The following is a 288,358-nucleotide window of genomic DNA, read 5'->3' as shown; positions in this document are numbered from 1 at the left end:
CCAGGGATCCCCATACTTCCCTATTTCAATGAGTAGTCACTACTGACTTAGCTTTCTAAGCCGAGAAATACCCAAGTAATCTTCGTAGAGTTGACAGTGGCACTTTTTACAGGGTAAATCTAATTGTATCAAATTTAAATTCCTTCAGTGTCTTCCCGCAGATCTTAGAAGATAACTAACAACCTTTATTGTGGTTGTCAAGGATGTGCATGATCTGGTGCCTACCTCTTTTCATTTCTTTTCATTTTGCTGCACTCTAGTTTTAACTGACCTCTCTTCTTTTCCTGAACGCATAACGTCTTTCCTGCCTTGGAATCTTTACTTTGTCTTCCTTCTGCCTGGAAGTATGTTACCTCATATTTCTTAGCTCAAGTTAAGTATCATTTCTTCGGAGATGCAATTTCTAACTCTCTCAACCAAATTATGTTCTTCCCCTGTTATTCTCAAAATAGCTTTATTTCCTGTAGTACAATAATCTCAATAGGTAATTATTTTCTTCATTTATTTATTTACTAATTTAGTGTCTTCTCCACCTCTCTCAAAAAATTTATTTATTTATTTATTTATTTATTTATTTATTTATTTATTTATGATAGTCACAGAGAGAGAGGGAAAGAGAGGCAGACATAGGCAGAGGGAGAAACAGGATCCATGCACCGGGAGCCTGATGTGGGATTCGATGCCGGATCTCCAGGATCGCGCCCTGGGCCAAAGGCAGGCGCTAAACCGCTGCGCCACCCAGGGATCCCTCAAAAAATGTTTTTTGAGGCCAGAGACCACATCTCTCTTGTTGATTAGTAAATTCTCAGTGCCTACACCTAGCATAGCTTCTGGCATCTACAGAAATTTAATATATTATTTGTTGAATAACCAAATGACAAAAATGGGGAGTAAACTTACTGGAAAACTGGTCTTCCTTTTTATCAAATCATTATCTATTACTAAGTGACTGTAATACCTGGTGCTGGTGAAGGTGTGAGGCAATTGCACTCTCAAGCATAGTTGATAGAACTATAAATTGGAAGTTTTCTGGAAGGCAATCTGATAATAGAAAATATAAAATGTGTATGCTATTTGATCTAGCAACCCTTCTTTTAGGAAGTAATCACAAAATGGGAAAAGATTTATGCCCAAGGAGTAATACTATAGAGTTATTCATAGTAGCACCAAATTGGAAACAACCCAAACATCCATTAAACTGGTTAAGTACATTATGGTACATAAGTACAATTGAATAATAGGTGACCATTACAAATGGTATAGATCTGTATTATTGACATGGATGAATGTCCATGACATATTGTTGAATGAAATTCTCAGATTATGTATATTATGTACATATATTATGATTCATTCATACAAAGTTGTTTATATTGAACTATAGGTATATGTGTGTGTCTTTTTAGAGAGAAAATGGAAGCATATTTATTCAAATGTTAGTGATGGTTATATCTTGGTAATGGAAATTAGAGTGATTTTTGCTTTTCTGCTATTCTTCAAGGAGAATATATATCTTTTATACTAACAGTAACTAGTTATTTATCAGTCAATATACCAAACTTGCTGCTGGACTCAAATGGTAATATTTTATTTGGAATTATATATTTTTTTTGCTCTTTTTTTAAAATTTTTATTTATTTTTATTTATTTATGATAGTCACAGAGAGAGAGAGAGGCAGAGACACAGGCAGAGGGAGAAGCAGGCTCCATGCACCGGGAGCCCGATGTGGGATTCGATCCTGGATCTCCAGGATTGCGCCCTGGGCCAAAGGCAGGCGCCAAACCGCTGCGCCACCCAGGGATCCCTATTTGGAAATATTTAATATATATTCACAAATAAGGTTTCTCTGTAGTTCTGTTTTATGGCTGTTCTGTTGTTTGTTAGCAGGTTACCTAGTTATGTTTAAAAAAATTAAAATCATCTTTTTTGTTTGTGTTGGTACTCCAGGACAGTAATACTATAGGAATGGTTACATTTTTAAACCATTAAACTATCCAGATTTGATGAACAGAAGTGAGAGAGGTAGTAGTTCTTTGGCAACCTCTAAAATAACTTCTGTGAATATTGGACTCATCTGAATTACTGCCTGTTTGATTAGTTAGTTTTAGTGTTTTATATTTTATTAAAAGACTTTTTATTTTCAGAGATATTGGGTTAACATTTAAATAATTTATCTCAAAAATAATATAATTCTGGTTATATTTCTGTTTTCTCACTTTTGCTCAATTAGCCTTACCAAAATTTTATCTGTTTTATTGTTTCAAAGTAATAGCTCTTTGATTTTACTGAATTCCTATTTTCTAATTAATTTAGTTCAGTTTTTAATCTTTATTAATGACATCATTTTAGTTTTCTTATGTTCCTTTTCTAAATTTTTGAAGTAAGTATTTTATTCATTTATCTTCATTTTTATTTAATAACAAAAGAGCAGACTAATGAATCTAATTTTGGAAAGTAAAAGTCAGAAAATCTCATTTTTCATTTTCTCTTATGTGAATTCCCACTGGTAAGAATGATCAAACAGAGGAAAACCAAGAAACAAATGCAGATTTTATAATTTAAAACACAAGGGTCTGATAAAAGTTGGATAAATAATCATTTATAAATAGAGATAAGAATAAACATTTATAGTACTTTAAATTTTTTTGTGGTTCATCAGGATCTTTCTGGTTCTTTTTTTTTTTTTTTGTATGTATTTTTTTATTGGAGTTTGATTTGCCAATATATAACATAATACCAGTGCTCATCACATCAAGTGCCCCCCTCAATGCCCATCACCCAGTCACCCCAACCCCTACCCACCTCCCTTCCCACCACCCCTGTTCGTTTCCCAGAGTTAGGTGTCTCTCATGTTCTGTCACCCTCACTGATATTTCCCACTCATTTTCTCTCCTTTCCCCTTTATTCCCTTTCACTATTTTTTATATTCTCCAAATGAATGAGACCATATAATGTTTGTCCTTCTCCGACTTACTTCACTCAGCATAATACCCTCCAGTTCTATCCACATTGAAGCAAATGGTGAGTATTTGTTGTTTCTAATGGCTGAGTAATATTGTATACATAGACCAAAACTTCTTTATCCATTGATCTTTCAGTGGACACTGAGGCTTCTTCCACAGTTTGGCGATTGTGGACATTGCTGCTATAAACATCGGGGTGCAGGTGTCCTGTCGTTTCACTACATCTGTATCTTTGGGATAAATCCCCAGCAGTGAAATTGCTGGGTGGTAGAGTAGCTCTATTTTTAACTCTTTGAGGAACCTCCACACAGTTTTCCAGAGTGGCTGCAACAGTTCACATTCCCACCAACAGTGCAAGAGGGTTCCCCTTTCTCCACATCCTCTCAAAAGTTTGCTGTTTCTTGTCTTGTTAATTTTCACCATTCTCACTGAGTGAGGTGGTATCTTATTGTGGTTTTGATTTGTATTTCCCTGATGGCAAATGATGTGGAGCATTTTCTCATGTGTTTGTTGGCCATGTCTGTGTATTTCTCTGTGAAATTTCTGTTCATGTCTTTTGCCCATTTCATGATTAGATTGTTTATTTCTTTGCTGTTGAGTTTAATAAGTTCTTTTTAGATCTTGGATACTAGCCCTTTATCTGATATGTCATTTGCAAATATCTTCTCCCATTCTGTAGGTTGTCTTTTAGTTGATTGTTTCTTTTGCTGTGCAAAAGCTTCTTATCTTGATGAAGTCCCAATAGTTCATTTTTGCTTTTGTTTCTCTTGCCTTCATAGATGTATCTTGCAAGAAGTTTCTGTGGCCAAGGTCAAAAAAGGGTGTTGCCTGTGTTCTCCTCCAGGATTTTGATGTATTCTTGTCTCCCATTTAGATCTTTCATCCATTTTGAGTTTATCTTTGTGTCTAGTGTAAGAGAATGGTCTAGTTTCATTGTTCTGCATGTGGCTGTCCAATTTTTTTCAGCACCATTTATTGAAGAGACTTTCCTTTTACCAGTGGATAGTCTTTCCTGCTTTGTTGAATATTAGTTGGCCATAGAGTTGAGGGCCCATTTCTGGATTCTCTGTTCCATTAATCTATGTGCCTGTTTTTGTGCCAGTACCACACTGTCTTGATGAGCATAGCTTTGTAGTACAACCTGAAATCCGGCATTGTGATGTCCCCAGCTCTGGTTTTCTTTTTCAATATTCCCCTGGCTATTCGGGGTCTTTTCTGATTCCACCCAAATCTTAAGATGATTTGTTCCAACTCTCTGAAGAAAGTCAATGGTATTTTGATATGGATTGCATTAAATGTGTAAGTTGCCCTGGGTAGCATTGACATTTTCATAATATTAATTCTTCCAATCCATGAGCATGGAATATTTTTCCATCTCTTTGTGTCTTCTTCAATTTCTTTCAGAAGTGTTCTGTAGTTTTTAGGGTATAGGTCCTTTACCTCTTTGGTTAGGTTTATTCCTGGGTATCTTATGCTTTTAGGTGCAAATGTAAATGGGATTGACTCCTTAATTTCTCTTTCTTCAGTTTCATTGTTAGTGTATAGAAATGCCACTAATTTCTGGGCATTGATTTTGTATCCTGCCACACTGCCGAATTGCTTAATTTCTTAGTGAGATTTAAGAAGACATTGTCCTCCTCTAAAACTATAGCTGATGACATAAAGGGGGAGCAATGTAAGATCAAGAAAGATTTCTGGGTGTGTTTGTCTAATTAAATGGGCAACAGTGAACTGTAGATTCCATCTGATGAAAAGCAAATTGCTTTATTAAAAGTTATACTCAAAAATTTCTACGAGATTCATGAACCAGTACATGGAAGTTCAAGAAACGAGACATGATGAAATATATCAACTGTGCATATAATAAAATTTGTATGACTGAATAGAAAAAAAGAAGTAGAACTTGTCAAAGAAGTGAAAAACAAAACTGAAGATTCAAGTGTAAAGCAGAATGATGAAACCTAACTTACATTTAAACAAAGGCTGTTGACATTTGGGGGTTTTAAGGATAAATAGGAAATCTGTTGGTTCCTTGGCAGAACAGTCAGATGGCCAAAGAAGGTAAAAGCACAAAGGCAAAGTTTCTCCTGTTCCTCTTATCAGCTGAGGGCCCTTCCTCAGTCTCTAGAAGGTAACTGCCTTCTCCAGTAGGCAAAAACACCCATATTAAATTAAGGAATAGTAATGTCCCCTGCCAGCTCAGCTCACCATTTTGGTCATGCCACATGGAGCCAGGGATGTTTAGCAGGATCTATGTGAATTTGGGAATCTGGCCATTTCCTGAGTATTAGTGTGACTGATTAAATTATTGCTGCCTTCTAGGAGCTAATAACCCTCTTTCTCTTCTGTTTTGAGTTGAGGAGTGGGGAGGAGGGTTCATTAAGTTACATTGGAAAATTCTTTCAAGTACTCCTTAGACAATCTTTTTTTATCATCTCTAGTGGTTGTAGTTTGATAGGTCTTTGCCTCAATTTTGTTTAATTTTCATTATACATTATGGAAAGTCCTTAAAATTTTCTAGAATGTGGGTGACACTCTAATGTCCAGTGACAATTGCTGTTTATATTTCTTTAGATATTTGAATAGGATAATTTGTAGAGGGGTGAAATTAAAGATGTGGATTCAAATTGTTATCTTGGACAAAAAGACATCAAGACGACTTTATGTCAGACACTTGTTCCTCTCTGTGCCCCATGTGTCCTACACGGAGGACATTTGGAGAGAGAAAGGGCAGCTTTTGATTTGGAAATATATCCCTGAGATTTTTTTTTTCAGTGGAATTATGTATTGATTAAGTTTCTATAATAAATGCTATAAAATATAATTTATGTATTTAAGAATTTAGGAAAACTATGTACTTTGTAGAACTTAAAAATATTTCATTAATCAATGTTTATTTAATTGTGGACCATTTATAAACTATTCTGACCTAAGTCAGTATTTTCCACAAAACCGTTAAGTTTGTTCACTGTGCGTGTATGTGTGTGTGTGTGTGGTACTATTTCCTTTTTGTTAAAAAACAGAGGTGAGGTTTATGTAGCAAAGTCAGCAGAAATTTTCATGACTCAGTTTTGTCACTGGAAGTTTCCCAATTTTCTTGAACCTGTGGGAGGATCTCTCAATGCATGTTAAAGAGCAAGAAAAGAAAATTAGCATTTTTAAAAATGTTATAAAGCATTACTTGTGTCTTTAGAATACTATTTGTAAAACAACAGTAGGCTAATCTGTGCTCTCAATATGGATTTAGAAATATTTGGGAAGACATAGATTGTTTTCTTTCATAGAGTTCTAGGCATGAAATCTACCCTCATGTTGGGGAAATATATATTGTGTTTTGGGAGAGAAATATTAGAAACCGTAAATAAGAAGAGACACAGATGCTATATTTAGTATCCTAAAGGTGTGCTTCAGGTGGTACAGTAATGATTTTGATGAGACCAACTGTTTACACACATTACGCATGCACACACACACACGATTCTAGTGGTTTTAGAAAAGCAAACTTTTTTTTTTTTTTTATAAAAGTGAATGTGGCATTTTCAGTATCACTATGGCCATAGACTCTGATTGCTCAGTCCACACATATGTTGCAGTTGTCTTCTATGGTGATATTGCTTCTTTGTTACTTCCCTCCAAATTGAAAAATACAGGGGCAGGTAAGTCTGAATTGTTGTATAAAGGAGCATTTGCTCATCAGATCTCATTGATTTCTTCTGTGCCTGTATTCTGGGAAAACCTCTGGTTGAAGCGTTATCAATCTAATGCAAAGTTTTCTGAGGAATGAATTCACATTAGCATCATACTAGTTCGATGTATCCATTTCTATTTTCTGTATGAATCTCTTTTGATTTCTAAATTATAGGAATTGACAAAGTCCAATAGCTAGTAGCTCAAAACCAGCAAGAAACTTATATAAAGATAGTTTTTCATCTAACCTATCCTCTCTTTCATAATGGTAATGGTTTGATCAAAGGTAGCATCTTAGAATACATTGTCATTCAAACCTTTGAATTTAGATTTATGACTGGATCACAGGGTCACCCACTCATGGGCTCTCAAAGAGGAATGAAGGTGGGGGAGTCACAATTGCCTGTCTCTGAAATGGCCTTACAGTGTTTAGATGAAGAATTGTGATATTCTGAATATAAAACTGGTGATGGGGATCCCTGGGTGGCTCAGTGGTTTAGCGCCACCTTCAGCCCAGGGTGTGACCCTGGAGTCCCGGGATCGAGTCCCACGTCGGGCTCCCTGCATGGAGCCTGCTTCTCCCTCTGCCTGTCTCTCTCTCTCTCTCTCTCTCTCTCATAAATAAACAAAATCTTTAAAAAATAAAAAATAAAAATAAATAAAACTGGTGATCCTGAGGATAATGAACTGAGCCATCTCCTTAACAACAAAAGTTCTGTACCCTGTGTATCAAGTCTATAGGGAACTTCACAATGCCTCTTGAACCCCTGGCAGCTATTTTCCAAGCCCCTCTTCAAGCAAAAGGATGGCACACAAGACAACCGAGAGTGGTAGAAGGTTCGAGGAGAGTCTCACTGTGTGACCAGTTGAGTGTCCAGTCCCTGTCCATGGTTTTGGGGTTCTGGCAATGTTAGCAGCATTATATTTCATCTAGGCTGTGGGGTTATAATTCTTCATGTGAGATTTACCCTATGGGGAGCCTGTTGGTCAAGTGAGAGTTCTCCATGTGAGAGTTACACTATGGCTCAGTTGGTCAAGTGACCAACTTTTGATTTCAGCTGAGGTCATAATCTCAGGGTCATAAGGTTGGGCTTCACACTTGGCATGGCATCTACTTAGGATTTCTTCCCTCTTCTACTTCCTCTCCTTCTGCCCCTTGCCCAGCTTGTACTTCCTCTCTCTCTCTCTCAAAATACATAAATAAAATCTTTTTCTTCAAAAAGGAGTTACACTGTGATCAGCTTGGAAGAATAAAAATCAGGGTCATTTGGGACTCTACTAATTATATAACATGTGTTTTGTGCCTATAGACCAAATCATTTATATTACAGCCATTTTGTTTTGGGGGAGTCTTAAGTTACATTTCTCTACTCTTTCATTCAAAAGTATTTTTTTAAAGATTTTATTTATTATGAGCACTGGGTGTTATTCTGTATGTTGGCAAACTGAACACCAATAAAAAATAAATTAATTATTAATAATAATAAAAAAAGATTTTTTTTATTTATTCATGACAGACAGACACACAGAGGCAGAGACATAGGCAGAGGGGGAAGCAATCTCCATAGAGGAAGCAGTCTCCATGCAGGAAGCCTGATGTGGGACTCAATTCTGGGACTCTGAGATCATGCCCTGGGCTGAAGGCAGATGCTTAACTGCTGAGCCACCCAGGTGTCCCTCAAAAGTATTTTTTAATAACTTCTAAAATGGGAGTAAAGTAGTCTTTAGAATTCCTACTATTCACAACAAACTATAATTATTTTTCTTTCAAATGCTAATATTTAATTCATTTGTTAGGTGCATTTTTATCATAAAGTTTTTGTTCCTTGGGCTTTGCTCAAGGGATTGGCACTCTTTGGGTCTTAACATCATGGCCAGTGAAATACACACCAGCAAGGCCAAACATCCTGAGTTTCAAAGTTTTGGGAGCATGGATTGAATTCTCTGCAGAGACTTTGGCCTCAATGTGACACTAATTTGGTCTCTGACACAAGCAAGTTGATTGCTGGCCTTTAAGTCAATGGGATGTTAAATGGAACCAAGTTTTGCCTTCCTTAATCCCATCTGCCTCAATTACAGCTTAAGCATTTCTAGAGAAAAAGAAGGGCTCCAAACACAATGTTGAATTTTATGACACAATCCAAACCAAGGTGAGATATATTGGATTCTTCCCACCCAATTAAAACAAATACATCTTTTTTGTTTCTTTTCTTTTTTTATTAAGTTTTTAATTTTAATTTCAGTATAGTTAGCATACAGTGTTAATTTCAGGTGTACAATATAGTGATTCAGTACTTCCATGCATCACCCTATGCTCATCACAGCAAGTGCACTCCTTAATCTCCGTCATCTATTTCTTTCATCTTCCTACCCACCTCCCCTCTGGTACCATCAGTTTTGTTATCTGTAATTAAGAGTCTGTTTCTTGATTTGTCTCTGTCTTTTTCCCCTTTGTTTTGTTTCTTAAATTTTATGTATGAGTAAAATCATATGGTATTAGTCTTTGACTGATTTAGTTTGCTTAGCATTATACTCTCTAGTTCCATCCATGTCGTTGCAAATGACAAAATTTTGTTTATATTTTATGGCTGAATAGAATTCTATTTGTGATATACTTTTTTTTTTATTCATTCATCTATCAATGGACACTTGAGCTGCTTCTGTAATTTGGCAATTGCAAATAATGCTGCAGTAAACATAGGGGTGCATTTATCCTCCCTGAATTGAATTGGTGTTTTTAACAAATATATTCTTTATTTTTATTTGTAAACTGTAAATCTCTAATTAAAAAACCTGGTTATAGTTCCAAAATCGTGGAATGAGTCTTGCAGAGTTAAAGCCTGGTTGAATTCCATGAATGCACAATGAATTAACTCAAGAATGATTTTCCAGTCTCTGGGATGAGCCCTTATGGTGGGTCCTGAAATTGACCTTATTTCTCTGAATTCAGGCTGCTTGGTTGGGTTTTTTAAAGCCATCCTCAGTCTCTTGCAGAAGTCCTCATTCTTATGCATGGCGTCAGAACTGATGTCAGTTTCTAGTGCCCATTTGCTGGATATTCTCCATTTGATTCTTGAAATCCACTGATCAGCTTTTTCTATCATCCTCTGAGCAGTAGCAGGCTGACCTTTATGGTTGGATAGTGGCCTGGCCTTCCTTGCCCTCTAAATTCCATTTGATGTTGGGCTGTAAGAGGCACTGGCAGAAATTGGAGGGTGGGATAAGAGACAGGTTGGGGTATTTTTTTCCCAGACTCTCTTCTTGTTTGGTCATCCTTTGGTAGTGGCCATGTTCTACTACCACATGGGGTAAGTGGTTATAAACCACATATTCTATGAGATGGTTTTTCTCTATTGCTGTAGGTCTCCCTTGGTTCCAGTCTGAGCTCTAGACCCTTCCTGTGGCAAGGTGAATAGTGGCCCCCCAATGATATCAAGATCCTAATCCCTGGAACTCATGAATATTGCCTCATATAAAAAAGGGTCTTTGCAGATGTGATTAAGTTAAGGATCTTGAGATGGAGAGATTATCTTGGGCTATCCAAGGGGCCTAAATATAGTTAAAAGTATTCTTTTCTTTTTAAAAAGATATTTATTTATTTATTTATTTATTTATTTATTTATTTATTTAAAAGAGCACGCACATGAGCACCATGGGGAGGGGCAGAGGGAGAGAAAGAATTCCAAGAGGACTCCCTGCTGAGCACAGAGCTCTATCTCAGGATCCTGAGATCATTACCTGAGCAGAAACCAAGAGTCGATGCTTAACTAAGCCACCAGGTGCCACCCCTCCCTTTTTTTACTTATTTGAGAGAGAGAGAGCTTGCACTTATGCAAGTGGGGGAAAGGAGTAGGAGAGGAGTAGAATCTCAAGCATATTCCCCCGATGACACTGACATAGGGCTTGATCTCATGACCCAGAGATCATGACCCCAGCTGAAACCAACAGTCCGGTGCTTAACCAACTGAGCCACCCAGGTACCCCTAGTTAAAAAATTCTTAAAAGAGGAAGATAGAGAGTTGACTATGCACAGATGGGGGGAAGAGTATGTGATAGAAGCAAAGTCAAAGAATAAATGCTAAGCTGTTAGCTTGAAAGATGAAGGGACTGGAAGTCTAGGAATGCAAGGAATGCTGCTCTAGATGCTGGAAAAGGCAAGAAAATAGATTCTCCCCTAATGCCTCCTGAGGGATAGTGGCTCTGGTAGCCAACACCTTGATTTTAGCACAGTAAGACTGATTTTGGACTTTTGGCTTCCAGAGCTAAAAGAAAAATTTCTGTTGTTTTACATCAATAAGTTTGTGGTAATTTTTTTTCAGCAACAATAGGAAACTAACACACTCCCCTGGCCATTTTAAGCATAGTGGAAACCATTCGTGCTGTTGCCAGCTCCAGGTTGCAGCATCACCCACGTTGGTCTCCCTTAACCTGTCTCCGCCTTTGTAAGATGTCCCATTCATTACACTCCGCTGAGTTACCTTTGAGACAATGCCACTTGTTTCCTGCTGGGGCCCTGACTACTGCTTCCTTCCTAATCCACCTCCTTCCTCTGCTGAGGCCAGGAGAACTACGAACTATAACAGGTAATTCTCATTTCATTTTCAGTGGTTTCCATGAAAGAAAGGACTGTGGGTTTTGTTTTGTTATGCTTGTGTTAATAAATGGATTAATTAATGTAGGAACACTGTCAGTCTGTATTTGAGAAAAGTACCAGAGAGCAAGAAGCAAAAGATCCTAAAATGATGTCATTTACATTTATGCAAATATACCATATGATGTGAGCTACACATGATGTCATTAGTCTTTCATAAATAGTCTTTATATTGTCAAAGCAAAGGTTTACCTTGCCAACCACAATATGAAAATGAAATAACTTACTGAAAGAATTCATTTTTAAAATGTTTTAAATTATATGTATACTTTGGACATAGGCTTTCTGAAAATCTCCTTTCTTTTGGTGCTGGCTCCTAAGTACTCAGTCTGGAAAGTGAGGATTGTCAGATGTTATTACATACACAAAGTCTAACAGTTTATTTTGTGGTATTTTATTCTCACTAAAAGCATTTAAAGTGAGTTTGTGGTTTGCAACTGTAGAACATAAATTTATTAAGTGATAGTAAGCTGAGGTCCAGAATTAGTCTATTAGCTGGAGAACTTTTACACTTATGCCCTTATAGAATAACAAAACATGTTAATCCCTAGAGGACTGATTTAATAGCTTTTTATAGATCTGAACCAAGCAATTATTCCAAAACCTCAGCTATTTGACCTTTCTCGTCATTGTTGTTACTGCTATAAAAAGCATTATGTATGTACTGTTGGGCACTGAGCAGGAATCTTGAGCATGCATTATCCCTAAACTCTAAGCTTTAATCTTTTGCTATAGCTCTTCTGTTCTAAAGAGAAAGGTTTGCTCAGAGAAACTAAAAGCAGCAGACAGGCCTTTGAAAGCATGTAAAAGGATGCTTTTTAAGTGTTCAGTGAAATACTTATTTATCTTTCTTTTTACTTATGGACCCTTGATTGATTGATTGTCTGCAGTCCTCCAAATAACATAATTCCACTCCTTACATGAGCAGTTGACTTCCATTCAGCACTCTTCATGGACATCTTTTTTTTTTTTTTTTTTTTTAGCACTCATTACTTTCAAAATTATTCTGTTTAATATATGTATTAATGTGTTTTATCCTGTTTAATGTATATATCCTGTGTAATGTTTTATTTACCTAATGTACCCTGTTTAATGTAATGCAATAATGTATTAATGTAAAAATATTTGTTTTTGAAGGCTGCCTTAAAGAATATAAACCCCATGAGGATTTGTACCTACTATATCCTTAGACCTTTGGAAGTACTTGGCATATATTAGGGATACAAAAAAAAAATGTGTTAAATGGATCATGATGCTATCAGCTTTGAGCCTTTAGATAATCTAGTTGATTGTGTCACAGGTTATTTGGTGCAGCTGTGTTTATAACACTACATATTTTCTCTGAAAAGAAATTCATTGAAAAAAAAACCCGTTAGTATGTTGGGCCAATAAGTATGTCCCAGACAGATTTCATCATCAAAGTAAACTTAGATTTCAAGCCATGCCCCATCTATCCGGAGATGTTCTGTTGCTCAAGAGTTAGGAATAACCCTTGTTACCACTGATGCTTTACTTTAAACAATTTAAAAACATGCTGTAACTCCCTCTACTATACTCCCAGAGTAAGAACAAGGATTAAAAGTCTCCAAGAGTTTCCAATCTCAGTGGAAAATTGGCTGTCACATGGAGCGAGATATATACTAACTGATTTTGTCATGCAATTGGGTTCTTAATGAAAGCAGCGTAAAACAAAACTTCACCCCTCTGTATTTCATTTGTGCTTCTTGTACCTGGAATAAAATGTAACTTCTGTAAATCTTTAAGTTGGATTCAATAAAGCAATAATACTCTACTGTGCAAACTGACCATTTACCTTAACAACTGATTTGTTACACCATTAACTTGTCCCATGCCTTGTCTTAGGGTTCTTTGCTAACTGAGTAGTTGTTAACTATTGTAATGAACAGATTCTTCCAAAGGGAAAAACATCTTAAACTGGGAAGTTAGTGATATCACTGGCTGATGTCTTAAAGGTGGCCATGGAATAATGAATAAATGTTAAGGTTATTAAAGTTTAATCGTGGAGGCATTATAGGATTCTAAAAAAATAATTTAAAATAAAATCAGTGAAAGAAAAAGGCATGTAGAATCTTGTCAGGGCTTTGCATTTTGCACATTACATGTCAGATTTCTTAGCTGCTACTTTAAAAAATTCTGTAGTCAAATTACATGGTTTGAAAATGTAGTACTATTAATAGGAGTAGCAGCCATGGTATATATTCTTTCTTTTTGACCAGTGTGCTCTCTGATGTAAAAATATCTTTCACATCCTCTGAAGAAACAGATGAAGCCATGGAGGAAGTCCATTTGAAATTAGAATAAGCTGGTGAGAAAGGACTCAGGAAAGAGTACTTACAAATGGGTAAGGGAATGGATATGCTTCTTAGTCACAGGTAGCCTGACCTGGCCATCGACACTGAAGGTAATATCTCCTTGTCTTTTATAGTACAGTATTATCAACTTTTATAGAAATGTAATCAAATCATTTACTTCAAAGAAGAAACTCCATTGTCTTTTACTTTGAGTTTTTGAAATAACAAAGGCCCCTTCCTCCTGTGAAGCAGTGTCATTGCAATATTCTTTTAGAAAGCAAGCTGACAGTTTTTGATACGTGATTTTCCAGGATTATATTAGTACCTACTCTTTAAAAAACATATTAAGTGAAAAAAAATGAAGCCATAAAAGTGTTGGAGGAAAACACCCATGAATATATACATATCACAGGGTGGAAGGGCTATTCTTCATTCTTGAAACAAAGGTTTTCTTCTCGGGATGGCACCAGAGGCATAATTCACAACTGAAATGTCCATATACTTCTACATAAAAATTAAAAACACATTTTTGAATGCAGACTACTATAAAGCTAAAAGGCAAACTAGAAACTGGATAACAATATTTCTATAAAATAGATTAAATGTTAATTTTCTAAATGTAAGAAGCAATCTTATAAATAAATAAGAATTGGAAATAACCTAAATACCCAACTATAGGGGACTGACAAATTATGGGCACCCATAAAATAAAATAAAAATATGTAGTCATAAGAAATTTAAATTTATGGGAAGGTATTCATAATATAACTAAATGAAAGAAGCAGTTATACAGTAGACTATATACTGTGACAAATATATTTTTATTTTTACTAAATGTTAAATGACTAGGATAATTCTGGAAGGCTTAACAATAAAATATTTATAATTATCTCTGGTAGTAATATTTTAGGTGATTTTTAGATGTTATTCTAAGTTATATAAAATGAGCATAAATTGCTTAGGTAAAAGTAAAAAAAAATACATCAAAACATTAAATACACTGTGGTTATATTGTAGGTATCAGGCTGCTATTTAAAAAATTCTTCCACTTTTATTGTATTTTTGTGAATTATCACTGAAAGCCTTTTTGCAAACTATATTAAATATTCCAGCTCCTTGGGTGACGTAAGTTGATATTTAGTTTTTATATATGGGTTATGTGATAATCTAATATGTAGAATTCTGTCATTTTGGAATTTACATATCAGAGGGAAAATGATGCAGTTACTGCTTGTTTCTGTGCACCTAGAGGACCACAGCCCAGAAATAATGCTGGTCATTATAGTACCATTGCTCAAACTGGTAATAAAGGCTTTAGCCATATACTCTGTTCCTGTCATGGCTGTGCTGACATAGCTCCATGCCAGGAGCATAGCTAGGGAAATGATCACTGGAAAAAATTACATTAAAAATGTGCTGCCACAGTTTGACTACTTTTTCTACATGTCTCATTGTGGTCTACCACTGGTATTCTACATAGATACTGAACGGAACAATTCTTGCTTTTACACAGTTTTCTGTATTTCCCCCCCATAGTAGAGTATTGTGCTTTGTGTATCTAAACTATTAGTGGGGGCTCCTGAGTCTCTGTTCAAATCCTGCTACTGCCACTTCCTAATGTGTAACCTTGTACAAGTCACTTCACTTCTCTGTTCTTTGGTTTTCATATCTCTAAGATGGAATTAATACTGAATCCCACCTTATAGGGTTGCGAAGATTAAATGGGATAATAGATGTAGATAATCAAGGCAGCGATTGGCCCATAATGACTTCTCAGTGTATGTTAGCTATATTTGCCACAGTGTTCATAACCTGTTAAGAGAGGCGGTGACATCATTGACATGACTTAACATGATTCTGTTAAAAACTCCCAAGTTAAGAGAATATACTTGGTCATTGTATGATTCTATGGGTAGCCGAAAGGGCTGGTTCACTCACATCCTTGGAGCTTTAACTGTGAGCTGATGACCTGGCATTTAATCATTTTAACAACTGTAGAAGTTGACATTATTTTCTATCTTTGTATAATGGTAATGAATTTTATCAGGACTCATTTTCTTCCAATATTTGTAGCCCCTCCCTCAATCCATTCTGTCTGGCTTTCTGTTACAGCAGCCCAATCACAGGTGTGATTCCAGCAGTTCTCATGGCCACCTTCCTTCCATCAGCCTGGTACTCTTCAGGGAGAATTTGAAGAGTCTTCACTATGGACACATGAAAAGAAATGCTTGCAGTTCTGCTATGGCCCTTTATCTAGTAAATAGACTCTAGTAAGTTGATTTTGCTCAAGCCTGGTGAACAAGCCCTACTTAGAACTTCTTTTCCTCTTGATTTTAGGTACTGCCTCTGTTAAGTCATCTCAGGACAGAGGTCTTGCTGAACTCCTGTTTTTGCTTCCTCGGACATACCATATCCATTAAGATTCCCTGCCCAAATCTCTACCTATTGTATACCTCTTTCCTTCTTTTCCTCCTTCACGCTCATTTTGTCCACTGTAGGACATCCATTGACAGAAACCACCTGCTTACTTGAGCCTCTGCCTAATGGCTGTTGGCTCCTTCGGTGTACTACTGGCCAAGGCAGATTTTTTAACTGCTGGAGAATCATTGGATCAACAGCATGCTGTCTGTATTAACTCTGTCAGGTCTATGGGTCCTTCCAAATCTATCCATCTTGCCAAAAACAAAACTCTATTTGTGGGATCTGTAATCTGTTGATGTCAGAATCTTCTTCTCAATTCCTTTTCTGGCCATTGATGCCAGCTAATAAATTAACTCCTTGTCCCTATTCTATGAGGGCCGAGGCGGGTGACATAATTGACATGACTTAACATTACCATTGGAGAATTTTCACATCTGTCCATGTGGGGAGCCTGGGAAAATATTCATACGGAAGATGCTTCTTGTTTTTGAATGGAGGGAGAGGTCAACTGACCATCTCAATTCATGCTTAAAAAGCCAAAATGAACTCATTTAACCTGAAATAATAAAATTATTTATAAAATTGTATTGATATCTAAGCCTTTAGTGTTTAAACATTTTTCAGCACCTGTGAAGAGATAAAGATGTCCACAGAAAGCAGAAAATATAAAAGTCAATTCTCTGACTAGAGTGGAAGACTGCATTATTTGAGATTCTCTTGCCTGTCTCCAATAAAACTGAAGACATGTAAAAATAACCTCTTATTTGCATATAAAATAGCTACATAAAATTGGTCTATGGCTTATCTTATGCTGTAAACACAAGGAAAGGAGAAAATACACATTTGTATGTACAGCTTATGTTGAAAAGTCTTATTAAACCTAAATTATGCATTTCTATTCAGAAAAAAATTTTTCCACTAGTAGAAAACTGCAGCCATTTTGCTTGGCAAAACATTCCAAAAATTCACATGGTAGGAAGCATTTTCCTATGTTTATATAAGCTGTTGGTTATATTCCAAAGCAAAGTATTTGATTAAAATTCCCTTTGTTAGCCTCCTGTGGAATGTGGCTGCACTATTGAGAAAGTGTCATCATTTTTGAGGTTGGTAAATGTGAGAGAGCAGGGTAGAGAAAGCAGGAGTAGGCAGAGAAACTGCAGTTGAGACCTGATGACTATGAGAGGAGAGGAGGAAGGAAATGGGAGGATTGGACGGGAAGATTCTCAGGCTAGTGCAGCTCTGAGATAGGCTCCGCTAGGTTGATAAGGAGCTGCAGAGTAGACTACTCATAAGAAGAGTTGGGTAAGAGCAGCCTGGAGTGTATGTGGCCTCAGCATGAGTGCTTCAGGACATCCGACTGTGGAGGCTGTTAGCTAAGTGCAGTGCAATCTTTGTAGCATGTTCTCTCTTGAATAGAGGTTGGAATGTGTACCTCCATGCTTATCCTGCTACCATGGTAGCCATATGCTGCCTCCAAGCAGATGTTCTTATATGCTATCCAGCTTTTCTAGTTGGTACTAGTGGGAAGATTAATCCGATATACTATAATGTTCCATATAATGTTTCGAATCTTAATGGTTTTAATAACAGTCTAGTTTAGTTTTGGTATTGAGGATTGGTAATCATGAAGCATTTTTCTCTGAAGTTTTTCACAAAATGATATAAACTTAAAGAAGGAGTAATGTAAATAAAAAAAAAAAAAAGGGATCCCTGGGTGGCGCAGCGCTTTAGCGCCTGCCTTTGGCCCAGGGCGCGATCCTGGAGACCCGGGATCGAATCCCACGTCGGGCTCCCAGTGCATGGAGCCTGCTTCTCCCTCTGCCTGTGTCTCTGCCTCTCTCGCTCTCTCTGTGTGACTATCATAAATAAAAATAAAAAAAAAAAAAGGAGTAATGACAGTTTTTTATCTGATAAATTGGTTTTCTTCTCTTCTCCCTTTTTGGGACAGAACGTGTTTGTTGATGCCTGCTACCCAACATGTCCTAGTCATTGACTAGAAATGAAACTCTTATGGGGAGAAAACAATTTTTCCTACTTCTGGCCTACTTGTTCATATAGTTTGGTCTTGCCATTATTGATGTTACTAATGGCTTTCTAATGACTTGATGGGGTGGGTTAGATATAAGAAGCTGGTGGGTACATAAGTAGTCTCTACTGATAGTAGATTGAGTCACTTGAGGTCAAGAATTAATTTTTAAAAATTATCATTTTTCATAGGGTGAAACATATAATAGGTACTCAATTCCTGAGTGATTGAACAGAGAATTATGTAGGTATCAGATAGCTGAGTGCAGTTCACTTGGGATGCATCTGGTAGTGATTGAAGAATCTTCTGGTATTCTTGAGACTGAAGATGTTTTCCTCTTGTGAGCTTCTAAGCAGGGAAACTTTATTATGGTGGCTAGATGCAATCTGAAAGATGCAGAAAGACTTAATATAAAGTGACAAGAAATGGGGAGGGAAGTTTAAAGACAGGGAGCATAATTGTAAAAATTAGGGAGAGTTGGGCAGCTCCGGTGGCCCAGCGGTTTAGCACCGCCTGCAGCCCAGGGTGTGATCCTGGAGACCCGGGATCGAGTCCCACGTCGGGCTCCCTGCGTGGAGCCTGCTTCTCCCTCTGCCTGTGTCTCTCCCTCTCTCTCTCTCTCTCTCTGTGTGTGTCTCTCATGAATAAATAAATAAATAAAAACCTTTAATAAAAAAAATCATGGAGAGTCAATGGTGCATTGAGTGATGGGGCAATAGTTAATAGAAAGAATTAGAGAAAATGTAACCATATAGTAAGATTGGAACAATATGGGGTGGTTGGGCAAATGTGGCCTACTGCCTGTTTTTGTAAATAAAGTTCTATTGGAATATACCTATACCTATACCTATTTGCCTACACATTCTGTATGGTTGCTTTCATGCCACAACAGCAGAATTGAGTAGTTGCTAAAGCCAAAAACTTTTATTATCAGGCCCTTTACAGAAAATATGATCACTGAGATATAGGCTAAAAGTGGGCATGATGAAGGTCAACATCATTGATTTTTACAATTTTGTCTGGAAGCAGGAAGACTTTTTTGGATATTTCCATTAATATATGCTCAATATTTTGGCATCATTGGATCTTGACCTCTTTTACCTATCTTCTAAATAATCTCTCATTTCCACACTTTTCACTTTTTCCTTCTTCATCTCCCCTTCCTCTGCATCTGCTTTCCTCCTCATCTTCTTGTCTGTTTTTTTTTTCTTTTCCTTTCCCTTCCTATCTTTTCCTTCTTTTTCTACCTCAAGAGTCTTAATTCCCAAAATATTCTGCCATATTGTTAATAACATATGAATAGGATTTAAATTATAGATTCAATGTACTTAGACTTTAATTTGTCTTCTTTCAGAGGTAGTGTTGCCAGTACCATGTTCTCCTAAGGCAGAGCACACCTGTACTGTTCCATGAAGTACAGAATCCCACAGTGGATTTCACACTAAATCCACTCACATCACTTGATTTAGATGCATCTTGCTATACCAGTTTATGTGAATGTCACCACCTGCAGTTTAAATAATGGACAATTTCACTGGCTCAGTATAGCCTCTGGCTCTTATGTCATACTTCTTTCTTCCTTGCCTCCTATAAAAAATGCCTATTTTTTTCCTTCTCCGGGTTATTACAAATCTAGTCACTATTACAGAAGCACAATTTTCTAGTCCCTTCAGTTTTGCTTGTATTGATTTTTAGCTCTATTTTATTTACATTGCTTTTAAAGTAATATGTTGGCATTTTCATTCATACAGGTGGTTCAATGAGAGAATACTGTGCTCTTTGTACTCAGCAAACAATTTTTCTCATTTGAGATCTTTTTTTTAATTAGATATTACAGTAATTTTAGGAAGTGCTTCCTGTAAGAAATTTTATTACTGCATATCTTTACCATGAATACTATCACTTACCATGAGCAAAGCAAAATAAAGAGGATTTGTGTACTATCAATTAAGTTGATCTAAAATCAATCATACACAGCTCCACATTCCCACACATCTTGGACCTACATTCTATTAATGAGCACCTACTTCCTGCTTAACAGATTAGATTGGAAAGAAATCACAGTATCACACATTTTTCCTAAATCATTTTTGAAAGTTAACTTATGAATAAAGAAAAAATAAAGGACATAAAGATATAGTTTAAACAATTAAGATTTTTTTGCAATTAAAAATTTTAATGCAATCTAAAGTAATGATAACATAATTACCTTTAGTAGCATACTCCTGTTAAAATTGCAGAGTAGGGCACATTAAAACGTTAAAGGGGGAATTTCAACAACTTAGGCAACAATAATATGAAGATGACTTAATTTTTTTTTTTGGAAACTGATTTTGAACATCTTTATGAAGACTCAAATGATGGTGACTATGATGAGTAAGAAGGAGGCATTAGTTTATGGTTGCTGCTACAGTGAAGACAGAATTTCATCAAGAATTCAGCTTAAAGGAGGGTAATCCAGAATGGCAATTCAAGATTTCATACTTCCTTTTTTTAGTGACTTTCTGGTCCTGCTTTGACTAATTCCTCAAAAGAGAAGCTGACAGGAGAGCTTCAGGCATCTAGTGTAAATCACCCTTGACACTGAGAACCCCTTGAAGTCCCTTGAATTAAAGAAGGTCACAAAAATATAATTAATATTTATGATTTCTAATTTTATATTTAAATAAGTTTGATGAACATCCTTATATAAATTTTTTCCTTAGAATAAAGTAGTAGAAATGAAAGTTTGGTTCAGAAAATAAATATACTTTTGAAGCTTATGATAGGCAAAAAATGCACATTAGAAAATGCATTGTATGAGTGATCTTATTTCCCACTCCTTACTATTCATCCAGCCTTCTAACATTTATTACTTTTCAAAAGTATTTGTCAGATCAATAGATAAAAATGGCAACTTATTTTATTAATTGGTATCTTTTTGATAATAGAAGTGTAGACAATTTTTCATATTTTTAAAGCACTTAAATATTCCCTGCCTCTAATGTGGTATTCGTTCAAATTGTTTAGGTTTTCCATATTTCTCACATCATTACTCTATGTCTACCTGGTTTTAATCTATGTTTAGATAGAAGAACCTGTTCTAACAGATAAGGATGACAGAGCTGTTCAGGCCAGCAAAGAAATTTCTAACAGGATTACTCATATGTAGAATAGCTTACCTTTTGAAACAGTGGATTTCTTGCTGGCAGCATCTATCTTTTGGGATTCCTTCAGTTGCTAGAAGTTCAAAATAGATGAATTTGGCTGTCTATTCAATCTCTGAAGCCCTGAGATCCCTTTGCATTTTTGTACTATGGGTCCTGGTTTATTCCCTGGAGAAATTTAAAAAAACCCACAAAGCTGAATAGTTAGAAAATATCTGCTCCTTATAGAAAGTAAAAGCCAGTGAGGTAACTTTTGAAACTTAAGTGAGCCTCAACTAAAATATCTACCCACAAAGGTCAGGAGGGGTATGTTCTTCTGCAATGAAATCTCAGACAGTGACTCAGCTTGTGCAGCCTAGGCATTCATTACACACTGTTTTGAAGTATTACAGTAATACAGTAAGACAACACCAATAGTAATAATCATCTTGACATGAAATATGACATTAGTTTTTTTCCAGTTTCAATGTAAACAGTGCATTTATAGTCCACTTAACACTAAAAGGTAATTTTCTCCTAATGAACAGAAGAGTTGTTAAAAAAAAAAGTCATGATATATGAAGAGAGGTGACTATTTTTAATGGAATTATGCATGCTTGATTCTTATTACCATAATTAGCTTTTCCCCTGTTATGTGTTTTGTGGGTTTGTATTCTAGGAGAGTGCTAAATCAATAGCAGCCTCATCAGCAGCTGAAAAAAGTTCAAGCCAAATGAACTTTCCCATATGGATGTAAAATAAACTGCCATAAATTAACATGAGGGTTTTTTTTGTGCTCTTGTAGAGCCTGAAATCACCAAGAATACATCTTTTTAGACATACAGTCATGTCACATTTGGGTTGGAGGAAAGGTACCAAAGAAAGTAAAAATATGAAAGAATATGCTATTATGTCACCTCTTATTTTTTCCCTTATTATTCCTATTTCCTATGAAGTAATTTAGAGTCCTTCCTATAGTAAGATGAATTATTTTACAAGTTGAGGCAATAGAGAAAGGAAAAATAAAAGATATAATATATAGAAACAAAATGTGAGGGCCAGGTTTTGCCTACAGCTCTCATGTACAGAACCATTGTGAATTATTTTGCAATTATATTTTTTTAAATTCTCTTAAGGCTTTCTGTCCATTTTGTTGGTTCCGTAGCATTATCATCTCGTATCATTAATATCAAACATCACGTAAGGTCCTGTTATGCATAAAATATATTAGCATTACTGCAATTTGGAGCTCATGATTTGATGCTGATGCCAATACTGGTGATAAATGTTTGGCACTTATAGTGTACTAGGGTCCTGGGCTACATTCTTTGGAGGTGTTACATTACCTCATTTGATTTTCATAGCAGCCTAATTAGGCAGATGCTATTATTAAAATCCATTTTAAGATGAGGAAACTGAACCTCAGAAAACTTAAATAACATGACCAAAGTTGTCTACCTAACAAAAAGTAGAACTGGGGAGTTCTGACTCCAGAGCCTGCACTCTTCAGCAATATGATTTGTTAGCTACCTACCAATCATCTCAGAGAGGACAATTTGAAAATTGACAGAGCTAAAGGAAATGTAGACAATATAAACTATGTAGGCTTTTAGAAAGCCAGTGACCAGAACATAGTGGGGAGCTCTGAGTAGTGAGATGAAGATGATGATGTGTATCACATGGAGTGAGAATCACCACTGGCAGTATTGGGAAGCAGGCTCAGTTTCAATTTGGAATCCTCCAAAGTTATCCTTCTCATATTTTCCCACCAGTTACACTGTTTTGCTTTCTTTCTCTATTTTATTTTTCAGTGAAATGTTCAGTAGAGTTCAAGGGTCTTTGCTGAGTTTTAGTGATAAGATTTAAGATTTGCCTCATGGTAACACCTTGTTTGTGTATTATTCATATAGTACATACACAAACTGTGAAGATTTAGATTTTGTGAAACTCAGAATTTTTCAGTTACTCCCTTTTGGAAGACTCATGGAAGACGCATGGAAGCTAATTCAAATTTTTCAAAATGAGAAAAGTAAGGAACTTGATCAAGGAAGTCTTTGAGAATTGATTAGAGCTCAAAGGTGTCAACCTTCAGTTCTCCAAAAATGGGCTGTGAGCTCTAAAACAAAATAGAAACTGTGGGGTGAGATTGCCAGGGATGACTTGGGTTAAACCAGGAGAAAGGTTGTTGGCAGTTTTTCTTCCGGTAGAGGCTGTGTGGAATGTGGACAAGGGATCCCACTTAGGTTCTAATCCTGGTTCTGTTAATGACCAGCTGAATTATCTTCAGCAAGGTGATTAAGCTCAGTTTTCTCATTTGTATCATGGAGTTGATAGAACCTTCGTCATCATAATTACCTGAGGTTTTGATGTTTGATATGTATAGAACTTTTAGGACTAAACCATACCTAGCAAATAGTAGATGTTCAGTAAATGGTAGTTTCTACTTTCCCCCACTCCTTATACCTTCCTGGTCGTGAAAATACTACGTTCCCCACAATCTGGATACTGATTGGTGCCTTAAAGAATTCACCAATTTGTAAGAGATCATCAATAAGTTTATAGCTAACCACGACTGAACACATTGTATGCTTCCTGACTGATTGATTGTGCTGGCTTTTCTTGTGTTATTTCACAATTCAGTCTTCCAATGTGCTTGTGGGGTAGGTGCAATTATTCCCTGTTTATGGAGGAGGAAGCTAAATGTATAACTCTTGCCCAAATCACCAATCACAGCACTTGGCCAATATTTATATCTAAATATTATTAAACTCAAAAACTAGTATTCTTTCCACTCAAATATGTGCTTGCATTAAAGTTCATTTTGTTGAAATGATTATTGAGAAATTTAGATTACAAGTCTGCATTTTATTCTTTACCTTATTCTTAATTTTTCCCTTTTAATTTTTTTAGAAATTTGATTTTGTAATATTTGATTAATCAATGAAGGATCATATACATAATACATGAAGGTTATAAAGCAAAATCACACACTTTGAATCCATTTCCAATTTAAGAACTAAGACGTTTCTAAGCTTTTGGACCTTCCTGTGTGTTCCAGAACTTTTCTCCTGTTTACTTTTATTTTAGTCAGGCCAGGAAGGACAAATACCATATGATTTAACTGCTATGTGAAATCTAAAAAACAAAACAAATGAATAAACACACAAATCAGAATGAGATCTATAAATACAGAGGACAAACTGATGGTTGCTAGAGGGGAAGAAGAATGGGGAGATGGACAGAATAGGTGAAAGGGAAGTGGGATAGGCTTACGGCTACGGAATGAATAAGCCATTAGAATAAGAGGTACAACATAAGGAATATAGTCAATGGTATTATGATAACATTGTATGTGGCAGATGATAGTTACAATTGTGAGCATAGCATAGCATATAGAGAAGTTGAATCACTCTGTTGTATACCTGAAACTAATGTAACGTGCCAACTATTCCCAAATTAAACCTAAAAAAATTTAATTATGTCACGTATGTATCTCCAGGCAATTCTTGTTTTCTATTTTTTTCAAAATGATTTCATACTATGTTTAGTCTTCTGTGTGATGTTTTGACTTGATATTATGTTTCTAGGATCCTTTCATGTGATAGCTTGTAGTCACATTTATTTTAATCATTATATCATATTCCACTGCATTTTTTCAAAATTTATTTATCCATTTTCTTTTAGATAGATATGGAAGTTATTTTTTTTAATTAAAAAAATTTATCTGTAAAGCACACTTCTGTTATTGATATTCATGGAAATATCTTCTGATGTATGTGGGCAAGAGTTTCCTGACAGTGTATGCTTAAGACTGGAAATGCAGACAGAGGGTATACACATGTTCATCTACACTAAAATGTGCCAAATTTATTTTTGAAGAGGCTGGATCAATTCATACCCTTATCAGCTATGTGTAAGAATACCCTTTGCTTTGTGTTGTCTCTAAGCCATGTTGGTATCAGACTTACAACTTTTTTCCCAATCTAATGAATGTTAAATACTATTTTATTGTAGTGTTATGTTTATTTCCCTTATTATTAATGAAGTTAGGCTCCTTTCTCAGTTATTGGGCTGTTAGTATTTTCTTTTCCATAAAATTTACCTCTTCATAGTTTTGACCATTTCATTTTGAGTTGCCTGACTTAAAAAATTCATTTGAATGAGTTCTTAATATATTTTGGATATTAATGTGTGTAAATATCTTCTCCTAGTGTTTGATTTATTTTTTCACACTATGATGCTTTGTAATGTATCATTATTCTTCATTTTTATGTAGTAGAATTAATCAACCTTTTATTGTACGGTTAGCATTTTTTAGTTTGATGAAGTCCCAATTTATCAATTTTCCCTTATGGTTTATGCTTTTGCTGTCAAGTGTAAGAAATCTTTACCTTGTCCTAGTTCTTGAAGATTTTCCCTTTTTTTCCCTAAAAATATTATAGTTTTATATTTATACAAGTACAATGGATCACAATTAAGTTTATAATTCATTTTGAATTAAAATTTTTTAATAAGGGATCCCTGGGTGGCGTAGCGGTTTGGCGCCTGCCTTTGGCCCAGGGCGCGATCCTGGAGACCCGGGATCGAATCCCACATCAGGCTCCCGGTGCATGGAGCCTGCTTCTCCCTCCGCCTGTGTCTCTGCCTCTCTCTCTCTCTCTCTCTCTGTGACTATCATAAATAAATAAAAAATTTAAAAAAAAAAATTAAAAAAAAATTTTTTTTAATAAGAAATAAGGTTTAGATTCACATTTTGTGAATGGATGCACCATTATTTGCAGCACCATTTTTTAAAAAGGCTTTGCTTTCTCCACTTCTGTACCTTTGTTAAAAATCAGTAAGCATATTTGTATAAGTCTATCTCTGGTTATCTGTTTTCTTCCATTGATCTATGATTCTGTCCCTCTACTGACTATGCTGTCTTGATTATTTTAGCTGAATAATAAACACTAGTATCAGTTAGAATGTAATTTTTAGTATGTAGATTCTGTACGTGCTGTTTTTTGAATATACCTAAATATTTTATTTCCTTTGGAACTATTATGAATGGGATTGTGGTTTTAATTTTGGCTTCTGCATGTTTATTGTTAGTATGTGGAAATATGATTGATTTTTTTATGTTGATTTGTTATCTTTTGACCTTTTTGAACTCATTTGTTCTAAGATTCTTTTTGTAGATTTCTTGGGATTATCTGTGTAGATAACCATGTTACATGCAAGGGGAGACAGTTTTATCCTTTCCAATATATATACTTTTAATTTTTTTGCCTTTTGCAGTGATGAGAATTTCCAGTAGTTATATAGAATAAGAGTGGTGAGAGTAGGTGTCAAACATCCTTACTTTGCTGATGTTACAAGGAAAACATTCAGTCTTCCATCATTAAGTATGATGTTAGCAGTAGGGGTTTTTTTGTGGATGTTCTTTATCAAGTTGAGGTTAACAGCTCTTCTTAACTTGCTGAGAGTTTCTATTATGAATGGCATTGGATTCTGTCAAAAGCTTTTTCTATGCCAAATGACATGCCTGTATAATTTGATTAGTTTTTTTTTTTGTCTTAAGAAGCAAAGGAAAAGAAACAGAGCCTGCACTAGGTTCTGGGCTTTTCAGCTGAACAATAGTAGTTAGTGTTTTATTACAGTTTCTGAACCAATTAGAAAGTAAATCTCTATTATAGATAGCCCTGCAAATCCAAAGCTATAGGATTTATAGAGTTTTCAAAAAATATGGGTTTTAGCAGCAGGTATAAAATGATGACAGCAGTAAAACTCTAACGTTGAATTTTTTTAAGTTCCTTAAACATAACATTGGGCATGAATAAGTCCTATGTTTTAGTCGTTAAAGAGATGAAAAAGATATTTTGTCCCTAAGTTCTTTCCTATTTCTTTGTTTGTACTATGGAATCACATTTGATAGACTGAGTAAAAAGTAATACAGACTTTTGTTGCCATTAACAATTTATAATTCCAATTCACATTCTTAGATAAGATGCAAAGCAAATGGTTAGCTGAAGTCCCCCCAAACTTGACATAAAATGGACTGTTGTGCTGGAATTAGACAATGTATGCCAAAGCATTGTTTTCCAGATCAGCTTCAAGCCTTGGAAGAGTTGCACACAAAGGTCTTCATTTACATTTTCTCTGTGTTGTTCATCATTGCTCATTGAGACAATATTCCAGGCTTCCTCTTGTGGGCAGGGCTTGGGCTGGGAAGTGAGGAGGATGCAAAGGGAAATGGGCAATGGACCTTGGTACTGAGGAGAAAGAAAGACTCAAACAACTCCGAGGTTGTGGCATAAGTATAGCTACAATATGGGTGAAAAGTGACAAAGAAAAACATCCAAATGCTTCATTTATGTGACAACATAAGCCCATATGTTTGAAATAATTGGTGTGACAGTCAGAACCTTTCAGTTTCCATCTGGATATTTGTTATATTGTCAACGCTGCCCTGTTTTGAAGATTCGTTTGCTTTTGTAGCATGATAGGTTCTTTTTAGCTCATTTATTTCCTTTCTTATAAAATGTGTTGCTGCAGCTCCAATAATACACTTTTGATGACATCACAAATGATTCATCCATTAGTCTTATATCACTCAACACACCAGGCCACACTGGCAGAAATCTTTCTTGCATTTATGCTACCTAATTTGAAAACTACTGTCAAATACTTCAAGAAAAAGAAAGAAATCTCAAGAGAATTAGGTGATAATGTTATTCAGTGCTACCTATTGAGAAAATTTACTTAATCAAAATAAAAAATGTGACACCTGGTATGTATCTATCACTCTCCCCAGCTGGTGCAGAGGAAGGCAGCCAGCTTGGGCTATGAAATACCTTCCATTGTGGAGTCTTCCCTGAGTGGTGATTTGAGCAAGGTGAGGGGAGAAGGAAACTACCTCAGCTTAGTTCAGCAAGATCTCCTGGCTTCCTGGCAAGTCACTTTGATGTGCAGTGCCTTTGAAGTAAGTCCTTTCATATTTTGCACCCTTTTCACCAATCTCTTTATTAGCCCCTACAGTTTATCAGAGGGAGAGAAGTCCTCTGATAATTATTTCTTTGAAGGAATCTGAGAGAAGCTAGATGTAGAAGGAAGAAAACAAAGACAGGAAGAGAGAAAGACCAAGAACGCTACAAGGGGAAATGGGTAGTGAGTAAAGCTATTTGGCATTTGAATCTACCTCACCTATATTTTAGTTAAAAAATATACCACTAAAATAACCAGGACTTGGCTTATAAGGGTTTTTCTGGGATATTTTATACTCTTGTCATCAGATTCTTGGGCCTGTTTTATGCTGATAAGAATGCTGTTCCCTCTTTTGCATTTTAGAATGTCAATTTTTAGAGAAATCTAAAGTCTTTTTGAGTATTTTATTTTACTGATTAGAAACTCTTTTAGAAACTCAAACAACACCACTGCCAATACCCTCATATGTAAAATGAAGTTAATAATAGTATCTATTTCATAAAGTTACTATAAGGAGGAAATGAGCTAATGATTGTAAAGTGCTTAGAAATGCCTGGCAAAGTAAATGCTATATAAATATTTACTAAATAGGACAATACAAAATAAATTAAAAATAAAATATAAAAAAGAGAATAATGAAATATTGAATAAAATATACCTTGATAAGTGAGATTGTCACCTGATCTGTGTTGAATGATTTCCAAAATTAGACTGGTAACTCCAGGGAAGTTAATGTTGTTTCTGCCCCCTCTTGCCATAATTGGATGATGCTGAAGTTTCATATTGGTGTTACCTTTTCTAGATGACACAGAAGACAGTAGTTTTAATTTTTTCTAAGCTTTTCTATGGTGCTGAGGAGGACACTTGTTCTTAGTTACTTAGGTTTTGGCAAGAAGGTTATTGCGTCGTCTTGTGGTCTGCCTGAGATGTGACCCAGGGTAGCCAGATGGTGACTGCCTTTATCCAGGGAAAAGTTTCTCTGGCTTGAAATATGATTATCAGCAACATCACTGGGCTACTCTTTGAGGAAGAAATTCAAACTTGTTTCCGATTCCAAGTTTTCTTTCTGTTTTTGTTGAGTCTTTTACCGTGTATTTCAGAAGCAATGCCAGAATTAAACACTTACTTCTTTGACGATATATTTACGTTAGTCACCACCCTTTCAGCAGAACCTGACCTAGAATGTCCCAATGACAAATTTCTTGCTGTTGCTTTTGCAACAGGCTCAGAATATGAAGGCTAGATATCTAACAGGGTGGGGCTGTTGGTCACACTACTACTAGTCCCTGGTTATTGCCTGGTATTTTAGTTTATGGCTTGTATTCAGGCTTTAGGGATTGGTGCACTAACCATTCATTGTTGTAGATGGGCACTGGCTGAATGCCTGACTTAAGGTTTGCAAAATAATTGCAGTTTCTTGGTTACCAAGCCGACTGATTATTTTAAAGTTTCTAGACAAGATGTCTGCAGACTCAATTAGGGCCTCAGTGCTGAAGAAACTGTACTAGGTCTGTGAATTCAAAATACCAAAAGTATGTCCAGTCTGCCTAACAAATACCTGTGGCCATTTACATTCTTTAAACTGTTACCTTAAGAGCAGAGAAAACAGTTGCTATTTATTTTTAATATTGAATGGTTAAGCACCAGTTAAGAGTACCTAGGGACTTAAGATTCTCTCCTATATTCCATGGATGTGTTAATTAAATTGTTATTATACCTTTATGGTCTACCTGCTATTTCAAGATCCTGTGGTTGAAAATTGCCATAAAATGAGTTTCTGGATTTCAAACTTGGCTAGATGGTTGATTCCCCACTTATCCCAATATTGTCTTCTATAAACAATTCAAAGAACAACTGGGACAACTACTACAATGTGTTGAGTGATGGCTGTGTGTCTGATAGTGTGCTAAGCACATTAGTAATGTGTTCTCTCATTTCACACTCACATTATCCCCCTGCACTAGTTATTATTATGTCCATTTAATTAATGAAGAAATCAGTATTCAGGTAATTTACTTAGTCATATAGATAGTAAAGAGATAGAGATGAGATTTGAATGTAGGCTAATCTGAAGACAAAGCCCATACTTTCAGTCACTATGCAAAATTTGCTTCCTCAGTGGCAAGATTGTTTATTTTCTTTATTGAAGAGTTACCCAAATCAGTTGGGACATATGATAAGACTAGTGCATCAGTTTGTCTGCTGTGACAAGGAGTACCAGCCAAAAAAATTAAAAGGAACCTAAATTCCATCTATCTCAAACTCTTTTAAAGTATCCACATCAACATATCAACCTTTGCACCTCATGCTTTCTCAAGAACTTGCTAAAGTCGTTGATTTTCTGTGTATATTAATATGTACATTAGTGAAGACAACCTATTCCAATGACATAAAATACACATAGCATTAATTTCTAACAGATATGAGAGCAATAATCCACACATCAGCTCCTTGGAGTCATCTTCCAGAAGTCAAAGGTTGGCCATGCCTTTCTCCCAATTAACCTCAGGAGAGCCCCTCATTTTTCCCATCTTATCTTCTCTAGGAGACCATCTGTCATAAATATGTTATTATATCCTGACACCTGGGAAGCTCAGCGGTTTGAACAGCTATCTGCCTTTGGCTCAGGGTGTGGTCCCGGAGTCCAGGGTTGGAGTCCCACATCAGGCTCTTTGCATGGAACCTGCTTCTCCCTCTGCCTCTTTCTATTTCTCTCTCTATATATATATTATGAATAAATAAATAAAATCTTTTAAAAGATTAAAACAAATATGTCATTATATTGAGCAATATTATGGGCATGAAGAATTAAAGACTGCTGAAAAAGAAGTCTTTTCATTAATCTACTATTCATGAATAAGGTAGCGGAAGAGAGTTAAAAATTATTCAGAGTAAGCAGTTTATTAGAAAAAAAAACCCAAGAAGTATAGAATAATGGTGATGCAACTTTTAAATGATAATCATCTATGTACCTGGAAGAGAATAGTAATGGTAGTAACAACTATTTAAAGAGAACTTTTATGCACCTTTTCTTATTCTACAGGTACATTCTTTCCTTAAATTCATATCATAACCTTTTGAGCTGGATATCATTTTGGTAATTTTTCTGAATGGAGTAGATGGAAATTAAGTGTTTTTGGTATTTTGCCTAATGATAGCATAATCAGAATTTAAATCTAGGTGTGCCTAACTCAGAAGCTTGGGTGCTTTCAACCAAAGGCTCCATAGTCACATTTAACTAAACATATATAGCACGGTGGTACAGTGATGGTGTTGAAGAGCTCTTGGCTTGATTCAGCTGCTCTGTGTGATCAGTATGACAATAATTTTGAAGACCGAAAACCATGGGCAGAGGAGACAAGCCAAAAGAGTACTGTTGTCCAAATTAAAAAAAATTCTTATATTTTATATTATTTTAATTTTTCTCCATAATCTTTCTCCTTAATCTCTTTCCTTAAAAAAGAGACCATGAAGGAAGACTACTATTAACCTGATATGAAATGAAGGCTGAAAATTATTTTGGCTAGACATGAATTTTTCTACAGTGAGTCTGCAATAGGACCTCCCTGGACATAAAGAAAATTCAATATACAAGAAGCAGGTAGTGGAAGTGGAATTTAAGATTTAATATTGAAGAGAATTAAACTATATCAAATACTTTAGTATGTATTTTCTATTAACAAGGATATTATTCTACATAACCACAATATCAATATCAAATTGAGAAATTAAGATTGGTATTATTATCTAATGTTCAGGTCCCATTCAAGTTTTGCCAAAATTGCTAATTATGTCCTTTAAAGAAAAGGTATCCAGTTAATCACACATTACATTTGTTTGTTGTGTCCCTTTAGTCTCCTTTTATCTGGATTAGTTTCTCCTCTTTTTTAAAACTAAATTTTATTTTGTTTGTGTTTTTTCTTTTGGGACCCTGACACTTTTGAAGATTACAGAATACCACTTTTTTTTTGTGAATGCCACTCACTGCAGGATTCTCAGTGTTTCATTATAATCAGATTTGGCGATGTACCTTCAGCAAGGATATCACAGAGGTGATACTATGTTCTGTATACCTGTCAGGTAGTGTACAGTTTCGCTCACTTTTATCACTTGATTAAAGATATTCTCTGCCAACTTCTCCATTCTGAAGTTATTTTCTTTAATTAATAAGTATTTTGTGGAGAAGTACTTTGAAACTATGTAAACATCCCACTTGTTAAATTTCAAACAATTGTTTTCATTCATCTATTTATATCTATTATGGACTCATGATTTCCTCTTTTATTTAGTGGATTATATTCTATTATTATCATTATTTATTTTTATGATAAGATATTCCCAGATTTTCTAGGGGCTTTTATGTAAGTTTGACATGTCCCCATCATTCTATGAGCATATCTTTGCTTTCTGGACAAAATGTTACACATTCATCTTCACTTTCCCTATCTCAGCCTTGTTATCAACTACTTTCCAAGGATCCCTGGTTACTTAATTGAGAAATAGTATTTAGAAGTCAGGATCTGGGAACTAGGTATACTCATTGCTATTGGGATACCACTGTTCTCAGGCCCTCTCAGTGGACACACCCACCCACATACACACACGTATGTTTCTTACTATGTCTCTATCTAGTTAGCTAGCTATTGAAAACCTGGCCTAATCCTACTTATTTTGATTCAACCTTGTAGGGTTCATTCTAGTTTTCTCACATTCTGTATTTGTAACTGTCTTTTCTTATACTGAAAAACTTGGCTCCCATTATCTTTGATGTATTTGTTTGATCACTTCTCCCATATGTAATAAATTTCCAGTGGCTCTGAAATCCCCTTCCCCCTTCCATCCACATGTCCTTCTCATTCTACCTGGAATCCAACTCCTTGTGCCAGGCTATTCCCCAATGTGCATGATTTCCCCACCCTTCCTGGGTTCTGGTGCCCATTCCTGGCCAGCTCCCACCCTTCATGGCTGTCTTCCTCACATTGCCCTTGCCAGGCAGCCTTCCTGGCAGATGTCCTCCTCACCATGTTCAGTTTCTGATTTACCACACTGGACCTCCTTTCTTTCTGCTTCCCTTCATCTCTCTTGTGTGAACTCTGACATCCTGTATTAGGCTGCCCTCAAGCATGGATGCCCTTCTCACCCTGTTTGTTCCTTACTCCCTAATCTTACCCCTCATTATCCTTCTTGGGCCTTGTCACTCCATGCATTCTACCCCCTTTCCCCAAGTGGATGTTTATCTTGCCTGCCGCATCTAATGCCTTTATGGTTGAATTACTCAGGTTGGTAAAGGAAGGAAATGGAGGGAAAAAGAAGAGAAAGTCAAGGAGAAGAATAATGAATACCTTTGAAAGAATATCTTTGTCTTAGTTCAGGCTACTATAACAAATCTCCATAGACTGGGTGGCTTAGACCACAAATACGTATTTCTCACAGTTCTAAAGGCTGAGAAGTCCAAAATCAAGACCCTTGTGGATCTAATGTTTGGTATAGTACTGCTTGCTGGTTTGCAGGTAGCCATCTTCTTGCTATATTCTTACATAGTGGAAAGCATAGAGCTCTAGTTTCTGTATATTCTTGTAAAGTTACTAATCCTATTGAAGGTTCTACCCTCATGACCTAATTACCTCCCAAAGGCACTACTCCAAATACCATGATGTTGGGGATTTAAGCTTTAACATATGAATTTTGAAGAAGCACAAACATTTAGTCCATAGCAATAATTAAGGCTCTGCCCTACTTTCTAATTAAATTTTGCCTTTCTGAAGGGTTTTACTAGAATCAAATAGTAGGGGAATTTTTACTCCATTGTCTTTACTAATTAATATTCCAAAAGATCACAAATAAGCTACGGTTATTATACTTTTTAATAGTACTTTTATAATAATATAATAATTATAAACACAAGGGTGGTCTATACAAATGTTTAAATATCATTTTTCACTGCCTTTATTTAAAAAGGAGACCTCAGAGGCTTGCAAAATTTATCTAAGAATGAGTGAATGTATTCACTTTAAACAAAATAAACATGAAGTTCTACTCCACTTTCATTATAGACAGTGATTTCATCACTGTTTGAAGACACACTTGTAAGGATGACAAAGGTTGTCTAGGGTTATAACCAGTCTTGAAATTTTACTGCTTTGCATTCACATATGTATCTCCTTGGCCTTTAGTTTTTATATTTTTTTACATATTTTATGATAACTGGGAAACCAAACATAGAAACACTCATTTAATTTTCTCTAGAAAGAATGTAAAAACATATTCCTAGATATAGAACAGATGCACAGGACATGCATTGAAAATAGTATGAAAACTGTCATGTCAGCCCTCACAATCACATTTTTTCACCTGCTTGGGGAATTATACATAGCTGCCTTGTTGAACACATTTCTTGACTGTAAAATTGAAGACTGCCAGATCAAAATGCTGCCTTAAGCATGTTATTTCTTAGTTTATATTTTATACTGGAAAGAAAAAAACATTAAATTACAAACTAAAGCATAATGGAATGGTGTTAAAGAATGGAACTGATTTTAAGAGATGTTAAGTTCCAGAGATAACTTTGTAGATCAATCAGGATTAATTTATATAGGATTCTGTAATGTCTAGATGGACTGAACTTGGGCAATCTAAGCCAAACTGCAATACTTAGTCACTTAGACCACAGGCCCCTATTATCCTAAGAATATTTCTGAATTTGAGAAAATACCCACATTAATATGGTGCAGTTTATATTTAATGCTCAGCCCCTTAGAAATTTTTTTTGCTAAAAGATGTAATTTCTTTTTGTCTCTAAAATTCTGCTTTATTACATTAAATTAATCAGTAAAATATTTTATAAAATTCAAAATAAATGTGTTCTATATTTATATATGAAGATAACTGAAATTTTTGGATCCTAAAAATGCCCCAAGGACTAAAAATAGTTTGTTTTTGTTTTTGTTTTTTATAAATTTGTGGGACATTCATACTTCCTCAGCTGGTAACTGCATTCAATAGACTTTGAAGAACTACCATAGGAACCTAGCTACCCTTATGCCATTCTTTTTTTTTTTTTTTTAAGATTTTATTTATTTATTCATGGGAGACACAGAGAGAGAGAGAAAGAGAGACAGAGAGAGAGACAGAGAGAGTAGGCACAGGCAGAGGGAGAAGCAGGCTCCATGCAGGGAGCCGGATGTGGGACTCTGGGTCTCTAGGATCAGGCCCTGGGCTGAAGGCAGTGCTAAACCACTGAGCCACCCGGGCTGCCCCTAAAAATAGTTTTTAAGTAAAGCAATCTATAGCTGGCTTTTATCAAGTGCTCATTCTATGCCAGATATGCTATATATATGCTATCTCATTGAACCATCACCTTCATCCTATGAGGTAGGTGTTTTTATCATCCCTATTTTTCAGATGAAAAAGGTAAGGCCTGGAGATGTTGAGGAGCTTACCCAAGATCACACAGGTGGAAAACGATGAAGTAGGGATTTGAATTTGGTAGTCTGATGCTATAGTCATACTCTTTACCTTCATGCAGTAATATATGAGTGAGGGACCAAAAGAAATGGAATCCATATTTTAAAAATTTTGTTACTTTGCTTATGCTATATTAATTATACTCTATCAGAGTATGATTTTTAAAAGTGGCATTTTCCCATATTCATTCTTCTATGGGGTCCTGGAGAGCAATTAAAGAGAATACAGCTGGGATTAGGATTGAGCTATTCAAAGCAATAGGGGAGAATACAAGGGAGAACCCAGCATTGGTGGCTCCTGTTCCAACCCTGGCTCCAGAGATGTGCCTACTCCTCCCACTGGCCAAATCTAGACAATGCCCACTATAGTTAAGGGTACAGAGTTTGGAGCCAGACACAACTGAATCCTTTTCCAGCTGCATTACTTATTACCAAACATTTTCTGAGCCTCACTTTTTCCATTTGCGAATAAAAGGAATATGTTACAATAACATAGTCTTGTTTGGGAATTAAAATGAACTAATAGTGGCATATAATGTGGTCAGTCTTTCTTATCCCCTCTCAAATTCCTATTCTCATTGCCCTGTTGCTGACCACTGGCTGTCTAAAGTCTTTATTTTCTTAGTATTCTACAGTGAGGTCTTGCTTGCTACAAAATCCATTCTCTTCTTTCCACATTCATATTCATGTTTTGTGTGTGAAGGTTGATCTCATTTTGACTTTGGGAACAAAGCAATTGAATGAGCCTCCTGGGAGTGTTGGCATCTTAAAAGCAAATGTGTTAACTCAGATGGATCTAGCTTGTAGACTGTCAAGCTATGTGACAATTTGAAAGTGATTTCACACAGGGTGGGAGAGATATGTTTGGTAAGCCTTCTCAAACCAAAACATTTGTATTAACCATGATCTGTTCTTTCAGAGAAAGGGCTAGCCTCCTCCATATATGCCCTCCCCGGCTACTCTCCACCTATGAGTCCTCTTAAAAGCCTGAACATTTTCTGCTCCAACGCTGGAAAAAGAGGGTCTGAAGATTGACTGACCTGGTAGTTTTGAAAGGTTACTGACCTCATAAACCTTAGAGGCACACATGGAGAATTTTATAATTGTTAGTATGTGCAGGTGATTATAATCGAATGCTTTCCTGGTTGAGATGAATAGATGTAATGAAAAAGAAAGTGGCAAATGGTTACTAAATAAAAAAATAATTTCAAAAAAAGATGAGCAGGGCATGGATGCTTTCTGAAAATAGGAAAGGCTAAAGAATCCTTAAGAATAGGATTAATTTAGCTCAAGTCATGGAATTTATACATGGCAGGGTGGTTTATAGTAGCATGGGTGTTGTTACTAGAGAATCTCAGTATTAGTCATAATATGAAATATATGATATTCCCCCTTTTTGATGACTCAGCTCTGAAGTATCACTCATGGATACACATATTTCCAGTGACATTCCAGTGTCAATGCATATTGACCATTGACAACTAACAGAGGAGGCTAAGGGAAAAGAGAATTCATCAGCTTCTTCCCACGTATCATTCTTCAGAAAGAAGAATTTGCAGAGCTGAAACAGAAATCCTCTCTCTCTCTCTTTTTTTTTTTTTTTCTGACGAGGGCTTGTTTCTTTATATTGTTCTCTGTGGTTCTATAAAAAATAATTTAAAGGATAGTTGTCTTAGTTGCTAGACAGCACCACTTTTAAAAAATGCACTTCTCTTTAGCACATATTGGCCTATCTTGTAAATTACCACAAACCCCTTCACAATGTAGATTTCCTTGAAGTTTCAGAATTGACTGGGAAAGACCAGCTCCTCCTCCCTGGCTAGGGCTGAAAAGACTGTGACATCAACCACCAGGTGATGCACCTGATTAGGTCCCTGAAAGAGCAAAAGATAAAGAGACTTTGAAAACCTAAACCTATTGTGGAGAAAGAAGTGCCCCTATGAACATGACTGTAGTAAAATAGGGAATAAAGGAAAGCAAATACTCCACAAAAAGTAGTATGAGATCATGCCCTTTTAAAAAGCATTTTAAACCTGAAACTTTCTGTTAATGGACTGTGAGGTCAACTATCAGGCCATAGCTTCAATAGGAACAATAGGTCAGCATTCAGAAGCAAAAATGAGGGAAGAGTCTAGGTACTAGATAGTGCTAAATGAACTACTTTAAACCTACGTAATATTGATTGTCCTAAGGAAATACAGATGATAATTCCTGATAACATTGTAAAGCTGTTTGGAAAGGCTCTGTTGAGGGCATGATCTTTGGGATTTTTTTCTTATTAACATCTTAGTGAGGGCAGCCCTGGTGGCTCAGCGGTTTAGCGCTGCCTTTGGCCCAGGGCCTGAATCCTGGAGACCTGGGATTGAGTCCCGCGTCAGGCTCCCTGCATGGAGCCTGCTTCTCCCTCTGCCTGTGTCTCTGCCTTTCTCTCTCTCTCCCTCTCTCTCTCTCTCTCTCTCTCTGTCTCTCATGAATAAATAAGTAAAATCTCTTAAAAAATAAAATAAAAATAATAAAACCTTAGTGAGAGAGCGGTTATTTCACATGTGGTTTCAGATTTTGTTTCTCTTATTTCTGATCTGGTCTCTGCTTTGTATGACCAAGGATTTTACTGTTAAAGATGAAGCATGTTAGTTTGAGGAATTATCTGTCTAATATCCCCATCATTATTCCCTGCTTAGTATTCCTGACCTTCCTCTCTGTGTTCTGTGAATCGTTATCTGATTCTGTTTATGTCACCATCATCTACACTTCAGGATTATATTTGTGACCTTGGTCGTATCACTCATTCTCTCTTAGTACCCTCCTTTGATAAAGAAGAATGACAGTTACTTTTAAGTTCTTTAGAGAAAGATGTATATCCTTAGTTACTTGTGAAATATTTATTAGAGTCCTGGGAAATGTAAAACTGAGAAGGTACTTAAATAAAAAAATATGGCTTTTGGAAAAATTTTTTTGTTATTGTCTCATTTTCAAAAACTATGCAGTTAACTTGAGTGTAACACCATTGTAAACAGTTGCTATATATTTGAACATATTATTATGCTAGATCCTACACACTCTAAATAAATCATGGTTCCTTTCCACTAGGATAGTTGAACGTGACATATAAACAAATAAGCTAGATAAAATACAAGTATTGCCTAATCACTCCAAATCAAGGGGAATTAACATGTCTTTGAATAAAACATATAGTCAAATCTCAAGATCCATTCAGTAATTTCAACGAATATTTAAGCAAATCCAACCAATATAAATGGGATCATATGTTTGGGTGCTAGACTCTTTGCTGACCACTAGGATTATAAGATTAAGCTCTTACTGAGTTTATAGACTAATGGGGAGATAGATATTGTCCTAAAGCAAAAGAGGAGTCATTAAATATCTTAAAGCAGTAAACAGTTTATATAGCCTTGTATTTTGGAAATATTATTCTGTGTTTTCTGAAGAACAATTAAGAAAGAGTGGAGAATCAAAGCAAAACTGAAGACAGGGGACCAGTTTGTAGGCTATAGCAATATGAAATGAAAAGATTCTCTGCTAAGCACTGAAAATTCTAAAAATTCTAGAATAATGCATACAGCATGTGGCTTTGCCCTCAATGTGATTAACGTATAATTAAAGATATATGACTTAAACCTAAATGAATTAATAATACTAGCCTTGTTTTTCTTAGAAGCATGGAGTATAAAATCTTTGTATTTCATATTCAGAACAGATATTACTCAGTAGGTGTTTGAAAGAATGAATATGTTGAAAGATTGTCTAATAAATATATGCCATATAATTTTTAAAAGAGTGAGAATTTCACGTAAGGAAGTAATTACTGTGGAGTGTGATAAGTTCAGGTACAGGGACAGACAGCAGAGAAGACAAAGTGATTAACTCCCTTCACATCAGACAGGACATCTGACTGAAATAGATTTTTAGAGGTAAAATTGTTTTTCCGAGGGGCACAAGGTTGAACTATAATTTACAGAGAAAACTAGGTGTAAAGGTATGAGAGTTGTGAAAATATTTGCAATTCTCTACCTTCCTGTGTACTAATCTGTTTGGAGTATAAAGAGGAAGGGATTAGGGCTAAAAGAGAAAGGAATTAGGTTGACAGAGACCGTTTCTTAAAGAACTTCAAATGCCACAGAAAGTAACTGAGATCATATCTTGTAACCTCTTAAGGAATTTGGGCCAAGGACAGAATCAATCCACTGTGCTATTAGTTTACCCCAGCAACAATATGGAGGATGCATTGGCGGGCCTGAGGCTAAATCAAGAAGCTCAGTTAAATAGTGGGAAACTTCCACTGAAGTCAAGTTAAGGTAATGGTGTCTTCTTCCTCCTTCCAAAATTCCCTTGAAACAGTAGACCCCCAAACAGCTTAGATTTTATATCGTTGACAAATTAGAAGGTCTGTAACTCTGAACCACCATCTAGGAGGGAGATTGAATACTATTATTAGAAGACACCAAGGAAGGATCCCCACTGAATATTTCAGACACCACAGCAGAGCACTGACAATAAAGTGGAACTCTCTGAAGTAATGTTATAAACCATTACTTTGTGTAGAAACCTAAGTTCTGAGGTCAGGGAAGAGGGAAAGACAGCTTGAGATGTAATGTAAGTTTATTATCTGAAGGTAGACAGCTCTCAAGAAAAAAAATGGATTCGATTCTGAACTCTGGTGCTCGTTTCACCTCCTCCAGGGCAGAATGAATAAATGTCCAAGAGAATGTGGGTTATGCTGATGGAATTCTCTCCACATGCAAAGGAAAATGAGTGGTGGGTAAGATGGTTCTTCTGACGAATATGGATGAAAAAGGATTCCCGTTGTACCACAGAATCGTGAAAATTTATATTCCAAGGAAAAAAGAATTGCCCAACAATTGATTTATAACTTCTATAATACAAAATTCACCCTTTTAAAGTGTACAATTCAAGGGTTTTAGTATATTCACAAGCATGTGATTATTAAAATTAGCTAATTTCAGGAAGTTTTTATCAGCTTAAAAATTATTTATTTTAGAAAGAAAGAGAGAGAGAGAGCATACAAGCAGGTTGAGGAGAGAGATAAACAGACTCTGCGCTGAGCACTGAGCCTGACATAGGGCTTGATCATAAGACCCTGAGATCATGACCTGAGAGGAAACCAGGAGTGGAAGACTAATGGACTGAGCCACCCAACTGTCCTGGTTTTTATCAACTTAAAAACAAATGCTGTACACATTTGCAGTTACTTTTCATTCTCCTTTCCTCTAACTTCTATCTACTACTAGTCAACTTTCGATCTCAATGGATTATTCATTCTGAGTATTTTATAAAAATTGAACCATATAATAAGTGGCTTGTTGGGTCTGGCTTCTTTCATTTAACATATTTTCAAGGTTTATCCATGCATGTATCAGAAATCTATTCCTTTAAGTGGCTGAATGTTTTTTATAGGATATACCACATATTTTTGTTTCTTTGTTTAGTCATTCATCAGTTGATGGACATTTGGGTTATTTCCACTCTGGCTGTTATGAAACATGCTGCCATGAACACTCATTTACAATCTTATGTATGAACATATTTTTTTACTTCTATTCATTATATACTTAATAATAGAAATGCTGGGTTATATGGTAACTCTGTTTAATTTTTGAGTAAGTACAAACTGCTTTCAAAGTGGCTGTACTGTTTTACATTCCTACTGGCAATGATGAAGATTCCAACTTCTCCACCTCTATTTACCCAATATTTATTTTAAAATGTTTACAGTGTATATAGGCTGAAGGAAAATTTGATGGTAAGAAAATTTGAGAGACTAAGACTTGAGTGCATTGCAAAGATGGTTCTTTCTCTGAGAGAAGAAGGGGGAGCTATAAGGCTGAGAATGCATGTGAAATAGATTTCTATGAAGAGAAATGAGAAGCTGAGGATGTATTTTTCTCTGGAAACCTCTAGGCTGCAAATGAATGAACCATGGTTCTCTACCATAAAATAAATTGATTCTTGAGGAGAAAGGTGAAGATTTGGAATAGCTGCTTGGGGAATTGGAAATTAGTACCAACATATATAAAACTAACAAGTGGTGCTGGAGAGCCAAACAATATTTAAGTCACTAGGAATTATGGTTATGCCTACCATCCCTGAAATCACTACCAGGAAATCCTCCTTTCTGAACAGAATAGTGGCACTTAGTGATCTGGGTAGATGAGTGGTGAAGAGGGGTATTTATTAGGATCATAATTGAGAAGTTTAGAGTTGTTTTTGGATGAAAGGACCCTGTTGAAATTGTGTGTTAGAAAGAAAAGTAGCCCTAGTGACTGATTGGAGAGGGAAGGAGTTGAAGTTGGGAAAATAAAGTATTCAAGACAATAAAATAGTATCCATGAAATTGAAGAAAAGTTTTAGTGAGAAAGGGGCATTTTTGAAAATTTACAAACAAAAGAAAGTTGAGATATAATTTTTTAGTCAAGCAAATATTGCCTTGTCCAGTCCCTCAAGGTTTGTTGTAAGTGCATTTAGTCTTTATTTAAATAATTGTATTATCTATAAAGACAAAGTATAAACATATTTAGCATGGGGAATAGTATACTGGAAGTTGGATATGAGGACAAATGGCTTCTCTGCCTTTAAAGGTAGGGAGAATTTCTTAAGGAAATGTGGTTTCAGGAGATTTTGAAGGATGGCAAGGGAAGAACTTTTGAAAAGGTAAAGAAGGCATTCCAATTATTGTGCAGGAGGAACTGCCTGAGAGATGAAGAGAGTAGATGTTAATTCTTAACATCTAGGGTGTCTTTCCAAGGAAAATGAAATCCAGATGAGTCTTAACTAGTTTTTCAGTGTATGCCGAATCTCCCCTTGTGTAAAAAGGTCTTCCATGTCACCTCACCAAGTAAAGTCTGTGGTTGTCAGCCCTTGAATGACATCTTCATACAGCCTATCAGTTTTATTTCACTCTGCTTCTTCCTGCTCAGCTTTCTCAGCTACACCTGCTGCTTTTAGCCACTTGCATTCCCAGGAGAGCTGCAGAGTGAGATGGGGCAGGAAGCAGAGAAAGCATGGCAATGCAAAGGAAAATATAAAGGAATGGAAGATGACCATATAAAATAAAAAGCATTCAAGTGGGGGATGAGGGATTTGGAAAGAAATGGAGGTTGTGAAAGGAATAAAAATGACATTATAAGAAGAGAAAAGGTTAGGGAAACATGAATACAAAGGATGATAATGCTGGAGAGTTTCTTAATCATTGTAAGATTGCTTCTTTTGCTGGATTGTTATGAGGAGTAGTAAATATGGGGCCTTTATTAGATCATCAGTTCTTATCATATGTTTTTTTCAGTATGAACACATGTGGGAATGGTGGTTATATGCAAGATACACTCTCATGGATATACCCAGGTTTATGAGCAATTTACATCACACTAATTTAATTTAATTCCTTTCTCTTTCAGCTAAGAATGTATATTATAAGCAAATAGGTAAGAGTGATCTTGTTACAGAAATAACTAATTTATTTTAAAAATTAAAAACTCTTCAAACATTTAATTGTTATTATTATAAATTACTTTTTAGAATTATCACAACCAATTAGAGTACCTCAATTGAGGACAACTGTGAGTTATTTATGAAGTTTTGTATGCCAGTTTGCTGCAAAACAGAGAATAGTAGCTGGGGTAGTGCAATCAATTCAGCATATAAGTTTTGAGTGTTTCTAATGTGCTAGACATATTGATCTTGATCACTTATCATAAGCCCTCCAAGGGCAATATCCTTCTTGATCCTGCTTTTTCCATCCTTCTTCCTCCTCCTCCCCTTAGTATGTGAGTTTCTATTACTTTAGGATATACACTACGTGTTCTGCAAATAAATGCATAAATTATAGGTGCTTATAATGCAAATGATATGGAGACTCCCTCTATGTACCATTTTAAACTAAGGGGAAGAAAACATATGCACTTAAAATTGTGGTGTTGCGATTTCTTCGTACATGAGTGTTAGCAGTTTTTTCCTAGTTCCACATTTGAATCATTCAAATCCTGTGACATTTAAAAGAGTTCTGTCTTTTCCAGGGAAGTTCCAAGTTTTGGGAGACACAAAATTAGGAATATCTTAATACTCATGGACAAAACAAAAAAATAGACAAACAACAGATAAATAAGAGGCCAATTCAATCTAGAAGATGAAGTAAAAGGGCGCCTGGGTGTCTCAGTGGTTGAGCATCAGCCTTTGGCTCAGGGCATGATCCCAGAATACTGGGATCGAGTCCTGCATTGGGCTCCTTGCAAGAGCCTACTTCTCCCTCTGCCTATGTCTCTGCCTCTTTCTCTGTGTCTCTCATGAATAAATAAATAAAAATTTTAAAAAAGAAGATGAAGTAAAAAAATGCAACGGATGATGTGTTTTTTGAAGTAGTGTTTAGGGGTCTGGAGCTGAGGGCCAAGAAAGAATTCTTGAGAGGTCTTAGGTACAAAAAGGTGGTTTTATTAAAACATGGGACAGCATCCATGGGCAGAAAGAGCTGCTGCCCTGGGATTGTGAGGAGCAACTGATTATATACTTTGAGGTTAGGGGACAGTAAATTAAGGAAGTCCCAAAAGGATTTTTATATGCTAAAAAAGACTCACAGGATATCAGAGGCCTTGCTGTTGTGAAACCTAGGTTATTTTTTCCCCTAGCAAGGCATTAACATTAAGACAGTTGGGAGCTTCTTGGAGGAACATTATACTCTGCCTGCCTCAAGTATTCGTCAGTGGGCTGCAGGATATAAGGACATTTAATTTTACCTACATTTCCTTCTACCTTTGTTTCTCACACCATGGGTACTGGGTGAATAGGACAAGGTTTAGCATGTGAATTGTTCTATAGCCAGTTGAAGATAATGAGAAAGAATTGAGAAATGGCAAAAGAGCTTTTTGAGAAGCCTTAGTGTGGGTTATATTGGATAGCAGATACAAATGGAGAGATGAAAATATAAATTGTAATTATATTGTAAATGTTTTAATTGTTAGACTGCCCTTTGAATGTATTTCATATAGAGACTGAGTCACATGGGATCCTGGCTTGTGGACTACATTATTATTGAAGACATCAAGCAATTAGTTTTAATGGAGGGAACAATGTGCTCTGGGGACCCAGAGCAAAATTCAAATGAGGTATTGACATTTAAACAGGTTTTTGGGGCGGCCTGGAAGGGTCAGCGGTTTAGCGCCACCTTCAGCCCAGGGCCTGATCCTGGAGACCAGGGATCAACTCCCAAGTTGGGCTCCCTGCGTGGAGCCTGCTTCTCCCTCTGCCTGTGTCTCTGCCACTCTCTTTTGCTTGCTCTCTCTCTGTGTCTCTTATTAATAAATAAATAAAATCTTAAAAAACAAAACAAAACAGGTTTTTGAAGGCTATAGAAGTCTTTAGAGTTGTGCAATGTTTAAGCCTCATAAATATCTAAAAGTTTTTTATTGTTCTGTATTTCTTTTCTTTTTTTTTTTAATTCATTTATTAGAGAGAGAGAGAGAGAGAGGCAGAGACACAGGCAGAGGGAGAAGCAGGCTCCATGCAGGGAGCCCAACTTGGGAGTTGATTCCGGGTCTCCAGGATCAGGCCCTGGGCTGAAGACAGATGCTCAACTGCTGAGCCACCCAGGTTGCCCAATGTATTTTCTTTTCTTAAAGTAATTTGATTTTAAAAATATTCTTTACAAACACTTATTGGAAAGGATATATGTACCCTCCACCCCCTGCCAGTGTTTATTACAGCATTATATTCAATAGCCAAGATATGGAAGTGTCCATTGATAGATGTGAATGGATAAAAGGATGTGAAATATATATATATATAGTATATAGTATATAGTATGTGTTATATATTATGTGTACACACATACAAAATTACAGAGTGATAGGACGCCTGGGTGGCTCAGCGGTTGAGCTCTGCTTTTGGCTCAGGGCATGATCCTGGAGTTCAGGGATCAAGTCCCACATTGGGCTCCCTAAGGGGAGCCTGCTTCTCCCTCTGCCTCTCTCTCTGTGTCTCATGAATAGATAAATAAAAATCTTTTAAAAAATTATGGAGCTATAAAAAAAGAATGAAATTTTGCCATTCACAACAATATGGATGGGCCTAGCGAGTATTTTATTACGTGAAATAAGGAGAAAGACAAATAACATATGATTTTATTTATATGTGGAATCTAAAAAACAAAACAAAACAAAAAGCAGAAACAGACCCATAAATGCAGAGAACAAACATGATTGACAGAAGGGAGAATGGTCAAAATGGGTAAAGGGAAGTGGGAGATAACAGTTTTCCAGTTATGGAATGAATATGTCATAGAAATAAAAGGCATAGCAGAGGAAATATAGCCGATGGTATCATAATAGTGATGGTAGCTACATTTCTGGTGAGCATACCACACATATAGACTTTGAATCACTCTATTGTAAACCTGAAACTAATGTAGCATCACACATGTCAACTACACTTTAATGAAAAAGTGTTCTTTACAAGAACATCAAGTCCTTAGAGGAATTGACAAGACATTACATAATGAAGATAAATGTCTGAGAAAATACCAAGTTGTTGTTTGAAAGTATAAAATCTACATATTGAAATGGAGATTTTGGAGTACAGTGTAATAGTAAATGAAGTAAAAAAATTGTTATCACCTTTGTTAATAATGAATGCTTAGTAAATACCATATGACTACATTCATCATCATAGTCAAGGTAAATAGAAGAGGACTGAGAATAGAATCTTAGTGAATGCTGACACTTAAAGGCTAGGGAGAAAATAGAAGCCTAAAATATGAATGGTTAAGAGTAGTAGAGACTCAACAGAAATCAGTGTCTCAAAGCAGGGGAGAAATGTTCCAAGGAGATGGGTGTGCGCCACGGCACAAAATTTCAGTTGTTTGAGGCCTGAGAGGAGATGGTAGGAACTGATGTGTAGGCATCACTGTTAGCATTTTGGGAGAACATTTTCAGTAGTATATTGGAAATGGAAACTATATTAGAAGAGGCTTCAGGTAATGTATGAGGAAGTAGAAGCAGCAGAGAACCTCCTGTTTTTGAGGATTAATGGCCCTTCACTGGTAACAAATGGGAGACTGAGTCATGGTTTCAATAAGAGCTGAGAACCTTCTATAGATGAAGAAGGAGAAACAACAAAGACAACAGGCTCCATCTTTGGGAGATAAAACATGCCTGATGCAGGCAATGGGAAGGAATGGCTCCATAGCCAGATAGAAGAGAAGAGTTGCACTTGGCAAGGAGAGACACCATAGTGGAGCAGAACTGAATGGAGGGCTTAAATGTTGATCTGACTCTACATTGAGGATTTGTTTACTGTTTTGTACCATATCTCCCTATTTCTGCAGGAGCAAATAAGCTAACCTGAAAAGAGGACCACTGTGATAATTCCAGTGTGGCCAGGGATGGTGAGATTTTTCCTGGTGTTTGGTCAGAATCAATGTTTTAGGACTTCTTCATAGTAGTAGTGTGGCTTTTCTGAATATAGGAAGTGTTCAGAGCAATGGAACAATAGGACCTTGTGTATCAGGTCAGATTTATTTAAATCTAGGTTTAGCATGGACCAGACAGGGCATAGTGTGAAACACAGCTATGCAGGGACTTAGCTTCCAAACTCTCATTTTCTCTCAGAGCAAACCTTCCTCAGTGGATTTTGTAATTATAATACCAATTACACCCAATAAGAAGTTTAGCCATTCAACTATCCCGTAATGCTCCTCGGGTATGCAGTTGCTCAGGAGTACAGAATCCTGTCAAAGTACGTTCACACTGCAGGCAGAGTTAACTGCACACGATTTATGTTGGACCCTGTTTCAGCTTGTTACACTTAATTTTTTAAGAGATAATTTTTTCCTTACTTAATTGAAATCTACTCTTTAGGCAAGGAAAAAAAGACCCACTAAATTTCAGAACAGATGCTCCATTAGGTCTGGCTTCATGAATTGGAAACCAAAAATAATTACATAGTATTATATGAATTCCTTGCCAAGAAGTAGACTGTCTTCTCACACTTACCTGTTAATGTCTAGGGCCTCAAAAATGAGATATTTATATATATATATTTTTTCTCTGTAGTGTTTATTTTCTTATTTATGAGATTGTAAACATTTCTGAGGTCATGGTGGTGAGGGAGTCTTAATTAATTAGCTAACTCTATAGAGGGATTTCTTTACATATGACATTTCTCAAAATATTTCATGTTATGTAATCAGACTCTAAAAAACTCCAAGGAGATAGGAAGGATACCCCTCTCATTTTACAGAGGAAAAAATTGAGGTTCACAGACTAAGTGACAAGCCAATCATAGGAAGATGTTAAGCTAGAAAGAGAAGGCAGGTCCTTGCAGTACTTAGAACCATCTCATTGAACCCCTTACATCACGAAGAAATTAATTGCCTAAGAGCCAGGGCATCATGGTTCTAGGAACAAAGACTTTTAATGAGATTTGAAGCCCTGTGCCAAATGTGTCACTGTGTTACCATTAAGAATTGCCATTGCTTGGGGTGCTTGGGTGGCTCAGTCAGTTAAGCATCTGACTCTTAATTCTGGTTCAGGTCATGATCTCAGGATCATGGGATAGAGCCTTGTGTCAGGAGCATTGAATTTGCTTGAAATTCTCTCTGTCCCTCTCCTTCTGCCCCTCATCCTGCTTGTACACACACACTCTATCTAAATAAATAAATGCATCTTAAAAAAAATGGTTACCATTTTTTGAGCACCTACTGTGTGCATGACACTTATCAATCATACATATTGCTGCAAAGATGGTAGTATTATCCACATTTTAATAAATACAAAGTTGTCACTTAAAAATGATTAATTGGCTGGTGATAGGCCAGATAATATGTGATGGAGTCAGGATTTGAACCCTAATCTGCTTGTTTTACTCTGTACTGCTGCATTGGAGTTCACAACTTACATGCCATGTGACCATTTCAGTTTAGTCTCCTTCTCTTTGAAAATGGATAGATTGTATATACCTTGAAGAGTATTTTGACAATCACATCAGAACATAAGGAAAACACCTAATACAATACCTTTGGCTGTTTCAACAGTAGTGATGGGTGCTATTTGTCACTCTAGTTAGTTGGTTACTATTGGAGCTGGAGCTGTGCTCTACATTTTTTGATTTCCATCTCCCTCTTACAAGCCATGTGATGCTGACGGAAGGGTCTTGTGTGGCAGATGAAGAAACACAAGGGGAAAGTTGGGACAGTCAGCAGTGACAGTCTGAAATATAACGTGGGCAAGTGACTAATCAAGAAGGGACCCTCAGGGAGGCTTCAGTCATGTGTGCAGAGGAATGACTGTGAAGCAAAAATAGTCCCAGTGGGAAGAGGGATATTGATGGATGTGAAAGCAAGAAGAGACATCTTTTGGCTTAATTTACCATTGATTTGACTTGAGGTAAACTAGGAGAAAATATCCATTTAAAATGGATTTCAAATTATGAAATTAAAGAAGCTGCAAATTGCAGGTATAGAAATTACAGATGATCTGACCACATCCAACTACAGAAAGTTTCAAATAAATAAAATTAAAACATAATTAAAGTTTAAGATGGGTACAGAGGTTGTAAGAAAGGACCAGACTATTTTGAATGAGTTTGCCCATGTATTTACTTGTTCATTAAATACTGCTCAACTCTGGCCATTTGGGAGGTACTATGATAGCAGTTAGTGATACAAAGGTGAAGAAAGAATGGCCCTTTCCTCAAGGAGTTCAGATTCTGGTAGGGAAACATATATAAGCAAAACTGTAATACGACATAATAAGTCCAGTTAAAGAGCTTTGTATACAATATTATTAGAGAACAGAATGGGAACACTAAATGTAGTCTTGAGGAGAATATTAGGAACTACTTAACTAATCAGTTAAGATGATCATTTTTTGCAGAGGATCAATAGTAATTATTCTGAAGGAAAAGTGAAGATTGTTCCAGAAAGAAGAAATAAGTACAAAGACATAGAAACATCCTGTGCTCAAGAGTATGCAATGTGTTATGGCTGGAGTGTTGGGTTCCTGAGATAAGTGGTGGAAGATAACACAGAGCAATGTGTTAGGAAGCTTGGAATTATACGTGCGGGTGATAGGGAGGCTTTAGGGGGCAGTGTGGCAGAAGCAGGTGGATTCAGAAGGCACTTTGTCCAGGTGAGAGATGAAAGCCTGAAATAAGGTAGCAGAATGGAGAAGGTGGTCAGAATATGCCATCTTCAGATTTTTTGATAAGTTTTCATATAACTTGTAATTTGAAAGTAGCGGTCGGCAACCCAGGCCCTCACCTCTCTCTGGTCGAGTTTCTTACTCCAAAAATAGGAGGAAAGGTTAAGTAGGAAACTGAAGGAGAAATGCTTAGACATGGGTGGATATTTCTGTTGGGGAAAATGCAGACTAAGCCTGGGCCAGGCCCAGTGGGTTGGTGGGAAGATGGACAATAATTGCAGTACTGTGGCCTCACTGCAGAGCAGACCTACTGCTCTGAGTTAGCACTCCTAAAAACTGTTGAGAAAATTAGCTCAGCTCAAAGGTTCTGAAGCCCATAAATGGAAGACCTACCTTAGAGGCAGCAACTGCAAGAGGCAGCAACTCCCTCTAACTGCTTGGTTAGAGGGAGTTAGGTAGAGAGAAGCATCAGAACTGGGAACAGCTAATCCTTTTTATATAAGAATTATAATGTATGTTTAAATACAAATTTTATAAATTTATTATTTTGTTTCATAACATTTAGAAATTTTTATATTTGCAATAAAATATACTTATTTGTTGATTGTTCAAAAACTGTTCAAAATTCAAAATATAAATTATTCAAAATTCATAATACCAAATAAATCATTTTAAAAGATGTTTTAAAGACACTGATGTTATTTTAGATAACTTGGTGTGTTAAATAAAGGAGATACCTTAGTGATTATTTTGCTTTGGTATTATAATGGCTAAATGAAATGGTTTTCCTATTTGATTCTGGAATCCTTGTACTTTATCATGGAGAATTAGAGATATTCCAGTAAAGTAGGGTAGACTCAACTCCCAAAAAGAGTGAACAAAAGAAATTTAAAGACTACAAATGGAGGATTCTTAGCCACATTTTAGAATGGGTTATTAAGCAGAAAAATTACCAATTGAGGAAAGGAAGCAATAATCACTCAGAGCCTGAGAGTTCACTGAGAAAATCCAAACAAAAATAATTCATAATTTCATTTCCCCTATGAATGATACTGTGAGACTCTATAGACCAAGAGAATTCTGTATATATAGTTATTTTTATTTAGCAAGATGACATTTGAAAAATGTTATATAACTAAAAAGGGAATGATTGTACCATTAGATCATATTTAAATATGTTTGATCTATCTGTCACTTTGGAGCAAAAGTCTGTAACCTTTTTCCAGGAAATGCCAGAGAGCAAATATTTTAGGCTTTGTGGCTCATGGTCATTGTTGCAACTACTCAACTCTGCCATTGTAGTATGAAAGCAACCACAGATATATATACATAAATGGATGTGTGACAGGAGTTTCAGTACAACTTTCTTTACAAAAACAGAAGGAAGTTGAATTCAACCCATAGGCTTTAGTTTGTTGATCCTTGGATTATGATGTTAAATAATGAGTTGAGATGAATATGGACTGATATATATAGTGGCATGCTGTAGGATCCTACCTGCAACTATGTTTTGTTCAAAAATGTTATCAATAATGTCAGTGAGGTAGAATGCAACTTAAATCATATTTATGAATAATAAAAACTGGTGATAAGTAGCTGACGTTAAAAGATAGGATTCAAAATGGTTATTTGATGAATGACTAATGAGCAAATTAAGAAAGATGAGATTTAGTAGGGCTAAATATCAAGTTGTGTACTAAAGTTAAAAAGGAATTCTAAAAGTGCAGAGGCAGACTTTGCTTGATAGTTATTCATGTGAAAAAAATCTCTGTGCAATAGACCAAATATTATTTAATTTATTTGTGTGTGTGTGAGAGCAAGAGAGCATGTGGGATGGGGAAGGGCAGAGGAAGAGAGAGAAACTCAAGCAGACCGAGCCTGACATGGGATTCAATCCCATGACCATGGGATCACGACTTGAGCTGAAACCATGAGTCAGATGCTTAACCAACTGCACCACTCAGTGCCCCCCAACCAAAATGTGTACAATCAGCCAGTGATGTAAGGTGGTTACCAAAAAGGTGGAGGATGCTTTAGGCTGCATTAACTGAGTGTCCATGACAAGAGAAGTTATGATCCCACTGGGTTTGGTGTGACCTGGAAGCCACTGGAGAGGGCTGTGTTCAGTCTTAGGTATCATGTCTTACTAAATATTTTGCCAAGGATAGTTACCTATGGAGAAAGATAAAAATATAACTTGGAGAAAGATAAAAATATCTAAGGCATTTATTTTTTGAACTGTTGTAAATATTTTATGAAGGTGTATTCAGTTGAAAACCAGTCATTTTTGTGAATAATTTCTGGTTTTTTTAGGGAGTATAGGATTGAGGGCATTACTTTGTTCTGGGAGAAAACATTTTGGTAACAATCTTTAGTCAAATATGACCTGATTGTGATTTAGAAACTTCTGAATTAGTAGAATGACTCAAATGGAGGCATTTTAGACAGATTTTAAGAATATAGTTTAAGAATGTGTTCTTGGCTATATTAGAAGAACTCTGCCATTAAAGAAGTGGATGATTTTTTCACAGCCCCAAGCCCAAACCTGAAGTTGAACTCTCCTCCTATGCTTGAAAACTTTTCTTTCCTTTGGGAGATCTGTACATGTATGCATGTATGTCTTCTGATCTAAGATTTTGTTTATTGAAGGTTGGGAGAAGAGCCTAGAGTAGGAAGGCTATACTAGTTTGGAAGATAGATTTTGATTTGAACTTAACCTGGCTTAATTAAACACTACAAGGCTTGCCTCCATGTGTGCTCCTCATGGTATATTATCTGACAATGCATAACTCTGGACTATTGTGTTATTCTTGTCCAGGTTATGTAGGCATATAAGGATTCTATATGCATATAACATCCATAAAGGGAAGAAGAAGTTCCCCTGGAATCAATGGATGTTTCCTCTATAAACCATTTCAATTCTCTATTTTTGTGGGGCTGAAGGAAGTTGGGCTGCAACTCTTCTGGGTGATTCCTAATTCATTAGTAAGGATTGAACTGAGCCTGTGTATCCTTTGTAGGAAGTAGCCAGGGACTCAGGTTGGGGTTGGCCTTGGGAGCACCAGGACCATCCAATTCTATTTGCAGTTGTTATTTCTGTGTTGCTGTTGTTCCCAGGCCTTCCGTAATATTTTGCTAAAATCATAATCTCTCAGCAGGACTTTGGGACTTAAAAAAGGTAACTGTGGAAAGTGGCAGAAATCTGGGGAGGTTAGTTATGAGTTAACAAGAATTAAATTGCAGGAAGGTAAGAAGCAGTCTGAAGTAAGTATGTCACAGATGACATACATTAATGAGGATAGATTTGTAGAATGTGAGGTACTTCCCCCAAATTCCCAGAAATATGCCAACATACCAGGACAGGATTCTCATAAAAAACCTGTCTTAAAGCACTGAAACTGAATCTTTTGTTTTTTTGATACTAAAAGGAAAGTAGACATTTGCATGTGGCAGAATAGATTTGATATTTCCCTTTCTCCACTTGGAAACTACTCAAAGAACACAAGGAGAATGAGAAGTCTGTTTTTTATAAAACCAGAAAATATCTGGAACAATGACCCACATTACAGGAGGAAGTACTATTTAAAACAATGAAGAAAGAGGGGAGAGAATACTAGTGATTAGAGTTAGGGGCCAGGAAATTACACTTTTCCAAGGTAAGAGGCATTCACCTGTTTGCAAAACTGGGTAGAAGATAAAGAACCTGTGGAGGGGAGACTTAGGCATGAAGTGGTTCCTCTCTAGAGGAGGCAGGGCTGAGTAGAGATTCACACAGATAAACCATATTGGCTAAGGTGGTCTAGTCACGGGCGGACACCTTTGTGGAGGAAGAAGAATCTTTCCATGGTGAATATTTCTAGTGTTGTCTGCCTATCTCAATAGGACAGGAAAAGTACGTGCTAAAGAATATAACCTTAAAAATAAAAGAGAACATGACCATACTGCCAATGTGAATATAAAATGGCACAACCAATTTGGAAAAAGCTTTTCAATTTCTAAAGTAGTTAAATATATACCACCATGTTGATCCTGTCATTCTACGTCCACACATTTGCCTAAAACAACTGAAATCCTAAGTGCAAATAAAGACTTGGACAGCTTGTTTTGTCCCAACGCCAAACTGGAAACAACCCAAATGTCTGTCAACATGTGAATGGATAAACAAATTGTGGTATATTCTTAAAATGGAATACTACTCAGCAATAAATAGAAATGATACATCCACTAACATGGATAGATCTCATGTTGGCACAGAGTATGGAATGTGCAGGGGTAGGAAGAAAGGATTACAAGCAACAAGAGGAAACTTTTGTGGGATGATTAATATAATCATTTTCTTGATTTTTAGGATGGTTTCATGAATATATACATACATTTGAAAGCTTATCAAATCGTATACTTCAAACATGCATACTTTACTATATGTGAATTATATCTCAATAAAACTATTACAAATGATATACAAAAAGTATTATAATGCCTGAAAACTGTAAAATGTGGTGACTGGTTATAATTCAAATGAAAGCAAGTAGTCTAATTTCTTGCAATGTTTTAGTATAACTAACATTCATTAGAATCCCTGTAATAATGAAACTTAAATCAGATTTAAGTGCTGTCTTTCACAAATAATCTCATCTTTCAGTTGGACTCCTGGTATGAGACCTATTGCAATTTCAGTTTTATTGCTTATTTGGCTGAGGAGAATAAACAGGCCTAAGATGAAAGAGATTTGTTTCGTTTTAGTTTGGTTTGGTTTTGAGTTTGGTTTTTAGTTCCCATGCCCAGCCCTGAGCCCTTCAGTGTCTAGAACAATAGGGCCATGATGATAGTGGATGTTTAATAAATATCTTGACTTAATGTATAATTGAAAGGCCTGAATATTGTTCTCTCAGTTGCTTATTAAAAGATCTGCTGATGGAGAAAACTCTTTCGTGGGTATAGAATACTTTAAAAATATCAGGTAGAAGACATTCAGAGTCGAAGAATATCTAAGTATTTTTAGACTTCTAAATAATTATTTCTTCCAAATAAACAACTTTCCAGGTGTGAGGACAATATTTTTTTCTCTTCAGTGTTTGATAAAGAGAACCTAAGCTTTCATCAATTTAACTCTAGCAAAATGAGTGGTAAGCAATACAGGTTGTTGCTAACAAGATACAATGATTCATTTTCTGCAACTGTGATTTAATAATACTAGCACTTTCCTTATAGGGTTTTTGCAAGAAATAAATGAAATAATGCATGTAAAGCACCATAGTAAATGCTGTGGTGCCCCCACCCCAAATCTCTCTTCTGGACACTCATTTCCCCAGCTGCCTGGGGGGGGGGGGGGTGAGCTACTGAGGGCTCCTATATAATGAACAAGGAGTAATGTTGAGGGTCATCTATGTCTCATTCCTTGTTGTGAGGGGAACCTTCTATTTTACCATTAAATATATATTGCCTATAGATTTTTTTGTAGGTAGTTTTGGTCATATTAATTAAGATCATTTCTGTGCCTAGTTTGTGAAGAATTTTCATCATGAAATGGAATGGATTTTTGATAAAGGCATTTTTTTTTAATCTATTAAGATGACCATATAACTTTTTTTTTCTGTTACTGTGGTGAGTTTTGCTGACTGAATTGGTGTTATTGGTGATTATCGGTGTTAACTGATTGCTATTGGTGAATAGGATTGGTGTTATTTCTTTTTGAAATGTTTGAATGAAGTTAATGGTAAAGCCATTGATAAAGCCATCCTGATATTTTCCTTGTGGCCAAAAAGTTATTATATATTTAATTTCTTTATCAGATTGAGAATTGCTCAGATATTCTATTTTCCTTATCTCAGTTTTTAGTTTTATCTTCTAAGAGATTTGATCATATGCACTAAATTTTCAAGTTTATTGTTTTAAAGTTGTTTATCATCTATGTCTTTTAAATATCTTAAGGATAAGGGACACCTGGGTAGCTCAGTGGTTGAGTGCCTGCCTTTGGCTCAAGGCGTGATCCGGGGTCCAGGATCAAGTTCCACATCAGGCTCCTTGCAGGGAGCCTGCTCCTCCCTCTGCCTATGTCTCTGCCTCTGTGTGTGTGTGTGTGTGTGTGTGTGTGTGTCTCATGAATAAATAAATAAAATCTTAAGAAAAGATTTTAAGGATAAGAGTCCATTTTTAAACTCTGGATAGTGGCAATTTGTGTTTTCTTTTTTCTGTCTTCTCTCCTCTTTTCTTTCCCTCCTTCCTCTTCTCACTACCCCCCTTCCCTTCTCCATCTGGTATAGTAAGCTTTATTTATTTTTTTATGATTTTATTTATTCATTTATTTATTTGAGAGAGAGAGAGCCAGCAGAGAGAGGAGCAGAGAGAGAGAGGGACAAGCAGACCCCATGCTGAGCATGGAGCCTGACTCTACATCCCACTATCATGAGATCATGACCTGAGCCTAAATCAAGAGTCAGCAGCTTAACTGCCTGAGCCACCGAGGTACCCCAAGGTTTATTAATTTCATTAGTCTTTCAAAAAGGCAAAATCTTAAATATTCTCTTTATGGTACATTTGATCTTTATTTTTTGAAGTTCTATATTATTTCTTCCCTACTTCCTTCAGATTTAATATACTGTTTTTTTCTAGTGGAGATGGATAATTAGCTCATCAGTTTTAAACCTTACTTTTTAATATATTCATTTAACACTATACATTTCCTTCAATATAAAGGTTTAGCTGTAGTCCACAGTTTTTGTTGTATCATAGTTTCACTTTAATTTAGTTCAAAGCATTTGATAATTTTCATTGTGATTTTTTTCTTTTACTCATGGGTTAGCTAGAATTCTATTGCTTATTTTCTAGCTATCTCTGGACATGCTAATTATCTCTAAAAAAATGTTGAGTTCTAGTTTAATTCCACTGTGGTTAGAAAACATGCTCTATATTAATATAACCTTCAAAATCGTTTAGAATTGCTTTATGACTTAGTGAATGGTCAGTTTGGGTAAATAATCTGTCTGCATTTGAAAAGAGGATAAATTTTTCAGTTGTTAGATGTAAATGTTCTGTATATACCAATTAAATCAAATTTGTTAATCATGTTGTTCATACCTTATTCATTACTACTTATATTTGTCTTCCTTTTTTCAGTTATTGAAAGGTATTTTGCAGTTCTCCTACTATGATTATAAATGAGTCTAGTTTTCCTTTAAATCCATCAGTTTTTGTTTTATGTATTTTGAGAATGTGTTGCTACTTATATACTGAAAGCCAGTTTTCCTGTCAGTTCAACATTTTTATGGATATGAAATGGGCTACTGGTTCTCCTATTGTCATAAAGTCTATTTTGTCTAATATTGACATAGCAATACCAACTTTCTTTTAGTTAGTGCTTATACAGCACACCCATTTCCATAATTTTATTTCCAATTTTTGCATCTTTACATTTAAAGTATATATCTAGTAAGTATCATATATTTGAATTTTGTTATTTTATTCAGTCTGGTAATCTTTAGTTTTTTAGTTGTAGCATTTTGTAGTTCTTTATGATTAATATAATTACTGGATTTCAACCCACATATTTATTATTTGTTTTTCCCATATGTTCATTGCTTCTTTTTTCTTCTTTCTTATCTTTTGCTATTATTTCATTTCCCTCCACTATATTGGTATGTTAGATGTACATTCATTTACTATTCAATTGATTGTCACCCTAGGGACTGAAACTTGTATATTTGACTTGTGTGTATAATAAGTTAGTACTTTCATTCCTGACAACTGTTGTGCTATTGTTGTCATATATTTTAATCTACATATATTTTTTAAACTCTGGAATAAATTATTATTACTGTTTTAAATAAAATAAAAATAACTCTACTTAGTCTTCATTATTTTCCCTGGGCATAGAATTATAGGTTGGTAGTTATTTTCTTTCAGTTCCTTAAGTATTTCTTCCTATTGTTTCCAGGTTTTTCTCAATTCTGTTGAAAAGTTAGCTTTAGATCTTATTGCTGATCTTTCTTCAGGTCATTCTCACTGAATACTTTTTTTGACTACTTCTTTGTCACATTTTTTCCCCTCCTTCTTATGTTATATATTTTTCTCATATGTTCTCATATATTGTCTTATATGTTTTTTTTCTTTCTAAAGATTTTATTTATTTATTTATTTATAAGAGATACACAAAAAGAGAGAGGCAGAGACACAGGCAGAGGGAGAAGCAGGCTCCATGCAGGGAGTCTGACGTGGGACTCAGTCCTGGGACTCCAGGATCACGCCCTGGGCTGAAGGTGGCACTAAACTGCTGAGCCACCCAGACTGCCTGTCTTCTATGTTTCTTAAATACTTCTTTTTTATTTAAGATCTATCTGTGCTTTAGTTTGGTTATGTTATACTAAACTTTCTTCTAGTTCACTAATACTATCTGATGTTGTATCTAATTAGTTATTAAACTCATCCCTTATTTTTTTCAATTCTAAATTGTTTCAAAATCGACCATCTACTTTATAGATTCAGTTCTCTGTGAAGTTTTCTATATTAAACTATTTTCTTGAACATGCATATGAGTTATTCTAATATCCTCTTATTATCATTCTAATACCTGCATTACTATAGTTTGATTACCTTTTTTTTTTCTTTTGCCTTTTTGTCATTGATCCTGTTTCCAGTTATGCTTGGAGATTTTTGGATTGCATGCTTGATATTATGTATAAAGGCCGAAAAAGTTTTTAATAATATCATCTTCCTTCTGAGAAAATTCTCTTTTTTTCCCAGAAGGCAGTTGGAGTAAAGGTGAATCATCTAGATCCAGTTAATTATAAGGTAAACTGAGGCTGATTTTAAGATAGATCTCTTTCTGGTTTGTTCTTACTACTAGTCTGTTATCCTTCTGAAGTTTTACCTGATCGGCTGGAATTTGCCATAACCCGTAACCTTTGGAAGACCCTGAACTCATATTTTGACTTCCACTCTGAAAATGTGAGGTTCTGCTTAGTTTTTAAAGATCTTAGCAGCTTCAGGGTAACTTTTTTTTTTTAACTTCTTGCTCCATTCAGCCAATATCTAAAAGGGCAAAAGCCAAGCTGAATATTAGTTTATTTCTCTATGATTCTCTTGTCCTGGATTTTGGCTCTTCATATCCTGGTTGCCTTGAGAATTCTGAATTCAGATTTTTACCTAAAAGCCCGGCATGCCTGTCATATGGGGCTTCAGCTTTTTGTATGGTTTCTATGAATCATGCTGGAAATTGGAAGATGTATCAAAGAAAAAATGGTAGTGAATGTGAAGTTTAACTCAATGTACTTCTTTTCTCACCTGAAGTTTAACTCCTCAAATCCAGGCTTCCTTAGTTGCTTTCAGATGCCTTTATATAGCTGTTTAGTTATTTGCCTTTTACTCATCTTTTATAATTGTCTAAGTCAGAAGGTCTGGTTACATACAAGCTACTCCATTCTTGATATGAGAGGAAGATCTCTATTTTTTTCTTATATATTAGAAGGCATGAGAATAATTTGAGGGCTTGAAAACTGTACTTCTGGGCCCCCTATCTGAATATTCTAATTTATATCTGCATTTTTAACAAATTACCAGATCATTTTGACATAATTGGTCCTGCAGTCCAAACTTTACATCTTTTAGAGTATACACGTCAAAACATGCCATCTACTTTTTTTTTGGAATAAATTTATTTTTCATTGACAGCAATATTAAATAGTGAGAAGACAGCTAGCATCATCACAAACTTTTGGTTTCTTTTTTGAGCGGTAAAAGGATATAAAAGCCAAAGAGTAACTTAAGAAGAGAAAATGGGGGAAAATTCTATTTGCTGGGGGTGCAAAACCTCGTAGGCTTGAAATTAATAAGTAACTTATTAGTCATTAACTTTTCAATACAATGACTTGGTAGTTCCATAGAGGATCCATATTGAGGCTATTGGAATTAATTCTACATCAGTCTGCCATAAATGTAATTATCATTGAATTGATTCATGTTCTATCAAGGCACATTCTCAGATGAATATTTTGATGTATAGATCTTACAACTTCTTTCCTTATTATGATCTATAAGATGAGATTGTCTAAGACTGGAATTATTCCCAATTTGTGTGTATGTGTGTGTGTGTGTGTGTTTGTACATAAGTATGTGTGTATGTGTTTGGTTTGATTTTGTTTTAGAATTATTGCAGTTGTATCTCTCCTGGGCTATTTCTATCAATATGTAATTTCTGTAAGTCTCTACTGTTCTGTTAAATGGAGAGGAAAATGCCTAGTTTACAACTCTATTTAATCCTTTGGGGATCAATTGAGACTATTTTTGTGAAGTTGTTTTTTAAATAATAAAGCATTACTTTTTTATTAGTTATTTAAAGAGGCAGAGATATGGTGGGAAATAACATGGAAGAATGAAGGCTCAAGGTTCGCCAGCAGTCTAACCAATATGTTCAATATGCCTGGAGTGAAGTTAATATTAAAAAAATTAGTAAAATATTAGGCAGTGAGATTAGGGCCAAATCATGGAGGTCTTGATTGCCAGGCCAACTTCAGACTTTCATTCAACAGGCAATGCAAATGATTGCCTTATGAATTGACAGTTGAATGATAAGAAAAAAAATGTATGGCATTAAGTATATGTCCTTGAATGGAGCAATGAGAAATTAAGTGGGTTTTAAAATAGTCTAGGTGAGAGGTAATGAGGCTCTGAAAGGAAGAAGTGAAAATGAAAATGAAGGGACATTTAAGAGAAAGGAATTGAGAACAGAATCAGTTCACCTTAAATATGAAGAATGGAAGAATAGGAATATTTGTACTATCTTTGCTTCTTTTAAATTTTGATAACTGAAAGAATCAATAGAAGTAGGAAACACAATTGTCCTAAAATCTGAAGCTTACATCTGGTTTAATAATTGCCGTTTTTACTATATAGTTCCAAAAGAGATTTTTGTGTTGTAGACAGTTCTTTTTCTCAAATTGCCCCTACATGTGTGCATTCATTGTTTAAAATTCTAAGTATTAGATATTCAGTAGAATTCCATGTCTCATAAATATGAGCCAACATTCTAATTTCGATGTGTTCACTTTTACATAAAACACATTTACTGAATTTTTCTGACACTATATTATGTGTGTAAAGGCTAAATGTGGAATAGTTTAGCAGATAAAAATCCATTCTTCCAGTTATGCTCAAGGGATTAACACAGGCAACTCCCATTAATGTTAATCATCCAACTTCTTGGCCATGAAAGTTTTACCACATTCAGAGGAAGAGGTCACACATGAAGAAGAGAGACAAGTAAACCATTTCCATATAGTGTATGAGCCATTAAAAATGTATAAAAGATGTTTATTAAATGAAGGGATTTTTAAAATAAAAATTAAGGGACATCACTGCCTTCTTAAATCTCTCCGATTAACTTTGGCTGAAATGAACTTCCATCTATGTTCTGAGTTGACAGGATTTGGCTATTGGTTATATCTTCTGTGGATGTTCAATACCTACCCTGTCATCTAGCATTTCATTAAAATGGTTTCTATGCTTCAGAAATAATAATTGGTACTAATTACTGAATATCCAGTTTAGATCAGGGGTTCTCAAAGCATGGTCCCTAGACTCTTAGCATGAGTATCATTTGAGAACTTGTTAGAAATGCAAGTTCTTGGCCTCCATTCCTGAACTACAAAAGGAGGATGTCAAGGGTTGGAGTCCATCACCTCATCTTTTAACAGGCCCTGCAGATGGCTCTAATGGACTTTGACTTTTGGGAACCACAGTTAGACATATCTCAAGTCACAATAAGCCTACCTGTTAGAATTACCCTCTTCTTTGATATCAAAACTGTATCATAGAGAGATAATTTTCTCAAAATTGTGCAGGTCTAGGATCTCAAAAGTAGATCTGTAATATACTTTATACCTCACCACACTAACTCTGTAGTGTGTATTGACTGAAGATGAAATGTACTCATGCCACAGAAAAGCAAGGCTCAATTCATGACTTCTGTTGTTATGTTATGAGGCCATGGGCAAAATATTTGGCCCTTCTATGCCTGTTTATTCATACATAAAGTGGGCTTGGGGATCATTTACAGCTCGCTGTCTGTGTAGTCAGCCAATCAATACGCTAGCACCAACAGCTATGAAACAAGGAACTAAGCTGTGTGAGGTGACTAGAAATAAAAATGACTAGAAAATGCATTTCCAAAGATAGTCATACAAATAGTAAAACAAACAAAAAACCAAAAAAAGTTGATAAATTGATTTATCTTCTTTTTGTAATCTTGAACACATAAATCTCTACTGAATAGCATTATGAGCTTTTCATGGTCTTAGGCTAAATTGGAACATTTGGCCCTAGTAGTGAATGCACCATGGACAGTGTGAGTTTTTAGCCCCTCATTCCCACCTGTTCCTTTTTCCCTTCAAGGAATTATATTTACTTTTCTTCATGTAAGATTACAGTAGCATGATAACTCTCTGGTAAAACCCTGTACATGTTACTAATCCCACACCTCCAAGGAAATTGGCTTTTCTCAGATTGTTCCTTATTCATTTCACTAATATTTATTGAAACTTATTATATTCCTAGTATTGTGCAATGGATGGAATGTAGGTAGTAATCAGAGATATTACACATTCTCTACCTTATGGCCATTGCCTGATAGTGAGTGTAAGTCATATAGGCACCACAAATGATTAAAAAAGGAACAGTATAAGGAATCTCATAGAGAGCGTCATGCTCTTAGAATTACTATGCATTCAGGGACCAGTGTGAGATATTTGTGTTAGAGTGATCTTGGAAAATTTATACTGAATGTTAAAAGCTTAGGGAGTATCCAGAGAAAAAGAGAAGATAAAGGGGAGTACATATTATGCTTGGGCAGTACCCATTTCTTCCTACCATTTCACTCCTTAGATCTTCTCTGCACCTACTCTTAGGGAAACACTGTGCCTCTGTGTGGCCCAGTAATTGAGAGCTAGTACTAACTTACACAATGGTTATATTTTCTATTCTGTTTTCAACCTACCTAGTCTGGGATCTGTATTCAGAGATAAAAGAAAGAGTCACACATCTTTTTGAGAGCCCTTTTGACTTGTGTAAAATATTAATCTGACTTCATAGGAAAGGGATGAAGTGGGTGACGGAAATGCTTATTGGTGAGGAAGAGGTAGATGTGGGATTCTAAGCTTGTGTGGATCTTCTAGCCTTGGGAAACTCTGCAGCGAGGAGGTCCTCTGGGTGCCTCTCATTTATATGCTCTGGCAGTCTGTGTTCCTGACATGGGTGCACCGAAGAACCTGCAGCTCCTCCTGAAAGCAATTATCAGGGTTCACCATATGATTTCAATTCTTTGTGGACTATAAAAGAGACACTTCACCATTTTTTGAAAAGGATATGAGCAGGAATGTTGGTAGCTTATGCATTATTTAGAGCCTGCCATCCTGCATCAGTCTCACAAAGGAAAATGACAGCATTGTCACGGTGCTTTCAATGTATGTGATGGTGGAAATAGAGATGTTGGATTTTGTAGTTTCTCAGAATTACCTGTAATCTGGTGACCTATAATTAGCTTGCTGAGGATATTAAGCTTTCATTTTTTTTCACTCATCACTGAAAATAGGTGTCTGGTATCTCATTATATTAAAAATCATATAATACCTACATTTGAGAAATGTTGTATAATGATAAAGTTATTAAGCACAGCTCATATTTCATCCAAAGTGTGCATATGAAAGATTACAGGATATTGCAGGGACACAGCTGATAGCAGGATTTCACTCACTCTTATTTCCAATAGTGTCACATAGAAATGTTTTACTTTGTTTTGATATATTTTCAGTGAAGTACTTGGAAATTTGGATAAGACTGTTCTACCAAGACACATTGATAAAGAAGCTTGGTAGTAGCACCATTTTATAATTCCTTTGCTCCTTTCTTCTGACTATTCAAAAGATCTCTTTTGATCTGCTCATGAGAGGAAGGAAGGGTAGGTTTGAAACCGTTGAATGAACTCTGCCCTTCCATGCTGAACAGTTACTAGGTTCTTTCACTTCCATTTGTACATGCTTCTGGAAACTTCTCCCACTACAATTTCCCCCTCCCACTCCTCTAAATCAGCCCCTTCTTGCTTCCATTCCCATGGGCATTTACCTTTCTGTAATACAGTACTGAAGCTTTGTATTACCAGAATCATCTTACCTGAACACATCTTTGGTTACATTACTGCCAATCCAAAAATCTTCAGTAACATCTACTTGCTTCCCAAATAAATTATGAACTCCTCAGGAAAAAATTTGAGTCATCCTATAAAGAATATTGGTTACTTCTACCTTGCCTACACTCTAAGCAGCCTGGGCTATAGCTGTTTCTTATTTTTTAGAAGACTTTTTTAAAAGCTGTTTTAGGTTTACAATACATTTGAGAGGAAGGTACAGAGATTTACCATATACCTCCTAATCAGCCCCCCACATATACCCTCCATCATTATCAACATCACTCATCAGAATGGCACATTTTTTTTTACCAAGATTGAGTCTACATTGACATGTCAAAATCACTTCAAACCTGTAGTGTACCTTAGGGTTCACTCTTGGTGTTGTATGGTCTGTGGTTTTGGAGAAATATATAAGGGCATATATTGATCCCTAAAATATAATAAAGAATATTTTTACTGTCCTTAAAATCCTCTATGGTTTACCTATTCACCTACCTTCCCCAAACCTTGGGCAACCACCTATCTTCCTTATTATCTCCACAGTTTTGTCGTTCCCAGAAAGTTAGATAGTTGAAATCATACAGAATGTTAGGCTTCTCATATTGACTTCTTTCACTTAATAATATGCATTTAAGTTTCCTTCATGTCTTTTTATGGCTTGACCAGTAGTACCACACTATCTTGATGACTATATCTTTATAGTAAATCTTATTTCTGTAGCTTTATAGTAAGTCTTCAAGTTGGATAGCATCATTCTTTAACTTTGTTCTTTTCCTTAGAACAAAGGCTACCCTGGGTCTTTTGCCCCTTCATATGAGCATAAGATTCATTTTGTTGATATCCACAAAATGGCTTATAGAAATTTTATTTGGATTATAGTAAATCTATAAATCAAGTTGGGAAGAACTGACTTCTTGACAATATTGACTCTTCCTATCCACAAACCTGGAATATTTCTCCATTTATTTAGTTCCTCTTTGATTTCATTCTTTATAATTTTGTAGTTCCCCTCATGTAGATCTTGCATATATTTTGCTAGATTTATAGCTATTACAAGGCTTTGGAGCTAAGGTAAATAGTATTGTGTTTTTAATTTCAAATTCCACTTGTTCATTGTTGGTATATAGGAAAGCAATTGACTTTTGTATATTAGCTTTATATCATACCATCTTACTATAATTGCTTGTTAGTTCCAGGAGATTCTTTGTTAATTGTTTTGGGTTTTCTACATAGATGATCATACCTTCTGTGAACAAAGACAGCTATGTCTTCCTTCTTAATAGGCATACCTTTTATTTCTTTCTGTGTGTGTGTGTGTGTGTGTGTGTGTGTGTGTGTGTGTGTGTTACAGTAGCAAGTATTTTGTAGACCAGTGTTATAAAGAAGTGATGAGAGGGCACATCCTTGCTTTGTATTTAATCATAGTGTGAAAGCGTCATGTTTCTCACTATTAAATGTAAACTATTTCTTATCGGCATGAGATGCTTTTAATAATTTTTAATTTTCAAATTAAACATAATAGCTCTCTGAAATTGAGACATTTGTTGCCTTAATCTCTAAGGATTCAAATCATAATCATTTCTTAACATCTATAACAATGTTATTTCCTCAATGAAAATTTTCTGGTTGCTCACAATTTGATATTCTTTCATTTGAACCTCTATAAATAGGTTATTTTTTGCATAACAAAGTACTGCAAACAGTGGCTTAAAAAAACAAGTATTATCTTACAATTTCTGTGGGGAAGGAGCTCTGGCATAGCTTAGCTGGTCCTCTGCTTAGGGTCTCATAAGACGTAATCAGGGTGTCAAGCCTGGCTGGATTGGGTTCTAATCAAGAAGCTTAACAAGGAGGACATCTGTTTTTAAGCTCCTTCAGGTTGTTGGCAGAATTCATTTCTTTCCTCTGCAGATTTTTGGCTTCTTCCAAGTCAGCAATGGAGAGAGAGGGACTCTAGTAAGATGGACTCTATGCTCTGATGTAATTGTGTACATGTAACCATGCATATCAAATCACATTTGCCACTTTCTACTGGTTGGAATGAAGCTACAGGCCTCAAGGGCAAGGAATTACACAAAGGTATAAACACCTTAAGAATAATGGATACCTCCTTAGAGTCTGTCTGCCATGGTCTGCATTATATTTTCTGCTTCTCTTATGATGTATTTTATGTCTCTGCTATCTTTTAAGAACTGACTTTCTCTTTACTAGATTTTTTAGCTCCATGGGTTCAATGATAGCCTATTTATGCTTTATTTTGCCTACACTCTTTGGTACAAAGTATTTGTGGGTTAAAAAGCTTATGAAGTCAGTTGATCACTGGATGCTTGTATTTTTCTATAAAATCTATGTTTTTCACTTTTCACAGATTATAAGTTTTTATTTTACTTCTTTAAAGATTTATTTATTTATTTGAGAGGTGGGTAGGGCCATAGGACAGAGAGTCTTAAGCAGACTCTGCACTGAGTATGGAGCGTGATGTGGGGCTCGATCTCATGACCCTAAATCATGACCTGAGCCAAGACCAAGAGTCACATGCTTAACTTACTGCATCACCCAGGTGTCTTGTTGGGGGTGCAAAGCTCTTAAAAGGCAAGAGCAATATTCGCAACCCAATTTGTATATAGCATCTAAATTAGGAACAAATCAGCAACTAACATTATACTCTTATCACTCACTGAACAAATATTTTAGAAGCTGAAACTATTAAACACTTAAATTTTTTTTTAAGATTTATTTACTTATTCGTGAGATACATAGACTGAGAGAGAGAGAGAGGCAGAGACATAGGCAGAGGAAGAAGTAGGCTTCTCGCAGGGAGCCTGATGTGGGACTCGATCCTGGATTCCGGGATCATGACCCGAGCCAAAGGCAGGCGCCCAACCGCTGAGCCACCTAGGTAGGGATCCCTAAACACCTAAATTTGTAAAATGAATATAATCTTGCTTTCAAGATGATAGAAGTATCATACCCTGTGAGATTTGTTACATGAAGAATCTACGATGTCCTTAGTTCTCCAGAAACATCATGCCTCTGATGTTAGGGTACTCTATTTTCCCCCATTCTCTTTTCTTAGCTTTACATGAAATATCAGCTATTGCAAAGTGCTACCAAACATCTTGAAATAGGGAACTAGATAAAGGGTGCCTTTCTGGGATGAAGGAGGGTGGTTGTCCATGGTCAGAAGGTAATGGAGAAAGGGTTCTGGGAAGAAAGGATAAAAAAGTAAAATGATCCAGCTTTCAGTGAAAGAATTTTCTATAGGTCTGTTATTCTTTGATGTATAAAAAGTACTATTTGAAAAAAAAAAAAGAATGCAATTGTCCAAGGACTTAGAATGATGTTAAATAGATTCAGAAGTACATACTTCAAATTTCTTGATATGCTAATGAGGATCTTATTCTTCCAAGAGTAAGATTTAACATGCAAGTTCTCTGAAATTTACTTCTTCTTAGAGATGCGTGTATATAAAAAACAGAGAATTTTGTAGTTGGTTAAAAGAACAAGTTGAAGGAAAAAACAGAATGGCATCTTAAATCCTGCGTGATTTCAGGGGAGGGGACAAAATATTGTTCAGAACTGTCAATGTTAATGGGTGGGTGGAGGAACACCTGTGTGTGTTAAAGGAATAAAGACGTTTTTATTCATCTATGTTTGCATCTTGAGTTTATATAGCTTTAACACAACTTTTTTCATTAGTTGGCAAATCTATGAGGAAAAAGACCCATGATCAAAATAGTAACTTGATTAAATTTCTACTAAGTCATTTGAACAAGTATCAAAAAATACATTTTTTTGACAGAAACTGAATAGGTAATAGCCATATGTACCCATATGGAATTAGAAGCTAAATATGTTATCCAAAAACTTAAGCTAAATATGCTTCTGTATCTTGCCATACTAACGTTGAATTTCTGTCAGTCTGTTTACTGAAAAGAGCATAGGGTTTTTCTGTAATAGTCAAAGGTTTGTTTTACTAGATCCAAGACCTGATGTTTTATAAACTTCAGATTGATTGTTACAAAAAGCCCAAACAACTACATTTGTTAGAATGTTTACTCTAGAGAATTGTGTTTGTTTTCTTGTATGGCTGTGTTTGCCATAGGAGGTTGAATCTGTTCAACCACTTTTTGAAATTGACCTGCTGAATATAATTTTACTTATCCAGTTATAATTAGTCAACTGTAAATGAGATCTGAAAATCCTGGAATGTTATTTAAAAGCATTCCTCTAAGTAAGTCTTTGTAAGTAAATATTAAAGGTGTTTCTAATGGAGCGACTTCAAAAAAAATGACACAAACACCATTCTTTCTTAAAAAAAACTGACACTGAGGTTCTAAATAGCAATGAGATAATTATGATACTCTTAACAGAAAGGGTGAAATAAAGCAAGAATATCTGGCTTGGAGGAAAGGTGGAGGAATAGAATAATATATTTAGTATTAGAAATGTTGAATTTGAGCGTAAATTGAACTTGAAAGAGACAACATTCTAATGTCACAGCTCTGTGAGTCAAAGCTCTAAGGAAAAGTCTTGGGGAAAGAACAAAACATATTTGTTATGGTCAATCCTGGAAATATATCAATAAGTACTGGGTAAAAGGGCCAGAAAGAATCTTTGGAGTAGCATTAGAATTTATCTATCTATCTATCTATCTATCTATCTATCTATCTATTGAAGTTTTTATTTAAATTCCAGTTAGTAAGCATACAGTCTAATATTAGTTTCAGGTATAGAATTTAGTGATGCAATACTTATATACAACATCTGATGTTCATCACAATAAATGTCTAACTTAATCCATAACCTATTTAACCCATCCCCCCTGCCCACTTCCTGTCTGGTAACTATCAGTTTATTTTCTACAGTTAAGACTCTATTTCTTGATTTTCCTCTCTCTTTTCCCCCATATTTGTTTTGTCTTTTAAAGTCCACATATGAGTGAGATCACATGGTATTTGTCTTTCTCTGACATATTTTTCTTAGCATAACGTTAGCTCTATCTATGTCATTGCAAGTGGCAAGATTACATGCATTTTTATGGCTGAGTAATATTCCATTTTGTGTGTGTGTGTGTGTGTGTGTGTGTGTGTGTGTGTGGTGTGTACCACATGTTCTTCCATTCATCAGTAGATGGATATTTGGGCTCTTTTCATAATTTGGCTATTGTAGATAATGCTGCTATAAACATTGGGGCGCATGCATCCCTTCGAATTAGTATTTTTGTATTCTTTGGGTAAAAACTTAGTAGTGTTATTGCTTGATCCTAGGTTAATTCTATTTTTAACTTTTTATGGAATCTCCATACTATTTTCCAGAGTGGCTGCACCCAGTTTGCATTTCCACCAATAATATAAGAGGGTTCCCCTTTCTCTGCATCATCACCAATACTTTTTGTTTCCTCTGTTGTTAATTTTAGTCATTCTGACTGGGCTAAGGTGCTATCTTATTGCAGTTTTGATTTGTATTTCCTTGATGAAAAGTGATGTTGAGCATCTTTTCATGTGTCTGTTGACCATCTGTATGTCTTCTTTGGAGAGGTATCTGTTCATATCTTCTGCCCATTTTTTTAACTGGATTATTTGGTTTTGGTATTGAGTTGTGTAAGTTCTTTTTTTTTTAATTTTTAAAAATTTTTTAATTTTTATTTATTTATTTATGATAGTCACAGAGAGAGAGAGAGAGAGGCAGAGACACAGAGGGAGAAGCAGGCTCCATGCACCGGGAGCCTGACATGGGATTCGATCCTGGGTCTCCAGGATCGCGCCCTGGGCCAAAGGCAGGCACTAAACCGCTGCGCCACCCAGGGATCCCCAAGTTGTGTAAGTTCTTTATGTATTTTGAAAACTAACTCTCAGATATGTAATTTGCAATTATCTTCACCCATTCTATGGATTTTCTTATAGTTTTGTCGATTATTTTCTTTATGCTGCAGAAGCCTTTTATTTTGATGAAATCCCAATAGTTTATTTTTGCTTTTGTTTCCCTTGATGCAGGAGACATATCTAGTAAGAAGTTACTATGGCCAGTGTCAAACAGGTTACTGCCTGTGTCTTTTCTAGGATTTTTATGTTTTCATGTCTCACATTTAGTTTCTTAATCCATTTCGAATTTATTTTTGTGTATGGTGTATGTTAAGAAAATGGTCCAGTTTCATTCTTTTGCAGTTTTCCCAACACATGTGTTGAAGAGACTTTTTTGCCACTGGATGTTCTCTCTTGCTTTGTCAAAGATTAATTGATCTTATAGTTGTGGATTCACTTCTGGTTTTTCTGTTGTTTCATTGATCAATGTGTCTGTTTTTATGCCAGTACTATACCGTCTTCATCACTACAGCTTTGTAATATAACTTGAAATTTGGTATTAGAAGAAATATTTAAATAGAGTGAAACAAGGCAGGCAAAATTCATCAAATACATATGGCTTCTTGGAAAAATCTTTTAAGTAGACAACCTGGGATGAGGATTCTTTTCCATCTAATGTTAAAAGAACAGAAAAAAAAAGTTAATGAAATTCCTAAGTGTATAAGGTCAAAAAATTTAAAAATATGTCATATAATATGATGACTTTCAAAATAATTCATTGAGGACCTGAATGAGTAGAACTTGCAATTTTCCCAATTTCTCTCTTAAGCGGCTCTTTCTCAGCAAGATCTCTGACCACCTGCATTCAAGTTAGTATCACTCTCTCACTCTCTTTAACACTTATAAAACTTGTATGAAATCAATCAGATTATCATAGTTGGTTATTTATTAGTCTGTCATTTATTTGACTGCCTCCTCACCTCTCCATGTTAGCATATAAGCTCTATGAGGTCACACCATAGAAGCTCAATAGATAGTGAATTAACCCATCACAGCTTAGATGGATGAGTACGTGTATGCTATCAACACCACCCAGTTCTAGGGTTTATGAGAGACACGAGAAGGCTATTGCATTAAGCCATAATTCTCCCAGGTCTGGCCTGGCTTGGGAGGGAACATATATAAGACTTAATCTTATCAGGTCTTTTATTTCTCTTTAACATTTTTGTGAAGTACTTGCTCGATTAAGTTCTGAACACATTTTAGAAGATTATTCAATCATATTCTTCAAACTATATTGTGAATCTAACTTCTCAGAGCAAGCTTAAAGTTATTCCAGTATTTGGGATGGGGGTGGGGGTATCATCCAAGTTGGATTGTTCATTCAGAGAGCCCTCCTGAAGAAGGCATCCTGGGCCTATATAGCTTTCAGACTGGCTTGGAATCAGATTGCCTTCTGAATGCCTGGGCAGAATCCTGGCCCTCACCTTCTGGCAGTTACCCTCCAGGAGGCCTTCCAATTGCAGCTCTCTACTAATAGTTAAGTGAAAAAATGGTGAGAGCATCTTTTCCTCTTTATCTTTTGTTCTTACTAAACTGAGTTCAATAGCAGCTTCTGGAAAGCATTCTAATAATCTCCAAAGCATTTAAGAAGCATTACTCACATTATCTCAGAAACATGTCTTGGTCCAGAAATGTATTTACTGTTCTTTTTAGAAACACAGATGCAGTCTAGGTAAATAATACAAAACAGTTACTTTCTTGCCAAGGGAAAAATTCTGTTTTTGTATTATCTAGCAAATGAAATCATTCATACTGAGGGAAGATGTATGATAGATCAAGATCTTAGACTTGTTCACTTCTTATTAACCTATGTATTTATTTATCACTATCTTTTCAAGTTTATCTCCATTTGGTTTAACTGTGGACCTATCTTCTTTTAAGTCAGCCTCATTATAATAAAATATATTATTTTTAACTCTCTTAATGGTTAGGAGACATGGCTTCTATTAATTTACTATCTAGCAGTGTATTGTAAAAAAAGAGTCGGGTAAATCTTGGAATGAGAAATTTGAAATCATAGTGTTTAGTGATTGTCTATTTCCTTATAAAGTTCTAAACTTTTTAAGAATGTCAAATTGTAACTGATTAATCCTTTGATTAGAGAAATATGACTGAATGAACAGGAGCAACAAAGGGCAAGCCTCCTCTAGCTTTCTTCCTTCCAATGCATGATGTAAGAGCTATACCATTTATAGTTAGATGGTCATTTTCTGAATGGAAATATGTTTTAAGTGTGATGACTCTTTTTTATTGTACCTCAACAGCATGCATACGATTTAACATATATTATATGTTTGAAGCAATTCAAGCTATTGATGTAAATCTATAAAATCCTTAATATGAGCAAAGTGCCTGGCTCATGGTATGTATTCAGTAAATGAATATTGAATGAATATGTCCTTGCTACTTTAATTCCATTTCCAATATTGAAATACCATGTAAATTGTTGAAGAGACTTTTTGTGAAAAACCATTGATCATGAGATTGGAAGGGGAAGAATTTTCAATCTGGAGCTCCATGGTACATTTATCAAAGAGCTCTAAGTGCAGCTGAAGCAGCTGGCTAAAGTAGAAACCCTAGATATTGCTATTGGATTAATCTCAAATATAAGAGGAGAGAAAAATTGTTTAAAGTAGGAGTTCTGCTGATTCTCTTCTGTGCCTAGAACCAGTCTATAGAGACCCAGGTGTATGAGGTAGTCTGAAATGAATGTGCAGATTTCTACGCCTCAGGCATTTTTTGTTCTGCCCTATTGTCTCATAGAGAAAAAATCTCAGAATGAGTTAGTGGGAAGTTTTGAGGATGTCAGGAGCTCTGTTTTGAACTCAGCTACACGGGGGTGGGGAGCTGAAGAACTGCTGGCCACTAGTATGGTACAGGATCTATGTGGCATATCTTACCTCATCACAGTCAAACTACTGACTCCCCCAAAAATATAAAATATAATTAAAAAGTAGTGCACAGAACCAGAATGAGTCAGCTATTTATTCCTTCTGCACTGGAATTTATTTTTAAAATACAAATTAAGCCTTAATTTTAAAACTCTAGGGCAGCCCTGGTGGCTCAGCAGTTTAGCACCACCTTCAGCCCAGGGTGTGATCCTGGAGACTCTGGATTGAGTCCCACGTCAGTCTCCCTGCATGGAGTCTGCTTCTCCCTCTGCCTGTGTCTCTGCCCCCCCCCCCCATGAATAAATAAATAAAATCTTTTTTAAAAAATATAAAACTCTAAGTCATGATATGAGAAAAATCTCCAAGCGTCATTAATTTGTCCCTCTTGTATATCTAGCCAGTTACATGGTTATACAAAGAAATTTGGAATTTGGATGAATCTTTAACTTGCATTTTGTCTTTTTTTGGGAGGCTCAATTGTTCTTATCTAAGGGGTTCAATGTTTTGTTGACATTCATTCCTGCAACATTCCTGTGAATTAGGGAAATAGAAAAAATTTTCTTCCATTTTCATGACATAATGTCCTATGATGAACTCCTCTATGAATTTCCACATCTGCCTTATATGCTCCTTTGGGCATTAACTTCCAAAAAGTTAAAGTATCAGTCAGCTGTGCACCCAGCCCTCCAACTGCATCATGGACAGATCACTTTTTATGAAACCTAGTTTTGGAATGGGGTCATGTTAAACATATTTTCCTGATTTTTGCTGGCATATAGCATATAACTGTGCACTTATATCTTATGAAAGTTGAAAAATGTGAATGCCATACACTCATGTCTGAAGGGAAGGTTAAATGGGAATTACAGAAAAGATCAAAGTTCGTGGCACACAACTGTTTCCTACAAATGTTGACCAAAGACTCTTATACTAACTGCCCAGAGTTGGCTGTGATTTTAAATATGTTAATTGGCTTTTAAAATTATAAATATAGGGCAGCCCGGGCGGCTCAATGGTTTAGTGCTTCTGGAGTGATCCTGAAGACCCAGGATTAAGTCCTATGTCAGGCTCCCTGCATGGAGCCTGCTTCTCCCTCGGCCTGTGTCTCTGCCTCTCTCTCTGTGTGTCTTTCATGAATAAATAAAATCTTTAAAAAAAATTATAAATATGTTTTTACATTATGAAAAGGAGAAAATTCTTCATGTTACACATAGGAAGCACATCATAGCATAATAGGAAGCTTCTCTTTTGTTTAAAGATTTTATTTTTTTGTTTGTTTGTTTTAGAGAGAGAGAAAGTGAGAGAGCCAAGGGAGGAGCAAAAGCAGAAAGGGTAGAGAGGGGGAAAGAATCTCAAGCAGACTTCAAGCTGAGCATGGAGCCCTGAAGGGGGGCTCAGTATCACAAACCAGAGATCTTGACCTGAGCCCAAACCAAGAATCAGACACTTAGCTGACTGAGTGACCCAGGAGCCCCAAAGATTCTCTTTTCTTGATATTTTATTGTATGTTTATCTATTCTGTTTTTCCATTTTACATGATTGAGGATGTGCTTCTTCCCAGAATCCAACTGAAATAAGTCAATAGTGGACTTTGAGAGTTCAGGACAATTAAATATGTAAATGCTCATGTTTCATTGCTTCTTTGGGCAGAATTTTCTGGAAGAATTTTCTGTAGAGATGGAGAAAGCACCATGCAGGAAGGAGATGGTCTGGTCCTCATCCCAGCTCTGCTCTGCAGCCCTAAGTCAAAATCACTTATGGACTGGAATCTCAAATTCTTCATCTGTAAAGGGGAAACAATAATAACACTTGCTGTGTAAACCTCATGGGGTTGCTGTAATGCCCAAATGAGATAATGTAAGTCAAAATGCTCTGGAAGTTGGAAGGCATTACACAAGTATAAGGTATTAAAATTGCCAAGGGGCTGTTTAGATTTTCCTAACATTTCAAAACTACAGTAATCACTGTGGGTGTAGACGTATACGTGGATTTTTCCTAAAAAGAATAGTAGAAAATAAGCAGCTGTTTTATGGAATTTTCCGCATTTAATGATAGTAACTACTACTATCATTTGAAATTCTAAGAAAGAATAAGTTATTGGTTTCTTGATACATTCAGCACTTTTAATCTTTCTGTGTATGAGATCCCTTATTATTCAGTGCCTTTTTTTAAAAATTTTTTATTTATTTATGATAGTCACAGAGAGAGAGAGGCAGAGACACAGGCAGAAGGAGAAGCAGGCTCCATGCACCGGGAGCCCGACGTGGGATTTGATCCTGAGTCTCCAGGATCGCGCCCTGGGCCAAAGGCAGGCGCCAAACTGCTGTGCCACCCAGGGATCCCTCAGTGCCTTTTTAACCCAGAAACCTGCATCATATTACTCAGAGGGAAAATGAGATATCTATTCATGAACTAAAACTACTTTGTAATCATAGCTAAATCTGGAATGCAGAGGTACATGACAGATTTCAGTAAGCTGCCCAATATCTAGCATTGGAAGGAAAATGTTCACTTGAAATCAAGATCCTCGACAGTATGTCAATAGTGACATAAAACTTGATCTCTGACAAAAGAATACATAAGGATATTAGATAACACGAATGACAGTGTTAGTAAATGACATTGAATTTTCATACTACAAAACACTTTGCTGTGGCTTTTGGAGACATAAATGTCATTAATTTACATGTTAGAAATAATGTACATCTATATATGATGTGTTCATTCAACAGATATTTTTCTGATCATATGCTGTGTCAGGTATTGTGTATATCAGGATACAGAGGTAAATATGTAGTCCCTTTCCTCTGTATTGATGGTTTTAATCAAGGTTAAATCTTGGAGTATTTTTAAAAACCTGTACTCCACACCTAAAGATTCAGGTTCAGAAGCCTTGCAGTGAGATCTGAATAAGTAGATTAAGAGACACCATCATCAATAACAAAAACAACTCCCCTGGGGTTTTGATGTGTCACTCTTGTTAATAACTGCCACTCAACATGCTAATAGGTGGGGACAGACACAGCATGGTAAGAACAATTTCTGAGTTGTGAACAGGATATTATAGAATCCCAAAATAGGGACAATGAATCTGTCTTCAGAGGGGGTTGGATAGGCAGGATTTCTGGAGAAGGTGATTCCTAATCTTTTCAAAAATTTTGTGTTATTTTTCTAATCACAAACATAATGCAGGAAATCAGTGAAGAACACACACATACAAACAAAAAAAATCCCTTAACTATCTATGACTTTGATGTTCTTAAATTTTGCTATAATATGTATAGAGTAGGTTTTTTTCCTTAACTATTCAATTTTGTATTCTCTAGACTTTTGAATTTCAGATCTAATCAATTCTGAAATTCAGGGGAATATATCATCATTACCTTTGAATTTTTCTCTCATCATATTCTTTGTCATTTTCTGGGATTTCCATTATCTATATGTTGGTTTCTTATTCTATTCTCCATATATCTTAATTTCATCTCTTTATCCCCTCTTTGTTTTTATAGATTCTGCAACTTATTTCATCTATTTTGTTTTAAGACTATTACATTTTCTGTATCCAGTATTTCCATTTGATTGTTCTTTTTGACTTCTGGTGCTTGTTTCATATAATATATAACCTGAACTATTTCTTTGAGAATCTTTTTTTTTTTAAAGATTTTATTCATTTATTCATGAGAGATACAGAGAGAGGACCAGAGACAAAGGCAGAGGGAGAAGTAGGCTCCCCATGGGGAGCGGATGCGGAATTTGATCCCAGGACCCTGGGATCACACCCTGAGCTGAAGGCAGATGCTCAACCATGGAGCCATCCATGTGTCCCCTATGTCCCCTATTCTTGTTTTTTTTTTTTTTTGTCGTACTTTATGTATTTTTTTCTTTGTAACAAATTGTCTTTTGTATCAGTTATCTTTTGCCACACAATAAATTTATGACAAAATATCTTAAAGTTTAATGACTTTAGAAAAACGGTAATCATTGTTTTTGTCATTCATGGTTTCTGTGGTTTTGAAATTCAGACAGCATACAACAGAGTAGCTTGTTTCTACTGTGGGCTTTCAACAGTGTTTGGGGCCTCAGCTGGAAGACTTGAAGGTTGGGGATTGAAATGATATGAATTGCATTCTCTTACATTTCTGGTAGTGGTTGCAGGTGTTGCTGGAGGCTGGCTGGAGCTGCTATAAGAAAACCCACATGTGACTTCTCTATTTGGCTTAAGTTTCCTCACAACATGGTGGCTGGATTCCAAAAGAGAGAGTGAAGGAAAAAGAGAGAGAATCAGGCAGAGTTGTAATACTTTTTTGGTCTAGCCTTGGAAGTCATATAGATCACTTTTTCCTTACTTGATTGTTTCCTACTCTGCCCAAATGTAAGAGGAAGGAACATAGACCACATATCTTGGTGAAGGGAGTGTAAGTTACATTGTAAGAAGAGCATGTGGGAATGAATGAACATATGGGTGTGGACATCTTTGTAATTTCTTATATACTCCTTATGATCTAGTTGTTCTCACCCATGAGCTCAGTTTCACCTGGGGCTATAACTATACTATCTGTAATATGCAAGGAGGTGTGATGAGCCAGAGTACTAGCTTTGTAGACCTTCTGGTGAGTTTAAGGAAAAGAATCTGAAATAGACTCCTCTTTCTTGTCCAGATGGAAGTTTCCAGAAATGCTTCTTTATTTCTCTGTAAGAGGTTCTTACAGATAGTTGTTTGTATCTGAGCTGTCCTCTTTCATTACTATTTAGGTCTTAATTAATTTTTTTTTAAGGAATCCAGTAGCTCAAGCTAGTTTATCAATTGTCAAGAGCCAGAGGTTCTTTAGTATCCTTCTTTTCCTAATAGTCTATAATTAGAATCTTGATTTCTTCTTTGCCCTAGGAATTATTTAGAACAGTGTGGTTTTGTGTCTCCTTATTTATTTATTTGTTTATTTGTTTATTTGTTTGTTTATTTATTTTAAAGATTTTATTTTTATTTATTCATGAGAAACACATAGAGGAGAGAGAGAGAGGCAGAGACACAGGCAGAGGGAGAAGCAGGCTCCATGCAGGGAGCCTGATGTGGGACTCGATCCTGGGTCCTCAGGATCACGCCCTGGGCCAAAGGCAGTGCCAAACCATTGAGCCACCCGGGCTACACCCCCCCATTTATTTTTTTTTTGAGCTTTTAAATTTATACTTCAAAAATTTTTTCTACCTTTATTGCATCATGGTCAAAGTGGCTTATAAAATTTCCACCTTTTGGAATTTCAAGTAAAATATACAGTCATTTTCTTTTGCTGTTTAAAGGAATCTTGAATAAAATGTATAATTTTTTTGGGGGGGGGACGGTTTTTTCCTGCTTGGATTCCTTTTAAGATTCTCTTTTTATCTTTGAAATTCAGAAAATTGTTTAAGCCATTTCCAGAAGATGGCCTCTTTTCATTACCATGCATGTTACAAAGCAAACCATTTTAATTTGCACGTTTACATTTATATACACTTCAGGATTTTTCCTATATTGTATCTATAATTATTCCTGACTTCATATCTTCCTTAAAAAGACTTTTCCATCTTTTTTATCTCAAGATTGTTAAGCCATTTTTAATGCAGTTTTAGATCTTTAATCTTATCTGGAATAATTTTTTTATTGATGTAAGTAGCTACTAAGTATATTATTTTCTTCCAAAATTTATATCTAATTGTTCTAATATTAGTGATTTAAAGTGATACATTTTATGATTTTAAAATTCCCACATATATTTAGAAATATTTCTGTACTAGCATATTGTGCATTGATCTATTTTTCTATTTCTTTTGATATTGCCAGTGCTGTTTAAATTATAGCAGCTTTACATGTATTTTCATACCACTTCAAGGTACATTCCCTACCCTTTTTCCCTCTTTGATATTTTTCTGATTCTCGTATACATATTTTCCAAATGACTTTTGAAATTCATCAAATGTATTTGATGTTTATTACTTGAGTATTGCTACCAACCAATACTCTAGGAAGGAAACGTTCTATAATTGCATTGTCTAATATGATAGTCACCAGCCACATATGACATTTAAGCACTTGAAATTTGGCTAATACAACTGAGGAACTGAACTTTTTTTCATCTCCAGGTATTTCTTTATTAGAAATGAAATTAACCATTCACACTAGAGACTGCAAAAGGAAATTAACTTAGTATTACAATTCTAGAACAAACTTCACAATAAGGGACTCTTAAGTCTTCATAAAATGGAAAGAAAAGGGAGAAAGAAAAAAATCATTTAGGACTGTATTTCTTAAATTTGATCACTTTCACAGACATATTCTTTTTTTTTTTTTTTTTTATTTATGATAGGAACACAGTGAGAGAGAGAGAGGCAGAGACACAGGCAGAGGGAGAAGCAGGCTCCATGCACCGGGAGCCCGATGTGGGATTCGATCCCGGATCTCCAGGATCGCGCCCTGGGCCAAAGGCAGGCGCCAAACCGCTGCGCCACCCAGGGATCCCTCACAGACATATTCTTAGGGGAGAGGATTGCAAGTTTCCTGTGATAATATTTTAAATTTTACATTTTGCTTCTATTTTAATCTAAACAAGTTAATTCACACTTAGGATTATGTGGACAACCATCTTACATAACAGAGGTGCACAGAAGCCGCACTTGCACCTCTGATCTATGTGTCACCCACTAAGTGAAGACCAACTGTGCTTAATTTTTCATGTGGTGTTTCTCAAATTGGATCCTTAAGACCCTTCATGGAATTATTGAACATTTCCTATGAGATCTGTGAGTTGTCAAGGTTAAGAAAACTGGTTCAGAGCAGGAATTCTCAAGATGGGATAGGGTGGGATGGGAATGGTGACTGGGGAGACACATATAGCTTAAAAAAGCACATTCAAAATACCTGTTGCTTTTCTAATGCAAATTCTATAAAGTCAAACTCAATAAATTTTCAGGCAGTAGCAGAAAACCAGTTATAGATTGATCCTAGAGGGCCTGGGATAAACTTGGTTGAGAAACATTGGCTTAAAGGTAGAGGAGTCCTAGCATACAGAGAACAGTTAGAAAGAAGCATGTGTCAAGGAGAAGAACATCTTTTGAGTCACTGAATGAATCCTAAGCCATAACTTGTCCTGGTTTCCTGGAACCCAAAGGGCTAATTGAGAGAGGAAACTCAAGATGTCCATCAACTTTCTCAAACCTGTGATTTGGGGCAAGTTGGTCCACTTTTAATATTGAGTCCAAAGAAGGAAAAGCTTTTTTGCCAAAAATGCACTCCATCTCTTAAGGGTTTTTTGTTTTGTTTTGTTTTGTTTTTGTTAACATATTTCAGAATTTTAAGTAAATGGTTGCTGTGGCTGTTAGCCTCTAGTACATCTGCCAGGAAGTATGGTCATTTGCAATGCCATCCAGCTCTTAAGGGGGTTATCAGCCTGGAGATTGCTCTGTAATTATTGTAGAGTTCCAATTTGCTTCAGCCACTTTAACAGTTCCCCACTCTTACACATTTCTATCAGATTTGTGCATCCACCTATACAGTCTTTACCCATAAAAACCCAAGGTACTGTTTCTGGCTCCTGTGAACTGTTGCAAATTATCTTGAAACTTGTTTGTGTCACTGGTGGCTATGATATCAACAAATCCCAAAACCCTTGTGTGGAGGGCAATGGTTGAGGGGCTCTTGGATCCTTCTGCAGTAGAGGCAGGTGGGCTTGATGAACACAACCACCTTTGTGGGTTGGATTTTGTTGTTCACACTCTTGACCCCATGCTGATAGGCAGTTGACTCCTGGGGAGGAATCCTCAATTGCGGATATTGCTTAGGGTATAAACCTCTGAATTTTTAATTTGGTCTAATTTAATTACATTTAAATTTAAATAGCCACATATGGTAGTGGGTACTGGATTAGAAAATGAAACTCTAAAGCCAGAAATAAGTAGAGAGAAAATAGATCAACGATATTCCTATCAAGGGGCCCTTTGGGGTTTTTTTTGGTATTTTCTTTTCTAATATGGACTGATGTCAAAGTATTTAGGTAAAGTTCTTATATAGGTTTCTCTTCAGCCTAGATTCATGTCCAGGGACATGGGGTGACTGTCACCAGCATTCTTCTTGATGCTACTAACCACTGCATCAGGGGAGGGACACACCATATCTAGTAAACCTGTATGTCTTAAATTATTCGGTTGGCACAATAGATCTTAAATGATCTATAATAGCAGAAATAGAGTGGTTCTTGCCTTTTCCCCCTGTCTGCTCTCATCCTCTCAAACTATGGGAAGTTAATGAATTTCTACCAGGAGCTCTTCTTTAACTTACTTCCTGTGATAATTCACTACTGTCACAGTTTGGGTAGTGGAATGTTAGTAGTTGATTTCTTATTTTCAATTAGAATTTCTAGCATTTCAGTTTAGGAATTCATAGCTCCTGTTGCCTAAGTCACCATGTTGCACTGAATAAGCCAATCATCTGAATATCTGTTATGCCAATGCTACATTTTTCTAGCTACCTAGATAATTGTATTTTGTTTCATATTACCTTGGTCCCTTTGCCATAACTGCTTGGACCATAGGTATCTGAATCTGACTCAGAAATACAGACTGGTGGTGGCATTAAAAAATGAGTTGAGCTAATTTATTTCTTTTCCAAGTTTGATCTAAGAAAATCTAAGTAAATGATTCAGGTAACCTTATAAGAGTAGGTTAAGAATCCATTAGGAAGAATCAAGGTCATATCAGCTTTGTTGTACTGCCTCGCTGAAAGGGCCCAGAATCTAAGTAAGCAGAGGGAGCTAGCTGGTCACTAAGGGACATCCTGTGGAAGTGAGAGCATGTTGCCTATGAAGAGATAGAACAAGTGCAGTTAATCAAGAGGCCTCAGTTTCTGATGTCATTACAGTCCCAGAGTATAAAAATGCTTGAAATAACCATTTATTTAAATTTAGATAATTTATTTTAGAGTTTATTTTTAAACCACTTTATTGAGGTGTGATTAGCACACAAATACTGTACATAGTTAATGTATGTATTATTTATTTTCTTGAGATAACTTCTTGAGATGAGTTTCTGTTCTTCACAATTAAAAGAGCCTTGTCTGAAGACTTGATAGCAGTTTTCCCTAACTTTGTATTTTGTTTGGTTCTCTTTGTGAAGAAATGGTGATCAGATATCTGTGCTTATGTCTCCCTTTTCCCTGAAAGTTACCTGAGGGATTTGTGTGTGTATATGTGTGTGTATGATATGCATGATAGAAGGGAGAATATTAGGAGCACCTGGGTGGCTCAGTCAGTTAAGCATCTGCCTTTGGCTCAGGTCATGATCCTGGGGTCCTGGGATTGAACCTTGCTTGGAGCCCCACAAGGAGCCCTGCATTAGGCTCCCTGCTCAGAGGGTAGTCTGCTCCTCCCTCTCCCTCTACCCCTCCTCCCATTTATGTGCTCTCTCTCTTTCCCCATCTCTTTCTAAATAAATTAATAAAATCTTTTTAAAAAGAAGGGAGAATATTCAGGCAGGGAGAACAATGTTAGGAATGAAAGGCAAGAAAACAAGAAGTAGTGGAGTATGGATTAAAGTATGGATTTTTGTTTAATTTATGCTGATCTTAAGAGATGCAAATGAGAGGCACTACCCCCTCATCTTGTTCATTCATTCATTTCTTAGTCTATGTATTTATCCAGTAACTGTTAAGTGCTTAATATGTGTCAGACACTGTTATATGTAATCAAGATATATACATTTGACAGAAGTGACAAAAAGCCCTACCCTCCTAGGGCTTAGGGGAGAGATCAACAATGTGGAAAATAAGTAAATTAAAAAAGTGAAATGTGCTGTGGAAAAAATAACTAGATTATGTAAAGGGGAATTGGGATACTTGTAGGACATAGTGAGAGTATTTAAAGAAATGAGACTACATTTTTGCCTCCTTCATCTCAAGGAGAAAGCCAACTACTTGTGTTCTGGTGTTCATTGAGCAGAGAAAAGGGCCTGCATGACATTGTTTCAGGACTGATAAAATAAGCTATCAGACGCCTGGAAGATATCCCCTTACCTAGGTTTTTCTTTGAGACCTTAGTTCTGTTGAGAGAGTCTAGAGTTCTGGATGGAAGAGGAGGAAATGGTCTTCACAGGATGAGAGCTCCTCTACAACTGGATGTGGGAAAGATTTTGAGAGAATTAGTGGTACATTAGTGGCATATTAGTGGCACAGACCTACACATGTGCTTCAGAGTATCGTCACTCAGGTCTGTGGCTGTCATGAGCAAGTTTTAGTTAGCGGAGAGGGGGATACAATTATGAAGGACATAATGAGCAGCATGAGAGTAGTGTCCAGTGGGGGGTGAGGGACCAGATGGAAGGCGATCTCATGGAATAAACAGAGCCATAGAGAAAGTGCTTATCTCCATGAACTAAAGGCCATGACTTCTTTTTTTGTCCCCTCCCCGGATACCAGATAAGACTGTGGTTTCTTTTGCAAGTCCAGGGAGGTTTGAGAAACTCAAAGAAGGAAACAGTGAATTTTTTATTACCCTGGAGAACAAGATACATTTGATTTAAAAATTAATGTTGTGTTTCTTGATCTGAGCATGGAAAATTGTCATTCCTGCTACATACATTAAAGAGTTTTGTCTTTACCCAACAGTCAGTGAAGAGATAATGAAAAATTTTAAGGAGATTGACACCACAATTTTGTATTTTAAATATAGCTTTGTGTTGATGGATTTAAAGGTCATGGACAGTAGTTAGAAGCTGTTACACATTTGTTAGTGAGAGATAATAGGTTCCTTATCCAGAGTAGAGGCAATAGGGAGACTGAGGAAAGTTTGTTTCTTGATTGACCTTGACAATTGGATAGAGGGAAGAGCTCAAATTGATACTAGATCTGTGACTTAAGTAACTGGTAGATAGGTGTTGTATTATTGACATAAGAAAGACAGAAGTTAGTTGAACTTATTATATTGTGGTGCCTGTGATATCTCAAGGAAATATTGAGAAAGCACTATCTAGGGTTAAGTTGGATACCTGAGTATGAAATTCAAGAAAGGATTCTTAGCTGAAATAATGGTATAGATTGGTCCAGTTGAGGGGCAAGGGAATCGAAAGCATTGGTAAATATATTCAGCTCATCTCCAGGAAGAGGACAGGAAGGGACTTGGCAAGGATGAAATGTAGGATGCAGAGTCAAAGCTAAAGAGGAGATATCAGAGAAAATCTCTCAAATTCTTCATTAACCTAATAGTCACCTTGGATATCACAGAAATATATGCTTTTAATGCTTCAGATAATTTTGTTACTTTTAAGTAGATACCATAATGGTAAATGAAAAATTCTTCTGGATACATTAGGCAGAAAAATAGCTCCATGAAATAATTTGCACACACCAAAGTATTCGGTGGCTAAATCCATCTGTGAAATGCTGTCTAGTTTATACCCTATTGGAGATTCTGATTGCCATTAACATAAAAGTTTCAAGAAATCCCACTGCAGTCAAGAAATCCGTTAAACCTGGTATTTCTCAAACTTCCCCTGTCATAAAACTTTATTTTTAGAGTTCAAGAGCTATTAACATTCTTCTAGAATGATTATTAGAAAGAAAAAATCTAGGAAAAGATGGGAACTAGCCCCCTGTTTATCATCTCACAGCTGAGATTAGGATCAGGTATTAAATAACTGATCTAAAAGAAAATCATTTAAGATTGCCTATAAGGAGCCATCCATACTGCCTCTACAAAGATGACTAACTAAAAATTGCTGCTTAAAATTTTTGGTGTATTTTGTAGCTACCATAGTACAATTTTCTTTATTTTCCTTCTCTTCACCCTCCTCCTTCACTTCTTTATCTCCTGCTTTTTTTCTACCTCCTCCCTTTTCTCCCTTCCTCTTGCCTCTCTCTCTCTCTCTATCTTAAGTAATTGTAATCACACTGTATGTACCAATTTCCATTAAAAGTTTCAATGGTTGTATAATGTTTTATCATGTGGATTTGTTATAATTAACCAGACCTCTTCTGCACCCTTTTTTCAAATGCATTCTTATATAATATGCTGTGATAAATATGCTACATTGAGGTTTTTTTCTGCATTTTGAGATATTTTCTCAGTAATTTAAAAATTTTAATTTAAAGAGCATCTTTTCATAAGCATTCTTGGGGCAGTTTATCTAAAGATTTCTATAATGTGATGACAGCAATAAAATCTATCAGCATTTTTATTAGAAATGATTCTTCTAGTGATTAATAATACTACATTAGGACTGGGTAAATAAAACAGTATCTGTGTCACTCTAAATCAATTTCTACCTTTCTATAATTTCTCCATCATTCCTCTTTTAGCTTCTCCCATGCAACTTGCAAGCCATTTCCTTTACCCCCACTTAAATCTTATTTTCTCTTTATCCTACCACTCCATTTCACACCTTTTCTCACCCAACACCTTGAAAAAATTAGTTCACAGACTCACTTTCTGACCTTCCAGTCAACCATTAATGTCCTGCAATCAAGTCTCAGCTGCCAAAACTTTAAAACACTTGCATATTTTATTATAGTTTGTTTTATCTTCTGCTAGACTGTGTGTCGCCTTAGTGGTAGGAAGGATGGTCTTGGTATCCATAACAATGGCACAAAAATGTATAATCAAGAAAATGAATTCATTCAACAAACATGTCATGATATTCATGGAATGATGTTCATCCATTCTTCACTTAAGCATACATAAGATGAATTCATATTTCTTTGGCTTTTGGATTAACAGAAATCCAATGTACCTTTTTAAGGACTTATTCTGTATTGTATTTCCTTTCCCTTAGCATTCACTGGAATGATCTTTCTCTTTGTGTCTGTTTGTGTACCTACCTCCCCAATTGCTTGCCATATAGATCTATCATCTGATTATCCATCTCTCTTTGTTAAATTCTGAATCTTTATTAAGTTTCTATAAGTGGACTTGATAATACTCTGATGGTTGTCAGCACAAGATAATTTGTACCATAGATGCAGGTAAATGACATATTTTCATTAAGATAATGTTCCTCATAACTGTAGGAATAGAGTTTGGGACCAGCATCACAGAGGCCAATATGGTTCAGGGAGTCAGATGAAATGTAGAAGCCACTCACATACAGGGTTTGTGTCATATTATTCCATCTCTAAAAAAAAGATACTGCTAATTACATGAGACAGTTGTGTGGTCACTGTCACAGTGATCACAGAACACTGTACACAGTACCAATATCAAAGGAAGTAAGGGAGGAGTCCCTTATTTGGAACAATTTTTCTAATTGAAGTAGGTGATATATATATATATATCACTGGAATAATGTACACACATATATGTTTGGGTTGTGTCCACTATCAAAGAATTGCTAAAGTTATTACAGGATTTTGAATGAGATGTGGTTTATCTGGAAAGACTGTGAGAGTGGTCAAAATTAAGTCATATTAAGAACTTTAATCTTAAGAGAAAGTCTCTTTGAAGAGAAGGATAAAAGCTTTGGGGTAGAGAAGGTGGTGTGTTTGAAGGGTCAACAGTGAAAGTGATCAAAGTGGTAGACAGTTCTGATGCTGCCTATTCATAGATGTAAAAAAGCAGCTCTGAATCATTTCTCCGCTGAGCAAAAGGTGCTGAAAATGAGTAAACATTACAAGGCAGGAAGTTGTTGCTATTTAACAAAAAAGCTTTTAGTCTTGGCATACAATTATGGATATGAGACTGAGAAGGCAAAGGAAGAAATGTAAGTATATGACATGGTATATGGTCATAAGGAAGAGTAAAGATACAGATGAGATTACAAACTTGTGATCTGTCGTGATGCTTATGGAGACATTGGGCTGGTCGTAACAAAACCCTGCGTCTGAACCAAAGATACCATTCTATAAAACAGAAAAGGGGAGTTGGGGGAAGAGGGAGGAAAATTTTGGGAATCATTACTTTTAAGATTAATATTGAACAAAATAGAGAAAAAGAATGGAAGGAGAAAATTAGCATCTTGCACAATACAACAGTGACTAGATTCCTTCCTTCCTAGAAGAGTTAGCAAAAGAGCTAATAAATGGTTTTCTTAGAAATTTTCATGCAAAGGCAGATGGGGTTCCAGAACAATTCATGAATTACACAGAAGTGGAATAAGGGCTGCCCTTCTCAAATTGTGAGGCATGCTGAGTTCAAGAAATAGTGATATAGGAGGTACTGTGTGCTTGCTCCTGTTTCAACACCTTACTAATTACAAGAGACAGTCCATAGGACAGGAAGTTTGTAGGATAATGTCAACAACTCTGTAAAGAGGATGAATTCATGAGAGACAATTGGGGGAACACTTTGTGAGAAGGAATATGAGAGAAAGTTTCTGTCATGAAAATGCCTTCTTTCAACCTTAAGAGTGAGGAAAACATTACATTACATCAACTATGGAGTTTAAATTTATTTTGTAATAATGTAATTAAAGAAAATAACTTGTGAATGGCATTAGCAAGAGAACATAATATAAAACTTTCTCCTTTTTTCCTTAATCAAACATTTTCAGCAATGTGGGGCAGAAGAACTTTTTTGTTTGTTTGTTTTACTTTGGTTTTAGAGATTCCTTTTGTTAATTATAAGGGAGTAGTGTGGTCTCCTTAAGTAGGGCTGAAAATAATAGTTGAAGAGAATAGTTGGTGTTTTAATCCTATACAAAGACCGTATGTGCAAAGGGAAACATTTGCGTCTAAAGATGTAATTGATCATCAGTCAGGATTTGCCTTTTCTAGAATGTTAAACAATCATCAGTTTGTGAGCAATAAAGTCAACAATTCTGGCTGACATTTTCAACTTAAGAATCTAAGGGTAGATAATCAGAGCATATTGCAATGGGTTAAAAATATGTTCATATACTTGTTTGTGCTACCTAAGATAAAATCAGGTTTGAGAAATAAAGAATACTTTGGGGTTGGTAAGTACTCATAAATACCTAATTTTAATCCAATTTTTGAAATAAATTTTGTTAAAAATAATACAGAAATTAAATGAACACAAAAACTAAGAATAGAGTTCGATGAATTAGTACAAAGGGGGATAAGTCTGTGTAACCACCTCCTAGAACAAGAATTCACAGCAAAATCTGCCTTGAAATCTAACATAAGTTAGTTTTTCTTGCTTTTAAAAATATATTTAAATCCATCGTACAGTGCATATTCTTTATTTTGCCTTCTTTTTGCTCATCATTATGTTGATGAGATTAATCATATTGTTGAATATAGTGGTGGTTCATGGTTCTGAATTATTTTCACATGTGAAAGAAAAATTACCACATTATTAAAAATTGGGAAAATAAGTTTAGAAGACAGCTCCCAATTAGTATTCAAATATGACTATAATAGTAATTTTGATATTATTCAGAATTTGTTTCACAACTATTGCTCTTAGTTTACAAATTCTTCCAGCTTTCACTTTATTCATCAAAACTACTCAGAGATGAATATAATTCTAAGAAGCTAGGTAGCTTTCTCAGCTCATGTAAAAAATCCTAGGCTGGGATCCCTGGGTGGCTCAGGGGTTTAGCTCTTGCCTTTGGCCCAGGGCGCGATCCTGGAGTCCCAGGATTGAGTCCCAAGTCAGGCTCCTGGCATGGAGAAGCTCCTGCTTCTCCCTCCTCCGGTGTCTCTGCCTCTCTCTCTCTCTCTATGTCTATCATAAATAAATAAATAAATCTTTAAAAAAAACCTAGGCTTTGTTTTGGTAGCCTACTGTATTTTCAGTACTGTTGAATGGAAATTCCCTTTTTTGTAGTTTTTACACATTCTTCTCCATCTTTACACGAGGCAGGTCAGAACACTTCTGTTCATTTTTTCCTGGACAACAGGCAGAGACATACAATGCTCCCATACCTCCTTTCCCATTAATTATCTGTTTTTAGGCTGATCCTTACATTGTTCAAGAGGATATGGTGCTGGATCCTTTTTTTCCCTGCTTTTCTTGTTCAAACTTAAATTTGTTGATAATATTTTGGTGGTATATTATCCAGAACTCAAACCAATATCCATGGTGTACTCCTTGTATGAAATATAGTAGAACTCTTTATTCTCTTATTTTTGGAAGCTGTTTCTTTTGATAAGGTTTAGGATGAGTCAGGGAATCTGGTTGGAGACAAATGAAATAGAGTTTGAAAGTTTCTGTATGTATTGGGAATCATGAGAGTTTTAAAGGGAGAAATTATAAAACCAAGTTTAAGTTTTATAAAAGTAACTTTGGTAGCAGTGAAGTATAGGTATTATAAGGGGAAAATAACAACTTCTAACTGAATTCACTCTATTTTTATATTATCTATAGATTTGATTAATAAGCAATCAATGTCTACATCTAAGACATGATACACTTCTTCAGTATGATCATTCAGCCACTTATATCTCCATCCAATGCATTTTTATCTTGGATATCAGGTACTAATAAAAATAATTATGATTGAACCATTTTTATAATTTATGGAGTATACACACTTTTTAAAAGTGCTTTCAATATTAACTTATTTAATTTTTTCCTAAATCTTTGAAGTAGTATTATTTTCATCATCATTTATAAATGAGGAAACTCAGAGACACACAATTTAAGTATGTTCACTACACTACCTCAAAAGAGCTAAGACAATGTAGAATGAGTATCACCTAATGTGACCATACAGAACAAACCTCTACTTCATGGACTCTTGAAATAGACTTTTATACCACTCTAAGAAAACTCAATTTATGGGAATAAGGACTGAAAGACAGGAATAGTAAGACTGTGTAGTTGCTGCCATTTTGAGTAAATATATTTCAGTTGAGAAATGGATTAATTAAATAGGCAAAGAAAGTCCCCTTCTACCAAAAATAAATTACACATGGGGTTTGATTTCATTTTCTTTTTTGGAAAACCACCCAGTTGTTCTTGCAGAGTATATTATTGTTAGTTAAACTATTTTTTAAAAATTCCAATTTACACCGAATTGAATATAATCACTAGTTCATAATTACAGAGGGTTTTTAATCTAAAAAATATCTATGTTCTTTTGATGTTCAATTTTAATATTTGCCACAAAACTATTCCATTTATAGTCGATTTTTGTTATTCATGGTAGTTATGTTGTATAGAGTCACTACAAACACTGAATTAGTGAGTATTGACCCACTGGTCCTAAGAAATACAGAATTGGGTTCCTGTGAGCTTCTGGGTACAATACTTTTATCAACCAATCAATATGTAACCTTGTTTTATGTTTGTTTCTGTTTAAAGATACCTTATTTAATATGTATTTTTGATGCATTTACACTAAACTCACAACTAACAGCACTAAACTCATGCTTGAATGAAGCTTATCTAACACATGTATTTTTTCCATAAGACCACATACAGCATAGCCTTCTTGCATTAAGAACTTAAGGACTATGCTTGAAAAACATTTTAAATAGCATGATTGTCAACATAAAGCACAAAGATGCAAAAATCCAGCACTAAATAAACCGAGGACACTTGTTTACAATATCAGAGCTGAAACAAGATGAAAATTGAATTGAGAATTTTGATCTCAATTGGGAATGTACATGCTGGGTGACTCAAATTTTTACTGCCGGACATGTCCAAAAATGACAATGAAAACATCATGAGTATTGATTTTGGGGTAATAAGCAAATTTTAGCAAGTAGGCAAATTAAAAAATAGAAAAGCTGAATAATGAGGATCAACTGTCCTTTGTATTTTATTAAAACACACTAAAGAATGAGCTTTAAGATGGCATCATAAATGAAAGGATTCAGAAATCTCTAGTATTTTTTTCCTCAGGGACATTATTTCTCTGATTATCATAGTGTTTTTAGATTGTCTTTCAAAAATGAGAGAATTATTGTTCTAAATGGTTAGGAATTCTCTTGCTGAGAAGAGTTAATGGGATTAACTGGGCTTAAAGTCTACATTTTTTTCTTTCCTTATCTCTTGGGATCATTGAGCATTACAGGTATTACAATTAGATAAACCTTTATAAAATAGTTTTAAATATCATCATATAATGAGCTATTTAAAAAGCTGAATTTATCAAACTGCTGGAGATCGAATACAAAGATGAAAAATGGGCAGGGAAAAAAAAGACATGTCACTCTAAAAAGTGGCAGTAATAAACTTGATGACCAGCTTTGCAGCACGAAATATGAAAACCAGAAGACACTGGATTGTCACCTTTAAGGAACTAAAAGGTTAAAACTGCCAACTTGGAATCATATAAATTGTGGAAATACCCTTCAAAATTGAAAGCTAAATAAAGACTGTTTAAGATGAGGAGAATATTAGACAATTTGACATAAGCATACCTGCAGTATAGAAATATTAGTAGAAGTTCAGGCTGAAGAATAGTGATCCTTGACAGAAATTGTAGGAAGGAATAAAGCAATAAACAATAAAATGCAATGAAAGATACATGTGTGAGTAGAGATAACACAATATTGACTCTTAAAAATAACAACAATAATAATGTCTTGTAGGATTTATAACATATGTTAGAAGTAAGATATATGAAAACAATGAAGAAAAGGGGAGAAGGATGTAAGCAGATTTAAATGCTTGTGAGTTTCTTACTTTATTTGAGAAATAGTAAATCTACTTAGTTTGTTAAGGTGAAATGTAGTAAGTGAAGGATGTGCATTGTAAGCTCTAGAGTAACCACAAAATAATACAAGAATGCATAACTTAGAAAAGAAAAAGAGAATAATAAAAGCTACTTGATTCATTAAAATGAATGTCAGGAAGGAAGAATAAAGGCACAGGAACAAATGGAAAAAGTAGTAAACAGCAAGTTCTTAGGTATAAACTTAACTATTTTTAATTATATTACATGTAAATAAAATAGGCAGTCCAATTAAGGGATAAGATTATCAACTTAAATAAAAAATAAACAAATAAGAAACACTAAGAACAGGTTGACCAAAAATAGATTGGAAGTGGAGGATGGAAAAATATACAATTTTAGCACTAATTCCAAATAGCTAATGTACCTGTATTAGTAGAAGATAAGATAAATTTTGAGGTAAAAAAGGAGATTTCATAATCTTTAATGTCCATTCCATCAGAAGGTACAAAAGTCCTAAATTTGTATGTATCTAGTAACAAAATTCAGAATATATAAAGCAAAAGTTGACAAAACTAGAAGGTTAAATTAACATCTTTATAATCAGAACTAGAGTTTTTAACATATTTTCAGTTACGGACTAAAGAGAGAAAAATCATTAAAAATACAGAAGCCTTGCATATTACATCTAAGAAACTTGACCACAGTGAAATATATAGAATGTATGTATAACTCTAGATTTTTTTCAATTTCAAATGGAACATTTACAAAAATAGACCCGATGCTGGACTGTAAGATAAGACAACTTTCAAAAGACTGAAATAATACAGAGCATGTTCTCTGACTATAGTGTAATGAAACTAGAACTTAATAATGTAAGCATTATTAGAAAATCTCCCAAATTTTTAGAATGTGATTGTTAGTAAATGAAGAAATCACAATGAAAATTAGAAAGTAATGCATGGTCTTGAAAATACATTATGAAAGTACAACATATCAAAACTCCCTCAGGTGGGAGTCTTAAGAGTTGGAACACTATATATTTGGTGTAAACTCTTCTCTCCCCAAGGAGAAGGTGGGAGTTGTGAGTTCCCTCCTGATTGTATGTTGCTGTGCCAGGGTTAAGGTTTATGGAGAGTGTGTCTCAGCCTTTTCCACCTGTTTAAATGTGGTTTTTCCTTATTTGCTGGATGTGTGGGAGTTGCCTAGTTAGTTTCTGGATATCTTTCAGAGGGAATTATTCCATGTGAACCTGTAGAATTTGGTGTGTCCTTGGGAGGAGGAGAGTCCAGGGGCCTCCTGTGTTGCCATCTTAGACTGGAATTCCCTGTGGTGACTTGGGCATCCTCGTTTTGTTCCTATTTCAAACAAAACATTCAATATTTCACTATTAAATATGACTTTTTTTGATAAATGCCTTAAAAAATTTAAGATATCATTTATATTATTAGTTTTCTGGAAATTTAAAAAATATCATGAATGTATGTTTAATCTTATCAAATGTTTCCTTTACAATTATAAGAATGATCATATAGGTAGGTATTCCCCATTCTGTTAATACAGATTGCACTGATTGATTTTTAATGTTAATTCAGCATTGCATTACTGGAGTAAATATGACTTGATCATTTTGGTTTATCAATATTATATATTGCTGGATTGAATTTGCTAGCATTAAGGATATTGTGTCTATATTTATGAGAAACGATATATATATATATATATACCTATATATACCAAATACACACACACACACACACACACACACACATATATATACATATATTTTATTTTATTTTATTTTATTTTATTTTTTTATTTTATTTTATTTTATTTTTTTGGTAATATATTTTTCAGGTTTTTGTATTAGGGTTATCCTGATCTCAGAAAACAGGTTAAGCAATCTTTCCTCCACCTCTTGAAAAAAATTAGCATAATATCAATGCTATGTCTTTTTTTTAAATATTTTATTTTATTTACTCATGAGAGATACAGAGAGAGAGAGAGAGAGAGAGAGAGAGAGGCAGAGACACAGGCAGAGGGAGAAGCAGGCTTCATGCAGGGAGCCTGACGTGGGACTTGATCCCGGGTCTCCAGGATCATGCCGTGGGCTGCCCCTATATCTTTCTTAAATGTTAGATTTCATCAGTGAAATCATGTAGGTCTTGATCTTTCTTTATGGGAAGATTTTTTTTTAAATAATAAATTCAATTTTTAAAATCAATAGTGGGGTATTCAAATTTTGTTTCATCTTTTGTCAGTTACTTAAATTGCATTTTTCAAAGCATTTGTTGAATTTGTTAGCACAAAATTATTCATAGGATCCTATTTTTTGAAATATTTATTTATTTTAGAAAGAGAGAATGAGAGAGAGAGAGAGAAGTGTGTGAAAGGAGGGGCAGAAGGAAAGAGAGAGAGAATCCTAAGCAGACTCCTTGTTGAACAGGGAGCCTATCATGAGGCTAGATCTCATGAACCTGAGATCGTGACCTGAGCCAAAACAATGAGTCAGACACTCAACAATTGTGCCACCCAGGTGCCCCAGATCCTCATATTTTTTAATGATTGTAGAATCTGTAATAATTTCTCTTTTCATCCATAACATCCGGTGATATGTGTACTCTCTTTTTTTGTGATCAGTGTAATAACTAAGGCTTTATTTATTTAAAAAAAATTTTTTTGTTGGTTTTTTCAGAGAATCAGCTTTGGAATTTTTATATTTTGTCTATCATTGATCTGTTATCCATTTCATTGATTTTTGCTCTTATCTTGAGCAGGAATATTTTTCCAAATTTTTGCTTTGGGTTTTCTTTGCTATTTTTTCCAGCTTCTTCAGCTAGAATTTTAGGTCATTTTTTTTTTTTTTACTTATTTTCTAATATAAATATTTAAAGCTATATATTTCTCTGAAATGCGTACATTCTGTAATGTTGTATATTCATTATAATTCTGATCAAAATTTTTATGATTTATATTTTGATTTCTTCTTTAACACATGGATTATTTAGAAGTGTACTATTTAATTTCCAACTTGTGCTTTTCTATATATTTTCTTCCTATCACTTTTTAAAATTCAAGTATAATTAACAGACAGTGTTATATTAGTTTTACTTTCAGGGGTACAATATAATGCTACACAGTTCTTTACATTTTTCAGTGCTTATAAAGAAAAATATATGCTTAATCCCCTTTATCTATTTCACTCATCCCCTCACCCACCTCCCCTCCAGCAATCATCAGTTCATTCTCTCATTTAAGCTTGTTTCTTTTCTTCTTTCTTTCTTTTTCTTTCTTTCTTTCTTTCTTTCTTTTTCTTTCTTTCTTTCTTTCTTTCCTTTCTTTTTTTCTTTCTTTCTTCCTTTTTTCCTTCCTTCCTCCCTCCCTCTCCCCCTTCTTCCTTTTTTGTTTCTTAAATTCCACATATGAATGAAATCATATTAATGAACATACACACATCTTCTTTACTCATTGATCCATTGATGGACAATTGGTTGCTTCCATATCTTGGCTATTGCAAATAGCATTTCATAAACATAGGAGTGCATATATCTTTTCTAATTATTAGGTGTTTTCATTTTCTTTGGGTAAACACCCATTTAGAAGGATTACTAGATCATATGGTAATTCTATTTTTAATTTCTTAAAGAACTTGTATATTGTTTTCTACAGTGGCTGCATTAATCTACATTGCCAGCAGCAGTACATGAACATTCCTTTTTCTCTACATTCTCATCAGCATTTGTTATTTCTTGTGTTTTTTATTTTAGCCATTCTGACAGGTGTAAAGTGATATCTCATTGTGATTCTAATTTTTTTTAAGTAGGCTCCATGCCAAGCATGGGGTTTCTTTGACTCATGACCCCAAGATCAAGAGCCACATGCTCTATCTACTGAGCCAGCCAGACACCCCTCATTGTGATTTTAATTTGCATTTCCTCGATGCTTAGTGATGTGGAACATCTCATGTGTCAAGTGGTCATCTCTATGTCTTCTTTGGAAAATGTCTATTCAGGTTCTCCATCTATTTTTAATCAGATTATTTGTGGGATTTTGTTGTTTTGGTGTTGAGTTGTGTAAATTCTTTATATATTTTGAACATGAACTCCTTATCAGATGTAACATTTGCAAATATCTTATCCCATTCAGTAGGTTGCCTTTTTGTTTTGTTGATGTTTTCCTTCTCTGTGTAAAAGCTTTGTATTTTGATATAATCCAAGTAGTTTAATTTTGCTTTTGTTTCTCTTGTCTGAGGAGACATAGCCATAAAAATGATTCTATGGCTGATGTCAAAGAAATTACTGTGTATGTTTTCTTTTAGGAGTTTTATAGTTTCAGGTCTCACATTTAGGCCTTTAACACATTTGAATTTATCTTTGTGTATAGTCCATTTTCATTCTTTTGTGTGTGGCTGTTCAGTTTCCCACTACCGTTTGTTGGAGATACTGCCTTTCCCCATTGTAAATTCTTGCCTCCTTTGATATAGATTAATTGATTATATAATCGTAGATTTATTTCTTGACTCCCTATTTGGTAATAGTGATCTATGTGTCTGTTTTTGTGCCAGTACCATACTGTTTTGATTACTAGAGCTTTGTAGTTTATTTTGAAATCTGGGATTGTAATATCCCAAGCTTTGTTTTTCCTTTTCAAGATTGCTTTGGCTATTCATGATCTTTTGTGGTTCCATACAAAATTTAGAATTATGTTGTTCTAGTCCTGTGAAAAATACTGTAGATATTTTGATAGGTATTGCATTGGAGCTGTAGACTGCTTTAGGTTAGTATGGACATTTTAACAATATTGGTCTTTCTATCCCTGAACATGGTATATCTTTCCATTTTTTAGTGTCAGCTTCAGTTCCTTTTATTAGTGTTTTATAGTTTTCAGAGTACAGATCTTTCACCTTTTTAGTTAAATTTATCTTTTTGATGCAATTGTAAATGGAATTTTTTATGGTACACGAAGCTTTATTGAAATAGAAATTACATACTACAAAATGCGACCATCATACAACAGGTCATTGGTTTTTTCAGTAAGGGATTGTTTTCTTTTTGAGGGGGAGGGATTGTTTTCTTAAGTTCACTTTCTGCTACTTCATTATTAATGTATAGAAATGCAACAGATTTCTATATATTAATTTTTTATCCTATGAATTTACTGAATTCATTTGTCAGTTCTAGTAGTTTTTTTGTGGAGTCTTATGGTTTTCTCTATATAGTATTATGTCAGATGACATAATAGTGAGACAAGTAGTGAGACAAGTGACAAGTAGTGAGAGTCTTATTTCTTTCTTGCCATTTTGAATGTCTTTTATTCCTTTTTCTTGTGTAATTGCCATGGCTAGGACTTCTAGTACTGTGTTAAATAAAAGTGGTGAGAATGAATATCCTTGTCTTACTCCTGATCTCAGAGAAGAAGAGCTTAGGTTTTCACCACTGCATATGATGTTAGGTGTGGGTTTTCATATATGGCCTTTACTATGTTGAATATGTTCCCTCTAAAACTACTTTGTTGAGAGTTTTTATCATAAATGGATGTTGTACTTTGTCATATGCTTTTTCCACATCTGTTGAGATGGTCATATGGCTTTTACCCTTTATCTTGTTAATGTGATATATCTTACTCTTGATTTTTGATTTAATTCCCTTGTGATGGCAACATATGAACATATGATTATAATCCTCTTAAATGTAAACTTTTTCTAGCCTCACATATGGTCTAGCTTGGTCAATGTGCTATGTACCCTTTAAAATTACGTGTCTTTTGAAGTTATTAGGAATAGTGCTTTCTAAATATCCATTAGGTCAAGGTTTTCATGGTGTTGTTCAGTTTTCAATATCTTATTAAATTTTGTCAAATTGTTCTCTTGATTTATGAGAGAGTAACGTTAAAATTGCCAGTTAGGCTTTTGGTCTTGCCCATTTCTCTCTTTAATTCTGTCATTTTTTTCTTTATATATTTTGAAACTGTTATTAGGCATATATTCATTTACAATTGTTATTTCCCTTTTTGAATTGGCTGTTTTATTATTATTAGAATTTCCTTTTTGTCTGTACAATCTACTATAACTGATCTTATTAAAATCACCTGAGCCTTCTTATAGTTACTTTGTGGCAGAAGATTCCCAAGATGGTCCCTGAGATTTGTTGTCCTAGTCCCCAGGATTATGAATATGATGAAATATAATTCCCACAAACATACTATATTATATGGAAAAAAGGAGATTATTAAGGTGGCCCTTATTTAATCATATGAGCTGATTGATACAGAACACTTTCCCTGGCTGATCACAAAAAATTAGAGAGATTCTAAGTATAAGATGGTTTTGAAATAAGGAGGGTTCTTGATTTCTAAGACAGAGAGAGAATCACATGAAAAGATATGAAAGAGGCCTCCCATTACTGAAAGTGATCTCCCGTTGACACTGAGAAAGAGCATGGGACCTCTTTCATATAATTGCAAAAAAAATGAATTTGGCCAACCACCTGCATGAGCTTCGTAACAGATTCTCCTGAGAGCCACCAAATAGGAGCCTAGCCTGGATGGTACCTTGATTTTGGCCCTGTGAGACTCTGAACAAAGAATTCATTTGAGCTTGCCTGGACTTCTGACTTAAAAAAAACTGTAAGATAGGAAATGTGCATTGTTTTAAACTGCTAAGACTGTGGTAATATGCTATGCAGAAATTTTAAAAAGTAAACAAACTAATACACTTTGCATGATATCCTCTATCTATCTATCTATCTATCTATCTATCTATCTATCTATCTAAGAGAGACAGAGAAGGAGAAATGGGGGAAGGGCGGGGCAGGGGGGTGGGCAGAGAGAATCTTAAGCAGTCTCCATGCCCAGTGTGGAGCCTGAAACAGGGCTTGATCTCTTACAATCTTGAGATCAAGACCTGAGCTGAAATCAAGAGTTGGATGTTTAACTGACTGAGCCACCCAGGTGCCCCATCTTCCATCCATTTATTTTTATATGTTTTTTCTGTCCCATTTTCCTTTCTTGTTCTGGGATTCCAGTTACATATATGTTAGATCATTTTGTATTTTATATATATAATATATAATAGATATATAAAAATCTTCTATGTTCATCTTTAAAACCTAGCTGTTTATTTTCCAGATTGGATAATTTCTACATCCTTATTGTCAGTTTACTGGCATTTCCCTCTATCATCTCAAATAAAATCAAGTCAATCTAGTGAATTTTTAAAAATTTACATATTATGTTTTTGGTTCTGGAATTTTTATCTGATTTCTTTTTTATAGTTCTTATTTCTCTTTTGGATATATTTTTCTTTATGTCACAATGCATACTTATATTATCATTATCTGCCAGATACAACTTCTGGATCATCTTATGGTGTATTTCTTTTGAATATCTTTTCTTTTAGAATGTGTCTTATTTTCATAGTTCTTTTTGTGTTAAGTGACTTAAAGTTTTATACTGTACATTGTTAAAATTATAGAGTGGACACTTTAAATTCTGTCACATATTTTTCGTGAATGTTGATTTTTTTAAAAAAATTAGACATTAAGCTTCACTGGATTCAAACTGAAATACTGCATCTTTGACAATAGCTCAAGTCTCATTTCAGTTCTTTTGCCTTTAACTGGGCTTCCTTGAGTCTTCCCTACACATGCATTGTTTATGGTTCAGCCAGATATTTGGATATACTCAGATTTTGGGACTCACTCTTTCTGAAACCACCTTTCTAGGATATTTCTTCTCCATTTCTAGCAAGGAATTCTGTTCTTTGAGCCTTCAGACCAGAGAAATTATTGTGTATTTTTTAAAGTTTTTATTTTAATTCCAGTTAATTAACATACAGTGTAATATTAGTTTCAGGTGTACAATACAGTGATTCAACAATTCCATATGTCACCCTGTGCTTATCATGACAAGTGCACTCTTAATCCCCATCACCTATCCCCATCTTTCATTCACCTCCCCTCTGGTAGCCATAGGTTTCTTCTCTATAATTAAGAATTTGTTTCTTGATTTTTCTCTCTCTCTCTTTCTCTGTCGTTTTTTCTCCTTTGCTTGTTATGTTTCTCAAATTCCACATATGAGTGAAATTATATGGTATTTGTCTTTCTCTGAATTATTTCACTTACCAGTATACTCTCTAGCTCTATTCATGTCCTTGCAAATAGCAAGATTTCATTCTTGTTTGTGGTTGAATAATATTCCATTGTATGCATATACTACCCCTTCTTTATCCATTCATCAATGGACGGTCACTTGCAGTGCTTCCATATCTTGGCTATTGTTAACAATGCTGCTATAAACAAAGGGTGCATGTATTCCTTTGAATTATTGTTCCTGTGTTTTTTGGATAAAGATTCAGTAGTGTGACTGCTGGAATATAAGGTAGTTAAAATTGTTTCACTTTTTGAGGAGCCTTTGCACTGCTTTCCACAGTGGCTGTACCAGTTTGCATTAGTGCAATAGTGCAAGACAGTTCCTTTTTCTCCATATTCTCGCCAACACCTGTTATTTCTTGTGTTGTTAATTGTAGCTAGCCATTCTAATATGTGTGAGGTGATATCCTGTGGTAGTTTTGATTTGCACTTCCCTGATGATAAGTGATGATGGGCATCTTTTCATGTGTCTTTTGGCCATGTATATGTCTTCTTTTTTAAATATTTTATTTATTTATGAGAGACAGACAGAGAAAGGCAGAGACATAGGCAGAGGGCGAAGCAGAATCCCTGGTATGGGACTTGATCCTAGGATTCTGGGTTCACACCTTGAGCCAAAAGCAGATGCTCAACCACTGAACCACCCAGGTGTCCCCATCTGTATGTCTTCTTTAGAGAAATGTCTGTTCATGTCTTCTGCCTATTTTCAATTGGATTATTTGTTCTTTGGGTCTTGAGATTTATAATTTTTTTATATTTTGGATACTAACCCTTTATTAGATATGTCATTTGCAGATATCTTCTCCCATTCCATGGGTTGCTTTTTAGTTTTGTTGGTTGTTTTCTTTGCTGTGCAGAGCTTTTAATTTTGATATAGTCCCAATAGTTTACTTTGCTTTTGTTTCCCTTGCCTCAGAGGACCTATCTAGAAAGAAGTTGCTGTTGCCAGTTATCAGAGAAATTACTGCCTGTGCTCTCTTCTAGGATTTTTATGGTTTCAGGTTTCACATTTAGGTCTTTCATCCATATCAAGTTTATTTTTGTGTATGGTGTAAGAAAGTGGTCCAGTTTCATTCTTTTGCATGTTGCTGTCTAGTTTTCCCAATATTGTTTGTTGAAGAGACTGTCTTTTTGTCTTTGGATATTCTTTTCTGCTTTTATCAAAGAGAAATAGACCTATAATTATGTGTTTATTTCTGAACTTTTTATTCTGTTCCATGGGTCTATGTGTCTATTTTTGTGTCAGTTTCATACTGTTTTGATTACTACAGCTTTGTAATATAACTTGAAGTCCAGAATTGTGATGCCTCCAACTGTGCTTTTATTTCAAGATTGCTTTGGCTATTTCGAGTTTTTTTATGGTTCCCTACAAATTTTAAGATTGTTCATTCTAGTTCTGTGAAAATTGCTGGTGGTATTTTCATTGGAATTGCATTAAATTTGTAGATTGCTTTAGGTAGGATAGACATTATACCAATATTTGTTCTTCCAGTCCATGAGCACAGAATCTCCATTTCTTTAGGTCATTTTCAATTTCTTTCATCAGTGTTTTATAGTTTTCAGAGTACAGATCTTTTACCTCTTTGGTTAAGTTTATTCCTGAGTATTTTATTATTTGCAGTTATAAGTGAGATTATTTTCTTAATTTGTCTTTCTACTACTTCATTATTATGTAGAAACACAACAGATTTCTGTACATTGATTTTTCTATCCTGTGATTTTACTGAATTTGTATATCAGTTCCAGCAGTTTCTTTGGTGGAGTCTTTCCTGTTTCTATATAGAGTATCATGTCATCTGCAAGTCGCAAAAGTTTTACTTCTTCCTTACCAATCTGGATGCCTTTTATTTCTTTTTGTCTGCTGTGGCTGGGACTTCCAGTAATATGTTGATTAAAAGTAGCAAGAATGGACATCCTTGTCTTGTTCTGGCTTTAGGAGAAAAGCTCTCAGTTTTCCTTCACTGAGGATAATGTTAGCTGTGGGTTTTTCATATATGACCTTTCTTATTTCATGGTATGTTCTCTCTAAACCTATTGGGAGCCTGCTTCTCCCTCTGCTTCTCTCTCTGTCTCTTTCATGAATAAATAAATAAAATCTTCGGAACCCTGGATGGCGCAGCGGTTTAGCCCTGCCTTTGGCCCAGGGCGCGATCCTGGAGACCTGGATCGAATCCCACGTTGGGCTGCCGGTGCATAGAGCCTGCTTCTCCCTCTGCCTGTGTCTCTGCCTCTCTCTCTTTCTCTGTGTGACTATCATAAATAAATAAAAATTAAAAAAAAAAAAAATAAAGCCAATACATTTAAAAAAAAAAAAATAAATAAATAAATAAAAAAAATCCCACTTGATTGTTGTGAATGATTTTTAACAATGTATTATTAGACTTGCTTTGCTGGTGTTTTGTTGAGGATTTTTTTCATCTATGGTTATTAGAGATATTGGCCTGTAGTTCATTTTCGTGTGATGTCTTTTTTTATGGTTTTGGTATCAGGGTAAGGCTGGCCTCATAGGATTTTGGAAGTTTTCCTTCTAGTTCTATTTTTTTGAATAGTTCAATAAGAATAGGTATTAACTCTTCTTTAAATGTCTGGTAGAATTCACCTGAGAAGCCTTCTGGTCCTGGATTTTTGTTTGTTGGGACGTTTTTATTCAATTTCTTTGCTCTTACTGGAAATGTTCAAATTATGTATTTCTTCCTATTTCAGTTTTGGTAGTTTATATGTTTCTAGGAATTTATTCATTTCTTTCAGGTTGTCCCAATTTGTTGGCATTTGGTTTTTCATAATATTCTCTTATCATTGTTTGTATTTCTGTGGTGTTGGTTATTTCACCTCTCTCACATGTAATTTTGAGTCCTCCTTTAAGTCTGGATAGAGGTTTATCAATTTTATTGATTTTTTTCTAAGTATCAGCTCCTGGCTTCATTGATCTATTACATTGTTGGTTTTTTTTTTTTTTTTTTTTTTTTTTTTTTTAGTTTCTATATTATTTACTTCTTTACTGATCTTTATTATTTCCTTCCTTCTGCTGTTTTTTTTTATTGGAATTTTGACCACCACCTGTGGTGCTAGTTGTAGGTTACCTGCTGCATTTTGGCTGTAAAAAAATAATGAAACACCACAAACTGCTCCCATATCCTAAACATCAACTTTCTTCTTAAATCCACTGCTTTTGTTGTCTCTATTACTTTTAAATAGCTGTATTTTTTATTGTATTCTCTCCAGAGTTTAAAACTGTCATCTGTGAGAAGGTCAGTCTGATAGGAACCTATATGACAATTACCAGAAATGGAGTTTTTCTGTATTTGTTTTTAAAATAACAAATATCTTTCTAAAAAAAAAAAAACACTTCATGAACAAAACAACAAGAAGAACAATAAAACTCCAGCCCCAGATGTTTTCACTGATCAAATATTTTAAATATTCAAAAAAAGAAATAATATCAGTTATACAAAACTTCTTTCAGAAAAATAGAAAAGGAAGTACTTTACAACTCATTTTGTGCCTCCAGCATAACATTGAAATAAAAACCTGATGATGACTTTGTAAGAATGAAAACCTACTGGATAATTTATTTTACAAATATAGACACATAGGGGCACCTGGGTGGCTCAGTGTTTCAGTGTCTTCCTTCAGCTTAGGTCATGATCCTGGGGCCTGGGGACTGAGTCCTCCTTGGATTCTCCATAGGGAGCCTGCTTCTCCCTCTGCCTATGTCTCTGCCTTTCTTTCTGTGTCTCTCATGAATAAATAGATAAAATCTTTAAGAAAAAAACATGGACACATACACAGAATCCTGAAAAGGCATTAACAAATCAATTCCAATGATATATTAATAGTAAATTATGCCATGATCTAGTGCGGTTTTTTTCAGAAATGCAAAGTTGATTTAACTGTTACATATCAATGTAATTTTCCACATTAGTACAAAAATGAAAAAAAAAACTATGTTTTCTCAATTTATGCCAAAATGCATTCATTAAAATTTAACATTCATGATTTTTAAAAGTTTATTAATTTATAAATAAAAAAGAACATTCTAAGTCTGATGGAGTATATCTACATAAGTCTTTGTTTAATGGTAAAATATTGATTGCTTTACCTCTCAGTTCAGGAGCAGACAGAGATGTTCATTGTCACTAGTTCTGTTCAACAATGTACTAGATATCCCATCTAGGGCCACAAAGCAACAAAGCATGATAAAATATGTTAAAACTAGGAAGAAAGAACAACCTTGTCATTATTGGCAGATAACATTATTACATGCAAAATACAAAAGAATATATAAATTCAAGAGTCTTCAAATTACTAGAATTATTAAGTGAACTTAGCAAGATTGTTAGATACAACATCAATATAAAAATCAATTTTATTTTTATAACCTATCATCAAACAATTAAAAACAGCAAGAATCTTTAGTATCTAAGAATAAATCTAATAAAAATGCCAATTAAAAAAAATAAAAATAAAAATAAAAATGCCAATTATCTTCAGTACTTAGGCCTAAGGAGACACAAGACATCTCTACTGCAAACTACATTGCTAAGAGAAATTAAGATGACCTGGTTAAAAGAAAGTACTTGACTTGTTTCATGAATACTCCATGTTTTAAAGTTAGCAAGTCTCCCTAAATTGGCCTATGGGTTCAATAATATCCCATCAGAAATCTCAGTGGTTTTTATATGTATCATATTGATAATCCAATTCTAAAATATCTATGGACATTTAAAGACCTGGAATAGCCAAGACAAACTTGAAGAATAAAAGCGAACAACTTAAACTAGCAGATATTAAGATTTATTTATTATATGACCATGGAAATAAAGACAGTATTTGCTCAGACATAGGTCTGCACATATATGATTATCTAATTTATGACAGAGGAACCACTGCAATTTGTGGGAGGAAGGCAGTGTGGGAGTATAGTCTTTTCAATAAATGGTGCTAGGTCAACTGGATAACTGTACAGAGAAAAATTTAACATGGACCCCTATTTTGTATCATATGCAAAGATTCATGTGAGATTATAGACCTAAGTGTGACAAAGTAATAAAACTTCTAGAATAACATACAGAAGAGTATATTCCTGAACTTAAGTAGAAATATCTAACTTTACATAAAAATATCCTATTCACAAAAGAATGTATTGATAATTGGACTTCATTAAAATGAAGCCCGTTGGTTAATCAAAACACAATCAGAAGTGAAAAAGTAAGTCAGACACTAGGAGAAGACATTAGTAATGCATAGTATTTGATATATCTATTGTTAAATGCCTTTTTGCAATATCTATCCATCCATCCTAACAAATCAATAAGAAAAAAATCAATAAAAAAATGAACAAAAAACTTAAACAGTAACTTCACAAAAAAGGATATTTTGAGTGTAGAATTACCAAAATATGCTCAACATCATAAATCCAAACAAATTTAAAGTATACATACAGTGTGAAACTACCACATACCAAGCAGAATTGGCTAAAATGAGAACTGGCAATGTATTGGCAACCATACAGGAGGTGGTAAAAATGTAAACTGTTAAGACAACTTGTAAAATTGTTTCATTAAAACATACCCATTCCCTCCATCCCTTAGCACCAGTCCTGAGTATATACCCAACAGAATTTGAGTCTTAATATTCACCAAACCACATGTATAAGAATAGTACTATTATTTATAATAGCCCCCAAATGAGAACAACTCAAATATCCATCAAAGTTAGAATAGATAAATACATTTTGGTATATCCATAAAGTGCAATGCCTCAAAAGCAATACAAAGAACACAATAACCTAATGAATCTCACAGACATGCTGTGAGGCAAAAAGAGCCAGACACAGAAAGAATACTTATTGTATGATTTGATTTATATGAAATTCATTACCAAGTAGAACTACTCAGTAGAACTACTCATAAGTTGATATAGTGGTTACCTTTGGGAGAGGAAGGAGTGTGGGCCAGAAATACTCTGTATCTTAATTTGGGTGATGGTTATATGGATATGTACATATTTTTAAAGTAATCTCCACACCCAACATGGGGCTTGAAGTTACCACCCCAAGATCAACAGTTGCATGCTCTACTGATTGAGCCAGCCAGGCACTCCCTGGATATGTACATATTTGGTAAGTTTTATATTTAATATTTGCATGCTTTTCAATATAGAATCCATCAATTAAGAAAAAAAGGCTTAGTTAAGAATGAGTAGAAATAAGCTGTAATCACCATGTTTCACTCCAGTGCTTATGTGTGCAAATTAAGGTCACTGTTAAAAATGATTGAACAGTGATTCCCCACAGCAAATATGTGCCAGAGAGTGAATTTATTCTTGATGCTTTCTCACCAAGTAATTTCTGGGGATTCCCCAAGGAATGCTTATATGTTCTGTAACCTGTCTGCCTGCTGTTTGTCTCATATGCCTACATGTTGTTTGGTCCAGAGGAATACGAAAGCCTTTTAGGTGACCTTGGGTTTTTTTTTTTTATAACTTGTTTTTTTAGAGCTCAAATATTCAATAATGTCCAAGCTGAACACAACTGCTTCCTCTCAGTTTCCTCAAAGTATGGGCAAGGCTTACCATAGTGGTCCAGTTAACACCATCTTAATGGTCAGTGGTCCATGGGCTATAGTTTCAGTTATCAAACAGTAGATCACTCCCATCAATATTACAGTCTATCCCACATTTAGAGAAAACATTTTTCCTTCTTCTAGGGAACAATCTGGCATAAAAACAAAGTGATTCATTCTAATATCCCAGTCCATAGCAGATGTGTTCAGTTTTCTCTGAATACAAAGAGTGAGAATTTGCTGTTCATTTGTGTTCCCAAAGGGTTCATCTTGATGACTTTCCCAGTACACAGGGAACAACTCCAATCTGCAAATAAGGAAGAAGGAAGGGAAAGGTGGAAGGAAGGATGAAGGAAAAGAAAGAAGAAAGGAATGGAGGAAGGAAGTATAGAAATAAAACAAAAGAGGTCTCTCTTTACTGTGCTCCCACCTCAAATTAATTTTTTTCAATTCTAATTGTGCAGATTATATTATGTGAACATTGTGTGAGATTTTTTCCTTTAAATTCAAGAAACAGTCACGGATTTCAATGTATCATAAAAGCAAACACCTGCAGCCTAGCACTGTAGCTAAACCAGAAGAAGCAGAAAGCATGAAAAGCAGAGAAATCAGTTTTAAACCCTAAGACATAGCAGACCATATCACAACAGTACCCACTAGATGTCATTTTATCTATGGGGCAGGTTTCCTGCAGGTAGTGTAAATCCTTCTACTTTAGAACAAAGGGAAAAAAAACTGTATAAAAGCACATGCAAGGATTGTGACCACGGGAGAATTTCATGATTTTTCCATTGTCCATGTATAGACATGAGTGACACTTTAATATTATTGTGATCCCATGTAGATAATGGCCATCCCTCCTTTCTGCACAGGACACTGCCACCTTTCTTCTCCATTTATTCCTCCTTTAATCTTATAGACACTCTGCCACTCTCTGAGATACATCAGGAGAATTCACAGATCCTAAGATAGAGGAGATTTGTGACTTATATCACAGAACTGCCATTTCCTGTCTGATGTCCTACTATAAGAAATAGCAGTTACATTTTTCTCCAAGGCCTGGCTGAATGCGACATTTTCATTTGCTTGTGTGATCCTCACCCTGTTCCTGATTAGAGTTGTCACCTTCACTTGAGCATCCTTCCCAGAACAAATGAGAGCAGGTAAAGAAGGGAGACCAGGGAGGTGCTTGAGGGCAAGGCCAGATTCCTTATGTATTTATAGTTTTTTTAAAGATTGTATTTATTTATTCATGAGAGAGAGAGAGAGAGGCCGAGACATAGGAAGAGGGAGAAGGAGGCTCCATACAGAGAGCTCAGTGTGGGACCCAAACCCCGGACTCCGGGATCACGCCCTGAGCCAAAGGCAGATGCTCAACTGCAGAGCCACCCCGGCATCCCAGTAGTTTTGTTTTTGTTTTTGTTTTTGTTTTTGTTTTTTTTAATAAAGCAAACCTAAGGAATAAACTGTCTATTGTCTTCACTAATACAACTCTTCTAAAGCCTCATGGGTAGAGCTTCTTAACAGCCTTTGAACATGGCCTTGTCTTGGTTGGCCCCTTTATGCTGTTAAAAGATAAACTGAGGCATATTAAAAATTTTAAGAGTTTACCTGAGCAAAAATCAATTTGAATGGGCAGCATATCAAATCAGAAGTTGTCAGGAATACTCTACAGACAGGAGCTTTGGGAGAGGCTTTGTAAAGAAGAGGCGGAAGCAAAAGAAGAAAGTTACTGATTGACTGTAGCTTGGAGCCTAGTTGATTATTTGTGATTGGTTGTCTTAGTGTTTTGATTTTATAACCTTGAAGAATTTATAGGTTTGGATTTTGCTTTGCTTACACAGGCCACCATGGCTTTAGAGCCAAGTCAGGCTAATGTCCTCCTTGTTTAATTAATTTGTCAGTGCCCAGAAAACACAAAGGAAATCAGTTCATTTCAAGGTTGCCTCAGCCCTTTCTCCGAGGTGCAGGTAGGCTGGACTTTCTTTGCCTTGTTTACTCACTCCACAAGAGATGGGCCTCTGTTTCCTCTCAGGACTTCCTGTCTGTTTTACTGCCCACCCGCCCCACACACACTTCAAACCACCTGGAGCACAGTAGCCATTTCTTCTCTTGTCAGGGTACTTAGAGAAGGACTCTGTCTTAGAGTCTTGTGGGTGGCGTAAAGAAGTACCCTTATAGCAACAGTCTTCTTGGTAAAGTTAGGATCACAGGCGTTGAGGAAGGAACCAGTTTTCAAGGAAGACAAGTGATAAGACGCAGGATTCAGATATTTTGGTGAGCTTTAAAGGCTGCCTTTGAATAATTACCTGTTTTCCTACCTATCTGTATACACACAGAATCAAGTATAGACACTGGGAAACCAGGGCAAACTAACTCTTTACAGGGTTATGTAGACAAGGAGATAAGCAGTTCAGCTTGAGATTTAGGAATTTGGATAACTGACTTTTTGATTGCCATGAGTTTGACTAGGATTGATGGTTGGAAACTGATGGTTTGGGGACTTACTGTACTACATTAGAAACAGACCAAATCAGATGATTATGTACAGTGCCCTAAAAGAAGAATCCCTGAGCAAAATGTTATCTTAATTGTCTAAAATGGCCAATTTTGATATGAACAATATGCTGTTTCCCTCATACCTCTGGTGAAGCAGTTTTGCAATAATCAGAATATCTAGCCTGAAAAATACAGAAAATTCATGGTTTCACTGTAGGTGGGATATAAGTATCATGATAAGTATTTATTTCCAGGAATACTCAATTTATAGTATTCTGCTCTATCAAATAAATATGCATTTATCATAGCATGATTTTGATATGTGCATCAGAATGTGTAATCTATATATCAGAAACACAGAAGATAACAATATTTCCAAAATCATCATAATAAGAAAGAGCCCCAAGACCCTATGTAATTCCAATTGGCCCAAAAGAGGAAATAGAATTTTAGTTGCCTAGAAAGCCCAGTCAAAATGCTATTGGTGTGGGCTCATGCCTTTGTTTGCAAAGTGCACATGACATGTCATATCTCCAGTGGCAGAAGGCCTTATACCATATTGGGGGCCAGCAGGGACATAGCACAGTGAAGAAAAGTCCCTTACCAGACGGAACCCTTTCAGTTAAGATGACCCAATTAGCCCTGATTCCAGTATGTGCATAGGAGCTATGGCTTGAAATAAAATAGCAAGTGACACTGTTGAAATGTGTGTAATGGGTACGTATGTATATGTGAATATATTTGGGAATTTTTTATGGAAAGCAGGCTATCTGTCTGACCTTTGCTTAAAATAATTTTATTAAAGTTCTGAAATGTGAATCAGTTGTCTGTTCTAATGAATCAGTACTCTCTTAACAGATGGTCAAATAAACACAATGTTTCTACCTTCCCAGAAATCATCTTAAGCACTAAATTGTTATCGTTCGTGAGAAAAGAGCAATCTTGTTTAAATGCTAGTAAACAAGCATCATGTACCTCGCTTACCTCTGTCTGAACCTCAGAAAGAGGACCCAGGTGGGAGTTCAATTTAATGAAAAATGCATTAGGAGTGGTACTGATGGCTCAGAGGGTCTATTACTCATTTGAATCTCAGCCAACCAGGTAAACAAGCACTGGTCCATGAACCTGGCCTGAAAGAATCAGTGAAGGTTTAATGAAAACCATGAAGTGGTCCTAAATGAAGGGTTTAAACTTTCTTTTTTTCTGCTTTTTAAAGCTGTCTGTGGGAATCACATTTGGATTTTATGAGGACCAGAAGGTGTTATAATTTGCATTGGTAATTGGCATAAAGAAGAGACTAGGAAAGATAAGCCATGATGAGTTAACTGTACTAAGGAAAATTCTTAAAGACCTAATGTATATTATATATACATATATATACATATATAATATATATTGTTATACATATACTTGTTTTTGACAATTACTTTAAAAGTCTATGTATGCTATATCGATAAAAAAGAGCCCATTCAACTGTGTGTAGGGTTACTAGCTACCATAGGAGATTTACCAAGGTTAGGAAAGTATAGTATTCAACTTGAACAATTTATAATTTGTATCTAGTGAGAAGATTAACATAAATGGAGGTAGGGTGTATGTGACAGAGAAATGCTATCTTAATTCTTAGGGCTATAACAAAATACCATAGACTGGGTGAAATAAATTTATTTCTCATAGTTCTGGAGACCAGGAAGTACAAGGTCAAGGCACAGCAAATTTGGTGGCTAGTAAGAGACTGCTTCTTAATTCACATACACCCGTCTTCTGGATGTGTCCTCGCAAGGAATAAAGATTGAGGGAACCCTCAGGTCTCTTTTATAAGGGCACTAATCGCATTCACTATGGCTCTACCCTCATGTCTTATCTTCAAAAGGCTCCACCTCCAAATACTACCATACTGGAGATTAGGTTTTAATATTTGAATTTTGAAGGACACAACCATTCAGTCTATAGCAAGTTCATAGAAGGTGATTCAGAGGAGGGAGAGAGCATATGGGTAAGGGGAGCTAGGATGCATTCATGAAGCAGGTGATACATTAACAGGGCTTGACACATGATGGGGAAATCAATTGAGAGAGCTGGCTATAAGAAAGATAAGGACTAATTGGAGGAAACAGTGATAAAGATAGGAAAATACAGGACATATTGGAATAACATTTAATCTCATCTTCGGAGCATAGGCTACTTTTTGAATAATTTTTTTTCAGTTCAGATCAGATAATCCTTTGATGCAGTGGGCTATCCTGTGTATTATAGGATAGTTAGAGCACCTCTGGCCTCTACTCATTAGATGTCAGTAGTACCCCCCCATCCTACCCCTTCATGTTGTGGCAAACAATTTCTGCAGACATTATCAAATGCCTCCTAGGGGGCAATATGACCCCTACGTGAGAATCACTTTTCTAAAAACTTGCCACTCCGGGGACTGGTAGTATCAGCATCACCTGGGAACTTGTTAGAAATGCAGAACCTCAGACTCCATCCCAGAACTACTGAAATGGAGTCTGCAGTTTAACAAGATCCCCAAGGTGATTCATATGCACATTAAAATATGAGAACTACTCTGAGAAATAGAAGAAAGAGCTGGTGAGATTGGTTGGGGGTGAACACGGCTGCTCATGAAAGGGCTTGGACATTTTGCTACAATTTTAGATGTAACTTGGTAGGCAATGAGGCTATATTGAATTTTTTCTTTTTATCGCAGTATTTAGAAATAATAGACAGTGTGATTTTGTCTACTTAACATTCCTCTCACCCCTGTTACTATCTCTATCTCAATTTTAAGGGAAATGACAAATGCCAGCTAAAAGCTACATTTTCCAGTCTCCCTTGTAGTTGAGGGGACTATGAGAATACACGCTAAGCAGAAGTTATTTCAGGAGGAGGATGACTCAGAAGGCATGTCCTTTTTTTCCCTTAGATCTTTCTTCTTCTTTTCTGGGGATGAACAAGATGGTTTGAATTCCAGAAACCATCTTTAAGGTCTGAGAAGAGGCACTCCCTAAAGATGGCGGAGTACAAACTAGTAGGAACCTAAACCAAAGAGAGAGAAGAATATGCCCCACTTTTGTTTAAGCCACTATTTTTCAGAAGTCTGTTGCTAATAGCTGAATACAATTCAGTGATTAAGTGATTAAAATTGATATTTATATAATGGATGGATTGGAGGAAAGGAGATCGTATGGAAACTATTGAAATAGTTTGGGTGGGAGATTGGAAGAACATAATGAAAGTGAAAAGGAATTTAGAATCTTATTTTCTATAAGAGAGTGGAAGCACTCTCATCTTTAAGTTTGTTAGTGGAAAAATGGTGATGTAGTTTATAAACATTTGAAAAGAGGAGGAGTGGGATTGTGAGTATGTGATGAGCTTGATTTTGTACATTTCAGACTTGATTAATAAGACTGATGTGTATACTCAGGAGGCAGTTGCTCAGAAGATAAGTTTGTGTGCAAATATAAGGTACTGGTGAGTGGAAGCTGAGCAGGATTGAAGATTGGCAAGATGAAGGGAGTAGGGGTTGGTGATCATGAGTCTGTCATTGAACTGGAGAGAGAAGCACACAGGAGATTAACAGGCAGGGGGTTGCTAAGGAATTTTTGCTGAACAGGTTCTGCAGAGGAATTTTTATAATGATGTTTAAAGGTGGAATTCAGAGGACCTGAAACTATTTTATAAGAAAGTCTACTTGCTCAAGGAGCACTTCTTCCTCTGCAATGACCTCATAAATCAGTGAGGTCAAGTGTTTGTTCACTTTCTGCAGTTAGGCTAACAGAAGCATGCTCCATCTTTTCCAGATTCTTCTGGGTTCACCATGACTCTTCAGACATCTTCTTTAGCTAATGCTGTCATGGAGACTATTGATCCATGCTGTGTATGACATGGCCAAGATTATTGCCTTCTGAAAATGTTTTCTCTTTTTTCTACTCAAAATCTTTTGCATATCCAAAGAAATTAATTCCATAGAAGTTGATTTATTAAACAGCTGCAAATAAAAGTCACATGAGAGATGTTTTCAGGAGTGCAAAGATGATGAAGGTACAATCTAGTCCTCAGGGACTTTATGTGCAGGATAGAAATAAGATGAGTATGGTAAGTGATAAGTAGGATATATATCAGAGTGCTCTAGTTCTAAGAACTAAAGGCTGGGGTGTACATCTAAAGATAGGACTCTCCACTTGACTGAAATGTGTGAGCTCTGGGGTCCATGTGCTTCTGCTTCTTTGGCGAACACTATCTCAGTCTTCTCTCTTATCCAGTTTACTTTATTCCCTCTTCCAGAAATAAACAATCTCAAGTCTTATCCATTTTATCCCAAAATAAAGTCTCAAATCTAACCCATTTCATCCCTTCTCAAAAAATATTTCCATTATAGCCACTATTTCTTACTTCATGTTCACAGTTCCTTACCTGAATTTATGAAATTCCAAAGCTCTGAAAACCAGAGGTGTTCATTTTTTTTTTAAATTTGTCTATTAGTCATTTGGCAGCTAAACCTATCTGAGCTGATGGGAGGTGCTATATAACCTTTATTCATCCCTAGAACATTCATGTTATTTGTTGAAGAAATATTTGTTTGGTTAAGGAGTGCTGCCTTATATCTTACTAAGGGAAACAATATTACCACTTTTTTAAATTTTGAAAAAGTCTGAATTCCAAAACCTATCTGAACCTGAGTTCTGGGTAAGGGTATGTGGGCCTATAGTGTTCTCAAAGTCCTACCCAACTCAAAGAAGATGAAAATGGGAGGTTAAAATGATTATTAATATGGAGACAGCATGATCCTTATTTACAAATGATGCTATACATTAACTGGAAAACCTGTGAGAATCAAGTGAGAGGCCATAAGATGTAAGTAAAACGACTGAACCAAAGTAAGTGCATCAAAGTTCAGCCTTTTTACTAGCTTCTGGACTAATCTTCTAAGTAGAATTTAGGGAACTCCACTTAGTTCATTAGTCTAAATGACTGAGAACAAATGGCCTGATCTTGTACTCCAAATTTAGTAGCTGGGTTTCTGCCCATACCTGTGGCCAACATCTCACTTTACCTTCCAATTTCCCCCAAGATTACCAGGGATGGCAGACCTGACTCTGAACAGCAGCCCTGTAAAAGGAAGCCACAGCCTGCTCTACAAGCTCTAGTCAGCTTGCTAGCATAGATCTCTTTACACACATCCCTCTGACCCTCTAGGATCCCAAGCTTCTGCCTGGCTGCATGCTACCCCTTGGTTACATCTGGCCTTTGTTTTTTTCATTGTCTTTAGGATGCTGCCCCTTGTGTCATTATGGATGCCAACTTTGGTATTTCTTAGAAATGACCCACAGACAGCTTTGTTCTAACTTTACCTACAGTGTGACTCTGCAGCACATCTTGTAAACAAGCTCACAAAACACAAAAACCAAGTGGCACAGCTGTGCCTATATGCCCAGAAGCTATTGCATTTTAGTGACATTTTAAATCTGAACAGTGACTAATAATGCACCTGGGATATAAATTCTGAATCATACAAAACTATTAATTGTCTCTGTACTAGGTAAAACTAGAACAGTGGGAATTGTTTTGTATGGTGCATATTTGGGCTTCACACATGAGCAGACATAGCAGGAATCTGTTTGAAGGGGCAACATCTGTCTTCTGGAAATATTACTTTCTTCCTTCTTCCTCCCTGCCTGCTTTCCTACCTTTCTTTTTTCCTTACTGCTCTACTTCCATTTATCATTTGTGTATAGTTTTCTCATATAAAAATAGAGATAATAATGATGTCTTCCTTATAGGATTACTGTGAAGGTTAAACAAGTCGATATATATATATATATACACACACATACATACATACATACACCTGACCTGAAATAAGAAAGAGTTTTTTAATTGTCTGAAATTATGGTTGATACCATCTCAACGTTAGGTTCTGTTCTAGGAGCTCTAGATACACATATCAAAACCACATGCTCTCTTCTTAAATATTTCCCATATTTGTAGTACTTTGTTTTTGCAGCACTTGCTGTTTTGAAGCATGAACTCTAGAATAAGTGGTTTGAATTTGAGAGCCAGCTCCATCACTCTCAAAATTCATTATTTATATGACTTTGTGCGACTTAATTCCTAAATCTTAGTTCCTCCATGGGGATGATAATAATAATAATAATAATAATAATAATAATAATTCCTGTAAAATAGATTTGTTGTGAAGAATGAAGTATACAGACAAGTAAAACACTTTATAGAATATCCAGAGGGAGTAATACATACTGAGATCCTTTATTCAGGTCCTGAGAATAATCCTCTAACAGTACTTTATGTTAGGATCCTTATCCTTATGGACAGAATGGGAAGAATGTGGGATTTCTTCTCTGCTCTGGATCTGGTATCCAGGAGATTTTATAATTTGAGTACTTTTTCCCTAATATGTTGTCTCAGTCCAGACAGCCAAAGGCCACAGGAAGGAGTCAGGGTCTCTGCAATGAGACTGCCTGGTTTCAAATCTTAACTCATGCAGTGTTGTCCTGTGACTTGGGTATTTACTTAACCTCTCAAATTCTGTTTTCCCATCTGTAATGTGAGTATAATAATCATTAATAACTATTTACTTTTTTTAATTTTTTATTTTTTAAATTTTTTTTAAAGATTTATTTATGATAGAGAGAGAGACAGAGAGAGAGAGAGAGAGAGAGGCAGAGACACAGGAGGAGGGAGAAGCAGGCTCCATGCCAGGAGCCCGACGCGGGACTCGATCCCGGGACTCCAGACTCCAGGATCACGCCCTGGGCCAAAGGCAGGCGCTCAACCACTGAGCCACCCAGGGATCCCCCACTATTTTCTTATTTAAAGAGAAATACATATTCATCTCTGGAAGAAATATCAGAAAATTCTATTTTGTGTTTGTTAATCCTCTGTTCATGGGTTGTATGGGAGTCACAGTCAGTGAGGAGATGGCACAGGGCAACTGGACCCTCTTGCCAATCGTTTCAATTATTGGTTGAAATTCAGTCTCATAAGAAATTATCACTAGGAATCATTTGTTACCCCATCATTGATTCATTGATTGTCTCCAAAACAAGTGCAGACTGGGATAGCTAAGTTTATACTTTCTCCCTGAGACTTTTATTTTTAATTTCAGGAAGAAAGTCAGAAACAGTGATACAATGTTGTATTCCTGGAGAGTGGATATATATACTGTTTGTCATTGCCTTTCTTTCTTTCTAACATGATTCCATACTAAGCAACAGATGATGCTGCTAATAGTTATCATTTAGTAAGCATCAGGCACTTTCTATGCATCACCTCCTTTTTTCAAACAGTAACCCTGTGAAATAGATGTTAATTTTCACTTTTAGCTATGAAAAAAACTAGCCCCCAATTAAATAACTTGCCCAAGATCACATAACCAGGATCAAAACCAAACTCTGTATATCTCCAGGATTTTTAAGCTATTGTGTCCCCCAAATTAGAGTGCATTTAAACAGTTTTTTTTATTTTTTTATTTTTATTTTTTTATTTTTTTATTTTTATTTACTTATGATAGTCACACACACACACAGAGAGAGAGAGAGAGAGAGAGAGAGGCAGAGACACAGGCAGAGGGAGAGGCAGGCTCCATGCAGGGAGCCCGATGTGGGATTCGATCCCAGGTCTCCAGGATCATGCCCTGGGCCAAAGGCAGGCGCCAAACCGCTGCACCACCCAGGGATCCCTAAACAGTTTTTTTTTTTTTTTTAAAGAACATTCTGACTAGTGTGAGGTGGTATTTCATTGTGTGTCTTTTTTTAAAAAAAGATTTTATTTATTTATTCATAAGAGACACACACACACAGAGAGAGAGAGAGAGAGGGAGAGAGAGAGAGAGACGCAGAGATACAGACAAAGTGAGAAGCAGGCTCCATGCAGGGAGCCTGATGTGGGATTTGATCCCAGGTCTCCAGGATCATGCCCTGGGCCAAAGGCGGCACCAAACCGCTGGGCCACCTGGGCTGCCCTCATTGTGGTTTTGATTTGTATTTCCCTGATGCTGAATGATGTTGAACACTTTTCATGTGTCTGTTTGGCACTTGTATGTCTTCTTTGGAGAAATGTCTGTTTATGTCTTTATTTCTTGATTGGATTATTTGTTCTTTGGGTTGAGTTTGATAAGTTCTTTATAGATTTTGTACACTAGCCCTTTATCTGATATGTCATTTTCAAATAAAATCCATCAGAATCCTAGAGGAGATCACAGGCAGCAACCTTTATGACCTCAGTCACAGCAACTTCTTACTAGACAGACATTTTTCTGCATGTGGTTTATTCCTAAATGTCTTATGGTTTTGGATACAACTGTATGTGGGATTGACTCCTTAATTTCTTTTTCTTCAGTCTCATTGTTAGTGTAGAAATGCAACTGGTTTCTGTGCATTGATTTTATATCTTGCCACTTTGCTGAATTCCTGTCTGAATTCTAGCAATTTTGGGGTGGAGTCTTTTGGGTTTTCCATATAGAGTATCATGTCACCTTCAGAGAGTGAGAATTTGACCTCTTCTTTGCCAATATGAATGTCTTTTACCTCACACCAGTCAGAATGGTTAAAATTAACAAGTCAGGAAACGACAGATGTGAGCAAGGATGTAGAGAAATGGGAATCCTTATACACTGTTGGTGGGAATGCAAGCTGGTGCAGCCATTCTGGAAAACAGGATGGAGGTTCCTCAGAAAATTGAAAATAGAACTAGCTACCCTACAAAGATACAAATATAGTGATCTGCAGGGGCACCTCCACACCAATGTTTATAGCAGCAATATCCACAATAGCCAAATTACAGAAAGAAACCAGATGTCCATTGACAGATGAACAGATAAAGAAGATGTGATACTACCTCAGCCATACACACATATGTGCACGTGCACACACATGCACACACAATGGAATACTAGTCAGCCATCAAAAAATGAAATCTTGCCATTTGCAATGATGTGGATGGAACTAGAGGATATTATGCTAAGTAAAATAAGTCAATCAGAGAAAGAATTATCATATGATCTCACTCATATGTGGAATTTAAACACAAAACAGAGGCTTATAGGGGAAGGGAGGAAAAAAATAAAAGAAGACAAAATCAGAGAGGGAGACAAACCATAAGAGGCTCTAATCATAGGAAACAAACAGGGTTGCTGGAGGGGAGGGTGGTGGGAAGATGAAATAACTGGATGATGGACATTAAGGAGGGCATGTGATATAATGAGCGCTGGGTATTATATAAGACTGATGAATCACTGACCTCTACTTCTGAAACCAATAATGCATTTTGTTAGTTAATTTAAATAAAATTAAAATGATAAAAAATTAATGATTTAAAAAATTAAAAAAATAGCAGTGTCTGAGTGACCCAGTTAAGTGTCTGACTTGATTTTGGTTCAGGTCGTGATCTCAGGGTCCTGGGATCAAGCCCTGGTTTGCACTCAGTGATCAGCAGGGTTTCTACTTGTGATTCTTTCTCTGCCCCTTCCTCTACCCCTCCGCCTGCACTGTCTCTCAAATAAATAAAATATTTTTTAAAATTAAAAAAATACAAAACAAATTTTGAAAAAGAACAGAGCTTTCAACAATAATCTTTACTAAAAGGAAAACTTTTAAATACTTCCAAGACACCCCGATGTTTATACCAGCAATGTCCACAATAGCCAAACTGTGGAAGGAGCCTCGGTGTTCATCGAAAGATGAATGGATAAAGAAGATGTGGTTTATGTATACAATGGAATATTACTCAGCCATTAGAAATGACAAATACCCACCATTTGCTTCGACATGGATGGAACTGGAGGGTATTATGATGAGTGAAATAAGTCAATCGGAGAAGGACAAACATTATATGGTCTCATTCATTTGGGGAATATAAAGAATAGTGAAAGGGAATAAAGGGGAAAGGAGAAAAAATGAATGGGAAATGTCAGAAAGGGAGACAGAACATGAAAGACTCCTAACTCTGGGAAAAGAGCTAGGGGTGGTGGAAGGGGAGGTGGGTGGGGGGTGAGGGTGACTGGGTGATGGGCACTGAGGTGGGCACTTGACAGGATGAGCACTGGGTGTTATTCTATATGTTGGCAAATTGAACACCAATAAAAAATAAATTTATAAATAAAAAAATACTTCCAAGAACACAAAAACAATAAAAATATAAAAATTCAAATATTATACTATACCGTAACTATATTTTTCCCAAGCTCCCTGCCACATCCCAACATATATATCAAGTACGGATGTTTTAGAATCTAATACCGTTAGTCAATGGGGTTCATAAAGCTTTGACCTCATTTAAGTTGTCAGATAAAAGAAACTTATTATAAACAAACAGCAAGAGCAATAAAAAATTGTTTACAAAGAGCTTTAGAAACATCTGAGAGTAAATCACTTTTTAAACATGAGTTTCTCTTATTATTGATTGTATAAGAAACATAACCTTAGACCTTCCTAGCATAGCAATAATAATGAAGGAAAACCCTTATGCTCAAAATGATTAAAGCATTTAACACACAAAGTGAGCACTGGGGAGAAAGTCTTGTCTTCATTATACTAACTGTTATGCAACACAATGAATATAATCTCCCTTAGGTTTTACTAAACATCCAAGCTCTTTAAATTACATTATTTTATTCATTTGAATTCACCTTGGATTTACTAAAGGAAAAAAAAACCCTCACAATAAAGGACGTTTAGTTAACAAGATACTTTAATGAATCTTAAAATCCAGGTGGACTGAAGGCAAAATCAACTCACTCTGAAGTCACATCAGTTGGTGGTCAAATACTTTATGGGGTGAGAGCAAGTATATTCATCATTAGAAGAGCATAATTAAAATTACTGTCTGCATATGCCCTTCAGCTTAAATTATGCTCCTGAATATCACACAGTATTTTGCTTCATATTCAAAGCATTTTGTAAAAAGGAAAATAATCAACCTATAAAGTAGACGGCAGTATTTGCTATGCTGCTTTGCATGTAAGCATTCAATGAAGGTAGTTGACCAGCTGAACAGAGAGAACACTTTTCTTGTTTTTAATCACATTATACCTGTTGTGGACATCTTGGCATCTACTTATTTAGCATTTACAGTTTCAGTATTCTCGTGATACTGGTGGCCATGATATGCAGATTTGTAACACTTTACCGAAAATTGTTTTTAAAATTGGTTTTCTTTTAGTAAAAATAAAGTGTCATTATTTTAGGAAGTGTAGCAAAAGGAAGAAAATTAAAGTTTTTGGAGTTCTATCAGAGAATAAACAATGTGTTTGCCAGTGTTTTTATGTCTGTATATATCAGAAATAAGAAAAAGATTAGATTTTGCCAAACATATGCCATGTTGTTCTTTTTCTGCATTGTATTTTTTTCTTATCAAAGGTCAAGAACTATGTTTGTCTTTGTCACTATTGAGGTCTTAGCACCTAGCAGTGTCAGAAACATACTAAGTGCTCAGTAAACATTTACTGAATAAATATGTTAAGATTTTTTAAAATTTCTTTACACATCATTCTAGAGTGTCTTTTTAATGACTGCACAGAATTCCATTCCATAGGTGTATTGTAATGTATTTAGCCAAGTCCCTTTGATGTTACCAATTTTCCACTGTCATAACTGGTTATAAATATTAGTATAGTGAAATCTTTTCTTAGAGTTCATTTTGACTTCTTTGGAATTGTGAATGCAAAGAGTAAGTAAATTTTTAAAAATTGTATATTTATCAAAAAGTCACCAAACATTTAAATACTTTACTTTGGCACATGTAAATGTAAAAGTGACCATTTCCCACACTTTTGTGACTTGCCTTTGAGGACAAGTATGGAGAAAAAATCTAGCTAGTAAGTAAAGTTCATTGACCAGCATCTATTCTTTTTTTTTTTCCAGCATCTATTCCTTAATGAGGTTTTATTTTTCTTAAGAGGACGTTCTATGAAATGAATGAAATAATTCCCAAATTTAGAAATTGTAAGAATTTTTGGAATGAGCCTCTTTTGAATGTTAGTAGTCAATAGTATCTAGTGTCACTTAAAGACCATTCTTTAGTCAGTGGAAGCACAAATTTTTTGTTAGCTAGAATGAGTGAAATTTCAGTAAGTGAAAGCATTTCATTGGATTGTGCAGATCCGTAACTCATCTTAGACTTCATTTTAGGAAGTAAATACAGCTGGAGCACTGATGTATGTCCCAGAGGTGTCAGGTTAGAAAGGATTTAACACTTCACAATAAACTATAAATAAACAGTATAATTTTGAAGAGCTACTGAACATTCATTAGTGTCAAAGAAGGAATTTGGAAATAAAATAGCCATCAACCAGCAATTGTGGTGCTAGTAACATCTCAGAATTCTTCATTAGCAGAGAAAGAGAAAATACATGATCAAGAAACAGCAATGAAGAGATTTTCCAATTATTTTTGACACCAAAAGGATATAATTCATCCTCTTGAATATGACTCTTTAAGTGTGTGAAATAAAAGAGTGCTCTTAAGTAGTCCAAGTATTTCAAAAAGTCCATTCACTTGAGTTGTCAAGTTGGATATAAAATGATACTAAACAACTTAATTTTAAAAAGCATGGAAAAGACAAAGCCACAAAAATGTTATAAAAAGTCTTATTACAGTGAATTTAAACAGTACCCCCCCCCCTTACCTCCTAAAATTTTTTGAAACTGTGGAGGGTAACTATGATATATATCAGAAATAGTATGAAGAAGACTAATAACAGAGATCATGTTCACAAACCCCTTAGAATGATATCCAGTATATCTAGGAAGAGATAACGTTCTGAAATGCCTAAAGAAGCAACTTACTATGAGATTATTGATACATGGATATGAACATTGTGATGATTAATTCTGTATGCCAACTTGACTGGATTAAAGGATGCCCAGATATCGTGAACCATTTTTTTTTCCTGTGTTGTCTTTAGGAAGGATTAGCATTTGATTTGGTAGACTGAGTAAAAATCATCCTCCCCAGTGTGGGTGGGCATCATCCAATCTGCTGTGAGCCTGAATAGAACAAAAAGGTAGGAAGGGCGAATTTGCTTTCTCTCTTAAGCTGAAATATCCATCTTCTCCTGCCCTGAAACATTGGTGCTACTGGTTTTCAGGCTTTCAGATTCAGATGGGGATTTATATCATCAGCCCCTGCAATTCTCAGACCTTAAGACTTGGACTGAATTATACCCCAGTTTTTTTCTGGATCTCTATCTTAAATAGGGCAGATCAGGGATTTTTCAGCTTCCATAACTGTGTAAGTCCATTCCTGTAGTGAAAAAATATATATATACATATATTCTATTGGCTCTGTTTTTCTGGAGAACCTTGACTAATACAAACATAAAAGTTTTCCTTTTATGCTGTTTCTCCTATGGAACAGAGAAAAAGAATTGCCGTGTTAGGAAAATTCTACTAATTTTCTGCTAATGCCTCAACTGTCTACATGTTAATTTGTTGTTTGTGTGGTTTTCAACTATGCTTTTATCAAACAGGCTGATAGACATGATTTTATGAAGTATATTTTTCATACACATTGGTAATTAGAATTTAAGGACAGAATGTGGATTATCTTGCAAGTTTGTGTAAGATACCAGGTTACCAGAACATTTCTTTCTAAAAAGTTACCTTGCTTCCTTCTCTTTCTTCCCATATCTCCCTTATTCTGATTTTAGAGAATTATTTTGGAGATTTTCTATATTTCTACTTTTTCCCTGTCATGCTCGTGAGAAAACTCTACAAGTTGTGTTTTCCAGAGGGGAGTTTGAGAAGGGATTCTTTTTGCACAAGCTTAAGGGCATCCTGAAGATCTAATAATTCTAGCTTTCATTTATTCATTCAACAGGTATTTATTGAGTGCTGTGTACTCTGTTATACATACAAGATACCTTATATTAATGGAGCTCCCATTTCAGTTGGGAAACTAAAAATAAATAAAAGAATGCATGCAAGACTAAACCAAATGACATGAAACATTTATTGCTCATGACAAGTGGTAGGAAGGACAAGAATAATGCCTGAGATTGAGAGGAGACATTCTACAATTTATAAGGCAATCTTCCTTTTTTTTTTTAAATTAATTAATTTATTTATTTATGATAGTCACACAGAGAGAGAGAGAGAGAGAGGCAGAGACATAGGCAGAGGGAGAAGCAGGCTCCATGCACCAGGAGCCTGACGTGGGACTCGATCCCGGGTCTCCAGGATCGCGCCCTGGGTGAAAGGCAGGGGCTAAACCGCTGCGCCACCCAGGGATCCTGGCAATCTTCCTTTTATAAGGAAGTCTTCCCCAAGGAAGTAAAATTTAAGTTGTGAGATGTAGGATGTGTAGAACTTGGTCCTCCAAAGAGTGAATAAACAGTGGCCCACATAAAAAAAGGGCCATGAAGCAGGCCCAAGCCTATTTTGTTTGCTGATATCAAAGAACACCAACATAGATAGATAAAGCATGGTCAAGAGAAAGGACTTGAATGAGGCTGGTGAGAGTTATGACCAGATAACACAGGATTCGTGAGAAAGAAGTTCAAATTTTATCCTAAATTTAATCCTTTAAAATATTTAATCAGAACTATGACATGATCTTGACAAATATCCAATCTATGTTTTAAGAAGATGACTCTGGTTACTGAATATATAATGAAAGTGAGAGAGTGGAAGCAGAAACATTGTCAAGGGTTATAGAAGTTTTAAGTAGAAGATGATAGTGATATTAGGAGAGAAGATAGAGATATTAGGAGAGAAGTGGGTTCATTTGAGATATAATTTGATAACAGCATCAAATTCATTATGGGTTATAAGTTGTACATAGGGATTGAGAGAAAATACAGGATGAATAGCTAACTAAGACTTTGGCTTGTGCATCAGGATAAATGGTGATGATACTTTACTGAAATGTTTCTGACTATATGGGCAGATTGCAATATATGGATTAGACAAGAGAACAATCTTTTCTAAATCTGCTCTGGTGATGAGTCACTTGAGGGTACTCTGTTAAAAATATTTGGCCCTATCTTAGCCTCACTGAAGCAGAATCTGTCAGTGACAGGCCTAGGAAGCCTTCATTTTGAAAAGCACCATGAAAACTTTCTTATCATAAGTGTAGTTGGGCAAACTTTGTACTAGGGAAAGGAAACTTCATGGAAGAGGGTTCCTGTGTAATACAGTGCAGAATTGGGGGATAGGGAAAGAAGAGTCTTGATGGCAAAGAAGAGGAGATTAGAAGGCCAGTGGACTTCCATTGATTAAACCAAAGACCCTAATCAAGTACGTAGCATGATATCTGGTACAGTAGAGAAAAATCAAAATTTCGTGTGTCACATTTTAAATATGCAAAGAAAAGCCCTTTATTTTTCATAATGGATCTAATCTTAATTGAGAAAATGTATTTGGTTAAATCCAGTAATCCCAATCTGGTTTGTTAATTTAAAGAATATCACTAAGTATCTCATTTTTAAGAAATAAAACCTGTGGGGAGGAGGGGCAAGACGGCGGAAGAGTAGGGTCCCCAGGTCACCCGTCCCCAACAAAGTACCTAGATAACCTTCAAATCATCTTGAAAATCTACGAATTCGGCCTGAGATTTAAAGAGAGACCAGCTGGAATGCCAGTGAGAAGAGTTCGCGCTTCTATCAAGGTAGGAAGATGGAAAAAAAGAAATAAAAGGCCTCCAAGGGGGAGGGGCCCCACGAGGAGCCGGGCTGAGGCCGGGGCGAGTGTCCCCAGGACAGGAGAGCCCTGTCCCGGAGAAGCAGGAGCTGCACCAACCTTCCCGGGGGGAAAGGGGCTCCCAGGGAGTTGGAGCAGGACCCAGGAGGGCGGGGATGCCCTCGGGCTCCCGGGGACAGTAACAGGCACCTGCGCCCCGGGGAGCGCCCCACACCCCGCGGCCGAGCTCCCTAAGGGCTGCAGCGCGCACGGCGGGACCCGGAGCAGCTCGGAGGGGCTCGGGCGGTGGCTCCGCGGAGGGGGCTGCGGGGCGGGAGCACGAATCCAACAGCGCAGGCCCCGGAGCACAGGGCGCCGGGACACAGCCCAGGATCCGCCTCCCCCGGGACAGGCAGAGGCCGGGAGGGCCCAGGACAGCGAGGACGCTCCTGCCCCGACCTGAGCAGATCAGCGGCCCTGCCCGGGAGCCTCCAGGCCCTGCAGACGGAGAGCCCCGGAGTTACTGCGGGGGCTGACTCCAGGGCTGCAGAGCTGGCCCCGCCTCTGCGGTTGTTCCTCCCGGGGCCTCACGGGGTAAACAACCCCCACGGAGCCCTGCACCAGGCAGGGGGCAGAGCAGCTCCCCCAGTGCTAACACCTGAAAATCAGCACGACGGGCCCCTCCCCCAGAAGACCAGCTAGACGGACCAGTTCCAGGGGAGTCAAGGGACTTAAAGTATACAGAATCGGAAGATACTCCCACGTGTATTTTTTTTTCTTCCTGATTTCTGTTTGCTTCCCCCATCCTTTTTTTCCCTTTCTTTCTTTTTCTTTCTTTTTTCTTCTCTTTTTTTCTTCCTTTTTCCTTTTTTCTTTTTCTCTTTTCTTTCCTTCTTTCTCTCCTCTCTTTTTCTCCTTTTCCCAATACAACTTGTTTTTGGCCACTCTGCACTGTGCAAAATGACTAGAAGGAAAACCTCACCTCAAAAGAAAGAATCAGAAACAGTCCTCTCTCCCACACAGTTACAAAATCTGGATTACAATTCAATGTCAGAAAGCCAATTCAGAAGCACTATTATACAGCTACTGGTGGTACTAGAAAAAAAGCATAAAGGACTCAAGAGACTTCATGACTGCAGAATTTAGAGATAATCAGGCAGAAATTAAAAGTCAATTGAATGAGATGCAATCCAAACTAGAAGTCCTAACAACGAGGGTTAACGAGGTAGAAGAATGAGCAGGTGACATAAAAGACAAGTTGATGGCAAAGAGGGAAACTGAGGAAAAAAGAGACAAGCATTAAAAGATCATGAAGAGAGATTAAGGGAAATAAACGACAGACTGAGGAAGAAAAACCTATGTTTAATTGGGGTTCCCGAGGGCGCCAAAAGGGACAGAGGTCCAGAATATGTATTTGAACAAATCCTAGCTGAAAAATTTCCTAATCTGGGAAGGGAAACAGGCATTCAGATCCAGGAAATAGAGAGATCCCCCCCTAAAATCAATAAAAACCATTCAACACCTCGACATTTAATAGTTAGGCTTGCAAATTCCAAAGATAAAGAGAAGATCCTTAAAGCAGCAAGAGACAAGAAATCCCAGACTTTTATGGGGAGGAATATTAGAGTAACAGCAGACCTCTCCACAGAGACCTGGCAGGCCAGAAAGGGCTGGATATATTCAGGGTCCTAAATGAGAAGAACATGCAACCAAGAATATTTTATCCAGCAAGGCTCTCATTCAAAATGGAAGGAGAGATAAAGAGCTTTCAAGACAGGCAGGAACTGAAAGAATATGTGACCTCCAAACCAGCTCTGCAAGAAATTTTAAGGGGGACTCTTAAAATTCCCCTTTAAGAAGAAGTTCAGTGGAACAATCCACAAAAACAAGGACTGAATAGATATCATGATGACACTAAACTCCTATCTGTCAATAGTAACTCTGAACGTGAATGGGCTTAATGACCCCATCAAAAGGCACAGGGTTTCAGACTGGATAAAAAACCGGACCCATCTATTTGCTGTCTACAAGAGACTCATTTTAGACAGAAGGACACCTACAACCTGAAAATAAAAGGTTGGAGAACCATTTACCATTCAAATGGTCCTCAAAAGAAAGCAGGGGTAGCCATCTTTATATCAGATAAACTAAAATTTACCCCGAAGACTGCAGTGAGAGATGAAGAGGGACACTATCTCATACTCAAAGGATCTATCCAAAAAGAGGACTTAACAATCCTCAATATATATGCCCCGAATGTGGGAGCTGCCAAATATTTAAACCAATTAATAACCAAACTGAAGAAATACTTAGATAATAATACACTTATACTTGATGACATCAATCTAGCTCTTTCTACCCTGGATAGGTCTTCTAAGCACAACATCTCCAAAGAAATGAGAGCTTTAAATGATACACTGGACCAGATGGATTTCACAGATATCTACAGAACTTTACATCCAAACTCAACTGAATACACATTCTTCTCAAGTGCACCTGGAACTTTCTCCAGAATAGACCACATGCTGGGTCACAAATCGGGTCTGAACCGATACCAAAAGATTGGGATAATCCCCTGCATATTCTCAGACCATAATGCCTTGAAATTAGAACTAAATCACAACAAGAAGTTTGGAAGGACCTCAAACACGTGGAGGTTAAGGACCATCCTGCTAAAAGATGAAAAGGTCAACCAGGAAATTAAGGAAGAATTAAAAAGATTCATGGAAACTAATGAGAATGAAGATACAACCATTCAAAATCTTTGGGATGCAGCAAAAGCAGTCCTGAGGGGGAAATACATCGCAATACAAGCATCCATTCAAAAACTGGAAAGAACTCAAATACAAAAGCTAACCTTACACATAAAGGAGCTAGAGAAAAAACAGCAGATATATCCTACACCCAGGAGAAGAAGAGAGTTAATAAAGATTCGAGCAGAACTCAACGAAATCGAGACCAGAAGAACTGTGGAACAGATCAACAGAACCAGGAGTTGGTTCTTTGAAAGAATTAATAAGATAGATAAACCATTAGCCAGCCTTATTGTAAAGAAGAGAGAGAAGACTCAAATTAATAAAATCATGAATGAGAAAGGAGAGATCACTACCAACACCAAGGAAATACAAACGATTTTAAAAACATATTATGAACAACTATACGCCAATAAATTAGGCAATCCAGAAGAAATGGAACTCATTCCTGGAAAGCCACAAACTACCAAAACTGGAACAGGAAGAAATAGAAAACCTGAACAGGCCAATAACCAGGGAGGAAATTGAAGCAGTCATCAAAAACCTCCCAAGACACAAGAGTCGAGAGCCAGATGGCTTCCCAGGGGAATTCTATCAAACGTTTAAAGAAGAAACCATACCTATTCTCCTAAAACTGTTTGGAAAGATAGAAAGAGATGGAGTACTTCCAAATTCGTTCTATGAGGCCAGCATCACCTTAATTCCAAAACCAGACAAAGACCCCACCAAAAAGGAGAATTACAGACCAATATCCCTGATGAACATTGATGCAAAAATTCTCAACAAGATACTAGCCAATAGGGTCCAACAGTACATTAAGAAAATTATTCACCATGACCAAGTAGGATTTATCCCCGGGACCCAAGGCTGGTTCAACACTCGTAAAACCATCAATGTGATTCATCGTATCAGCAAGAGAAAATCCAAGAACCATATGATCCTCTCATTAGATATAGAGAAAGCATTTGACGAAATACAGCATCCATTGCTGATCAAAACTCTTCAGAGTATAGGGATAGAGGGAACATTCCTCGACATCTTAAAAGCCATTTACGAGAAGCTCACAGCAAATATCATTCTCAATGGGGAAGCACTGGGAGCCTTTCCCCTAAGATCAGGAACAAGACAGGGATGTCCACTCTCACCACTGCTGTTCAACATAGTACTGGAAGTCCTAGCCTCAGCAATCAGACAACAAAAAGACATTAAAGGCATTCAAATTGGCAAAGAAGAAGTCAAACTCTCCCTCTTTGCCGATGACACAATACTCTACATAGAAAACCCAAAAGCCTCCACCCCAAGATTGCTAGAACTCATATATCAATTTGGCAGCATGGCAGGATGAAAAATCAATGCCCAGAAATCAATGGCATTTCTATACACTAACAATGAAACTGAAGAAAGAGAAATTAAGGAGTCAATCCCATTTACAATTGCACCCAAAAGCATAAGATACCTAGGAGTAAACCTAACCAAAGAGGTAAACGATCTATACCCTAAAAACTATAGAACACTTCTGAAAGAAATTGAGGAAGACACAAAGAGATGGAAAAATATTCCATGCTCATGGATTGGCAGAATTAATATTGTGAAAATGTCAATGCTACCCAGGGCAATTTACACGTTTAATGCAATCCCTATCAAAATACCATGGACTTTCTTCAGAGAGTTGGAACAAATTATTTTAAGATTTGTGTGGAATCAGAAAAGACCCCGAATAGCCAGGGGAATTTTAAAAAAGAAAACCATAGCTGGGGGCATCACAATGCCAGATTTCAGGTTGTACTACAAAGCTGTGGTCATCCAGACAGTGTGGTACTGGCACAAAAACAGACACATAGATCAATGGAACAGAATAGAGAACCCAGAAGTGGGTTCTAATATTGTCAACTAATATTCGATAAAGGAGGAAAGACTATCCATTGGAAGAAAGTCTCTTCAATAAATGGTGCTGGGAAAATTGGACATCCACATGCAGAAGAATGAAACTAGACTACTCTCTTTCACCATACACAAAGATAAACTCAAAATGGATGAAAGATCTAAATGTGAGACAAGATTCCATCAAAATCCTAGAGGAGAACACAGGCAACACCCTTTTTGAACTCAGCCACAGTAACTTCTTGCAAGATACATCCACGAAGGCAAAAGAAACAAAAGCAAAAATGAACTATTGGGACTTCATCAAGATAAGAAGCTTTTGCACAGCAAAGGATACAGTCAACAAAACTCAAAGACAACCTACAGAATGGGAGAAGATATTTGCAAATGATGTATCAGATAAAGGGCTAGTTTCCAAGATCTATAAAGAACTTATTAAACTCAACACCAAAGAAACAAACAATCCAATCATGAAATGGGCAAAAGATATGAAGAGAAATCTCACAGAGGAAGACATAGACATGGCCAACATGCACATGAGAAAATGCTCTGCATCACTTGGCATCAGGGAAATACAAATCCAAACCACAATGAGATACCACCTCACACCAGTGAGAATGTGGAAAATTAACAAGGCAGGAAACCACAAATGTTGGAGAGGATGTGGAGAAAAGGGAACCCTCTTGCACTGTTGGTGGGAATGTGAACTGGTGCAGCCACTCTGGAAAACTGTGTGGAGGTTTCTCGAAGAGTTAAAAATAGACCTGCCCTACGACCCAGCAATTGCACTGTTGGGGTTTTACCCCAAAGATACAGATGCAATGAAACGCCAAGACACCTGCACCCCGATGTTTCTAGCAGCAATGTCCACAATAGCCAAACTGTGGAAGGAGCCTCGGTGTCCATCGAAAGATGAATGGATAAAGATGTGGTTTATATATACAATGGAATATTACTCAGCCATTAGAAACGACAAATACCCTCCATTTGCTTCAACATGGATGGAACTGGAGGGTATTATGCTGAGTGAAGTAAGTCAATCGGAGAAGGAGAAACATTGTATGTTCTCATTCATTTGGGGAATATAAATAATAGTGAAAGGGAAGGGAGGTATATAAGGTAAGGGAGAAGAAATGTGTGGGAAATATCAGGAAGGGAGACAGAACATAAAGACTCCAACTCTGGGAAACAAACTAGGGGTGGTTTATGTGGAGGAGGGCGGGGGGTGGGAGTGAATGGGTGACTGGCACTGAGGGGGGTACTTGAGGGGATGAGCACTGGGTGTTATTCTATATGTTGGTAAATTGAACACCAATAAAAAATAAATTTATTATAAAAAAAACAAAAGAATTAAAATAAAATGCATTGCCTAAAAAAAAAAGAAATTAAACCTGTCTTCAGAATTTTCTCCTTGTCCCTCCACACCTTTCTAAGAAGGCATCTGGGGATCCCTGGGTGGCGCAACGGTTTGGCACCTTCCTTTGGCCCAGGGCGCGATCCTGGGGACCCGCGATCGAATCCTGCGTCGGGCTCCCTGCATGAAGCCTGCTTCTCCCTCTGCCTGTGTCTCTGCCTCTCTCTCTCTCTCTCTCTCTGTGACTACAATGAATAAATAAATAAAATCTTAAAAAAAAAAAAAAGGCATCTGCCTGCTAAAGGGAAGCTCATGAAACTCTTGAGTGGAGGGAATGAGCCATCCTCTTGAAATGTCCTTTGGCTTTTCTGGCCCCACAGAGTTGACCTTTGTTTGATGCTGAAGTCTGTGATTAGCGAACTCTGTTGTTTTTTATTTATCAGAGCTAGGCTTTCAGTGCTTCTCACTATGTCCCACCTCAGCTTGAGGTTCAGCTTTGACTCCTCCCAACATCTTGAGGCTTCAGGGTCTTCTTGCCACAACATCTAGAAAGCTAGGCCTATAAATTCCTTTCTGCATTGCTTGAGAGAACACATAGGAAGTTTTGGATCCTTTCAGGATCTTTGAGCATCAAAGGAAACTCTGGGTTCCTCTCCTGCCCACACTGGCCATTCCACCAATATTCCTCTGCTACAGCTGTCTTGGGAATGATGCCTATCTATAATGCAATCTCCTATGAGAGCCCCATATGAGAGGTAGAGCCAAAGCCTGTTATACTTCTGTTGCCCTTAACTTGTTCAATACTTTTCTCTCTTCTCAGCCTTTGACCCAGAGAGGGAACCTGAAGACACCCAAGTATACTCACTCGTGTCTCCATCTTTAGGCTTTTCTCCCCCATCTACATTACACTGGGGGCCAGGAAGGGTTGTCTTCCTTCCTCTGATTCCTTTCATCCTCTGGCTTTTCTGTATCATCTCTTCTCTTCCCTGGACGTGGCATCTGCCTTTTTTACTTTTTCCTTCCCTGAGGCTATAAAGGAATGATGACCATGGAATGGTATTTAAGGCAGAGCAATAAATGACATAATGTTTTAAAACTTCTAATACACAATATGAGAACATTGTGATAAAACATTTATTGCTTTTGTCATCCCTGATAAGAATTCCAGTGTTGTTAGTAATACAGGTACAGTTACAATAGTTGTTAGTGAAATAGCATACTTATATCCCTGGATCACATGGAAGAGAAGCTCCAGACATTGCTATCCACTCTATCACTAGTGTTGGCTGATAAGAACTCAAGAAACAGTGGGTATTCCAGCTCTAAGAAAAGAAAAACAACATGATTCTTGTGAAGCAGTGAGAAGGATGAAATCGGGGCCAGTGTAGGAAGAGGCTATATGAGAGATTTGGGAGGCAGGGAGCCAGGGGAGTTTAGATGCCTAGGATGTTGAAGTTGGAGAAGACACTAAAGATACACTAGTACCCTAATTTTACAGATGTTTAAGCAATTCCCAGCAGTATAAGTTGATGTGTATGGATTATACAGCTAGTGAGAGATGGGCCTGGGACTTTATGTTTGATCCTTGGTGAGTCTGCTTTCCAATCCAGAACTGATTCTCAGCACACTGTCTTTAATCAGAGCTTCGACCCAAGGTCCACATTTTAGTAGGACTTCATTGTATTGTATTAATTAATTTAACTCATTGTGTTAGATGAGGCAGCACTGACTACTAGAGCAGATAAGATCTGAAACAATACAGGTTTTAGATGGGTTCCTTCTGTCTTGTGCCTATGCCATAGTGTAGGGCAGGGGTTTCCAATTCTCAGTGCACAGCACCTCATTATCCTCTTAACTTTTTCTTCTTTTTAAGATTTTATTTATTTACGCATGAGAGACACACAGAAAGAAAGAGGCAGAGACACAGGCAGAGGGAGAAATAAGCTCCATGCAGGGAGCCTGACTTGGTTACTCCATCCTGGGTCTCCAGGATCACACCCTGGGCTGAAGGTGGAGCTAAACTGCTGAGCCATCTGGGCTGCCCAAATAGGAAGGTTTTTGTTTAGATTTTATTTATTCATGGGAGAGAGAGAGAGAGAGAGAGAGGCAGAAGGTTAAAAAAAAAAAAAGAAAGAAAGAAAGGCAGAGACATAGGCAGAGAAAGAAGCAGGCTCCCTGCAAGGACCCCAATGTGGGACTCAATCCAGGGACTCCAGGATCACGCCCTGGGGGGAAAACAGACGCTCAACCACGCGGTGTCCCTCCTCATAACTTTTTCAATGCTCTGACGCCAAAGAAACACCTAACAGTTCTGTTGATTAAGTAGTTAGCCCCAACAACTTACTAAGTATTTATGTCCTAACAACCATGCAACTGTTTGAAAAAGCCCATACGCATAAGTTGAAAGAAGTTGTTTTTATTCTTAAGTACCACAGTTATGTACCAATTGGATATGTGTGCTCATTGAGTATTGCACAACTTAATCAGATTGGAAACCACCCACTCTCATTTTCTGGTATGTGTTGATTTTTATGCAACACTGCCTTTTATGATGGCAACCACAGAGATAAGAAATTCTGGAAAGAAATGTAGTGTGGCTCTAATGTTCAGACTGTAGACTACCTCAAGTTAGCAGTTTGTGCAGCATTTAATAGGTGTTGCTGTGTTTCCCTTGAAAATTTATAATATACCAGGAAAACTCTGTGAATTTGTTATGGGTCCCTGAGGTGTCCAATATACTGTTTGGAAACTTCAGCTCATGCGTGCTGGGATCACTATCTTCCAGTTGAAGAATGGAAAACAAGAATGGGGATCACCTATGGGAGGTTGTTTTTGTCCATGAATAGAAGTTGCACACATCTCTTTTGCTTCTCTTCTGCTAATTAGAACTCAGTCACTCGGCCATCCCAAACTGCAAACTGGGAAATGTGATCATTGTCCAAGAGAAAAAGAGGGGAAGGTTTTGGTGAACAAAGAGTAGTCTCTTAACCTTTAGCACTGAATCTTTTTGAACATAATTTTGTCAAATGGTTAGAATAAAATAGAAAAAGCTTTGCAAACAACAGGTTAAAATTCCAAGGATATCTAAGATTTAAATATTTGCTATCTGCAGCTACTAAAGAAAGCATTGATTTTGACCAAGATTTCTCAATGTTGCTGCTATTGGCCTTTTGGGACCAATGATTATTTTGTTGCAGGTGCTGCCATTTGCCTTTTACAATGTTTAGCTATATCCTGGTCTCTACCTAGTAGATGCCAGTAGCATAACCAAAAGTGTCTGCAGACATTTCCAAATGTTTCCTGAGAAGGAGCACAGTTAACTAGCTTAAAAGCAGGCTTTATATAATTCTAATATAATTATACATAATTATGTTAGAAGGGATTAAAAGAAGTTAATTAGAGTCACTGCCCAATTAAAGAAACCTCAAGGAATGTTTATATACATGCAATTTAAGTTTTTCATAGTACATCTTATTGAATCCATTTTAATTGTATCTAAACTCTTTTCAGATAACCTTTCAATTGTATATTAATGAACCTCCACTTTGGAATCAAGTACCTTCAGGAAGTGTTGGCTGCTGCTGACTCACAGTTAAGTCCCTTCTAGTCATCTGCCCATACCCCCAAGGGAACTAAAGCTGCCTTGCCCAGTTATATCCCTTCCCCAGGAGACAATCCTCAACCAGTAACTGGTAGATGTGGAAGGGAGGTGAGTGCACAAGTCTGCCGCTCCCAGTCATTTGGGGCCACCCTGAGATTTCAACTTCTCCCTCTCCATAGACTCATTCTTCTCTTCACGACTTTATCGCTTAGCTCCTTATAGCAATCCCTAAGAAACTCCCTGCATAAAAATATAAGTCTGTTTCCAGAGAAATTGACCTACAACATATACCTTCAGTTTTTTATTTTAACTTAAAACAAATAGTATTGTTTCCTCAGTCTTTTGATATTGGAAAAATGTCTTTCCTTTGATTACAGTTCTGCTTAGCAGAATTCTACCATTTTTATGCATTAACCATATCCTAATGCATCACCTGGGAGTTCAAGTTTCAGCCTTTTAAAATGTAGTAAGAACCTAAATAAAAATACAAGGCTGAGCGCAGGATGTTTTTGATTTTAAAACCTATTTTATAGTTCTGCTGCCATACCTAATTCAAAAGCAATTTTTGTTGAGACTCACTTTTACCAATTATCTCTAGATTGTGCTACTTAGTGTAGAAAAAATTATTTTTTTTACACACTCACAGTATCTTTTTATATACTATTTAATTATATTATATAATTACAAACTATATATAAAACTTGAAAGGGGCTCCTGGGTGGCTCAGTTGGTTGGGCATTAGACTCTTGGTTTCAGTTCAGGTCATGATCTCAGGGTTGTGGATTGAGCCCTGCATTGGGCTCCGTGCTGGGAATGGTGTCCTTTTGAGATTCTCTCCTCCCTCTGCTCCACCCCCTGCTTGCTGCATGCACTCTCTCTCTCTCTCTTCAAAAAAAAAAATAATAATAACTTGAATAATTAGGCTTGAGAACATGCACAACTGAGGGTAAACTCACCTAGTGAATTCAAGTCACCAGGTATGTAATCAACAAATAGCACTTGGTCAGCCACTAAATAGGTCATTGCATCACTGTTTGACAACACAAAAGACTAATCCTCTGAGTTTGGTAAGTAGAAGTCTCAGAGCTTCTAGACTTACCCAGTTGAAAGATTCAAGGGAATCCAGAATTTGATCCTTGTCTCACTAATGATGAATTGGCAAAACAAACTTATACTGCTTCAGGAGATCTGGTGTTTTGCAGGTCTTTCATTTACAGGTAAGAAGAACATTGTGACTTAGAGAGAGAAATTGTTCTGGCAGTAGCCAGTATTAGAAATCTGGTTTCTGACCCTTAGGTCAATATTCTTTCTACCACACTACACCACAGATCTAGACTAGAAAGATAAATTAGGAATTTTAATTTATTCACCAATCTTAGACTTTTGGCTACTTGGAAGTAGCACTAAAATATTTATGCCTGATGCTTATTGGGGCATATGGAAGATAATGTGTTTTGGTACTTGTTTCATATTCAGAACTGTGAATCACCTTCTCTTACACTCTAAACAAGCTAAAATTAACTAACTCTGAAGTAATTAAGATTTAGATAAAATAGTCCACATATATAATTACAAAAGTAGCTCTTACCATTAAACAGCAAGTTTTTTGGGTTGGGCCACATTATCATGGTATAATGAATGCTTATTCTGTGTACCTTCTCAAAAGATGACAAAGGAAAAATAATCATACTGTTCTTTTCAGTTTTTTTGAAAAGAAATTATAGAAAACATTTTCATTTATCACTTACTGGAATTGACATGGGATTTCTAAAATGATTTTTTTTCCAGCCTACATATTAACTATAAAATTCAATATGAAGCAACTGCTCCTTTATTTTAAAAATATCAAGTCAGTAGCTCCCTTGGTTTAAAAATACCCTGCTTATTTTTTTATACCTTTATTATACAGAATGTTGCTTTTCAAATTATTTTTTTGCACAAAATTGAAATATATTTTCCTTGTTCTCATTCCTATGAATTGTGAGTCTATATATACATATGTTCAATTACATATATCTGCATATTTTATGTATATGTATGTATTATATACGTACACAGACAAATACTAAAGCTTAGGCACAATAAAGTTCCATTTTATAAAAGTGAATTTGTATCCTTTGAGAATAAATTGGAGAGACATCAATAATTCAGGATAACCCAACTGGAGAAATGTTCTAATTAATGATAAACATACTTATCAATCACAGTGCTTATTACTATGGATCATATTTTCTGGACATTTAGAAAGTTTTTCAATTTGGGGCTATTACAAATAGCTCTGCTATAATATACCTGAACATATGTACACATTTCTCTTGGTTTTATATCTATGGGTAGAATTTCTGGGTCATAAGACATACCCATATTCATTTTTAGTAGTTACTGGCAAACAGTTTTCCATAGGGGTTGTACAATTTGGACTCCCATCAGCAATGTACACTGCTGTGTATCCTCACTCATATGTAGCCTTTTTTTATATTGGCTATTTTGCTGCATGTAAGATGATCTTTCATTGTTTTAATTTGTAATTCTATGATGACTAATAAATGAATGCTTCTACATATGCTTATTAGCCATTTGTATATTACCTTTTGTAAAGTGCCTCTTCAAATATTTCATCTATTCTTTGAACTGTTTTTCTTCGTCATATTGATTTGTAGGAGTTCTTTATATATTAATAATATGAGCCCTTTTTAGATATATTTGTTGCAAATATTTTCTTCCATTCTGCAGGTATGTAGTCCTTTCTGTAACAATCCCAGAGCTATTGGATTGTTCCATGATTAATCAATTCTGAAAGAAAGAAAGAAAGAAAGAAAGAAAGAAAGAAAGAAAGAAAGAAAAGAACACTGGCTTTGAGTTGAAACACCGGAGGCCTTGAGTTGAAGGCTTGAACGACTACTGTGTGATTTGGGACAAGTCTCTTACCATCAAGAATCTTTGAGGTGCTTGGGTGGTGCAGTTGGTTAAGCATCTGATTCTTGGCTTCAGCTCAGGTGGTGATCTTAGGGTGGTAAGATGGATCCTGGTGTATTGTATTGTATTATAAATAAGCCATTTTAAGTGACAGAGCCTAGGAGGGTATAATATGACACATAATAGATGTTTAATAAATTTAATTGGATGAAAGGCAATAAAATATCTTTATTTAACCTCATCTTGAGTATCTGATTCTGGCTATGGACTTCTAAAACTCCTCAGCTGAAATCTCAGCATAACCTTATATAATATTACGTCTTCCTCATCTCTTCTTGTAAACTCCATGAAGTAAAAAAACAAAAACAAAAACAAAAAAACTGAAACAACTACCTTCTACTCTTGCTTCCTTAGATGAGGGCTCAGAATGTATATTTTCTGCAGAGGTGAAATGAATTAGATTTTATAGGATATAAAAATATGTTAGAAATATGGAGATTAATAAAAATATCAAAGATACATATTTTTAAGAGAAACAATTTAAGTGAGTTCAGTCGGGACCAGCAAGGTATCTCCCAAATCTTTAAGTTCTGATGGGTAATTTATAGGTAAAACATACAACTATATACAATTAACTGTTGTTGTTCTGTTAGGGTGTTAATTATATTTATTTCTACTTATAAGAACAGTGAAATTATAACCTGTCTGGTATGACAATGACTGGTCCAGGAACAACCAGGTGGCAGTGCAGATCGGCTCTCCTGAGTAACAGGGCATCATGATCTCAGCCAAATATCCAAGTATAGACTTGAGGAACAATTGGGAAAAATACCATTTCTGGATTTGAGAGTTTTAAAATCAGATTATCAAATAGAAGGTCATTATTATGCTAATTTAAAATTCAACATTCAGCATACCTATGGTAGCCACTGGTGTTACTTACTTTTGCCAGAGGTGCCCAGTGGTCAATATCTTGAAATTGTAGGCAAAGGACCTTCACTTTAGTGGATGCAAAGCAGAAAAAGAAGAATTGAGCAAAATCCATATTCTTCTTCTTATCAGAGGAGCTAAATTAATTACTCTCTGTATTTTAGAAAGATGAATTTGATCAGGTGAGAAGAGAGAGAGAATTCTGTCCTTTGCCTTCCTATAAATACTTACTACAACTGAATGCTTCAGGGGATCATTGGAGTTGGTATTCTCTCAGGCTATAAAATAATTTTAAAAAACCCTTCACTTCCATTCTATTTATATATCTTTGTTTCCTTCCCCTCAGGAATTCATCTAGAAAAAGTGGGAAAGTGCTAGAATGCTTGCTTTTTAAATCTGTTGCTGTGTAACTAAACTAGTTCCAAGTGGCTTGCTGACTTCCGAGGTTTAATGGGTTAGTGGGTTCAAAAAAAATTAGGGGAGAATTGTGTAAAACCTGAATTAGAAACATATCCTGGTTTTTAATGATGCTATCCTTTGAGAAATTTTCACTAAATTAGCTCTATATTTTCAGTTTTCAGAAGTGCAACAAGTACCTGATAATATCCAGGAAACAGGCATATTGTTTACAATCAGTTATTTATGATGATTTGTTAGCCAGCTCTGGAAAGCTGACAGCATAATCCCTCCTCCATCCCCCATCAGATCTTCTCTAGGTTTGCTGAATTTCACTCATGTGCAAGTCTGTTTTATATTTATATTTAATGAGATCCTGAATTCTCAATTTTGGATAGCACCTACTGGTTTAAAAACTAAAAATACTATAGCTTTTAGACACTCAAATATTTAAAATTTAAATTTAGACACTTTAAATTTAAATCAACTGAGCAAATGAAATTGGACAGAATCAAGGGTTTTGGGCATAAGATGTGCTAAATAACCAGCTATGCTATAAGGATTTTGATAACTATAATATCTGTTTTAAAATATTCCTTGAAGACATTGCTCTGAAGGGCAAACACCCAGAGAAATTGCTCTAACTAGGTCTGGAGTCCTAAGAGATGCAAAAAAACATTGAGAGTAAGGACATAGGATTCTTTCAGGTCTCCCAGGGTCATGGGGTCTGCAGAAGCCCTGGCCTGGAAATTGGGAGGAAGAAGTAAGAATGCATTTTATGAATTTTAGTCTCAGGCATGGAAGCTGAGGACCGAAATACAATGGGGATCTTATTCATCTTAGAAAATCAATCGATGGACCATGAATTAGTTAAGATTCCCTAAGGTTTGTAATTTCTCCTGGTTATGTTTGTCATCTATATATTTGCTATAATGATCAGCAGTAAAATCATTGAAATGTAAGGTCTGAACGTGTTAGTATAGGGAACAGTGATGAAAGCAGTTATTTACTTTTTATTCAGAGCCACTCCTGTGGATAGAATGAGTGGTATGATGGTCACCAAAAGGAATGAGATAGAAGGAATTGGACCCGAGCAGTGGCCTGGACCTTCTTTATTGAAGTGCCCCTTTGCTTTGTCCCAATTTCTGTAGATTTCACTTAAAGATATTTTTAGAACATTGTGTTGGAATTTCTAATCATCTGAAATATTTAAAAATGTCCAGACATTTAAAAACACCATTATTATCATGTTAATGGTGGTACCTGCAAGTGTTAAAACTAACTTTTAAATATGGGTTATTTTATAAGCAAAAGAAGATAACCGTGATGTCGTCCCTCAAAACAATAACAAATAGAATGTCCAATCCTGTGACTGTAGGTAGATTCCACTTCTAATTGTAGCTTTTACTTCCTACTTTTATGAAGTTCACATTTTTTATTATGCAAATTTTTAAAAAAGATTTTATTTATTTATTCATGAGAGACACAGAGAGAGAGAGAGACAGAGACAGAGAGGCAGAGACACAGGCAGAGGGAGAAGCAGGCTCCATGCAGGGAGCCCGATGTGGGACTTGATCCCAGGTCTCCAGGATCAGGCCCTGGGCTGAAGACAGCGCTAAACTGCTGGGCCACCAAGGCTGCCCTATTATGCAAATTTTTAAATCATAAGGCAGTTCTGCCCCCCACCTTTTCCATGGTTTCACTTTCTACAGTTTCAGTTACCTGTGGTCAACCATAGTCCAGAAGCAGCAGATCCTCCTTCTGATGTATTGTCAGGTCAGTAGTAGACTAGTGCTATGTCACAGAGCCTGTAATTACCCTATTTCATCTCATCAAGTAGTCTTTTACTGTCTCACATCACCATCATCATCATCATCATCATCATCACAAGAACGGTGAGCATAGTACTCTCTCTTTGGGAGAAAGACCACACTCACCTAACTTTTATTACAGCATAATTGTTCTATTTTATTGTTTGTTGTTATTAGTCTCTTACTATTCTAAGTTCTAAATGAAACTTTCTTATATGTATGTATTTATGGGAATTTATGTATTTATGGGAATTCCTTTGGGAATTTAGTATTGGTGCTAAAGAAACAAATTATTGAGATATGTGCTGCTTTGGGAATAATGTGTCAGAGAAAGTCTATCTGACTAGGAGATGTTTGAATGGAGTTCTGAAAGAAAAGAGGAAGCAAACAATTCCTGATATCAGTAGTAGGACAGTACATAGAAAACAGCAGAGATAAGATGATCCAAAATAATCAAAGAAGTATTCATGTTTGTCATTCTCTGTTTTAAAAAATCAAACACTAAACAGATGAAACAAAGCAAAACAAAAAATGATACTCCTAAAACTATTTTTCTGAACATAATATGAAAATTTATTTCTTGAACATAAAGGATCCTAGTATGTGCAAATACTCATTAGAGGTCATATTTCTTACTGTGCTGCAATTACTACTTTGTTATGAAAACAAGGACGTTAGAGAAATTTATGAAAATAAGTCCAACTATTCCTATAGGCAATAGTATAAGTAGGTCAAATATATTTTTTTCTATCACTTCCTCTCTTGCCCTTTTTTCTCTTCAAGTACACAGTCTGCTTGATACTTTCTCCTAAATTTAATCCAGCAAATATTTATTGAATTTCTTTATGAGCATATATGTTATCAGCAGACTGTATTGCAAAGTGTCGCTCTTAGGATGTCATCGGTGGTGGGATAGTGGGGGCCAGGGAGTAGGACTCATAATATAAGAACTACACAAAACCCTTGAGTGAGAATATCAGAGATAGAAGTTAGATTTTCCAAGCAGAGGCTGAGAGAAGGACATTTCAGGTGGAGGGGTGAGCACAACCAAAGTTGTAAGGTGTTTGCAGAGTCTAGAGAGGCAAAGCAGAGGAGATTTGAATGGAATGGGAAGAGAAGGAAGAAGACACTGAAGGAGCACCTAAGCATGATGTACCAAATCAAGCATTTTAGATACTATTTTACTTATTCTTCATCTGAGTAAATAATAAGTGAAGGGGTTTCGGAGACCTGCCAATACATACGGGTCTCTGGAAAAGGTCTGAACTCAAACTCAATGTGTAAATTAACTCCAGAGGGGTATCAGCTCCAGATTTTCATCTCTAATTGTGGTATGGAAGGCTTGGGCTACAGTTAAAGGAAGTTCTGCATCAGGGGAAGTATTTTTAGGAGTGGAATGTTGAAAGCTGGTTTTATTATGCAGCACATGTCACTTTCAGTCACAACCTACACAGCACAACCCTGCTATTGAATTTTTAGAGCAATTCATTACAGCAGTCTCTGAGATTTGCTCTAAATAAAAGGCAGTATAGGGTGCCATCCTTGCCCTGAATTGGCAAGAAGAGCAGAGTGATGTTAGGGTACCAAACCTTTATATTGCTTTTTTAACTGGGCTGTTTCCTCATCTGTCATGTGGGAGACACCTGTCATCCTGTCTACCTCAAAGTATGTTATTAACATTAAAGACAATGAAGCTTTGTTTTTATTCTGGACAATTCATCTAAGACATTACTTTTAATTTTAACATAATTTAAAATTTTCAATCACTTTTCAGAGGATTGTGAATGGGAGGGAGGGGTTGATTTTTTAAAAAATATTTTTAAAAAATATTTTTTACTGGAATAATAACAGTAGAAATAAAACACCCAACTTTGGGATCCTGCCTTGGCCATTTACTAACCAATGTGTCTTGGGTGACTCTTGATCTTTTGAACCTCAGGGAACTGCAATTCATTCACCATCTACCTGATGGGGCTGTTGTAAGGATTTTATGGGGTTTTTTTTGTTTTGTTTTTTTAGAGAGAGAGAGAGTGAGTGTACACACATGAGGGTAGGGTTTGGGAGGGGCTGAGGGAGAGGGAAAGAATCTTAAACAGAAGCCATACCCAGCACAGAGTCCATTTGGGGGCTTGATCTCATGACCCTGCGATGATGACCTGAGCCAAAACCAAGAGTCAAATGCTCATTCAACCATTTGGGCTACCCAGGCACCCCAGTATTTTATGTTTAAATGAAGAAGAAAGTGCCTTGTAAATTGTAAAGTACTCTGCTGATATTTAGTACAGTTTGTAGAGCCATTTTTGTGTAATTATAAGCCAGTACTACCTGTCTGTATTTACAAGATATTTTTGTCATCTCATCTGACTCATTTAATAAGAACAAGTAGTCTATAAGGCAGCATATAGGCTGACCTATAAATCACAGTCTGCCCTCCTCCGAAAAATCTGGTGTCTGTCATGTGTTTAGCCTTCTGAATAGTAAGAAGCAGTATGTAATCCTTCATCTGTTTATTTGTACAGTATTTTCACTTACTGAATTCTTGATATTTTGTATCATATATGTGTATTAAAAGATGGAAGTGTAAGAGAAGCAGTTGAAGTTTTATCAATAATTGAGTATTGAATTCTTATTAAGCTATGAAAAAATATACATTCTTACTCTGCTTCAAGAGATCCGGGTTCCAGGGTAAAATATGGCTTCTATTTCCCATGTATGTAAATTTTTAATATGTGTAAAGCACCTTAGAGCTTTGAGGTTTCTTTAGGTAATGACAACTGCCCTCATTAACCACAATTCTATCTTCAGTCAATGAAAAAGAAAATGAGAGGATTGCTAATGAGGGCTATGAATGGACCCTAAGAAAAACTTTAGTCTTAGTAGACTTTATTTCCTATGATTCACTTCTTTGAAGTTAAAGTTGATTCTCAAAAGAGACTTTTTTGGAGAAAGGACATTATTTTATTTTCAGGGCGTTGTGTCAGGTAGGTAAGCTGGTAGGCAGACTTTATTCTTTCTTTATCTATAACATTTATATAAGGAGTTTCATGGAGTAAATGCCACTTAGGAAAAGCTTTTCATTCTAATAGGCAGAAATGACTCGCCATCCAGAATTTGAAGCCATGTTATTTAATAGAGTCCAAAGTACAACAAAATAGTTGTTTTATCAACTAATCGCATACTGCTGAATTTGATTTAAGCCTGCTCTACTGCTCTCATAACATTTCACAAATCACTGTCTGCACTTCAATAGCTTCCATGCAATGTGCTGGTGAAATCTATTTCTGTCTATAAAGACCTTCCCGTCTTGGGAGTGACATTAATGATTATCTCTCCCTTTCACACGGGCGCCCACCAGCTGAATTGCCTAGGTGACTTCCTGCCCACTTGGATGATTACAGTTTTGCAACTGAAACTTACTTAGGCACCAGGATCAGATTCCCCACTCCCTTCTGGCAGCTCCCTGCTTTGGTCTCCTGCACCCTAAGGACAAAACTGAGGGCAGCACCATCACCCCTACTTACCTCTCTCCAAGGATTAGAATTTCTCATGGAATGAATATGGTGAAGACAGCAGGGCATTGCTTCATTTTAGGTGAACATTAATATGAAACAATAGATCTCCCTCAAAGTGAACTGCTGCTCCTTGAATTCTAAGCTACTTCATTAAGACTGAAACTGAACAAAAAATAAAAAATGGAAATTAAACCTAGAAAAGGGGCTGAAGGAAGAAAGCAGCAAATTTTTTAAAGGCTTGTCAAATTTATAACCTTAGAGGAATTAAGGAGAATACTTATTTGTCTGTAAAAGATGCTGATTTTCCATTGTTCCATATAATGATGTCTTTTAAAATACTGAATTTATGGTAGAAATATGTTTTCTATTTCACCGAGAACCTATTTCTATTTCTATTGTAATAGAAAATGCATTATTCACATTTGGGTGGTTTATATTTGGGGATTTTTAGCAGGTTATTTTGTTGCCCCAATTTTTCACACTGTGTGCATACCTTTTGCAATGTGACTTTGTCACATTGGGCTCCTCCCATTAAGAAATGACATCCATTTTTCATATGGGTTGGCCTTGTGATATGCTTTGGCCACTAGAATTTGGTGAAAGTGACTGTGGATCAATCCTTGAGCATCTCTTCTTATGTTGGAGCACTGCCACAGCTGTGAGAATAGCCTGCTGGAGGATGAGTTACCATGTGGAAGAGCTTAATTATTGTAGGTAAGACCATTTGATACAATCCTATAGCCAGTTGAACCCCAAAAACTGACCCATGGCTTGTCACAGATGCCCAGGTGAGCCAGTTGACACAATGAGTCATTACAATAAGAATTTGTTATTTTGGGGGCACCTGGATTGCTCAGTGGTTGAGCGTCTGCCTTCGGCTCAGGTTGTGATCCGACGTCCTGGGACTGAGTCTAGCATCGGGCTCCCTACAGGGAGCCTGCTTCTCCTTCTGCCTATGTCTCTGCCTCTATGAGTCTCTCATAAATAAATAAATAAAATATATTTTTTTAAAGATTTATTTATTCATGATAGACAGAGAGAGAGAGGCAGAGACCCAAGAGAAGGAGAAGCAGGAGCCCGATGTGGGACTCCATCCTGGGCCAAAGGCAGGTGCCAAACCGCTGAGCCACCCAGGGATTCCCCAAATAAAATATTTTTTAAAAAAGAATTTATTGTTTTAAGATTCTGACTTTTGGGTGATTTGTTATGCAGTAACAGTTAATTGATACAGAAACCAAGAATATGTCATATTATTTATTTTTGTTTCCATATACCCATTAATAGAGATAATATTTGTAGAGCTTTAAGCTAATGAAACAACAGGATAAAATGAATTAAGAGTCATTGGTACACTTGAAACCAAATCACCTGAGTGAAAGAAATAAAGCTAGAGATGCAATCTGAGGCTGGATCCTTCAAAACCTTATGACTCATGATGAGGTGGTTGGATTGTTGTTGTTTTCTTCTTGAGGGCTATTGTGATCCTATGGCATACTTTTTGGAAATATTTTTTATTTTGAAGATATTATAGGAAGTCTCATGAATAATGTAGAGACCCCTAAACCATTCACTCATCTTCCTCCAATAGTGACATCTCATATAACTAACATAATGTGGAAATGAGGAAACTGACATTGATAGGATGGTGTTACATAGACAACAATCTTTATTCTGTTTTCACCAGTTTTTACATGCACTCATGGTGTGTGTGTGTGTGTGTAGTTCTATATAGTTTGATCTCCTGTGTAGATTAATATAACCACTGCCACAAACAAAATCCTGAACTGTTCCATTACCACAAAGAAAATCTCTTGTCCCCTTTATAGTTACATCCACATACCCCCTCCATCTCTGTCCTCATGTAGCCACAAATCTTTTCTCATTGTCTTCAGTTTTATAATGTTGAGGATCACATAGGAATAAAATCATATAACATGTAACTTTTTTAGAATTGCTTCAAAATGTTTTAAGTAATGGAGCAATATGAATGATTTCCATTTTAGTGAGAGCATTCTGACTATTCTCAGAAGGCTGTTTAAGAGAAACAGGAGATTTTGGGATGGGGCAGGTAAAATTACATTGCAGTAATTTGTTCACAGTATGCCTGGCACTAAGCTCTTTATATGTATTAACTCATTTAATGTTCACGACAACTCTATGAGGTAGAGTATTATTATTATTACTTCCTTTTTCCAGATGAGGAAATTGGGGTATTGTGAGGATATGTGATTATCTGTGGCCTCATAGCTAGTAAAAGATGGAGTGTTAGGTGCTATTGCCCTGAATATTATACTGTTTCTACTGAATACATGTACCATCACTACTAGTATATATATATATATATATATATATATATATATATATATATACACATACATATATATGTATATGCTTTCACTCTATTTTTTATTTTTATTTGTACTGTATTTAAATTTTTAAATTTGAATATAGTTGACACACAATGTTACATCAGTTTCAAGTGTACAACATAGTACTTCAACATCTTTGCACATTCTGTGGTTTACTGTAATTTCTATTATGCCTGTATTTGTAATGTTTCTACATGCCAAACTATCCAAAGGGATTATGCTTAACCTTTCAAGCAACCGTCTCATAGAAGGGGGTCTGGTCCTGTCCTATTAAATATTTAACTTCCTATTAGAGGGGATCCTGATGTTCAAGTCTCTAACAACCTGTCTTGGGATACTGATACTTTTGCAAATGACTCTTAGTACATATAGTCAGGTCAGAAGTTTCCCATCAGGACCAGGACTAGAACGAGGCACTCAGTAAACAAAATGTGAGGAGGCCCTCACTCTCAGGTCCTAACTCTACAGGTACATAATAGTCAGTGCTTCTTAAAGTTTTGAGTCTCAGCTGTGTTTCTTAGTCTTTCTTTCCTGGAGATTAAGCATCTTCTCCATGTGCTTTTCTCCCCAGGTCTATTGAGATGTAATTGACAAAATTGTACTAAACTTAAAATGTACAACAGTGTGATTTGGTTTTTTTCTCATAGCCAAAAGTTTGTACACTTTCATCAGCCTCTCCATATCTCCCTCACCCTCATGTACCTTTATAGCATCTGAACTTACAGTATAACATTTTTGCCTTTCTGGTCTTTGTTCTTAGCTGCTTGAGAAGTGAGACAAAATCTGTCATCTTCATAATATCTCTAGCACTTAAGCACATAGTAGGTGTTTACCTAAATTTTCCAAATGAATTATGAGAAGTTCATTCAGAAACATACTCTAGGGAGTTGGTTACATTAAGAGAGTAGGACATTTTTTTCTCTACCATGGGCACCCAAACTCCAGAGAGAAAGACATAAATAGTCACATAGTGGTGAGCTAAGTTCTGTGATAAAAACATGAATAGATGTCTCTGAGGGCACAGAGGAAAGACTAAGAACAACCACCTGGGAGGTAGAGGTTATGGATCCAAAGCTGGAGTCTATCCTACACATCCCATCAACTTTTTCCTGGCATTCAAGTCTGTAGCACAGCCACACTGATTCTCTGATGGAACAAATAGACAGGGGATGGAAAAGTCATTTCTAAACATGAATTATCTAATGAAGCAGTTGGGGAAGGGGGAGAGGGAGGAGGAGTTGTTTGTTTTCTACCATTAAATTAAATTGTGTATACTGTCAGGATTCCCAATTGGAGTATTCTCTGGATAGCTTGAAATCCTGGGTATGAGGTTCAAGAGAAAAACAATCAGGAATAAAGCTGTAAATTTGGAAGTCATAGCATAAAAGCAATATTTGAAAGTGGGGAAAAGTGATATTGCCTTCGTAAAGAGAGTAAGAGCAGAAATAAGCAGGAGGGAAGGGACAGAAATGTGTAGTGTCTATTTATAAACACTATGCTCTCAAAGTAATCTAGCCTTTCTGTGTAGGAACAGTTTTCTATAGAAATGCCAAAGACCCCTTTGGTCAGAGTTGTCAGGTGGAATGATAGGTGACACCTTATTCAATGGGAACACATATGGGGCTGTAACATAAAAACAATGGGGGATAAGCCTGGAGCATATTGCTGTTTTTTTTTTTTTTTTGTTTTGTTTTTGTTTTTTTAATGAAGAAAAAGTGTTCTTTGGCTTCTCAGAAGCTAGATTTGTAACCAAACAACTATTCTTGGGAGACATTGGTTTTATTCCTGGAAATATTTGTAAAATTTCATGTAAACAGGACTGGCATTTCTTGCATTTTAATTGTCTTTCTCTCAAACCCCTGTGATAGCAAAATGTTTTTTTATGAGGTTTTTTTTTCCCAGAGTACTAAATCTTGATATAATCAATACTATATATGTTAACTATCTTCAGGCTGTCTGTGTAAGTTTGAATTATTAGATTCCTCTGAGGTCTAGACTATTTTTCTTTCAGCTATCACTTACCATTTATCTATCCATCTATAGTATATAGATGTTTTACAGGAATATTTCTTGGTACATAAATAAATTATGTGGCTGGTGGCAAAGATTGGTTGTTATAGTAAGGCTCCAGTGTATTATATTTAATAACCCAAACTGTGATTAAAAAAAGAGAGAGAGCAGGAAGAGAAAGGTTGTGTTCTTATGAGTCCACACTGGTATCATCCTCACGGTGCCAGAAAAGACTCCATAATGGGACTGTGTTACCTGTGACACTTTTACCATGGGCACAGCATCTTGGGAAAGTAAAGGTGCTCTACAGATAGAAAGTGCTGTTAAACACCTCAATGCAGTAGTTTCCAAAAGTTATTGACATCTAGATTCATCACATTATATTTTCCTTTATACAAATAATTACTGAGCATTTGTTGAAAAAAAAAGTTAGATTCATTCTCCCCAGCCTCCCCCTTTCTCCTTCTCCCTTTCCTACTTCCTCCTCTTGAGCTCTACTTTTGCTCCACAAAGTACTGCAAACAGGTGAGATGAGAACACACATTTTAAAAAGGTAATGGAATTAAAAACTGAGATGGGAAAAAATTTACGTAAAAGTAAAAATTCAATACCACAGAAAGGAAAAGTACACATTCACAGGCTACAAGGGTCAGCCTAATTGTTACAGTTGAGCTTCAAATGGGCTGTGACTTTTCTTGGAAAATGAAGCAAAATGGAAGACATGGATGACTACATAATTTTTGTTATTTAAAAAAAAAGGAAGTAGAGTAGTTTCTCAGGGGAAGTGAAGTTATCCTAGCAGTGATTTTTGTTGTTTCGTATGGAAATACCAAACATTTAAATTTTTCTTTTATTTAGTTATTTTTAAATATTTTATTTATTTATTCATGAGAGACACAGAGAGAGAGAGGCAGAGACATAGGCAGAGGGAGAAGCAGGCTCCATGCAGGGAGCCCGACGTGGGACTCGATTCCAGGTCTCCAGGATCATACCCTGGGCTGAAGGTAGCGCTAAACCGCTGAGCCACCTAGGCTGTCTTAAATTTTTCTTTTAATCCTCATAACAAGGCAAGTATTATTGCAAATAGCTCACAGTTGAGGAAACTGAGCAAAAACACTTTAGACAGTTTGTTTGAAGTTACACTGGTGCTAAATGTTAGTATCAGGACTCAGACTCAAGTCATCTGATTCTTATTCTGGTTCCAGAATATCACAGTTGTTTTCAAAGTTTGCCCTTTCCCGAGACCCCCTAGCTCACCCTGTTTTTTTGTTTTTGTTTTTGTTTTTTTGAGAGAGAGAGAGAGAATACGAGCACTAGTGGGGAGAGAGACAAAGGGAGAGGAGACAAAAAGAGAATCTTAAGCAGGCTTCACACTCAGTACACAGTCTGACATGTGGCTTGATCTCATGACCATGAGACCTGAGCTAATATGAAGAGTCAGATGCTCAACCAAATGAACCACACAAGCACCCCTCACCCTGTTTTGTTTAATGGGTGCATTCCTCAAAAATCTTTCTAAAATCAATCTAGCAAATATATATGTGTGTGTGTATTGCATTTACACACATGCTTATATGTGTGTATAGATATAGATATAAATACATATTGCAAGTCAAATCATACTTTTCATTGTCATGATTTCAGGGATGCTTTATCATATAACAACCATTTGGCAGGAGTCCCCAACATTTAACCTTTAATAGACAAATCAAAAGTCATAGTTTTCAACATTTTTGGTAGCAACATCATCCTCTTTTCCATGGAAATTCCCTCCAGAACCTCATAGACAAGATCATATTGAAGAGGAACTGCTCTGGAGGAGGCCTGGATGAGATAGGGGGATCACTGTGCTGTCAGAGATCCTGGGGTCCACTCCGTTAAACAGAATTTGAAATAAATGACTTTAGAATTTACAAATATCAACCATATTCATTGTCTCATTTAATTATTTATTTCTGATTTAAAATAATCCTGTTTGGAAAAACTGATAATAACCCTGTTGGGTATATCAGTATGGAATTTCCCTCATTTTAAATTTGTAGAAATGGAGGCTCCAGTTAATCAGGTGCTGGTCACTCTTGGTCACTTGTCATTTGTGTTCTTTATTGCCCAATTGACTAGGTTTAGAAGACAGAGAAGACAGTGGGCAGTATAAGAAGCTGAGAACAGAGAACAAGTTGTCTCCTAGCAAGGCATCTTGGGAGTCTGTTCTCACTTGTCAAGTAGCCCTAAAACTGAGGGTGACATGATTCATGGTGACATATGTTATGGTTTAAGAATTAACAAATATCTTAAACATTCTGAAATCATTTCTTATAGTGAAAAAATTTTAAAAATCAGAAAGGAGTTTTTAAAAAAATGAATAAAGAAACTAAAGGGATTGTGGTTGTATAGAAAAGAGTAAAGTAGGAATTAGAAATTCCTTCATTCCAGAGTGATTGGAAAGAAGATTATATATTTCTGCTTCTCTGTTTTGCCTGGATTGCCTTTCTTTTTGAAATAATATTGAAGGCTCTCTCTTTTAAATTTTCTATCACAAAAAAAACCAAACATATACAAAAGTAGACAGAATAATATAAAATCCCTCATTTACTCCAGTAATTTTATACCCATGACCAATTTTTGTTTCATCTTTATGCACCATCACCCTGGATTATTTGGAAGCAAATCTTCGACATTTTGTTCTTTCTGTAAATACAACAAGAAAGCCTCATAATAGGATCAGTGTCTTCCTTAAAATGGTCATTGCTCAAAGTGCATCAAGTTCTACCTCCTTGGTTGAGAGAAGGTATGACCTGAAGGAATGTTCTACTGCCCTGATCACAAGTAGTGATTCTGTAACTGTTACTGAGATCCACACTTAGTGAGTGAGTCTACCTCTGTTCCTTAGCATTTGAGATTAGAGACTTGTCTCTCCCAGAATAATGTCTGAATATTCATCATTCAGGAAGTCAGAACTCAGTGACTGTGTCTTCAGGGTAGTTTTGACTGCTCTCATATGTTCTCCTGCTGCCTCTGATTCGATTTGCTGAATGCCATAGTTGTAAGAGCAATTATTTCCATAATCTAGAATAAGAGTCTCTAAATAGGGTCCATCGCCTCCTAGAAGTCCATGGATAAGTTTTTGGAGGTCTATGGACCTCCTGAAATTATGTACAAAATTCTGTATGATGTGTGATGGACATTTTTAAAAGGTCTTAAGTTTTACCGCTTTCTCAAAGGGGCCTGTGAATCCCTCAAAATATGAAAATTGCAGCACTGATCTTTGAACCTATGCTCAGAGAGGTATATCAATTCATGTAGTAGATTACAGTGAATGAGTCCATGGATGTCGGTATGATCCAAGTAGAAGAGCATGAAGCCAGGGTCCTACAAATGTCAGACAGTGGACAGAATTTTGGTTTCTGTCTGGACAATGCCTAGTAGATATCAGGGAAGGAAGTCATAATAGTTAGCATATGAGAGACTCATATAAACTGTCAAGGTGACATTCAGCCTTATAGGACACAGACTGTAATAGGGCACTTGGATGACATGGTGACCTAGTTAGTGCTTCCAAGGATGGTAGTGCTCACTAGGGTCCCAAAGGCATTTGTTACCTGGATGGTGATCAGGGATGGTGGATGTGGTGATCTGGGACACTGTAAAACGGTGGTGGATGATTTTGAGATTTTATTTAGAGTTACTTGAGGTAATTTAAATCTGATTATCATATTAAATGGTGTAGACTACAGAAACAGCCATCTTCTTTCACTGTTCTCTGGTCCATAACCTTTCCAATATGACTTTTCAAAATCTCCAATCAAAAGGTAGTCTTTTTTTTTTTTTTTTTTGTAACCATCTCCTTAAAATATGGCTTTGTGATTTGTTTTGGCCAATAAGTGTAGTGGAAATAATAGTTTTTCAATTCCAATTGGAGTCCCAAAGAGACCTTGTATGCCATACTTTTTTTCTCTCTCTTGGAAACCCTGCCTCCATTTGCCCACAGTGCTAACTTTGCTGGAGGTGGCAGACTGTGTGCTTCAGAGCTGTGTCAGCCCTGTTGTCCTGGCTGATGCTCCGCATATGAGAAGTAGCCAAGATCAGCAAAACCTTGGCTTTCCCACCCTAGCTGATTGAAAATACATTAGACAGTTAAGCTGAAACCCTGGATCTAGTTGCTCCCACCCAAGTTTCTGACCTTCAGAATCATGAGCTACATAAATGGTTATTGTTTTAAGCCACTCCATTTTGGGGGTTCTAGGGTGGGAGGAAGTTGGCTTTACAGCAATAGCTAAGTCAAACAGTAGGAATCACTTCTTAGAGATTCACATTCTTATATTTGAAAGATATTTCAGTGCCTCTGAATCTGTGACATTCAGTGCCTCTGAACCCAAATTTGTTTGTTTCTATACCTTGCATTTAAATATGCACATTATCTTTTTTTTTCTTTTCTCTCTTTCCCTTCTGTGAATGAGAAGTGTCACTGTTCGCAAAATAAGCTGAATTCAGAGGCACTGAAATATCTTTCAAATAGCGTAATTTTGTTTACCCCTGGCCCTGTGTACTAGAAATTTTTATCTGCTATAAGGTAAAAAGAAATTGGGTAGGCAAATGTCTTGCTTAGGCCAAGAAGCCAGCTTTGAAAAGCCAAATGCTGAATATATGTATATTTTATGTATTAGTACATTTATTTTGCTGAAGCTTCCCTTCCTGAGGCACAATTCAAATTTTTTTTATTTGTAGAAGAGAAATTAAGTAAAAGTAATGATGGTGAGTGAAAAACATTCATTCATATAGCAACATGTGATCCTTGTATGTACTCACAATTATTATTAGTAAAACACTGACTAAAACAAAAGGATGATAATTGAACAAATACCTTAAGCTCTTCTTTCTAATAATAGTAGTATTTTTTAATCTAGGGATTGAATCTGTAGCTATTTGTGTTATATTCAAAGGTTTTGAAACTCCAAAAGAGACTAAGAACCACTGATTTAATACAAACTTTGTTTTTTATAATTTATTACTAGGTGTTCAAATAAATTTATCTTTTCCTATGTTGACATAACTACATCTTTTGTGTAAAAAAGAAAGAAAATTTGACTACATCTTCCTGTTGTCAGCTGTTAAATAGTTGACAAGGGACCTAATATTGTTTTCGCTCACCCACAGAGGCTATGCTGCCTCTCTGAATACAAACAAGATGAAGAATGACTTGTGAATATTGGTCATGTAGTCTGAAGGCACCAAGAACATACACAATGGAGAAGAAGGAAGACAGAAATAGTGAAGTCCAAATGGTGGTAGTGATAGAAACACATTGAGGGGTAAGGAATGAAATATGTCAGCAGGTAGGAGACACAATTACCCATCTCTCTGCCTAATCTGAGATTAATGGGGGAAGAGCTCTGTAGGTCTCACTTATATCTTATTCAAGCTTTTTTTCTCAGCTAGACCTCAATCTGATTCAATGCTTGATTTCCCGTTTAGAAAGTCAAAAGCATGGTTTTGCATTTTCATTCTCCTATGCCATTAGAAAAAGACACTCAAAAAATAAAAATAAAAAGACACCCAGATGAAGCTGGAAATATACTGGGAGTAAGGAACAAATGTGAAAAGCGAACAGTGAGAGATGCAGGATTGGGCAGGGAAAGCCTTCACAAGGCATCGCTCACTAAAGGAATCCTGAACTGGGTAGAAATAGCTAAATTCTACTCTCCTGTTAGGCTCAGTCACAGAAAGAAAGCTGCCTGAGAGGGTCTTGGCCTTGAGTTGAAAGCTGAGACAATCTGAAAATCCTGAAGGGCAAGTTCACTCTTGAGAGGGAATCTGAGTGATACACCTGCACAGCTGCCACAGCCCCCTCCCATTTACACGAATGATGAATGCTTAGCCATTCCTAAGAAGTCTGAAATAATGTGACAAGTTCACTAACAAATAAATTAATTGCCTTTCCCAAGGATAATTTAAAACATCAGAAAGGAAGTTTTTTCTTGTGTTTTTATACCCCATGATAGGCTGGAAAGGTGGAAATTTTTTAAGATTCTATACGGCATAGTTGAAAAAGAATAGGATTAAGTAGTTATGTGTTGTGACCCCTTCAGGTTCTAACCATTCTATCAGCAAATGTTTATTAAGACCTTACCGTGTCCTAGAGACCTCAGTAGGAAATGGAAATGTTGATATGGAAAGCACAATTCTGACAATGAACTTCAGTCTAACTGAGGTGACTTGAGACTCAATATTACAAAACAAAGTGCTAAACACCCTAATCGGCATGTAACCTCATTCTCCTTGCCATTATCCTTGTTAACATTGCCATGATCCTCAAGTGCTTGACATGTGCTACATTCCATTCTAAGTCCTTTAAATACATTATCTCATTTAAATCTCATATAAAAACCCTATCAGTTAGCCCAGAAACATTTGTTGAAAGAATAAATAAGAGGAAGGAAGAGGAGTTGGGGTGAGGGAGGTGAGGGAATGAAAGTGGGAGGGCAGGAGAACATGCCTCTGGCACTGTCAGATTCCGTCTACCCGTAATTCCTTGTGACTGACGCATAAATTCCATATTGATAAGGAGAGTGTACAATAAGGACAAACTGGCAAAAATGAAGGAATGAGGTAGATCTTGAGGAATTTTGTGATCTCAGCTATGGCATTTAGCACTTTGTTGAAAATTATGCCTAGTTTCCTGCTTCTTCTCCTGAATAATCTTACCATTACCGAGCTCTCAAGATTTTAATGGTTAGGTATAATGGGATGTCCACAGTGAAGGCATTAGAAAAAGGTGCTATATAGCACATCAAGTCTTCTACAGCATTCTACTCCTGCATTGGCAATACCTGTGAGCTTGTTAGAAATGCTAAGTATCCACTCCTAGCCCAGATTTGTTGAATCTGACTCTCTGAGGGTGGTGCTCAGGGGTCTGCATTTAACAAACTCTAAGTGATCTCATGCTCAGTAACTTTGAGAAGCTCAGTGCTAAACCAGAGCTATTGGCTGCCTGGTGGTCTGGCGGCCCATTTTCTTCTGCTGTCTAGGCACTGTGTCTGGTTGGTGAGGGGGTCCAGATAGAAATTGAAGGTAAGTGTCTAGAAGCATTTAAGGAATTAATCTGATAGATTTTTTTTTTTTTTTGGCTGGCTCTTATTTAAAATTTGGTTTTATATTTTGTGATGCCTTTTTAAATTTCACTTTCTAAATACTTTTTAAAATATTTTGCAAAAGTAACAATCTGTGATGAATTGGTCACACACACAAATTGGTCCTTGATCACAGAAGTATGAGAAGCTTCCTACACCAAGCCATAAGGCTCTTTTAACTTTGTTTCAGTTTGGGTGTCCTGTTTATAGAGGATATCAAATATTATACTTTGGGAAGGTAAATGTTAACTTATGTTTTGCACCTTGTATATGCCATTTTCATTCCCCACGGCCCCCTGATTTCCTGCTTTGGGGCCACTTGACAAATGAAGCCTATTTTTCCTGAGTGCTGTTGCTAGGAAGCAACTTACTTTGATATCGGCTTCTCACACTTCCCACTGACTTCACTGTTTTCCAGATGTGTTCAGACCTAGAGATTAAACAATAGACGAAAGAGGCCAGAAGGAAGGCCTTTTACTGCAATATGTTTTGGTGGTGTTACCGTAAACAGTTTTTGAATTGGCCTATTGAAAGAGAGAAAAATATATGGTTAATTCTCACATTGTAAAATTACCAGAAGTATTTAATTTTCATGGAAACAAAATACCCCTTAAAAGTATCATTAGAAGTCTGAAAGTGCAATATAATACTTCAAAGCTTTCTTTGGGGAGCCTTTGTGGTTTATAGTTTTGAGGGGGAGTTTATAGTACTCGTCTGCTTTTGTTTAATAAAACAGACAATGAGCTGTTTTCAAAAAGAAGAATTTTCTCAATAGAAAATAAGTGAAATAATCTTTTACTTGTTACACACAAAAAACCCATAAGGGTGATCAAAAGATGTTTTAATGATGGAAGCTGACTCAAGTTGTTATGGCAACTAGAATCTGAAAGTACCTGGTTATGCATGTGTGTTTTATTTTCCTCCTCCCCTTTTTCAAGAGAGGGGGGAAAAAGTTGTCTTCCATCTGGTTTAATCACAGTGTTAAAATACCAACGTCAAGGAAAAGTATCTAATAAGGATAATTTCACATCTGTTTCAAGATGAGTGATATTTCACCTTAACAAGAAATAACGACAATCGTAGGCAAAAGTCTTTTAGAAGAAAAGAATATGATTGTACATTATCATAAATTGCTAAGGAATCTTTTAAATTGCTTTAGACTGTTATTTTTTAAACTTGAATCACATTAGCTGGATTCATCTTTTCTTTCTTTTTCCACCTAAAGAGGAGAACATGGAATTGTGTCCACAGAGAGGGTTGGACATGGCCTTCGGTTACTTAACACTCTTCCCATTTGAGTAGCCTTTGCCTGTTGTCTGTGTAACAATTTCTCTTTTGTTTTGTGTTCTAATGCAAAAGAGAAAAAGGTATCTATCTTTCTTTGGAATAAAAGCTTTAAAAGCCTGAATCTTTAAACAATAAGGATTGTATAAAAGGGTTTATTTTGCCCTTCTTTCTGTAGTGGGGAGCTATTTAAAAATCCCCCCATTCTCCTCATCATTATGTGTTTTGAAGGTGAAATTATGAAAAATCTACTTTGGCAACCAATGAGGAAGGCTCCAACCAGGATAGCTCTATGGAAATGCATCTCTTAAACTAGTATAAACATTTAGTAAGTAGGCAAGCATTGTTTCTGCTTTCTTTTGAGAGCAAATTATGGATTCTGAGGAATATTCTGTCCTGGACCCAATCTGTAAGGGACAAGAGAGCCCACTGAGGTGATTTCTTGCTGCCTTGTCCCAAACAGTAATCAAATGTGATGCTTTAGTGCTGCCTTTTTTTTTCTTCATAAAAGAAGTATTGATCCATCTTAAGCATCTAATAAATTCATTTCAACTGCATTCTATTCTGATTTTTTTTAATCTGTAAAGAAGTTAACCTGTAGATAAAAGTATCTTTGTGGCTATTTGTAATTATACTCGGTTATGAGTGTTGGGAAGGGTAATGCAAATCCGTTTAATACCATAAAATCAGAATTGGTGTGCATGGTGCTGTCATGTCTATATGCTACCCTGTACTTGACAAAATGGGGTTGTCTGTCTGAGAAAATGATGCTGCTGATCTGCGATCAATGTGTCCTTTTATTCCAAGTTTTACTTTTCAGACTTCAGTAAAAAGAGTTTACTTAAACAGAAAGCTGAATGCATAGAAGCAAGGTAGTGAACTAATCCTGAGGATTTCCTTTAAATCTGGTATCCATAAGTAAGTACCAATATAAGCTACTACTATTAACACCAAGCATAAATTATACCAAATAGGTGTGTTGTAGCAGGTTATATAAATCAGCCATAATAAGAATGAGTAACTCTCTACACTTGAATTAGCGTTTAGAGTCTCCACTTCCTTGGGAACAGAAAACGATCGCTGAAGAAACAGCTTCATTTATAAAGCAGTAGTTAATGTATGCAGTGAAGTAGTAAGTCTGTAGTAAACCACATAATTAAAAATCTTCAGATTTATTAAATGCCAGAAAACCGAGAGTTACTGGGACTCTACTAGAATTACTCAGGTTTAACTAGACACAGTTGCCAGGTTAGAAATACTTTCCAAAAGAACTGAGAATGTGTGAAACTCACTGTAGCAGTATATTTATCAGGAGAAAGAGTCTAGATTCACAAAGATATCTTTGACCAAAATTAGATTAAAAGTTACTGTACACAAGAGACACTAAAAGGCTAATTGACTTAGGTTTACACTGTTAACAGTGGCAAATCTAAAAACCCAAAGCAACGTATCTTAGAAACCAACTCTCAGGAATGCTAGCCTTCTCTGAAACTCCTTATTACATGAATTTATCTTCATTCGGAGTCCTGTTTGTATGGAAGAATATTATTTCTGATTTTTTTTTAAAAAAGGTTTTATTTATTTATTCATGAGAGACACAGAGAGAGGCAGAGACTCAGTCAGAGGGAGAAGCAGGCTCCCCGCGGGAAGCCCGATGTGGGACTCGATCCAGGGACTACAGAACCAGGCCCTGGGCTGAAGGCAGGCAGTAAACTGCTGAGCCACCCGGGCTGCCCTATTTCTTATTTTTTTAAAGGTAGTAGTAGGTAGATCATTATGCTAAGGAGGTAGATTATTATCCTATTCTATTCAGTTGTTATTGTTTGTTGTTTTTTACTGGATAAAATAAACATATCAATTAAAGTATCTTTCTTATCTATATCTTCACTTGGAAGTAAAAAGTCCAAATTCAGAGTACTTGGTGAGAGAATACTCTTGGGTTATTTTTATGCTTGGCTATCCTAGAATAGTCACTCCATGAGGAAGTTTAGGATTTGTATAGGGGCAGGATTGCTGTATGACAAAATACCCCAAACCTATCATGTGAAAGCAACATATGTTTATATTACCTTATATTTTTTGGAGATTGGGAATTCAGAGGTAGTAGCTTAACTGGCTTGGTGTTGCAGTCAGGATAGTATATGGAGCCGTGTAATCTGAGGCTTGACTGAGCGCGGGGCATCCGTGCAAGGATGGCTCACTCACATGGCTGATGACAGAAGATTCTTCTCACTGGCATCTGACAGGAAGCTTTAGTTCCTCTCCACAGGGCTGCTTAAGAGTTACCATGATATGGTAACTGGCTTCATTCCCTCAAGGCAAGAGATCCAAGCCAAGGGCAACAAGAAGAAAGCCATAATGCCTTTTAAAACCCAGTCTCAAAAGCCTATATCATCATGTCTACCACATTCTAGGGGAGAGGAAGGAATTAATCTCTACCTCCTAAGAGAAGTATCCATAAATTTTAGGTTACACTTTAGCATCACCACACATGATAATTAGCTGGCACTGATTGTTGCCTGCAGAAATTGATCTTGAGATATGGGAAGCATACAGAGATGACCACATGAAAATACCAAGATCTAGAAGCCAAGAATTAACAAAAGCCTTGAGATAAAAATATATACATATAGCAGACATGGTGAGGTGGTGGTCTGGCAACCACTGATCTACTTTCCATCATTATAATGTTGCTTTTTCTGGAATTTTCTATAAATGGAAACATATACTATATAGTCTTTGATCTGTGTTCTTTCAGTTCACATAATGGTTTAGGATTCATCCATGGTGTTGGATGTGTCAGTAATGTTTTCCTCTTAAATTGCTGATTAGTAATCCATTGTATAGATAAGCACAATTTGTTTAATCACCAGTTGAACATTTGGTTATTTTCACTTCAGGGTTATTATCAATTAATCTGCTATGAATAGTTGAAAATGACTTTTCCATTGAACATATGTTTTTATTTCCCTTACATAAATATCTGAGAATAGAGTTGCTGGGGTTTATGGTGAGCATATAATTAACGTTAAAAAAATAAAAGCCCAAAACTTTAAAACAAACTGTTCTCCAAAGTGACTAACATTTTTCATTCTCAGCAACAACGTATGAAAATTCCTGTTGCCCCATATCTGTGCCAGCATTTGATATTAACAGTGTATTTTAATTTGGCTATTCTAGGATGTTTTAATTTGTATTTTTTCATATAACCAATGATAATGAACATATTCATGTGTGTATTTTGTTTGCTAAGGCTGCCATAAGGTACCACCACCTGGGTGGCTTAAACAACATAAGTTTATTTTCTTAAAATTCTGGAGGCTGGAAATGCAAGACCAAGATATCTACATGGTTGGTTTCTTCCGAGGCCTCTCTCGTTGGCTTACAGATAGATGTCTCTTTTCTGTCTTCACATGGTCTTCTCTCTGTGTCCTAATCTCTTTTTACAAGAAGACTATGTTGTGCCCAAGATTGCGAATCCGAGAAACCACCAAGGAGCCAACACTGATGCAAACACACGAGGGTTTATTAACAAGCTCGAGCTTGGGTCCAAGTATACCCGACACAGCGGAGCAGGGACTTGGACCCTGAGGTGGGTTCCAGCTGAGTTTTATGGGCTGGTCTAGTGGACTTCCAGAAGGGGTGGAGGAATTTCTCAAATTCTGTTTACATTCTGATATGGGGCTTTCAAGGGCATTAAGCTCTGTTTTCATTCTGATATGGGACTTTCTGCCACTGGCGGTGAGCTCTGTTCTCATTCTAAGATGGGGGGCTTTCAAGGGCGTTAAGCTGTTTTTTTTTCCTGTAACTGAAGTAAGGTAAAGTTCAGCTCTTATTCACAGGGGCCTGAAATGGCTGTACTTGTGCTTAGCTGAACTTAAGGTGGAATGGCCTTAATTTTCTCGGCCTCCACAGACTACTCAAATTTGATTAGGACCCACCTAATGACCCTAATAACTTTATCTTAACTTAATTATCTCTTTAAAGATCCTATCTCTAAATTCAGGGACAATCTGAGGTATTGGGAGTTAGGATTTCAACACAGAATGGAGGTGAGGCATCACACAATTCAACTCCTAATAATGTGCCTATTTGCCATTAACATATAATATTTGATGAAATGTCTATTCAAATATTTTGCTTATTGGATTTTCAAAAGTTATAGGAGTTATTCACATACTCTAGATACAAGTTCTTTATTATCTGTAAGTATTGTGAATGTTTCTTTTAGTCTATGACTTGGCTCCCCACTTCTATAATTATGCCTTTTAGAGAAAAAAGGTTTTCAGTTTTAATGACCTTGGATTTGACCTTTTGTGTATATGTGTGGTTTGTTCTTTTTGTGTCCTATCAAAGAAATCTTTCTCTATCCTAGGTTGCAAATATTTTCTCCTGTTTTTTTTTTTTTTTTTTTTCAGGAAGTTTTCTACTTTTAGTTCTTATGACTATTAACAATTTATTAATGTGAGGTAAGGACTAAAGCTTTTTTAAAAATATATATAGATTTATTTCAATTTATTTCAGTATCCTTGTTGAAAACACTATTTCTCCGTTGAATTGCATAGTCAACTTTGAAAATTGATGACATGTGTGGGTTTTCAGTACAGGGTTGCTATAAATTTGCACAAAGTCTTAAAATTAGAAAGTATGGATATTCCAACTTTATTCTTCTCGTGGAAAATGTTTTGGCTATCCTAGGTTCTTATAATTCCATATAATTTTAGACTCAGCTTAACAATTTCCACAAAAAAAATGCCTGCCGGGATTTTAGGTCATATTCTGTTGAATCTATATATCAATTTATGGATAATTAACATTTTTATAGAGTATTCCAATCCATTGCCTTGATATACCTTTCCGTTTATTTAGGTCTTCTCTGACTTCATTTTGTGTGCAGATATTTTTCACATGTTTTATTATTTTCAACTCTAAATGTTACAAAGTTTTAATATTATAAGTGATAGTTTAAAATTTTTAATTTCCATTTGTTACTGGTATATAGAAATACAATTGACTTGTATATTAGCCTTTTATCTTATAACTTTGATAGATTATTCATTAATATCTTTGTTGATACCTTTGGAATTTCCATGTTGAAAAGTTTTAGAATAAAGCCAGTTTTACTTCTACCTTTTATTTATTTATGTTGGTTTATGGCACTCATAAGATGCCCAGTGAATCTTGAGTACAAGTAATGCACTTAAGTATACTTCTCTGATTTTAGTAGGAACAATTTTTATACCATTGAGAATATACAATGGTATCAGTGTAGATAAATTCTCTTTGTCATGAATATTGAATGTGTACACTCTTTCTGCATCTACTGATAGGATTTTTTTTTCTCTTTTAATTTGTTAATATGGATTCCTACATTATTGGATTTTTATTAAAAATTTTTTGAATTCCAGTATAACATACAATGTTAGTTTCTGGTGTACCATATAGTGATTCAGTAATCCCATACATTACTCTGTGCTCATCATGATAAGTGTACTTTAATCCCCTTCACTTATTTCACCCATCACCCCACCTACCTCTCTCTGGTAACCATCAATTGTCTATATTTAAGAGTCTTTTTTTGTTTCTTTTTTTCCCCCTTTGTTATTGTTTCTTAAATTCCACATGTGAGTGAAATCAAATCATATGATGTTTGTCTTTCTCTGATTCATTTCACTTAGCATTATATTCTCTAGATCCATCCATGTTGTTCCAAATGGCAAGATTTCATTTTCATTTTTTATCGCTGAGTATTATTCCAGTGTATATACATACCATCTGTTTATCCATTCATCTCTTGATAGACACTTGGGCTGCTTCCATATTTTGGCTATTATAAATAATGCTGCAATAAACATGGCGCATATATCATTAGTGTTTTTGTATTCTTTGGATAAATACCCAGTAGTGGAATTACTAGATCATAGGATTCTATTCTTAATTTCTTGAGGAACCTTCATCCTGTTTTCCATAGTGGCTGCTGCAGTGTGCATTCCCACCAACAGTGCAAGGAGATTCCTTTTTCTCCATATCTTCCCTAACACCTGCTGTTGCTTGTGTTTTTTATTTTAACCATTCTGATAGATGTGAGGTGATATCTCATTGTGATTTGATTTGCATTTCCCTGATAAGTGAAGTCAAACATCTTTTCATGTGTCCTTTGGCTATCTGTATGTCTTCTTTGGGGAAATGTCTGTTCATGTCTTCTGCCCATTTTTAAATTAGATTATTTTTTTTTTTTTGGTGGTGTTGTATAAGTTCTTTATATATATATCAGAGATGTCATTTGTAAATATCTTCTCCCATTTAGTAAGTTGTCTTTCAGCTTTGTTGATCATTTCCTTTAATGTGCTTTTTATTTTGATGTAGTCCCAATGGTTTGTTTTAGTTTCCTTTGCCTCAGGAGACATATCTAGGATTTTTATGGTTTCAGCTCTCTTACATTCGAATCCTTAATCCATTTTGAGTTTTTTATGTATGGTGTAAGGAAGTGGTCCACTTTCATTCTCCTGAATGTTGGTGTCCAATTTTCCCAATACCATTTGTTGAAGAGACTGCCTTTTTTCCTGTTGTATATTCTTGTCTCTTTTTCCAAAGATTAATTCACCATATTATCATGGGTTTATTTCTGGGCTGTATATTTTGTTCTATTGATCTATTTTTGTGTCAGTACCATACTGTTTGGATTACTGCAGCTTTATAGTATATCTTGAAATCTGGGATTGTCATACCTTCAGTTGTGTTCTTCCCTTTCAAGATTGCTTAGGCTATTTGGGGTCTTTTGTGTTTCCATACAAATTTTAGAATGGTTTGTTCTAGTTCTGTGAAAAATGTTGTTGGTAATTTGATTGGGATTGCATTAAATCAGATTGCTTTGGGTAAATGAATGGACATTTTAACAATATTCTCCCAATCTGTGAGCATAGAATATCTTTCCATTTGTGTCATCTTCAATTTCTTTCATCAGTGTTTTATAGTTTCAAAGTGTAGGTCTTTTACCTCCTTTGTTGAGTTCATTCTTAGGTATTTTATTATTTTTGGTACAATTGTAAATGAGATTGTTTTTTTGATTTCTCTTTCTGCTACTTTATTATTAGTACATAGAAATGCAACAAAATTCAGTGCATTGTTTTTTATATCCTGTGACTTTACTGAGTTCATTTACTCTAGCAACTTTTTGGTGGTCTTTCAGGTTTTCTCGATATAGGATCATGTCATCTACAAATAGTGAAACTTACTTTTTCCTTACCAATTTGGATGCCTTTTATTTGTCTTACTGCTGTGGCAAGGACCTCTAGTCCTATGTTGAATGGAAGTAGTGAGAGTGAACATCCTTGTCTTGTTTCTGATTTTAGGGAAGTAGCTCTCAGTTTCTCACCATTGAGTAAGGTGTTGGCTGTCAGTATTTTTTTTTTTTAACATGTCTTTATAGTGTTGAGGTATGTTTCCTTAATCTACTTTATTGAGGGTTTTTATCAAGAATGTATGTATTTGTCAAATGGTTTTTCTGCATTTCTGGGATGATGATATGGTTTTTATCCCTTCTCTTGTTAATGTGGTATATCATGTTGATTTGTGAATATTTGAATTACCCTGCATCCCAGGAATAAATCCCACTTGATTGTGGGAAGTTAGTTTTTTTTTTAAGTACTGTTGGATATAGCTTCGTAATATTTTGCTAAGAATTTTTGCATCTATGTTTATCAAGATATTGGCCTATAATCTTTTTTTGTGTTTGTGCATTTTTCTTCTTTATCTTATTTGGGTGTAAAGGGTAATGCTAGCCTCATAGAATGAACTTGGAAGCTTTCCTTCCTCTTCTAGTTCTTGGGATAGTTTGAGAAGAATAGATATTAACTCTAAATGTTTGGTAAAATTCACCTATGAATCCATTTATCCTGGACTTCGGAGAGTGATTTTTTTTTTTTTTTTTTCTGATTCAATTTCCTTGCTGGTTATTGGTCTGTTCCAATTTTCTATTTATTCCTGATTCAGTTTTGGAAACTTATGTTTTTAGAAATTCGTCCATTTCTTCTGGGTTGTCCAATTGATTGGCATATAATTTTTCATAATATTTTCTTATAATGCTTTGCATTTCTGTGGTGTTAGTTATTTCCTGTTTCTGATATTGTCTGTCTTTACTTTTATTTTTTTGATGAGTCTGGCTAAAGGTTTATTGTTTTTTTGTTTTGTTTTGTTTTGTTTTTAATCTTTTAAAAGAACCAGCTCCCAGGGTGCCTGGGTGTTTCAGTTGGTTAAGCTACCAACTCTTGATTTTGGGCTCAAGTTATGATCTTGGGGTCCTGGGGCCCTGTGTTAGGCATTATTCTCAGCAGGGAGTCTGCTTGAGGATTTCTCTCCCTCTCCCTACCCCCTTCAAATAAATAAATAAATAAATTGAAGAAGAAGAAGAAAAAGGAGTACAACCAGCAGAACAACCAGCAGAACCAGCTCTTGGTTTCATCGATGTATTTCATTGCTTTTTTTCTCCCTTCTATTTCAGTTTGATTTTTTTTTTTTTCCCCATTCTAATCTTTATTTCTTTCCTTGTACTGGCCTGGGGCTTTGTTTGTTGTTGTTCTTCAACTTTTTTAGTTGTAAAGGTAGGTCATTTAGTTGTTTCTTGCTTGTTGAGGTAAATTTGTATTTCTGTAATCTTTCCTCTTAGAACAGCATTTGCTGAATTCCAAAGATTTTGGACTGGTATTTTCATTTTAATTTGTCTGCATGTAGTGTTTTGATTTTTCTTTGATTTCTTGGTTGACCCGCTCTTTTTTTTTTTTTTTTTTTTTTTTTGGTAGCATATTAGCCCCCATGTATTTGTGTTTTTTTACAGATTTTTTTTCTTGTGATTTCTAGTTCCATACTGTTGTGGTGAGTGAAGATACATGATATAATTTTCAGTCTTCTTGAATTCATTGAGACTTATTTTATGGCCTAACGTGATCTCTTCTTGAGAATGTTCTGTGTGCAGTTGAAATGAATGTGCATTGTTATTTTTCAATGGAATGTTTTGAATATTATCTATTAGGTCCATCTGATACAGTGCATCATTCAAAGCCACTTTTTGATTTCAGGTTTTGTTTGTTTTGTTTTTTTTGTTTTTTGTTTTTGGTCTGGATAATCTATCTGTTGATGTGTCATGTTAAAGTACTAGGACTTAAAGTCCTATACTATTATTTTATTCCTATCAATTTCTTCCTTTATTTATGTTAGTAGTCATTTTATGTATATCAGTGCATTCCTGTGTGTGTGGTGCATAGATATTTAAAATTTTTATATTCTCTTTTTTGGATTGTTCCTTTTATCATTATGTAGTCTCCTTCTTTGCCTCTTGGTATAGTTTTTGATTTATAGTCTATTTTGTCTCTTATAAGTATTGCCATGCCAGCTTACTCTCTGATTCCATTTTCATGGTAAATGTATTTTTATCCTTTCACTTCTGGTCTACATGTGTCTTTAGGTCTGAAGTGACTTTCTTTCACTTCAATTTTGAAACTATTTTACTTTACACATTGTGAGGTTTTTTGTTTGTTTTGCTTATAGTATGCAGTTAAGTTACTTGGAATTAGTTGAGTCATTTGGAAGCCTTTACATTTTGTTAGGAAGGAATAAAGATGTCTACTATATAGTGGTAATATACTCCCATTACTAAGGCAGTACATTGTAACAGCTCTACCCAATGCTCCAGGCATTTTGATGTCTATCCATTCTGGTGTGTGGGGTTTCAAAAATTTCTCAGTCTTATGTGAGCTTCAGAAATTATTCTGCCAGTGTTTTTCCACAGTAGTTTTCCTTTCTTCTCACATGTATAAATCAGTACTAAGCCAAAGATTTGAGAGAATCCCTCTGCAGGTCTGTAGTGCTTTCCTTATATGGAGCTGCTTTTCTGATACTGGCCTTCATTAGGCAAAAAATGAGGTTCTTTTGAGTTCCTCTTCACTGCACTACAGCCTGGAAACTGTTTCTAGGTAAACTGGGGCATAGATAGGGTTTAATCTCCTTTGTTTCCATCTTTTTAGGAATCACAATCTGGACCTATTACCAATATCTAAGATGAATTTTTCACTTATTTTATCTAGTTTTCCAGTTATTTAAGGTAGGAAGTTGAATTAGGTCCTTATTTTTATATCTTGGCCTTAGTAGATGTTACAAATGAATAGTATTTAAATAAAGTCCGTTATAAATGCCATAATTTTATTGATTTTTATCTTGTTCCAAATGTTGGATATTTAAGTGATTTCTGATTGATTAAAACTCTTGCTTTAATTTTAAAAATCATTGTACATAAATGTTTGAATTAGTGACTATTTTGTTGGCCTAATTTTCCTAGAAGGGAAATTATTAGATGAAAAACTTGAATACTTTTTATGCTTTTTTAATGCTCTTTTTTATGCTCATATGGAGCAAATTATTTCTTAGGAAGCACATGCTAATTTATTGAAATTCCTACTTATACTGATAGCTAACATTTATGGAGGTATTAATATGTCTCAGACAAATTAACACTGTTATATGCATGTTCACAAATACTAATTTGTTTCATCCTCAAAATGGTTTAGTGGAACTACAAGGCTCATTTTAAAGAAGAGGAAACTAAGATTTAGACACTTAAAACCAAGATTTTAAGTAAAAGCTGGTAAATGGTGGGTTGAGAATTCAAACAAAGGGCATTGAGGCTACAGTCTCCACTCTAACTTCTACATTATTCTACCTCCTTACAAGCATATCTATCATTTAAAATTCTAGCAAATTACCCACAAAATGATGTGCCATTCGTTCAATTTGATTACTGGTAGAATAAAGAATTTGGGTATTTTAGGCATTTTATTTTTTTTATAAACTACCTATGTAAGTCTTTTGAATGTCGTATCTATTTAAAGATAACAGGACATCTGAAGACATTATGGGGCCATTAACTTGTAGGAATCATATAAACAGAATTCACTGAGCCAGAACAGTAAAAATGACCAAAGATCCTGGAAATTTAAGTTACTTTGCAGATAGTGGGTGAAATGCCAGCTTTGGTCACTAGGGTCATTTCTACAGTGAAGAGTACCTAAGAAGACTCTCTCTTCCTAGTTAGTCACAAGTTTGTGGAGGCATAGCAAAGAAGAAAATGAAAGGTTTTCAAATGCCCTAAGAGTTAATGGCTTCAACAAGAACTTGCAGTAGTATCAAGGGAGCCAACATCACTCTTCTTTAAATAGGAAAACCTTTAATTTGAGTATTATTTGGTCAGTAGGTAATCAACATCATTCTAAAATTAGTTTAAAGCTATATTTATAGTGCATTTTGGCAATTATAAGCTGTTCATTTTAGCTTAAAGATAGTCTTGAAGACAACATTAAAATATTTCAGATTCCTTTTCAGAATCTTTTCTCAGTATGAATATGGTAGGGAAAACAATTATTGTAAATGCTTTTACATTACATAGAACTGGTAAAAATATGCAGTTATAATTCTTAAGGCATTTTTACTCTATCATAGCAATTCTTATTAACACTTTTTTTTAAAAGTCTTAAAAATATATGTGCAAAGTCCATAATTTCATATGTGAAGTTAATACAAAATACTAGAAAACCAAAACAGGTTTTTATTTTTGTGAATCTGTATATTCAAGATATCCCACTATTGATTAGGATAGTCTAGCTTACTCAAATGTGAATTCCACATCAGTGGTTTAACCTGCCAGTTAGCATCCAGCCTGACAGAGTAGATTCTAAGTATTTAGCAAGGAATGTGAACATGAATTCTGGAACCAGATAATTAGACCTCAAATCCTAACTTTGTCACTATAGCTATGTGGACTGAGATCTCTCTGTCTCAGTTTCTGTTGATAAAATAGATGACCAATGGTGAGGAATTTCCATCTTGGATGACTTGAAACATCTCTAAAGCCTCTTTAAACTCGAGAGAAATAAGGGATATTTCCAAGTGGAAAAGGTATTAATGTTATACAAGTTTCATAAAGTGATTAGGGAATGGCTCTATTTCATCTCCCTGGAAGAGTTGTATTTGGAGTTGGCTCAGCATGTTCCTTGAGTTTGGTTGAAACCTTTTTTTTGGTAAAAATCTTCAAGCCTTGTTTCTTACTTTGAGAAAAAAATTTGAATTACTGAGTCAGTTTCTCTTAAAAACACAAGTGTGTTAACAATCCCTACTTTTACAATCCATTGAGAGGCATTATTTTCTAAAATGAGCAACTTTTTACTCTTTGAACTTATGAATTAAATTAAATGTAGTTCCACTATATGTGGTGAGTCTGTTTTATCTTTCAAGATCTTGTTGTCTTTGGATATTAATATTTGGATTATTTGTCTAGATGTGGATCACTTTGTGTATACTCTACTGGAGCAAGTTGATTTTTTTGTGATGTGTAGATTAATGTTTATTATATTTGGAGAGTTTTCATTGATTTGAAGCTTTTTTTCTGTGTAACACCTTTCTGTTACACTCATTTTATACAGATGTTGGTGATCTTAATGATGTCTCAAAGTTTTTTGAACCTGTGTTCATCTTTTCTTACTACATTTTTCTTTCACCACATTGGATAATCTCTAGATTCTTTTCCCCCTTCCAGTTTGCAGATTCTTTTTTTCTGCCAGGTCAAACCTACTTCTGAGTCCACATTAGCAAATAAATGTTTCACTTCAGTTATTGTACATTTCAACTCTAGAATGTCCTTTTTATGGTAATTTCTATATGTTTATTATTCTGCATTTGAATTTTACTTTTTTTTTTCTTAAGGAATGATTTCCATTAGCTTTTTGTGCATACTTATAGTAGCTCATTTGAAATCTTTTTCTAAATCCAATATATGGGATTCCTCAAGAGTATTACCGATTGCCTGGTTGTCTTATGTGTGGCTCACACCTTCTGTTTTTCACATGTCTTTTTTTTTTTCATAAGTAGACATTTTATACAATGCCTATAATTTCTGATTTTCACCCTGGGACTTGTTATTCTCACTTGGCTCTATTTGTTTAGCACATTTCTTGGATTAATTCTATGAAGTCCATTTCTCAAGTGTGCAACCTCTTATGTCAGTGCTTAGAATTTTATTCTCAATTTTCAAGCTTGGAATTCAAGAAGTTGCTCCTGGGTCAGCATAGGTTAGTCTTCATTCAGTGACTGGTTAAGGATTGTGATTAAGCCTCTTGAGCCAGTAAGACTTCTACCCATTTTAGGGATATTTCAAATCTGCACTGCTTTTAGCCAAGGATTAACAGTTCAGTTGCTTCAAAGAGGATGTACCCTAGTTTATATGTACAGCCTTCCAGACTACTAGGGATGAATGATGCCTTTTTCCCCCTTATGTCCTTCTTTGTCAAGTTTCTGGTGGGTCTGCTGTTTGATGCTATCAGTATCTAATTGCTTCTTTAATTGTATATTGCTATGACCTCTATTGGACAGTGTAAGCTTGTATGAAGGAGCTCCTATACTCTCTGTTCCAAATTAAGTTATCCCCCTTAGTGCTGTGGAGCTACCAGTCCTCAAGTCTTGCTCCTCTCCTCCCCAAGCAGAAGTTCTGTGCACAGTGGCTGTAGAAGGGGGAATAGAATAGGGTCTGTTTCCCCCAGAGTGATTTTTTTTTTTTTTGCCCTAAGAGGGAAGTTGGGACATGGTAGTCCCCATTTCTTTTGAGTTTACCTAACTGACATAGAATCTCTGTCCTATGAGCCAATGCTGTGGTTGGGAGGTGAGGCAGAGGCAATAGAAGCCCTAAGTCTCTTTGTTCTGGTATTCTGAGTCTGACCAGGATAGAGCCTTTATCTGCAAGTGAAGTAGAGTAGGATTGGGAGACTTTATCTTCTTGACTGTACCCTCTTGGAATACAGCTTATGAAACTTAGACATTAGGGTTGGCTTTGAGGGTACTCTTCCAGAGTAAAACCATTGCCTTCTAATTGGGAGAGGGGCAGAAGAAAGAACAAGTGAGCCAGCCTCTTCTTGGCCCTAACAGATAAATCTTTTGGAAAAATGAGTAGGAAGTGGGATATGGGTGATGGAAGTGGTTTCTGGCTTAAATGCCACCAATCAACACTGTTCTTACTAATACTCTATAAATATATTTAAATGAATGCTTTTCAATTAATTACCTAATCTTAGGTCAATTTCCAGAGATTTTTAAATCCTTTTAGTTTGGTCATTTTCACCAGTTTCATGATTATTTTGCTCAAGAGTGCAAGCTCACACAGCCCCAATCTCCTCTCCTTTGCAATTTTCTCCACCTGATGCTTGATCCCAAGGCTGGGAATTAGAACATTAATTTCTGACCTCTCTTTTGAACCAGCTTGCGTCTTCCCTAACTAAATCATGCCCCATAATCTGAAGAGTTATTACAGCCTCCTTTCCTGTGACATGTCTCTTATGATAAAATCATATAAACAGAAGCTTTTAGAATTAAAAACAAAACCCTTTAGAAGACCAAAAAGTAATCATTAAAAAAAAACCCTTTCTTACAATGAATTTGTTTTTCAAGGTGAGCGCCATAATCTGAATTTAGAAAGTCCAAATTGACTTAATCTTAGCAAGGATGTTGTTGCTCTAGACCAGTATATAACTTTCTCATAAAGCAATAAAATGCTTTCATGTAACAAATGGAGAATTGCAGGGCATCATCATTTAAAGGGAATTAAATTTTAAACATTAAACACAGCATAACAATGGTATCTACTTAGATAAAAGGCAGATTAATTTTAGGTGATGGGGAGTGAAAGAGTTTTGAAATGAATTGTGACAGAAGGGAGTAGATGACTCACTTTTGATGCTCCAAATCCATAAAAAGCCCAGCTCCTGACTCAGCTGGCTGAGCATCAACAGATTGGTGACTAAGGAGCAATCAGTAGAGGAAGCTGGTGATGCAGATTGACTTAAAAAGAAGTAAGCTGACCCATGTCATGAAATGACAGGTCATCTGTTTTTAAAACCACTGTTTTTACTAGCAATGCTAGCATTTTCCCAGCCATCTAAAGTTGCAAATCACTTAAATGTTCTTATTCTATAATATTTTGAAGCATACTGAAATGTATATATTCAGTAAAAAGCATATGTACAAACTTAACCATCACATTCAAATAATCTTTAATAAATATTAGGGTTTTTGTTTGTTTTGTTTTAGATTTTATTTATTTTAGAGAGAGCATGCTAGCAGGAGAGTGTGAAAGTGCAGGGGAGGCAGGGGCAGAGCAAGATGGAGAGAGTCTCAAGCAGACTTCGTTCTGAGTACAGAGCCCAGTGTGGGGCTTGATCATAAGTCCCTGAGCCAAAATCAAGGGTTGGCCACTTAACTAACTGTGCAACCTAGGTGCCCCAATTAGTTCTGCATATACTTTTGGGCTACCCCCAAAACTAAAGAAATTCCTAAATTTTATTTTTGTTATTCATTTCCCTTTTAGAATTTCTCATGTTTGCATTTTGCCAAAATGGAAACTTATTATATGTAGTTTTTTCTAGGACTTATAAAAATTTTAACTGAACATCATTTTTAATTTTCATCCATGTTGTGGGTAGCTATACTTATTTTTTAAAACTCATTTTAGTTTTTTTTGGCTAAAATGTGCATACCATGAAATTCACTTGTTAAAAGTATACAGTCCACTAGGTTTGCACAGCCAGCATCACTGTCTAATTCCAGAACACATATATACAAAAAGAAACTCATACCTATTAAGAATCACTAATATTTTGCTTCTTCCAGCTCCAGATAACCTCTGTATTTTTGGATTTTCCTATTTGGAACATTACCAACTACTTGTTTCACTCAACCATGATATATGTTTGTTTGTTTTTAGCTGAAGGAAAGATCTTTTTGTGTTTTTTATTTTAATCACTGGGTGCTCATCATGACAAGTGCATTCCTTAATTCCCATCATCTATTTCACCCATATCCCCTACCCACCTCCCCTCTGGTAACCATCAGTCTCCATCAGTGTGTTCTCTATATTTAAGAATCCGTTTCTTGGTTCTCTCTCTCTCTCTCTCTTTTTCCCATTGCTTGTTTGTTTTGTTTCTCAAATTCCACATATAAGTGAAATCATATGAGGTTTGTCTTTGACTTATTTCACTTAGCGTTATACTCTAGCTCCATCCGTGTCTTTGCAAATGTCAAGATTTCATTATTTTTATGGTTGAATAATATTCCATTGTGTGTGAGTGTATATATATATACATATATATATTTAAAGTAAATATATATATTTATATATACCACCTCCTTTTTATCTATTCATCAGTTGATGGACACTTGCACTGCTTCCATATCTGGCTAATGTAAATAATGCTGCTATAGGGGTGCATGTATCCCCTTGAATTAGTGTTCTTGTATTCTTTGGGTAAATATCCGGTAGTGTAATTGCTGAATCATAAGGTAGTTCTATTTTTAACTTTTTGAGGAACCTCCACACTGTTTTCCACTGTGGCTGTAGCAGTTTGCATTCCCACCAACAGTGCAAGAGGGTTCTTTTTTCTCCATATAATTGCCAACATCTGTTGTTTCTTGTGTTGTTAATTTTAGCCATCCTGACAGGTATGAGGTGATGCTATCCCATTGTAGTTTTGATTTGTATTTTCCTGATAAAAGTTAGGCATCTTTTTATGTGTCTGTTGGCCATCTGGATGTTTTCTTTAAAGAAATGTCTTTTATGACTTTTGCCCATTTTTAATTGGATTATTTGTTTTTGGGTGTTGAATTTTATAATTTCATTATATATTTTGGATACTAACCCTTTACCAGATATTACATTTGCAAATATCTTCTCCCATTCCATGGGTTGTCTTTTAAGTTTTTTTTGGTTATTTCTTTTGCTGTGCAGAGCTTTTTATTTTGATATAGTCCCAATACTTTAGTTTTGCTTTTGTTTCCCTTGCCTCAGAGGACCTATCTAGAAAACAATTGCTCTGGCTAATGTCGGAAATTACTACCTGTGCTCCCTTCTAGGATTTTTGTGGTTTCGTGTCTCACATTTAGGACCTTAATCTATTTTGAATTTATTTTTGTGTATGGTATAAGAAAGCAGTCCAGTTTCATTTGTTACATGTTGCTGTTCAATTTTCCCAATACTATTTGTTGAAGAGACTGTCTTTTTGTCATTGAATATTCTTTCCTGGTTTTGTCAAAGATTAATTTACCATATTATGGGTTACTTCTGGAATTTCTGTTGTGTCCTATGGATCTCTGTGTCTGTTTTTGTGCCAGTATCATACTGTTTTTGATTACTACAGCTTTGTAATATAACTTGAAGTCCAGAATTGTGCTGCCTCTAGCTTTGCTTTCTTTTTCAAGATTGCTTTGGCTATTCAGGGTCTTTTGGATTCCCTACAAATTTTAGGATTGTTTTTTCTAGTTCTGTGAAAAGTGTTGTTAGTATTTTGTTGGAGAGTGCCTTAAATGTGTGTATTGCATTGGGTAGAATCGACATTTTAACAATATTCTTCTAATCCATGAGCATGGAAAGCCTTTCCATTTCTTTGTGTCATCTTCAATTTCTTTCATCAGTGTTGTATAGTTTTCAGAATGCAGGTCTTTCACCTCTTTTTAATTAAGTTCATTCCTGGATATCTTATTATTTTGGGTACAATTGTAAGTGGGATTGTTGCCTTAATTTCTCTTTCTCTTGCTTCATTATTAATGCATAGAAATGCAATACATTTCTAAATATTAATTTTCTATCCTGTGACTTAAATTGTTTATCAGTTCTAGCAGTTTTCTGGAGTCTTTCAAGTTTTCCATATACAGTTTCATGTCATCTACACATAGTAAAAGTTTTACTTCTTCCTTACCAATTTAGATGCCTTTTTATTTCTTTTTGTTGTCTGATTGCTGTAGCTAGGACTTCCAGTACTATGTTGAATAAAAGTAGTGAGAATGGACACCCTTGTTTCTGACCTTAGTGGAACAGTTTTCCTCCATTGAGGATAATATTAGCTGTGGATTTTTCATATATGGCCTTTATTGTGTTGAGGTATGTTCCCTCTAAACCTACTTTGTTGAAGGTTTTTATCATGAACAGATGTTGTGCTTTGTCAAATGCTCTTTCTGTATCTATTGAAATGATCATAGGATTCTTATCCTTGCTCTTACTGATGTGATATATCACATTGATTTGTTAATATTGAACCACTCTTGCAAACCAGGAATAAATCCCCCTTGATTTGATGAACAATTTTTTTAATGTATTGTTGGACTTGGTTTGCCAGTGTTTTGTTGAAGATTTTTTTCATCTATGTTCATTAGAGATACTGGCCTGTAGTTCTCTTTTTTTTATGTGGTGTCTTTTTCTGGTTTTGGTATCAGGGTAATGTTGGCTCCATAGAATGAATCTTGAAGTTTTCCTTCTATTTTTATTTTTTGGAATTAGTTTGAGAAGAATCAGTATTAACACTTCTTCACAGGTAGAAATCACCTGTGAAGCCATCCTGGACTTTTGTTTGTTGGGAGTTTTTTGATTACTGATTCAGTGTCTTTGCTGGTTGTCAATGTGTTCGTGTTTTCTATTTTTTCCCGTTTCGATTGGTAGTTTATATGTTTTTAGGAATTTATCCATTTCTTCCAGGTGTCCAATTTGTTGGCATATAGTTTTTCATAATATTCTGTTTGTATTTCTGTGATGTTGGTTATTTCTCCTCATTTGTGATTTTTGAGGTTTTTCTTTTTTTTCTTGGTAAGTCTGGCAAGAAGTTGATGGATTTTATTTTTCAAAGGAGCAGTTGTTTCACCAATTTTATTTTTGTAGTTTCTATATAATTATTTCTGTTCTAATCTTTATTTCCTTCCTTCTGTTGGCTTTAGGTTTTGTTTGTTGTTTTTTTCTAGCTCCTTTAAGTGAAAGGTTAGGTTGTTGATTTGAGGTTTTTCTTGCTTCTTGAGATAGGCCTTAATTGTTATATACTTCCCTTTCAGAACCTCTTTTGCCATGTCCCAAAAGTTTTGAATTATTATTTTCATTTTCATTTTTTCATGTACTTTTTAATTTCTTCTTTGATTTCCTAGTTGACACATTTGTTGTTTAGTAGTGTGTTATTTAATATCCATATGTTTGTTCTCTTTCCAAATTATTTCTTCTGGTTGACTTCTAGTTTCACAGCATCATGTCAGAAAGGATGCATGGTTTAACTTTGATCTTAAATTTGTTGAGGCTTGTTTTGTGGCCCAACATATGATCTATTCTGGAGAATGTTCCATATACAGTTGAAAAGACTGTGTATTCTGCTATCTTAGAATGGAATATTCTGAATATGTTAAATCCATCTAGTTCAGTGTGTCATTTAAAGCCATTGTTTGCAGGGTGCCTAGGTGGCCCAATGGTTGAGCATCTGTCATTGGCTGAGGTCATGATCCTGGAGTCCTGGGATTGAGTCTTGCATCAGACTGTTTCTTCCTCTGCCTCTGTCTCTGCCTCTCTGTGTCTCTCATGAATAAGTAAATAAAATCTTTTTAAAAAAAAAAACACCATTGTTTCCTTATTTATTTTCTGTTACATGATTTGTCCATTGATGTAGGGTTTTAAAGTCCCCTACTATTATTATGTTATTATCATTTAGAAACTAATATTTGCTATTAGTGATTTTATGTATTTGGGTGTATAAATATTTGCAATTATGATATCTTCTTGTTTGATTGTGTCCTTTATTATAATATAGTGTCATTCTTTGTCTCCTGGTAGTCTTTTTTTTTTTTTTAAGTTTGTTTTGTCTTATATAAGAGCAATACTTATTTTCATGATAAATGTTTCTCCATCCCCTCACTTTAAATCTGCAGATGTCTTTAGGTCTAAAATAAGTCTCTTATAGGCAGCATATAGATGAGTCTTTTGATTTTGTTTGGTTTTGATTTTGGATTTGGGGGTTATTTTGTCTTTGTCAACCTATGTCTTGATTGGAGCATTTAGCCCATTTACATTTAAAGTAATGATTGGTATGTATTTGAATTTTATTGTTTTCTGAAGATTTTCTTTGATCCTTTTCCTCATAGTTTTCATTAGTGATATATTTGGATTTCTTTCTCTTTATCCTTTGCATATTTATTAGTGGCTTTTGATTTATGGTTATCATTAGGTTTATATATAACATCTTATGCATATAGCAGTCTGATGCAGTTGACAATTTTTTAAGTTTGAACCCATTCTTTATTCCTTCCACATGTTTTAGGTATATGGTGTCATATTTTAGGTCCTTTTATTTTTGTAAGTTCCTTGACTTGTTTTTTACAGAAATATCCATTTTTACTGCTTTTATGTTTCTATATTCATACTGTCAGTTTTGGTCTTTATTTTCCACTCAAAGAATACCTCTTAATATTTCCTACAGTGCTGACTTAGTGAACATGAACTGCTTTAGTTTTTGGTTGTCTGGGGAACTCTTATCTCTCCTTTTATTTTGAATGATAGCCTTTCCGGCTAGAATAATCTTGGCTGAAGGTTTTTCCATATCATTTTGAATATATCATGCTACTCTTTTCTGTTTTGGAAAGCTTCTGATGAAAAATTTGCTGATATCCCTAATGGGGCTTCCATTGAATGTAACTGTCTTCTTTTGTCTTGCTGCTTTTAATATTTTCTTTATCATATTTTGCCTTTTACAGTATGTATTGATGTGGATCTGATTTTTTTGATTATTTTTTTGTTGTTGTTGGAGGTTCTCTGTGCCTCCTGGATCTGGATATCTGTTTCCTTCCCTGGATCAGGGAAGTTTTCAGCTATTTTTTCTTCAGATAAATTCTCTGCTCCCTTTTCTCTCTTTTTCTCCTGGGACTCCTATAATGTGAATATTATTATATTTGATAGAGTCACAGAGTTCCCTAAGTCTAGTCTCATTTCATATAGTTCTTTTTCTTTTTTTGTTCAACTTGATTACTTTATTACTCCCTCTTCTAGGTCATCAATTTATTCCTTTGCTTTTTCCAGCCTACTGTTCATTCCATCAAGCATGTTTCTTACTTCATTTGAAACCTGTATCTCTGCCATGTTATTCTTTATCTCTGTATTAATGGTCTCACTGATATCTCTGTTATATTTTCAAATCCAGTGAGTATCCTTATAATCATTGCTTTAAATTTTCCATCATGCATGTTACTTATATCTGTTTAGCTTAGATTTCTGATCATGGCCTTGTCCATTTCTTTCATTTGGGACAAATTCCTCGGTCTTCTTCTTTTGTCTAAGTCTCCGTGTCTGTTTCTATGTGTTATGGAAGTCAGCTGTGTCTCCTGTTCTTGAATATAATGGCCTTATGAAGATTTTCTATAGTTCCCTGCAAGGTAGTGTTCCCCTTTCCCAAGAGCCTAGCACTTCCAGGAGTATCTCTAATGTGTGCTACATGTGCTCTGCTGTTGTGTCCTAGCTACTTTATCCTTCAGACCAGTCATCTGCAGAGGCTCTGTTTGTCTGTTGTGGACAATGTTTGGTCCCTGACTTGAATGTGGTGAGTTTGAGTGAGATGTGTTCTGGTCTACTTGTGAAATGAGACCTGTTACTGCCACCACCAGAACTGAGACTGAAAAACTCCAGAGTCAGGAGGAGAGTTTGGTTTGGTCTTCTGGGGGAGGGTCCCACTGTACTGGGATTGAGGCAAGCATGATGGAAAGGACAGTTCTTCCAGAGTGGGTTAGGATGGGGGCTTAATGTAGACAAGTTAGGTAGGGAGTATATGAGTGCTGTACTTGTTCATGCAGATGGCCATTTGTTTATGCAAAGGGATGGGGAAAGGAAATGGCTCTATCAGTTCCTTTGTACTCAGAGAGGTCTCTCCATGAATGCTGCCTCTCTGGTATGTATTCTGAGTTGAGCAAAAAACCTTTCCACTGTGTGCCCTAGGTGCTCTTAAGATTGCTGTTTCCACGTTGTATGTCTGTAGGCTGTTAGCCCTGATTTCTCCAAAAGCAGCCCTAATATCCTTTGAGCTCTCCCAGAGCCAAGCATGCTGGACCTTTAAAACTCAAGGTGTGAAGCCCTGCCGGTTGCAAGAAATCAAAAAACTTGGGTTCTCTCTTTCCAAGCCAATTGTTACAAGAATTCATCTTCGTGTGTCCTAGTCTGTCTCTCACCCTTCTTTGTCACTGTGGCTCCCTCCTTACCTTAGTGGACACCATCCATTTCTGTTTTAAGACATGTCTCCACACTTCTATCATCTTTGTAGCCTTTTCTCTACTTTGGTTGTGTAGTTCTGCTGGTCTTCAGATTGATTTCTGGGGTATTTAGGAGGAGTTGGTGGTTATCTAGTTATATTCATCAGATGAGGTGAACCTGAGGTCTCCCTCCTCTGCTGCCATCTTCAAAGAAAAAACCAGCCATGATATTTTTAAAGTTCACTCATATTGTAGCATGAATCAGTACTTCATTTCCTATGGCCAGGTAATATTCCATTTTGTGGCATGTTATTCATACAATGGATACCAATACATTTCTTGATCTCTTCATCAGTGACAGATATTTAGATTGTATTCACTTTGTAACTGTGAGGTACAATGCTTTTATAAATATTCATGGAAGGTTTTTTGTGTGAGTATATGCTTTTTATTCTCCTAGTATATATCTAGGAGTAGAATTGATAGGTTATATGACAACTATTTAATTTTTTGAGAAACTGGCAAACCATTTTACAAGGTGACTGCATGACTTTCTGTACCATCAGCAATGAGTGAGGGTTCCAGTTTTTTGACAATCATGCCAATGCTTGCTTTTAATTTTAAAAACATTACAGCCATCTTAGAGCATGTTAAGTGGTGTTTCATCAGGGTTTTGATTTGCACTTGCCTAATGACTGGTGATGATGACCATCTGTTGATGTGCTTTTGGCCATCTGTGCATCTGCTTGGAGAAGTGTCTATTCAGATACTTAGCCCATTTTAAAATTGGGTTATTTGTCTTTTTGATGGCGGATTATAAATGTTCATTATGTATGGTAGATACTAGTCCCTTGTCAGATACATAATTTGGAAATATACCCTGTTCTCTGTGTTGTCTTTTCCTTTGATAGAATCTTTTGATACAAATGTTTTTAGCTTTGAAGTAGTCCAATTTGTTTTTTTTCTTTGGTTGCTTTTGACATCCTATCTAAGAAATTGTTTGACATTGTAAAGATATATGATTGTGTTTCCTTCTGGAGTTTATAGTTTTAGCTCTTAAACTTAGAGCTTCAATCTATTTTGACTTAGTAATTTATATTACTTTAAGGTAATAATTTATATTACTTTGAGGTTTTGAGGTTTGAGGTAGGGGGCCAGATTAGTTCTTTCCCATGAACCATTTGTTGAAAAGACCATTCTTCCCCCCATTGAATGATGTAGTAGGTTGAATTGTGACCCCCAAAAAGTTAGATCCATGTGCTAATCCCCAGAACCTGTGAATGTGATCCTATTTGGGAAAAGGGTCTTTGCATATGCTATTCAAGTAAGGATCGTGAGATGAAATTATCCTGTAGGATTATTCAATGACAAGTGTCTTTTTTAAATTTTTTTAAATTTTATTTATTTATGATAGGCACACAGTGAGTGAGAGAGAGAGAGAGAGAGAGAGAGAGAGAGAGGCAGAGACATAGGCGGAGGGAGAAGCAGGCTCCATGCACCGGGAGCCTAACGTGGGATTCGATCCCGGGTCTCCAGGATCATGCCCCAGGCCAAAGGCAGGCGCTAAACTGCTGCGCCACCTAGGGATCCCCAGTGACAAGTGTCTTTATAGGAACCAGAAGAAGAGAAGACAGACACACAAAAAAGGAGGCAATGTGAAGATGATGGCAGAAGTTGGAATGGTATGGCTATAAGCCAGTAAAAACAAGAACCACTAGAAATAGGAAGACTCAAAGAATATATTTCACCTTAGAGCATCCAGAGGAAGTGAGACCCTACTAATACCTTAATTTTTTTTTATTTGATTTCTGGCATCTCAAACTGTGAAAAAATAATCTGTTACTTTTAAATTACCCTGTTTATGGTAACTTGTTATAGCAGCAGTGGGAAACAAATACACATGGTCTTAGAATCCTTGTCAAAAATCCTTGACCATAGTTAGATGGATTTATTTCCAGATTCTCAATTCTGATCCTCTGATTTATAAATCTACTTTGATGCAAATCCCATATTATCTTGACTGCTATAGTTTTATAGTAGCTACAGTATGAAGAGTATGAGTCATTCATCTTTGTTTTCCTTTTTAAAAAGATTACTATGACTATTCTTGTTACCTTGAAATTTCACACAAATTTTTAGGATTAGTTCATATAAAAAGGCAGTTGTAATTTTGAAAGAGATCATATTGACCCTATAGATCAATTTGTGAAATGCTGCCATCACTACAATATTAATCTTTGCATTTATGAACATGAGATATCTTCCCATTTATTTGGTCTTATTCTTTCAACAATGGTTTGTAGTTTTCAATGTATATGTCTTATACTACTTTCATTAAATCATTTTTTGATGCTGTTATAAATGTTAAAGTTATTTTTCAATTTTTCATTGCTATTATATAGAAATATATAGATATTTGTATATTAATCTTTTCCCCTCAACCTTACTGAACTTGTTTATTTGCTCTAATGTATTAGTGTTTTTGTTGATTCTTTGGGATTATCTATTTATAAATCCTATCAACTGCAAATAGGTATAGTTTTCTTCCTTTCCAATAAAGTTGTCTTTATTTTTTGTTTATTTTTGCCTAATTACCCTGTCCAGAATCTCTACTGCAATGTTGAATAGAAGTGGCTAGTATAGGCATTATTGTCTCATTCCTGATACTGTGTGTATAGCTTTCAGCCTTTTAAGTGATCTTCCTTTCTCTCTCTCTCTCTCTTTTTTTTTTTATCTTTGTTTTTTTTTTTTAATTATTTATTTTTGATAGTCATACAGAGAGAGAGAGAGAGGCAGAGACACAGGCAGAGGGAGAAGCAGGCTCCATGCACCGGGAGCCCGACGTGGGACTCGATCCCGGGTCTCCAGGATCGTGCCATGGGCCAAAGGCAGGCGCCAAACCGCTGCGCCACCCAGGGATCCCTTTTTTTTATCTTTGTTAGGTGGAAGAAGTTCCTTTCTATTACTAATCTGAGTCTTTTTGACATCAAAGGATGTTATATTTTGTCAGATTTTTTTCTGTATCTATATAAATCACATTTTAAAAACTTTATTCTGTTAACATGGTTTATTATGTTAATTTTAAACAAATCTAGCACTCCTGGGATAAATCTTAGTTGGCTTGAGTTCTTCTTTGAGTGAATCATCAAAAATACTTTAATCTTTTTCTTGTTAGAAGTCTTTCTCAATTTTCTGTTTCTTCTGGAGTCCATATCAGAAGTTTGTATCTTTCGTGAAATTTGTTACATCTAGGATATCCAATTTGTTGGCATTTTTTTCCTCCTCACTTAAAATCTTCTGTAAGTTCAATATGTCTCTAATGTCACCTCCCCCTTCTCACTTGTTTTTAGTAATTTGAGACTTCTTGCTTTTTGCTTGTTTAGTCTAGCTAAATACTTGACAATTTTGTCAATGATTTAGAACTAACGTTTGTTTTCTCCTTTTTCTGTTCTCTATATTTATTTCATCAGGAATAATTATTTCTTTCTGCTTGTTTTGCATTTAGATTGCTCCTCTTTTTTTTTTTCTAGTTTCTTAAAGTCAGTGAGATGGTTTGGCTATTGATTGAATATTTGTCTTTCTTTTTTCTTTTTAAAGATTTTATTTATTCATTCATGATAGACCTAGAAAGAGAGAGAGAGAGGCAGAGACACAGGCAGAGGGAGAAGCAGGCTCCATGCCAGGAGCCTGACGTGGGACTCGATCCCAGGACTCCAGGATCATGCCCTGGGCCAAAGGCAGGCCCTAAGCTGCTGAGCCACCCAGGGATTCCCAAATATTTGTCTTTTTTTAATGTGAGCACTTGCAACTGTAAATTTCCCTCTGAGCGCTCTTTTCACTGTATCCCATAAGTGTTGGTATGTTGTATCTTAGTCTTCATTTATCTCAAAGTATTATCAAACTTCCTTGTGATTTCCTATTTGACCTACCAGATAAGTAGGGATATGGTTTAAGTTCCATATCTATGAACTTCTAAAGTATCTTTTATTTTTTATAATTATTTATTCATGAGAGATAGAGAGAAGCAGACACCTAGGCAGAGGGAGAAGCAGGCTCTATGCAGGAAGCCCATTGTAGGACTGAATTTCGCTACTCTCGCATCACACCGAGTCAAAGGCACACGTTCAACCACTGAGTCACCCAGGCATCCCAATATCTTTTATTTCTAATTGCATTCTCTTGTGGTTGAAGAAGATACTTTATATGGTTTTAAACTTTCTACCTGTCTTCTAGAATATAGTATTTAATTAGGAATACTTTTCAAGAATTTTTGACAGGGACCTATAGAAGAAATGTTTTTGATTACAACTTTGCGTTGCGCGCGCGCGTGTGTGTGTGTGTGTGTGTGAGAGAGAGAGAGAGAGAGAGAGAGACAGACAGACATATATGGTGGGCCCCAGGTAACTTTAGAAACTTTATTTCACTATCTGCTTATGAGTATCAACCACAGACATTTTAGGCCCATGCTATTGAAAATGCCAATGTAGAATGAGATATGGAGCTTATACTCAAACTATGTAATTATAGTCCTACCCTTTAACTCAGCCAAGTTGCTGTTTTCAGATTTCCTCAATGAAGTATTGTTTGTTTATATGTGCAAGCTCTTTATTTCATTAAAATCTTTTAATGGATAATTTTAGAACCAGTACTTGTCCTTGGAACATACTTATTGTAACACTGTGCTATACCTGCAATTGTATAGTGTGCCAGATTGTGTAGTGTATGAATGTTCAAATGTGTAAGATGATATCAGGTTGATTTTCAAAGTAGTTGTACTAGTTTATGTTTGCCCTGGAGTTCTTGTTTCCTCAGCCTTGACACCTAGTATATGCAATTACTTTTGCATATCTCTTGGGGGGGGGGAATTATTACTCATTGATTCTAATATATATCTCCTTGATTATTAATGAAATTGACCTTGTTTTGTATTTGTCATTTATTTGTCTCTCTTGGAATATACTGTTGAATATATATTGTCCTTTTCTATGTATTTTATTAAGTGGTAATTTTCTCTTGCCACTCACCACCCTTCCCCTACCGCCACTGCAACCCCCTTCACCCATGCATTTAACTACTTATCTACTTATCCTTCATAGATAATTAGGTTTTTTTCAGTTATAAATGTCACAAATATTTTCAAATTTATTGTCACTTTCCATGTGTGTGTTGAGCAAAAGCTATTTAATGTGGTTGAATTTATCTATCTACTTGTTTTTACTAGTTTTGGGGTAATACAAAATGTTTCTTTATTTCCTTCAAGCTTGTATTTTCCCTGTATATCTGGAGTTGATTTTTTTGGCATGTATGATGTGATGTAGAAGTCCCATGAAATTTTTTATACATATATAAATCAATATTCCTAGGGCAATTTGTTGAATAATTGTTTTCTACAATGCTCCTTTTTACATACACATCTTTCCATATGCATGTAGGTTTGCTTCTGGGCTCTCTATCTGCATTATGGATCAAATTGTATTCCAATAGCACTCATCTTAGTTACCACATTGGAACAATAAGTCTATTTTCCCTAGTAGGGAAATTTTCCTTACTATATTTTTGTTTTGGTTATTCTTGGGTCTTTTTATTCTATGTAGATTTTAGACCAGCTCATTAATTTTCTCACAACCCTGTTAGGGTTTTCATGTAAATTACTTTGAACATAGAGACCGATTAGACATGTGCATAACTATCTTAGACTGTGAAGGCTAGCCCATCTGCCAACTGAATGCCATCAAAAGATTTTTGTTGATGTTGTGTGAAGAGTCAGCTACCTCAGCCATGTCCAAATTTTTGACCTTCTCAAATTGTGAGATAGAATCAAATTGGTTTTGCTTTAAACCACTAAGTTTTAACATATTTGTTAAGAGTAATAGATAAGCAGTACAGAATTTAATTAATGAAAATGAAGTGCTGCCACAAAGTCTAAAACATGTTGCAGTGTTATTGGATGCTGGAAAAAAGTTAAGTTTGTTATATATTAGAAGTTTGGCAACCTTGTCATCTGTGTGATAATTATATCTAGTTATAGATATATAGATAAATATCAACTTATATCAATATATAAATATAAAACTGGTCAATTTGTCAGATATTTTTTGAGAACAATTTTTCAAGTACTATGTTATTTACGTTTTTTAGCCAAATATAAAATAAAGTATAGATGAAGGGAAATGAGCTCCAAAAGAAAAAAATCCAGATTCCACACAAGATTTAGAGAAGAGGTAGCCATGTCTTGCCATTTGAGAATAAAACTGTATCTTATTCCCAGATTCCCTAAAGGACTCCCAAATTAAATGTGTATAGAGTAAAGATCTTTTCAAAGATATGCCTTTAAGACCCATCATTAAGAAGTCATAAAGATTTAAGGACCTGTCTTATAGAAACTCTCCACTAGACAAAATGCCTTCTGGGAAACTTAATCATTTTTCTATAGCATCTTGATCTTTATCCCAAGTTCAAGCGAACCTGCCTTGGGTAATTTGTGCTATGACTTTTATCCAATGTGGTGAACCCTACTAGGATTCAAAGAAATCCCACAAGGTTTATAAGAGAATTATATTAGTACCATCAACTTGGAATAAAAGGGCAGAAATATTTTAAAACAAAACAAACATCCACAGGTCCTCAACTGTCTAAGAGTAGAGAGAAAGCTGAAAAGATTGCTCAAGAGGCAAAATGGATTATTATGGAAAATAAAAGATAACTAAGAGGTGAGTTTCAAGTGTCCAGAGGGTGAAATGACAAGCCACAGATAACTATTTTCACTGAATAGGACTAAGCCTTGATCAGGATACCAGCAACACATGCTTCTTTTTCCTGCTTTTTTTCCCTAAGCCTTATTAAGGTTTATCTGACATGTAACATTGTTTAATGGTGTGTAACATGATGATTTGATAGACATGTATAATGTGAAATGATTACCATAAGATTAGTTGACACATCCATTACCTCACATAGTTACCTTTTTCTTTTTTTGTAGTGAGAACATTTAAGATCTATTCTCTTTGCAACATTTAAGTACATAGTACAGGATAACTATAGTCCCCATGCTATCTATATACTAGGTACCCAGAACTTACTCATCATAAAACTAAGAGTTTGTACCCTTGGTGTTAGATGAGTGATTGAGCCATGTTGGACAATCCAACCAACCTACCCATGAGTTAACTAGAAAAAAGTGGCTCCTTTTGATGCGTCATGGCTGGGATATTCTTCTGTTCCAAGGGTTTCCAATTCTTGACCCACAAAATAGTGAGATACAGCAATAATTGCTGGTTTAGGCAACTAGGTTTTGAAGTAGCTTGTTGTACAGCAATTAGTGATGGCCAGAGAATCCTCTAGTTACAACTGTTCATGTACAAGATAAAACCTATGTAAGTATACTTATTGCAGCACTGAAACCACCTAATACTCAGTAGGGAACAGGTTAAATTATGGGGTATATGGATGTGTGTATACATGTGGTAAAAAAAAAGATTGAAGATGCTTCTGCACTAATACAGAAATAACCCTGAAATACATTTAGTGAAGAAGCAAAATACATTTAGTGAAGAAGTATGTTGAATATGCAACTATTTGGGTAAAAAATGGGGCAGGGAAAAAAATGGGGCAGGGGGTTATGTAAGGATTTGTGTGTAAATTTATCTGGAAAGATGGGCAGAAACTAGTCCTATTAGCTACTTACAGGGAGGGAGTCTGGATGACTTGTGGATAAGGGTGGCCGAAAAATTTTGCTGCATAGCCTTGTATAGTTTCTCATTTTTACATTTAAAATACATTTTTTGATTCAAAAAGTGAAAATAATACAAGGATAAGATTAGAAAAATATTGGTTAGGCTAGCCCAATGCTATAATGTGACTTTCATCATTTCCTTGCCTACAATTAGGCCCTTACTTAATTGCAACTGCTTTGCCTCTTCTCAGTAGCAAAGTTGGTGTTATTCCTCTGCTAAAAAGTCTTTAGAACCCTGTTTTCTCTCAAGATGAAACTGCCAAGTTCCTAAGGTTTTCCTTATTTAAGGTTTGTCTTAATTTGGCCTAAGTCTAATTCTCCAGCCCTGATCTCCTTATCAGTACTCATTTTCAACAATTTACCTTCTGGCAGTGCTCAATTATTTATATAGTTCTTTGAAAACAAAATGATGTGCCCCACTTCATAATTCTGTGTATGCCTTTCCTGCTGCCTGGAATTACTTCCCTTTTATCCTGATGAATTCCATTAGATCCTTTCAAAATAAAATTCTGATTTTACTTACTATCTACCAATTGTAACAAATTACTTAGTCTTTTACACATATATGGACTATTTTTAGCAATTCTGATAGTTTAATTCTTTTAAAAAATTTCTTTTAAAAAATTTTATACGTTAGATTAGGATCTCACTGAAGGCAGAAATGATCTTTGTGTCCCATTTTTAAACTCAGCCCCTGACAGAAAAGTTCTCATATTGCAAACGGAACTCAAATTGCATATAAATTACAATTTGGCACTGTCTTAAATCTTCATTTAGATATTTTGTTAAATTTGAAAACCTTATCAGAACTAGTGTTTATTAGTGATAGCATCATTAAAGAAGTATCTCTCTCCACATATATTTTTCAATGTATATATATATATATATATATATATATATATATATATATATATATTTTCCTTTTAGATACCTGCTGTTCCATTTTAACTAAACAATTTTCCCCAGGCATTTTTTTTTGTTTGAGGCAAGACGACAAAGTAACAAAATGCAGTTTTTTTGACAGTATAGCTAGAATTCAAAACAATGATAAAAGAGGTTTATAAAGAAGAAATATAATAAAGTATTTTCTCAATCATTTTTTACCAAAATAATCAATTAAAATGTCCATTTCCTAAGAGTTTACTTGGCAATAAGTCTTAATTTTTTCCCCTCCAGGAAGAATGTGTAGGTGTCATTTGTTGCTGAGTAACTATGAAGCAAGGAAGCAGTTTACTTAATTATAGGAAAGATATATTGCACATTTGTATATTATGCCTGGATGAAGAGATTTAGAGAGAAAGTTATCTTCCTGCAAAATCCCTTGATAATCGCCTTACAGTCTCATTTGAAAACCTGAAGTGTGGAAAAGTAGATGTGCTAAACCTGTTCATATTCTCTTAGTGACAAGCGAATGCTTTTTATAGCTTGTACTTGCTGTGAGCTTCATTTGGAGGTTCAACTGTTCCTGATAACCAGTTTTGAATAACAATGGAAACATCAAGCCAGATTGTGCCTGTACTGGGGGATCTGTATAGAGATCCTAACTTTTTTCTGGGCGTGTTTCAGAGTTTAGACATGAGTGATGTGGAGCCTTCCCTATTTTACGTTAATTCACATGTCATTATACTTTAAGTGTATTTACATAGCATCATTTTTCTTTTATGCATTCAATTAATTAGAGCCATGATTTCATTTAAATACCTGTATGCCTCATAAATTCCGCTTTGCTGAAACTAGAGCAAAATCTTAGAGGTTACAATTGTGTACTTATGGAGCCAATTAGCACCTAAAAGTGTTTTTATTTCTAAGCACACACTGGGTGGCTGCTTGACAAACATGTCTATCATTCTAATTGTATTGTTTGGTATTTTATGCAAATGGAAGCATGCACATATCTATGGTTTCTTTTTTAAGTATTTTAACATACCTGATGACATACTATACACGTTGTTTTAAGCTTCATTTTTCATTTACGTGTATCTTGAACACTTTTTAAACAACTACAGAGCATTTCATTATCTGAAGTCACCAGATTTAATGAATTTTGTATAAATGGACACTTAGTAAAAGACTTTGAAACAATCTAACAACAATACAAAAATAGCCCTATAAATATCTGTAGAATGTGTTCAAGTATATCTGTGATAAATTCCAAAAAGTGGAAGCTCAGCGTGAAAGGGTACACCTTTTTATTTTGTTGGTTATTGTCTAAATGCCTTCCATAGAGGCTTAACCAAGATGAGATTAAAGTTTATATAATATCTTAGTTCAGGCTGCTATGGAGCAATACCATAAACTAGGTGGCTTATCAACAACAGAAATTTTTCATAATTGTGGAGGCTGAAAGTCTGAGATGAGGGTGTCAGTGTGGTTGAGTTCTAGTAAGGGCTTTCTTCCTGCTAGTTTTCAAGCCAACTTCTCCATGTGCTCTCACATGGTAGAGAGCACAGAACCAGAGCAAACTCCTCTGTCCCTTCCTATAGGGGCACCAGTCCCATTCATGAAGATCTATCCTCAAGACCTAATCATTCCCCAAAGGTTATGCCTCCTAATATGACATTGGGGGTTAGGATTTCAACAAGGGAACTTTTTTGGGAGACATAAACATTCAATCCATAACATAATATACTTCATTCTATGTTTCTACTCAACTTACCAGTTGACTTTTGGTTTTCAAAGGTGACACAATTATTATATTCCTAATACCCCCTCCCGGTCCCCTATCATTTGATTTTTAGTTAATTATATTTCTTCTTAATTTTATACCTTTAAGTGTACTTTTATCTCTACTTGGCTTATAAACTCCTAAAGCCTTACATTTGTACCTAGCTATTACATAAAAAGGAAGCCTGCATACTTCTACTTCTCTCACCTTTGCTTCTAACATTTGCTGAGTTTATCCCATTTATGATCTATATTATAAACATAATCCTGACATTTGTTTTAATTTTAGTCTACCAGGACACCTGAGTGGCTCAGCAGTTGAGCGTCTGCCTTTGGCTCAGGGTGTGATCCTAATTTGGGGATCAAGTCCCATATCAGGCTTCCTGTGAGGAGCCTGCATCTCCCTCTGCCTATGTCTCTGCCTCTCTCTGTGTCTCTCATTAATAAATAAATAAAATCTTAATAATAATTTTAGTCTACCATTTAAAATCAATACTCGTGGCCAGTTCATTTGCCATAGATTTTTTACTCCCTGGTTAAATGAAATTTGTCCTTTATTTAAGAAGAACTTACAGGGGCTTTTGTTTTTCAATTGCATTTATGTTTCAAATGAAAGAAGTTAAAATATTTATTGGGTCATTTTCTTTTCTCCCTTGAGAACTCTCTGGCTATTTGCCCATTGTTTTCTGGCACTGAATATTGTTATAAAGTCTGAGGTAAGGCTCGTATCCTTATCTTTACCTTTTAAAGGTAGCTTGTTCTTTTAGCCTAAATGCCTCATTATCTCTCCTCATTCCAGTAATTTTACTGAGGTAGGTGATGGTATTGAGCTTTCTGTGTCAGTCTCTGGGGAAAATGTCCTTTCATGTCTACAGATACAAGTCTCTTTTCTTGAATTGTATCTGTAAATATTTTTAATATGTTTCGATTCTATTCTTTGGGATACTCAACACCTATATCGGTTGTTTTCATATGCCTTATTTTTTCTAAGCAATTTGCAACTCCTTTTAAAATTTCTCTCATTTTACTTCTTTTCTGGCCTGTATGTCATGATATTTATTGTGCTTCCACAGGGTCTAGTTTCCTTTCTGTTCTATTTTCAGTGTACCAATTTTCAATTACTATAACTGAGAAGGTTTTATCTCTCTGAAAGCTAATGCATCTCCTTCTGTCACAGCTTTCCTGAGCTTTCATGTCCCTACTTTGCTACTGCTTCTTACCATCTACGTAAACTTGTGATTTTTTTCAGGGCCTTCAGTTCCTCACTTAAAATTGAGGTAATAATCATTCTACTTGATAGGAATGTAGTGAGGATTAAATGAGTTAATTTTTTCACAGCACTTATACACTGTTAAGTATCTTATAAGTGGTTATAATTATATTTGTGGTTTTATTTTATAGAGGCATCTCCTTTTTCAATTTTTATTTTTTTAATTCATACAGATTTTTGGTTCAAATTTTATCTGCTTTATGGCAACATTTTCCTGATAAGTGTTCTGCTTTCCAATTGAACAGCTGGCTCTTTAGAAAAATGCACACTCCTCCTCAATACAGCGGATAAATCATTAAGGGGCCTAACTTAGGAAAAATGTGAGCAAAAATTAAAATGGAATACTAGGAAATAGACGAAGGCAAAATGAATTGAAGGCTCCTAAAAGTATACTTTGTTTCCAATGTGTTTGTATAGAATTTTGCAATCTATGGAATGTAGAATTATCCATGATAATACCTTATCTAAATCAATCTGGAAGGAAGAGGAAACCCAAAAAGACAAATAATGATGTAAGAAGTTGATAAAATTAGGTCCTATATAGTTTCATAGGTAAAAATTTATAACTCTCAGGGAACGGTTATTCCATTCCTCTTCTTTTTTTTTTTCCTTTTTTTTTCCATTCCTCTTCTACTTTTTTAATGGCATAGAGAAGGGAAGAAAGGGCCTGTTTCATCTTTTTTAACAGGGCTAGTATCATTTTGATATCTAAACCTGAAAATAACAACCCCCCACTCACAGAGCAGTTATGATAGCAACTTCTCTACCACCACTAGTACCACAAAATAATTAATTTCAGAATAATTTTTGAGATATAATTGATAAATAACATTGTATTAGTTTTAGATATATAGCATAATGATTTGACATATGGATATATTGTGAAATGATTATCATAAGTTAACATTACTATATCATTATAATTTTTTCTTGTGATAACTTAAGATCTATTCGTTTAGCAACTTTTAAATATGTATTACAATATTGCTAACCTTAGTCACCACCACCCTGAACGTTACATCCTCAGGACTTATTTGACAACTGGAAGTTTATGCCTTCAGACTACTGCCTTCATCCATCCCCACCACCCCCTAGTTTCTTTCTTTTTTTTTTTTTTTTTTTTTATTTATGATAGTCACAGAGAGAGAGAAAGAGGCAGAGACACAGGCAGAGGGAGAAGCAGGCTCCATGCACCGGGAGCCTGATGTGGGATTCGATCCCGGATCTCCAGGATCGCGCCCTGGGCCAAAGGCAGGCGCCAAACCGCTGCGCCACCCAGGGATCCCCCCACCACCCCCTAGTAACCACAATGTGTTCTGTGTGTGTGTGTGTGTGTGTGTGTGTGTGTGTTAACTCCCCAAATAAGTCAGTTCATATAGTATTTGCTTTTTTCTGACTTTATTTTACTTAACGCCCTCAAGGCCCATCTATGTTGTTGCAAATGGCAGGATTTCCTTCTTTTAAAATTTTTTATACTGAAAAATTAAGTATATAATGCATATTCTTTATCCATTTACCTTTTGATTAACACTTAGGTGGTTTCTGTGACTTGGGTTATTGTAAATAATGCTGCAGTGAACATGGGAGTGCACATAGCTCTTTGAGATAGTGACTTCCTTTCTTTTGCACATATACCCAGAAGTAGGATCCCTGGATTACATGGTAGTTCTAATTTTAATTTTTTGAGGAACTTCTATTCTGTCTTCCATAGTGGCTGCACTACAGAATAATCTTAGGTATAGAATTCATTATATGTTAAAAGAATAATGCAGCACAAAAAATGGGGTTTATACCAGGAGTATAATAATGTTTAATGTTATCCTAATATCATTCACCCTATAAATCAGGTAAAAGTCCTATCACATCCACAGACTCTACCAAAAACATTTGATGGAACAATTTCTATCTTGCCTAAAACCTGTAATAATAGCTATGCCTCCCCAATGTGTGTATCTTATAAAGTGACAGTTATATATAAATGTATACATATCACAAATATATATTTGCATACCCCCATATGTGTGTGAGTGCATGTATACCTTCTTTATATTTCTAGGTATGTATAGATCAAACAAAAGCCATTATGCTTAATGGCAAATGGGTGATGTTTCTATGAAACAATGACAAAGGATGCTTTCATGACTTGAATAATTCTATATTTCTCTAGAATTATGCAAAAAGATGAGAGAAATAAGTTGTTAAAAGGTTGTTGGAAAGTTAAAAGCATTGGGGTGCCTGGGTGGCTCAGTCAGTTAAGCATCCAACTCTTGATATTAGCTGAGGTCTGATCTCAGGATCATGAATTCAAGCCCCACATTGGGCTCCATGCTAGACTTGGACCTTACTGGGGAAAAAAAAAGTTAAAAGCATCATATGTAAGTACTATGCTTAAATAATTGAAGAGCATCAACTGAATCAATTAGAAACAAGAGAACTCAATTATAGGCTAGTTACACACACACACACACACACACACACACACATCATATAAACAAAATTGCCACAAAAACACCTAAGAAAAAAACTGAATATGAAAATTTTAAGTTCTAAATAAAGAGAAATTTTATTTAAGAAAAATAATGGAGTACCAACAGAAATAATTATAATGCTAAATTAAAATTTTTTTTTAATTTTTATTTATTTATGATAGTCACACAGAGAGAGAGAGAGAGGGGGACAGAGACACAGGCAGAGGGAGAAGCAGGCTCCATGCACTGGGAGCCTGACGTGGGACTCGATCCCGGGTCTCCAGGATCGCGCCCTGGGCCAAAGGCAGGCGCCAAACCGCTGCGCCACCCAGGGATCCCAAAATTTTGTTTTTATACTATAAAGATGATAAACATATACCAAAACTAAATTTTGATATTCCAGAAATAGAACCAAACATAGTTTATGATAAAGTCAAACCAGTGAGGGAAGGATTACTCACCTCCCCCATCTGATTTACTCTGTGCTCATTCATATTAGGCTTCACTTTGTTTTTTTCATTTACCCACTTTGTCATATGTCATGATCACTGTTTTTAAAACTAATGCTCTAACATGGATTTAAATTCCCTTAGCAATAAACTCAATGTACATATTTTTTATTTTATCACTTCATTAAAGCGTTAATGTTTTCTACTGCAGAGAGGCTGAGGCAATTAGGAAAGAGAATTGGACTAACCTTAGGCTGAGGAGCGGGCCTCACCTCTGAAAGGTGGGATGATGGGGCAAACAGCTTAAATGCTCTGTGGCTTTGCATTTGGTTCCTATGCTGTAATCAAATTATATCATGACCTATTTTGCTACATGTCACAGTTCTAATAGAAAGGAGGTTGGTCAGGGGATTAGGTACTCTGGAACCATGCTGGAAAATGAAACCTACAGATGGTACATATTTATTTTTGCTTCTACAATGTCTAAGCCAACTATTTGGAAGGTTTCCTTCTCCTTGGGCATTATTTCTAGAACTCAGAGAACATTTACTTAGAAAAATCCTTATTTTTGTTTTGAGGATGGTTTGTCATTAAATTAAGATCATGTGAAAAAAAAAAAGATGTGCACATAGTAAATTTTGTATGAAATCTCATTATGCAATCTCATGTTAACTTATTCACTAATTATATAATAAAATTGCTGGAATAATTATCCAACTCATATTTAATTAATGCTTAATTAAAGATATAGCTTAAGTAATTGTGGCATATTGCAGTACTAGTGAACCAGAAAGTTATAATAAACAGTACCATGACAGAAAATTACTAGGTATAGCAGTTTAGTTTTATGGCTTTTAGCTGAATTTATAAACAGATTACATCATTTTCAGATGGTTTTTTGTTTTGATATTAACCTTTCTAAATGAGGTTTTTCCGTTAAGTATAGTATATTCAGAAAGGTGGCTTTCATCAACAGCCTAAAACAGGTATCAACATGCCCTTTGGGTTTTTTCATGAATTCAATTTTTAGATCTAATATCAATAGTGGTTTAGAAATAAATTGAGAGGAAGATTGACTAACGTCATAAATTGAATAATTGCAGGGACTTAGGTTTAGGGGCCTCAGGAGGCATTGTGACTTACTGAATTACAACTTAAAGCAGAATTCAACAGTCCCTTCTTTTGTATTTTCCTGCCAATCAAAAATATGTCTAGTAGTCTACACTGTAGCCTAGAGTAAAATATATGTCTGTGCTTCTCATGTGACTGTTTCCTCATTTTTTAATCACCCTTGGGCCCATATACCATGTGGTAACAAAAAAGTAAAATATTAAGCTAAATTGTGACAAAAGTGTAATGTTTTAGCTTTATCCAGCTCATTGTCTTATTCTCTTTTAACTTTTTAAAAAGATTTATTTATTTGAGGGGCAGCCCGAGTGGCTCAGCAGTTTAGCACTGCCTTCAGCCCAGGGCGTGATCCTGGAGTCCTGGGATCGAGTCCTGCATCAGGCTCCCTGCATGGAGCCTGCTTCTCCCTCTGCCTGTGTCTCTGCCTCTCTCTCTCTCTCTCTCTCTCTCTCTCTCTCTGTGTGTGTGTGTGTGTGTGTGTGTGTGTGTGTGTGTGTGTGTCTCATGAATAAATAAATAAAATCTTAAAAAAAAAGATTTATTTGAGAGAGTGCAATGTTGGGGAGGGGCAGATGGAGAGGGAGAGAATCTCAAGCAGACTCCCCATTGAGTGTGGAGCCGAAGCAGGGATCTTGATCTCATGACCCTGAGATTATGACCTGAGCCAAAATCGAGTCAGATGCTTAACCAACTTTAGCCACCCAGGCGCCCCTGCCATATTTTATTTTTATTACAATTTACATAAGCAAACCTTCTTTAAGAAAATAAGTGAATCAATAATTAACAACAACAACAAAAAGAAAATCAAGTATTTTAGCTGAAGAATTACAAATTAGGCCTTATATAATTCTTCATAAAGAAAACTACTATTGATAAAGTTGATCCAAAATATCAGAGACTTAAATACCTTTCTTAAAGCATCAATTTAACATATGAACTTCAGGAAGGACCAAATTCTTCTGCACTAGGTGGGCTGTCTCCCTAGGAAACCTTCCAGGAATGAGGGGAAAATGACCTCATCAAGAAGTTGCTGGCACTGAACTACTCAGTGTGTGTTCCTACTCCATCCCCTTCTACTTGATGAGGCATGAACAAATTATGTCAAAAGAACAGAAGAGTCCCAGGATGGAAGATATTTAGAAAAGTAAGGTACTTGTATCTTACTGTGTAACTCCACGCATAGATGATTTTCAATGTTAATTTTGATTTACATGAAGTATGACTGTGTCTGATGAAATGAAAAGCTGATGAAGGTGTACATTAGTATACATTGAGCAAGCTGCATATGGCTGGTATGGGAGCCATATCATCCTTTTTATAAGGACTTCTTGGCAACTCTTTCACCTAATTAGCACAGCACTTTAGGTTGTATTCACTGCCATAATGTTCACTGTAAACTTCCTTCATTATCCCTTTATCCCCTTGGCTCTTTTTTTCCCCAAGGAATAAATTATGTTTACTGAAATACCGAGGGTTCAGTAGATGATACACATACAGCCTAATGGTCCTGAGGAGCCAGGATTGGTCTATATATTGAAAGTGGAAGTACAAATACAAAAAGGGCAAAAAGAAGGAGGGGAATCATTTGACATGACAGGTTTCTTAGAGTTTATTGGACCTTTCTAGATATTTTGCAAAGAGATGGGTTGAGAAGTTTATCAAGGCCACCAAGACCTGAGCCTTGAGAGGTCTTATATTTCTTGGGTATTTCAGAACTATTCTGACCATCCAGAGTTTCTCATAAGTAGGAGTCACAAACTGAAATCCAGGGTTACTGCTGTGTTTTATTTGTTCATGTGTGTGTGTGTTTAATTGAAACTTTTATTGAGATTATTGTAGACTTAAGAGGAGGTGTAAAGAATAATGCAGAGATGCATTGTATCTTTTACCAGGTTCTCCCCAATGGTGATGTTTTATAAAACTAATTAGAATGGTATCACGACCAGGATAATGGAATTGATACAGCCTACTACTCTTAGTCATATTCTACAATTTAGCTTGTACTCGTGTGAGGGTGTATATATTTCTCTATAGTTTTATTACATGTGTAAGTTCATGTATCTACTACCACAAGGATCCTGACATCCCCCTCTCTCAATACTCTGTCCCCTTCAAACTCCTGACAACTACTAACCCATTCAGTCACTTCTAAAATTGTTGTGTTTCAAAATTGTTGCTTCAAAAATGTTATGTCAATAAAATGATACAGTATGTTACTTTAGGAGATTGTTTCTTTTCCTCTGCTTATCCTATTTCCCTGAGATTCATCCAGTTGTTGCCTCAACCATTAATCATTAGGAGGGCTTGGATAGATGCTTCTTGTGGGCTGGACTATGTTTCCTCCAGGATTCTAATAGGTCCAGAAGAGGAATGGGCCTTCTTGGGCAGCCTTCTAGTGGTTGAATGGGGGTCAGAAACACTGAATTTGAGTGCCTTCTTCGGTTGAGTGGAAGAAATCACACATCTGACCACTGTGTTGTTCCTCTAGTCTTGAAGTCCTAAACCAGTTAGAGTTCTCCTTTACCAGATTGCAGACCTTTCTTTTGGTTGCCTTTGCATTATTTCTAGGTTTTATAGTTGCACCCTAGGGAAGGAACAGGGAGAAATGGATCTACCTCATCTTGTCTAGAGCAGAAGTCTAGGTGGTGGCACACATTTTCCTACTTATCCACTGGGCCTCCAAGTATGCACTTTCTCTCTCTTGTTCTTGGATTTCTCATATTTACCTCTTATGTGTTTGTAATTTTTGAAAGAAACTTATTATCCATCCTGGTTCTCAGGCCTCTATTGGAACTTGAATATAAGGGTTGGGATGCCTTTACCTATAAAGAATACCTAACTAAAATAGACTTAAACAATGAAGAAAATATAAGAAGGCTTATATTTTGGAGGTAAGGGATTAGATTTGGCTGATTCCATGAGACTCCAGCTTAGAATCTCAGAGATTTTCTTGGTGTGTTGTTTTGCTTAGTTTTTGTTTTTTTTTTTTGTTGTTGTTGTTGTTTTTTTCAGGATAGCTATTGTAGCCTCAAGCATTATATCCTCTATGACCAACTCCAAAGTTAGGATGTCACAGTGCCTGTTTTCTGTCTTTAAAGGAAAACTTACTTGAAGCCTTGAAATGAAATGTCTCTTCTCATTCATTGGTAGGGATAGGTCACATGTGAGCTTGCTACCAACAGGATTGGAATTACTATAATCATCTTGGTATAATTAGCATTCACTTCTGTGGTTTGAGAAGGATCTCCTAAAGCACATAGATATTGAATTTCAGGACAATACAATAGTTTCATTTGGAAGGAAATAGATAGTAGTGGTTAGGCTATACTAGACTTATTACTTATTTTAATCTTATAGCCTGATCTGATCTTTGAAATATAGAGATATTTGATAGAGATAGGGTAGAAATTATGACTAAGCAGGATAGGATACAGAGATAAACTGATTCAGCTATAGAATTGGTCCCTAAGTGGAGAGTTGGGGAGAAAAAAAATGGTCCCTAGGATATAAAATTCTGTTTTTGAGAAAGGAACTGGATTTAGGTCTGATGGTCAGTGTCGCAAATCAAGGTTTCTGTTACAACTAATAATCGGTTTATCAGGATAGTAGGGTAGCCTAGGAAAATGGAAAGAATGACCCAGTGGTCAAACAGGGAACCAGATGTATACAACTCATGGAAGGCTCTAGGTGATTAGGAGAGGCTGCTAATGGGATTGCTTCAGTCTAACATGGATTCGTTTGAAAACTGGTTAGGTCTCAGTTACAGACACAAGACATCAATGATGCTTGCCGAAAGAAAAAGGCAAGGAATCCCACTGAAAAGTCTGGTCATCAAGGATTATTTGCCATTCTAAACCTAAGTAACTTAGCAATGAACTTTTTAAATCTGGAAGATTTATATTATTCAGAAATATTTCAAGTCTTTATTTGAATTTTCTTAGAACACTGATTCAATTCAATAGCAGCAAATTACTGAAAACTAGGTTCACTTAGCAAAGCATTGTTTGATATTCTTTAGAAGATAATCCAATAACTAGATTAGAGCACTGATACTGGGATAGGAAATAAAATTAATTGGTTGAATTATTAAATCTTAATGCTTGCATTAGCTAAAAAATAGTGCCAGGTCTTATTCAGGTACCCATGGTACAAGTTTCTATTCCTAAGAGAGTCTACTTATAATTGAATTCCAAGGAACCAGCAGATATCCTGGCATATAAGTGATGCTCAAAACCCTTTTATGCATAAATGAATATGTAAATAACTAAAATACTGCATGGTAATGCTATATTAAAAATATGAAGGGAGAGTTAGGCAAGTGAGGATACTTGGAAGGTTAATTGTTCTCTCCGTGGAAATGCAAGGCAGGTAAGGGAAAGCCTCAGAAGGAGTGGTATTTGAACTGAAACTTGGAGAATGAGCAAGATTTTTCTAAGTGGAAAAATATATAAAGGTGTGAGTTTACATTAGAGTCTCAGGAAATGATAATAAATGTAAAAGTAACAGAAATCTACAGTAGTGATTGGTTTGGGTGATGGTTAGAGATGACCTTGGAAAAGTAGGATAGAGTAATTTGGGGAAGACTTGAATATAACCTTTTAAAAGGTTTACACTTGGGGATCCCCGGCTGGCTCAATGGTTTAGCGCTGCCCTTGGGTCAGGGTGTGATCCTGGAGATCCCAGTCAAGTCCAAAGTCAGGCTCCCTGCATGGAGCCTGCTTCTCCCTCTGCCCCCCTCTCTCTGTGTGTGTGTGTGTGTCTGTCATGAATAAATAAATAAAATATTTTTTTTAAAAAAAGGTTTACACTTTATTTTAGAGGCAATGGAAAAACATTAATTACATTTAAGTGTATAAACTGCCATGATCACATATGATTCATAAAGGAGACCCTGGGGGATCCCTGGGTGGCGCAGCGGTTTGGCGCCTGCCTTTGGCCCAGGGCGTGATCCTGGAGACACGGGATCGAATCCCACGTCGGGCTCCCGGTGCATGGAGCCTGCTTCTCCCTCTGCCTGTGTCTCTGCCTCTCTCTCTCTCTCTGTGACTATCATAAATAAATTAAAAAAAAAAAAAAAAAAAAAGAAAGGAGACCCTGGCACTATTGAAGAGGATTAGTTGGAAACAACCATGAGTCAGGGGTTAAGTCAACAGGCATTTGTAGTAATCCAAATGAAGAATGCTGAGAGCCAGGGTTAGGGTATGACCTTGAGGGTGACAAGGCATTTTATGGGCATTGAGAGATATTTTAGAAGTAGAATTAATGCGACTTGATTGATTTGGGTATTCATGTTGATAATGGAGATGCGGAATCAATTTTTACTTCATGGTTTTGGTTTGAAGAATTGAGTGGATAGTATTGTGGTTAGCTAATGAAGGGAAAATATTTTTAGGGAGAGGTTTGAGATGAGTTCTAGCTCACTGGAAATGCTAGGACAGGCAGACTACCCTGACATAAAGACAAACATTAAAATAGGGCATGAATAGGGGTGAATAGTTTTTTTTAATAGATTTTTATTGAAGTATAACATTCACAAGTCATAAGGGCTCAGAACAAGGGATACTCACAAAAGTCACTTATATGGACCATTACCCAGGTAAGGAATAGAACACAAGCAGCACCTGCAAATTAATAAATAAGCTATGACAGACTGGATATCAACAAAGTATCAGTCCTAAAACAAAAAGATGAAATCTTGACCAAAGGAAAAAACATGTTATCTCATCCTATGAAACAACTGGGTTTTCGTTTTTTAACCCCCTCAAATATTTGAGAACTATATTTGACCTGGTTTGAATTAAATGTAGACTTTATGATATACAGCCTGGAAGGCAACTCAAAGAGATAAGTAGTTAACATCCACAATAGCTGAACCTGAGCTACAAGAGGTCCCTGTGACCATGATAGGGAAGTACCATACATACCAAGGAGCTGAGGACAGAGAGAACAAATAGGTTTTCAGATAAATTAAACAGTGCTTCTCAAATTGAAAGTCATTAGCGTAGAAGCTCTGAATTATATGTATTGATTTTCTGCTCCTTACTTGGGCAATAACTATAGCTAATATTTATTGACCCCTTCCTATGTGCTGGGGACGGTTCTATGGTCTTTATAGGTATTAAATAATTTAAGCCTTACTATTATTATCAGATGAGGTGCCTGAAGCAAAGAGCTGCTGTGTAATTTCCCTGAAGTCACAGCTAAGAAGTTACGGAACTGGGCTTTGCACATGGGCGCTTGGATGCAGAACTAGTGCTGAATGTTTCCTACACTGAGGCTAAACTCTGTGGAGTAAACTGTGGGGTAAGAAGCAGTGGCAACCTGTGTCATTGGTGATGGATTGTAATGCTCTCCAGCCTTTGCTAATTTTATGGCATAAACGGCAAAGGTTCTGAAGGAGCACCTTAATCAAGAGACAGTATAATGGTATGTAAACATAAGAATATTTAAGCTCTACTTATTCATACATTTTATATTCATTTATTGAACATTTAGTACAAGTCAGATAATGTGTTTGCTCAGAATTCTGCCTTTTAGAAGCCTTAGAGAAGCAAGTATAACAGCAAATGATTACAGTGTGATAAAGGGTCTTATTATAATAGGGTTGATGGAAGCTTGGAACAGGAAGTGTTGCTTCCTGCCTGGAAGTTGAGCAGCTGTCTATGGAGAAAACATTTGAATTGCCTCTTAAAAGATGAGTACTCATTTGCCAGATAAAGTAGGGGAAGACTTCCTTTGAATACCAAAGGCACCATGCATGGTGAGAGAAATTGGAGGGACCAAAGAGAGTTGGAGAGGCAGGCAAACACCCAATGAAACAGGTAAATCAGCAGCTTGGTTTTCCTTGATCAGTAGCTTTCAAACTTTTCTGACCCTGACAATAGGAAATTCTAAATAAACTGCAATTAAACATCTTTTTAATTGTAATTAAAACAAGTCACCTGAAACAAGACTTGAATTAATAAAGTATGTCCTTCCTTATTCTTCTTCATTTTTCCTATTACCTTTCCTTTATTTATTTATTTTTTGTCTTCCAGTGTTTTCTATACTTCTTTGGGGGGGAAAAATAGTTTGAGATCCACTCAATGGTTTGACCTGGCAGGAGTTCACTGCATCTAGTGAAAAGAATATTTGATATGACCTATTATACTTACCTTTTAGAAAAATTATTTGACTTCAGTGTAGGGACTGGAGCAAGATCCTAATCTGGTAAACAGAATAAAAGTCCAGAGCCCAGTTAGGAATTATTAAAAAAAACTAGGCAGGAAATAGTGAGGACTTACACTGAGAAATTATAAGAATTGCCTTGGGGCACCTGGGTGGCCATCTCATATCTCAGTTGGATACGCATCCAACTCTTGATTTTGGCTCAGGTCATGATCTCATGGGTCCTGGGATGGAGCCAGACATCAAGGATGTACAAAGAGCTCCTCAGGCTTCCTGCTAAGTGCAGGGTCTGCTTTTCTTCCTTTGCCCCTCCTCCCACTCATGTGTCCCATAGCTCGCTCACACTCTCTCTAAAATAAATAAACCTTAAAAAAAAAAGAATTGCCATTATAATTTTAAGAGAAACAGCCTTAGACTCGGAGTTTAGATATGGGGTGTGGGAGGGAAGAAGGAATCCAGAAAAATAGCCATGGGAGAATTTATATTCTATATATACTTTAATATTAAACTTTGTAAAAACCTAACAAATTGTTTCAGCTTCAGAGCACTCCTTGCTGAAATATAACAAAATGATTCATCCATTACACACCAAATTTTCTTTTATCTGGGATCCTGATTAAATACTCCTGCTCAAAGGAATGTTCCTTTCTCCTTTTATGATCTAATGACAGGCTTTTAATTTTTCCTCAAGCACTTCAAAGAATTTCCTATCTAGTAGGTTATCTACAAAATTCCATTAGGGAATAATCTGGAAATAATAAAATGTCTGACCCCTATAAAATTTTACATGGGAAGAAATGAGAAAATAAGTCTCTGGCCTTAATGTACTGTAAAGATTTAAAAAAAAAAAAGTTTGGATGGCTTAAGGAAGAAGTGGGTTTGCTTTTTAATGAGAACATAGGGTAGGATACATTACTGCCTGGAAGCAGTTACTATTATGGTAGTGTGATGAATCAGATGGGTTATCCCCATGGGATCAACTTACAGGGCCCTGGGGGTCCTCACTGGATTGGTGACTGCTCCAAGCCAACAGCAATTCTTTTAGAGGAGAAGAATCAGTAATATAGAATTCTTTCCCTCATTTTTGCTTCATTTCCCAACCCCTTATATCATTTCATTATCTTCTTTTGCCTTTTTAAAAGAGTTAAGATAAAAGTCACATAACATCACATTCACAATCTTAACTTTTAAGTGTGTTAATTCAGGTGGTCTTTAGTATCTTTGGTATCATGCAAGCTTTCACTAATTCCAGAATGTTTTCATCAATATTAATTAAGCAGTCACACCACATTCCCTATCCACTCCAGCTCTGGCAACTAGTATTCTACTTTCTGTCTCTGGATTTGCCTATTTGAGGCATTTCATATATATTGAATCATACAATGTGTGGCCTTTAGCGTTGGCTTCTTTCACTTAGCATTTTCAAGGTTCACCCATATTGTAAGCATGTATCGGTACCTCATTCCTTTAAGGCTGAATGATAATCTACAATATGGATAGAAAATATATCGTTCATCCCTTCATTTGCTGATGGGCACTTGGGTTGTTTCTACTTCTTGATTTTTGGATTGCTCATACCAACATTATTTATATGTAAGCATTTGTATGGCCATGTGTTTTTAATTTTCTTGGGTATATACCCAGGAGAAGAATTGCTGAGATTAAATAGGAATACTATGTTAGCTCCTTGAGGAAACCCCAAACTCTTTTCCACAGTGGCCATACCATTTTGTATCCTCATCAGCAATGTGTGATGTTTTCTAATTTCTCTCTTTATCAATACTTGTTTATATATTTTTTAAATATTTGAAAATCACATTACCTTTTGTAACATTATTATCAACCCTATATTCACGTCATAGTCTCCTATGCCTTTTTTCGTTCCCTCATTTTCCATCTGGCGAGGTTGACCTGTGAGTTTATTTGTGTTAATAGCCATTGTGACCATTTCTTTATTGGTAGGAGAAAATCATCACTATTTTACCTTTTTTTTTTTCATATGTCAATGGGGGGTGGGGGGAGATGGCTTCTCTATTGCTTCATAACAAATTACCCAAAACCTAGCAGTTTGAAACTATAAACATTATCTACTGTTTCTGTGAGTCAAGAATTGATAGGTAACTGAGATGGGTCCTGTGCTCAGGGTCTGCCACAGGACTGTAATCAAGGTATGGGCTAGAGCTGTGGTCTTCACTTCTGCTTACTGGAGTAGGATGCTCCCAGGCTCACTCATGTGGTTGTCAGCAGGATTCAGTTCCTCACTAGTTGTTGGACTGAGGGCCTTAGTTGCCTTAATGGTACTGCTACAGGTTTCCTCAGTTCATTCCCACATAGGACACTCCATTGAGCAGTTAACAGAGGGCAGCTGGCTTTATCAGAGCAAGCAAGAGAAAGAGCAAGTGAGATGGCAGTTTCAATCCCCTTGAACCTAACCCTTGGATGTAACATCACTTTTGTTGCATTCTATTCGTTTAGAAGTGAGTGGCTGGGTCTAGGGAATTATATAAGGGCATGAATACCAGAAGGCAGATCATGGGGGGCCATCTCAGAGATTGCCTACCGCAAACTTATGAAAAGAGGCAAAGATTTTGAGGATAAACCTATTTTCTCATATTTTTCCAAGTGAAAGTACATTAACCTGAAAATTTTTGGTGCTTATTTAAATATCACTAGGTATTTCCTAAAGAAAATAAATACAATTTCAAGGCTTTTGATTATTTGGCAATTTAATAAAAAAAATTGAGTTGGTCTAGCTGAATTTTGTATTACCTTCTAATAAATTGCAATTCTCAGTTTGAAAACATTGATTTCTGTAGCTTTTTACAAAATTAATCTAGGGCTATTTGCTATATCTGTGAAGATCATAAAAAGGATGAAAAGAGAAAGGTGCACATTTCTCCTATTTCTTTAAGCATGGAGTTGCCAAGTTAAGAGTTTATTAGCAAACCAGTGTATCTCTCTGTTGCCACCAATCAATGTTTGTACATATTTTGGTAAAGAAGTCATGGGTGGCTATTTTAGAAAGCAAATGATTATAAGGAACAAATAGCCTCTGGCTTTGTCTCAGGCTAGCAACCCCCCCCCCCAAATTCTTAATCCTCCCAAATCTCATTCCTTTAATCCAACAGATCCAAGGGGTTCTTGATTGTTGCGTTGTTATGCTTTTTATCATTTATCTGATTTATTATCATTTATTCACTCATATTCATACTTGGTGTGTTGTGTAATGCTAACTTCATAAGGAATTTTCATTAAAAAAAGAAATTTTACCCAGATAAGCAAATTTTCCTTACTGCTATTCAATATCTATTAAATGCTTGACAATACACAAGGCATGCATATTGCTTATAAAAACTGTCGCCAAAATATACCTAACGCAGCAGCATGAAATTTGTGGAGGCTCACTGACAGTCAAATTTCTTTGAAGTTTTCTGTTTTAACTTATATATTCATGTGAATCTTGAACTCTAGGATATGTGTTTGTTTTAATATCTAATCAATTGTTTTACATTATTTATGAGTCAAATTACTTTAACTTCCCTTACTCCTTCATCTTAGAATAAAATTTATGTTCCAGGAGGCTGCACCATGATTTTTTCTGGCTCAAACAAAGTACTCTGAGGAATTTTGAGAATCCATGAGACATGTTGTTTTCAGATAATCCTCATAATCACCCTATGAAATAGGCTTTATTTTCCTGATTTAGCAGACGAGGAATAAGAAGCTTCAGAAATTTATGCAAATTGGTAAATAACAGCATTAGACCTTAAAACCAGGTCTTCACAGCCCATATTGGTCTTACTATATGCTTTTGTCATAATGCTTTTAGGGCTTTACAGAAATGGAAAGAGTTCCAATAATTCTGAAGTATCCACCATAATATTTCCAGGATTCTATACACTTCCAGTGTACTTGTTTGTTTTTGTTTTCATCCTGGAGAAGACATGAGATAACTGGAAATTCAAATGCCTGTTCCTTCAAGAAGGAATTAGGCATCTGAAGATCACTGCTAACCTAAAGTCAGGTTCAAGAGAAGTCTAGAAGACAGTTATGTAGATGAAATATTTGGGCTCCCATGATGTTAATCATATTCTAGGAACCTAGGTAGAATATTTTGTTGGGAACAAGGATAGGTTGAAATAGTGTTACAGCCAGGGACTCTGGATTTCTGTATGGGAACTGACTTCTACTCCCTCAGAATCAAATTATCTGTGAAACCAGAATGCATAGGAATGCTTTAAAAAAGAGAGGGGGGGCCATCCCTGGGTAGCTCAGCGGTTTAGCGCCTGCCTTTGGCCCAGGGTGTGATCCTGGGGCCCCGGGATTGAGTCCCACATTAGGCTCCCTGCAGGAGCCTGCTTCTCCCTATGCCTGTGTCTCTGCCCCCCCCCCTCTGTCTGTCTCATGAATAAATAAAATCTTTAAAAAAATAAGATTAAAAAATATAGGGAGAAGAGGGTGATCCTACTAAAAGAACTGATTTTACTTACCCTTTCAGCTCCTTGCAGCCCTTGCATTGGTTATAAGGGGTTATAAATTCACTGAATACAGGGGGAGGGGGGGAGTTGGAAATGTGAGAGGAGAATTTCCTTACATCTGATTTTTATATTTGTCCTAATATTCATAAAAAGCAAAATATTTTATTTTCATATTCATACCTTATTCTAAACCCCTCTTCCAAAGGAAGGGCATACAAAGAACTAATCTCATTGTTTTTTCCTCTACTGTCTTCAGCATGTGACTTTTGTCTTCATGGTAGCAAGATAGCTGGTACAATGCTAGATATGAGTTGAAACAGACTCAAGTTGTTTGTTGTCCAAAATGTAGGCAGTAAAATCATGATGTGATGTCCTGCAATGCAGCAGCCATTAAGCTACCATGAAAACAAAAGCCTTATAGAGAACAGCAAAGCAGGGGAAAAAATGAGGCTGGTTCTTGATGACCTAGAGCCTCTGTGTCAGCCCTGCCTGCTTACTCAAGATTTACTGTATATAATGAGCCACTGTTAGTCTTATTTTGTTACTTATGGATGAATACAATCACTAACTGATATAACCTTAGTTTTTCTAAAGTATCTTTCAAGTAACCTGTTACTAGGACTTAGAAAATCTTGTATCTTTTCTCACTTATATCTGTTTTTGAGCAGATGCTCTAGTAATATAGAGGTAAATGCTGTGAACTCTATCAACATCTTACTTTTGAGTTAAAAACCACCCTATGTGCCCTTCAGCAGTCACATTTATCTCCCTTTGATGCTATGGAGTCAATATTTGTGTCTACCCCCTACTTCCAAATTCATATGTTGAAGCCTAATCTCCTATGTGATGGTATTTGAAGGGTAGAGACTTTGGGAAATAGACCATGAGGTTAGAAAACTTAAGAATGGGATTAGTGCCCTTTTAAAAATGGACATGGAAGAGGGGAGGGGCAAGACTGCAGAAGAGTAGGGTCTCCAAGTCACCTGTCCTCAACAAATTACCTAGATAACCTTCCAATCATCCTGAAAATCTACGAATTAGGCCTGAGATTTAAAGAGAGACCAGCTGGAACGCTACAGTGAGAAGAGTTCGAGCTTCTATCAAGGTAAGAAGATGGGAAAAAAGAAATAAACAAAAGGCCTCCAAGGGGGAGGGGCCCCGCGAGGAGCCGGGCTGAGGCCAGGGCGAGTGTCCCCAGGACAGGAGAGCCCCGTCCCGGAGGAGCAGGAGCTGCACCAACCTTCCCGGGGGAAAGGCCTCCCGGGGAATTGGAGCAGGATCCCCAGAAAGGCGGGGATGCCCTCGGGCTCCCTGGGACAGTAACAGAGGAACTGCGCCCCGGGAGATGCGCCGAGCTCCCTAAGGGCTGCAGCGCTCGGCGGGACCCGGAGCAGCCCGGAGGGGCTCGGGCGGCGGCTCCGCGGAGGGGGCTGCGGGGCGGGAGCGCGAATCCAACAGCGCAGGCCCCGGAGCACAGGGCGCCGGGACACAGCCCAGGATCCGGCCTCCCCCAGGACAGGCAGAGGCCGGGAGGGCCCAGGACAGCAAGGACGCTCCTGCCTGGAGCTGAGCACATCAGCGGCCCCGCCCGGGAGCCCCCAGGCCCTGCAGACGGAGAGCCCCGGAGCTACTGCGGGAGCTGACTCCAGGGTCCCAGAGCTGCCCCCGCCACTGTGGCTTCCTCCTGGGGCCTCACGGGGTGAACAACCCGCACTGAGCCCTGCACCAGGCAGGGGCAGAGCAGCTCCCCCAAGTGCTAACACCTGAGAATCAGCACAGCAGGCCCCTCCCCCAGAAGACCAGCGAGACGGACCAGTTCCAGGGGAAGTCAAGGGACTTAAAGTATACAGAATCGGAAGATACTCCCCCGTGTTTTTTTTGTTTTTTGTTTTTTTGTTTTTGTTTTTGTTTTGTTTTGTGCTTTTTTTTCTTTCCTTCTTCTTGATTTCTGATTGCTTCCCCCACGCCACCCCCCTTTTTTTTCTTTTTTCTCCTTTCTTTCTTTTTCTTTCTCTTTTTCTTCTCTTTTCCCCCCTTTTTTTCTTCTTTCTCTTTTTTCTTTTTCTCTTTTCTTTCCTTCTCTCTCTTTTTCTCCTTTTCCCAATACAACTTGTTTTTGGCCACTCTGCACTGAGCAAAATGACTAGAAGGAAAACCTCACCTCAAAAAAAGGAATCAGAAACAGCCCACTCTCCCACAGAGTTACAAAATATGGATTACAATTCAATGTCAGAAAGCCAATTCAGAAGCACTATTTTACAGCTACTGGTGGCTCTAGAAAAAACCATAAAGGACTCAAGAGACTTCATGACTGCAGAATTTAGATCCAATCAGGCAGAAATTAAAAATCAATTAAATGAGATGCAATCCAAGCTAGAAGTCCTAACGACGAGGCTTAACGAGGTGGAAGAACGAGTGAGTGACATAGAAGACAAGTTGATGGCAAAGAGGGAAACTGAGGAAAAAAGAGACAGGCAATTAAAAGACCATGAGGATAGATTAAGGGAAATAAATGACAGCCTGAGGAAGAAAAACCTACATTTAATTGCGGTTCCCGAGGGCGCCGAAAGGGCCAGAGGGCCAGAATATGTATTTGAACAAATCCTAGCTGAAAACTTTCCTAATCTGGGAAGGGAAACAGGCATTCAGATCAGGAAATAGAGAGATCCCCCCCCTAAAATCAACAAAAACCGTTCAACACCTCGACATTTAATAGTGAAGCTTGCAAATTCCAAAGATAAGGAGAAGATCCTTAAAGCAGCAAGAGAAAAAAAGTCCCTGACTTTTATGAGGAGGAATATTAGGGTAACAGCAGACCTCTCCACAGAGACCTGGCAGGCCAGAAAGGGCTGGCAGGATATATTCAGGGTCCTAAATGAAAAGAACATGCAACCAAGAATACTTTATCCAGCAAGGCTTTCATTCAAAATGGAAGGAGAGATAAAGAGCTTCCAAGACAGGCAGGAACTGAAAGAATATGTAACCTCCAAATGAGCTCTGCAAGAAATTTTAAGGGGGACTCTTAAAATTCCCCTTTAAGACGAAGTTCAGTGGAACAATCCACAAAAACAAGGACTGAATAGATATGATGACACTAAACTCATATCTATCAATAGTAACTCTGAACGTGAACGGGCTTAATGACCCCATCAAAAGGCACAGGGTTTCAGACTGGATAAAAAAGCAGGACCCATCTATTTGCTGTCTACAAGAGACTCATTTTAGACAGAAGGACACCTACAACCTGAAAATAAAAGGTTGGAGAACCATTTACCATTCAAATGGTCCTCAAAAGAATGCAGGGGTTGCCATCCTTATATCAGATAAATTAAAATTTACCCCAAAGACTATAGTGAGAGATGAAGAGGGACACTATCTCATACTCAAAGGATCTATCCAACAAGAGGACTTAACAATCCTCAATATATATGCCCCGAATGTGGGAGCTGCCAAATATTTAAACCAATTAATAACCAAACTGAAGAAATACTTTGATAATAATACACTTATACTTAGTGACTTCAATCTAGCTCTCTCTATACTAGATAGGTCTTCTAAGCACAACATCTCCAAAGAAACGAGAGCTTTAAATGATACACTGGACCAGATGGATTTCACAGATATCTACAGAACTTTACATCCAAACTCAACTGAATACACATTCTTCTCAAGTGCACATGGAACTTTCTCCAGAATAGACCACATACTGGGTCACAAATCGGGTCTGAACAGATACCAAAAGATCGGGATAGTCCCTGTATATTCTCAGACCATAATGCCTTGAAATTAGAACTTAATCACAACAAGAAGTTTGGAAGGACCACAAACACGTGGAGGTTAAGGACCATCCTGCTAAAAGATGAAAAGGTCAACCAGGAAATTAAGGAAGAATTAAAAAGATTCATGGAAACTAATGAGAATGAAGATACAACCGTTCAAAATCTTTGGGATGCAGCAAAAGCATTCCTGAGGGGGAAATACATCGCAATACAAGCATCCATTCAAAAACTGGAAAGAACTCAAATTCAAAAGCTCACCTTACACATAAAGGAACTAGAGAAAAAGCAACAAATAGACCCGACTCCCAGCAGAAGAAGACAGTTAATTAAAATTTGAGCAGAACTAAATGATATCGAGACCAAAAGAACTGTGGAACAGATCAACAGAACCAGGAGTTAGTTCTTTGAAAGAATTAATAAGATAGATAAACCATTAGCCAACCTTATTATAAAGAAGAGAGAGAAGACTCAATAAAATCATGAATGAGAAAGGAGAGATCACTACCAACACCAAGGAAATACAAACGATTTTAAAAACATATTATGAACAGCTGTACGCCAAAAAATTAGGAAATCTAGAAGAAATGGACGCATTCCTGGAAAGCCACAAACTACCAAAACTGGAGCCGGAAGAAATAGAAAACCTGAACAGGCCAATAACCAGGGAGGAAATTGAAGCAGTCATCAAAAAACTCCCAAGACACAAGAGTCGAGAGCCAGATGGCTTCCCGGGGGAATTCTATCAAACGTTTAAAGAAGAAATCATACCTATTCTCCTAAATCTGTTTGGAAAGATAGAAAGAGATGGAGTACTTCCAAATTCGTTCTATGAGGCCAGCATCACCTTAATTCCAAAACCAGACAAAGACCCCACCAAAAAGGAGAATTACAGACCAATATCCCTGATGAACATGGATGAAAAAATTCTCAACAAGATACTAGCCAATAGGATCCAACAACACATTAAGAAAATTATTCACCATGACCAAGTAGGACTTATCCCCGGGACACAAGGCTGGTTCAACACTCGTAAAACCATCAATGTGATTCATCATATCAGCAAGAGAAAAACCAAGAACCATATGATCCTCTCATTAGATGCAGAGAAAGCGTTTGACAAAATACAGCATCCATTCCTTATCAAAACCCTTTAGAGTGTTGGGATAGAGGGAACATTCCTCGACATCTTAAAAGCCATTTACGAAAAGCCCACAGCAAATATCATTCTCAATAGGGAAGCACTGGGAGCCTTTCCCCTAAGATCAGGAACAAGACAGGGATGTCCACTCTCACCACTGTTGTTCAACATAGTTCTGGAAGTCCTCGCCTCAGCAATCAGACAACAAAAAGACATTAAAGGCATTCAAATTGGCAAAGAAGAAGTCAAACTCTCCCTCTTCGCCGATGACATGATACTCTACATAGAAAACCCAAAAGCCTCCACCCCAAGATTGCTAGAACTCATACAGCAATTTGGCAGCGTGTCAGGATACAAAATCAATGCCCAGAAATCAATGGCATTTCTATACACTAACAATGAGACTGAAGAAAGAGAAATTAAGGAGTCAATCCCATTTACAATTGCACCCAAAAGCATAAGATACCGAGGAATAAACCTAACCAAAGAGGTAAACGATCTATACCCTAAAAACTATAGAACACTTCTGAAAGAAATTGAGGAAGACACAAAGAGATGGAAAAATATTCCATGCTCATGGATTGGCAGAATTAATATTTTGAAAATGTCAATGTTACCCAGGGCAATTTACACGTTTAATGCAATCCCTATCAAAATACCATGGACTTTCTTCAGAGAGTTGGAACAAATTATTTTAAGATTTGTGTGGAATCAGAAAAGACCCCGAATAGCCAGGGGAATTTTACAAAAGAAAATCATAGCTGGGGGCATCACAATGCCAGATTTCAGGTTGTACTACAAAGCTGTGGTCATCAAGACAGTGTGGTACTGGCACAAAAACAGACACATAGATCAATGGAACAGAATAGAGAACCCAGAAGTGGACCCTGAAATGTATGGTCATTTAATATTCGATAAAGGAGGAAAGACTATCCATTGGAAGAAAGACAGTCTCTTCAATAAATGGTGCTGGGAAAATTGGACATCCACATGCAGAAGAATGAAACTGGACCACTCTCTTTCACCATACACAAAGATAAACTCAAAATGGATGAGAGATCTAAATGTGAGACAAGAGTCCATCAAAATCATAGAAGAGAACACAGGTAACACCCTTTTTGAACTCGGCCACAGTAACTTCTTGCAAGATACATCCACAAAGGCAAAAGAAACAAAAGCAAAAATGAACTATTGGGACTTCATCAAGATAAGAAGCTTTTGCACAGCAAAGGATACAGTCAACGCGAAACTAAAAGACAACCTACAGAATGGGAGAAGATATTTGCAAATGACATATCAGATAAAGGGCTAGTTTCCAAAATCTATAAAGAACTTATTAAACTCAACACCAAAGAAACAAACAATCCAATCATGAAATGGGCACAAGACATGAAGAGAAATCTCACAGAGGAAGACATGGACATGGCCAACATGCACATGAGAAAATGCTCCGCATCACTTGCCATTAGGGAAATACAAATCAAAACCACAATGAGATACCACCTCACACCAGTGAGAATGGGGAAAATTAACAAGGCAGGAAACAACAAATGTTGGAGAGGATGCGGAGAAAAGGGAACCCTCTTACACTGTTGGTGGGAATGTGAACTGGTGCAGCCACTCTGGAAAACTCTGTGGAGGTTCCTCAAAGAGTTAAAAATAGACCTGCCCTACGACCCAGCAATGGCACTGTTGGGGATTTACCCCAACGATTCAGATGCAATGAAACGTCGGGACACCTGCACCCCGATGTTTCTATCAGCAATGGCCACAATAGCCAAACTGTGGAAGGAGCCTCAGTGTCCATCGAAAGATGAATGGATAAAGAAGATGTGGTTTATGTATACAATGGAATATTACTCAGCAATTAGAAATGACAAATACCCACCATTTGTTTCAACGTGGATGGAACTAGAGGGTATTATGCTGAGTGAAATAAGTCAATTGGAGAAGGACAAACAGTGTATATTCTCATTAATTTGGGGAATATGAATAATAGTGAAAGGGAATATAAAGGAAGGGAAAAGAAATGTTGGGAAATATCAGGAAGGGAGACAGAACATAAAGACTCCTAACTCGGGGAAACGAACTAAGGGGTGGTGGAAGGGGAGGAGGGCGGGTGTTGGAGGGGAATGGGTGACGGACTCTGAGGTGGACACTTGATGGGATGAGCAATGGGTGTTTTTCTGTATGTTAGTAAATTGAACACCAATAAAATTAATTAAAAAAATAAAAATGGACATGAGAGAGATTATTTCTTTCTTGGCCATGTGAAGATTCAGAGAGAAGGTGACTGTGTACAGGCCAGGAAGTAGCCTTTCACCAGAAAGTAGTCTTTTGGCACCTTGGTCTTGGACTTGCCAGCTTCGAAACTGTGAGAAATAAAGGTTTGTTGTTTAAGCCACTAGTCTATAGTATTTTTGTTTTAGCAGCATTAACTGACCAGTGTAAGAGATAACCATTATCCTGGTCTGGAATAACCATTCACCTATTGTATATCTTCAAACCCATATCTTTAAAATATATCTTTATAAAAAAAATAAGACTATATCTTTAAAATATAGTTTTCTCCTTGTTTTAGATGTAATGGGAACAAGTTTCAGTGACTTGCATTTTTTCTTAACATTGTTGGTGTGATTGGTCCATGTGAACAAACACAGCATTCCACATAAGTAAAGCATGCAGTTGGCATTTACTTTTCAGTCCTATATAGTATTCCATGAAACATGTAACTTTCATGCCATTTCTTTACATTATTTCTCATAGTATGTAGCAGTTCATTTATTTACATTTCTATGCAATATTCCACATAATGTGTAGCTATAGTTCATTTGTTCCCTTTTTGCTGTACAGTATTCTGTATGTGAACTTTCAATAATGGATTCTACTTTCCATGGACATTTTATTTGTTGGCAGTTTAGAGCTGTTATGAATGGTGCTGCCAGGAAGATCATTGTATGTTCTGGTGCTTGGTGGTACGAGTTTCTCTGGGGCATATGCTGAGAAGTAGAATTGTTAGGTCGCAGGGATACATATTTCTAATTTTACTAGAAAATCCCAAACTGTTTATCAATTTATTGTTCTACCCTTTCTATATGAGAATTGTTTAACATTAATTATTTTATTATTTTTTATAATGAATATTTATTATACTTACTATAAGAAAAACATTTAAGATTTCAAAACATAATGGAAATATACTGTCATTTAGGTATGTATATATATACATATAGAATGAATATATATAATTAATCTCTATATAAATTAAATTTATAAATATAAATTTATAAATATATAAATAAATTAATCCTCTAAGAATTAATTGGTGATTGTGACTTTAAAATACACTTACAACTTAGCAAACAAATGGAAAACAATTTCCCCTTTCCCAAGTCAAATATTCACTTTGTGTACCTGATATGATGCTTACATGAAGTACAGAGTACTTACCAGGAAGTCCCAGATAAGTAACTTAGACAAGAAGAAAGATGTGAATTCCATTATCCGATTTGGGGATAGTGAAGAAATTTACTTCCCATTTTTTTTACTGTAATAAAAACTGTTATGTGGCAACTGTAGAGAATTCTTGAATTGTAAGATAAATGGCTGTGATTTTTATAGAGTGTTGGTATTTAAACAGAAGCCTGAGCTATCAGAAGGCTTAAGAAAATAAAGGTCTTGTTCTCTCTGGAGATCACAGTCTCATTTTGGGAAATGATCTCTTTCTGAAATGTACACTGCTTTCCTGGTGTTCTGACTGTACTGCCAGACTAGTGAGGTGTCCTGGAAACTTCACAGCAGCAAAAACAATGTGTATCAAAAAGGCATGACACAATTGGGAGGAATAATATTAGCCTCAGGAAATATCTTTTTAACTTGTGACCTAATCCATATAAAAATAAATTGACTTAGATATGCTCACTTATAATACAAAAGAGAACATTCCTTTAAACATTCTTACTATGTTTAAAATTTGAACACATTTATTACGAAGACCAGTTGACTACATTTTAAAAATTATATATCCTATTAGGGAACTAGTTATTATAACTCCAAATAAATAAAAAGATGTTTAAATATATTCATTTTTTACTTATGCTACTAACTAATATAATTAAGCGGTAGAAATATACATGTAATAGAAATTTCAGAAGGTTGGCAAAAGTTGAAGTAAATATTAGTTTGAATTTTCTTTAACAGTACAAAATACTATTTCACCCACAAAATTTATTAAAACTAGAGCAATATAAGTGAACTTTAAGTCTCTGCTGAGTACCTCATGATATAACAATTTAAAGTCTGGTTCCAAATGTTTATTTTGATATTAGATTTTAAGACTTTCACAGCTGAAAAATATTTTCACAAAGATAAATCTAAATGATTCTGTCTACCAAAAAATAAAATGTATTTTTCAATTTCATCCCCAGTTTTCTAAAGCATTTGTTGAAAATAAGGTAATAAATATCCATTTTTCCCTATAGTATCTGCTAGGTTTAATATATTTTAGTATTTTTAAAAAAGATTTATTTATTTGGAGAGGGAGAGGAAGAGGGAGAGGGGAGGAGAGAATCCCAAGCAGACTCCCCACTTAGCAGGGAGCCTGACACAGGGATCAAAGTCATTACCCTGAGATCATGACCTGAGCTGAAATCAGCAAGAGTCAAGACACTCAACTGAGCCACTCAGGTGCCCCTATATTTTAGTATATTTAACTAAAGTAGATATATACTTTATTGATAGTCTTTATTTGGAAACTCTCTTAAAACAGTTTAGAAAGGACTGTTTTCAAGTTTTTCAGTTGTGCAAATAAGAATTTTTTTCTGATGGCTTATTTGTATTATTTTCAATGATAAAAGTCCCACAAAATATGGAAATATTTTTAAACATCAGTTTCTAAAATACTCTTTTCATACCATGAACTTTCTAAAACAAAAACCTTATCCTTTAATTGATAAGTAACCATGTCCAGTACTTGGCTGTGAGCTAGCCATTGAATCTCTGGATTCTTTAAAAGATTTGTGTATGTTTACTCCCATGCCATTAAATATTTTAACATTCCTCCATACTTGAAGAAATCCCCTTCTGCAATGGGAAGCTGAGACCAGACCTAAAGCAAGGGCTCCACTGTGGCCCAGCTCCAAGGTATATTATTCATACTGTATTGCAGGTGGTAGGCGCTGTGCTTCAAGAGCCCTGATTGACATCTTGTAGCAGTTTATTGAGTTTATTTGCTGCTGGTTTCAACTCTTGGCTGGAACAGCTGCTCTATGAATGATGCAGTGAATGAATTTCACAGGCAGACTCTGAGTTCTTAATGCAAATTCCTATCTCCAGTCCAGTGGCAGGCAACTACCTTTAGTTTAGTGCCTCACACAAAAATGATAGTTCTTTGTGCCTATTATTACTGAAACCACACATAATGAATACCATAAGCTGAGATACACCATAATCTATAGTTTCATTCAGAAGAACAAATCTTTTGCTATGTGATGTGCAACTTGTTCCTCCAGTCTTTGGCAATATCTTCTATCTTCTTGCAGTGTTTGCTGAAAAAGAAATAATCTTCGCCCATGTTTTAGACTGTGTCTCTGTTCTTATTCAAGTCATTGCCATCCATTTACTATACAGGAAGGAGTTTCCTCATTGGTGCATGGCACTGGGCTTCTGCAAAGTTAGTGAAAGAACCTAGAGATTTTTAAACATATGCCATGAGGTTTAATAAAGAAATTTGATAAAATACTGCACTGTGAATAACATGACTTGGAACATAACATTTTGAAGAGATATTTGTCTTTGTCTTGGAAGTTCATTTTTTAATATGTTGCTAATGTGATAGCTTTATACTCTCATTAATATTTTCAGGCACAGAATGCACTTGGGATTATTCTCAAATATGTGTACACACACATACTCCAAATATTCTTCTTGATTATTTTGAATAATCCGATGGTTATTGCTTCCAGTAATGTGGTTGGTGAAGATCTTATAGAGGAGTGGGAGATTCAGTTCTGCCACTTAATTATTTGCTTGAGTGTAGGTGATTAATATTAGCTGCAAGCTGTAGTTTGACAGGTGGCTTTAAAACATTCTTGCAGTCTTGTGTGGTTTATCTTCCTTTAGTTTCACCAAAATTAAATGATATAATATGAATCCACTTAACTGGTCCCAAGAAAACTACAAGTAGTTGTAATATAGTCAAAGAGAAAAGATGAAGATATTATTACTAACCCTCTAAGTCTAAAACTCTCTGCTTTTCTTTGTTTTGACCTTTGACTATATATCTCTAGTACCTAATTCACTTCCAGTGAGAATCATACTGTATATATTGTCTTATAATTTTTTTTCTTAAAATTTTATACATATTTAGTATAACATTTTCTATAAGTTATTCTTCCTATAAACCTGTCTCCACTCATATAATTTTTAAAGCAACTGTCTTCATTCTTGCTATCTTGTATGAGTGCAGATCAATTCACTAGACTCCACAAGAATCTGGTTTATTTTTTGTGCCTAGGCCCTAACTCATAGAAAGGCATACAGAGGCCATAGCATGACAGATTAGCAACAGTTTGTTTGTTTGTTTGTTTGTTTGTTTGTTTGTTTCTTTCTTTCTTTCTTTCTTTCTTTCTTTCTTTCTTTCTTTCTTTCCTTTTTTTTTAAAGATTTTATTTATTTATTCATGAGAGACGCAGAGAGAGAGAGAGGCAGAGACACAGGCAGAGGGAGAAGCAGGCTCCATGCAGGGAGCCCGATGTGGGACTCGATCCCAGGTCTCCAGGATCACACCCTGGGCTGCAGGTGACACTAAACTGCTGTGCCACCAGGGCTGCCCTAGCAACAGTTTATTTATTGAAAACACAAACATTTTATTAATCTTTGTACATTCTATGACATGCGGCCACCCACCCATGATTATGAAATACCTTGTAATCCAATAAAATATACATTTAAAAATTATTTATTTATTCATGAGAGACAGAGAGAGAGAGGCAGAACACAGGCAAAGGAGGGGGAAGCAGGCTCCTCGCAGGGACCCTAATGTGGGACCATATCCCAGGACCAGGGATCACGCCCTGAGCCTAAGGCAGACACTCAACTACTGAGCCACCCAGGTGTCCCAAATATACATTTAATCCAGGTAATTTGGGTGAAATTTAGCTGATGTTTTAGAGCAATCAGGCTGTAGTGCATTCCTCACTCAGCTCCCTTAGAAAAGTTTTGGAGTTACTTTCTAAAGTCATTGCATAAAATCTTGGATTGACATGAGAAAGATGTAAATGCCTTAGTAAATGATGAGAACAAACACAGTCTGAACAGTATTTACTGATGTATGTAATGACAAGCAATGAACTAATTGTAATAGTGCTGGAGTAGTTACAGTGATTGACAAATTCATGTCAGGCTGTTCCAAAGATTTGATTGTTTAGATGGAAAATTTTACCTGCAGTATACATGTAAAATATCTCTATTTCCAAAGTCAACTAATTTTTTGGAAGACTAGAGACAAGATGAGGACCATAGTTACCATGAGAACAAAGTTAAATGGGGATAGCAAGCAGTAGTTGAAGGAGAATGTTTTATGACTGAAGAACTTGACTTTTTTTTTTAATAATCACTTACCTTATAAAAGTATGTGTTTTTTTTTTTTCTGCAAAAGGGAAGCTCTAATATTTCCCAATTGTAAACATGCACAAGAACTAAAAATGACTTTAAGGTATTTTATAAATACAGAGTACTATCTAATTGGTGATGATATATTCTGGTTTAAATATGTAATTATTTTTTAAAGATTTTTTATTTTGAGAGAGAAAGAAGAGGGAGAAGGTAGAGAGAATTTCCGGCAAATCCCCACTGAATGCAGAGCCCTATACAGGGCTTGATCTGACAACCCTGAGATCATGACCTGAGCCCAAACCAAGAGTCAGACTCTCAACTGGCTGAGCCACCCAGATGACCCTTGAATATGTAATTCTTGATGGAGTGACATGAAACAACTATATTCTCCTCAAGCACAATATTTGAGAGAAAAGATAAGGAATAATATGCATCCTTCAACTTGTTGGAGAATTTGAACTAAGTTTGCATTCCCCGATTGCGTGAACAAGCATGCCAAAAAACCCTCAAAACAAACAAATTACAATTTAGGGAAACCCAATTATTCCCAATTCTGGTTGATCATTTTTACAATCATGAAAAGGTCACTGAAAATCCTCTGCCATTGAATGCTTAGCTGTCTAACGTGAAGACACTGGTGGCAGAGAGTCATAAACTGTTAAATACTTATACCCAAGGTCAAATTGTCTTCTCTCATAAAACTTATTAAAACAGTCAAATTCCATTTATAGCAATAACTGTCTTTGCTTTACCAACACTGTCAGAAAAATGAAGATGTTTGAATCTGATAAGGAAGTGAAATTTGGTAGGATGATGGAAAGGGAGAAATGCTTTTCTTTAACTCCTCTCTAGAAGGAAACTCTAGGTAAAACCATGCTCTTCTGCTTCCTCCTTTTACCCATATTTTTATATTGAGTAAGCTCTGACCTCCCTACCTTCCATCTTGCCAAATATTTGGGGCCAGAATGAGGAACCTAATGAAATTCCCCAAACTAGAAGAGCCTCTACTAAAGATGGCATCACTAATGAACTTCTGGATTTCTCTTAATAATAGTAGTATGCTTATAGCAAGAAGATGTATTTCATGTTGAATTAAGACATTCTGACAGTCACCTCCTTTTGCCTCTTTAAATGCTTTACATGAGCAATTATCTCTCAAAAGTGATTTGAAACCTAGCTCATGTTGGTGGGGTCCACATGCTTGAAAGTATGTAATGTGATCAAGATGGAGAAAATTTCACTTAGCAGATTGTTTGCAGTGTGAGTGTGTAAGTGACTGGAAGGGATGTTTTGATGAGTAGCCTACAGCAAGTAGATGAAGTAACAAGTTAGTCACTGCTAATACTAGGTTTTTATTCAAATTTGGGGTAATGCATGTGTTACTGCTTGTGATCTCGGAAAGCCTGAGCACTGGATCAGGAAAGATTCTGAAAAACAAACAAGCAAACAAACCTCTTGTTGATCATAAAAGCAGTGATATCTGGGGAAAGAGATGTTGGATTAAGAAATTTGGTTCTACTATATGTTGGCAAGTTGAATTTAAATTAAAAAAAAAAGAATTTTTGTTCTATAAAGTAAATGATGTAAAACCTTCCTAGTTCTTCCATTTAATCTTAGGGAACTGTCTGCATTGTTCCTTACTACTTTTGGTGACAGTTGGTAATTTCTGGGGCTTTTGAAGAACTTTGAAGCACTGTGGATAGTGTTCAAGGAGAAACAAATAGAAATGTGTGAAGAAAACCCCATAGAGGGAGCAGTAAGAAGTGTCACAGAAATAAGACAGCAAGTTGGGGTGGGGGTCAAGGAACTTGGACACCCAGCAGTAGGAGAAAACTTCTGGTTTCTTTTTCCTAGACACTTGCCCATCATTCTACTTCTCAGTTTCTCCATCTGCTGACATTTTGAAAACCAAAGCCAAAAGAAATATCACAGCAACAGCTCCAAGGCATAAGACTGTTTCAAACCAAAATTGATTTTTCACATCTTTAATCAAGTAGGAATGGCATGTTGTGAATATTTCTGGGGAGTAAATTTACTAGTGCTTTAAGATTAGCCTAAGTTAGGTATTTTGTGGAGGTTTGGTTTCATTTTGATCCTTGGTCAAAGCAGAATAAAACAGCACTGTATGCAATTTATAGCCAAAATGAAGCATAGAACATAGCACACATTCATCTTAAAGTCTTTTATTAAAATTCCTACTGTTTGGTCCAAATCTGTAACCAGATCTTACATGTGGAATTTGCCATTACATAGAAGAAGAGAAAATAAAAGCTCTGAAAAACAAACAAAAAACCAGGAGGAAAAAGAAGAATGCTATTATTTTCTTTCCACAAAAAAAGCTGTGGTATGATGAAACTGATTTCAGATGAAAACTATGAGAAAAGGTTTCTTGGATTGTTCCATGTTGGTCTTGTATCCTTCAGTGATCCCATCACGCATGGGTGAGCATTTCCCTTACATTGGACTGGGCTCTGCTGTATCACCAGTGGTGACCTCTCTGTAGGCATTTCCTAGCAGTTAATGACTGGTTAGCTTAAGGGCCCTGGGCTTTGCCTCAGGCTCTTAACTAGCATCTCGTTAACTGGCAGGAAATGTGTTTCCTTTCTGTTGCTTAATTTTATATTCTTAATAGAACAGAAAGTACCTTGACTGAGGTAGACAACGTTACACTTTCAGCTTCTCATTTGTAAATAACCCTGTTATGAGTAATAGGAAGTGATCCAGCTGGTTGTAAAAAGACACACGCTTAATGGGCAAGTCCTGGTGGACTAATGGTTTTGCTTGAAAAAACATCACACCTGCAGGACACATTGCTCCGGTTTTGTTCCAAACATAATGAGTCTGCGTTCAAGCAGAGATGCACAGGAATCTCTCTGGGAGTTATAAACCTTGAAATATACAAGAGAAAAATTTTAAAAAACAAATTTAGTTCATTTTTCTCTCTAGAGACTAACATTATACTATCTGAGCATCACTCTTTCCAAAGGCTCAGTAATTTCCAGATGTAGGGTAGAGCCACTTTTATATACAATGTAATGCCTCTTTAAAATTTTATACCTGGTCCATACAACTTATGAATGAATATATTGTGGGAACATGGCCACCGTTAGCTTTGGTGCCCACTCTGCCCTGCATTTTTCTGACACAAGAATAGTAGAATATCTGATACAGTACTTCATGATATTTACTTCATCAAAATTTGTTTCGTATTTAACTTGATGGCCTAATGTCATATGCTTTACTGTAGCTGAACAAACATTTATGGGGTACTCACTAAAGTGCTAGATTTATTCCATATGCCTGTAAGGCTATGCCAACCTTACCATTTATCTCCTGGATATAACTTGGTATCTGGCTTTGACTACGATAGTACTATTGCTAAGGTTATGTGTTCTGATGTCAGAGTGGTAGACTCTCTAGCTCAGTAATTTGGCTAAGTTCCTTATCCTTTTGATGCCTCAATTTCTCCATTTGTATGTCTTGAATAGCAGTATGTACCTCTAGATTGTGTGAGTCTCAAATGGAAAAACCCATGCTAAGTGCCTGATATATTTGCTGGCTTATTCATAGCATCAGAAATGCTAAGTTTATTATTTGTAGTAGATGCTTAATATATTAGGGTTCTACAGAGAAACTATAGGTATGTGTGTGTGTGTGCATGTGTATACATACACGCACGCAAATCTGACTGAGCAGGCTAACAGGTTAGAGACTCAGGGAGGAGTTGAAATTCAAGACCAAAGACAGTCTTATGGCAAAATGCCATAAGAAGGTTTGTCTTTGGTCCATATGGCCTTCAACTGATTGGAGGAGGCCCATCCATATTATTGATTAAAGGGGGGTGTACCCTGCTTTACTCAAAGTCCACTGACTGAAATGTTAATCTCATTCCAAATAATATTCACAGAAACATCCAGAAAAATGTTTGACCAGAAGTCTGGACACTGTGGCCTGGCCAAGTTGTCATAAAATTAATCATCACATTTAATTATTTCAATAAAATTACTGAGTTTCTTAGGTAGTGTCACAGAATACAGGGCTTCCTTGGACATATCCTATTTCCTAGTACCACTGGGAATGTGAGAAATATGGATCTCCTTTGACTTAACACTTCAGAAGTTCCTGTACATCTAAATCCCAATCTTTTGACGTATGTCCTCTTACTTTCTATAATGAAGGATGGGTTCTTGGTTGTAGATGTCTGTCTTTTTGCATTGCCTTCCCTCTGTGTATAGCTGAGTGTCCAAATTTCCTGTTTTTTATGAGGATACCAATTATAGTAGGTTAGAACCCATCATAATGTTTAACTTGATCACCTCTATAAAGATCCTGTTTGCAAAAATGCTCACATTTTGAGGCACTGGGGATTAGGACTTCAACATATGAATCTGGTAGGGGTAATGCAATTTAACGCATGACAGTTCTAAAAAATAAGAGTCTATTTATTCAAAACAAAATTTGTAGCTCATTTACTTACCAACTTAGCTGCTTCCAAACAAATAACTATGTGGCCAGAATAATTTGGTATCATACTTGACACATAAAGGTTCAATGGTACATTTGAATAAATATATGAAGCAATTTACTCAAATATAGTAAGTGAAAAAACTAAAAGTCAATATCAATAATATAAAGCAAGAATATATGAGGTCAGTTGATAAGTAGAGAGAAAAATTATAGCTTTTTCTAACCTGAAACTTTTAGCATAATTTAAAGGACATTATATATATGCCCACATTTGGAGTAGTGCTAAATGGTTTGACCACAATTTTATTTTTAATTCAGTCAGCCATTTTGAAACAAAATGCTAGTGGGAAAACATTTCACATGGTTATGAATTCCACAGTTTCTTTGTAAACTTTAAAGAAAGAACTTTTCTATGAGAGTAGAAGCCACTGATTCGAAAGGTATCCTGGAGTTTCCTATCATGGAAAAAGTTGAAGTTAAGCCAAAGACCATCCTGTTAAGATAGGACATATACTCAGTGTGAAGCACAGAACAAACAACAGGGCAGGCTAGATGTTGCAAGAGGAGTAATCAGTGATTACATGAAGCGCAAAATGGATTTCATGACCTCCTAAAGATTCCTTGAAAATCAACTTAGTGGCCATATCAAATGCAGTACAGTTTTATACTGTCATTTTACACTGTTTACGTGAGTGTGCTTTTTCACATTTATAAGGTCATGCTGAGATTATGAGGACACTGGAAGAATTGTACATACTACTCACTTTGATGTGGACCTGTATTAATGACCTCTTCAAGGATATATACTGAATGGCATGGAACTTGGGAGAGTCTTTATCTTGTTCTTTTTGGGGGTGTTTCTGTTTGTTCACTGTCATTTGAAGATGAATTTTCTATTCCTGGTTGCACCCATACCCTTTTGCTAAAAATGTTTTTTTAAAAATATCTTTAAAGTAAAAAAAAATATTTAAAGTATCATTCAAATGCAAAGGCTAAGAATGACAGCTATAAGCAGCACCTTTGAGCACCATAGAATTAAAACTTTATCTGAAACTGTGCCCAAATATTTTCAAAAAAGTTCTTTATGATGTATCAAATATAGGGCAATACCCAAATTTGTCCATATTTCATCTCTGTATTCAACAATCTTCTGGTGCACAACTGTCGTCTTGGAGTTTCTGGGTCTTCCCAAATCTATGTTCACCTTGTCCCTTTGCATACCTTTATCTCCTCTCTGAGGCTGATCAAGGTTACTTGTATGAGGGATGCTATTATATACAGGTGGTTCCAGACTTCCTCCAGAGCTTCCTCCTTTCTTGTTGTACATTGCTCCATCTTTATTTTCCCATGATTGGTCTCTATATTTGTGTGGTGTACCTTTTTCTTGCTTGCCTTCTGATTTCTTACCAATGGTTTTGTCTCCTGGAGGCTAGGCTGGCCTCTTTCTCTGCAACAAGGATCTTTGGAAGCATAGGACAAGAAAAAAACCCTATTGGGTTCAGCCCAGAGTCCATGACATTTGTCTGCTGATTTCATGATCCAAGTTCCTATTAGGCCCTGCCCGTCACAATATGTGGGTAGTCCTGGCCAAATACCATACATGATTTCTCCATTTCTTCTGAGGAAACAAAAAGGCTCATAAAAGCAGAGCATTACATAATTGTTATAAACATTCATGTGAAACTTAAAATACACATTAATGTGAATATTGCAATAAAGATATTGAGCTTTATCAAGAATTACTCAATAATTTTAAGTCAAGCAAATGTCTTAGTTTGGGCTGCTATAACAAAAAAACTATACACAAGATGGCTTAAAAAAACAAGATATATTTCTCATAGTTCTGGAGACCAGAAGTCCAAGATCAGGATGCTGATATGGTTGGGTTCTTGGTGAGAGCCCTCTTCCTACCTTCCAGATGGCTACCACCTTCTTGTTTTCTCACATGGCAAAGAGAAAGGGCTGTGGTCTCTTATTATTATAATTATACTAATCTCATTATGGGAGCTCTACTTTCATAACCTTATCTAAACCTAATTACTTCTCAAAGGCTTCACCTTCAAATATAATCACACTGGGATTAGGACTTTAATGTGAATTATGGGGGGGTGGGGCATGAAGGTTCAGTCTATAGTAGCATCCTTAGAAGTTACATTGTATCCTCAGTAAACTGGTCATGTCAGTATCCCCAGTAAACTGGTGCATTTATTGAGTGACATTTCCAGTTTGATTGATTGTCTACCTAGCATTATCAATCCTTTGCTCCTGTAGAATCCTTCTAAATCCAAGGGATAAACTGGCTTTCTGAGGGCCTAATCCAACTTTGTGTTGTTTGGTCTGAAAACTTCAGAAAAGGAAAAAAAAAATAATTTCCAGTGTTTAAAAAATAAGAGATCTCTCATAAAAATCTAAGTTTTAAGCATTGCTTGAAAAAGTAACAGTGATAGTAACGCTGGGTAGCTATTCACATGCCACAGTTGGCTGGACCCTTTTATAGTCTTGCTCTCCACAGCATGTTCTAGTACACTTTTACTCATTTATGCTTTTTCTCTGCTGGTGTGGCATGATGCCGCATAACACAGGAACTACCTGGCCATTTTTGGTAAAAGTTACCACCTGGATTTAATTATAAGTGCACTTTTTTTCATGTCCAAAGATATCAAGTAAGTATGATTAAGTGTTCTGTATAGTTAAATTGTCTCTAAAGTGATCCTAAGTCTCTCCCCTCTGATCTCTTATCTTTAAACCTTTTAGTAAGCTGCTCTAGTTACATAATTCCAACGTTATATTTTGGCCAGTTCTTAAATTTTTTTAAAAAAGTTTCTTTTAGTGAAATGAAAATATTAAATTTCTTTCTACCTTTTCTTAGGAAAAACAAAAATTTAAAGTCTATTTCAAGATGGTCATTTTCATACTTTCAGAATTTCAAATTCAGAGCTATAAAGTACTGGGCATGTCAAGGTTTATATTTACACCTTTATCCCACTATATGTGCCTTTATGCCAAAAAAATTTTTATTTTCCTTTAAGTTACAATCTCAAATATTGCAAAATAAACTATTTACCTATAGTGTTCATATAGTAATGAAAAACGAACAGCTGAAAAGTACCAGGGGAGAGAAAAGATTAGTCTTTGGTAAGTATTAACTGTAAATATGAAAAAGAATAAGGAATATAGAGTCGGCTTCTCCAATTTCTCCTGTTTAATGCCATAACACTGGAAAAACACATCCGAACCAGTCTTGTCTCACCCACATTAATTGATAATGAAGTAAATCTTAACTAATATGTTTTGATCAAATCATTTTCAGAAGAAAATATGCCACATTCAGTATTCATAAGCTACATAATCAGATTTTTTTTAATCCTTCTAAAGAACCGTTTGTAATAGATGGCTTCAGAAGTGATGGAAATGGGACAGAGGGCGTGGTCCCAACAGAGAGCACCCTCCTGGCTTACTGTTCCAGGAAAGCTGGGTAATTGGCCCACTGCCATGCACTCCTCATGTAGCAGCCACCACTCCTGGCTTTCCCAAACAATTTTTTTTTTCTACTGCACACTATAACAAACTAGAATTGAAACAGCAGTGAACAGGACCCCTTTCAACCCTGAGGCTTTCCAAGGCAAAGAGACCATGCTCCCCCCCATGATTGAGGTCTCTGCTCTCATGTCCCCCCATTGCGGGATGAAACTGCTTTGAAGTAACTGTGGACAGAAGAGCAAGAAGTGTTAGTGCTAGAAATTTAAGAAGTTGGAATCTAAATTTTCTCTCTCCATGTGGAATTCCTCCAAACTTGTGGAAGTGAACAATAGTGGTTTCATGTGTGTGTGCCCATATGTATGTGTTCTTCATTTCTAATTGTCAGGTGTTGCTTTAAATGTAGCTCTGCCTGGGAACACTACAGATGGGTGACAGTGAAACAAAGAAATAGGGGTTTTCATTTTATGCAAATCATCATGTTAATTGTGGATCAGGTGGTATGTTTCCTGAAGTCAGCAAAAGGAAAATAGTATTTATAGAAGCTGTCAATGTACAGCATGAACACTCTAGCTTTGACCCTGTGTGAAAAGAGTAGACAGCCTATTGCCAGTTATATTAGAAAACTAATCTCATTTTGGGCTAGCAGCTTGTCAAATCTGATGACTTCAAATATGAAATAAGAAAAGTAGACTTTCTTTACTGATGAGCTTCTTCCACTCATTCCGACTACCCCTCCAGAAAATTCTTCCAACTGTATTGCAAACCTAGTTGAGGCTCTGGAATGTCGTTTGGGCAGTTAATTTTTTTAATTCAATCATAATATAACAGTTGTCTCTACATAGTTATCTTTGTGTTCTTAATTGGAATAAATAGCAATCAAACTTCTTAAACTTCATTTAATAAATACAGTTAACTCAATATTATTTCTAGATGCAGCTAGCCCAATACTTAGGTCACATAGTTGTCCCATAGCCTGGGATGAATGCTTTGGCCTTGGTAATTATTGTCTACACTGTCTGAATTTGTTGTGTAATTACTTGATATTCTGCTTCATTTTAACTGTTTAGACTTGGCCTTTGAGCACTTGGCATTTTGCTCACAGGAAGGAATTTACAAATGCATTCCTCAGCTGATAAATGTAATAGCACATGATGGTGTGAATCCTAATTAGAGAATCACACATCTCTAGTACATTAGGGTCAAGAGCTTTCAAGTATCAGAGTAGTGTGTTTATCTCATTAGTATATGCAGCTTCGGAATTGATTATTGCAATAATAACAGTTGTTTTTTTTAAATTAGGGTAATTAAAATTTGTAGTGTTTCCTTTTTATGTTGGGTAAACGCTAGCTTGTTTTTTTTAAATTTAGGTTGTTTTAAAATTAATCTTTAGAGTTTTGATTTTTTAAAATCTATGGCTCTTCTTTGTACATAGTTTCATAGCAAAGTCCAGAATGCTTAACACACATGTGACATTGTAGAAAGAGAAAAGTCAAAGGCTTATGTTAAGTGGGATATAAACAGCTCTTTACCTCTGAGAATTATCTTGAAGATGTCTTTTGCCATAAGTGTGCTTATAATGCCCTCAATCTCACTAAGATTTTCTCCCCCTGAGATTTATAAGATTAAGGCAGAAAATTACCTGGTTAGAATGATTTTCATATAGACTGTGTTAGAAAGACCCATTTGTCTCTCTTACTCTCTATTTAATATCTATCAATAGGTATTTGATAAATATTTACTGTGAAATGATATATACTAGATACCATGGAGGAAAGCAAAGGCATTCTCTACAGCACTGCCTAGATTTAGAGGGTTGGGCCTAACTGGAGGTTGGAGCGGGGAAGAGGGGAAGGGTTAACAAACTTATCTGGTGACACATTAAGAGAACTTTAACTTTGACCAACAAAATAATGACAGTATTTGGTTATAATCCAAAGAATAAAGTAAGTATCTGTGAGACGATATTCATATAAGTAGGTAAATGAATGAAATGAATAAGAAAGAGGGACACCTTTTCCTTACAGGGGAATTTATATGTGAATAACTCCCCTCCAGAAAATTGAGTTTAATTTGTCTATCTATAACTATGAGCTGGACTTTGCAGTTAATTTCCAAAGAATAGAGTATAGAAAGGGAAAAATAATGGCTTTACAGTGGCAAAACCTGGAAGATGCCCCACCTTAATCAGAGGATTAAGGTTTATATCATCATTGATAACTCATGTTGATATCATGTATTCTTGGTATTTTGTGATGAGACAGTGTCTTAGATCAGACTGCTATAAAATTTGCTGTAGACTCAGTGGCTTAAAGAATACAAATAAATTTTTCATAGCTCCAGAAGCTGGAAAGTCCAATATCAAGATGCCAACAGTGTCCAGTGAGGGTCCTCCTCTGGGTTTGCAGGCAGCAGCCCTCTTGCACATTCTATGGGTTTGAACAGATATATAATGATAGGTATCTACCATTATAGTATCATACAGAGTAGTTTCACTGCCCAGAGAATCCCCCGTGTCTCGTCTTTTCTAGTAAAGGCACTAATCCCATTCATAAGGGCTGTAACTCATGACTTAATTACTGTCCAAAGGCCCCAGCTCCAAACACCATCACCCTGGGGGATTGGGGCTTCACCATATGAATTTTTGAGAGACACAAACATAGAGTCCATAGCAGAAGGACACCTTGCCTCTATGGTATTTTTTCCATACTCTCACTCTAATTATGAGAAAGTCACAGAAAAATTAAAGGACAAAATACTAGGTTGATACTCTTCACTGCTCTCAATCATAAAAGCCATAAAGACTGAGACTCTGTCACAGATTAGAGGAGAATCAGGAGACATGACTAAATGCAACATGGTACTCTATATTGGATCCTGGAACAGAGAACATCAATAAAAACTGGTGTAATCTGAATATAGTCTATAGTTTATTTTGTACCAGTGCCAAATTTTTATTTTTGACCACCCCTAATTAATATTAAGGAAACTCGTAGAAAGTGTATATGTACTTTGTGGACTACCTTTGCAAATTTTCCAGAATTGTGAATTTATTTCAAAATAAAACATTTGTTAATAAAAAATGTTATTTTAGGCAAATGTGTTACTAAGAGCTACTAATTTTAAGAGGAAGAATGCATCACAGTAGATAGAGATGGCTTCTGGAAGGAGTGGGGCCATATGACAGTTCCCTAGAATTAGATAGGATTTGAGGCCTGTCATGGATTCCTCCATTCCAGAATCTGTACTTTTTGACCTTTTACTTAAGACTGAATTCTCCTATACATCACTGCAAGTAATTCTCATACCAAAGCAAAGTGATTTTTATCTTAAATTTGGGAGCCCTGGGACAAGCTAATTCCATCCAAATGGTCTTTTATCTGTAGGATGCAAGCATTTCCCAAATTGAAGCTTCCTCTGGTCACCAGGACACCTCTTCCCCTATTCTTCTGACATTCTATCCCCTGTACTTCCTCTGTCCTCCTAGTCCTCTGTGCTCTCTGAAAGCAAGATTGCCCATATTCTTAGCTTGACCTCAGAATGTTCTTTTCACCTCAAAGCTTTTACTTAAATGAGACCTCCTCCACAAGCAAAACATTTGCCTTTCTTCATTGTGCTTTTTTCTTTTACCATTGTTACAGAACAAATTGAGAAGACAATTAAAATAAATCAAAAACACCAAGGACCATATGGTTTTTAGGCCAGTTCTTTGATGATTTTAAGGAAAAAGATAATTCTTATACACCATAATTAAATAAAAAATCATGGGAAAATGATGACAGGTTGCTTACTCTTTCAATGAGATTAGATTAATAACAAAATTTAGTAATGAGCAATAACAGGGAAATACTACATGGACTAATTTCACTTAAGATACAAGGATGCAAAATAAAATATTAGCAAATAGATGTTGCAGCTTCTTGAACAAAACTATAGCCATAAACGTAGACAATGTTCCTTTTTTGAGTTATAACTGATGTATAATATTAGTTTCAGGTGTGCATATGATTCAATCTTTGTTTATATTAGAAAATAATCTCACAAAGTTTAGTTTACATCTGTTACCATACACAGTTAAAATATTTTCTTCTGATGAGACCTTAATGTTAACTCTTAGCTTTTAAATCCCCAATATGGTATTAACTGTAATCAGCATGGTATATATTAACATCCCTATGACTTTTACAACTTGAAGTTTGTACCTTTTGACATCTTTTACCCATTTCTTCCCCTTTCCATCCTTGGTTTTCTGTATATATTAATTGTTGTTGTGGTTTAAGATTCCATATATAAGTGAGATCAAACAGTATTTGTCTTCCTCTGACTTATTTCACTTAGCATAATACGCTCAAGGTCATCTGCATTGTCACAAATGGCAGGATTTCCTTCTTTTTGTGACTAAATAATATTCCATTTCACATTTTACTTATTCATTCATTGGTTGATGGACACTTAGGTTGTTTCTATGTTTTGTCTATTGTAAAGCTGTACCGAACATGGGAGTATATATCTTTTTGTGTTAGTGTTTTGGGATTATTTTTTTTTGGATATATACCCAGAAGTGGAATTTCTGGGCCATATAGTAGCTCTACTTTAATTTTTTGAGGAACCTCTGTACCCTTTTCCACAGTGGCTGTACCAATTTATATTCCCACCAATAGTACACAAGGAATTTTTTTCTCCATATCTTTGCCAACACTTGTTCTTTCTTTCTTTCTTTCTTTCTTTCTTTCTTTCTTTCTTTCTTTCTCTCTCTCTTCCTTCCTTCCTTCCTTCCTTCCTTCCTTCCTTCCTTCCTTCCTTCCTTCTTTTTCTTTTCTTTTCTTTTCTTTTCTTTTCTTTTCTTTTCTTTTCTTTTCTTTATTTCTTTTCATATAATAACCATCTTAAAAGGTGTGAGATGATATCCCTGATGATTCCTGGCACTGACCATCGTTTTATGTACTTAATGACAGGGCTTCATTTTAACTGCAGCCTACTTCGAGCTATGTAGCTTTATTTAACCTTCTTTTCATTGATGACTAGTTGGGCATTTTCTTTCTTTTTTTTTTTTTTTGCGTGGGGGGACATTTTCTTAATTTTGACTAAGGTAGTAGCAAATATATGTATTTTTTGCACATACATCCTAATGTACATTTGCTGTAGGATATTGAGCAGTGGAATTGGCGGCCAAAAAGATATGTGAGTAAAAACAATATCCAGTTGATTACTCAGTTGGAAATAGAAAAAAAAAGTTTTAATTTGACAGAGTATAGTAAGGGGAAGTAAGCATCATAATTAAACTTACATAAAAACTATGCAAAAACAGTTATTTGTAAAAATAAAATTTATATAAAATATGGAAATAGTACTTGGGTGTTGTAAACATTAATATAAAATTCCTAGCAATTTGGGTTGTATTCTTTGGTACCTGTTACTCATGATTCATTCATTTATATATTCATGTTTTATATAGGTAGATATATATGCATATTAAAAATGGTATTACAGGACACTATTCTGAAATTAACTCTAAATGTTGTCAACATATTAAGTTCCTTCTGTGTTTATATATACAGATCTATCTCATTCATTTTTAATACTTGCATAATTCACAGTATTAGATAATTTATTTAATGTTTTTATTTAGGATATTTGGGCTTTTTCTAAATTTAATTATCCTAATGTCTTGAACATTTCTGTATATCCTAGTGTTCATGTTCTTATAAGATGGATATCAACAAATAAATAGGAAGGTAAGCAGGGCTGAGGAAGAGTTGAGCTAGTATATAACTGAGCAGAGAAGGAAAGAAAATACGGCATTATCTAAAAGTGTTAAAAGAGTTTTTTATTTACATTTTAATATATGTGTAAGATTTATTTTAATATATGTGTAAGATAACAGCACAAGAAAAATACTAAAGAACTCCCAATAAATGGCTGCAGCCTCATGTATCCTTTCTTAATCCACTCTTATTTGGCTTCAGGCTCTCTCACTCCCTTGAAAATCTCTCTGTCTATGGTCACCAGGGACCATTCATGCCATGGGACATTATTCCTTCATGACATTTGGTTTTATTGGTTACCTTCTTTTTCTTGAAACTGGACTGAGATTCCATGCAGCAATTTTCCCTGGAGCTGCCCTTAGCCCTCTGATTCATTTACTCCAATTTCTTTCCAGGCTTTCTTAACTCTCCCCACGTCATGACTATTACAAATAGTTATGGATTTGTCTTTCACTCCCTTACTTGACCTGTCCATCTTGCATGGGATTATCTGCTCCCTTAGCATTAAGTAGCACTTACATTTGAACTCAAGCTGTAAAATCTGAAATCTCTCCCTTGAGATCTAGAACCATCTATGTCCATCTTTTGTCACTTGGGAATCCCACAGGTGCTTCAAACTCAACAGTCCAAAATCAAATTCATAAGTCTCATTCCCATTCCCAAGTACTTTGCTCCTGTTCAATGATCAATTATTGGTATCAGTTAATTGTCAATAAAAAAATAACACTTTCACCAAATCCCACATCAAAGTTTATCAGTTACCTCAAGTACCAGAGACCTGAAATAGTGGCATTTTAAACAAGATAACAATCTATTGTATATTTAAGCTTGTTTTTTTCACTTAAATTATTTCCTGGCCCTCAAGTGTGCAGTTTATTGCCAATGATATGACTACATACATACAGAAAACCTATCATTTTAATGATATTTTATAAAGTTTATGTCAAAATGGACTTTGTTTCAAGTAGCAAAATAAAAAGATTTTATTCCTCTGGACAAAAGGGCACTTGTTTTAGTAGTAGGTGTTAATTTTAACCTCCTTTTTCCATATTAGTTAGTGGTATGGCCTTTAGTATGAAATAATAGGGAAGAATGCAAATATGCATATTGTTCAAATCCTCTGTAAGTATCCTCTTTACTTACCTATATAATGATAATGACATTAAGGACAACTACTTCTATTCTTGATTCACATGGAGTTTTGGGTGATGAGAAAAAAAATGGAAATGCATTCCAATTTATAAATTTGTTTTCCTTTAAAACTGTAAAATGTCAAATTCTACATTGATGTTTTAGTTCAAGTTTAAAATAAAGTTTTTTGGCATCATTAACATAACAAAATTATATAATCCCTTGGACACAGTACTGAACATAGTCCTAGAATATAGGGATTTTAACCTTGGAAGAGATCTCAGAAATGACATAGTTAAAGGTTGCTGATTGGTGCCTATAGGCTGATTATTGCCTGCTTTCTGTTTGTGTATGTATGTGTGTGTATATTCAGAATGCTTAAAAATGAAAGTGAAAACCCTTGGGTGGGGGTGGGGGTATCACATGTTTCATCTCTCCATATTAACTCTGGTCTGCTACCTCTCACGTACCTGCCTGGGGCTTTGAAGACATCTGAGTTTGTAACTCTAGCCAGTTAGACTTATCTTCCAATTAAGCACATCTGCCAGGTGGTGCTCCAATCTCTGCTTGAACACTCTCAGGGACGGTGAGCAGAGAGCTTATTAAAATTTCAGGCAGCCTTCCTTGTTAGAAAGTTCACTGAGATTGAGCAGCAACTTGATTCCCAGTAACTTCTACCTAATGGTCAAGCTGCATGGAACAAGCCTAATGCCTCTTCCACATGACAAAACTTTAGATAATTGATGGGATCTATCACATCTCCCCATTTCATTCCAGGGCTTTTTCTTCTCAAGGTTAAACACCCTCAATTTCTTTAATGTCTCTCATTTGGCATTCACCACCCTGATAATCCTCTTTTGAATGAATGTAATTCCATTTGTCAATGACCCTTATAAAATGTGTTTCTGAGAATGAATACAGTGATCTACATGTGGGCTGCCCAGCCCAGGGTAGAGAGGGGCTATTAACACCTGTGTTCTGGGCATTATGCTTCCATTAATGAAATCGAGGGCTGCATTAACTGTTGTTAAGCAGTTAGCAACAGGGATGAAAATGATGGTTAAAGCATGAAGTGCAGCTTGACCAGATTCAAAGAAAGGATGGGGCCATTTGGAAGTTAGTGAGTAAGTAAGTGATATGTTTTAACACTGAGGAACATTCTCTACTATTTCAAAGGACCAGGGATTATATAAGCAAAGATGAATATTTTAAAACCTGAGAAAAATGAACAAAACTGAAAACAGATGTATCTGGGTTGGTAATGATCACTTTTTTTTTTTTTCAAATGTGGTTATCATGTGTTTTATAGCTGAAAAAGTTAAAAAAAGTTTAAAAAATTTGTCAGATGGTCAAATAAAAAGTGCTAAATAAAGTCTAGTATGTTTATCTTGACATTTGTTTGTTACTCATATTGCTATATACGTTTTAACATAAAAATAATGCTAAAACATGCATATATGTTCATGTAATCATATTTTTTTGATATCTAAATCATTTGAAATTTGGCAAGGAAATCAATGTTTTCATCTCACTTTTGCAAAAAAGAGTTTTCTATGTAAATTTTTTGCTTCATTTTTCCTGATCCCATCCTTTCCACATTGCCATGGTCAGCCCCTGTGATCCTAGCACTGGAAGGTAAGGTCCACTCTGATTCCCAGACCAGACAGGGCAGAAAATACTTTCCTGTAGTAGCTTCAAGAGTTTAGTCTAGAAACTGGTAGGTGCTTTAGGGGCAACAACAAAGTCCTCATGGTATCCTTTTCAAGCCCCTTTCCTTCCTTGCACAGCTGTAAAGTCAATGGAGTTGAAGGTACAGAACACTAAGTTTTTGAGAAGAGTCCTAACTTAGTATTCATAATATTATTTTGCTTAAGGAGAGCTTCAAATTTACATAAACTGCAGGTCTCACAACACCTGAATTTACCTGGCCTGGCCTTTTCCCTAAATCTCTCTTGCACACTTGGAAGCTTTTTGAGTTGTATTAGCTTGATTTGGGGATGTGGCATTCTGCCTTGATTCTAGGTCCCATCCTGTCATTCACTCCAGTAGAGATTTTCCTGCTTCTGCTCAATGCCGGGGCTGCTAATGCTCAATGCTCATACTCAATGCTCAATCCCCTCCCTTGTTCTTGCCAGTCTCCCTGTCTAGGGAGACTTTTCCTTTACTCTCAGCCTGATTGGCATCTGAGGTTGGGATGCCCAGGAATGGATAATAGCTGCTGGCTCTCAGGTTTTTGGGCGTACTTACCCCAATTCTGTGTTGCCATGCTGTACTCACTGTTCCTCAGTTCCCACAAGAGCAACTTTGGTCACTGTTTCTCTTGGGCACTGTGCCTGAACCTTCTGGTGTATTTGGTCACATTCTCCAATCTAGGTTGTTTTCTCTGGTCCAGGTTAGTTCTAATGTACAACTATCTGCATAAAGCAGATGTACAGAAGAGTGAGGTAGCTCATTCTTCCTACTCACCTGCTTTAGGTCACCACAAAGAAATCTTAAAAGCCTTATACCAAGGGGGCGACTGAGTAGCTCAGTTGGTTGGGCATCTGCCTTCAGCTTAAATCATGATCTCAGCGTCCTGGGATGGGGCCCCATGTCAGGCTCTCTGTTCAGCGGGGAATCTGCCTCTCTTTCTCCCTCTGTGTGCACAAGCACAGTCTCTCTCTCTCTCTCTCTCTCTCTCTCTCTCTCTCTCTCAAATAAGTAAATAAAGTCTTTTTTAAAAAAGCCTTATACCAAAGAAATAATATATACTATTCTACATTTTGAGTATGAGGATGTAGTTACAGTGAAAGGGAAAATGCTAAAGACATGAGTGAAGGTGAGGCCATTGTCAATTCTAGGCTTCCCTAATATTTTAGCACATGACTCCATATTCTTTTCACTTGAATCCTGGAAACATTTCCAGTGACTTCAGTAGCCTCATGGATAACCTTGCCAATACTCTGGTTTCTTGAGTTTATGAGCTCATCATCAGTTATGCTTATAGTCTGCTTTAGAGTCACAGGTATAGATATTATGTTTATTTGATCAACTATTTTTCTTTTTACTGTATTCTAAATATGAATAACATAAAATTTAGGTATTACGATTTTTTTCTGTCTAGTCACAAGGTATGCTTTTTTCCATTGAAATTATTCCCATGTTTTAAAACTACACAATGTCATCTATAGTTGATTAATACCTCATTTTTCAAAAAAGTGGTTTCATAAAGCAATTTGGATCATATCTAAAGTTTCGTTTGACAATGAGATAATGGTTTACTTACATTGTTATCTAAATTAGTTATTAAACAAAGCTGTTACCATAGACCTGATTCATTATATAGGAAATATTTTTTAAAGATTTTATTTGAGAGAGCCATAGCATGAGCCAGGAGGAGGGGCAGGGGCAGAGGGGAGAGGAGAGGGAAGAGGAGAGGGAAGAGGGAGACTCCCTGCTGAGATCCCAATACCCTGAGATCATGACTTGAGCTGAAGGTAGACCTGTACCTGACTAAGCCACCTAGGTGCCCCATTATATAGGAACTATTTATACATATATACACATTTATTTTTACATATATGCCACAAGGCAAAAGAGAGTTTTCTTGGAGTTATCATTAGTATTTTACAATGTGGAATGACTTGAAAGTGTCCTGTTGTTTTTGAGGGATTGCTAACAAGCTGGCATTATGTCCTGTTTTTTTCTTTGAGAGTCATGAGTACACATGTCGTCAACGATCTCACTGGAGATTTTGTCCATAAAAATAACTCTGATGTGGTTTGAAGCACAACTTTTTATGAAACTCTTCAATTTGTTTCTCAAAGGTCAAGTTCAATCCTGGTGGCTTGCTATAGGAATGTTTTAATTTTTATTCAGTAATCCCAACTTCCTCTGCCTCGCACATCCCATCACCCAGCAAATAAAAATCCAAGCAGTAAAGTTGGTTAGCTTAGCTAGGCATACTCTGTAAAACATGATGATTTATTCTTTCAGTGACCTTAATGATAGTTTTAGTGTAGTAAATTTTTTATTACAGTAAATTATTTATTGGAGGAGAGGCATGTGAGTCAACAAGGAATGCAGAAATAATAGTGGAGAAATTTATGTTGTTTTTCTGAAGTCTTCCCCCTTCCCTCCTTTGTGGTTCTAACAAAAAAATCTTCCATTACATGAAGTAAATAAATGCTAGAAACAACATGGGTTTGTGAGGAGAGGAGACTACACGCTTAGACTCGTTTAGTTTCTAGGGGCTCTCTGAGAGCAGCTCTTCTTCTCATTCTTCATACTTGTTCTGGAGCTGACTAGTTCACTAGCTTACTGACAGAAAAGCGTTTCAGTTGCTATGTCTGGTAAGAGTCCAAATTATAACATTTTCCAGGTTAATATTTGTACAGGAGACATAAAAACCTTCAGTGCATTAACAAGAAGCTAACATAGGGATAGCGGGGCAGAGAAATCATGGAGCTCAGATTCCCTCCTACTCTTTGCTGAATCAATCATTCGCAGGACAGAATGTGGCAAGTAAACTGTCACTTACAATTAAACATCTATGTAAAGTAGGTGATCTGTTATTTAGAATTCTTGAAATAGGCATTGTTCACATCTATTCACAATGAAAGTACATGCTTATAGTTATGACACTGAGGTACTCTACAATCTTGAAATCTTCTGTGTATCTTAAAGGTGACAGATAACTTAGTAATTGAACTATTTTATTTACTTATTTATGTAGTAATTGGTTACTCTCACCTATTTAGTATAAGTGGTAAATGACCACAAAGTTTATATTAACCATGATATTGGATTAGTCAAAACAAGCATGTCAATAACCTTGCCAAATAAAAGTTAACCATTAAGCACTTTAATTGTAACTAAACTCCTGTCTTTTAGAATTAAACATTAAATAACATTTTAATAATCCATAATTAGCAATGCATCTTAAGGACCAACATTTATGTGATGAAAAGTGATATCTTTTCTATTATTTCCCAGGACCCCAAATACATTGCCTGAAAATGACAATGATTCAATAGTTTATTTAACAAATAAATACATAAATTCATGCTTCAATTTAGTGAGGTACATCTTTATTTTTTTTTTAAAAGGAGAGTGACTTATGGATTTTTTTTTTGAGCTCTCACCTATCTGTGGATATCTTTCTTTTATGGGTGAAGGGCAATTTGGCTAGAATGAAAATCAAGCATCACACACATTTACCTTCAAACATTCAAAGATGTCACATTAATTGTCATCTTAAATGGTTACTCTTTAATCTCAGTCTAGTCTCTTCCTATGGTGTTCTATTCCTGTTTTATTCTGATCATTCTTTTTTACATATTATTGAGGATCCAGTAGTTTTCAAGAAAAATAATAATATTATGGCTCTTATGTTACATAATATCTAAGGAATTATATCTCTTTGAATTTTAAAGATTTTATTTGTTTGTTCATGAGAGACAAGGCAGAGACATAGGTGGAGGGAGAAGCAGACTCCTCACAGGGAGTCCGGTGTGGGACTTGATCCCAGAACTCCGGGATCACACCCTGAGCGGAAGGCAGATGCTCAACCTCTGAGCCACCGAGATGTCCCTATCTCTTTGAATTTTAAAGATAATGTTTTCTCTTTCCTGATCTGTAATATAATTTCTACTAGCTACAGGTTTTGTTTCACTTTGTCATTTAATTGAGAGGAGATTTACGCACTTCTAGGGTTTCCCATTATGCAAGTACTCTGGATCTCACTTAATCCAGCCATTTGTGTGTAGAGATCTCATTCTCTGAGACCCCAAGATATTTGTATAAATATCAAAACCTTGGTCCCATTGTTACCTCAGGAAAAGTAGTAAAAGGTGTTCAACATCATTAATCATTAAAGAAAGGCAAATTAAATCACAATGAGGTATCACTCTATATCTGCTAGATCTAAAAGGAAAAAAAAAAAAACAACACAAAACCTTGCCATGAATTGCTAAGGATAGGGATGATATGGAACTCTCCTACACTGCTGATGGTAATGTAGAATGGTACAATAACTTGGTAAAAACAGTTTGTAGATTTCTTAAAAAGCTCGACATACATTTGCCATATGATTGAGCTTTTCCACTCCTTAGTATTACCTATAAAAAAAAATAGGATATGTCTGAAGACTTGTATATGAATGTATATAGCAACTTTATTTGTAATAGCCCTAAACTGGAAGCCACCGAAATATCCATCAACAAATGAATGGACATACAAACTGATACATCCATTCAACTGAATACTACTGAGCAATAAAACAGATTAACTAAATATGGATGAATCTCAAAATAATTATATTGTATGAAAAAAACTAGATAAAATACAATCAATACATGCTGTATGATTTATATAAGATTCTAGAAAGTGCAAATTAACCTGTCAGTGGCTGCCTAGGGGAGGATTGGAGGGAAGGATTACAAACAGGCATGAAAGAATTTGGGGGGATGAACAATATCTTTATTATCTTGATGGTGGTGATGGTTTTCATGGTTGTACCCATATATCCAAATTTACCAAATTATATGCTTTAATACAGTTTATTGCATGCCACTTATACCTCAAATTGTTAAAAGGATAAATAAGTATAAAAATCTTTATGAAAAGTTTGAAATTTATGATTTCCATATAGCTTTTATTCATGGGGCTTGATGATAACCTGATATCACCATTTAGATGGGGACTCAAAAAATGTTTTAATATCACTCTGATATTTGCATATCCAATAGCTAAATGTGACAGAGAAAAAGAAGACATAATTACTAAAGGGGGAAAAAAAGAAGGACAAGAAAATATGGTTCTAATTCCAGAGATTCCTAGAAAGCAGCATAAGAGAAACCTGGCCAGAGGTTGGGAAAAGATCATATAAATAAATGCTACAGGGCAGCTCTGCCAGGAAAAAGTTATAAATGACTGAAGGATATGGCATTTGTGATGAGAAAGAAAATTAATCTTTTTTTGTGACTTTTATTTTCAAGTTTTTCCAGTTAGAAATGTCTACTTTAAAAGGCAAAAGAAGTGATTAAAGAGTAAAATTTGTCTTTAATTTTTTATAAGAGTAACATGTTCTGAGTTTTTGATTAAAATGTTTGAATTTTGGAAATGGCCATTTTTAAAACAAAAATAAAATTTTATTAAACCCAGAATGGACTCGATGTTTCTTTGAAATCTGCTTTGAGCAAATTTAGTTCCCAGTTATAGCTGAGGTTGAGGAAACCATTTTGTCTGTTATCAACTTCTCCAAATATTGAAAAAAGTACAATAATGGGGAAGGAGAACTGGTTCCCTGACCCCCTCAAGTGGAGAGGAAAAAAACTCATCTCTGGGTCTATAGCCACCTCAACTCCTATGAGTTCCAAATTCATCCTCTGAAATACCAAGTAGTTGGATTGAACTCTTAATTCTACTACAGCTATATAATTTATAATTCTATATACTCAGATTGAAGGATATACTTTCAGATCATTTTTTAACTTTCTAAAGGTAGAACAGAAGAATAATACTGTATGGATGATTTAAATAAGGAAAAGGGAAAATATCTCTATGCTGGTACTAAATTGATAAGCAACATAACTATAATAATAATTACTAGTATTCTGTTTATCAGTTATGTTCTAAAAATCATCTGTATTTTTATTGAATGTTGCCACAAATCATGGTGTGACATTCCATGTGCCTAAATAGTATGTAAATACTTTCTCTGAACAATAGGTCTCTATAGTACTCAAGTACTGGTTTGGTTTTAATCTGTGGTTTTAAGTACTTTTTCCTATCAAATTCATTCTTAAAATGACATGTACATTCATATAGGACTTCCTTGAATTGGAAGGGCTCACATAGAATGCTAGAAGTAAACAATTAAAAAGAAATATGAAAACAAACCATGGAAGGGTTGAGGAAATATATTTGGAAAATCATACAGATCTACCAGCTTAATTCCCATGATAGATGTATGATTTCTTCTATTATGGCTGTTTCCCCTGTGAAATGGCAAATCCCACAATTACCATTAAAACTCAAAGACCCAACAAAGCTATAAGAGTAACACACCAAAACAAAACAAAACAAAACCAAGAAGGGACAGGAAGATAGTTTACTAATTCTGTTTGGGAGAAATTGGCTTTATACTATGATATGGGTAGGGAAGCAAATGGAAGAGGGCAAAAGGAAGACCATAAACCTAGTGTGATACATAGGGACTTTTTCATCTTGTATAGAGGAAATGATACATTCCCCTAGGTTTGCATAAACTTGGAGAAAAATGCCTGTTCTTGATCTATGACATGAGACGGTCATCTAGTCTGGCATCTGGAGCCATGCAAATGACTTAGGTGTCTGGCACATGCTGAAAAGATATATTCACTGTGAAGGGCCTCCTTTTCAGATAACCTCACCTTTTTTTTTTTTTTTTTAACTTATTTATTTATGATAGTCACAGAGAGAGGGGCAGAGGCATAGGCAGAGGGAGAAGCAGGGTCCATGCACCGGGAGCCCGACGTGGGATTCAATTCCGGGTCTCCAGGATCGGGCCCTGGGCCAAAGGCAGGCGCTAAACCGCTGCACCACCCAGGGATCCCTTTTTTTTTTTTTTTTCCAAATTATCTTTTATTTATACAAAAAGGGCATATTTAGCAAAAGACACTGACTGAAAAAAGAGTCGCTATGGCCCAGGAGACAAGGCAGGGAGGTGACAGGCCTAGGGAGGCCTTGCTAGGGGAGGAGTCTAGGAAAGGTGGTGACAAGTCCTGGGTAAGTGCTGAGGACTTGGACTGCTGATTAATCTGTGCTGGAGGTACCTCTGAGAGCATCATGGACACTAGTGCTATTCAAATGGAGAAGTACTGAAATACCTCTCCCGTCATAAGAAGACACAAAAGAAGGTAGAAATCATGGAGATAGCAGTTTACATTCCTCTCCCTTTATGCTTAAGTTGGAGGAAGCTTCTTGAGTAGGCGAGTATTGTGGCCTATGAGCAGAACTGGCTAAATTTATTGTTTGAAATCTTCAAGAGCCCTGGTAGAAAAATCATATCTCTGTGACCTTTATTTGTAGATGTGGTTGGTTCATAAATGCAATATGTGGAAATTGTTTATATTAATTTGATAAACCTATTTAATGGTTGCAAATTCATCAATTTTTAAGACTTTCATGGCAGTAGAATCCCTCTTCTAACATTGCTACCTAGTTTGAATATGTCCAAACAATGAAGAAATCATCATCTCCAGAGGCTGTTCAGAGGAAGGATCTTACTACTGAAAAATTCTTATATTAAAAACAAATCTAAATGTCTGAAACTTGTACCTTTTGGTTCCTGATTGGCCCTTAAAAATGCATACACATTTTAAAAAGGTATTATGAAAGGTCTTGTCTTTGCTTTGGTGCAAATATGTACATTATACTGTACTGACTTCACCATGTGTAATGATGATAAATAGAAAACTTTGACAATAGTTATTGGTAATATAAACTGTTAAAATTAATCTGAGATTATATATCAGAACATTAAAAAATGCTTCTGTTTAACAGAATAAGACTTCCTTTTAAAAATAGATGTTGTCAACAACTGATGGGCTTTCATATCTGGGTGAAACTTTGAGTATCATACCACTTAACTCTACCATCCTCTCATGTTTCTTTAATTGCCTTTGTCCTCTCTGCAGTAGCCATGGATTGATATCTCTGAATTTTATTGGAGAATTTAGCACTTGACCTATATTCTTCCTCTCTATCCCATGTATATCTTCTTTTTTAGTCATTTCATTGTCCATATAATTTACATTTTCACTATTTTATGTTTGTAGATCCTTGATTTCCTTCTCACGAATGAGGCTAACAACTGTTATTGCAATTGCCTTAACTGGGCAAATAATACCAATTGCAGATTCATGGATTTAAATTTAACCCATAACATAACCCAGAGATGCTTTTATGTTTCTATTTTCCTTCCCATTCTCCATAGTACAGTTTTTTGCCTGCATGTCTGATATTTATTGTGGTAATAATTTTGCAATACATACATATATCAAACCATCATGCTATTTATTACATGTTATATGCATACAATATTATATGTCAGTTAGATCTCAGTAAAGCTGGGGACAGAAAAGAAACGGTAATACATTTGCATAGTTTAGTAAAATATACACCACCATTATATAATATTGTATATGTTATATGACGGTGACATAACCAAAAATGCTTAAGAAGGAGTCTATTAAAAAGCTGGTATAAAAATAAAACAACAGGTTCTTTTTATTTATTTATTCATGAGAGAGGCAGAGACAGAGGCAGAGGGAGAAGCAGGTTTTCTGCAGGGAGCCTGATGTGGGACTTGATCCCAGGACTTCAGGATCACAACCTGAGCCAAAGGCAGACACTCAAACCACTGAGCCACCCAGGCAAATTCTTGCTAGGAAAATATTTAACAATTGAAGTTAATATCCAAATATTTTTTATCTGTTTTCCATAATGCTATTTATGGGTTGAGTTACCTTGGCTAAATCTTAAAATAAGTTAGGTCCTATTTGACTATTTCAATCTGTTGTACATTTTATATTTTCAACTCATTTTCAGTTTTATAAGGATTCCAAGAGAAAGTACTATTAGTTGATTGACATAAAACTGATTAGCAATGCCTTTCTAGTGTCTCAACCTTTTACTTTAATCTCAATAACTTCCAGAGTGAACTTCAGTGTCTTTGTGATGATTCAATCCAAGACACTTCTTTGACTTCAGTTGTAATGGTCTTTACCTCAAAATTAATTCAGTATCTAACACATCTTGAAATACACCAAAATCTAGCACTGTCTACCATATATGAAATATTCAACTTCAATTTATCACTGTTTAACTAACAACCTATCCTTCCCAACTCTGTAATACCAATACACTTACTCTTGGACTTTAGGAAACTTTCAGGATCTGAACAACTCCATTTTCTTTTCATCTGTTTCTTTCTAGATTTACTTTCTTCCCTTTCTAACCTTGATTCTAAAGAGAGTCATGTCAGTCACTTTGTCATAATTACGCTTGCCTCTCTTGCCCCTTTGTCTTTCTGATGAAACCCCTTGTAAAATCATAACTTCAGATTGACTCAAAAGTTTTACATCTTGGTTTTTTCACAAGTAAGGACTATTGAACATGAAGTTTCTCCTTTCCTTAAAACACCGGCTTTTTACATCACATTTCCTTTTAGTTATGTCCAAGTTCTGAGCTTATAAAAATCAAGCCGCTTTATACAGAAGTAAATGCTTCTACCAATTTGGTACAAATTCATTCCTTTTTTTTTTTTCGAAATGAACAATGACCTATATAATATAGAGCCTTTTTATCTTCATCTTACTTGTCCTTGTTGACCATTCTCTCCTTTAAGGCAGAAACACTTCCTTAGCAACTTAATTTTCTTCTGGATTCTATCCTATTTTTCTGGACTTCTTAGTTTCTTTTGTGGGCTCATGTTTTTCTGCCCATCTTTAAATATTCACATTCCTCAAGTCCTCTTTGTTGGCACTGTTCTTTTTACTATTCATACTCATAAGGTTACTTAAACCACATTCATGGTTTCAGTTACCACTTACATGTTATATTTATAGCTCTAAATTCTGCCTTGAACTCAAAACCCACAAATCCAGATAGTTCCTAGAAATCTCAATTATATGTCTTACAGGAATTTTGAGCTCTACATGTCCTAAAAATGACCTAATAATTTTCAACTAAAGTCTTTTACATCTATATTCTCTCCTTAAATGAATGGCATGAAAATCCCCTCATTCATGGAAGCTAGAAACATAGGAGTCATCCTTGACTCTGCCTCTCACTCAATCTCCACATTCAGTCATTCTTAGGGTCCTCCTGATACAACTATTTTACTTTTGTTACATGTGTTTCTACTGATATTCAACTATTGCAATGCTGTTAAATGATCATTTTTGAAGTCCTCATTCTTCATTTTCAGAAGCATTTGCAAATAAATAGGCTCTCATAAATACTATGTGGTGACCAGGACTCTAATAAATACAGCAGATGACACTGCTTCTTACCTTTCTATGCAAATACAAAAATATCAACAGTTTTGAAAGTATCCTCCCTCAGAATGGAGTGTATAATGAAATGTTATAATACTTTGGAAATGAGAGACCCCACATAATGATTTTTGTTTTCATGGAGAGTGTTTACAACTAAGATGTCAGAGAATAGGAATTTGAAGTCAAGATGAGACCATGGGAAATTTACTAAATATTCTTTTTTTCTCATCTCATAGATAATATTTATTTCACATGGTTATGTGAAGATTAGGCAAGATAATTAATAAGGAGATACATAGGTGCTAAATATTTTTTCTTATTCCTTTTATGTTTGTTTTTAATGCTTGCCTGAGTATTTTCTGTGTGCCAGTCTTGGACTGATTGCTGTTGGAAAGGAAGTGAGTTTCTAAAGCACTAGATTATGCACATGTAGGGAAGTGCCGTGTTAATGCATATATATATTCTCATTGTGAGCCATCACCTATGACTGGAAATGTGAATTATTAGAAGACCCCATACAGTCAGATTCCAAAAAAATTAAAAAATTATTTCTCAGTTGAATGAAAAAAAACTTAGTAAATTGAAACCAACATATTTCAGCAAATGGCAGACGCCTATCTCTTCTTGGAATTGTGTAACAGGAAATATGGTGAGAGGATTAGTAATGACAACTACACAGGAAAGAATGATATTAATAAAGAAATAATTGAAGAGATTTGTTGCTTGCCATCCATAAAAAAACATTACTTCCAACATAGTTAAAAATGCAATCAATCAACACAAACCAGGATATTCTCCTGAAGGGATAGGAAGGCTGTTGTGAGCTAGGTGCCAAATGACCCAGAAAAAAAGTGAACCATTGCTTGAGCTTTGAAACACAACCCACAGAATCTTTGTATATCACCACTGATGATTATATTTACATTCCCAGAATTTGATGTTTATAGATACCAGTGTAGTAGGTCTTTGTAAAGGTTACAAAGTCTTTTCTGTTTTACTTTAGCTTGAGAATTAAAGAATAGGAAAAAAACCCCGACTTACTCCTATGTAAGTGGAAACATAAGATAAACCATTTAAAAGAGCAAAAGATTGAAATGAGAATTGTTTCAGAATTAAGGAAAATTTATTAAATTTTTAGCAATAGTAACGCAAAGTTCATTAGCATGTCCTAATGTAAAAAAATTTCCCATGAAAAGAATGGTGCTCCAAATATCATAATTTTCAGGAAGCCATGAAAGATCACCTAGGTTTAAATATAGCACAGTTTAATATCAAAATCATGCAGATCTATTTCATATTTACAAGTCTGACCATTCGAGAGAATTGGGAAATTACTTGAGTGAATCAATTTTTTTTTATTGAAAAAAGATTCAAACAATCACAACAATTGAGTTGTTGAATTGCATAACTGTTCAATATGTCATCTTTTATATCATTCTTTCTGTAAATCAGATTATTTATAAGTGGTAAATATGCTTTCAGGGAAAGGAAAATGCTCCAGAGGGGGGAAAAAAAATTAGTTATTTTTCAGTGCAAGAGGGAAAGTAAATCATGCTTTAAATTAGAAAAACTATAATTTTGGAAAATGTTTCCTTAGATAATTGCAAATAACAAGATTCCAGAAATTCAAACACTTATGGTAATTTTTTAATTAGTAGTGTAATTAACCCCCTTTGGGCTGAAGCTGTTTCTTTTGATTATGCAACCAAGGTACTAAGTTGATGGCAGTTTCATCACCTTCCTTTGAACTTTTTATTATAAATAATTGATCAAAGAAGAGTAAGTTTCCACTGCTTATTCTTAGTTTTTAAGATGGTACTTTTATTTGATCCCCTACAGATTCCAGAAGGGCCATGCTGGGCCTTCAGTATCTCCTTGAATAACCCCATCACCCTCCAAGCCACATCTAAGAAAAGCCTTATACTCACCAAGTTTACCAACTGAAGTAAGACTTTCCTGGGACCATAGAACCCTCACTTCAGATCATATAGTTAAACTGGTGCCTGGATATCTTTTGGACTCTAGTCTTTGTGCTCTGTAGTAGTATATGTATACTGTGATGGCATCTGAGTAGAACTAGTTTTGGGGAGGATCCATTTTTTCAAAATTACTATTCAACTAATTTTAAATATGCTTTTTTATATTTAATAAGTAGTCTGAAAAAAATAAAAAAAAATAAGTAGTCTGAACAGTCTAATAATAGACAATAGTGGGGTTTTTTTCCCCCTCAACAAGGGTTAGAAGAGCAAATGTGCTTTTAACAACCTAATGTGGAATCAACCTCTAACTCGTTATTTGATTTGGTTCTTTTTTGGTATATGGCAGAGTTATTTGGAATTTCTATTTCTCAGCTGCAGATATCAGATCAATAATCTGATATATATATAAGAATTCATAGGCTATTAGAATATCCTCTCATGAATTATACATATATGCTTCCTATATCCCTTACCAAATGACTGTTCTTAGAATTTTTTTTATCTTATATTTACTTAAATATGAATCTATATTTATATTTACAAAGTAGGATGTCCAGATCTTAAAACAATTGAAGTTGGGGAAAATGCCACTTAAGCAATAGTAAATGGTTTCTAATTTTCAGATCAGACCAGGGAATTTAGGCTGGGGATTATATCTCTTTTGTAATGGTAGGGACCAGTTATGTGAGCAGTTTTAACCAACTAGATGTGAAGCAAGTATCTAGTTCATGGTACTTGGGAAACCTCTAATTGAAGAAGTAGCTCTCATCACAAGAACAAAAAAATTTCGAAGTAAGTATGGTGATGGATGTTAACCATTCATTAGATTAGTGGGGAACATTTTGCAATGTATGCATACACCAAACTATTATGCTGTACATCTGAAACTAATACAATGTTAATATATCTCAACTTTTAAAATGCAGATGCCATGGACTGCAATGTTAAAATGGGCATATACTTATTAAGGGTATGCCCCTGCAAAAGATCCCAATGTATTTTCTCCTAAATATGGCTTTTGGCTAGACTCTCTCTGAAAATTAAATGTCTTTCGTTGACATATGGGTCTTTCTCTCTCTCTCTCATTCTCTCTTTCCTCTACATATTTGTTCACTGATGATCAGAAGATTCAAAAGATACATAAACATAAATCTTCCTTAAAAAAATATTGTGAAGAACTGGTTGTGACTTTCATATGATACTTTCCAAACTTTGGAAAATGTAGCATTGGCTATTAAAATAGTTTTTTGTTTTTTTTTTTTGTTTGTTTGTTTTTATTTTTTGTTTTTTCCCTAGATGCCTCCACCCTTGAGTTTCATTTGGGCAGGCAGGCAGGCAAGTGTGGGACTAAGTTTTAGACAGGGGTGGGCAAGGAAATCCTATTCTTTCTATAACCAGAAACATATGTACCTAGATTCTCAATAGGAAGGATATGGTATAAAAGAACTTTGGTTGGGAAGGGGTAAGTGACTTCTATAATACAATGGCAGGTAAAATGCTAAGAACTGTTTAAAGGGCTAGAGAGAATAAGTGACTACTTGTGGAAGAAGAATGGAGAGTTATGTTATCTTTTCCTGAATTACAATTATCCTGCATTTGCCTTAGTTTCCCCTTGGCCTTCGCTGGGATTTGGGTGTCATTGTGAAGGCTATGTGCATAATAGAGAACAAAGCCAGAGAGTCTAATGGCATCACTTCATGCATTCCTCAGTGAGTCCTCAGTGGTGGAGGAAGCTGACTTAAACTACTCTTACGTGTGTAAAAAGTAAGAGTGACTCATGAAGTCTGGAAAAATGGGGCCATCTGGATGACATTAAGATTTGAGGAATGTGTAATCATCATTGTTATCAACATTGTCATAAAAAATAATAATGGTTGACATTTATAGAGTGCTTTTTTGAAAGTACTTTGCCCTAAAATCATCTTACTTCCTTATTACCCGAGACTTTGACTATAGAGTATCATTGAGAAATATCAGTTTCACAAGAATTCATTCTGATAATAAGAGCAACACCTCAATTTAATCACTTTGGGAAATTTCAGTGCCCCAAAACTGTATGTAATAACAATAATGTATGTTTAGTGAACTTTCACCATGCATAAGTATTTTTTTACATTTTTCTTCATATTTTCTCACACATTTATACATATGTACAAAATATAGAAAAACACATACATGAAATACATAAATATACATAACAAACAATAATATATACAGAATACGCTGCATATATTTTTGCATCTGATTTTCCCAACAACCTTGTGAGATAGAAACTCTGATAACCTTCATTGTACAGGTATGGAAACATAGGTATAAGTAGATTAAATAACTTACTCTATGAAGTGAAGGGGGATTTGAATCCAGACTGTTGAATTGCAGGGATTTCTTTCTTAGTCTCTGCTGCAAAGGACCAGTTTACTCATGTTCTTAAGGCAGTTTCAGAAATAGTTCCCATGCTTTTAGAGATGGTTGAAAAATATTGAGATAATCTCTGATTTAAGTTGTATTTCAAGGGAAAACACTTCCCACTTATTTTATATTCATCATATTTATAGTCAGTATTTATAATATTTGTAAGTAGGGATGCATTTAAATGCAATGTCATACACTTTGAAACTATAACATATTTTTGTTACATGGTTTAAAATTCATCACAGAAGTCATTTTTCTCCCAAGAAATGTCTGAGTGCATTAGCTTAAAAGATGATATTGGCAAGCTGATAGTTTGTATATTTCAAAAAGAATGTTCAGCTATACGTAATGTGCATTTGTGAGAAATGGCTGTATATTCATGGCCTCTATGAAGGGCTAAGCTTATCTGTCATTCTTTTCCTAACCATACCTTCTTTGTAAATCATTAGTCACCTTAACTGGAGAATGAAAGAAAATGGCTATTTTATAAATTAAGGTTTGTAATATGTAAATACTGCCCAATAAGTGAAAATAGAATTTACCTTAATTGGATACAGACCATTTGTTTCAAGTAAGATGTTTGAAGAGAAGAAAAAAAATATTACAGTTTATTGTACTGCTCTGCCTTGATTACATAGTAGGAACCCACATCATGCTCAAAAAGGTCCTGAATATTAGCAAACATCATTTTACTAACAGCAATCACTGTTACAAGCTGTGTATAGCTGTGGAGCTGACTTGGAAACAGTTTATAAATGCGCCAGAAGTTTATGCTGATTTGATAATTAAAGGAACAAGTAGGAAAAACTACAGAAGAATGAAAAGGGGCAGGAGAAAGAGAGGCTGAGTGTATGAATTACATGAGCAGACATTAAAAGTAAATAAAACGGAACTTTCATGATTTAAATTTATTCAGGAAATCTGACGTAACTACTACTTATATGACATAATTGACCATGAAAGTATAGGTAGTGAAATCTGCTTATCCATTAAGAATGCAATAAATGATGTCTGTGGGATGCCTGGATGCTCAGCGGTTTGAGCACCTGCCTTCGGCTCAGGGGGTGATCCCAAGTGGGGGGATCAAGTCCTGCTTCTCCCTCTGCCCATGTCTCTGCCTCTCTCTCTGTGTCTCTCATGAATAAATAAATAAAAACCTTTAAAAAATAAAAATAAAAATAAATAATGATGTCTGTGACCCAGGTGCATGGGTACCAGAGGAGCCCAGAAATAAATGAGAAAGGTGAATCAACACTATTTAGGGTTCTGCCTGCTGTTCTAAGAAAGGAAAATTTATGATTGCAGGAAGTACTTTGTTAAGCAGTAAGTATATGTCTTCTATGAAAGAGTATTTAAATATTCTGTAGGTTAATCCTCATCAGCCATCAAATGGATAGAACTAAATACATTTAACATGACTATCACCAGGAACCCTTGGGGGAAGACCATTTTGGGAACTAGAACTCATAGAAGGAGCTTGAGGAATGGTGTTCAAGGTTCTTAAAAAGTTAAAAGCAGTCTTTCTCAATTGTAATTGGATGAGCATCTCTATTCGAATCAAGATCAATATTAAAAATGCAGATTGCCTATATCCAACCTAGATTTACTGAGACAGAATTTCCAGGGAATGGGCCCAGGACCTGCATGCAATTAATAAATGATATCTTTCCAAGTGATTCTTACATCCATTATGTGAAATCAACATATTAAAGAGTTTCTGGATGGAAGGAATCCTTATATAATAGAATTTTGAATGTGGTAGTAAATCTGTTGCAAAGACAAACACATGGAAGATTCAGAGAAGGAAGCACATAGGACACTTTAAAGAGGCAAGGGATTTTTTCATCACTGGTAACTTAGATCTTCTTAAAGAGGACTCAGCACTACCCAGCCAGAGGAGAGTCCAGGCAGGAAGGCCCAGTGACTGAAAACTAAAGAGATCCTGTCAACTCTACAAAGTCATGGGGGTTGATAACGACCTGGCTTCAAGAGGCCACAGAGCCATTACGTGGTAGCTTTGTGCAAGATTGCTGCAGAGCCTGCATTCTAGGACTTGTATTTCAAACCAATGTGATGAGATTAGATTTTCGTCAGTCTCTTAAATTTACTGAGGACTACTCCTTTCTGCTGAAGCACATGAGAATTAATTACACTTTATGTTAAAGATCTCAGATACAGCTCTAGGCATTTAATGTTACAAAAGAAAATTCAGGATTGTCTGGGTATGAGGGGAGTACCCCAGACAGTTTCAATTCTTCCAGTTGGTGATTGTGATACTGAAAGACTATGAAAAGTAAACAGCAGGGTATATGGATGGTATTGAATGAAATAAAGGTTTCTGGAAGGGATTTAGCATACTTGTAGTGAAAACCATGGAAAGTATGTTTGGAAGAAGAATGATAAAGCTTCGTCACTTGGCTTGAATCTGAATTTTAATGGGTGGAAAGAAAAACTCCTAATGAAACTGCCATAGAAGACTGCAGATAGAAGACAAAAATGAGAGCCAAATAAAGAAGGGCTATGGCAGGGAAAAAGAAAATGCCCAGAATTTTCAGATGGACAGAACAGGGAGTAATACTTCTGATTCCATTTTTTTTTTTTAATCAGGAATACAATGTTATGATAGGCATAGCTGAGACTTCAGTTGGGACTCAACTACTATAGCATTAGAAAGGAAAAATTTGATCAAAGATCCTAAATCTTAAACAAAGAGGGAATAGTTTTATAGGATAATGATTTGTGATATAGATCACAAAACTCATGGAGCCAAGCTACAGGTGGAAAATTTAGCTCACTTAACAAATCCTGCAAATGTTATTCCTTCAAAGTAGAACACAGTCTTTAAAACAAAATGTTTATTTTTCCCTAGAATAGTCATTGTTAATATTTTGTTGTATTTTGTTTCAGCATTTTTTTCTTATACTTTTTATATTGTGTTCTAACAGGAGATAAGAGTTTCAGACTGCAAGTTTTGTTAATATTATATAACACGCATGTTTTTGTATCATTAATTTTTAATAGATATTTTAATGATTGCATAATATGGATGACCCATAAATGTACTTTAATTAATCATCTGTTAAATATTTATGTTCTTTTGAATCTTTTCCCTGTCATAAGGCTGTAGTGAAAAGGTTTCATTAAAATGGAATTCTAGAAAAGTAATTATGGTCAAAGGACATAAATACTTTTTGTTTCTGGACACAATTTGCACCATTATTTTCCAGGAATGTCATTCCAACAGGCAGTCTCACCAGAAGTTTGTGAATGTGTCCATCTCTGTATACCTTCTTAGTACTAAATATTAAAAATAGTTTTTTTAACTCATTTTAGAAGCAAATGAAGGTCCTTAATAAATTTTACTGATGTTGAATTTTTATGTTTATTAGCTATTTTACTTTGTTGTTTATGTATAGGCTTGTATGTGTGTATGAAATTAGTTCTTATGCCTATTTAACCATGAGACTTCTTTTTTTTTTTTCCCTCCATTATGTGTACTCATTACACAGCTAATTCTCGGTCTATGATTTGTCACCTAGTTTGGTTTAGAGTGTTCTCTGGAACCTCTAAGATTTTGGCGTGCGTAGTATCTAACTGGTTTTCTATGCTGTTGTAGGTTTCCCACTTTTTATCTATTTTGGCCATTTTATGATATTTTTAGAGGGGGGGCAGGAGCTAGATACTTCTGTATGCACACACAGTTACTTGTCCCATTGCAGGTCTTTCGACATATTCTTTGGTTTTTCTGTTTGTGCCTCTAGGGATAGTTTTCTTTCTTTAAAAGAAATTTTATGTTTGAGAAATGGAAAAGTAGCTTAATAATTCTTCAAATATACATTCTAATTAAATAGTTAATCAGGTGTCCTTATTTATTTTGTCTGAGTTAACCAGTTGCTACTAAGAATTGAATCTTTTCAGGTAAGATTTGTTACACATTAGGATTATTTTTTTCAACAAAGCAAATTTTGTTATATACACAACCAAGGTTCTAACCCATTATACTGCTTTGAATCAGCTTATAAAAAAGACCCAGAGTGAATAATCTTATGAACTGCTTTTTCTCTAATTTTCTATGATGTGTAATAGGTTTCCTTTCTTTCTTTTTCTTTCCTTTTTTTACCTTTATTCTACTTTTTTTTTTTTTATTATAAAGGCTAATAATTTTGAGAATAGCTTTGGTTGTCTTTCATAGTTTTTGATATTACTAATTTTGATATCATTAATTTGTTCTAGGTAGTTTTTAATTTCCTTTTGAGCCCTTTTTCGATCTCAGCAATAGCTAGGAATATATCTCAATTTTCAAGTAATTTTCTTGCCACATTTTTGCTATTTTCATATTTAATGAATTATAATCAGAAAAGTGACCTCTGCTTTTTAAAAATTATTAAAATTTTCTTTATGGACAAGTTGATACTGATTTTCATAAATGTCTCATTTATATGCAAAATTTTTATATTTGTAAAGATGGGAGTATTTATAACTATTAAGTTTTTTTTTTCTTTGTATTAAAGTCCTCCATAGTTTTTTCATTTTTAATTTATACTAGAGTTGTTTAACTCTGGATGAAGCCTGTTGAAGACTCTAACTATGTTTTTGATCTGATTCTCCTGGAATTTCTTGAATATTTACAATTTCTAGTTAGCTACTATGTAATATGTTCCACACAGATTTATGACTATTGTCTTTAAAATGTTACCCTTTATTTTCACAGTCTTTTCCTAAATATCTTACTTTGTTTCAAGAGCTTGCATCATATATTTTTGAGTGGTCTACTATCATTTGTTTAGATTATATAAATTATAAAGTTCATCACTCACCAGTTTTAGTTCTTATTTATTTTCCCCTATTTTGAATGGGGTTTTAGTTACACTTCATTTATTATGTTAAGTACTTAGTCAAGTGTTTCTCTAGGATTTATTATGTGGGTCACACACTCTCAGGCTTCTTCTCAAATATCTACTTAGATTCTGATAATAACTGTTTTTTTGGATGGGTATAAAATTGTTAAGTTATTTTTTTCTTAATAGTGATTCCACACTTCCTAGCTTTTAGAGTGGCATACTTTTTATTTTGAAATTGACTTCTCTAATATTATAGATTTCTCTTAATTCATTAATTTTACAGATTTTGCCACAATATTCTGTATTTTATCATAAATCAGATTTTTTTTTAATAAATCAGGTTTTGAGACCTATTGACTTGGTCTATTTTCATTGCAGTTTTTTTTTTTTTTTAATAATCTTGTTCTTTACCTAGCCTCTATTTGTTTATTTCTTTCTGGAACTCTGGTTGCCATATTTCAGGATTCTTAGATATTTTCCACAAATCTTTTAAGTTTTCTAAGATTTCATCACTCTACATTTTGAAATATTTCTTCCACTTTTTCTTTTTGGCTCTGTATCTGGGCTCAAATGTGAGTGTACTTCATCTACTAAATTGTTTAGTAGAGAAATTATGTTTCTTTTTTCGCGCCACAGAAAATCCTTAGTGTTATTGTTAAGTCGTTGTCTTTCTCCTTGAGGTAGGCAGAATCTAAGACAGCCCCCAAGATTCTCTCCTGGTGTACACACCTAGTGTAACTATCTTGTCTTGGAGTGTGGGAAGGATCAGTGAACGTGATGGAATTAGGTTAGTGTATATCAGAAGGGTGATAAGATAGTGACTCCCAGGAATATGTTACATTATTTTCCTTTTGGCCTTGAAGAAGTAAGCTACCATGTTAAAAGAAGGCGAGGCAGCTCTAGGAGCCAAGAGTGATTCCCAGACAACAGCCACCAAGAAAATGAGAACCTTAGTCATACAACTACAAATGACTGAATTCTGTGGACAACCCAGGTGAGCTTGGTAAAGGACCAAAGGGCTGGATGACTAGGTGCAGAAGTAGGCAGGGTTCCTGTGTCCACAAAGGTACCCAGAGGATACCTACCATTTCCCTAGTTTCTCTCACCTCTTCCCAGCCTCTGGTGGAGAGAACTAATTTCCCAGTTGTGTGACTTCTTGAATTCATGGGGTCCAGGGAGTTTAGTCATATCCAAAAGATTGGTGCCAGCTCTCAGAAGGTCTAAAGAACTGTGAAGGCCAACATCTTTCTTAGAAATAAGGCAGCCAGTTTATCACCCTACAGCTTTTTGATTCTAGGGTCCAGCCTCCTAATAGCTCATGAAGGAGAAAGCTCCATACCAACTCTCTCCCACAGAGCCCAAGATCTTGCATCCATTTTTTCTTTGTCCCAATAACTTTGTCTTAGGAAAGATTAACTTTTGGAGTAGTAGAGCAGCAAGCTTTTATTCCCAGAATTCTCTTACAGAAGTCTCTTCTCTGTGGTCCAAAATGGGGAACTTAACTTTTTGGATGAAACACTGCTATTAGTAAAAGAATGAGAGACAGACATAAGATATGTATATTTATATATTTATATTATCCATCAGTTACATGTACTATTGTAATATAGGCAAAACATTAGTGAGGTAGATAGAACGCTTAAGATTGTGGACTCTGGGTTCAGATTGCCTAAATTCTTTAGGCAAGAGTATCTTGCCTAAAGATACTCTTTAGTATCTTTAATTCTATTAAAAGAATTACTGAGTATATGTAATCTACTGAGTATATGACCTTGGTAAATTACATTATATTTCAGTGCCTTGTTTTACATATTGATTCAACGGAGATAATAATAGGGTCTACTTTACAGTAGTTTATTGTGGGTATTAAATGAGTTAACATATGCATAGTACTTAGAACCAAAACTAGCAAATGTATAGGCTCAATAAATATTATAATTATAGAATATACACTAAAGATACTGCAAAAGGTTGAATTAAGTATCAGTCATTAGTTGATTATTAATGTATAAAAACATTGTACTCAAAGACTTCACATATTAAATTTTAATATTTGAATATGTTAGGATTATCACTACTGTTTCTCTTCATAACATAGCTGATGAAGACCTAGGAGTTGTAATAGAAAAAGTGTCCAGTTTTCCATTTTCTTGGCGTTTGCTTGTGCATGAATTATTAGTGTTGTTTCAGTGCTTGGTGTTTGCAGATGTCTTCATAGCCACTTGTCTGTTTTGTGAAGGTTCATTTGGATCAAAACCTAAATAATCTTATCTGTGCATACAGCAAACTGGGGACAAGAAAACTGCAGTGACGTGCAGACCTCCGAAAGAAGAGCTACCCCTGAGGTACTACTAGCAAACCTTTCATGTTGTAGGGCTGTTGTTATTCCCTCGTAGACCTGGGGTGAGTACCGTGGTCATTTGGCATTACTAACTATTAGCAAAGTTTTGTTTTTTGGTCATAGATAAAAGTTTATGTAATTTCATGCTCTAATATTTCCTTCTTACTATCCCATAGGGTGTATGCACCTTACTTTTGAAATCACTGGTCTAAAGAACTTCTAAAATAATATTTGATAATCAAATACTTTATTAAGCATCTGTTTGTGCTAGAAGATATACGTATGTGATAAGTAATATATCACAGCATAAACACAGAAACTGAAAACTTATTAAAGGAGTTATCTTTGTTCAGATAAAGTGCAAAGCAATTTAAAATAGTTTTCCTTCAGGCACCTCAGTGGTTGAGCATCTCCCTTTGCTCAGGTCATGATCCTAAGGTCCTGGGATTGAATCCCGCATCAGGCTTCCCTTGGGGAGCCTGCTTCTCCCTCTGCCTATGTGTCTGCCTCTTTCTCTGTGTCTCTCATGAATACATAAATAAAATCTTAAAAAGTAGTTTTCTTTTGATGAGTATTTTAACAATGTATTTGCCCTTTTGAGTTATTACAGAGTTATTACAGGTAATTGTACTTAATAAAGTACAATTTATTGAGTATTTATATGCAAACTACATACTAGATGCTTTGAATGCTACCTCATTTAATTCTATTGGAAATATAAGTAGCTGTTTTGATAGTTGTTTCTCCCCTGCTCTGTGTTAATGATAAGAGCACTGATGAACAGAAATGTGCTGAAGCTCACTGATCTAGTAAGTGGCAGAGATGAGATTCAAAGCCACACCGTTCTGGTCTCACATTCTTTCCTCTTAAGTAAGCTAACATTATATCAGTTGGTTTCTATAGTTTGTTTTTTTTTTTTAAAGATTTGATTTATCTATTCATGAGAGAGAGAGAGAAAGAGAAAGAGAGAGACAGAGACAGAGACAGAGACAGGCAGAGGGAGAAGTAGGCTCCATGCAGGGAGCCCAACATGGGACTCAATCGCGGGTCTCCAGGATCATGCCCTGGGCTGAAGACAGCACTAAACCGCTGAGTCACGAGGGCTGCCTGGTTTCTATAGTTTTAATAGCAAGTGGAAAAAGCTAGACCTAGGTAATAATTATCTTTCTACTCCTATAACTTTGTACAGTGATTGCCCCATAATAAGAATTTGTAAAATGAAACCAGAAGGTAAAAGAGAGGAAAGCAAGTGATTAAACATTAATATGGTTTTGGGTAGAAAACTAGCAGGAATCTTGGCAAGGCATAAAAAATAGTGATACAGATAATCAGGTTGTGGAGGCCGAGAAAAATTAAGGCCATTCCACCTCAAGTTTAGCATTAGCACAAGTATAGCCATCTTAGGCCCCTGTGAGTAAGAGCTGAACTTTACAGGAAAAACTGTAGAATGTCCTTGGCAGGGAATCCCATATCAGAAAGACAACAGAGCCCACGCCCGTGGTAGAAAGTGCCATATTAGAAAGAGAACAGAGCTCAGTGCCCTTGAAAGCCCCATATCAGAATGTTCTGTAAACAGAACTTGAGAAATTCCTCCACCCCCTCTGAAAGTCCCCTAGACCAGCCCATAAAAAACCCAGCTGTAACCCACATCGGGGTCCAAGTCCCTGCTCCGCTGTGTCGGGTATACTTGGACCCAAGCTCGAGCTTGCTAATAAACTCTCGTGCGCTTGCATCGGTGTCGGCTCCTTGGTGGTTTCTCGGATTCGCAATCTTGGGCACAACAAGGTAATAGTATTATTGGCAATGACTAGCCTCCAACTGAAATGCCTAAGATTGCTGACTTTGTCATTTAAACTTTAACTATTTTTTCCTTCATGATAATTTAGTTTTTCAGTCCTTCACCAAACCTTCTTGAGTCATTTATGTGAGTAGTACGTAGAGGTTATTACAGTACTCTTTTGATTTGTAAACGCTTAGTGTTTGAAAGAGCTTCACCATTATTTTTCTTAAAAAAAATATTACTAATTATATAATCTAGACAGCCTCAAGAACTAGCTAATACCAGGAATAGAGACAAAAACAAACATTTCCACTTTAGAAGTGGAGGATGGTAACAGAAGGGACTATAAATATTCTTCACTCAACAAACATTTATTAAGCCACTACTGTGAGTAAGGCACTTTACTAAGCATAAAAGTTATAGTAGAGCCCCTGCTTTCATGTAGCACATAATCTCCAGGGAACACAGCTATTAGATTAGAAATTGCAAGTGATAGGAAAGTGCTTGTTTATCAAGAGGGCCACAAAAAAATTTAAAATATGGGGTAGAAGAGTATTCCAGGTGATCAATAAAAGCATGTACAACAATGAAAAAGAATAAGGAATGATCTAGAAGCCCAAAGAAGGCAAATGTAAGCATCAGCGGGGGAGAAGGCAAAAGATGATGCAGGAGTGATAAGGGAGGCTATTTAACACCTGATAGGGTCTTTTCAGATATTTGACGTTATCCCAAGGAAAATTGGAGAGCATTGTCAAGTTTGAAGTTGAGGATTGACCTGAGCAGGTTACATTTGTTGGGCAGGAAAGTAGAGAATTAACGACAGGCAGTGGGGTGTAGATGGGGGTTCAACTAGAAAACTTTTGCCTTCTACCAGCCAAGAATAAGATTATCTTGAATTAGTATGAGGAAGGGAAGATAGTATGAGGAAGTATGAGGAAGGGAAGATAGCCATAATGGATGGCTTCAGGAGACAGAGATGTTTACATTTTATGGAGCAGGAGAGGAAGAAGTTTGATGGTTTCCAGTTTCTGGTTTGGGAATGCTGGTAGAGGGGCTAACTTAGGGGGTGAAGATGATGAGGTCAGCTTACGATGTTTGACAAGAGCTGCCTCTGGAGCATACAAATGGAGAGATAGTGGATGGTTGGAAATATGGGTGTGAAGCTCAATTTGGAGTTTGTCTACATATAGGTATATTTGAAGGTATAAGGATGGACTGAAGAGAGGATGGATTCAGAAGAGAGTTGTGGAGAGGATGAGGCTTCTGATAAGGTAGAGAACGATGAGCTAGGAAAATGAAGGGACACTAAAATCGGAGTAATCCAAGAAGAGAAGAAGGTTAGTTGTATCAGGTTATTTCTGAGCAGTCACAAAAAATGATGGAGAAGTTTTACTGGGTTTAATAGCATGGAGGTCACTGGTGGTCTTAGCAGAAGTGGAATTATGGGGCCCACAGATGAATGGAATATGGGGAAATGGAAGGAATTAAAGTAAAATTTGACTGTGAGGAGGAGATGGAGATGATTATTACATAAGAATGAGTGATTATAGGAGGCTTTAAATTATGTTAATTTTTTATGGATTGCAAGAGGCTTAAGCATGTGTAGGTTCTAATAAGAAGAAATTAGTAGAGAGGGAAGGTATTGATACAGTAGCCTTCTCTGAGATCACACAGTTATAGATATAGCTGGGATTCACTGTTCTAGTCTGGGGATTCTGAGTACTTTACTGTTCTAGAGTGAAATTATGAACCTGGATTAAATGGAAAAAACGTCATTTTAGAGCATTAGTCTCTTTCTATATGTTGAATTATGGAAAAGGGAGATGCTATAGCAAGGTTGATGGTCACTTTTGTAGCTGTAAAGTTATTAATGAAGTTACCAGTATATTTGTGTGTCAGCTTGTCTAAAGGATAATGGAGCATATTGGGTTATTGTTTTGTAAGAAGGGATGGATGGAGCTGGTGATATGCACAAAGCATGTGCATTAGTCTGGCTAAGAGTTTGACAGGAGACCTAACTTCAGCTATCTTAGTTACTGTTACTGTCATCAATTTTTGCACAGTGTTGGGATTTGAAGTGACAGAGACAGGCCAGGCCTACTTCTGACCATCTCCCTGGTAGCTACTGATATCCTAAGAGGAGGAACAATTGCTAATCTTAATGGTCAGAGGTCCAGAATATTCTCTGAATCAGTTTTCCTAGTGAATGAAAGTTTCTATATTAAATATAAGTAGCCAACCTCATCTCCACCTCTTTTTCTCCATAAAATTTGATGATTGAGAGGTTAGAGAGCCACACTCAGCAGCTGTTACCAATGTCCCTCTTTTCTGCAGCTAACCCAAAATTATCAGGGTCTTACAGCAGTAATCAATGAAATAGTAATTGAATCCATTTGGCTATGGTTCTTTGTGTGATCATTCTTTGAAATACGATAACGGGACAAAAGGAGGTGTAGATGACTTTTACGGTAGAATTTGGACTTTCCTCAGTTTCTCACAGTAATATTTGTGATTCCTTGACAAGTCCTAGTAAAAAGAGAGGTGGTAGATTCTATTAATATATTTAATTCTTTTAATAAGTATTACTTTTAATAAGTTATTATTTGTAAGAGATTGCAAAAAGTGGCTCAAATCTCTACCCTTTCATCTATGTCCTTTGTTATGTGACCTTGCAGCTCCTCACTTCATGAGGTAAAATCTGTCTTTCCACCCTTAAATCAAGATTTACTAGCCAATAAAAAATCAGTGGAAGTAATGGTATTACCACACCCAGGCACCCTGAGGCCTTAAGTACTTTGCTTTCTTAGGACCCCCTGTAATGGCTTTGTGAACAAACTCAAACTAGTCTGCCACAGTTTGAGAGACTGATCACCAGAGCTGGGTAAGCCCAGTTGTCCCGGACAGGCCCCAGAAATAGAGCCTAGCCAAGGCAGCAAAACCACTGACCCAGCTTGCAGCTGACCACAAGAAATGACTGTGTCATGATCAGAACAGCTCAACTGAGCACAAACTAAATTGATAATACTCTGGATTAGGGGCTAAATAGTTGCCCGCCCCGCCCCCCCCCCGCCCGAGCGACAAGCTTTGGTATGGTCTGTTACCCAGTAATAGCTAGCCAATATACCATTCTATTCTATTTCTTTATGTTAATCACGTGTATCATCACCCAAGAGATGTCATTGGTAGGAGCAGGGAGTGGGTATTAAGTGGCTACACTCTCATTAGGCTGTGCTGGGCATTATACAACACAATTTTCTCAGATTTTAGCTCCAGTTTTGTTAGTATCTCAGAGATTCTGATTCAAATAAGCAACTAGACTCACTTGAAATTATATTATTTATCACACCAGTTGTTTGCATAAAATATGTTTCTGGGCATAATACAGATTGCCTTCATTATAAACCACTGGGTGTGACCTACAGGAAATAGCACATTTTTTCATGTCTTGTTTTATACTATAATCAGTACATTTAAATCACAGAGTGAATCCAGAATATCAATCTGTTTAGCATGCCTCCCTGTTTAATTCACTAACAACATAAAATATATGTGCATTTGGCAGTTGAAATGAAAAATAATGAGGCACTTAGAGAAATTAGATTACTACATTATATTATAATAAGAATTTAATGGTACAAGTAACATATACTCCTCATACATTTTGGTATATGAGAAGCTGCACAATTATGAACAGTGTGAATTTTTTCCTTTTGGTTGCCAGAAAGTATTCATATGATTTACAATCAGAAGCAATAATGTTGTTCATTGGAATAAAATCTATTATGACATTATATATGACTTTTATTAATTCTGTTCTATTGGATAATTGGAGACTTCCTATGTTTTTTTTTGTTTTTTTTTTAATGACAGAGTAGAGACCTTAGCTCATATTACACTTTTAATTTCATGCTTGTCTTCGGCTAAATTTTTTCCATAAATTTCAATTCAACAAAAATAGATGTAACACCAAGTTAAAGCTTAATGAATTGGTTAGAATTCATCCAGCAGTCAAAGAAACTAGGTTTGTTTTTTAACTCTAATATTTCCTCTCAATTGATGTGACACTTAGATGAAGAAAACCATGCCTGAATCAACATATCATTAATGACACTGGCTATATATAACATCTTTAATGCTAAGATGTCAAGGCAAATACAAATAGGTTAGGAGTAGTAAATAATGTTAAAATTGGATCTCCTGAAAATTTCAAGATCTTGTGGCATTCTGTCTTCATTCTTCAGCAAATACATGGCAGAGTGGTAGAATTTCATGGATGAGTGATTTTGGTTTATGGCATATAACACTTTGATCTCTTTTTCCAGAGTGGCAGTGACACATACCTATCTCAACAAATTTGCCAAGCTGTTTGACTTAATCTGTTTGGAAAATTCAAGCTCAGCAAATAGGGAAAGAAAAAAAGACAAGGAGGCAAGTCAGCATCGGAGAGATTGGCATGGCATTTCCTAATTTATCAAGATAATATTAACACCTTCTCTTTCTCCATTAAAAGCAATTCAACAGGAGAGCTATCTTGGTATTTCTGAGTGGAACTATCTACCCAAACACATGGCCACCAAAGACTAATATTTAGCTTTGCTGAAGTCAGATGATTTCATTGTTCTCTTTGGGAGACTTTTTTTTTGTTTAGTTGAGTTTACCACTTTAAATGGTTATTTAATTTAGAATTTTTCTAATATAAAAACACACACATTTCTTCTGGACTCTTTTTTTTTTTTTTTTTAAGATTTAGTTTATTTATTCATGAGAGACACACAGAGAGAGAGAGAGAGAGAGGCAGAGACTAAGAGGAGAAGCAGGTTCCATGCAGGGAACCCGATGTGGGACTCAATCCCAGGTCTCCAGGATCATGCCGTGGGCCAAAGGCAGGCGCCAAACCACTGAGCCACCCAGGGATCCCCTCCTGGACTCTTTCAAAATAATTTTTATTTAAAAAACTAAGAGGAAGTTACTCACAAAAAAGGAGCCAACTACTAATAATGTTCGTCTTATGGAATCATCCTTGCTCTTTTATCTAATAGTGTGTCCTAGGACATCTAAATACAAATAAGAGACTTAGGAATTGGAGTTGAATTGAAGTTATCTGACTCAAGCAGCTTAGTATCGGAGGGAAAAATGTGAGGTTTCAAATTTCTTTTTTTTGAGGTGTAGAGTTAGAACAACACAGAGATGGAAGTGGAGATTAGGGCTATTGCACCAAAGAGATCTAGGATAGGTCAGGCCTTGCAGAGTTTAGTCCTAGAAACTCTTTCAGGTACAAGGCAGAAGTGTGAGGCTAGTTGTGCTATTTAGCGGCAAAACACACAGAGAAATTAAAATAAGGTCCTAGACACTTCAATCAAACTGGAGCCTCAGGCTCCCAGGCTAAAGTTACTGAAGAATGATTCAAGGCAATGAGCAATCAGGCAGACCAGGGTGTGCATGGGAGAAGAAACTGTGTCAGAAGCTGCTGAAGCTTTCAGAAATAAAAAAAAAACTATAGTTCAATGTATGCTGAACATTATTGTTCAGGAAAATCACGGCAATTTGACCACTGGGAGGTCACTTTCTTCTCCAACCAGGAGAAGGCTGCTAATATATTTCCACTAAATGGAGGCCAGACTCAGGTTCAAATACACAAAGCCCCAGAATTAAATGCCAAAGTACATATTGTAAATATATAACCCATGTAACACCTTTTATTTTTCATGCTACTTCTTAGCATCACAATTTGATCTTCTAATCATCTTGTGTGGTATATAGTCCAAGTCCCACTGAGGGAAATCTACTCATATAGAAAGAGAATCAAAGAGTTTTTGTGATTGTTTATAGTGATGCTGCTAGTAAGGCACAGAACTGAAACTAGAATCCAAGGCTTCCAATAGCTGGATTTGTCATCTTTCCTCTTTTCCAGGGCTTAACAAACTGTTTTGGAGAACAATGACTGTAAAGGATTGAATTATGCCACCCCATCCCCCAAATCCACAAGCTAAAGTGCCCACCCCCAGTACCTCAGAATATGACCTCATTTGGAGAAAGAGTCATTACAGAGATAATTTAAAATGAGGTCATTAGGGTGTCCCCTAATCCAATATGATTGGTGTCCTTATAAGGAGAAGAAATTGACATAGATAAGCAGAGGGAAAATGATGTGAAGACACAGGTAGATGGCCATCTGCAAGTCAAACAGAGATGCCTGAAACACATTATTCCCTCATAGCCCTCAGAAGGAATGAACCCTATGACACTTTAATCTCAAGACTTCTTTTTTTTAATAATGAATTTATTTTTTATTGGTGTTCAATTTGCCAACATACAGATTAACACCCAGTGCTCATCCCGTCAAGTACCCCCCTCAGTGCCCGTCACACATTCACCCCCACCCCCCACCCTCCTCCCCTTCCACCAACCCTAGTTCGTTTCCCAGAGTTAGGAGTCTTTATGTTCTGTCTCCCTTCCTGATATTTTCCACACATTTCTTCTCCCTTCCCTTATATGCCCTTTCACTATTATTTATATTCCCCAAATGAATGAGAACATATAATGTTTGTCCTTCTCCGATTGACTCATTTCACTCAGCATAATACCCTCCAGTTCCATCCACGTTGAAGCAAATGGTGGGTATTTGTCGTTTCTAATTGCTGAGTAATATTCCATTGTATACATAAACCACATCTTCTTTATCCATTCATCTTTTGATGGACACCGAGGCTCCTTCCACAGTGTGGCTATTGTGGCCATTGCTGCTAGAAACATTGGGGTGCAGGTGTCCCGGCGTTTCATTGCATCTGTATCTTTGGGGTAAATCCCCACCAGTGCAATTGCTGGGTCGTAGGGCAGGTCTATTTTTAACTCTTTGAGGAACCTCCACACAGTTTTCCAGAGTGGCTGCACCAGTTCACATTCCCACCAACAGTGTAAGAGGGTTCCCTTTTCTCCGCATCCTCTCCAACATTTGTGGTTTCCTGCCTCACACCCATTCTCACTGGTGTGAGGTGGTATCTCATTGTGGTTTTGATTTGTATTTCCCTGATGGCAAGTGATGCAGAGCATTTTCTCATGTGCGTGTTGGCCATGTCTATGTCTTCCTCTGTGAGATTTCTCTTCATTTCTTGTGCCCATTTCATGATTGGATTGTTTGTTTCTTTGGTGTTGAGTTTAATAAGTTCTTTATAGATCTTGGAAACTAGCCCTTTATCTGAAACGTCATTTGCAAATATCATCTCCCATTCTGTAGGTTGTCTTTTAGTTTTGTTGACTGTATCCTTTGCTGTGCAAAAGCTTCTTATCTTGATGAAGTCCCAATAGTTCATTTTTGCTTTTGTTTCTCTTGCCTTCATGGATGTATCTTGAAATAAGTTACGTGGCCGAGATCAAAAAGGGTGTTGCCTGTGTTCTCCTCTAGGATTTTGATGGAATCTTGTCTCACATTTAGATCTTTCATCCATTTTGAGTTTATCTTTGTGTATGGTGAAAGAGAGTGGTCCAGTTTCATTCTTCTGCATGGGGATGTCCAATTTTCCCAGCACCATTTATTGAAGAGGCTGTCTTCCAGTGGATAGTCTTTCCTCCTTTATCGAATATTAGTTGACCATAAAGTTGAGGGCCCACTTCTGGATTCTCTATTCTGTTCCATTGGATCTATGTGTCTGTTTTTTGTTTGTTTGTTTGTTTGTTTTGTTTTGTTTTTATGATAGAGAGAGAGAGAGGCAGAGACAAAGGCAGAGGGAGAAGCAGGCTCCATGCACCAGGAGCCCGACGTGGGACTCGATCCTGGGTCTCCAGGATAGCGCCCTGGGCCAAAGGCAGGCGCTAAACTGCTGCACCACCCAGGGACCCCCTATGTGTCTGTTTTTGTGCCAGTACCACAATGTCTTGATGACCACAGCTTTGTAGTACAACCTGAAATCTGGCATTGTGCTGCCCCCAGCTATGATTTTCTTTTGTAAAATTCCCCTGGCTATTCGAGGTCTTTTCTGATTCCACACAAATCTTAAAATAATTTGTTCCAACTCTCTGAAGAAAGTCCATGGTATTTTGATAGGGATTGCATTAAACGTGTAAATTGCCCTGGGTAACATTGACATTTTCAAAATATTAATTCTGCCAATCCATGAGCATGGAATATTTTTCCATCTCTTTGTGTCTTCCTCAATTTCTTTCAGAAGTGTTCTATAGTTTTTAGGGTATAGATCCTTTACCTCTTTGGTTAGGTTTACTCCTAGGTATCTTATGCTTTTGGGTGCAATTGTAAATGGGATTGACTCTTTAATTTCTCTTTCTTCAGTCTCATTGTTAGTGTATAGAAATGCCATTGATTTCTGGGCATTGATTTTTCATCCTGCCATGCTGCCAAATTGCTGTATGAGTTCTAGCAATCTTGGGGTGGAGGCTTTTGGGTTTTCTATGTAGAGTATTATGTCATCGGCGAAGAGGGAGAGTTTGACTTCTTTGCCAATTTGAATGCCTCTAATGTCTTTTTGTTGTCTGATTGCTGAGGCGAGGACTTCCAGAACTATGTTGAACAGCAGTGGTGAGAGTGGACATCCCTGTCTTGTTCCTGATCTTAGGGGAAAGGCTCCCAGTGCTTCCCCATTGAGAATTATATTTGCTGTGGGCTTTTCATAGATAGCATTTCAAGATATTGAGGAATGTTCCCTCTATCCCTACACTCTGAAGGGTTTTGATCAGGAATGGATGCTGTATTTTGTCAAATGCTTTCTCTGCATCTAATGAGAGGATCATATGGTTCTTGGTTTTTCTCTTGCTGATATGATGAATCATATTGATTGTTTTATGAGTGTTGAACCAGCCTTGGGTCCCGGGGATAAATCCTACTTGGTCATGGTAATTTTCTTAATGTACTGTTGGATGCTATTGGCTAGTATCTTGTTGAGAATTTTTGCATCCATGTTCATCAGGGATATTGGTCTATAATTCTCCTTTTTGGTGGGGTCTTTGTCTGGTTTTGGAATTAAGGTGACGCTGGCCTCATAGAACGAATTTGGAAGTACTCCATCTCTTTCTATCTTTCCAAACAGCTTTAGGAGAATAGGTATGGTTTCTTTAAACGTTTGATAGAATTCCCCTGGGAAGCCATCTGGCCCTCGACTTTTGTGTCTTGGGAGGTTTTTGATGACTGCCTCAATTTCCTCCCTGGTTATTGGTCTGTTCAGGTTTTCTATTTCTTCCTGTTCCAGTTTTGGTAGTTTGTGGCTTTCCAGGAATGAGTTCATTTCTGCTAGATTTCCTAATTATTTGGCGTAGAGCTGTTCATAATATGTTTTTAAAATCGTTTGTATTCCTTGGTGTTGGTAGTGATCTCTCCTTTCTCATTCATGATTTTATTAATTTGAGTCTTCTCTCTCCTCTTTATAATAAGGCTGGCTAATGGTTTATCTATCTTATTAATTCTTTCAAAGAACCAACTCCTGGATCTGTTGATCTGTTCCACAGTTCTTCTGGTCTCGATTTCGTTGAGTTCTGCTCGAATCTTTATTAACTCTCTTCTTCTCCTGGGTGTAGGATCTATTTGCTGTTTTTTCTCTAGCTCCTTTATGTGTAAGGTTAGCTTTTGTATTTGAGTTCTTTCCAGTTTTTGAATGGATGCTTGTATTGCGATGTATTTCCCCCTTAGGACTGCTTTTGCTGCATCCCAAAGATTTTGAACGGCTGTATCTTCATTCTCATTAGTTTCCATGAATCTTTCTAATTCTTCCTTAATTTCTTGGTTGACCCTTTAATCTTTTACCAGATGGTCCTTAACCTCCTCGTGTTTGAGGTCCTTCCAAACTTCTTGTTGTGATTTCGTTCTAATTTCAAGGCATTATGGTCTGAGAATATGCAGGGGACGATCCCAATCTTTTGGTATCAGTTCAGACCCGATTTGTGACCCAGTATGTGGTCTATTCTGGAGAAAGTTCCATGTGCACTTGAGAAGAATGTGTATTCCGTTGAGTTTGGATGTAAAGTTCTGTAGATATCTGTGAAATCCATCTGGTCCAGTGTATCATTTAAAGCTCTCATTTCTTTGGAGATGTTGTGCTTAGAAGACCTATGGAGTATAGAAAAAGCTAGATTGAAGTCACCAAGTATAAGTGTATTATTATCTAAGTATGTCTTAACTTTGGTTATTAATTGATTGATATATTTGGCAGCTCCCACATTTGGGGCATATATATTGAGGATTATTATCTATCCTCTTTTTGGATAGATCCTTTAAGTATGATATAGTGTCCCTCTTCATCTCTCCCTACAGTCTTCAGGATAAACTTTAGTTTATCTGATATAAGGATGGCTACCCCTGCTTTCTTTTGAGGACCATTTGGATGGTAAATGGTTCTCCAACCTTTTTTTCAGGCTATAGGTGTCCTTCTGTCTAAAATGAGTCTCTTGTAGACAGCAAATAGATGGGTCCTGCTTTTTTTATCCAGTCTGATACCCTGTGCCTTTTGATGGGGTCATTAAGCCCGTTCATGTTCAGAGTTACTATTGAAAGATAGGATTTTAGTGTCATCATGATATCTATTCAGTCCTTGTTTTTGTGGATTGTTCCACTGGACTTCTTCTTAAAGGGGAGTTTTAAGAGTTCCCTGTAAAATTTCTTGCAGAGCTGGTTTGAAGGTCACATATTCTTTCAGTTCCTGCCTGTCTTGGAAGCTCTTGATCTCTCCTTCCATTTTGAATGAGAGCCTTGCTGGATAAAGTATTCTTGGTTGCATGTTTTTCTCATTTAGGACCCTGAATATATCCTGCCAGCCCTTTCTGGCCTGCCCAGTCTCAGTGGAGAAGTCTGCTGTTACCCTAATACTCCTCCCCATAAAAGTCAGGGATTTCTTGTCTCTTGCTGCTTTAAGGATCTTCTCTTTATCTTTGGAATTTGCAAGCTTAACTACTAAATGTCGAGGTGTTGAACGGTTTTTATTGATTTTAGGGGGGGATCTCTCTATTTCCTGGATCTGAATGCCTGTTTCCCTTCCCAGACTAGGAAAATTTTCAGCTAGGATTTGTTCAAATACATATTCTGGGCCTCTGTCCCTTTCAGTGCCCTCAGGAACCCCAATTAAAAGTAAGTTTTTCTTCCTCAGGCTGTCATTTATTTCCCTTAATCTATCCTCATGGTCTTTTCATTGTTTGTCTCTTTGTTCCTCAGTTTCCCTCTTTGCCATCAACTTGTCTTCTATGTCACTCACTCTTTCTTCCACCTCGTTAACCCTCGTTGTTAGGACTTCTAGTTTGGATTGCGTCTCATTCAATTGATTTTTAATTTCTGCCTGATTAGCTCTAACTTCTGCAGTCATGAAGTCTCTTTAGTCCTTTATGCTTTTTTCTAGAGCCACCAGTAGCTTTATAATCGTGCTTCTGAATTGGCTTTTTAACACAGAATTGTAATCCAGATTTTGTAACTCTGGGAGAGAGAAGGCTGTTTCTGATTCTTTCTTTTGAGGTGAGGTTTTCCTTCTAGTATTTTGCTCAGTGCAGAGTGGCTAAGAACAAGTTGTATTGGGAAAAGGAGAAAAAGAGAGGAGAGAAAGAAGGAAAGAAAAGAGAAAAAGAGAAAAGAAAAAAGAAAAAAAAGAAGAAAAAGAAAGAAAGGGAAAAAATGGGTGGGGGACGCAAACAGAAATCAAAAAGCAAAACAAAGCAAAACACGGGGGAGTATCCTCTGATTCTTTATACTTTAAGTCCCTGACTTCCCCTGGAACTTGTCCATCTAGTTGGTCTTCTGGGGGAGGGGCCTGCTGTGCTGATTTTCAGGTGTTAGCATTTGGGGGAGCTGCTCTGCCCCTGCCTGGTGCAGGGCTCAGTGGGGGTTGTTTTCTCCGTGAGGCCCCAGGAGGAACAACCACAGTGGCGGGGCCAGCTCTGGAGCCCTGGAGTCAGCCCCCGCAGTAACTCCGGGGCTCTCTGTCTGCAGGGCCTGGAGGCTCCCGGGCGGGGCCGCTGATCTGCTCAGCTGGGGCAGGAGCATCCTTGCTGTCCTGGGCCCTCCCAGCCTCTGCCTGTCCCGGGGGGAGGCCGGATCCTTGGCTGTGTCCCCGCGCCCTGTGCTCCGGGGCCTGCGCTGTTGGATTCTCGCTCCCGTCACAGCCCCCTCCGCGGAGCCGCCGCCCGAGCCCCTCCGGGCTGCTCCGGGTCCCGCCGAGCGCTACAGCCCTTAGGGAGCTCGGCGCACTCTCCCGGGGGCGCAGGTGCCTGTTAATGTCCCAGGGAGCCCGAGGGCATCCCCGCCCTCCTGGGTTCTGCTCTAACTCCCTGCAAGGCCTTTCTGCGGGGAAGGTTGGTGCAGCTCCTGCTTCTCTGGAATGGGGCTCTCCTGTCCTGGGGACACTCGCCCCGGCCTCAGCCTGGCTCCTCGTGGGGCCCCTCCCCCTTGGAGACCTTTTCTTTATTTCTACCCCCCCCCCCCCCCCATCTTCCTACCTTGATAGAAGCTGAATTCTTCTCACTGTAGCATTCCATCTGGTCTCTCTTTAAATCTCAGGCCGAATTTGTAGATTTTCAGGATGATTTGAAGGTTATCTAGGTAATTTGGTGGGGACAGGTGACCTGGGGACCCTACTCTTCTGCCATCTTGCCCCACCTCCTCTAATCTCAAGACTTCTTGCCTAAAGAACTGTGAGAAAATAAATTTCTGTTGTTTAAACCAGTCAGTCTGTACTACTTTAAGGTAGACCTAGCAAATCAATAAGGCCATAAAGTAAACACACTTGGCTTTATGGACCACACAGTCTTTGTCACAATGACTCACCTCTGCTGTTGTAACACAAATGCAACTGTAAACAGTACATAAATGACTGGGGAAGAATGTGTCCCAGTAAAACTTTATTTACAAAAACAGTTGACATGGGCTGTAGTTTGCCACTGCTGTTCTTGTTGCTCTGATAAATAGGTGCTGAAGGGTTTGTGAATGGCCAGAATTAAATGTAGGGTTAAAGACTGTATGCCTGGCCAGGAGGCTACAAAACTGGGGAAAAATTAGCAACAATTGTCTTAAATCATTTCCCATCCCCCTTTCTGAATTACTTTCTATCTTGTTTGGGGTGACTGCTAAATTTTACATGCAGGGGCGTTATTGTGGATTAAGGATGGCCACAATTTTTTTTCTGCTCTTCCCATCAGGAGGTGGTATCTCTTTATCCTCCCTTTGAATCAGAACTCACTTTGTGAGATGTCTGAACGTAAAGGAATGCCATAGAGATAACCCTGTATCAGTGCCAGGACTAAGCTTTAAAAAGCCTAGAACTTCTGCTTTCACTATCTTGAAGCTCTGAGATATCCTATAAAGAGATACAGCTACCCTGGTGGAAAGATTATATGGGAACAGATGTTCAGTGGGGCCTATATTCCTGTCATCCAGCCGAATAATCAGACATGAATGTGATACCATCATGGATATTCTAATACTTAGTTGAGCTTCCACTGAATCTAGCTTTTTGAGCAACCCAGCTAACAAAATGTGGAGACAAGCCATTTCTACCCAGCCTGCCCAAATAGCAGAACTGTGAGCAAATAAGTCATTATGGTTTTTAGGTACGAAACTTGGAATTGTTTATTAGGTAGTGATACCTAACTGATGTGGAGGGCATGCTACCCTCCAGTTGTCCAGGATTTCTACTCTTGGCCCATCACAGACAATGGTCAGATAATATTCAGTGCTCCTAATGCCTTCTTACACACATCAAGACTTACCTGTCCCATGAATATTTCAGGCATGGTAATAGGTGACTGGGATTGAAAGGAGCATTATGGGTTAAAGACCTGTATGCCTGATGTCTTTCACCTAAGTGTCTTGACAAGTTACAGGGGTTTTTTGATGGAAGAAGATGTGGTAAGGAGAAATATTTTTATCCTAAAATGTAGGATTAAATTATTCTTACCATTATGTTATTGTGCAGAACCAGAGACACAGAATGATCCTGAGACTATTTAGTCCATTGTCAATCCAGTGAAAGTCTTTGTCTCTCGGACCTTCCTGTAGAGGGCACTATCATATACCATTTCATATAAGATTGCTTTCTTTTTTAAAAAAAAAAAAATCTAAAACATGTTCTGAAGCAAGTTCTGTAGTTGGATCATCACTCATGCTTCTTAAGATGCAGACTTAGATTATGTGCCATTTATCAGGAAGTAAATAAATGGGTTACCTTTCCCCAGATTGGAGAAACTATAGACTTGAATCATTTCCTGCAGCTGATATTTTTGAGTTATCATATCAAAGATGATAGAATGGCAAGTTGGGTAAGGTTATCTATCTATATATCTGTATCTCAAATAAGAAATAAAAAGAAGGGAAAAATAAGGAAAAAAAATGAGATAATAGGATGATCTCTGGGACTCTGACTTTGGCAAACACTGTGGGGCTGTCTAGAGTATCTTTATTCCAAATTGCTGATTCTTTTGCTAGTGCTTTTAATACTACCTGAAATATTTCCAACTAGAGATTTTTTAAAAAATATTTATATATTCGTGAGAGAGACAGAGAGAGGCAGAGACATAGACAGAGGGAGAAGTAGGCTTCTTGCAGGGAGCCCGATGTGGGATCCCTGGACTGGGATCATGCCCTGAGCTAAAGGCAGCTCAACCACTGAGCCACCGAGGTGTCTCCCAATTAGAGATTAACTAGGGTTAGTTATCATTCACTGATTAAAGTATATATAATTCTTAAGGTGTTAATGAACTACAAGTCCTTCATACAAGTTTTGGGCTTGTGGTCAGCAGTGGAAAGAGACACCATATACTCAGGAACAAAATGAAAAGAAAGTGAAGTGAGAAAACTTCTAAGACACAATTTGCCTATTTCAAAACTCTTTTGAGGATCATCCCTGCTGTTTGAGATAAAAAAGATTGAGTTTATCATTCTTCTCCCTTTTCCCTCTCTGCACAGTTGGGTCTGAAGCTAGGACATAGAACTTTAGGCACTATTTCTATATATGTTAAGATACTGAACTATATTAATAGGTCGATTTTGTGCAATGTTTCAGCAACATGATCCCTATGTATATAAATATAAGGGGAACAATTTAGTTTGAACAACCAATTTATAGAATTTGGGAATAAAGCCCATTTTAAAACTAATTCCCTACCTATATTTCAGGGTTTGTTGTTTTTATCTCTAAAGAGAGTGGACCAATCTTAAAAATGGACAACCTTTAGAAAGAGCATCTTGTGTCAGCTCTATAAAAAAGAGTCAATTAATGCTTACTGTATAATTTTAATGGAAATTAAATATAGGAGTTCATAAGATAAACACATCCTGGTGACCCTTTAATCCAAGGAGATAAGAAGATATATGGTCAACTTTCCAGAAAAGTATACATACCTTTAGATTTTTTCAGTCCTTCTCAACTCAGTTGGAAGTTAATGTTTAACTGCATGACTTTTCCTCCTAAAGGTCAAGTTTAAATAACATTAGACCCCTTTTATCCTACTTTCAAAGGTAATTCTTGATTATTAATGTTTAAAATTATTTGGGGAGCATTGTCAAATGTGCTTTGCCATTAGGGTATTGACATCACTTCTTTGTCATCTTCTGACTGAAGCTAGACATCCTTAAAAATTTTCCAACTCCTGATTCCCATCTAATCAAAAGATTAGAACTTTTTTTTTTTTTTTGGAATCAGAACTTTTTGAGGGGCATGTGCTGTATCTTCTTGTTTTATAGCTAAGCAGGTTAGATAGATGATTGATAATGGAGAAACTGTTTCTACTATTTGCACATTTAAATGATTTGAGAAAACTAAGTGAAAAAGCACGATGTATGAGAATTTTAGCACCTGGGCCACACACAATGTGGCAGGAAGCACAATAGACTTTGTGTTAATACAGACATGAGTTTATTTCCTAGCTCTGCTCAACAGGGCTCAAGATTCCTAAATCCTTTGAGTTGCAGTTTAGAAAATCTGGCCCCAAACCAATTATCTAGTTACAGCTTTACTGAAGAATTTATATTCTTCCAAGTTGTCTGCCTCTAAAATCAGGTTAGGATCTTGAATTGATCATCAGCAGCTTTCTCTAAGATGATATAAAAATTACTGCTTTTTTTCAAATTGTATTTTTATTCTGTAGAACTTAATTTGCCTTCAGATTTAGTATTCATTTGCATATAGTAACTTGATTAAAGTGTATACTACTTCAACACATAAAATATATCTTAGTAAAACTTGATAATGTTTTTAGTATTTTTCTGTTCATGCTTAACAATCTTGACTGCCCAATACATGCATGTAGCCCCTGGGTAGATGGAGGCATCCTACAACATGGGCAGCATTCCATATTTTGGACTTTTTTTTTTTTCCTTTTTTGGCTCTATCAAGCATCAAACCATCAGTATGTAAATGCTCTTTGTGATAGTTTTTGAGTTATTTCATGTCTGTCCTTTGACAGGAAAAATAATGGTTTTAATGTAGATACTCATCATCCTAATAAGTAAGAAAACATGGGAATGCAATGTTTTCCTTTATTTTTAAAATATATTATTATTAACATTATTTTAACTTTTCTTATCAACAATCTTATCATCTTTGATAACCTGACTTTATTCTTTGGCAATACATCTCCCATTCTCATTGAGAAATCCCTTCTGGGAGGCATTAGTTCAGCTTCTGAGGGGCTTTCTCTTTCCTTGTATGGACAATGGCATTGCATAGCCTGCATGATGCCTGTTGTGGACATTGGCTCTTAATGTGAGTAATAATGATAATGAATTGTCCACTTGAATATAATATGCATATTTCTAAAAGGTTGCCTTTTCAAATAGATAATGAATAGAAGGCAAAAAGTTCAGCCACAACAGGACTACAGCCATGTGTAATCTCTGAATGAAGACATCTTTTCTTTCATTAACAGTCACAGGTGGTCTGAATTCATGCCTTTCGGGCCAGTGACCCTGACTGTACAGGACACTTTACACACTGTCATTTCATGATTTCTGCCTTTCCCATATGGATTAAGACAACAAAGAAATCGTGTGTTTTTTCTTTTTTAAGTGCTGGGGGGAAGCTGGTGGGGGGCAAACTCAATGGCCAGTATAGTGCTTTTCCATAGGCTATGACTCCCTGGGTGAGCAGCATCTTGGTGATTTCCCATAGAGATGGCAGTTGGCCGGCCAAATCCCTCTCGCTACTTGAATGGTTTACAAAGAGCCCGTGTATGACATACTGGTGATCCAGGTCATCTATTTCATATGTCTCCTGTGAGATGGAAAAAAATATGTTAAGTCCTCTAGAGAAGCTTGAAATGACTGATGATATTGTCATGTGGTATCACTTGGGCTTGCATATTAAAAATCATGTTTCTCTCTACTGTCTCTTATTCATCCTAGGAAAGAATTTAAAGTCAAGCAGGGTGGCTTATTAGTTAGAAAGCAGAAATAGGTAAATTACAGATTAGCTCTAATTTTCACTCTGGGATACATAAAATAAAACCATGAAAATGGGGGCTTACCACCCAGGCTCTCCTTAGTAGGACTCAATTTGAGTCATTCATAGAGTTGGAAAATGGATGTCTTATATTTTGGGTCTCTACCATGTTTTCAATATTACAATGATACTTAATATATTATGCCTCTGTGACACTCAATTATTATGTTCTATGAGTTAATTTATTATTCAAAAACAGTATCAGTCATTTTTACCTAGTTTATAAGTAAAATGGGTTTATAGGGAAAAGAACAGAGCAACAAATTTGCTTGAAAATTTTAAGTTGGGATGATGTCAAGCTCTGAATGGGTCTGACTGTGCTCTGAGCACTGGGCATTTCTGAGGATTGATGACCTGCGAGGAGGAGTTGATGGTCCTTGGCTGAAACTCGGGCCATTAACTCCAACCAGTCATTAATTGCCTGGAAATGTCCTGGGCTGAGGTCATTATTGCTATTATAAACTGAATTAATGCCCTGTGCCTTAGCCAATAAGATTATTTGAATTATCTTTATTCTTCATTCAATTTATAATTATAAAAATGTACCACAGGCAATCAGACCAGATTATAGATTGATCACATGCAAAATTACATTTTAAATGAATTGTTTTTTTTGATTCATATAGCTACCCAAAGCACTACAAGAAGTTGATTTCTCAGTGTTGGCATTCATTGAAGTTGATTTGTTATGCTGAACCCCTGATCCCTTAACCCTACCCTGATTCAAATTCAACTAAATAAGTAAATTGAATGGGATCTTCAATTCATAATGCATGGATTCAATTTTCCAAAAGCTGTAATATTTGATTTTTTTTTTTGGCACAGGAATTTAGGATAGACAGGCCTGGGATAGTAGAGAGGGTGGTGTGTCAATAGTGTAAATCCATGTGAAAAGCTATATAACACCTAAAGCATATACCCAGTCACACTTTAAGTTTGTGTAGAACTTGCCATTTTACAGTTTTTCCACATTCATTATTTAATTTTGCTCTTTGAGTAACACTTTTAATTAAGCATGGCAGACATTATCATTCCATTATATATGAGAAGACCACAGTCTAAAGTTAAGTGTCTAGGGATCCCTGGGTGGCGCAGCAGTTTAGCGCCTGCCTTTGGTCCAGGGCGCGATCCTGGAGATCCGGGATCGAATCCCACATCGGCTCCCGGTGCATGGAGCCTGCTTCTCCCTCTGCCTGTGTCTCTGCCTCTCTCTCTCTCTCTCACTCACTGTATGCCTATCATAAATAAATAAAAATAAATAATAAATAAATAAAGTTAAGTGTCTAGCAAGCTATCTTTAACCCAAGATTTCTTCAGTGGTAGTATCAAATGTCGTTATTTTAGTCTGGAATGTTGTTTTATATTTTCATAGTGTGACTCAGTACTACTAATAATTATTGTAATAATTTAAAATCCCATTTTCTAAGAGTTATCAAACAATATAGCATTTTGATGCTTTATGATAAGAGATCACTTCTCTTGCTTATTGATTCTTAGGTTCTGCTTGACCATTTTTTTCTTTTGTAAGCCATGCATATTTGTATTTATCTATAATCTAATTGGATACTTTTTGTGTCTATGTTCTGTTTCTGTATTGTATGTGTTTAAAGTCTCTTACTCAAAGAAACTTGCTATGCCATAAGTAACTGGAGATGTATTGATATGATACAGTAAGGGAGAATCAACACAAGGAAAACCATCTCCATAAGTAACTGGAGATGTATTGATATGTATTGATATGTATTGATATGATACAGTAAGGGAGAATCAACACAAGGAAAACCGTCTAAAAAGACCACCCGTCTAAACCGTCTAAAAAGACGTCTTTGTTAACAGAACGCATAGGTTTGTATTGGTTATGGACTGGCCTCAGAAGTTCTTAAGTTATGATTTCAGAAGCAGAGTGAGCCTTTGGAATGATTGATTTCTTAAGGTGGGGCATCATTGCAAAGTAGATGACATTCTGAGCTAAGCAGTATTATGCAAGTCATGACATTGTGTGATTATAAGCATATAGCTGATAAGTGATTGTTCTCAGTCTTGCATATCTGATGGAGGTGACTGTTCCTATTCTTGGTTTCTTCTGAACCCATTTCTTTTGGCCTGCCTTTAGCCAGGATAGAGAGGCAGGCAGAGAAGACTTTTCTTCTTAATTGAAATTTTAGTTAGCATACAGTGCAATATTGGTTTCTGGAGCACAATACAGTAATTCACCACTTACATAGGACACCCAGTGCTCATTTTAAGTGCCCTCTTTAATACCCATCACTGATCAAACCTATCCCCCACCCATCTCCCTTCAGAAAAGACTCTCATTCCAGATCTACATTGCTCTCATAGTCTCTGGGTGGTATGTTATCTGAGAAACAACAAACAATTGTTTGAACAACATTTTGTCGCTTACCTCCTTTTATCAAGTGAGGAGGAGTTGCTACATCATGTGATGTGAAGTGGCTATGCAGAAGCATTTAAGACCCTAGAGAGCCCATATTTGGCCATTAACAGAAAATGATGAGAGCAAAATGATGATTATAATCCATAGCAAGAAAACACATTACAGAATCCATCTGAGGCTACTTTGAAGAGCCAGGTGAATATCTTCTTAGATATGGACTACTCTATTTGGCCAGTAGTGTTTATCCAAGTGCAGCTGAAGTATAATAGTGACACAGTTACCACACTGACAAGTAATAGAAAATCTAAAGCTATTACTTTGATCTTTACTATTTAGATTATAAAGTGTAGATTTATCTAATGAGCTTCAATAGCTATGGAAGTATAATTTATAATATCAGCTAAGATTCAATTTCTTACCACCCTTTCCAATCGTATAAACACTTCTGTAGGAACTATTTCTTGAATGGTGTACATACAAAGGTAATTAGTGTTTCTCATCGGCGATCCTCTAGAGTAGATCATGTGACTTCATTTCCTAAATTCCTAGGCACATACTTCCTAGAGACTTACTTCCCAAGAGATTGGTTGTTTGTGGTAACAAGCAAAGGATTGGTCTTACATGATAAAATAGTATCCTAGAGGGCACAGCCTATATAGTAATGTAGGAATCATTTAATATGACAGATATTTGAGGGGAAAGGCAGATTCCCTGGAGTTGAAGAGTCATTAAGGAGAAAAAGTGAACTAAGCAGAAAAAAAAAATGACCTCAATATTTATTCTTAACTCATTGTATTTCTGCACTGTGTTCTTTCAGGGTCAAAGTCCATTTTTCCCCCCTCATGACTGGAAGCTGGGGTGAATAGTGTAAGGATATGTTAGGTATCAGAAGGGGCCAATGGAAGGAAAATGAATTTTGACTAGCATAAAGTTATGACTATAAAAATTTTATCCAGAGAATTCAGCAAGTCTGGAAAGTGAGATATAATCATTCTATTAATAGCCCTAGCATCTTGAACTCATCTTAAAGCAGTTAGGAGTAATTCAAGGGATAGTGAAATATATATTACATCCAATTTCTATTGGTATTTATGGTATAGGATAGGACTTAATATTTCCTTTTCAAAAAGTATTGTATAAGCTTTGGAGAAGGGTTGATAAGGTCAGTCTAACTTTTGGTGGGTTTAGTCCCCCAAATCCTACTAATAGGGAATCTGATACCTCACAGAGATCTTCAATTTATGTCTACTCTAAGCATATGCTTCCCTGTAAGACAGTGTTCAAATTGTCTATAACTTGGAATTCCAAGGAAAAGGCCGTATAAGGAACATTAAATTGGAGTTTCCATTACATAATAAATCTCTTGGCTCAGCAAAAATATTCTCCAAAAATGGAGACACAATGAAGACATTTAGCTTATAGTTGACTTATTTTAAAAGAAGAAAGAAGAGGAAAATGATTCTGAAAGAAAACTCAGATTTAGGAAAAACTGTAAGACAACAGAAAGAGGAGAAAATGAGAGAATCTAAATGATTACTGGGTCAATAAAACAGTAAGAGAGCTTCATGGCATCCAGAATGGATGTAGCCTTTCCCTTCAGCAGGGCGTGGAATTCCAGAACTGCCAAGTTTCAGGATTTCTGCTGCATTTCACTGCTGGGCTGCATGACTTCTGAACTATGGAAGAGCTCTCCTTACTTTACATTTTGACTGTCAGCATTTTGGGGTGGTTTTGGGAGTTCTCTTTGCTCTCTAATCCTGTCCTGTGCTTTCTGTGCCTTGGGTGATCTTTTTCATCCTTGTTAACCATTCTTGGCCTTTGGAGGGTGGCTCTGGCTGGCCTACACTCTGTGAAAACAGGAATTACCCCTGAGAGATTTCATACAGCTTTCCTGCCCCTTTCTCACTCTTTCTTAACTGAAAACTTGAAGTAATTTCTCTCAACTCTATTTCCTGCCATGATTTTAGGGTATCACCCCCAATAAAGATGTAGGGGAAAGAGTTTTAGAGTGGTGTAGTCTTCCTTTGTGTCTTGGGATCCTCAAGTTATTAATCCAACAGAGAAGTTCACCCATAACCCGAAAAGATTTGTTAAAAGGTAGGCTAGTCCTCATTGCCTTTATCAGTGGCAGATTGTTCCCTGTTATTTCAGAGATGACAGCAGCTGCCAATTGTTTTTCTCTTTTGTGAGCTTGTCACTTTCTGGAGTTTGGTTAATTTTGTTTTTTTTGTATTCAGTTTTTTAATGGATTTCAAAAATAACTATACTTATAGGTCACCCAGGTTGTTTTGGTTCCTAATTACTTATTTTTGACCCTAATTTACTGATGGCAAAATAAGCTTTGCTATTGTACTTAAAAATCACGCCTTCTCTGAATGTGATGGTAGTAGTAAATGAAACAGTGATTGTGTTGTTGGAAGTGATTCTGGAGAAAAAAGACCAAGATTTCACACTAGTTTTATAAAGATGTTTAATTTGAGAGTATTGTCTATCATGTGATAATAGGTAAATTGATCATGTACAACTGCTATTGCATGTGGAGGTACAATTGTTATCAAGGGTAAAATTCTATCAATAATGGGTTTCTATGACATAAGAAAATGATTTGGTTCCAGGTTTTTAAAGCTGTAAATTGGGCACTAGACGTGCTTATTGATATTTTTGGAATTTTTAATGATCTTATTGCATGCATACAATGAAGGAAAGCAACACATGTTTCAATGGCAGAAAAGAAAAGTTAGAAGCCTGGAAGACAGTTTCTATAGATTATTTTAACGTGTATTGTGATTAAACAACACTTATCAAGGAAGTGCTCTTGATACTGTACATCTATAAGAATTTATATCAAACACCTTATGAATTTGATGGAATGTTTTGACTTTTATTTTTCATCATAAGATCCTGCATAGGAAATTCATTTCCTATGTCAGAACTGGTTACTGAAGGATTAAGTGTGAATTTTGAACATAGTCTCACCTGCTCAATTATAGATAAAAGTTAAGAAATAATACCTTGAACTTGTTGAAAAAGTCTTAAAAATCTCTTCTGTTCTTATCAACATACTTGTGACTCTTGTTTCTCTACTGTGTTTTCATACTAATATAAGAAGAAACAACTTTAGACATATTAACTCTTGCAAGTAGAATTGCTGTCAATCCAACCTAGATTAGATAAATTAGCAATCAAGAATCAAGCTCAATTGTCACATTAAAAACTTTAAATATTGATTGAAAAGGGTTGCACACATTGAAAGTGTGCATATAGGTGCTTAAGATGGAGAACCAATTTCAATCATAATTTTTACCAGACTTATGATGGCAGGATGACATAAAGGAATTTAATAACATTCCTAAATATTTGTTTCCTGTATGTACAATTTCATTGAACAACTTGTATTATTTTTACAATTTTTTCTGTTATAGTTATATTTATTAAAATACAATTTTATATCTACATAAACTAATTATAAAAAATCTGGGCTTGAATTTTGTATGTTTTCTTGTACATTTTATTTTCATTATTGTAATTTACAAAAGTATTGTTTTTTCAGAATTGAAAATTAAAAACAAAACTGATTCTTTATCACAGATAGTTTGAAAACACAATTCTAAAGCACAATTATAGAATTTTAAAAATTAATATCGTACACCATTTTAGCTTCTATTATTCAACTTGTTCAATTGCTCCCTTGATAGTAAGTAATAAATTTTAATGTCTTGCTGTTTGCAAGCTTTGTTTTTAATAATAGCAATTCAGTAAATGTTTCAAAAGCTGAAGTATTCTGACACTTCACTCACTGAATACTTGGACTCAGATTTTTATATAGTTTGAACAAATCCTGGCATTTCGAGGACTCATTTGCAATACATTCAATACCATTTTAAGATAATCAATTAAAAAAATAGTTCTCCAGATTCTCAAATACACTAAAATTCAATGGACAGTTGTTCAAAAAAGAGAGAAAGTATATAGTGCCATTGTGAAATATTTATTTGATATTCAAGATCAGCTTGGTAACAAAAATTGCATAGTTTAATTATTTTTGTATCTCTAAAAATAGAAATTTAGATAACTGTGACTTTTACTTGGCAGAAAATAAAAAGTAATATAATTTCGATTTATGTGTATACCATGACCAATTGCAAAGTTTTGCTTCATTTTCTTCATTTAATAAAAATGTTTTTATAATAATGCTGTCCTCCATAAAATTTGTGTCTGAAATATCATCAAAACATACATAGTTTTATCTTTAATGTTGAACTTTGTAACAAATTTACAATAGCCTTCAGACCCAAGTTGGGTGTTCAATTGAAAGAATGAACTTTAAAATGAGCCTTACTTGGATTTTATAAACTGGTTGAGAAAATAACATAAAATAACAAAAAATTAACCTGATTATCTATTTGAGGACTTTGATGATACAAAATAAAGCTGGCTTTTATTTAACTAATTTAAAAGTTTTATTTCAGTTAATAGAACTAACATACTATTTATTTATATATGCATAAGAAAATTTATATATAAACATAAGTTGATTTAGAAGTACAGTTACTTCATCTAGTTGAAAAGTTATGCTTCACAAAGATATATGCAAATATCCCTGTGGGTATATATGTTAAGTCATTTTCTTTAGGTAGATACATTAAATGGTCAATATAACTACTAGGTTTTGAGGTAGATAATGATAGTGTTTTAGCAGACACTTTGGCTTCAGGTTTTCGCAATTTTTGCCATTAGGATTGCCCCCATGTTGGATGGTAAATATAGACAAATTATTTACCATCAGTTGTCCCAAGAAATGGAAATTCACTAGCTAATTTTCCATTAAATATGTACTTTTAAAAAAAGGATTTTATTTATTCACAAGAGAGGAGGAGAGAGAAAGAGTGAGAGACGCAGAGACACAGGCAGAGGGAGAAGCAGGCTCCTATGGGGGCCTCAATCCCAGGCCTCAATCCTGGGCCTCCAGGATCATGCCCTGGGAGGAAGCCAGATGCTAAACCACTGAGCCACCCCGGCACCCCAAACATGTACATTTTATTTCATTGCTGTTGAAAGGGTTTATTGTTAAAGATTAGTACCAAGCAATAAAATGAATAAATTATTAGATATATATTATGTGATAAGTGAGAAAATCACTTTCATGAGAGCATCAGATTACTCTCTAAATTCTAAAGAAGGATTACTCAGTCTTTGTTTAAAGCATACATTTTTCTCATCATCTAACCTAAAGCTCCTCATGCTTCTCAAAGACCCCTCAAAGTTGGAGGCCTGGTGGTTTGCTGCATCTTTCAGAAATATGGTATGACTGGCTAGGACAAACTTGTTTGGCAATATACCAGAAGGAGTTAGCAAGTTAGACACTATTACCAAGCTCCCTTGACATGAAGGGGTTAGTTGTGTTTGGAAAGGGTTCTGGCAATGTGTGAATAACTTGAATTGGATCAACATTTTGCCATGTGGGAACACAGAGCCAGGAAATGGGCCCTTACTAGACACTGATTTGCCAGAACCTTGATCTTGAAGCTCTTAGCCTCTAGACCTGTGAGAACTAAATATTTGTTGTTTAAGCACCCAGTCTATGGTATTTTGTTATAGCAGCAGGAATGTACTAAAACACACTCCTCTTGATAATAATTATAGGCTCTAGACAAAAATCAAAAACAACTGTTACAAATACTACTTGATGCCACTGGAGAGCAAACAAAAGCAGGCAGAAGTTGGAGATTATATGACTTTTGAAGAATGGCAAAACAAGTGGAACAAAATCCCTAACTAAAAAGATACACAGAATTAATTCGAGAAGGAGTATGACCCTAAATACAAAAGATAAAACTATAGATTTTCTAGAAAGAAACTGGAAGAATATACTCACAATCTTGGGTTAGAGAATATTTCTTAGATTGGTCTCTAAGAGGAAAAAACTATAAAATGTAGTTTATCAAAATTTAAAATTTCTGTTCATCAAGATACTGGTAAGGAAACTCAAAGACAAGGGATCAGTTGGGAGAAAACATTTGCAATACATAAAACCCTTGTCTCCAGAATATATAAATAACTTTTATAAATTCAAATAAGATAACTTTACACAGGTATACTTTATTTTGGATCTTATTTTTAAGAGGATTAAATTCACTATTCAGATAACTTGGAGTTTAATTTTTCTTCTTTCTCACTGTGGCCTACAAGGTCACTTGGGTGTACACAATGATGTTTGAATCATTAAATTTCTACCTCAGCCAACAAATGAATCTGTGACAAAGATCTTACCTTGAGAAGCCCCTGTAGAGTGACTGTACTGAATTGTGAATAGTCTCTGCAAATGAGTTCCATCTCCTAAGGGGCAATAGCTTTTATCGTGGATGGCTAGAGCGAGAGTTTCTAAAATTTATCTGTGGATCTAGTTTGTATCAAATGGCATAATAATAGCCTTTACCAGGTAGAATTGGCAGTGGAGTGCTTTTCTGGTCCTTTATGAACACTGAAACATTTACTGACCATATTAGTCGTATTAAATAATTGGAGACAGAGACATCGACATATCAGGGAAGCCTACCTGACTCTAAATGTTTCAGTCAGTTTCTGGTCACTGCTGATATAAAGAATTCATGAAGTTTGAATAAGAGAGTTGAAAATTGGTCTGAAGACCCTGGACACAGCCTGGATATCCATGTGGCATAAAAAATCATAGAAAGGGGAAAACATATTTAAAGGATATTAAGACTGGTTTTCCTTCCCTATGTTCAAGTTTCAAGATAAAAAAAAATAAATAAAACTGCAAAGGAAGTTAAGCACTTTGGATAGGAAAAGGGTAATAATTTAGATACAATGAAAAATGACTCTACGAATCATTGATCATAAACACATTTGAGAAACTTCCTCTTGGCTAAAACTGTTTTTTTTTTTTTCCCCAGTGTTAAATACTCCAAATTTTATAAAATTTGAGCCAACTTTTTTTTTTTTTTTTGAGCCAACTTTTTTTTAATGTTAAATGTCCCTGGTATTAAAAGTAATTCTGGTATTTTCTAGTGTTATCAAATAAAATATAGGATGCTCAGTTAAATTTTAATTTCAAATATACAACAAATGATTTTTAAAATTTGTCCCATGTTGACACATTTTCATATAAAGTAAAGGGATTTTCATTTTAGAGATAAGCAGACAGGAAAATAATTGTTTGTCTGCCATGGAAGTACTGATTATAGCTGCCAAATGTCAGCCTTAATTCTTGTTTCAAGCAAACACATTCTCACCATGCAGTCTTTTCTCTATGTCCTATGCAATATTTGGAATATTCTTACACAAAAATTATTTGTGGTACATCTGGAATTTGCATTTAACTAATATCCTGTTGCTAAATCTTGCAATGTTATTTACAGTATCAAATCTGTCTAGTATGATTTCTATGAATTTGATCTTTGGTTTAAGGTACTATCTATACTTTTAATTTATGAAGCTGTTTAAATGCTTTAATAAATAAAAATAATATGAGAATAAATATGACCTGATTTCTGAGAACTATTTAAATCACTAAAATTTAATTTATAACTGGATTTGCAACCTTCTTTTTCTACTAAGAATCTGCCTTTCTCCCCTATCCACCGTATGTGTATATTTATACACTCACAGATATGATCATCTTTGGTGGCTTTTCCCACTAAAATCTTCAAGAATTTTATATATGAACATGTACTATTCATTTGAAAATAATGAAGGATTGAATGAATAATTTCTAAGCAGTTTCAACCCATTTGATCTCTCTATTCAGTACTTTAACTGAAGTCTCTAATAGCTTAAAATATTTTAATTTTTTGCATTATCTTTGATGTGTTTTTGTTAATCTCTTTGCTATAACCACATTACTTCTCCTTGCTTAATCATAGATAGGGATTTTAAGTAACCAGCCTCAAACCAACCTCAGTAGGAATAAAGAGAAACCCCATTGTTTCTTGGTTTGAGAGGCTGAAGACAAAGACATTTTGTCTGTTAGGAACTGAGGTAGGAGATTTAAAATATGAAGCAAAAGTTCCAGAGCTATTAAACAAAGAGTCTTCTGAAAAGAAGGCAAGAATATATTTGCTTGGAACAAGAATGAATGGTACTCTCTTGGCATTTGGAATTTGTACTTAAATGGCAGACACACAATTGCTTATTTTCCTGTCTGTTCTGCTCATCTCTAAAATGAAAACTCCCTTATTTTACATGATTATCTGTCAGCACTTCTAAAGTCCAACTTTATCTTGATTTTCATTTTATGCTATAGTATTTGGCTGTGCTCCTAGAAATTTGTTTTGGACAAATGAAGTATTTTAACAATAACAAGGAACTTTTAAAATCAAGCATCTTTTATTCTTATTTAAGCCCCCAAATTATTAGTTTGTATTAAGTATTTTTGCCTCCACTCAATTATCTCCATCTTTGGAAACCTAAAGTGAGAAGCCTCTGGAATTGGAAAAGAGAACAATAATATTTCTGGAGTGACTCCTCATTTGTAGGAGGGATCTTGCATCTGTGGCTGAATTCCTAGCCATTGGCCCTCTGACATTCTTCAAAGGAGGCTAAGAGCAATAGGACAAGAGACCAATAACCGATCACTGACCCAAATTGGACTGCTTTGAGTGAACATGCATAGCGATCCCTGAAGAACTCTGATTTAATGAGGGATGAGACACATCCACCTCCCTAGTTCTTGGGTAAAGTGTTAGGAAATATTCAACTTTCATTCCTATGAGTCCCCTATACTCTATGGAGGAGCAAATGGAGTTAGATGAGGAATTGCTGAAATCCACATGCAAATTAAGGAATCTCAATTTTGCTTTCCCTCTTTTGTTTGGAGCAGATAAAACCAGAACTTAGCTGTTATTCTTTCAATTGGTGTTATCTTTTAACATTAGATATATAAATAATTCAAATGTAAATGTACTTTTGGATGACTTATATCACAGAGAGCAGATAATTTAGTAATTTTCAATAGCATCTTTAATATTATAATTATATTCAGTTTAGCTATATTCATAGCTATTGAAAATAAACTTAGAATTCACTCAGCAGTAAGAAAGTTCAGAATTAAATGGTTATGTATTTTTTATCATGATATTTAATTGTATATTAAATATGCATCACCTTTCACAGAAACAAAGGGAGCTCTAGGGAATAAACACACCAGTCTGTTTCAGTTCTCTTAAAATGAACAAAATTTGAAATTTGCCTTGCATCTCATAGAATTAGATTGCCTTGGTTTTTGGAGGATTGGCTAGTTTTTTTGGGACTCAAGGTTAGTCTTTTCTTGCATAAAAGTAATCATATGGGGGATCCCTGAGTGGCTCAGTGGTTTAATGCCTGCCTTTGGCCCAGGGCGCGATCCTGGAGTACTGGGATTGAGTCCAAATTGGGCTCCCAGCATGGAGCCTGCTTCTCCCTCCTCCTGTGTCTCTGCCTCTCTCTCTCTCTCTCTCTTTCTCTCTCTCTCTATCATAAATAAATCAATCTTTAAAAAAAATAAAAGTAATCATCTAGTAAGGTGCAGAAGACATTAGCATACTCTAATTGAAAACAGAAGAATATCTACTGACTGTGAACTATTGAATAAATGAATAAGTAACATAAAATTCCTGAAGCCATGCACTTTTCTTTAGGTTACTTTTCTGTGAGGCCTGAAAACCCAATGACCCAACAAGTGGTGTGCAGAAGAACAGTATATTTGGTGATGAATTTATCCTTTGGTTCCAGAAGGGCACTTGGTAGAGGAAAGGTGACTGTGGATGGGATGTTGTGTTTCAGTGGTACTCAATTCATTGGTCCCACCGATAACCTCTACAGATTTGGAGAGAAACAGATTTCCAAATAGAGGGTTAAATGGGTGTATTCGGGTTCTCTAGAGAAACAGTAAGAGTAATATATATTATATATATATATATATATATATATAATATATATATTATACATATATATGATTCATATGTGATTCATACTATATATATGTGTGTGTGTGTGTGTGTGTGTGTGTATATGTGTATATATATATATATTCTAAGGTACTGACTCACATGATTATGGAGGCTGAGAAGTCCCACTATCTGCCTTCTGCGAACAGGAGACCCAAGAAGGTTGCCCATGTGTAGTCTGAAGGCCTGGGAACTGCTGGTATAGGCTCTAGTTTGAGTCTAAAGGCCTGAGAACCTGGAGGAACAAGGGTCGGAGACCTATGTCCCAGCTCAAATGATCAGGCAGAGAGAATCAAATCCATCCTTCCTTTGCCTTTTTGTTCTATTCAAGCCTTCCAGAGATTGAGTGATGCCCATCTATGTTAGCAAGGGGCCATCTGCTTTGCTCAGTGTACTGACTCAAAT

General features: G+C 36.0%; 1 pseudogene; it reads right to left on the bottom strand.

Moving 5' to 3' along the window:
- Positions 1-80,144: 80,144 nt before the first annotated feature.
- LOC112934308 (glutaredoxin-1 pseudogene) lies at positions 80,145-202,911 on the bottom strand (annotated as a pseudogene).
- Positions 202,912-288,358: the final 85,447 nt, after the last annotated feature.

This window comes from Vulpes vulpes, chromosome 6 (genome assembly GCF_048418805.1).
Source record: "Vulpes vulpes isolate BD-2025 chromosome 6, VulVul3, whole genome shotgun sequence".
Classification (NCBI taxonomy): domain Eukaryota; kingdom Metazoa; phylum Chordata; class Mammalia; order Carnivora; family Canidae; genus Vulpes; species Vulpes vulpes.
Note: the sequence above shows the minus strand (reverse complement) of the source record. Positions and strands in the feature narration are given on the sequence as shown.